Source organism: Mastigoproctus giganteus, chromosome 7, assembly GCF_048544385.1.
Source record: "Mastigoproctus giganteus isolate SK-2022 chromosome 7, ASM4854438v1, whole genome shotgun sequence".
NCBI lineage: Eukaryota > Metazoa > Arthropoda > Arachnida > Uropygi > Thelyphonidae > Mastigoproctus > Mastigoproctus giganteus.
This window is the reverse complement of record NC_143581.1, coordinates 73,406,573-73,694,930: the sequence shown is the minus strand read 5'-3', so window position 1 is coordinate 73,694,930 and position 288,358 is coordinate 73,406,573. Positions and strand designations below refer to the sequence as shown.

The 288,358-nt window shown below is 38.3% G+C and overlaps 3 protein-coding genes across 6 annotated transcripts; 2 read left to right on the top strand and 1 right to left on the bottom strand.

The window, feature by feature from the left end:
• The first annotated feature begins 65,385 nt into the window (after positions 1 to 65,385).
• On the top strand, positions 65,386 to 162,164 carry LOC150082996 (ubiquitin carboxyl-terminal hydrolase 43-like). Of its 2 annotated transcripts, XR_016547203.1 has the most exons (12): positions 65,386 to 66,411; positions 117,288 to 117,515; positions 124,523 to 124,612; positions 124,865 to 125,049; positions 129,188 to 129,293; positions 138,091 to 138,281; positions 140,186 to 140,312; positions 141,927 to 142,046; positions 147,793 to 148,036; positions 156,673 to 156,927; positions 157,065 to 157,160; positions 161,832 to 161,951. XR_016547203.1 is itself a non-coding variant. In XM_090377728.1 (11 exons), exons 1-11 carry the CDS (start codon positions 65,521 to 65,523, stop codon positions 161,999 to 162,001), a joined length of 2,607 nt encoding a protein of 868 aa, XP_090233854.1. In that variant the 5' UTR covers positions 65,386 to 65,520; the 3' UTR covers positions 162,002 to 162,164. The 2 variants fall into 2 exon arrangements, 1 of the variants encoding a protein (XP_090233854.1); XM_090377728.1 differs by lacking the exon at positions 157,065 to 157,160 and having other exon boundaries at positions 161,832 to 162,164.
• A 21,040-nt stretch (positions 162,165 to 183,204) lies between these two features.
• ECSIT (evolutionarily conserved signaling intermediate in Toll pathway, mitochondrial) lies at positions 183,205 to 233,626 on the top strand. 3 transcript variants are annotated; one of them, XM_090376967.1, is made up of 6 exons: positions 183,205 to 183,603; positions 192,253 to 192,359; positions 201,217 to 201,746; positions 216,434 to 216,657; positions 229,960 to 230,173; positions 233,333 to 233,626. In XM_090376967.1, exons 3-6 carry the CDS (start codon positions 201,218 to 201,220, stop codon positions 233,593 to 233,595), a joined length of 1,230 nt encoding a protein of 409 aa, XP_090233093.1. In that variant the 5' UTR covers positions 183,205 to 183,603; positions 192,253 to 192,359; position 201,217; the 3' UTR covers positions 233,596 to 233,626. The 3 variants fall into 3 exon arrangements, with proteins under 3 accessions (XP_090233093.1, XP_090233091.1, XP_090233092.1); XM_090376965.1 differs by having other exon boundaries at positions 233,300 to 233,626; XM_090376966.1 differs by lacking the exon at positions 192,253 to 192,359 and having other exon boundaries at positions 233,300 to 233,626.
• Positions 233,627 to 233,858: 232 nt separating this feature from the next.
• Positions 233,859 to 274,444, bottom strand: LOC150082994 (phospholipase A2 SSD387-like). Its single transcript, XM_090378346.1, has 4 exons — positions 274,393 to 274,444; positions 248,680 to 248,821; positions 238,088 to 238,203; positions 233,859 to 234,019 (listed from the first exon to the last, which is right to left on the bottom strand). The coding sequence occupies exons 1-4, from the start codon at positions 274,442 to 274,444 to the stop codon at positions 233,859 to 233,861; spliced, it is 471 nt and encodes a 156-aa protein (XP_090234472.1).
• Between the last annotated feature and the right edge of the window lie 13,914 nt (positions 274,445 to 288,358).

The following is a 288,358-nucleotide window of genomic DNA, read 5'->3' as shown; positions in this document are numbered from 1 at the left end:
TCAGTTTGGTGCATTTTTCTGATTTTAGATTCTCTGTGCGATCACTAGACGTAACCTTTTAATTGGTTTCACAGAAAGAAATGGTGGGGGAACACAGTTGTGTCCGTTAACACGTTCTTCGATCTTGAATACGTTCTCAGCAAACGACACGATTTCATTAAGCAAGCTTCGGTTATTTTTTCTCATTTGGAGAAACTGTTTTTGGAAATTCAACTCTCCTATTTGGACCATTGTCCTTAAGTATACGACAACGTTTTGTAATGTGAACCAATGGCGATTTAGAAAGAGGCGATCCACTACAGACCAAATTTTTCCATGCCACAGACATTGGAAAAAAATCGTGACAAAGAGACATATCTGCTGAAGTTTTACTAAAGAATTCTATCTTGAGTAGTTACTTCAGCCATGATGCACAAAAATCTTTACCTTTTTTTTCCTAAACAAAAAAGTACCTTTTTAAATATATTTTTAAGAATAATTTTACGTGTATACTAACTTTTGAATCACCAAAAATCTTACTTGAGAAGGGTGCATAAGCACAAATTGCGTTTCTTCTTTATAGTACACCGAATCGGGACTTTATTACGTACACCTACTTAATAGCGAGGAAGTTCACTAGGCCTCGCAACAGCCTGTTGCAAGGACTATGGTCCATGGTAACTCAGTAGCTTTCCATAGTTATTGCAAATTAGATGGTTGCGGATTTTTGCTCCGCTCGTTCCGCAACTGTTCTTACAACTGCGCAATCGGATTGAGGACTGCAGTAGGCTAATTAACTCCAATGCTCCTGGAACCAAGTATACGTTTTGGTTTTGTGTTATGGCACAGTAACCTGTTGAATGAATCCATTTGTATATGTATACACTGCAGCCATCAAGGGATGCGCGTGGTTGGAAACAGTTTACAGAAAATCTGTGACATCCTAATGTTCCTCCACTGATATCAAGGAGGCCAATGTGCACCACGAAAACACCTCCAGTACCATTATACTTCCACCACCAGCCTGCATTATTCATACCGGCAGAATGGATTTACGAACTTAAGCCGTTTATGTCACATTCTAGTCCTCTCATCGGCATGAAAAAAATAAGAGTTGGGATTCGTTAACCAGGCAACGTTTTTCCAATCCTCCTTTGTTCAATGTTGGTGTTCCCGAGCTCATTGTAATTTTACCTTCTTATTTTTTTGCTTACAGGAGTGTAACTCTGTTCGGTCATCGTTCGCGATTCGACGTCCGTGACAAGGTACGACCAGCTGTGTGTTCTGAAAGAACTAAATTGCCTCTTTTTTGACTTAACATAACAGTTTATCACTGTTGTGCTGTGTGACTGACTGTGATCTTTCTGTTACCGTGTAAAGTCTTGGCAGTCTCATATCGCCTCTCGTATTAACAAGCTGTTTCCAACAAATTTCGCTGGATCGCCTTTGGCTGGATGTTATTCGACCAGTCTCGATACAGTTGTACGCGAAAAAATCCTCAGCAGGGATGCACTTTCTGAACTAATCATGCTCGTGCGTCTAGCGCCGATTATCATACCGGGTTCTAGTTTATTTAAATCTTGTGTTTTGCCCATTCTCGCATTGGACTGCGCACACACCATCCATATGTAACTGCTCGCCATGCTTTATATGGCATGGTACGAACACGTGATACTGTTATTGAAGGAGCGTTTTCATTTAGTGAGAATGGTAGATGTACTACCCACTCACTGTACGTATATCACCATGTACAAATGTCAGGTTTAGCGTGAAGCGGTAAGAAAAATACTAGGATTTGAGCAGAGCGCGCATGCCACTCTCTGCTACAGTTCAAATGCATGCAACGGAATGTATGTCCCACCACCCTAGTATCATGCTGTTCAGAGCATGTGCCCACAACTCTGAAAATACTTCCTAACAATGCAATTTAGTCCTCTGAAGTATACTTTTATACCTTCTTATTTCCGCCTTTAGTTTTTGCAGATTGACTCATTTACATTGTTTATATTCACTTTTAAAACTGAAAATCTGAGAGACTACGCTTTTTTTCATCACACTCTTAAAATTTATTTTTTCAGTTTTCATTGTTGTTATATTATTTATTCCTGATGGGAGTGGGGGGGGGATTCCATCTCGTGACCAGTACTAGTACCAAGGGTACAGGTTGGCTGTTATGTCTGGTGTTAGCGTTGGTCGAGGAACTCTCTGACCATCCTACAGGCATTCAGGATTGCGACTTCTGGAGTTCCTTGTACGTGTTCAAAGGCCCTACATAGCAGCCTGTTGCTGCTAGGCTGTTATGTAGGGTCTTTGGCACCATACCGGCGGTTGACAAGATGATCGTTACTTGTTGCATATGCCACATCTCTTTGATTTCCTGTCTTAGGTCCGTGTACTTCTTGATCTTTTCCTCATGGGTTTTCTGGAGGTTGGCAGCGTTGAGCACCGCTATGTTAATCAGATAGGTAGCCTTTTCTTTCTTGTCGACAAGGGTTATGTCCTGTCTATTGTGCAGGATTGTCTTGCCTATTGTGCAGGATTGTTTTATTATAATACGGTCCCAGTAGAGCTTGTGAGTTGGAGACTCTAGTACGACCTGCGGCTTGTACGTGTAGAACGGTACATTTTCTTTGATCAACTAGTATTTTCTCGCTAGCTTCTGATGTGTTATCCTGGCTACCTGGTCGTATCCACGAGTATATTCCGTCTGGGTGATCGCCTTGCATTCTGTGGTGATGTGTTGCATCATTTCTGAGATCAGGTGGCATCGTCGACATGTGTCATCTGACACTCCGGCTGCTTGGCGATCTATTTTCTATAAATCCTAATGTTGATTCACTGGTCTTGAATAGCGACCATGAATCCTCCAGTCTCGGGGCAGAGCGTCCCGCTCGTGAGCCATGCATCTATATGGTCCTGATGGAGGTCATTGTAGTGTCTAGCATGAAGTGTCTTATTTGCCCATCTTTCTGGCTTCTTTTATTCCGTCTGGACTGGAGGGGATTCCTCGTTTAGGTTGAGTGGGGTATGCCTCTCGTCTATCTTTTTTATGTCCTGGTACAATTCTGCTGTGTTTTTTTCGAAGTATTCCTTCAGGTTAGCTGTAATTGTCTTCTGTTGCTCGAAATCTATCAGGTCCCTCCCTCCCTCTTTCCTAGCTATTGTTAGTCTCTGCACAGCTAACTTCGGGTGGTGTTGGCGGCTCTTGGTCATCATTGCCTTTGTCTTTCTCATGATATCCTCCAGCTTGATGTTAGCCCAATCTATGATCCCACTTTGATGCCAGCCATCTATATCAGGTGGGAAAGGGTGTAGAGATTTTTCCTTTTTTCCTTGAGGTTATATCCGTACTTGCTGTTGTTGAGCGTGTAGGACAGTGGGTATTATTAGCATAAAAACCTCTTTTTCATTATGGCCTTTTTACAGTCCCCTGACGAGTACCAGTACCAAGTGCATGGGGTGGTTTGTTATGTCCGGTTACTAGTATTTTTACTGTTGCTCGAGGAACTCTGTTACTATCAGGATTGTAGGTTCAGGTGTTTAGGATCGTGTTATTCTGGAATTCCACGTAAGTGTTCTTTGCATTTCTTTATTTTATTCATTCAAAATAAGATTATTTATCATATGATATTGCCATACATAGTATTACATTTTTATAAAGTTTCAGTGAAATGATTTGTACCTTGTACAGGTTATGATTTCCGGTATCTCATAAGTTGTTTTACTTGCTCCAAGCATCCTTTTTCCTAAGACGCGAACGGAGAAAACATAAAACTCTCATTATTCAGTTTTGGTAATTCGCAGCATTTATGAGCTGCTGAAATTGAGTCCTTCTCCTTCATAGCAGCAGGAATTAGGGTGAAGGAGCCCTGCATTTATCGGCACTGTTTAGGTCAATGGCCGCTTGAATAAACTAGTGGAAGGCGTGATGAGAGTGTGGTGATTAACTATACTCGGTATGCAAGCACTGCTGGAGTTTAACGAACGCTTTATGTTTTAGGCTAATTCTGTTAACCTCCATTTGAATTCCTCCATAATGAAATTGCGGCTTGCGTAGCTGCGCCTTACATCGCTCACGTGCGCTGAGTTTTAGAAATATGGCTCGGCCTAAACACATATTTCTGCATAGTTCAAACATTATCATAAAGAATCGATGTTGTTAACATATAATAGAGCCTTTAACCAAGAAAGAATGAAAATTTTCTTTGAAAAATAGATTTTCTTAAGAATAAATTATAAATACATTTTATTAATATACGAAGTCTTTTGGAGAATATTTGAGGTATGGATAAATGCAGATATGAGGTATTAGTCTTACTAAGGCGCATTTAGGGCTAGAGCCTCAAGCTGCGAACAAATTTAGACTATGTATATAAAGTGCTTAGCATCATAATACACAGCCATTTCTGTATAAACAGAAAATTTTTAAGGTGGCATCGTTTTAGGTTATATCTCATATTGTGAATACCTTCACAACGAGTTGCCATGATATTGCACTACTTCGAATAAGTAACGCTTCACCTAAGGAGAAGCCTAAGGTTTTTGCCATCATTGCATCACTTGGGTACCTACCCACTCACTGACGAAGGGCCAAATAGCCCTGAAACAGTGCTGTCTGGGTGGTGGTACCTATCTGAGAATAAGTAACACTAGTCTTCTCCTTAGGTGAAGCGTTACTTATTCGAAGTAGTGCAATATCATGGCAACTCGTTGTGAAGGTATTCACAATATGAGATATAACCTAAAACGATGCCACCTTAAAAATTTTCTGTTTATACAGAAATGGCTGTGTATTATGATGCTAAGCACTTTATATACATAGTATTAGTCTTACTTAAACATTATCACGTTTTGGCATCTCTCATATTGTGGGATTATCTTCACAACTGGGTGTCATGTTTGCAATACCAAGGTGCCTGCCTACCCATCGATGAAAGGCCAACTAGCCTTGAAACTGTGCCGTCTGGGTGGTGGTGTCCAATGAGAATAAGTAACAATAGTCTTCTCTATTAGTGAAGGATTACTTATTCGAGGTAGTGCAATACTTGGTAACTCGTTTTGAAGGATGAACACAACATGAGATACAGTTGAAATGATGTCTTTCACACTACTATCGTAGTTTTTTCCTGACATGCAAAATACAGTGGTGTGCAAAATTTAAGGACCAGTCAGGTTTTCACCTGTAGCTTCTCATAGGAGTGGTCTGGATGTGGGAAAAGCATACCAAAGGAACCTCGTGAGGTACAGAAAAGATGAAGGAAACAACACCCACACAACAACCGAAACAAAACGGTACAGAGGGACTTTATTCAAAAATGGCAACGTAGCACTGGCTACCATGATACAGATGCATCACTGCCAAAGATGGAACAAAGGGAAGAGGTGGTTCTCAGTAGGAGATATGGCCACCTCCTATGCAGGCTTTGCACTGCCTGTCCATACTTAGAACAATGTTATTGATAAGTTCTTGCGGTAACATCGTCCATTCTTCTGTCAGCGCCATCTTCAGCTGGTGAACATTTTCTGGTGGGTGTGGACGTGCCGCTAGGCATCTCCCCAGAGCGTCCCATATGTATTTGACGGGATTTAGATCAATGGAACGGGCAGGTCAATCCATACGAACAATATCCTCACTGTTCAAAAGCATATCAACAGCTACAGTGCGATGGGGTGTGGCCTTATCATCCATAAACACGAACTCGGGGCCAATGGCACCTCGGAACAGACGCACATGGGGAAGGATTACCTCAGTACAGTACCGCCTTCCAGTATCTGGAGTTTTGTACGTCCATCCGAGATAACGCCTCCCCAGACGAGAACACCTCGACCGCAATATCGATCCCTTTCAGTGATGTTTGAGGGGTGATACCGTGTGCCATCCTCTCGCCAGATTAGCTGACGTCCAGAATCGCTGCTGAGACTGAATCTACTCTCATCAATAAAGAGTACCTTAAGTAAAGATTTTGTGGTTGTAACCTTTAGAAATAGTGTTGGTCCTTAGGTTTTGCACGCCAGTGTATTTTTCATATTGATAGATCAGAAGAAAATTGGGCTAGCAGGTATCATCATTATTATGCATTTATACAGTGTTCTCTCCTTCAACAGCAGCGCGTTTAAAGGAGGGGACGTTATTATAAAGTCCACTCGGAGTTCAGCATCCTCATATTCATTGACGTTGCATCTTTTTCTAGCTTAAAACGAAAGATCATTATGACACTTACAGAATAGCATAGCAGTGAATTTGCTAAATATTTCGAAATATATTCATGTTAACTGGCGCGATTCGCTAATCTTATCGCTGCCTTTTGAATTTCCAAGTCGCTGTGCAATACTGCGTGTTATCGATTGCCATTACCTCTATTAATTATAAGTTGCCGTTAAACTTTATGCGATGTCCGGACCAATTTGTGTTAATTAGTACACTGTTGACTTTGTTAAATAAGGTAATTAAAGGAAGTAACTACGGAAATTAATTATTGCTGTATTAATATTGCATGCCTTACATTAAATCTTTCCTTTCGGAATTTCTTTAAAAGAAACCTATAAAGAGATACACGGGTCTTTAAAAATAAACTTGTGTATATTTTCGCAAATGCTCACAAACAACATTTGCAGAAGATACTAAAACCAAAATAGAATATATTGAGTTGATATTGTTTGAGTTGATTTTCCTGTTGATATCGGCTAAATACTTCGATTGAAGACGTTTAAAAATTCCGGCGGTCTCCCAACGCGATTCAAACTCTTCCCAAATGAGGAATAAGTTACTATACATATTTCAGATACCATTTCGCTTTGATAAAAGCCCGAAATTCGGATTTTACCAAAGCAAATTGGTAAACCCTAGGATTTACCGCAACAAGCCAGTAAATATACACTGAGTGATCACTGAATTATGACCACTTACCTAATACTTCGTAGGTCCTCCTTTTGCCCTCAGTACAGCAGCTATCCGACGTGGCATTGATTCAACAAGATGTCGAAAGCGTTCGGGAGGTATGGCCAACCAAGCTGTGTGTAATGCGGCTAACAATGCAGGTATGGAGGTGATTGGTGTATCCAGACGCCTGATATGCCTTTCCATAGTGTCCCACAACTGCTCTATGGGATTGATATTCGGAGAGTTCGGAGGCCAATCGATATACTGGAAGTCAGAACTGTGTTCCTCAAACCATTCCTGCACAACAAGTGCCCGATGGCCCGGCGCATTGTCGTCTTGGAAAACACCATCGTCATTCGGGCAAAATTGTAACATAGCGGGGTGTACACAGTCAGCAAGCAGTTGACGATAGCGGAGACCAGTGATACGTTGTTCCATATGCACCAGGGGTCCAAGTTCCTGGAAGTGAAACATGCCCCACACCATACAATCGCCTCCACCAGCTTGCACTTTTGATACCATGCATGATGGATCAAGAGCCTCATGTTGTTGACGCCAAATCCGTACACGATCATCCACGGTGAGGAGAAAATAACGTGACTCATCCGACCAGCACACCTTCTTCCAGTCTTCTAACGTCCAATTTGCATGCTCTTTGCACCTGGCGAGTCTTTTACGCGATGAATCTTTCTTGGTTAGGAGAGGATGCCGTAGGGATCGTCTGCTAGTATAGCCCATTCGTGCGACGCATGGTCATTTCAAATATTGTTTCATTTAGTCCATATTGTATTGGGTAGTCAACTTTTCAACAGTGCTGCGCCTGTTTGCCCGTACGAGTCATCAGACCCGGCGCTCACCTCTAACATCAACCTTTCGCTGACCTTTGCAGTTTTGCCGTCGGGTCATTGTTTGGCCATTTTGACACCAGTCCTGGTACACTTTAACTACGGCGGCTCTCGAACACGCTACCAGTTCAGCCGTTTGGGAAATCGAGGCACCAGCTCGTCGAGCACCCACAATCTGTCCTTTATCGAAGTCCGATAAATCCTTCCTTTACCCATCACGCTCGGAATTTTACTACCTCCTGAACCACTGACGCCTTATCTATGCTACTTAGGTCGACTAACTGTGCACTCTCGTACCTCACGTGGTCAACGGGTCGCATTCAGTTTTCATAGGGGTGGTCATAATTCAGTGATCGCTTAGTGTATATTGAATGTGTTAAATACATAGAATTAATACATTTTTTTAAGAGTAGTTTGCTCATTCAGGGTCTAGACTTGTTCTCCAGTGATAAATAACGTCCTCATCAAGCGATATCATTTTTCTTTCCAATTTATACTAAATAAATAAATAAATAAATTTCCGCTTATTCTCGTTACTGGCGAGCCCAGTCTTTCGGCAGAATTAATTTGCAACAGTGATCGTTCCTTTTATCAACCGTATTTAGGAATGAAATGTTAAATAGAATTGCTAAAATACAATGGCCGGTAGCAGTGTAACTCTAAGACTAGACTGATTGACTGTAGATCAGTCTAGTTTTGTCTGTGTGATCCTTGGTATTTAGAACTCAGGGCCGAAGGCCTCGTGAACTTTTGAGCACTGGATCGGATGCGTTTCGCCCACTGAACCCTCCTCTCCCTCCCAAAGGATTGGCTCCAGCGGAAGTGAAGCGAAACTCTATGGCCATCATAGAGTTAAATTCGAATCAATGAGTAAAAACCTCTCATTTTTATAACCCATTCCTGTGGTTGAAATAAAACCAAATACGTAAAATCCACAGACTTTTAGTACAGGAACAGATTAGGAGGCATGCTGACTGGTTGTTTTTTCGAAGTTTTTTTTTTTTTTTTTCCTGTTGGGTTTTTAGGAGCATCAGCAATTAAGGTCATGTTGCTCCGTGTATATCGTCTGCAAATCGCGTGTGCTTTGAGGTCAATTTTCTGTTTGCTTGCCGAAAAACCGATTTTCCGGGAGAAAAATCCGTGCTACCCTCTTCTGAGACCGACTAACTCAGCCACGTTGTGAAAAAGGCCGATAAAAATTCTTCCCGTCATCGACGGGACTGGAACTCAGGTCTTTTCCATCCAGTGGGGAGGAGGACGGCGATCCTACCAACTATGCTACTTACGAGGCGCAGATCGAGGTAAATCGAATTGAATGTAACTCAAGAATCACCTTCATTTTGAATTGGAGTTGGACATCAAACTAACAAGGATATACCAAAGTCTTGCCTAGTAATACCATTAAGACATTCCAGAACAAATTTGATAATATTCAATAATGTTACAACCAATCAGAATGAAGATAATCACCAGACGTTGAGGCTATGGACATTTCAACTGTTGTATCGATCTTCATTAAGGAAGAGAAAAGTGTTTCATTAATACAGTATTTAAAACTTCATTATTTTATCACAGTCAGCACTGCATCTCTTCAGTGTTATATAACTAATTCCAGTTAAAATTGATAGGGTACGATGTGATGTCAGAAGAAACCAGTTAAAGACATCCATACCATGGCGCGTGGGTAAACTGTGTGTTGTTTGAAGATAATAAAGCACTCGGACCTACGTTGGTATAATTGTTTTATTTCCGAAATGGAAATATGTACATAATGGAGTCTGACGTTTCGTGGTATTTTCTTCCCACTTTTACAGTGACAGCTGTCTTTGCATGTCATCGTCACAAAATACCACTTCGGTCGCAAGAACTTGTACAACAAATATTTTAATTGTTTTCTCCATTCGCGACACTTTAAATAATACTGAATTTTCCCAAATTCGAGTTTTGGACATTTGAAACCCTCGTTTTAATTAATATTATATGTGGTCATAAACCCCTGGACGAAATAGAAAAATAATCGAGTGAGTGCTTTTTACTTTCGCTGTAACATAATCAGCTGAAAGTTAATCTTGCACATTTGGAAACTCTCCCATTTACAGATGATTAAAAGTTTCTTTTTTTTTTGTTCGTTTTCCTTAGTGAAAGTAGCTGTCGTGTTTTTTAAAAAATAACTCCCCATTTAGTATTCGCAATCCAAGTTGGGCTGGTCTTCACATTGTACAAACTTCTTGCTTGTCTAGTAAAATTGTGGATACTGGCAAAGGAGTTTAATACAGGCAGTGATTTAACGTCATTAGTTAATTTGTTTTCACTTTTCTGTTCTCTTTAAATTCTATTAAAGGATATTTTTAAAGGGTATGCCACTGTCTAGCATCTGCAGGAAGCGACCTAGCACAGTACTTTGCTCAAATAACCAAGGGAATTTTACATGATTTAGGGACCGATGTGTTAGAATGTTTCTCGATGTTCCTTACTGATGAATCCTTTCGATCGAACCGAAGCCGATTAAGCAATCCTCACCCACCCCATTCAATGGTGTAGTTCTTATCATTATGATATCCCCGAGGCTGTCCTTCAACACTCAATTTGTGTGTAGGGGGTTGTTATTCACTGGTAGAGCGCTACCGGTCTAATGCATATAAGTCATGGTTTAAATACTAGCTGTTGTCGTTTTAGCTTGTTTTTGGGTTTAAGGCACATCAGCCACTTAGACCCTGATTGCGCCATTGTTATGTCTGCCTAAGAGAGCAAACATCATAAAGTATTTCCTCGTGGAAGATGATATATGTAAACATTTAATTTCTGTAAAAATATTATTTGTGTTCTGAATGTCGTTGTTGTCGTCGTTGTAATAGGGTTTTTGGAGCATCAGTAACTAAGGCCATATTGCTGCGTATATACTGTCTGTAAATTGCGTTTGTTCTGTGGTCGATTTTCTGTTTGCTGGACGAAAAACCCTAGTTTCCTGGGGAAAGACCATGACTGTCCTCGCCTTAGACCGACTAGCTCAGCTATTTGTGAAAAAGTGTCCATAAAAATTCCTCACGTCTTTGCAACCTGCTGTGGGTGGACAGCGATTCTACTAACTATGCTACTCACAAGGGCTGTTCTGAACGAATTGGACATTGAATACAATCCGAAAGAATGGCGTATATTTACTGATGCCTCAAAATATGTGCGCGGTAGCACAGTGGCTTTGTCGCTGTCCTTCCTACACCGGGTGGAAATGGCCCGTGTTCGAATACCGTCAAAGACGCGATACACTTTTATGGGCTTTTTTCACTCCGTTGCTGAGTTAGTCAGTCTCAGGAGTAGGTAGCAAGGTTTTTCTTCCAGCAAACAGGAAAATCGACCAGAGAAGACAGGGCAGATGAAAGTATATTCCGGGTAGCCCCCCCCCCCTTTTTTTTTATGCCTCAAAATGAAGTTTTAAAGCACAATAGAAATGAATCTCCATCAGTTCCTTTCCTTTTTGCTGTTGTTGAAAGAAACATTAAAGTATGTCCATCGTCCTGAGTCTAATAAAATAGCATGACTTGCTTTGAGTGCAAAGCCATCCTAAAGGGCGATGTCATTTCGGCTAGTACTGGGTCCTCCGTGATGGTGTAGTAGTTTCGACACTACATTCCTCGTTTATTTTACGAATTCCTTTCCGGGCCATATGTTCTTTTATCAAGTCCCCCCTCCCCATCCTGAGATCTAGTTGCCAAGCTTTGCAGTCTACACTTTCTAAATCGTCCTTCACACGGACATCAATTAGTGCTTCTCACCAGTGATTACCCTTATTTGAACCATTTTTGGCAGTTCTGTGTCTTTCTTCAAATGTGGCTTCCAGACCTAAACACAAAATTATAAATGCGGTCTCACGGTCGTTTTATACAAAGGGATAGTGACATTTCCCCTACTTGCAAAGGTCCTATATATCATAAACAGACACCACAGGCCCTTTTAGCCTCCTGTTTACACTGCATGGAAAATTTCATGTTTTATCGAATCGTTATCCTGTAAGTGTCATGGTCAACGACTCAACTCTTTCCCCTTCCAGCTTGTAAGTGCCTTCTAGTTTCTGTACCCCAGCTCTAAAACCTCACATTTAAACATTAAACTTCAGTGGCATTTTTCAGACAATTTGTTCAACCTGTATGTCATTTTTAAGTACAGTGGCTTGCTTCTGTTGTCAACAATCCTTCCTGCTCTTAAATCATCAGCATACTTTGAACAACTTCTCTTGCATCATCGGTATCATTAAGGAAGATAAGAAAGAGAAGTAGCCCCAACACTGTGTGTGTGGGTTACTATAGGAATCCACTTGCTACACTTGTCCGCCCAATATATATCTGTTAGTGATTACCTTCTGTCTCTTATCTCTCAATCAGCCCTTGATCCAATGAAATCTCTTGATATTTATCCCAATTTTCTCCACTTTGTATAATAACCTTGCTTGGGAAACCGTATCAAAAGCTTTACCGATGTCAAGGTAAATAATATCCAAGTTGTTTATTGCGTCCAACTGTTTTATGACCGCATAATAAATAACTAGAATGATCAGGAAAGACATACCCTTCACGAATGCATGTTGTATCCTTAATCAGAGAATTCGCATCTTATCCACCATTGAAGTCAAACTCTTTGGTCTATAGTTACCCAACACGTCTTTCCCACCTACTTTGTGGATTGGATAGACGCTATCTCTTCTCCAGTCCAGGGTGGGGGATCTTCTCTGGATCTAATGATGACCTCAATAAAATTCCAAACAGGAGGATGAGGGACGGATATGTAACCCTATTTAGTATAGCAGGGTTTATACCGTCCACTGCTAAAGCCTTACCTTCCTTCAACTTGAATAGTTTCCCCCCACATACTCTTCGATGAGATTGATATATCATTTACTCATCTGCTTTACTGCTGAGCTTTCTATGACTTTTCAATTTGATTTGATTTTTCCACTTCGATCTGATTCACTCTCTTTTCTTTTGTATTCACATACCAAAAAAATTCTTTATCTCCAGTTTAGTTCTCCTTTTTACCGATTTATCATTCTCAGCTATTTTTCCCCATCAATAATTACATATTAGTGTATTGTATTCTTTTATTATTGCGTTCTTTTAGTAGGATACATGTAGGAGAATACACACATTTATTCTCTTACAGTATTCTTCTAAAAGTTACTGTGAACAAAAGATTGCATTTATTCAAAGAAGTGAATGGCGCCACCGTAGGGACTGCGTCTTGCGAGCCTTTCTGAAAATTCTTGGTGGTACTGTTCTCAAATCCTCCATAGCATTCATGAACTCCACACAATGAATGTTCTAGTTCATGGCAAAGGCGCTTTGTACTGGACACCGTAATATTCTGGAATTTTTCGCTTCTGAACATTTCTCTTTAAACATAATCGCTGCTTTGAGATGTGGAACGTTGTCTTGTTGCTGGAATGTAGGACACGTAGAACTGGTGAAAAAAAAAATAATAATATATATATATATAGAATTCACCATGTTACAAGAAATACTGATGACACCTCCTCTTCAATTCACAGTTGGGTTAATACACTGAGATAGTAAGCGAACTACATATACCAACACTTCCTTCTGACTGGAAGTGTGTGTAGCGTGACTAGTCGCTCCACAGGAGAAATTACCATTGATCCACAGTCCAGGTTCGGTACATTTTACACCATGTCCACCGGCAATGAGTTTGTTGGGTTTTTGTTTTGGTATCAAAAGCTTGTAAGCTGTAACTCTTCTGTGAAAACCCGTGCCTACAGTTCTGATGTTAGAGAAATACTTTAGTGGTTGCCTGACGCAGCTTAAACTCTGATTTCTAGGACCTCTTGGTTAGCTTACCTTGTCGACTAACTAACAGGAGCCAACATGATCCAAGACAACTGGTTAGCTCCTGTTAGTTAGAAATTTAGGCTTTCTTTGTATTCTTGTGTGTTTTGTCACCCCTGGACTACCATCTTCAGTATGCTGATTTTGCAATTATCAATTTGGAAATGTTGAATTCCTGAACAATAGCGTGATCGATATGTTCCCCCCATGATATCCAATTATTATTATTACTGTCTAAAACCCTGTTATCTGTTTCCCTGCAATTTGAGAGGTGTTTAATGGCCTTTGCATAGTGTGTAACTATTGCTTTCGACCGTCTTCACAATGAAACTCTACTTATATATACCAAAATGGCAGATATTGTCAGTTAAGATGGATACAAAGTGCTCTGTCTCTTTATCAGTACACTGATGTAATCACAGTAACCAAAATAAATATTTGACCTTGTTCTTGATTCTTTCTCTTTGCCCTTGAGAAATGAGTATTTTCAAAGTCCCTTATCAACGCCATGACCTTATTTGTGCTGATTTCAGATAATGGAAATTAGAACGTTTTCGTTTAGAATGGCAGTACGTTGCCATGGACACATTTCGCTCCTGTATTCGTTTAGTGCTATCTTCCATTTTTCACATACAAAGGCTAATTCTTCTGCAGGTGTCCTGTATTCAACCAACAGCTTACTAAAAGAGAATTTTCACTTTATGTCTCAATGTTAATGTGAATTAACTTATGATTATATTAACAAATTTAATAATCGGGCTAATTTTAAATTCTCTTTTCACCTTAAAGTGTACCACGGGATCAATATAGCGCAATTTGAAAACAGAATAAAAGCTATCTTGAATCATATTTTGGGGAAAGCAATAGTTGGGTTGAAATAATGCCCAAGAGGGTTGAAGTCGGGTGTAATGGTTTATGTAAATCGAAAGATTTGCGAAGGAAAATTATAAGATTATGTGATTTGACATTAGTGTTTAATTATTTTTATTGTGTGCATTTAAAATTCTGCGAGCAATGAAGTTTGACCTAATTCCTTAAATTCCACTAATTCTGCGCAATATGTACACTGAGTGACCACCTACCTAATACTGATGGACCACTGTTCGCACGGAGAACAGCAACCCAATTCTCATGCTCTGTACACACACGCGCTCATGGTTAAATATTTTAGTCCTGCTCTTTCGGATCCAACAATATTCCTCATGCATTATGGAACCCGAAGCAAAAGGCCTTTGGCTAAAATCTTATTTGGTGGGTATCACGTGTCTCTGCGCAATGGGCGTGGTAGTAGAACGGAGTGATTATTGTTAATGCGTTTTGTTTTGTGTCGTCGAGGAAGGGGGTGCTTAGCTTAGGTAAGGTGTTTATCCCCCCATCCCGCTGTTTTAAAATCGGAAAGCGAGTTCCCGATTTTAAAACAGCAGAAAATGGGAGGATAAACACCTTAGGCAAGTCAACCTAGGAGGAAAGAGGGCGTAGCTAAAAAGTAAGTGGCACTTGTCAACCACTGCCTTCTTCCTGACTTTAAGTCGAAATATGGAGTGGTACCCAAGATCTGAATTTTTACCAGACCTTTTCCTAAGTAACCTATGTAAACCCAGGTAAATAATTACGTAGTAATATTTATTCGACCTTGACAATGCACGCACAACAAATACTCACAGGTAAATAATTACATAGGTCATTTCCTGATTAGATATCGATCAGTGCGTTTCGACAGGTGCGTCTTTTACATAGAAAAGATTTGACTTACTCCGTCATACCTCTACATATTACGGAGAAAAGCGTGGGTTGACGAGCAAAGCGAGCAGGGGGCAAAGCCCCCTAGTTATTATTATTATGTAGGTCTCATTGTGTTGTATTAATATTTAAAACTTTGTTCATTGTTCTTCTTTAAAACCGACAACCATGATTGCTGGATTGCTCTTGATTGTTAGGCTCGAAAACAGCTATTTCCAAAAATAAAGAGAAGTAATCCTACTCAAAATGAATCGCTTGTCATTCTTAATTTTTATGTTTTGTCATGCATCATCTGCATTACGCGTCGCCTAGAGTTTGTTATTTGGTCATAAACTGCATTTTTGTTAATGCGTAGTTGAAAACTTTCATTCCTGGTCTTGGTTTTAGATGTGCATTAATACACACACATCTCGCTTTTCCAAGGAATATCGCGTGCAAAATTTAATAGGTCACTGAGTTACTCGTAACTTTTCTTGAAGAAAAACTCTTCTTTAATTTTAAAAGTGATTAATTAACATATTACAGAATCTTTCTTTCTCTCTCTCTCTCTCTCTCTCTCTCTCTTTCTCTCTCTCTCTCTCTCTCTCTCTCTCTCTCTCTCTCTCTCTCGTATTCGTATTAATAACTGGGAATACTTTCTCTCTGTTTTACTGAAACTAAAATAATGGGAATAAGTCACGAAAGTCGGACCACCATCTAAGAGAACTTTAGGTTATTCTTAAGTGTGCATCTTCCTATACATTTGATCTCTGTTTCGTTTCTCAGCCTTCTTATGGCACGTTGTACTACCTTTATATTAAACGCTGTGGATTGTACACATCTCTCCTTAAGAGAAGGCTTTTTATATATATGCCACTGTGTACATTCATCTTCAACGTGTACAATGCGTACACGTTGAAGATGAATAAGGTTATTTTAACAGGTTGATATGCAAATGTATTTTTTACTATTTTGCACTATTTTATTATTGCTGTATAGAAAATAATAATAAGTTTTGTAATATTTACGATTATCTATATAACGATACTTCCACTTTTAATATAGTGTTCAATTTTAAAGAGATTTTTAACAGTTTATCACAAGGTGGACCACAGCGTTGTGGCATTTTGAGTTGCACACGTTGTTTCGATTTTTGCAGTCAAATTTGTTTGTTAAGCAGCATCTTGAAGTTGCCTCTTTCAACGTCTTGAAGGATGTGGGTTTATAGCCATAGGTTTGCTAGTTTTTTTTTAATCCGAAAGAGAAGGATTAAAATATTTAACTGAAATATTTACAAACTATACAAATAGTTAAACTATTTGCAAAATACTAAACTATTTACAAATACTGTATACACAATACGTTGCAATGGAACATCAAATGTTAGACAGCGAAGCGCGTGCATAATGTTGGTGAACGTTATGGAGGCAGTTGTCAATAATTAATTGCATTTGTAGTGACGTAATTTCCTCTCACTCTTCCCCCATTGGCTCGAATAAATATCACTAGGAGGAAAAATTTTTTAATGTATAGAGAGATATCAAAACAAAGAATGTACGTAATAATTCCAAGAAAATTATGTTGGATTGCAAAATTCCAGCTGTGGATTTTTAATAAAGAGAGCTTAATGAATTTAAGCAATTTTATTTGATCATTCTAACATTGCCTTTCATAAAAAAAAAAGAATGTGTAGCTGACCTGTAATTTCTGAACCTACAGTATAACAGACTTTAGGTTCAGACTATGGTTCTTGTATTCCACATCCGAATTTCGGAGTTATCACCTGTTGTTTCATGGTTACGTGTGTGTGGCAATGATCCACTCATACAACAGAGCATAATTTCTTACCTTGTTTTCCGGAGTACTCCTGAAAATCAGCAGCTGTTCAATAACTTCATCAATGTCCGGGTTATTGTTCAATTTTTCCTTATCAGACATGACAGCTGTAAAAAGCTTTGCAGTTTTACTTTCCTGGCTGGTTCACAGGAGTGGGTTCATCCAGGATTATCCAGTAACATGTATGACATCAAAATTATATCACTTTTAGCCCCCACACATTGCACTATTGAACGGGAAGGTTAATTAAATTTGCTTTAATATGATAATTCGTTTCTTTAGGGAAATCATGCCGAGAATGAGGAACTGTCCAAGGAGAATGGTCATCAGTTGGGAGCTGATCAAGACGCTTCCTGCTGTTGGATCCTCAGTTTCCGTACGAAACGCACACAGGTCAGCGAGAGAGAGACAAGCACTTCTCCAAACAACTTACGCTAGCTAGTAGTCACATGTCCGTTGCTAGGCAACTCACCATATGATCTATCGGAGTACCATCACTAGAGGATAAAAGCGGTTCGTCACTAGGACCATTGATACATTCAGAAGCATCTACCTTACGCCACCAAAATCCACAGAAGCTGACGTGTCAGATATTACCTGCACTTATGAGGGAGCGGGGAGGAGGGGAAGGCTTTTTATTCAGAAATAGTGGTAGCGTATTAGTATTTAATGAGGTTAAACCTATTAGGTAATCCACAGTCACTCAGTGCTAAAGAACTTATGTTATAAAATTAATGAATAGCTTCTACAGTTTATACGAAAGTGTAATCCAGTTTATACAAGCTACTACCTTAATATACTGGTAGATAATCCACGATATCTTCCTTTAAGCCAAGACACATTTCTTGATTAAGTTAATCAACAAATGTGTCCAAACATGATATCATTAACTCAATTCAATAAACAATTTACTTTGTCTGGACAGTTTGGGCAGCTTCAATGAAACGATTAAAATTTTAATAAATGTGATCTGGAAATATGTAGCTTGAATATCTCACCTTCGACTGGAAGACAAAGAAGTCGGGTGAATTTCGGTCTGTAAAATATTCTTCAGGCAAAGAATTGCACCATCTCGGTTAGTGTAGTTCTAATTGTTGTCTTTCCACACTGTGTGGAACAGTACAAGGTGTGATCAGAAAGTTCGAAGATTCAATTTGGATACTAATATTTGAGAAATGGTGAAGCTTACTGGCTGTTCGGATGGATCTCCATCGAAGTAGTCTCCTTGACTGTATATTCCGATTATAACGCTAGTGCACTTCTGGAGGAACTTCTTTTTGAATCACTAATAGTTTCTGTATCGCGTTCTGAATAATTTTCCATTTCCTGTCTTTGCATATCTTTGGCCTTTCAAGGGGGGCTTTAAGTGTGGAAAAAAATAAAAAATAAATAAAATTACAGTGAGTCTGGTGACTGTGGCAGATGGGGGACCAAAGTTATGAAGTGCTTTGCATGAAATTGATGAATAGAAAGCGCGGAGTGTGCAGGAGCGTTGTTATTATGCGAACGCCAATTACCGAAGCCCAATTTTATGGGCGTTTTCTCTGAATATCATTGCGCAATCGGCGTAGGACTGTTCCTTTCATTGTTGTGACCATGCAGATCAAATTCATAATGGAACAGTGTCCTGTCTGTGGATCAGAAATTACGATAATCATGACCTTTACATTTGGCTGGGATTTTTCTTTTTTTTTTTTGACCTAGTAGAAAACGGAGCTTTATAGCCATAGTGGTTATTGAAGTTGACTAGGGCCAGCTTGTGGATAGTCTTCGATGGAATAGTGACCATCGAAGACTATCCACAAGCTGGCCCTAGTCTTCGATGGAATAGTGACCTGCTTTATTTTTTGATTTTATTTTATTATTATTATTTTTTGCGAACTAGTGAAACGTCTTCGAACGACACATAGCCTCTCCTACAAAAGCTGTTTTTAACATTTTATGGTTTCTGTTGCACTCTTCCCTAATTTGAAGCAAAATATGCAAATTAGCTGCTCTGTAAAATCACTCAATTTAAAATGTGACAATACAACGCGCGTTAATTCAGACTTATTACAGATAAACGGGTAATTCATGCGCTACTATGTCAGGATAATTCACTGAACATGTTCCGACAAGTTGAAATTCGTTACGATGCCACAATTTCAAAATACACAATCACCGAACTTTTTTGATCACATCTTTTATGCAAAATACCAAACAAACAAAATATAGCATCCACGTAGAGAATAAAGCTTCAAAGTTAAGAACAATTATCTATCATTGTGTATTTAATTAAAAACTGCAGCCATTATCAACCCACTGCAGAATGGAAGCCTCCTCAACAATTCATGCTGAGGGAAATGGACCATAATCTGCCACGCTGGTCCAGTGTGGGTTGGTAGATCGACCGTATTTAGCAGTCAGGGGCTTGAACCCCGGTCTACTCAAAGAGCATGTGCTCTACACTCTCGATCCTGACCACTCGGCTACGGAGGCCTTTACCAGGTGCAATTAACTCTTGTCGGAAAACCAATTTGCAATACAACTTAATTCAAGTTCTCTTCATGACACTGATATTTCTTTTCATTAAAACAAAACTAGTGCGATGTGGATCCATTTACTCGTTTCTTAACTTTCTGTTATGTTTTTAATCTTTCTTCAAACAACGATGGTTTCATTATATTAGCATCCTGAACGTGGTAATTCGTATCTGTACCTGCAATAATACTAGTGACTAATGGTTAAGTACGACAGTTGCAATAATTGCATCAATGCCTGTAAAACAATTGGAACTTGGTATAACTACTAGGAAGTCGCATCAAGCTTCATGTATCTACCATGAAAACATGTCACACCATATGCTGTCGACTAATTTTGAATGCAAATGTTAACATGACTGCTCCATAAAATTTCAACGGTATGAGTCGTTTCCAGGACACATGATTTATGAAGTTACCTGTCAGAACAGAGTTTGGACTCTGATGATTCCAATTATTCTTCTCCAAATTTATTATCTTTATTGTTTCATCACTCAGCGACGTCCCCCTTCTTTAATTACTCGCCGCAGTCTTTTATGAATTCTTACCTTTTCTCTGATTCCAGAGTACGGTTTACCAGTGATTAATTATTCTTCATTGATTTATTACTACCGATCAGATTAAACCAAAGTTTTATTGCCTTTTACAGTATTATGTCTAAGAAAATAAGAGTAAGTAATGATAGTGATAATTAATGTAAATAAACCAAAATATAAGGTCCTTCATAGCCGATTGGCTAGAGATTTAGTATCCATAGCAGGGTATATATATATACTATATACACTGCCCTACCATTAATATCCGGACACCTGCTTTAGACAAAAAAAAAGAGCTTTTATTGTGGCATTTAATATTTTGTTCTGAAACCTTTTGCTTTTATGACGGCCTTCAATCTTCGCTCCATACTTTCAACCAGCTTTTTATAAATGTCAGGTGATCTGTCCATCCACTCGACCTTTAACGCAGCCACCAGTTCGGTCTTGTTCTTTGGGCTATCTCGACGTGCACGTACCCAACGATCCAATACATCCCAAAGATGCTCGATAGGGTTCAGATCAGTACTCTGGGCTGGCCAATCCAACTTTTCCATGCCCATATCCTCAAACTACTTTGTTACGATCCGAGCAGTGTGGCATGGCGCGTTGTCTTACTGATACAGATATGGGCCTTCCACGAAGTATTGCCATGCGTAATTGTCAAGGTTGTCTTGGTATTGCACAGCATTCATGGGTTTGTCGATAACGCCTATTGGGTTCATGCCAAACCATGAAAGGAGCCACATACCATGACACTGCCTCCACCAAACTTCATTGTTGGAAGTATACAATCAGGAAGGAACTGATCCCCTGGCATTCGCCACAGCCAAGAACTGCCATCAGACTGGTAGAGTGCCAATATCGACTCGTCTGTCCATATGGCTGTTTTCCGCTGCTCCACAGTCAAGAATTCGCGCTCCTTACACCATGTTAATCGTCGTCTGGCATTTGTTGAGGTGATTAATTCTGTTGAACTTTTGAGGTAATTCTGTTCAGAGCCTAGTGTGCATATTTATAGCAGGTTCTGGGACGTGTTGCATGCATAGAACCTGTTTCCCCATCCATGGAGGGGTGTCCTGATATTAATTGTAGGGTAGTGTATATAGGGTAGGGTATATATATGTATATTTATAGATATAGTTTCAATCTCTGCCACTGAAGTGGTTCACAGATTTTCAAGCGCCTCCGTAGCCAGGTGGGCAGGAAGCAGCATTGCGTAGCACACGCTTCTTGATTAGACCGGGGTTCGAGCCCGTAATCACCAAATACGGAGGATGCAGAAAGGTCAGGGAATGATCACCACTTATCCCCGGAGCAATATGGCCTTAGTTGCTAATTCTCCTAAAAAAAAGAAAAAAAAAGAGATTTTCATGTACAGTTGGCTGGAATCTTGTCCAGAAACGGTACAGCAGAAATGCGGTATCTTCAGTTTCAAGATATTCCTCCACCACTTGAGCTCTACGTGCAGTGGTGTTTCGTGCGTGAAAAGAAAATCTGGGCTAACTGTACCTCTAAATAGTCGCACATGGGGTTCGAGGATCTGTTCACGGTACCTATACGCAGTTAAGGTACCCCTATCAAAAACATGAAGAGAGTGGTGGCCATTGATCATTATTCCGTCCCACACTAGAACACCGCCTCCACCTTAAGAGTCCCTTTCTGTGATGTCGGAGCGGGGGTACCACATTCCTCGTTGTCTCCAGATGAAATAACATCTAGAATATGTTTGTAGGTTAAAACGGGCTCTGTTCTCTGAGGAGTCATCAGAGAACAGAATAATTGTACCTCATTTGTCAGGGCTCCAAAAGTCACATGATCGTGGCATCAGGTTTCACCGAGCTGTGCTGTGGTTTGGGATTAATGGGATACAAACTACTGGCTTTCTTGCGTAGAGTCCACTTGAATTGGGCTTTCTTAACACAGTCCGGTTTGAAATGTTTTCACCTGTGGCGGTAGCAATCGCAAGAGACAGTTGATGATATGACATCGTAGTGTTCCGTATTGCTGTTAGAGCCAGATAGCGGTCTTTTCTGGTTGACGTACCTCTCAGGCGACCTTAGCCAGCTCTTCTTGTAATGGTTCCTGTCTCCTGAAATTGCTTCCATAGTGCCGAGACGACACTGCGTGACACGTTAAGCCAACATGACACCCCCGCTTACCACCGCCCCACTTGAAGTCGTCCAATGGCCCACCATCTCAAAAGAATCATCTAAAGTTCTAAACGATGATGACTTGCCATCTAGAGTACTAGAAATGTGGCTATCCCACTGAGCAAGCCAAAAACGGGAATGAAGTGAGGTGGTCGCAATCGGTGTTTTTATAGGCATGAATAATTTGCATACTATGCATAATAATATTTGCATAATATGTAAGATGATAGATAGATTTCTATTGGATACTCTGAAGAGCATCATAGGAATATTCACGAAAAACATTTTACTCTATTAATTTTGTCGAGCAGTATAGATCGTAATCTGTCTAGATATAGGTGTTGGGTGATACTGATATTTCAGTATAGAACACTGCTTCGCCTGACCAGACCAGAATTTTTTGTACAGATCAGGGAAATCCTTCCATAACATGCGTTCAGAAAATTCCATGAGTGTCAATTAGAAGCAAACAATTAATTTGGAATTTAGCCATCTACTTGACTTGCGGTTGAACATTGAACAACCGCATCATTTTATTCTGTTCTCAATGCCAAAGCCATCCGCATTTCATCCCATCATCGACTGAACCCTTGGTCACTTCAATTACACCACTTCACCACACACCACTTCAATTACGTGAGTTGTTGTAAAGTGAATTTTTTGTGAAAGGTGTTATTTTAGCAATTTAGTGCCGATTTTGATTTCATCTTATTTGGTTTGATTTTTTTTGGCTCATTGGCAACTTAGGCCATTGCACCAAGTCCAATTTAGTATAGAAACAAGATTATTGTGAGCAATTCCGTTTATTGAGTACACTTATGTACAGTATTTCTGTATACAGCTGAATTAGGTGTGGGTGTGTGTTAATGGCCAACGCAACTGACTCTTAAAGGTATCACTGTAGTGTCTCTAATATTGTTCGTATTCTTCGATCAGTTTTTGTTTGCTGGACGAAACTCTCCTTTCCGAGAAGTAAAACATGAAACTCTCGCATGAGACCGACCAGATGTGATAATGGCGCATAAAAATTCCTGACATCATTGTCTCAGTTCTTTTCGCCCGGTATTGAGAACGGTAATATAACCACTGGACTGCCGCGAGGCCGTTTGAATTAGTGATTATCACTAATGTAAGGTAGGTGAACCAAACAAGACTCAGTGCTTAATAATATCATTGAATCTCTAAGGAGTACGCATGGTGGCAGATAGGTGTTAACAGTGTTTTGTTCATCTATATGTAGTTATTAGCGGTTTTCCTCGAACTTCCACTGTTTTGTACACGAGGGAGATGCTTGACTCCAGTGGTTGTGTGTTTGTCTATGTGGTAAAAGGAGTAATCTTCATGGTCTCTATATTTTATTATGTACCGCTGTTATATCATTATTACACCATAAACAGGTTTTCAGAAAATATCATATGACAATATATCTAGAAAGGGAATGGTAAGAGCAAACCAGGAGGCAATAAGGCCTGAATAACAAAGTCCTCTTTCGAAAAGAAAATTTTTAGTTTGGGACATTTTCTTAGATATGATTATTCACATTAGAATGAAGTTTGGCTAATTTCCTTTACGTTTACTTGAACCAGCCAAAACGCGGTTCCTCAGCATCGTTAAGAATCCCTCGGATTACCGTAAGTGGTAATCAGAGGGATTCTGGATGACAGTAAGGATTACTGCGAAGCAGTTAGAAATTGTCTGGAGTAAATAAATAATAAAGTAGAAAATTCACACATGTGGAAGTGCTACAGATCTTCAAGAAAGTTCTTCATTACACCTTTCAGATAATTTTGGTGTAGATTATTGAGTTTTCCTCCCTTTTGGAGAACAATCTGAAATGAGGCTATTAGGTAGATAGTGCACGTATCACTGAATTATTCAGAATTCCACTTCTTGAGTTGAGTGCGGAATATACTGCATGAAAAGTTGATAGTAAATGTCATCATTGGGACCATCACAGAAAGCAGTAATAGTGAAGATAAATGGTATTCTTGGTGGATCTGGCTTCTGCCTGAACCAGAAAACTCGACTACATTGGGTTGCCTTTGGCGGTGATAATCGATTGCACCCGGCGTAGCATAGACACCAGGAGATCGCGGAAGGTTATCTTCAAGTATCCTGAACTAGCTGGACAGAAGGACCTCCTGAGGTTCGGCAATGAAGCGAGGCACTGGCGAATGCTGCGTTCCACCGCAGCATTCGCCAGTGCCTCGCTGGCGAATGCTGCGGTGGAACAAAATTAATCCCATGTCCTAATGTTCCCATGGAACATTAGGACATGGGATTGATGTCAGGAGAATTTTGCTCCCAGGGTACAACATGAAATGTTTGGACATGATCCTCGAACCATTCTTGCACAATAAGGGCCTTGTGACACAGTGTTTTGTCTTGCTGAAAGAGTCCACTGCCATTTGGATACATCTTCACCAAGTAGGGCAAAACTCGGTCAGACACAAAACCGTGGTGGGATCTAACGGTGAGAGTGTGTTCAGTGGGAATGAGGATACCCAGTGATGTCCATGAAAACGTCACCCAAACCGTGATGCTGTCACTCACTGCCTATTTTCATCCAACTGTTCAGTCTGGTTGCAGCTGTTCATCTGCTCAATAAAATATGCACCAGTCCATCGGCATGATGGAGCTGGAACCACCTTTATTCATCTGACCAGGTTACACTTTTCCAGTCTGTCCAACAATAGTGCTCCAGGTCGCGAACTCCGTTAGCTTATTCATAGGAGGATGGTATGCTCGGAAACGTTTCGATGGGGTCCGCTGGATGGTGTGCTCTGAAACGTTTCTCTGTGCACTATGCTTGTAGTGTGCCATTAATTGAGAGATCGTGAGCCGTTTGTTGTCCCGAATAGTACGTCCCGATCGCTGTTCACCTCGACTGCTAACTAGGGGTTGTCTTCCTGTTCTGGCGCGTTGGGCGATTTTGTATGCCCCTCTTTGAACTATTTTCGCACACGTTCACTACGGCGATCTAGGAACAGCCAACCAACAATGCCTGCAGTTGCGCCCTCGTGGGTAGCACAGTTGGTATGATCACCGTCCTCCTGACACCGGGCTTTTCACAACGTAGGTGAGTTAGTCGGTCTCAGGCTAGGTTGGTATGGTTTTTCTCCCGGAAACTCGGGTTTTTCGTCCAGAAAACAGAAAATCGACTTCAAAACACACGCAATTTACAGACAATAGACACGGATAAACATGGCCTCAGTTGCCGATGCTCCTAAAACTCAACAACAAGCCTGCGGTTGCTGAAATTTTGGCCACCGCCTTTCTAGCTTCACAAATCATCCAGTTTTCAAAATCAGTTAGGACCTTCCCTTTCCCAATTGAACTGGCTTCGTACTGAGAATTTAGAGGAATTACCCATGTCATCGTTATATATGCTACGCCGGTTGGTACGTCAAGCCTAGGTGCTCTGGGATGCGCCCATTCGTGGAGATAGCGGTAGTTATAATTTTTGGCCGATGAGTGTATGATTATGAGTTAATGTCCCTGTCTTTCGTAACATAAAATATCTGATATTGCAGGGACCATCCAAGTCAAGTGGAGTTTGAAAATAGGTTTGATTTTATCGAAAATAGATTTCCGTTTCAAGGGTTCCGGTGAAAAATTTCTGATGCAATGGCACCAGACATTGAGGGCACTATCATAAATAGCAGAAAGGATAGTAGTTTTACATATCCTTGAGGTGTCGTGTACCGAAATAAAAATAGCATTGCTAGTCTGTTAGTATAAAATCACATTTGTGTTTTCAAAGTTTTCAAAGAATTGTTAATTCTCATTATTAGTTTTATGACACATCAGCATCTTAGGTTTTGTCAGTGTATCGTGTCTATAGAAATATACACCACCCTACCATTAATACCGTGACACCTGCCTTTAGACAAAAAAAAAAGCTTTTATTGTGTCATTTAATGTTTTGTGCGGAAACCTTTTGCTTTTATGATGGCCTTCAATCCTCGCGGCATACTCTCAACCAGCTTTTTATAAATGTCAGGTGATATGTTCTTCCACTCGACCTTTAACGCAGCCACCAGTTCGGCCTTGTTCTTTGGGCAATCTCGACGTGTATGTACCCGACGATCCAATACAACCCAAAGATGTTCAGATCAGTACTCTGAGCTGGCCTATCCAACTTTTCCATACCCATGTCCTCAAACCACTCTTTTACGACACGAGCAGTATGGCAGGGCGCGTATGGTAGATAGAGGTATGGGCCTTCCCCGAAGTATTGCCATAATGTTTGGAGTGCATAATTGTCCAGGATGTCCTGATATTGCACAGCATTCATGGTTTTGTCGATAAAGCCTAATGGGCCCAAGCCAAACCATGAAAGGAGCCCAATGCCATGACACTTGCTCCACCAAACTTCATTGTTGGGAGGATAAAATCAGAAAGGAACTATTTCCCTGGTATTCGCCACACCCAGGAACGGCCATCAGACTGGTAGAGTGCGAACCTCGACTCGTCGGTCCATAGGACTGTTTTCCACTGCTCTACAGTCCAGGATTCGCCCTCGTAACACCATGTTAATCGGAGTCTAGCATTTGTTGAGGTGATCAGTTCTGTTGAACTGTTGAGGTAATTCTGTTCGAAGCCCAGTGTGCATATTTATAGCAGGTTCTGCGACGTGTTTGAATGCATAGGACCTGTTTCCCCTTCCATGGAGAGGTGTCCGGATATTAATGGTAGGGCAGAGTATGCCCTGCCTCATTAGCATGGTTTAAAAATCCTGCTCCCCCCCACTAAATCCTACTCCCTCTAGATTGAATAATTACAACCTTGATTGAAGAGGCCTTTATGAATTCCTCCATCTAACGGAATTAGAAACCAGACTTCTCCAAACAAGCCATTAACTGTGAACAAACCGTTACATTGTCACAGACTTGTTTAGTGCATAATGCTTGCATTTTCTTGAAGAATTTTAGGCTATACTAGTAGTGACCAAATGCTGATGGCCTTGGTTATTGGAATTTTGGTTAATTTGAATTTTAAGTTGATATGAGGTTACAGATACAGTGCTATTAATTTCTCTTTTTTTCTTAACTTTGAGAAGCATAATTTTAATTAAATTTTACGTTATGTTACTTCGTTTGATGAAAGCTTTAAATAATATTTTAGTCGATCCCCCCCCACACACACTTCTATGGTTGTAATGACTTCCCAAGCAAAGAACTTGTTCACAAGGAGTTTATCCTTAACAAGTGTTCATTATTGTATTTTTCTTTATAAATGCACTATTCAAGTCCATTGTATTATTATTGTGACCTTTTTTTCCTTGCGGGATATTATTATTAATAGTAGTAGTTGTGCCAAAAGGTTTCTGATCCTTGATGAGGTGGACGGATTATGCTTTCCATACCTAACTGGAATGACAGTGGTTGACTTATCTTAGCCTGTACACATAGAAGCTAAGTCAATAGAACAAATATACAGAAAACTGGAATGGATTGATATATGAGTTGTTAACACTGCTGACTTTTAATGATTGGAATTACGAAGGTGGAACGAAATAAAATCGCAATTGCTGTCTGAAAAGGAATCGGTGAAATAAATAAGGCAAGTTTTGCATATAGTGGGTAAAAGGATTCAAAATCTGCCCTTCACAATCTCCTAAACTACTAAATTGTGAATGGTAGCATGAATACGGCCGCAAACATGGAACCAAATTGGCAATTGATGAAGTGCAGACTTATCTTCGTGTGAACTGCAAGTGAGTAAACATTCCTCTTCAACGGTACTGAAAAGCGGTTAAAATCGAAGCCTTCTTCAAGCCGTCTCGTTTCTGATAGTCCTTAAAAAAATCGAAGTTCGTTTAACCTTTCGACTACGTCTTTTGTGCCGAACACTAGGTCACCATGGTCTTGGAACGTTGCCAAAAATTCGGTGATGGATCTGCGGAGAAACGTATAAAGAGTATGCAGTTAGTTTACTAATATAGTTTAGAGACCAGTACTTGAGAAAATGTGGCTTATCATCGGTGGTGGAGGTGTAGGATGGTCGTATCTCAAAATATTGAATTGCAGTATATTGTCTTTGAATATATCCGATGACTTTGCATTAAGATTCGTATTTATTATTAATGTCCAAGGCATAATTCTAATTCTCTGAAATTACTTTTCCTCAAATATTTTTATTAATTGAAATTAAATGCTGCGCTGTATGCTGTTGATCAATACGATTTTGTAAATTGTATAACAAGTATACAATTTACAAACTCGAGGATCTTTCACTAAATTAAGTTTTCATAAACGTGAGAATACGTATATAATTTCGGTTAAAAGCCCCCTTTAAAAACAAAGAAAGGATCTCGTTTAATAATACTGTGCAGTATTGTAAATACAATTCTTTATTATTAAAAGAAGAAGAAATTTTGTCAAATTCCTTTAAAGAACTTTTGTTCGAATATTCTTTCACTTTTAAGCCTTCTGGCCAGATTGATGGAGACAGCAGGGCTTGCGTGTCACTTTGGGCGCATGAAATGATGGAATAGGAGTATTGGATTCCTCGTTTTTAGTTTTCGGACATTGACAGAAATTCCAAGAAGGTTCTGAATTTCATTTTGAACGGCACTAGGCTCCATCTCGGGATGAAACCTTCTAGAAAAGACTTTGGCAGGTCCCGAAGCTGATTTTAGAAGTGATCGTGTAGATGAGCCATTGATGAATCGATTGCCAGTAGCAGAATGTATTTGGCAACACGCAAACAAAACAGTTGTTTGATGTAAGCTGCCATTTGGAATAAGAAATCAGAGTTCAAAGCTGTAATAGTCAAATCTATATTGTCTGAGTGTTGTCGCTCAAGACTGCCTGCTGTGCGACGAGGGACACGTTAGTCCTGAAACAGGCTGCCATAGCAATCCCATCTTTTAAACAAATAGTCAATTAAAATTTTGGCGCAGCCACTAGTTTGAATATAGTGCAGTACCAAGGAAACTCTTTAAAAAGCAGGTTTGTGTTCTGCTGTGACAATTAAGATCATTGCATTATCAATAAAGTTTAAGTCCTGCTATCTGCAAAAACAAATTAAATGACAAAGGTAGTCCTGTTAACATGTTATAATTTCTCTGAGGTCATATTCTCTGCCCTACCTTTAATTTACGAACACCGTTCATTGATAGCTGGTCGCCTCCTTCACATCTATAAATAAGCTCGTAGGCAATCAAGGAGACCGTAGTACAATTGTGAATGCAAGCTGCCGTGATCGAAAGATTTAACAGACTTCCAGTGCGGAATGATAATAGAGTGCTATATAGGTAATTAGTCCGTGACTGAACGGCTTTGAAACTCGTCCTCTCGCAACGCTGGTCAACGTTGTCGCAGCACACAGACACAGGCCCTTGGTGAGACGATTGGGAGATATCTCAGCTATGACGCTGCGTAATATGGGTTATCATGGTCGTGCAGCCGTTCATTAGCTACTAATCACTCCAACTAATGGTAGCCGCCATTAGTTGGAGTGATTAGGATTGAGCTGTAGATCAATGGAAAGCTGTGTGCTTTGGAATGACGAGTCATCATGCATGGCCTACCAGTCTGACGGCCGTGCTTAGGTATGGCGCATGCTCAAAGAAAGCTACCCGTCGGACTGCATCGTCCCGACAATGAAGTTTGGCAGAGGCAGAGTGATGGTTTGGGATTGTTTTTCATAGTTATTTTGGAGAAGGCTGGGTGCTGAGGTCTGCCTTGACATCCTGAACAATGATGCGTTACTGCGTTGTGGAAGCACGTTGGGGACTATATCTGTATCATCAGGACAACGTTCCATGTTATTCAGCGTTGTGACGTGCTGATTTGAGAACTTGAGCGTCGAAAAGTTGGACTGGCCAGTCCAGACCTTTAGTGCTGTCTCTGATACAAGAGACAGCACTAAAATTTCGTAAATTTTTACGATAGTCAGCAGTAAATTTCGTAGCTTGGTTGGGGCAGGTGGAACTGCTCTTGCAAATTACAGTTATGAAGCTGTTCATCCTGCTCTTGCGTGACTTTGAAGCGTTATTTACATTTTACCACTAGTACTACCTTTTAATCAGTATAAACGTTTACAGATGTAAGTTCAGTTGTTAGTGCTTTATGGTTATTGAAATGTTCTTCTTCAAATTTGTTCAACCGCTAAGTATTCCTCTCTGAATGTGGAAACTCTCAATCCACGAGGATCCCGAATTTTATAAAATTTATTGCATTACACAATAGAAGGTAATATAAAGATAGTTCACAATAAAAGATGATATAAAGGTATTATTAAACATAGAAATGATGGGACAGTTGCTATTTCGAAAGAGGATTATACTTTCTTAATACCATTACATGCTTCAAACTATATAACAAACCACGGTTTTGAAAGGAAAAATTCAAATCGATTTGAATTGTAAATACTAATAAATGTGTATAAGTTTTCTAGTACAGGCTGCGAAGCTGTTCGATTTGCGTGCTCTTTTGCTTATTTCGTCACTTTTACTATAGTTTCATTCTAACAATATGTTTGAAAGTAGAAGTGTGTTGTGTTGTTTAGCAGTGCCTTTTCACCAAGCCAGAATTTGAACAAGAATTTGCCATCTATACTTTTTATAAACACAGAACGTTGTTGTTGTTATTTGGTTTTTAGGAGCATTAGCAACTAAGGCCATATTGCTCCGGGATATGCTGTGGTCATTCCCTGACCTTTCCGCATCCTCCGTATTTGGTAGTCACGGGCTCGAACCCCGGTCTAATCAAGAAGTGTGTGACACGCACTGCTGCTGCTCCTGCTGACCTGGCTACGGAGGCGCCAAACACAGAACGCTACAGGGAACTACTGCGCACGCCCTAACAGTTATGTACAGGGGGAAATTATCCTCAGCTTCTCTTAAGTCGGGTCACCATTTTATCTTGTTTTGATTGGCTACAGCGTTCATAGTGGCTCAGTACGTAAAAGTATTTATGAAATGTGAAAGGTTTTTTGAAAATTTTCAAATTTCCTTGAAAAGAAAATAATAAAATTAATAATAATCTGTACACTCTCACCCACCTGGTGCACATGGATGACATCAAGTTCTTCGCGGGAACCGAGAAGCAACTACTCCGGATCACCGAAGAATTCAGCAATGCTATTAGGATGGAATTCGGTCTAGACAAATGCAAGACCCACGGATTGCGCCAGGGAAAATTAGTCAACCGAAACTACCAGCTGCAGACTGGTAAAGAGATCGAAGCCATGGCAGAGAGAGAGGCCTACAAATACTTGGGGATGATGCAGGCTCAGCAGTTACAGCACAAGGAAATTAAGGCCTGCCTGACCGAAAAATACCATCAGAGACAATCACTCAGAAGCCTTCTGAAAGCAAAGCTAAATGGCGAGAAAACAGTTAAAGCCATAAACACCTACGCAGTCCTAGTGCTAACATACTCCTTCGGATCATAGATTGCACTAACACCGAGTTGGAGGATATCATGAGAAAGACAAGGACAATCATGACCAAGAGCCGCCGCCACCACCACCACCCGAAGTCATCCGTGGAGAGACTGACAATTGCTCGGAAAGAAGGACGAATGGGTCTGATAGACCTCATCGAGCAGCAGAAAACAGCGATTACTAAACTGAAGGATTACTTCCAGAAACACACAGCAGCACTCCACCAGGCCATGAGGAAGATAGACAAGCGGTATACCCCACTCAACCTAAGCGAGGAGTCCCCTCCCAACCAGGACGCACAAACGAAGCTAGAAAAATGAGCAGAGAAGACACGCCAGGGCAGACACTACAATGATCTCTATCAAGATCATATAGATAAAATTGCTTCCAACGCATGGCTCACGAGTGGGACGCTCTTCCCTGAGACTGAACGATTCGTGCTCGCCATTCAAGACCTGGTAATCAACACTAGAAAATATAGAAAATACATCGCCAAGGAGCCCAGAGTGTCCGATGACACATGTCGATAATGCCACCTGGCCTCAGAAACGATCCAACACAGCACCACAGGGTGTAAGGTGATCAACCAGACTGAGTACACTCATAGACACGACCAGGTAGCCAGGATAATACATCAACATCAGAAGCTAGCAAAGAAATACCAGTTGATCGAAGAAAATGTACTATACTACAAGTACTAAACCCAGGCAGTACTAGAGACCTCAACTCACAAGCTGTACTGGGACCGCGCCATAATAACAGATAAGAGAATCCCGCACAACAGACCGGGCATAACCCTTGTGGACAAGAAGGAAAAGGCTATCTATCTGATTGACATAGCGGTACCCAACACTGGCAACCTGCAGAAAACCCATGGGGGAAAAATCAGGAAGTATACGAACCTAAGACAGGAGATCAAAGAGATGTGGCATATGCAACAAGTAACAACCATCGCGATCATCGTGCCAACCATCGTGTTATGAAGGGTCTTTGGCACCAGGTATGGTGCCAAAGACTCTTCATAACAGACTAGCAGCAATAGGTCTCCCAGCGAACAGTTACAAGGAACTCCAGAAAGTTGCAATCCTGAACACCTGTAGGATAGTCAGAGAGTTCCTCGACCAACAGTAACACGAGACATAACAACAACCACCCTGTGTACTTGGTAGCAATGCCCGTCACGAGGTGGAACCCCAGTCAGGGAGAAATAATATAAGAGCAATGTACTCAAATAATAAATAAAAAAAATAATAATTTTAAATTTAACATTCTTTTATATTTACCATAAATATGCTGTATTTTTTTAGTTTTCCGAAAAAAATGAATAAATATTTATTGTAAGATAATTAATTAATTAATTATTTGGAAAAGATTGGAATTTTCTAATTAATAAATATTTAGATAAAAAAAATAACTTTTCTTTATACTCTGGGACGACCACATAGGAACAGCAAAGTTTGTGATTATACTTTTACTTGTTAAAAAGCCAATAATGAAATATTCGGATTTAATTCTTTTTCGCATTTTATTTCAAATATAATTTATTAAATAAAATTTGAACGTTTTTCTATTTGTACAAAATTATTGCATGACTATATTTAAGGGTCTAGCAAAATCTACCCTTCATAAAAAACAAACAACTTCTAAATGTCTGCCGACTTTAAGAGCATGTGAAAAACGATTCGTGTACTTTTTTTCGAAAGCTCCTTCTTGCAGATGTCTGAACGGATAATCACTAAAAAAAATCTACAACTGTCGCACTGAGAATATCCCGCGGTGATTGATGACCAAATATTGAGTTGGAGAATGGCCAATTATCAGTCTCCTGAGCCTACTAAAATTCTTGAAAGAAATGACTCCAAAGAGGTAAATTTATTTGAGTGGGTAATGCAATCCTTCCTCTGTAGCTGTTTATTTCCATTTCTAAAAAAAGGGAAATTTAAATAATATTTTAACGGTGTTCACCTCTTCATCAAAGTAATGCCCATCACAGCTATTAGAAAGGGCCTTGCATAATCAAAAATGTGCAGTGTCACTTTATTCTTTAAATTTTCCCATTTCGAATGCCTAAACACAACTAACAATCAACAACGTAAGAGATGTACCCCAAGTGGCTATTAATCTCAGATACAAAAGAAACTTAGCGATCCATCATCCATTCAAGTTATGTTTGGATGGATAACAAGGAACCTCTGCTGTATCATAGATCCCAATTTCGAAAAGTTCTCTGAAATGAAGAACTCCAAGAAGATAAGGCCCTTGGGCCCTGTAAGGCCCTTGGGGGTAGAAGGATGTAGAAATATTTCTTTATTTACAGCATACTTCAGTTCTTCAGAAGTACATGCTACTGTTATAGCATAGATAAAAATTTAGGAGTTATTTACATTATATTTATTTAATTGTGATTATTATTTAATTATAATTGTTTATATTACATTTTATTATTTACAAACTGTAAATTGCTTAAGTAAGTTCGGTCTTTTATGATCATTCTGGTGATTTGGCATCTGTACTTTTTTTGTCTTCGAACTAATTTGAATTAATCTGTAAAGTGTTTGAAATGCTGATGGTGTTGCCTGGGAACATCCCTCTTGATGAGTCCAAAAAAAAAAAAAAAAAAGATATAGACGAAGAGGAGGAAGGGGTAAAATTAGAAAAGGAAAGGGCCACAGAAACATAAAGGTGAATCAGATAGATTAAAAGTTTTAAGTTTAGCTCGATGTGAGCCCTGCTCAGTTAGTAAGAAAAGTGTCTTTAAATTTTGGGAAAACCATTTTAGCACATTTTTTGCCAGCAAAAGTAACCAATAGAATAAATTTTTATGTGACCAGACCATTGGAAGTGCTGAACCAACGATTCTGCCAAAGTTGGACAAGGACAAACTTTCTAGGAGAAAGCGAGATTATACATTAGCTAATCCGGATGTCTCCTAGAAAGTTCCCAATAGACTTGGTCCGGTGGACTGTCTAGCGGCCGGCCTGAGAACACCATTTTAGACTTGTACCCTCGAAATGTAAGGAAGATTGGATCTCGCTATTATGCCCATCATCCTCAAAAGAATCAATCAAAATACATGATGGAAGAGATGGGGATTGCTAGAGCTTTTCTCTGGACACTAAACGTGGGTTTCACCACTTCAAGCATCCAGTAAGCAAAGTGATGGTATTGCATCGGTTGATGAATCGTCCCACCTAGTTTTGCCTGGTAACGCAGAGGGGCGACATTCCTCTGCGTGGTGTGAACACACCTCGATCCCTGCTTACGTTGGTTCACTCCCGGGTGGTCACCCCCAGTGTACTAGGTGCCGTATTTTCGGATTTTCTGGGGTTATACCTAAGGTTACTAAAAGTCCTACGATCGTGAAGGTGCAAGCATGGATTTGGTTTTCGCAGAATAACCGCACTTCGCCGAAATTCGGCTCACTTACTCAAGTGTCGCCTGAATATCAATTCCATCAGCATTTTAGACCATTGGGTAGCAAGCCCAGCTTATCTTACCTAAGAGAATGTCTGCGACAGCCTTATAGAAACATTTATTTCAAAATTATTTACAAAATCGTCGTTCATAAAATATACTTTAATTAATGAAGGTTATGTCTGTGATCTGTGAAGGAGCTCTCGTTCTCTTTGCTTTGCATTAATTAAGCCCTATTCTTTTTGCAATGAAGTATGTTGGGATTATCGGAATGCTATTAGTATCGCTTACGAAACAAAACAGGTCTGTTAATAAAGATCAATACTGTGGGACTGCAGGGGTATTTCAATCTGTAGTTGAAACCCATTCAAAGTGCACTTTAAGTTCGTTCAATTTAGATCATGGAGAGCCATTTTGCTCCTACCGAAAGAACGAGCACTGTGCCTTCAGCACTGAGGTGTGGGGTTATGTTGAATACAGTACCTTGTAAAGTCCAGATAGTATGAGTGATATGTGGGTTTTATAGTGTAGTGTAGGATTATGTTTTTTTTATCTGGCCTCTTTACCTGGGGCCCCGTGCAGCACCACCGACCCATAATTATCGTACCAGATGCTGGGAGCCGGGCTAGGTAATAGAATCAAGTAGCAGTCGTAGTAATAGTAGTGGCATGTGAAGCAAGAGAGCAAACTTATACAGCATAAAAAAATAAAATAAAAAAAACTATTTGACACATCCATTCCCTCTGAACGTTTGTGTAGTTCCTCCTTCAATTTATTTGAGCTATCAACTTCCACAACGACAGATCGAATTTTATTCCAGCAATCAACTACCCGCTGGCTAAAGGCAAATTTCTGCACATCTATTCTACAGCTGTCTTTCCTCAATTTGAATTTATGCCCCCTGAGGTTCGTAATCTGAGCAAGAGGAAAACTCCTATCAGAATTGAGCATACTCAACCCATTAAAGGCCTTATAGACCTCAATCAGATCACCTAGCAGGTGCATAGTCTCCAGACGCTGCAATTTGCGGAACTTAAGCCTTTCTTGGTAAGACCACCCCTTCGTTCCCCTCACCAATCTTGTTGCCCTTCTCTGTACTCGTTCTAGCAACTCTACATCCTTCCTAAAGTCAGGCCTTGAGACCTGTACACAGTACTCAAGGCGTGGCCTGACCATTGCCTTATACAAAGGGATAATCAACTCCTTTTCCCTACTAGTAAAATTTCTGTATATCATTGACAATATCCCATGACCTGCTCTAGCAGCCTGTCTGCAATGCTCAGAAAATTTCATATTTGACTGTACAATTACTCCCAGGTCTTTTTCATTTTCTACCAACTTAAGCCTAGTGCCACACGGTTCGTACGTTTCTCTGGGGTTACTTCTACCCATATGCAGTACTTTGCATTTGTCAATGTTAAACTTCAGTTGCCAATTCTCAGCCCATGTGCCCAACGTTTCTAGATCTGTTGCAATAGCACACTACCATTACTGTCATTGACTTCAATATTAAGCCTGATATACCTTCTGAAAACTTCAATATTAAGCCTGATATACCTTCATCAATAATTGATAAATATACAAAAAAACAGTGGGCCCAACACCGAACCATTGGGGGGGGACTCTGCTAATGATATTAGTCCACTAACAGCAGCGTCCATTGATTGCCACTCTCTGTCTTCTCCCACTCAACCACCCATTTATCCGTTTTAGCAACCTGCCTTTAAAAATGAACTGCAGGATCATCTAGACAAGACCGCAGTAATAATTCAGACACAGCATGGGTTTGTTAAGGGGAAGTGTTGTCTGACAAATTTGATTGGATACCATGATGTGGTTACAAAGGAACTAGATTCAAAAAAATAATTTTGATGTCATATACTTGGATTTCAGGAAAACTTTTGACACTGTTGCGCATGGAAGACTACTGTACAATTTGGAGCAGCATGGTATTAACCAGTGACTCCATTATTTTTCCCGGAACAGAAGTTAAACTAATTGGTCTGTAATTACTCGTGTCACCCTTAGATCCCCCTTTGTGAATTGGGGACACATTTGCGCATATTCAGTCCGTGGGGACTTCCCCTGTGTCCAAGGATGCTTTCATAATTATGAGAATTATTATCATAAATTATCTGACTGGTCGAACCCTAACGTCGATTGAGTTTTCCAGGAAGGTCTCCTTAAAAAAATTCAGAAGTTTTTTTTGTAAAAGAGCCCGGAAGAGATACTGGAAACAATGGAGTATAGATGAAGGTAAATGAGATGGATGATAGAAAGACTTCCACCAGAAACAGAAATTAAAGAGATAGAGGTAACACTCCACAGGGGGTTGAACTTTTAAGAGAAATGGGAGTATTTGGGTGGTAGGGCCCATCACGGGAAAGGTTTTGGGTGGGAGTGGGTTGGGCGAGCCTTGGGCGTTGAGAGAGTAACAGTCATAGGGTCAGTGTGCTCTGTGTGTGTGGGGAGGGTTCGCTATCAGGCTTTTTGTGCATTGGTAATCCCACACTGGCCAAACCAACTGAAGCCAATGTCAGCCAGTATAATTAAAAATATGTATATTAGCAATTTAGACAGAACTGTGGATAACGTTATTTGTCTATAAGTTGAGCACAAGCCAGCCGAAGCCTTAGCGCTGAAGACTGGGTGCTCGGTCTTCAGTGTGAGGAGAAAGTCTATCGATGATCGAAGTCGAATGCAAGTAAACACATTTTTCTATCCAATATGAATCAATCGTTAGCTTTTTCTAGAAAACCGGAATAAATTCTTTATTATTTTCTAATTCCATATGTTTTTGCTCTTTCCCTTCATCGATATGACTGCTCAATTGAAATGAAATACTAAAATTCAAGGTAGCGTTACGATATATTTGAAAATCGAAGCGTATTTTTATCTGGATTATTTTATTCACTTATCTCCAGGTGGGCGAAGGAAAGCGCTGCCAGCATTTCAGTAAGATTGGTATCTTTTTGTGTATAAAACGCATACGGGAAGAATGAGACCAGAATGAAAACAAGGAAAAAGCTTCCTTCTAGGAAATGAAGAAATGTTTTCGTTGTCAGTGTCCATGACATTCAAAGACACCACTGTGTGGGATGTTTATAGTAAAATAGATGTACGATTTAGAAGGTGGGCAGTGTGTGTGCAGTCAGTTACCAGGTATTATCGAGGAAGATTCCAGTAGCCTGATATGGTACAGTAAATTTATTTCCTGAGTGAATTTCGAAATCTAAATGGAAAATAGAAAAGCCATCTGTGTTCTTGGTACTTTAAAGAAAAGCCCTGAGGTTATCGACCTAAAATTTATCTTTAAAAGCAAAAATTGCAAAAAGTTTTCGTGAAACTCATGCGCGCTAGTTTTACATTTTGTTTTCCTCCTTCGTCCAAAGCAAATAAAACATTTGAAATAGTAAGATAAAAATACTACTTTGATCTTTTTGTTAACTTAAGAAAACTGATAAAAGAATTAATTTACAGTTAATTAACTGAATGAAAATCTGCGCATCTTTTAAGATGGTTTTATATCAAACCTAAATAAGATGGCGCTCGCTGTTATAGAAATTTATATATTTTCTTCTTTTTTTAATGAAACGTAGGTAAAAAACGAGATGTTTTGTGCTGCCTACCTTTGGACTAGTGCCAATAAATTGCGAAATGAATAAAGTTCTCTTCTTTTGGGGAAGATTCTAAATGGATTTTACAAGTCAGAATAGTTTAGTATCAACTATGAAATAGTTGGTGACACTTATTCTGGAGTACAAGTTAGATTTCGGTAAAATCAACATTTGCTGATCTCAGAAACAAAGAAAGACTCCAAACATGAAGAGAAATCCAGTCCAGTCCAAATAGCCCTGTTTTATCATCCGGGTATTTTAAGTACTCTTGTTCAAACGGAGGGGACTCTCATTTCGAAAACTGTTTATTTTTTAAAAGAAATATTGCTGTTTTTTAATGAGGTCGGATGGAGAATAGCTTTATAGTGTACAGGAAGCTTATTGAAAACCTTATGGTTTAATCTATTCCAGCACCTCTCTGTGGCAATGTAATAATCTTCTCCATTTGAAAGGATCTGTATTAGATCTGCATATTATGAACAATTTCCTTCATCGCTATTATGTTTTGCATTATTGAAATCCTCCTGAACATCGCAATGGATTAACAAGCTTCCTTCTTACACTGCCTGGCCACTTTATTAGTATCATAAGTTTCTAGCGCGATAAACAGCCGTTTTCCCGAATCATTCTCCGACACCATATAACATGGAGTCAATATGGTGTTGAAAAGTGACACGAGGAATACTGCGCTATTAATGTTGCGCTATTAACTTTCATTAAACTATCCTCAATTACTGGGGTGAACTGGGCAGAAGATTGTGTTGACGAAACACGCCTTTCTAGTTAATCCTACAGTACTCATTGAGATATGAAGATTAGGCTGACCAGGACGATGCTTAAAGATTCTTCATGATCCTCAAATCACTCTTTGATACATTTGGCGCGGTGGGTGATTGCATTATCATCTTGAAATACCACTGTCCATAGGGATATACACGCAACATTGTCAGGTGTATCTGATACAGCGCTATTCAGATATTCTCTGGCGTTCACGCTTTCTTCAGGTTAAAGCAGGTAACCAAGGGTATGCCACGACCTAACAAAATAAATTTATTTTTAAATTTCAGAATAATTATGAATTGTTGATGGTCACCAATTTATGAAAATTATAATTTTTGGTAATGGGCTCCTATCTTTCCATGCAGCTTAATATTCCACGTTTAGCTCACTGTCATAGAATAAAAAGTAGTCTTCTTGACATCATGGAAAGCCAGTTACTCTTTTTGGAGAGATCGGCGAGTATGATAGAGCAACATTAGGTAAAGAGATTTTATATTGTTCCACGCCTGGCCGGAAACTTTCTAACAGACAAAATCAAATTATTCACATCGGTGAACATCCTATCATCTCTGTAATAGGATTCAGGGTGAATCCTATTACAGATATTATTATTCGCAGTGGAGTGTATTAAAGAAGTCAAGGTCGGATAGGATACTTCCAATCAGATACCCACACGAATGTCCCCATAGTGGCATAGTGGCATAGTAGTGGCATAGTATTTAGGTTCAGGCGCCACCGGTGGTTTCCCACATCTGCACCATATGTACTCTGTGATGAAATGCAGAACTACTGCACAGCCAGAAAAAAAAATGTGATGTCTGGTTAATGTAGTATTGTGCTTTGTTCTGTTGTTGTGTCTAGCTGCTTGGCCGCGGGACCCCTACTGGGACTCCACGTTGCCCGCCACAACCACTGGGAGGTGAGCCAGGCTGCCCATTATACTCTGCCTGCCTCTGCCAGGGTTGCCTAAGCTACCTGACAGAAGCCATAAAAAAATAATAATAAAATAAAATAAAAAAATAAAATAAAATAAAAAATAAAAAAATAAAAAAAATTATAATAAAAAAATAAAAATAAATAAAATAAAAAAATAAAAAATAATAATAAAAAAATGAAGAGTGAAAATAAAAAAAAAAGTTGAGGCTGTAAAAAAAATAAATAAAATAAAATAAATAAATAAATAAATAAATAAAATAAAAAGATAAGAGAGCATATGGGCGGGAGTAAGAGAAGAAGAAGAGGTCAAAAGTGGGGAACAGTAGTTGGAGTGGACCAAAGAGGGAAGGCAGTCCACTATAACGAAGAGGATGGAGAAGGGAGTTGAAAATTACAGGAGCAGGTGCTCCTGTGAATATCCTGCACCCAGGGTAAATTGCATTATCCTATCCCAGTAGGGGATCGCAGGGGTGGCACGTTATTCTGTTCTGCTCTGAGTTCCGCAAGTCTTGCTCTTCTACAATTGAAAACAGCCTGGGCGTAGCGTGTTAAGGCTAGGTATGTGGCCTCTTCTTGAAGTAAAGTTGACTCCTGATTGCGGGGGTTTCCTTGAATCTCTGTGAGGAATTGAAGTCTGGCGTTGTCGTAAGTGAGACACTCGTACATAAGGTGTTCCCAGGACTCCTCTTCACCACAGTGGCAATATGGGTTATTTTCTATTCCCATGGCTGTTAAATTTTGCTGGAACGGTCCATGGCCTGTAAGCAGGAAGGTGACTTGCAATCCAGGCGAGTACCAGGGAGGAGGCTTTGGGGAAGCCCGACTAATTGAGGGAATAAACCTTTTGGTGATTGCTCCTTTAGGCGTTGTGTCCCATGTTTCTTGCCAGAGGTTTTGTAGGTGGTCTGCAATTTTTCTTCTTTCCTTCTTAGGGTCATTTGCATGGTTCAATTGCAGGTTTAACAATTGAGTTGGGATTCCCTTCTTCTTAAGGCGCTGGAAGAGACCCCTCTTGACAACTTCCAGATAGAGAGGTAAGTATCCTGCAATGACTTGTAATTCAGGGGTGCTGACAGTACAGCACGCCCTGGTAACCGATAATAACATAAACCTTTGAATGGAATCAAGCTTGCGCTTGTTCCTTTCCAGGATTGCCTTTTCACACCAGATGGAGGCTCCATAGCACACAATCGGGACATATACTGCCTTATATATTAATGATAGAGCTTTATTCTTTAGGCCCCAATCCGCTCTGCTAATCCGCCTTATCATTGCAGTGTATTTTCGGATTTTAGCTGACAGGTATTTTAAGTGGGGATGGAAGGATAAGTTAGCGTCTAGATACAGGCCCAGATACTTGATTTCTGTGTAGAGACGGATTGGGGTGTTGTTAATTTTCATCACTGGTGGCCGTCGGATTTGGAGCTTTCCTTTTAGAAGGATTGACTTTGTTTTTTCACTGGAGATTGTTAATTTGTGCATGGCAGCCCAGTCTTGAAGTTTTCCCAGTGCAAAGTTGACTTGTACTTCCAATGTGGCTCTTGTACCAGAATGAATAACCAGTACGAGATCATCAGCAAAGGCCAAGGGCTTGACCTCGCCGAGATCCATCCCCAGGAACTCATCCAAGACAATGGACCAAAGAAATGGCCCAAGAACAGAGCCCTGAGGACAGCCTCGCAGTATATTCCTGGTGACTGTTTGGTATTTGTTGATTACCTGCACTGTTCTATTGCTGAGGTAGGACTTTATACAGTTATATAGAATGCTGGACGTCTTGGACTGCCGAAGTCTTTGAAGTATGCTGGGCCACCATAGTCGATCGAAGGCCCCCGCAAAGTCCACCATTATGGCTAGAGAGTATTTAGATTCTGTCTGGGTAGCTAGAGAGATTAATCTGTGGATAGCATCTTCTGTACTGCAGCCCGTTTTAAAACCAAATTGATGCGGAGATGGTAATTGTTGCTTTTTGTAGTAGTCGGCCCATAGTGGCATAGTAGTTAAGGTCAGGCACCACCTTTGGTTTCCACATCTGCGCCGTGTGTACTCTGTGATGGAATGCAGAACTACTGCAAAAGCCGCCAGGAAAAAGTGTAGTGTCTGGTTTATGCAGTATTGTGTTTTGTTCTGTTGTTGTGTCTCTGGCTGCTTGGCCGCAGGGCTCCTAGTGGAACCCTACGTTGCCCGCCGCCACCACTGGTAAGTGTGCCAGGCTTCCCATCACACTCTGGCTGGTCTCCGCCAGGGTTGCCTGAGCTTTCTGGACGGAGACCAAAAAAAAGGGGGGGAGTGGAGAAGATAGTACAAATGGTGGAGTTAAAGTAAGAAAAAGGAAGATGATGAGGAAAGAAGAGGTAGGAAGGAAGAAGTAGGAACCACCCCTGGTTTGGAAGCCCACCGAAAGCGAGGGAAAGGAAGACAGCTTGCAGAACAAGAGAAGTCAGCAAAGGTGAGCGCCAGATTAGCATCCCATGTCTGGCAAGCCAGATGTCAGCTGCACCTGACCAACCCGAGGGTATATAGATGCAAGGAAACCTTAACAGGTCAACAGATTCCGCTCCCTGAGGAGGTCGCCTGCACGGTTCTCATTTCCGGGTTATTAAGAAGGCGGGAGTAAGTCCGTTGCAAGGTGATGTGGAAGAGGCTTAGATCGTGGTGAACCCCCGAGGAGGGGCAGTGCTGGCCAGTGTTGTAGTTTTTTTTTTTTTCTTAGTACGTTTCAGTTTCTAGAGAGAAGAGACCTGTGTGTGTGAAGGCTGCCTGTGCATGTGGAGAGTTCTTTGTAGTGCTGCTCATCTATGAACAAAAAATGTTCAGCTCCACATCGGAGGCAGTGAAGGTTTGTCAACATGGTGCTTCTGAATGGATGGGAATATTGCTTCTGAATGGATTGACTGTCGGTGAGGCCCAGGTTGGCAAGCTTCCTGTTTAATGAGCCGTGTCCCGTGTGAAGATAAGTGGCATAGCGACCTGGTGACCCATAGAGACGAATGTCCCCAATTGCTCCCACCGTCCATAAGGAGCTGCACAGCTTGGGTTTTCGCAGTGGAGTTTCTGCTCTTAAGCTTCATATACCAAGATACGCCAGATGTCGTTTGCAGTATTGCCTAGCCCATCGTTGTTAAACCATCGAACAGTGGAAGCAGGTTCTCTTAGAACGAGGAGTTGTCTTACACAGTCTTCAGATCAGTCGGTCCAGTGTGGGTGTAGGGAATGGTTGGGAAACATCGCCTCTCACTGTATTGTATGCACAATGAAGTTCGGAAAATGGATCGGGCTGCTTCTCTCGGACTCGTGCCGTTAGGTTTAGGCAAAAATCCATGAATCCATGAAAAATGACGAGTCGTATACTGACATCTTTGATAATTCTGTGGTGCCTATACGTTATCAATCCAGGAAACAGTTACTTCTCAAAACGTTGCCGAACAGTTTAAATTTTCAATTGAGGATCAGTCTAGTTGCAACATTTTCAATAAAACAGCTTAGTCTTTCATTTGGTAGATTAGTTTTAGTTCATTCCCATGAATAAATAACAGTAACCTCAGATGCAAAATAAAGTGTAATTAAACGTTTCGAAGATTGCAACTGTGCCGTTGGCATTAGAATCATCCATTGTCTTCCAACAACAGATAAAGGTGATCATGAAAATTTTGTTAATACCAAAGAATTTTAAAAAGAGGTGTAAATGCTAATCCAGTACTCCATTACTTAGAGTAGAAACTGATGTAATGGCTAATATAGAAAAGTGCTCAGCAGGGACAACCATCGCAGTTGAAACAGTTAATTAAGGAGGGGGAAAGGATTTGTGGATTTCAAGAAAATTCTGGGGAAAGTTCAGTGTCGAAGCAGCGGATAGTTTCAGAAGTTTACAAATCCCTGTGCATTATGTTATAGATTGCCCGCAGCCGAGTGATCAATACAAGATTACAGAAGTACATGCTCTTTGATTGACAGCGTTTCAATCCGCGCGATTACTAAATACGATAATGTTTTTGTACCTCTCTATCTTGTGAACTCCTCTGACTTTATATGGCTCTGCTGAGTTGCGTGATAATCAAACACGAGGATACATTGGTATGCGTGTTGAGTTGACCGTTGTTCCAGCTGCGTGACTCCTAAATACGGTGATGCTTTATCTTCTCTCTACTTGTGAACTCTTTTGAATTTATATGGCCGGCACGGAGTACAAACAGAAAATTTGTTGATTTATATCAAAGTTATTGTAGGTCATTAAATAGGAGTGGATTTGAACAGTACTTTTCTGCAACTAAGTGCCTCACTCTGCAAAGGAATGAGCATGGCATTTGGGTTTGACCTTAGTCATAAGAGAGATCAGAAAATTAAGATTCGTACTTCGTGTGCAGGCAGGTCACGCCTTATGCCATTTTACACCTATCTGACTGAAACTGCAGCTGCTCCTCTAGTTACCTTAAAGAAAGAAAAAAATCATCATCATTATCCGGGTATAAGTCTCTAATGGAAATTTTTCTTTTCTGATGTAATATTTTTGGAAATTTTGTAGTCCGTAAAAGAGTAATTAATGTTCTTCAAGGCCTCAAAAATTAAACGACATTGAAAAAGAGCAAAAGTATATTTTTTAGTTTCTTTTTGATTATTTATTATTTATTTTCACAGCACAAAAACTTCATTAATATCAGAATATAATAGACATTCTCATTGTGAGTGGTATTTATATAAGAGAATGGTAGTCATAGTTTATCTGAATTGTAGTTTGTGATTACTTTTCATGATAAGTGTTAGTTCTGTCTTAAAGCAGCAAAGCAGCTAAGGCTATGAGGCATCAGTATACGTGTGTCTGTAACTGCATGTCTTCATCGGTGGATTTGCTGTTTGCTGGACAAATAACTCCTTCATCTAAACCTAAAAGCTTATAACGTAATGTTTAACCTACAGGACCGGTATTGACCTATAAGATTTTATAACCAAGATTACAACTAGATTTAAGAATTTTTTCGTTAGTACAACGTCCAGACTTTACCCCTCGTCTGGAAAATCTTGTCATTCTCATTCCAAAAGTTCAAATTTCGACCTAAATAATTCCTAAAGACCTATCCTGTGTGCATCTATCTTCCTAATCTGAAGAGGCTAATCCTCTTAGATTCACTGTGCCATTCCTAACTGCTCAAGTGCCATTTATCTCTTATGAACTACGAATTTCCTGCTTAATCCTTTTGAGGAAAACTGAGTCAGCAGTCATATGTTTAGATCTACACGCAGCACTGCTTCAGCCTCTCAAATCGTACTATTGCATCACAGGCGATTTTACTAGAACTTCTGATTGCGTAGATGTCATCTAGAAACATAAATTTGAATATGGCTTTACCGTTTGGCTTCTTATAAATAAAATCTTTTTTTTTTTTAATTGAAAAATCAGATTTAGGTCTACACCTTACCCTAGAAACGGTCTGCGTAGCCAGGGGGTTTCTTACTAACACGAGGAGAGTAACATTTAAGAAATTATCTCAGTTCAGCAGGCATAGTAATTGACAATATTCCATTAATGAATATTAAGAATACAAAAACAGTCAAGCAGTCGCATGACTAATACACAATGGGGAAATTATCTCAGTTGAGAAGACATAATAGTTGACATTATTACATAAATGAATATTAAGCATACATAATTAGTCAAACAGTCACATGATTAATTAGGTGAAACCTTTCTTGTGCCCAATGTCAATCTGGTAGTTGTTTGGCAGGAGGGTGTATACACGGTGCACAATCTCAGTCTGGTAGGCCATTTATTTGCAAAATCTGTCACATTCTATGTCCAGGGTGAGGAACATTTCTATAGTGTTGGATGGGAACATCCGGTCTAGAGATTTTATCCTGTCCCTCGGTGGTTGCATTGTAGTTTGACTGTGGCGATGGGGTCTACTGGAAGCTGGGTGGCGAAAGACTATCTTAGTAATACTAGGGATTTCTATCTTTTTGGTGATGAGTTTTGAGAGGGTGGATATGTTCATTTTGATTAATATCAGATGCCAGGGGACCCAATCCAGGTTTTCCCGAAGAAAAGATACTTCAAGAGGTGGTAAACGGCTTTCCCAGATAACGGTTTAGCCACCTCAGAATCCAGTATTCCACAGTCATAAACCTGCTGAGATTATCAGCAGGCACAGAAGCCCATACAGGGGAGGCATGTATAGTATCTTATGTAGGACAGCACCTGAACGAAAGATCAACTACGCCTTCGTAAACTGATGGTTACAGATCACTGTAGAAGGCCAGAAATGTGTGTAATATTATGTTCGTGCAGTGTGTGTGTTGTTTAGTTGTTTCTGACAGTTTTGTCCCCAGGCAGGCGATCACCTGGAAAGCCTGCCCAGTGTCCGTCTACATCACGGGGAGGTGTAGGCCACAACTACGCATGTACCATAGCCAACCTCAACAGTCACGCACTGAATGTCCAAAGAGGGTTTGGAGCCATTCAAAAGAACCCCGTGCCAGTACGCACGCGCACACACATTCCCAGGAGACAGGACAGCAGAACACGAAGAGATAAAGAAAAAAAAATAAAACAAAAAAATAAATAAAATAAAATCTTTGTCTTTGCCTACGTCTTTATGCAGTGCTGCCCAAAGTAGTCCACAAAGAGAAAAGGTGTACTGTCAAACAGCAGTAGTAATGTCATCTAAAAACAAGATCAGTAGGAACAAGTTCTAGATATAATTCTCTTAATCTTGAGTGGTATCAGAAGTCACTGATTGATGAAGGTATCACTGTGCAGAGGAAGGATTTAGTTGTGGAGAGTCTTGCTAAAGAATGAACCAGAAAAATGCAGCATCCGTTAAAATCTTCGTGTTTCCTTGACAACCAGAAAAATTTTGGACATTACGTCATCAAGACGACAGACGAGGCAACAAGTTGTATTTTCATTTATGAAGTGTTTTCAGTTTGATTGCTTGCATTAACATTGAAAGGCTTCCTGCGATTAAAAGCAGCCTTGCAGAAGGTTTGAAGAGCCTGGAAATTGTTGACAGATATGAATATCTTCTCACATCCGGGAGACAAGTTTGATACTGTTGCCTTAAGAGCCAATCTTAGGTCCTCGTAAATGGAGCATTCGAAAAGGACGTGAGAAGAGTGTTCCGGTAGCCCACATTGACAGAAGACAGTATTAGAAAGTCTGAATTGGTAGAGTTTTGTATTGAGCGAACCATGTCTAGTTAGTATGTAGGAGGTAATCAGTAAGGGTGAAAACCATTTTCTGGTGGATCATGAAAGTAGTGCAGTTACATCAGAACAAATATTTCGGTAATAGCTCCTTTTTTGGTAGAATTCCATCTATTCTGCCAGGTGTTCAATAACAAATTCCAGCATCCGGTTCGTTCAGTTTTGGGATCGGCCTGAGGATTAACAATGAATCCCTGAAATTGACAATGAATCCTTGAGTTTCCATTCCGTAGCAATGCCTCTGCGGATGTAAAAGCAAAGCCCTCTAAACACAACATGCAGGGTCAAGTGGTATAGACACTGCAAGAGTTTGTAGAGCTGCAGTTGATGCTGTTCGCCAAACGTGAAGTAGGCCAAGGAGAAAACAACGTTGAATAGTGGATAACTTGGTTTGTACAGTTTTGAGTGCAGTACGTCTAAACCATAGATTGGCAGCATAGATTGTAATTGGGATTATGGCAGCATTATAAAATAGACGTAGGATTTTAGTGTTCAATCCCAAGTCTTGTCTGGTAATTTGGAGCAGCATTGCGGTAAAACTCTTAACTTTGACGGACAGATGTTGAATATGTGCAGTAAAGGAAAAGCGGTCGTTGATGATGACTCCTAAACATTTGGTGATTCGGACAAGTGGAAGTGATTTCTTGTCAAGTTTTACAACTGGTGGTCTGCCATAGTCTAATTTGTGTTTAAAAATCATGATCTTCGATTTGGTTGGAGATAATTTCAATTTGTTCTTAGAGGACTAAGACGATAGTTCAAAGCGTACTTTATTGGCATAGAGTTGTACATCAGATCTTGAGTTTCCATTCACTAAAATGATAAGGTCATCTGCATACTCAAGTTGTTGCACATTTTGAAATTCAGTCGTCCGGGGGAAACACATCTCACCACATAGTGTTACGCGATTAGAACTCCGTATCCCTGTTAGTTCTTGTTTAACACGCCTCAGTGCCCCAAGGGTTTTCTTTCTTGTGTCTGCGAGATGAGGGGGCAAAGGTGAGTTTATCATCCCCATGTCATCCTACGTCTTTGATGACATGGGTTTATCATCCCATGTCACCCTTGGTCATGTTCAATGAGAGTGAACTTCTAAAGCCTGTTCAATCGAGGTCATAGTTAGCTGATCTTGGGGGAGGAGAAAGAGTAGGGTTCCCCGTCAGTTATTCCGTGTTTTTAATCTCACACACACTTTGTCTTTGTATATTATGTACGTATACATCATTCATTTATTGCATGTACTTTTATAATTAAATATGAATGCCGAGATGCTACTTAGCAGGAAAGACATCAAAACCAGTGAGACAGATTTGATCTGTGTCACTGATTCTGAGAGAGAGAGAGAGAGAGAGAGAGAGAGAGAGAGAGAGAGAGAGAGAGAGAGAGAGAGAGAGAGAGGGGCAGAGTTGGTTTTTATGCTCCACCCAAGTTATTTATTTTTTATAATTGATGTCATCATCTTTAGAAGTTCTATCGTTTTCAGTGAGGAGCATGATAATACTGAACCGGAAAGAGCTGATATATCTTGTCGAAAATATTCTCCTCTCCAACACATGATGCATGATACAAATGACAAAAAAAAAAAGAAAGAAAAGAAGTGTATATATATGAATCCTTTGCATTGTGTTATTCCACAGCTGGGCGTGTTTGGGATTGCAAGGTGACAGATTAGCAGTCACTACGAAGGGCACGCTTCCTCCATACACGAACTCGTTATGGGTCACACAGACATTAAACATTTAGCAGATGAAGGTCGTTACACATAGAAATGAATTCGTGTAACCTTTCACATTTCGCTGTTAAGTAAACCGGGGTAGTACGTTTATTACATTTAATGTCAATGACTGATACGCGACGTCGGAACGTCATTTGGCGTGAGAGCTATTAGCATGACCCGAAGCTGTTTAACTATTTTTTTTAACTCCTGGTGTCGTTGGATGGTGGCATCCCCTCCAAATGTAAATAAAGATTATTACATATAAGCTTAAGCGATAAAAGTCTGAATCAGAATTAACTGATGATACCTTGTAGCAAAAACAGAAGTAAAATTTAAATTTTCGTGTTTATCTTCTTAGCTAATTTGTGGGGTTTTACTCAAAAGTAATTTAAAAGTACGGTATACGTATTTAAAAATCTAAAATCTATAATTTACAGGACTTTTAAAATCTTTTAAAAGTCTTGTAGCCAGATCTTGTTTAAGAATGGCTTGTTTCCGCCAAGGTAGCCTGAGCTTCCTGGACACAGAAAAATAAATAAATAAATAAGAAATAAAGTCGGGGAGTACAGAATGCACTCAAGGGTATAGCTAGAAATATGGAGGACGTAGGCAATTTTCAGGAAATACGCGTGAAGGGAGGTTGTTTCAGAAAATGGAAGTTGAAGAAATAAATGAGAAAGAAGAAAAGTTGGCCCTGTAAGTTGAAGTTGGACAGTAAAAGGATGCTGACTGTTGCAGGACTCGTTTGGAAGAGAGAGGGGAGGAAAAGGCCAATTCAGAAGAATAGTGCCCATCGAAGTATCTATAGAAAAGGCATGCAGCAGAAAGAGAACGTGTATGAGAGAGAGGCTTTGTAAGAGATGGGTCATTAATTAATCTACCTTCCCTCTTTTGAATGGAGTGTAGAACTTTGAGAGAGGTTATGGAGACACCTCCCAAGACGTAGGAACCACATTCCATGGTAGGGCTGATCTGAGATTTGTACAGAGTGAGTAACTGTTTAGATGAAGAAAAGCAATGCCGAGAGCGAAAGAGAAAACCCAGCTTTTTTTAGATGGCAGAGGAAGCAATATTTGTGGTGTGCTCGTGCCAAGAGATATTAGAAGTCAGGGCAATGCCTAATAGTGATATGTTTTCCTATCGAAATTCCTGAGTGTCATCAAAGATAAGCATAGGGGCAGAAGAATCCTTTTTGCGAGATTCTATAAGATAGGACTGAGTTTTGGAAGGATTGAAATCAACTAAGTTATCTTTGCCCCACTGGAGACTTACCTGGCGATCAGCATTTAGGGAATTGGTAGTGGATATTCAAGAAGTTGACTTTTTTTCTTTTTTTTTTTTATTCGTGAAGTTAAAGCTGTTTGTGCAGGAAAAGGTTTCTCAAACGGGAAAGTGGAATGCTATGTGCTATCATCACTGAAACTATGGGTAGAATTTCCAGTCAATGAAAGAAGGTCATTAATATACAAAAGGAAAAGAGTGGGAGAAACAAGTGAACCTTTAGGGAACACCCACATTAGTGTAAGTTAGAAGACAAAGAGCCTTCTACCATCGCAACGAGCGGTCAGACATAAAACTGGATACTCAATTACAGAAAACAGTTGGAAAACCATAAGGCGGAAGCTTATGGTTTGCCAAACATGATCTTGAGAGCCTTTGAAATGAAAAGAGCATCTTCTCGTGTTTCACCAAACTACTTCAGTTGAATTTGTCCATAGATGGGAAACATAATCTATGTAGTATACAACCAGTGGATGAACACTAACAGAATCCATACTACCGATCATTGGTCACTCTAGGCTACCGCCTGGAATTTTCTAGTACTCTTAGAATATTTATAATAAGAATTTTAGAATCTTATATAAAAATATGGAGGCGAATATGATAGCTTAAAATGCTTCCTTGTACTTTAGGGATTATAGGATCTTATCCGTTGTCTACTGCATTGGCAATCCATCCGCAATAAGATAAAAGATTCCTTTAGGCTGTAAGAAAGTGTAGGTATGGATTTCATTCATATCGATTGTGAAACTAATATACACACACTACAGCACCTCTGCTGTAGTATGTACAGTGGTATAATATTTTTAAGAGTATAGTGTGCACACCACTGTACGCATTCGGAGAATTATACAGTCTATAGAATGTGTAATTCTCACGATAGCTGCTGCTGCACACAACATTTTCTTGTGGTGTTTAATTTTAAATTGGCAGTATTAAAAAAAATAGAACTTTGTATACAGCCATTAAAACTGCTCGCTGAACATCTCTTTCAAAACACGCTCAAGGAAGATATTTTTCTTTATTATGGAAACAAGTTAAAATCATACGGAACGAATTCAGAACTATTTCGGGATATTCCACCCATAATTTTCAACAGCTCCTGCTTCTGATGTGCTGCGTAAGGTCTGGCATTATCATGGAGAATTTGACTTTCTCGAGTGAGCACTAGGCTTCTTCCTTCTTGTCACTTCCCGTTCAGCCTCAACGATTTGTTGACGTCCCTCGCGACTCTGCCTACCCTATTTATTAGCACGTTCACAACATGATATTGATGTCTCGTCATAAACTTCAACGCTTTACCAGTGAATTTCTGCCACCGGAACATGCTTTGTCCACAAAAATCGAATAAATCCGAAGTCTATTTATAATATTTAAACATTATTTTTTTCACACTTTTTTGATAATATGGTCATTCACTCTGTGATCAATCCGCGAAGTTGCATGTATGTGCCTTTGTTTTGAGAATGCATTTGGATTTTTACTCTTTAGAGAAAAAGATTGGGCTTCTTGTATTGGTTTAACTCGAGCGCATGTCAGTTCTTCAGGTTCAAAAAAAAAGGTAAAATGATGTAATTAAAATTTCTCACAAAGAAGTTTTTCGAATGTTTTGTAGTCCAGAACAACGTTCCGTTGGGTTTCAACAAATTGCTTGATTTGTCCATAAGCTACAGCTCAAAATTCTGTAATGCTGTTTTAACTGAAAGTGGGATCGAATCTGGCTTCAAAAATTTGCATTTCATATCGGCTGGATATTTATAAGATAAATTATTCCTTAATTAGGTTCTCTAAAGGCTGCGAACAATGTTTGCTACGACTAAAAAAAAAAAAACTCATTTAATAGACAGTTCTGGCAAAAAAAAAAGTTTTGAAAGGTTTTTGAATTTGTTTCTAAAGCAGCCTCACTTCTCATATAGCGAATTCTCCATCCCTTGAAAAATAGGATCTTCAAGGGATGAGTTCATCAAACCGAAGGAACACTTATTTTGTGAATGATGGATATGGACTAAAAATGTTATAAAAAGGATCAGCTGAAGTGATGAAGGGTTGTACCGCAGAATAAACACGGGTAAACTGAGAAATCCCTCGCAAAGGACGGTTACCCGCTGATATGTTCATCTAACTAAACTAATTTATAACTTAACTTTGGGTGAGCTGAACCAATTTCTATTTGAGCATAATCATTCAAAAATCTAGAAAACTTAGAGGGTTTGAAATTGAATTCTTTTGCCGCATCTTGTAATAATTCCATTCATTTTATTTTTAACGAAATTTACAGACAATATACACGGAGCAATATGGCCTTAGTCACTGATGCTCCTAAAACCCAACAACAACAACATTTATCTTGAGTCTTTTATTGTCCCATTTTAGCTAGAAAAAATTTCTTCTAAACAGGCAGAAAATAGTTCGGGAGAGGTAGTGTGCCTCGTTGTCGATCACCTTTCTCTATGTGGATCAGAACTTTATCATTGTCGATCCGTATTGATGCAGCCGCCTTTTCATATATTGATTGGAAACTTATTTTGTGACTAAGTCGAATGCTTTTTCATAGTCGATGAAGGCTATGCATAATGGAAGGTTGTATTCTTTGTGCCGCTCTATAACTTGCTGCACTGTTTCGATGTGATCCATTGTACTGAAGCTACTTCTGAAACCTGCTTGTCCTTTGGGTTGTGCCGCACACACACACCCGACGAAGGGTGGTAAAGAGGACTACAATACCTGGACCCACAGCTCAGGAGGAGTTGTGGAACGTAAGGGTCCTCTTACCAGGATAGGCTTAAGTTCTACAAATTGCAGCGTTTGAAGATTAGGCACCCGCGAGGTGATCTCATTGAAGTGTATAAGACTTTGAATAGTTTGGGCATGCTCAATGCTGATGGGATTCTTCCTCTTGACCAGATTAATCGCCTGAGGAGACATAATTTATTTTATTGATTTATTATATGTTAGAATTTACACGATGCTTTTTAACCCTCGCATCTATACATGTGAACATGCATACACAATGTGAGCTTCGCATATTTTGTACTGTACCATGAATATATTCTTAAATTTGCAGATGATACACGGGTTGGCACTGCAACAATACCTAGGCGTTGTATAAGGCAATAGTTTGGCCCCCATCTTGAATACTACATTTACATCTGATATGTAAGCATCAGAACAATATCTGTAACTCTACTATACGATTCAGGAAGCATGATTTTAGGAAAGATTGAGCTCTGTTGGAATGATGCAGAAAAGATCAACAATATTGAAGTTTTTAAGGCTTTAAGTGAATTGAGTAAACTAAATGCTGTTGGCATCCATCCTCTTTCGGATAACACACATAAGTGGACATATTCTTAAATTAAAGGGTACACGACAGAATTTTTTATTTTACTTTATCATAGTTAAAAACTATGATAAAGTAAATACTCTGTTTTGTACTTAAAAATTTAATACTAAAACGGTAAGTATTAAAAATATGCTTTTTTCACATGCCAACACGCGTACTGTAATTTCAGACTGGTACGAATCCACTACCTACTCTGTCCTGTCCAGAATGTTTCTTGATTTTTATTAATACTTCCATTTTTTAATTATTCTTTATACGTAAATATTTATGAAAACTCCAATCGCAAGTGCTGTTAGAACCTGTAGTACTTAGTACCGTGCATGGGTTGAACGTTGAGAAGATGAAAGAAGATACTTGTTCACATTAGACTTGGATTTCTGCAGATTTTCTGTGATTTTCAGGAAATACAGTGGCGGACAAAAAACTGCATCACCTTAAAAAAGTAACATTGACTTGAGTGTCATCTGAACATCAGTTCCATCCGCGTTTTAGACTCCCCGGTAGCACGCCCAGTTTGAGATACCTCAGAGAACGTCTCTGACAGCCTCAAGGACCAGATTATACATATATAGTATATGTGTATAACTTTTATTATATATTAATAAATGAATATCCAGGGCCAGATTAAGGATGAAATAGGTCCCCGGCCATATTTAAATTTGAGGCCCCTTTAATGTATATATTGCACATACATATAAATACAGATACTAATAAATATAAAAGCCTATATTGTAAATAATAATTCCTTCATAAAAATGTAAAATAAGAGGTCGAAAAAATGTTTTGTTTTTTGACTTGAAAAATAAAGTAACAATAAAAACAATTTTGACGGAAACTTTTAACTTATTTATTGTACAATAAAATTTAAACACTTAACAAGTTAAGTTTAAATATGCTTTTACATTACACGTTTTCTTGGTTGATTATTATTAGAAATTTTTATCACTACTTTAGAAAATATTTACACTGAAAATGAGGCCCCTCTTCGGGTGAGGCTCCCGGGGTCCCTGTGAATACCACATATTGTACTGTATTTACTTTGTCTACTGTAGATAACATAGTATTGAAACCACCCCAAATTATCTTTGCCCGTGTGAAGGGGTAAGACTAAACTGTCAAAAGGGTATGGGAATATTGTAATTTGGGAACCACTTGAATGGAGTAAGAACAAATTTTTAGTTATCGTATTTATTACTACCATATTCATTCTAGAACAATATATACAAAGCGTGTATATATTTATTTATTTATGTTTACTGCAACTGTGCAGATGCAGCTTATTTTGAATCTAAAAATCTGTTTCCTTACACATTCCATCCTCTGAAAATTTACTTTATGAATAGTGAATTCGTCGCGAATTGCACTTTCTGTTGTTTTCTTTTTGTTTTTGTTTTTATTATCTTTCTCTCCCCTTTCTTTTGTGCCTAAGCAACTAAAGTAATTGGGCGTATTGTGTCTGTAAATTGCGTATATTCTAAAGTCGATTTTCCTGTTTTGCTGGATGAAAAACTCGAATTTCGAGAGGAAGATCTGCGTATCCTCCCGAGACCTAATTAAATCGACTACGGCTTCAGAAAAGAAGGGAAGGGGAAAATCCTCCCAGCTTGATGGTATCCTAACATAGCCCTAAAAAAAGAATTAGACAAATTATTAGAGAGGATGAACAGATGAGGAGGAATGTTTTTTTCTTTTTTTTGGCTGACGCTGTATATAAATTGCTATTATAGGGAACTTTTGCAGTAAAAGCGGTCAAGAAATTTTAAATAGTATTGTATTTTATTAAAAGATGGCAGCACTCTACACAGCCCTGCTGGGATTCCTTTAGCAGTTGTTATGCCCGTGGTTGCTTTACATCAACGAGATATTCGTCTGATTTTAATAAATGATTTATGGTTTATCGTATACTACTACAATACATTGGCTCTCTTAGAGGTCCACAGTTACCCGGATAGAGCTCGAGCTTTTGAATGTAAAGTATGCGCTTCGTCTCGAATTTCGCAGTTTGACCTTCAGAGTATTCTGTTTTCAATTTTGTTATTGCGAGTACTGACACATTCAAGAACTTAGGTGTCTTATTCGGATCTGATCTCGATCCCTCTTGCCATATCGATTACATAATATCTCGCACTTCCAAACTTCTCGCTTAATGAAGCGTTCTTCCTCGATTTTTAAGTGACACAGTTATAATTCTTCTCTACAAGCAGGTAGGGTAACTAAGAGTAGGAACAGGTGCACGTGCTAGGATTATAGTTAATAAATTTGATGAGATTCAAGTGGCTGCGATGAGTACAACGAACAATTACGCAGAGAAATAGTGGGCCAGTAAATCAGAATGTCTTCTAATGGGGGATTTTAACTTTCCATATATTTACTGGAACTTGTGGGTTGGTCACTCGGACACTAGCAAGTCTTTTGTGCATTTATTGGATGATTGTTTTCAACAGCACCATGTTAGAGAAGCAACAAGAGGGAGTAATACTCTTTATCTGATTATCAGTAGTGATTATTCGTGCATTAAGAATTTGCAGATAACGGAACCACTAGGTGGCAGTGATCACAGTGTACTGATGTGGGATTTACTTAAAGATGTAATTATCATTAGGGATAAAGGGAAGGGTTTTTGCTTTCGTAAAAGGTGAGTACAGTGGTCTCAGACAGTTTTTAAATTCTGTACAGTGGGTTCAACTGACGATGATACGAACGGTGAATTCTAAACGGGAAGCATTCAAGGAAGTAATCTTAGAATCTACTAGGCTTTTTGTTTCAACTAAGATAAACTCTTCTAGGTTTATGCCCAAATGGATGTCAGATGAATTAATGAGACTCGTGGCAGAGAAGAAAAATCATGGGATGCATATAAATTATCAGGCGACACAGAAACCTATGGCAAAAATAAGCTAGTCTGTAATCAAGTCATAAAGGAGGTTAGGCAGGCGAAGGCAGATTACGAGAAATTTTTGGCAAGGGATGCAAAGAGTTTTTTACTTATGTAAACTGTAGAATAAAAGGAATGAATCAGATTGGTCCACTTGGTATCAATGGTTTGACTGTAGATAATCATTCTCAGATAGCTGCCAAATTAAATGAATATTTCGCATGTACGTTCACACATGAGGAATTATTCAAGGAGAGGAAATACCTGAAGTGTATCAAATTATAACAGAGAGCTAAGTGATTTTGTAGTAACTGAGAGCAAAGTGGAGGAGAAATTGTTGAAGTTAAAAATCAGAAAGGCACCTGGGGTGGATGGGATCTATCCAGTTATATTAAAGGAGGCGGCAAATAAAGTAAGCAAACCCTTAGCCATAATTATGAGAGCATCGTTGGGCCCAGGGAGGTCCCCATGTACTGGAGGTGTGCCAATGTATCACCAATTCATAAATGGGGTTCAAAAGGTGACACAAATAACTATAGACCTGTTAGTTTAACTTGTGTTCTGGGGAAAATAATGGAGTCACTGGTTAAAGAAGCATTGCAGGATCATCTTGACAAGACTGCAATAATAATTCAGACATAGTATGGATTTGTTAAGGGAAAGTCTTGTCTGGCGAATTTGATAGGATATTATGATGTGGTCACAAAGGAACTGGATGCAAAAAATAATTTTGATATCATATACTTGGATTTTAGGAAAGCTTTCGATACAATAGCCATTGAAGACTACTGTGTAAATTGGAGAAGAATTGTATTAAGGGTAAGTTGCTACAATGGATAAAAGGATGGTTGAGTGGGAGACGACAGAGAGTGGTAATCAATGGACACTGCTGTTCGTGGACTAATGTTATTAGGGGAATTCCCAGGGTTCGCTGCTGGGCCCATTGTTGTTTTGTGTATTCATCAATGATATTGATAAAGGTATATCAGGCTTAATGTCCAAGTTTTCAGATGATACAAAGGTTGCAGCGTTGTCAATGACAGTAAAGATAGTATGCTACTACAACAGGATCCAGATAAGTTGGGAAAATGGGCTGAGTAGTGGCAACTGAAGTGGCAACCTTGACAAATGCAAAGTACTGCATATGGGCAGTAGTAACCCAAGAGAAACGTACCAACCAACTGTGTGGTACTACACTCAGGATAGTGGAGAATGAAAAAAACCTGGGGGTAATTGTGAAGTCAGATATGAAGTTCACTGAGCAGTGCAGACGGGCTGCCAGAGCAGGTAATAGTCTTTTCAATAATATATAGGAATTTTGCTAGCGGGGACAAGGAGATGATTATTCCGTTGTACATGGAAATGGTCAGGGCACACCTTAAGTACTGTGTACAGGCCTAAAGGACTCATTTTAGGAAGGATGTAGGTTTGATAGAACATAGAACAAGTACAAAGAATGGCAGCAAGATTGGTGAGGGGAACAAAGGGGCGCTCTTACCAATAAAGGCTTCAGTTCTGCAAATTGCAGCTTCTGGAGACTAGGCACCTGCGAGGTGATCTGATTCGGGCGTACAAGACCCTGAACGGGTTCAGCAAATCCAGTGCCGATGGGATTCTTCCTCTTGCTCAGATTACGAATCTGAGGGGGCATAGATTCAAATTAAAGAAAGACAGTTGTAAAATAGATGTGCGGAAATTTGCCTTTAGCCAACGGGTGGTTAATTGCTGGAACAGACTTCCATCTCTTGTTGTGGAAGTTGATAGTTTAAAGAAATTTAAGGCTGAACTAGGCAGGTGAATGGATAAGTGAAATGGGAGGGTTTTTTTTTTTTTTTTTTTTGGCTGAAGCTGCATAACTTGGTTTCTTGCATCATATGCCCCAACTAATACTATTCATTTTTGATTATTGCGATGTTATTTCGACTCCACAGCAGGAATACCTTTCTCACAGACTTCAGCGAATTCAAATGAAATTCATTGACTTCTTATGCTTTCAAAATCGCCTTTCCTTTCACCGTCGAAATGATACAGCTCTACATTTACTGCCGTTTCATAATTTGCTCTCTTCTATCCAGATAACAACCAACTCCATGGATCTCTTTTTTACAATGTCATAAACTGTTATTATTTCTCCATCTCTTCTCTAACAGGCACCTTTCACTTTACCCCGCTTGAAAATTAAAACTAATTTCTCTCTGCCTATTTCGTTATAAAACTAATTTCTCTCTGCCTATCCCTCGTACTCAACATTTACTTGGTAGTCCTCTGTTCCGCTTCCTTCATTCATAACATTGATTATACGCTTAACCCATCTATGTATAAAAATTGCTTTTTACTCTGTTTGTTAATCCTAATTTTGTATATATTTTTATACAAATGACTGCTTTTTATTGATTCTCTGAAATGCAGAGGTTTCTCACCACTGTCTAGGGTTTGCATTCTCTGTGGGTGGGTGAAGTTTGTAAATCAATAAATGAAATAAACAAATAAATGTGCCAAAGCAACTGTTCAACAGATTTTGAATAGATGATATCAGGCACCCATTATGATATAAAACTTATGGTTTTCTTAATAAACTCTTCTTATTTGAAAGGATCATATCATTCCAACTTTTATTCCATAATTTTAACCAAATTTTAATTGAAATTTAATTTCTGTACTGACAGATTCAAATTCTATACTGAATTCACCTGCAAAATCTTGCAGTACGACGCAGCCTGTGCAATTTCCCCCCTCGTCTAAACTTGTTTCTTTACCCAGCAAAACAGAAACTACGACCACAGAATACATGTACACGTAATTCATAGACACGATGCCTCTTAACCTTAATTTCTCTGGTTCCTACAGCAAACATAAAAATTAATGGCCGGTTGCTTTTTTTTATATATACGACAATTAATGGACATATTTATTTGGATGTATTAGTAAATGGCTTAAGCCTCAACTTAATGAAGATTTCACTGATTTTATCTTCAGGTAAGGTGAGGTAGTAACATCCTACCTAAGCGATGGATGAGATTCCTGATTCCCCCTTCCCCTTTATAGTTCTCTGGACCCGACACCATGCGACTTCTATTTGTCTGGTTTGTTACTTAGAGCATGTCATGTTTGTGCCACCATTTCCAGTAGACATTTAAAGATCAGGAGTGAAAATAAGAACATTATTCTTCCTGGATCCGACCAGATAGTAAATGTGACTTTCTTTAGAAAATTTAAACTAGTAAAATAAAGTCAGCTTATATGGAAAAAAGAATAACAGGAAAAGAAGGAAAATGCCAAAAGCCCAAGTGATACAGTATGTCTCTTTGAAGGTTTCAAAAAAAATGAAAAACTAAAATGAATGCTGATTTTAAGCTGCTTTCTCTTTTAAATGATTTTATACTTTTTAATGCATTTAGGGGGGTGGGGGAAGTTAAATTTCTCAAGTATATATGTAGTTATATCTTACGTGATTAAGAAAAACAGTGGTTCTTATTCTAGTATAACTTTCCTCCTCCAAAATCCGTACGTATAAATTTTACAACAAAGTTTTTGATGATCTTTGGTAAATTGAAAGAGTGGATTGCAAAACAGCCGAAGGAAGTCATTGTGTGATACCCATTGTGCACTTACATAGCGGATATGTCATGGTTGGCTTGTTAACAGTCTGGTATCTGCCCAAAATCGACTGTTATAAGATACTTGAACTTCCTGCAACCTTCACATGCCCTCGATCTAGCGGGCCTGGATTTAATATAGAATAATTGTGTTAACCAGTCTTTTTTTTTTTTTTTTTTTTTATTTTATTTAAAATTGTATTTTTGCTTGCATTTCTATTTACAGAGCTCTTCATAAATTTGAAAAGCTTTTTTCATTTTTGATTTTAGATGATATTCTAGGAATGAGCGCAGATTTGTTGGAGATTAAAATCAAATTGTGTTTTTCTTTATATTTTAAGAAAAGCTAGGATTTTTTTTTAAAGAAATTCTTTGAAATATCGTTTGGGAAAGTTATCTAAAATAAATGATTTTTAATGATTTTTCCAAGTGACTCGTAGAGAGCAAATTGACCAACGTTGGTCCTTTTCTTCTCACTGCCACTTCAGTGATGGCAGTGAGAAGAAAACTACTATTTTCAATACTGCAATCACAGCACTTTGAAATAGAGGTAAATATTTATTTTTTGCAGTCTTTTTAAATATCTATTTCCCAATAAATAGTTAATATCAGATCTGCAAAAGACTATCCTAACTTCAGCAGGATGTGAAGGATGTAGGATTGAAGCGGGTGTTTAGCAGAGATCTTTCTCTGCTAGTAGGTCTTTGCTCAACAGGTTGAATACAAAATGAACGAGTTGACCAATATGGAGGGAGGGGTCAACGTGCATGGGAAACGGTGTTAATATTTTACAAAAATTGGGGAGTGCAGGAATAAGCGAGAGAAGGTAACATAATATCAGATATATTCACTGAGTGCACTGTGCATTAACAAAACCCCTTGTGTAGGAATGGATTAGTTTGTGATGCTGGTGAAGGGTCAAAGTCAGTACGGCTGACATAAGACTGTAGTTCGCAAACTTGGCGACCAGTTTTTGAGTGTCTGCGAGGAAGAACGGTAGGAGTCGAGATCATTCCGACTTCGAACATGGAACAACTAGGGGAAAGACGGGCAGGTGGCAATATCTCAACAACAGCTAGCATGGTTAAGTGCTCCCGTTCTGTGGTATTAGGACTGTACCGTGACTGGTTCAACAGCAGTCGAACAACCAGCCAAAAGTCACAAGTGGGACAACCACGTATGTCCGATGTCCGTCGTGAGCGTCATGTGACTCGTCTCGTAACGCAGCACAGTGGTCTGGTCCAGCTAATCGCCTAGTACAACGTAGGAATAGCAAGACCAATATCCAACATGAACTATGCGCCGGGCATTAGCTCCTGTAGGCTATAGCAGTCTGTCGGCGTACCTGCATTTTGAGAGAGCAACTTGACTATAAATGCAAACAAATCTGCTCAATTAACTTACCCCATACAGAAACAACAAAACCACATAGAAATTAAAATTGCTGATGTTTCATTTCCAAATGTATATGCTCACAAAGACCTAGGAGTTGTTTTTGACAAAAATCTTTCCTTTAATTTTCATTATGTATATGTTGTTAAAAAAATTCAAAAAGCAAAATGGCTAATCAAGCAAGAGACAGTAGCGATTCAAGAAAGAAAAATAGTCATAAACCATGTTCAGAGATGCATCTTTCCCATTCTGTCTTATGCCTTCGAAATCTGATGTGGTGCTCCTCAAGTTACCGTCAAAAAATTCCTTGCCTTAAAGTATTGGGTTCTTAGATGGCTGAACAGTAAACTTCGTTTTCCCCATACAATATCCAGGAAACAGCTTTATGAAAACTTTTAAAAAAAGTCTCTGCAACAGATGATCAACGAGTCTGGAATCATGCTTCTTGCAAAGTTAATTACCACTGGAACTGATTCACCAAACTTAGCCAACATAATAGCTCACACCAACAGAGAAAATTCAAGAAACCAACAATAATTCAAATCCAAACTCTCCAGACTCAAACAAATGGACAGGATATTCCCCACTGCATCCCTTCACATCATAAATTATCACAACGTTGATTGCAAGAGGTTGCTCAACTCTGAAGCCTACAGCAGTTTCATTTCCAATCAAATGATGAGAAATAAAAACAGCTGCTTGCCTGCAACCCAGTAACTGCATCCTAGAGCCAAATGTAATGTTCTGCAATATATATTTTTGATCATTATAATTCATATTCATTGTTAATATATATATAGAATATTCTATGTATTTGTTGTTATATTTGTCTCCTTTGTACTGAATTGATGCCCCTAGCCTAGTGTTGTGATGGGCTTGCTGTATTTGCAATAAATGAATATTTATTTATTTATTTATTTATTTGAGGCCATGGCGCCTGGATGCGCTGTTGGTGTTGGGCAAGCTGGAGAAGGCAGTGTTATGGTTTGGTGGACTGTTTTCGTGGTGTGCCCTGACTCCTATGATCACCTTTAATCTACGGCTTGATGGGAACGCCTACCTTTCTATCGTCGAGGACCAAATACACCCCTTCATGATGACAGTGAACCCGGACAACTCCAACGTCAATAACATGACAACGCGCCATGCCTCAAGGCCCAGTAGGTTACTAACTGGTTTCAGGAACATGACAATGAATTCTCAGTCCTCCGATGGCCGCCCAACTCATGTGAACATGCTTAACCCAGTTGAGCATGTTTGGAACCTATTGGAAAAGAGCGTTCGATGCTACGACCAACCACCTGACAGTGAGAGGGCATTGCTGGACACATTGTACAACAAATGAGTAGCACTACCACAGTACACCCTGCAGCACTTTGTGGAGTCCATGCCAAGATGTGTACGGGCTGTATTAGGCGCCAAAGGTGTCCCACGAGGTATTAGGTAGGTGTTATTAATGCAAAACCAACGTACTATATACGTTGAAAACAGTGTACTGTATAGGTTTACATGCGTCGTAATACAAAACTGTGGTAATATTTTGTCACTCGATTACAAACACTTAGTTCATAGGCTTGAAGTAAATATCAAACTTTTATGTTTTCGCAGGCACATCACATCTTTGACCGAAGTATTACAATTGGCTTTGCTCCATGTGTTCATCGGTTTGTAGAGAATATTGTGGATTCCTTTTTTCTATGAGAAATATTAAATCTAGATCACTATTGATTTCTCCCAACTGCTGACTAATGTTCGTCGGGAATACCATGATCCGTCGTATAACCGGAATTCTGACACAAAAGATTACTCACAAATTGGGAAGAAAGGGTGACTAATGTATGTCGGCCTACGACATTCTATATTCTGTTTTGTTATTCAAACTTTTTTTATTCCTTAGTCCACTGCTCAGATATGCTAGACGTCCTGTCGACCCATTTGCTCAACTCATTCATTTCACTCCTCTTATATATAGTAACTCAACAAGTGTGTTACAGGCATTATTATCGATGAGGCAGTCCTCATCCAGTCGTGTCCCGGATCCAGCTTTTTTCTCTCGTTAAATCAGAATTTTTGCTTCTGCTGAATCCCAAGTCACATTAGGATCCGGGGAAATGAATTAGCCGATGCCGCTACTAAATCAGCCATTTCCCTGGATAATCATTGCCTGTCAGTCCTATATTCCCCGTAGTCTGGGACTGACATTACCTGTCAGTCCCAGACTACAGGAAAATAATACGCTCTAAATTATATTCCCAATGGCAAGATTCTTGGCACGGATAGGCCGCAAATAAACTACATCACTTTAAGCCTGTAATCAGGCAATGGCAGTCCAGTCTACGCAGGGTCCGAAAAGAGGAAGTTATTCTTGCTCGGCTTCGCATAGATCATAGTCATCTGACACATTCCTTTTTGCTGAGGGCGGCTGACCTGCCTATGTGTGAGATGTGTAACAGTATTTTAACTATTCGTCACGTTTTTATAGAATGTCTTGTTTTTAGAGAAGCGCAACGCTTATTTTTTAGGACTTTTAATACGCCATTCACACTCAGTCAGATTTTAGCTGACAGAGACAACAAGTCTGACGTTTTTAACTTTTTACACTCAATTAATTTATATACAAAGATTTAAGTTTATATTTTTTACCTAACTTTATGCATATTTATCTTCTTGACGTGGTAGCCTTTTTATAGGTTACCACAAATTTTTGTACTGGCTTTATTTTGACTTGGCGCATTATGGCCTTGACTGCCAATGCGCCATTAAAAACCATATCAATCAATCAACCCTTGACACTGTAATTGACAAAATCGGAAATCGATTTGAAAGCAGGAAACTAATCCATAAAGACAGGATCCCAGTGATTAATTTCCTCTATCAAATAGCATTATTCAAGAATTGCTTAAAAAAAAAAAAAATAACAAGACATTTGGTAAAAGATCTAACTCATCTCTTGCTCATAAAAAGACCAAACTCAATATTTTCCAGGAGCTGCTACAGCGTTCTGTGCTGTTAATTTATTATTATTATTTGCTGATAGTTTGAAGCTCAGTCAAGTTAAGTCCAGTCGTAGTTGCAATACCCGAAATAATTTTTTTTGTAGATTTTAAATTTAATTTTCTTTAAAATTTGATTTTAAATTTGTTTTCCATAACTGTATAACAAAATTATTTTATTTTATATATATATATGCTCGAGAACGTGTACTAATTGATAGCTATGTCCCTTTATAAAAATATCATAAAATTCTAATAACGGATGTAAGTTAAATACAAATTTCAACACAAATACTAAAGTCCAAATGCTAGTATTTAAAAGAATTCGAGTTCAGTAAGCGGGTAGGCTGAACTGAAGTTAGCTCGTGGAGTTAATTAAAATGAGGTTATTAGCTCAGGTTAGCTTACTTCCAATGCGATGACTGCCATTGCGTCATTAGCTATGACGTCGGTGCAGAAGACTAATCAGATTCGTCGTTCGTAATATCTGTTATGCAGCGCCCTCTAGTATAGAACTAATAACACCATGTAAACAAACGAAACGTGCGTTGGGCTGCGTGTACGTGCATGCATGTATGGATGCCATGCTGGTAGCAAGTACGATAGATTCTGGTGGCGTCGGTGCTTCAAAGTAGTCTGTGCACTTTAAGAATTACCCGCCATATGTAACCGAATGTAGCGGGTGGCGATGTCTAAGGTCAAATATCAGAGATGTCCGGAGGCAGTATCGAAGGGAAATTTTGTTGCGAAGAGCGACTTCGCAGTCGGATGCCAAGCAAACTCGACAGGATCGAGTGTAGACGTACGCAGGTACGCAACGAGGTGGAGCGGGAGGCGAAAACGAACGGAGCTGGTACTGGACACCGCCAAATACGAATACATCACATCACAGGGCAAGCCAACCTCCGCTAACAGCAAAGAATCCAGCATAAAAACCGGTCTGTTTAACAGGGTAGCCGGTCAATTCAGTTCGCCCCATGTAGCAACTGGGGTTCATCGTTCTGCGTTAATCAGTGTGCAAAAGGATACTCAAGAGTCTCCAGTGGACAGTGAGATCGATCGTGATATTGCTCATATGAGGGAAAGCAGAATTTTGGCGGGGGAGAGTTTATTGGACGATGAGTATCACTCGTGTAGGATACCCATCACTGCTCTCAGTAGCATGAAACCCAACACTTCCTTCACGCGTGTATCACGCGAAAGTGATAGAATACCTGGAACTTGTGGTATACACAACCATGGCAACACGTGCTACATGAATGCAGTTCTTCAGTGTCTCAACAACACGCAGTTTTTAGCCGAATATTTCTTATTTGGGAGGCATAGAGAGGACAAGCAGGAGCGAAACAGGCAATACAGGAGGGAGGGGAACGAGCTAAGTGATCAACTAGCAACCCTCGTGAAGTCCTTATGGTCCTGTAATTATTGTCCTGAAATTTCGCACGCATTTAAGCTTCTGGTAGGTAAATATGGTCCACAGTTCGAAGGCAGTGACCAGCATGATGCTCAGGAGTTCTTCCTTTGGTTAATAGACAAAATTCATGAGGAACTTAGAGCCCATAATAATAATATATCAAAGGTGAGTTTGTATATGTACAAGAATTAGTATATTCATTATGCTAAGCTTATTGTTTTAAATCAATTTATTTGAAATTATTTTATTATCTAGGCAACTAGTAAGAAAGATTCTGTAATATCATTATTTAATTAACCAAATAGTTGTTACTCGTCTTGAAGTACTGAGAAAAAAGAAATAGAAAATAGTTAAAATAAATAACAGGAAGAATTCACGTTGCAGGAAGAAGTTTCAGGGCGTCCACTTACTCCACCCTCAGTTGGATTGTAACCTGATTATAGCCAAGTACGCTCTCTTATACTTCTTTACCTTAAGTGACAGTATAGTAGCGACAAGCCAAGTACTGTTTTGGGTTTTGCTTTGAGAAAATGTCTTGAAGCCTCCCCGATGAAATATTTTATGCTATTAAAATATATATAACGATTTCTAATTATATTTTAATTATTAAAAATTAAAACGAACACGAAATAGTGTTAATACGTGAGTGTTCAGATATCTGTAAATACCAGAGACAGTGGATTTGTACGATGTACCTTCAAAAAGTTACCGTAATTTTAGTATAAAAGTTTATTGTGTGGACAGGTAGGCTTACTAACTTAACAATCATCAAAGTGTCTTCCTTCTGCACACGCACTTGATCCATCGGTCTTCCGAAGCTTTGAAACATTTTTTGAAATCTGTATAGCGCACATAAGGCCCCTTCGGCTTTTTCTTTGATGTCATCCACAGTAGCGAAACGATGATCCAGAAGCTCCATTTTCAATTTAGAGAACAGCCAGAAGTCAGATGGTTGTGATTTTTTTAGAACTGTTGAACTTCCGTGTACTTCCAGTCACATGATGGTGCAGGATCCAACCATTCTTCCAGTGTCAAAACCTCAACGTAGTATGCAGCAGTAATACTCCTGCCCTAGTCACAAATTTGTGGTGCTCTATGCCCTCATCGTCGATAAAAACGATCAACACGATTTTGACATTGGATTCTGTTGCACAAGACTTCTTGGGCCTTAGGGACAGTTTGGATGATTGCAAATCTGAATGGCACACAATCTTGGGTTGTAGGCAACACCCAACTCTTACTCCATTTGATCGTCCTATAACAAGCATACAAATCAATGTCCAGTAAAATTTACAAATTAATACGATGGTTTTCTGAAGTTAAATAGAGGAATACGAACAGAAGTTATCGTTAATAATTATACGTTTGTATTTCCTTAATTTCATATAGTAATAAGCTTATACAGCTGCAGTGTTTTTCACATCTGTTGTTAACCGTTCAGTTTTTCGCAACAGCTCGAGGCTTTTAAATAATGTTCATCATTATTTTTAATTAAGATCTTTACTAAAAACAGTTTAATTTAAGAGGAAACAAACGTTACATCACATCAGCATAGATGGAAGGCTAAGTGAGGAGGAACAGCGTTTAAATGGACGCATTCTGCACACCTCAGGCTCAATGACCTGTATAGGTAATGTCGTAGATGCCCTAAGATAAACATAGTATGACCTATCCACCCATCACAGACTGCACGACCTCGTATTGTAGACAGTTGTCCTATTCGTGACCAGCTTGTCTATGCCAAGAGGTTCAATCTTTTTAGATCGGAGAACTTCATTTCTAAATATACTCCTTCTGGCTCATAGTTTCATCCCTTCGTTTTTTTTTAAATCCTGTCTGATTCATATCCTGATTATGTGATATAATGTAGCGTATGATGATAGTAATAAAGATTTATTTTTTATTCTTTTATTTTTACGCGGCTTTTTATTTATATTGCCAATATATATTAGTAATATATTTTGTTTATTGTTTTATTATTTTATTTTGTGTTTAGTATAATAAAATTAAACTGCCCGTGTTTATTTACCTTTCTAAAGATTAGTCAGAACAAGGGTGATAAAAATCAGTACAAATATCTGCAGACAGTTGGAGAGAAGGTCGGCCATTTTAAATATTTTTTCCCCGGTGGCCATAATAGCTTGTTTCTGCGCTGCTAACGATTAATCATCACGTTAATAATCATATGTTTAGAAAAATAGTGAAGTCACAAGAGTTAATCGTGCTGTTCTCGATAGAGAGAGAAATAAATAAATGTGGGATAATGAAAGTGTAAATTATTTAAATAAAACCTTGCAGATCATGGGAAAACATTATTTTATCTGAGCTTTTCGAACATTAACCTAAATATAATGTATAACTAGTGTAACTCTGTGCCCACAACAGAATTTAGGCTAATAAGCACTGAATGATATTCCAGATTTCGTTATTCAAAACCTTGTAAATGCGAAATTCGTATAGGCCTAAACATAAATGTACGATAGAGAAACCTGCTTTTCCCTTCCTCTTTTTCCCTCCTTCGCAAAGGGTCATGCACGAGCTGAGAGTGGTCTAATTCCTGGCGGTGCCTTGACCTTCTTTAGATGAACTTATCTTAATAAAATACCGGATCTAGTAAAAAATAAATTTAGTCCATTTGAACCAGATTCTGTATGATTTAGTAGTTTCAACTAATACTTAAGGCTTAGGTTGAGGGAGATACGTTGTCACTGACTGACTAGCCCCTATCCCTCTCATTGCAAGTTACTCCCACTCTGTGTTTATATTCAACTACTCTTCGCATAAAAAAAACGTTTTCCGCTTGTGCTTCTTGCTTTAGTGCTAGAGTGAACACTGAATATAAACTCTGTTTCATAAAAGAAAGGGATGTTTTGTTTTATGAAATAGATAAAGTGGAGTTCCTTCTCTCATACAAGCAGCAATTTGTTATTGATCCAGACATTAGCTTAGTACTGTCGTGTTTCCGATATGAGTCAGCCTTGACAACTGTCACAAAACCGTTGGAAGGCGCTATTAATTGTTCAGTTACTCTCTCTTGTAACTGTACATAAATATATGAGTGATATTAGAACATTTAACATTTATGCGAGGAAGTGAAAGCTTATACTGCGGCAGCCAAAATAAATAAATAAATATATATATAAAGCTACCACGAAAAAATGATTTCAACTGTGGAAAGGAGAAAAAGGAATAGCCAAGTCTGGCAAATAAGGCTAGTGTGGAAAGCAACAAAGATAGCAAAAACAGGAATTTGTAAAAATCGATATCCAGTTTTATCCATAATGACACTGTACACATTCAGCTCTGTAACCATAGAAATAAGTTAGAATAATGAAACTTCTGGCATATATTACTAGACAAATAAGCAATACAATCAATAAAATATAACGTTCATAGAATACACAGAAGAAGGCCAAAGGAAACTTTTTGATACCCGCTCGTGTTCGGCAACCATCCTTCTTCGATTTAAATTTGCCCTCTTGCGTGTAAGCATTTGAGAAAGAGTAATGCCATCAGCATTTGGTTTACTGAACTCTTTTAAAGCCTCGTACGCTTCAATTAGATCATCACGCAGATGCTTAGTTTCCAGAGAAGAAACTATGTATATGTAATTTACAGAACCCTAGTTTTTAGAATAGGAATATCCTTTTGTGCTCACAACTAATCTTGTTCCTCTCTGCACGCTTTCTAAAGGATCAATGTCTTTCCTAAAATGGTTTTCAAACCTACATGCAGTATTCCAGATGTGGCTTAACCATTACGTTATGCAATGGGATTGTCACTGCTTTGTCCCTGCTGGAAAAGTCTCTGCATATCATTATTAGAATCACCATGGGCTGTGCAAACTGGCTGTTAGAACAGCAGCCCTTTTGCATAGCCCATACTCAGAAAATTTCATGTGCGAATGCATGCAATCATGCTCGGGTCTTTTTCCATATGAACTACCCTGCGTTTGGTGCCACCCAAATGGTGTATTATTCGGGGATTACTGCTATCAAAATTCATTGATCAATCAAATTCAGTTGCCACTTTTCCAGCTATCTGCTTAGTTTAACTAGATCTTCTTACATTATCTACTTTTGTTTTGTTGATTACCGTCATTAACCGCTCTGCCCAACTTTGTATCATCAGCTGACTTACACATCAAACTTGAAGCACCTATATCAATACCATTAATAAATATTAAAAACAGTAAGAGGGCCCAAACTCGACCTCTGTGGTATTCCACTCATCATTAGGCCATGAAGAGCAGTAGTCTTCAAACCACTCTGTCTTCACCACTTAATCATCCCTTTATTCTTAGTAGTTTCCCCTAAAGCCACATTGTTCCACTTTATACAGTCGTACGTGGTACAGTATAAAAGAATGTACTGAAATCTAAGTATAATAAAATCATTCTTTGCATCCAGTTCCTTTCTGACAATCTCACAGTAGCTAAATTAGATTGATTATCGTGAAACCTTTAACAAATCCATGCTGTGATTGCGTTATGGCTCTGTTTTCCTTTTAAGATGTGTTGCACTACTTCTTTAACTCCATTATGTTGGCTATATTATTTTTTCCAGCCTTTAGGGACTTTTCTTAAATCTAAGGGAGCTCTAGTTATTATGACTAAAGGTTTAACCGCCTCCTTTACAACTTCTTTTAATATAATTAGATCTCATCAGCCCCAGACAGTCTTATTTACTTTTAGCTGTAACAATTCCTCTTCCACCTGCCTTTCTGTTATTATAAAATCATTTTGATTCCAATCCAGACTGATAGACTTGCGAACCCTTTCTCTAAAAATTTCTGTATATGTGAACGTATACGCAAAATATTTATTTTTCTATGATCAATCAGTGCAGAAACATCAGTAATAATACATTTAATGTTTAGTAGCCTTCAATAAGCAACCTTATTTGGAACTGGATGATGATACAACAAGTCCTGCCCATTTGTCGCAGGCTCCATGGTCACCAAACGGTACTCTTATAGAATGTAATGTACCAGTGAATGTAATTATGTTTACAGTTACTTTTGTAACGTTATATTGGAAAGCTTATGTATTTCATAAAGGGTTGAAACACTGTGGACTTAGCCCTCGACAGTGGACTCCTGCTTGGAAAGAGAATACAATGATTCGGTCGCTGTAATTAGTATACTGACCAAAACCATAAATATAATTGTCTGTAGACAATATTTTTATTATTTATATTCGTGAAAATAGGGGACTTTTATGTAGTATTTGTTGTAGAGCTTGAAACGGACTAAAATAAACTTCTTCAGGACAACACAATCCATATATTTAGCAGTGATATTTATTTCAGATCATCATGAAAAAAAATTGTTAGTGTGTGTGTGTGTTAATGGTGTACGTATAGCAAATCTACTTTACAAAGCTCCACTTTTGCTTCCCTGAATGGTAAAGATTAATTTAGGTTGATGAATTGCTCCTGTATACTGTGAAGTAAATTCCACTACATGCTGACTCTGCTCTTTTGTCTTCCTTTAAGTTATCATCACAAGTGTGCCACGATGCTGCTATTAAAAAAAAGAAACCCACATTTCTTGTTTCGTGCTGACAGCTTTATTTTTACAAAGTTAAGGGTTTGGATTTTTGCACATTTAAAGTAATGCTGATTTCTATGAAATGGAGTTGTAGCTTTAAAGAGATTTAAGGTGCAATTGGAAAATCTAGGATTAGTCAGCTAACTTAAATTCCATTAATAGCGTGGCAAATTTTGTGCTTGAAAGCGATTGCACAATGACTCGACATCTCCAAATGACGATATTTCGAATCAGATTATTTATTGGATTTTTCTGTAGTCCAATTTCTCTTGACTTTTTGTTTAGTAGCCACGATAGCTACAGTTATTGTTTGATCGCTAGAATAATTATCATATACCCAACCAGTTCAGTGCAGAAACCTTTTTTTCGTTAGCTTTGAGTTTTTTCTCATTTTTTTTTATCCTCCTTCGACAGTTATCAGAAGAGAGCAATCTGGTCTTTCCTGAATGCCGAGCTTAGAAGCTAGGCTTTGTTTAGCCACCAACGTTGCGCGATATTTGTTTTGCTGACATAGATTACCTACTTTTGTTGCTAGTTTTTTCACTAGCTTTTCGCGGAAGTGTCAAATCCCCCACTTTTGTTCAATCTATACCAAACTGTCTTTTTTCTTTCGTTTACCGCGTGTGTGTGTTCCATTTGAAAGCGGAAATTGCACTTCACACGCACTTTATCTCGTAACAATTTACATCCACTTTTGTCTTTTTTTCTTTTAGGACTTCCATTTTGTTCTAATCTAGTAATTTTGTTTGAAAGTGTTGTTATAAGGCTACACTGCTAAACGTTGTTCATTGGCCGGAAGCAAGGAAGAGAACTAAGATTTTAAAAGATACAAATTTTGAACTCGTTGCTTCTGATGTTTGTGCGAATAACTTATACATGCAGATACTTAAAAGCAGTTTGAATCTGTAAGATATAATCAGTTTTTCCCTGGAAGAATTGTAACTAAAGCATCAAAAAAGAATTCTAGTGAATTTTTACTTAGAAAAATAGGCTAAGTAAACCCAGTGTTTTGTAAGGCATTTCTCAACCGGCTGCAGTCATTTTGTAATATCTTATCATAGTATACAAAAGTTATTAGACATGGCGACTTATTTGGTATTGTAATTTTAATTGATACTGCAAACATTGAATCCAAAGCCTGAATTCAAAGAAGAAAATGTAATGAAAAAGGTCCTGTTCATTTTGCTGCAGTTGAGAGCTGGAATCTGAATGTGGTCTTTTTCAGGCTTCCATTTTAACACGCCCCTGATTATAACCCTTAGTTAAGTTAATAAAATTGAGATAACCACCCTGTTAGTCACTAAAAAAATATATATATATTCATAAACTTTATGCTTGGGCTGCTAAAGTTGTGTACTTCTCAGTTCGTGTATAACTTAAAACCCGAATCCAGCCTTAAGGAAGTTATAAAGTTTTGATTTAAAAACGTTTTTACTGGCGTTATTAAAAAAAAAATGTAACGAAAAAACGTCACGCGAAAAGCGTTACGAAAATTTATTCCAGTTTAATTTATCTTCTACTGGACGAAATTTAATGAAATTTCGCGCGGAGCTTCATCTTAGCTCTATACTAGAGAAAAAACTTTCAAACCTCTGAACATTGCAGTAGTTTTGCCAGGATAGTGTAAGCGATGAAGGAAATTTTCTCACGTAATAAACGGGATAATGTGGACGTATAGCCTATCGTTGGAAAGCTAAGGAATTTAGAAATAGAAATATTAAGGTTTTAAGATACAAAAACTGTGAGACTGGAAAAGAGTTGTGCACATTTCTGAAAACTTCTTCAACTTGGACATGTCATCAGATCTTTCGATAAATACCACACCTAATGGAACAACTATAGATAGTGTATTTAGTCGTGAACTCTTCAATAAAAATTATATATCCTACTTTAGTCATCACAGACCAATACTTTCAGTAACCGATATGTAATTATTATTAATAAAATAAAAACATTGTCATATTATTATCCATGAATTTTATTAATATCTGAAAATTAAAACGTTTTTAACGCCTGCCGATGACTCTTAAATGTAAAACACGTTAAATATGCTAGCGACAGGACACATTATGTACTTTCTACAGAATTATTTTTTTCTTTTATTTCCTTACTGAAAATACTAAACGCACTAATGATTTTAATTGTAAATACTGCTACATTCATTTAAGCTTTCTGCTGTATTATCATTCCATTTTTCCACTCAAGTGCAGTATTTTAAAAGCCTGGTAACCATTAATTACAGACACTCTTCAGCATGTAGATAAAACCATATAATCATTATTTGACTCTGATTTAATAAAATAATTTGAACGATGAGTGGAATATTGGAAGAACAGGAGCTATACCTTGAAACTCTGCTAATTTAGTCAATATAAAGCAGGTGTACAAAAGTGAACTATGGAAGAAAGTGAGCCACGTAGAATATACGCTGGTTCTTGTTTGCCCTTTCTTATTTATTTGCCATCTGTAACAAATAATCAGTGCGTTCACAGTCCGTCGCATCAATTCTCCTCCTTCCAAAAAGAAACAGATCTGTTTCTTCTCCTTCTTTCTTCTAAGGGGGTGCAATTTTATCGTTTTCGAAAGGGCGTGACCGCAAGATGCCATTTCGCTTTCTGCACGCGTCTGTGGATATTTCACGCGTCATGGCTTATTCTTTTTGGCCCATCTAATGATGGGGGAAGCGTCGTGTACCTCGCGAAGGGGAGATATTTACTGCCAGTCCCGCTTTTATCTTTCTCAATAAGCGAACGGAAATGTTTGCGACGATATCTTTCAGATGGCACCGTTCATGTCCTTCACAATTTTTGGTAACTTACGAAGAACGGGACTTCAAAAGTTTTTTAAAACGACTGTGAGGCGGATGACTGCAGAAATGTCCGTCTGTTCTTTTCTTTCTTTCTCAAAATTGGAATGAGACGAGAAATGTCAAAGATGCGAAAATAAGAAATAAAATGAAGAGGTAGTGGAGGGAGTGAGAGAGAGAGAGAGATGCTATGTAAAACAGCAACGCTCGAAACTTTAAAGTAGGTTTATAGCTATCGAAAGCGATATTTATTATTATCTAGCGAAGTTCTGACCTTCACCTTGATGTTCTGCTTGGCTTCGATCCAAATATTCTTTCACCTAGAGCAGGTGAAAACGGTCGTATACAGATGTTTCGAAATCACGTGATTTCGCAACTACATCTACGTGTTATCTGTATGACTTCTACGTTGTGAAATAGCGCTTCTAAATTTTTGGGCCTAGTTTAGAATAACGAGATCAACTATAATAGTTATACTGGCCTTGATATAACCAGCGTGATATGAGATAATTGAAGGCGTTTTCGTTCTTCTGTCATCTCTTGTTAGAAACAGATTTGTGCGCTCTCTGACCAAACTTGAAAACTGAAATTCTATTATAAAACATAACAGATCTACGATTAAATCTTTTGTTCAGTAAAGGGTGATGTGTTATGCCCTCTCGGTTAGCGCAGTATCATTCTTTCCTCACTGTGTGGCGAGGAAAAAGGACTGGGTTTGAATTCCGTCAGTAGGAAGAAAGAAAATTATTATATATATATTTTTTTAATATTGCAGCCAAGTTAACGGTTTCGAGCGAGGGTTGTACGTTGTCTCCTTTGGAAAGTCTGGTTTTTCATTCAGCAAAACAGGCAAACCGATATAGAATACATGCAATTTATATGCAGAATATAATCGTTGACCTGTCATAGCTTTATTACATTGGCCCAAAACAACAGTAACTTTTGTTATCTCTCATACAGTACATAGGATGTTTCAATTAAAACGAACGGGGGGGGGGGGGTGTCTATCTCGCTTATTTTGAGCTTTAGCTTATTGTCTGACTTCTTGTAGTAATGTTAGAATTTGCGATTTAAAATTTGCCTAATAAGCTGCTTTTTTCTCAATGGGAAAGTTGTTCCCCACCCTCGGTTTAGTCTAAAAACATCATTGGTGTACTTCTGAAAGAATGAAATCGATTTTATTTGATTAAAAAAAAAAGATATATATATATATTCAGAATTATCTTCAGCAATTGACAAAACAAAGAACTCTCCTTTTAAGTGGTCTCAGGCGGAGGGTACTATGATTTTTCGTCCAGCAAACAGAAATTCGACCATAGATATATTATATATGGTGCAATATGGCCTAAAACCCTATAACAACCAACCCTTCCAAGGGAAAGGAAACTGTCCCCCATTTTGGAGAAAGTTATTGAACAATATTAGCAGGGAAGCACTTTATAGAAATATTTGCTATCAAATATCTTTATAAAGTGCTCCCCCAACACCCTTAGTCAGTTCAGGAAGAACTGACTAAGGGTGACCTTCTTGCATTTTCTAGCTAATCAACTTTAAATGGTTGTTCTGCAATGCCATTAACATAGCTTGTATTTAAATATTTCAGATAAGCACGCACTTGAAGCTTCCCGATTTTATCATTATTTCTGCTAATTAAGTGATCGAGGATTCTCTTCACACTACTTGCCAACTCAAGCTTTTATTCCCTTCCCGTCCTATAGAAAACGTAATGTCGCTTGATGATCTTACCTTACCACTACAAAGTTTTTAAAGTAGTAGTAGTAGTAGTAGTGGCACATGATGCAAGAAAGCAAGTGTAGGAGCTTATGCAGCATCAGCCAAAAAAAAAAAAAAAAAAAAAAAATCACACCATACCCTCCAAATGCCTGTCCAGTTCCTCCTTAAATTTATTTAACCTATCAACTTCCACAACAACAGATGGAAGTTTGTTCCAGCAATTAACCACCCGCTGGCTAAAGGCAAATTTCCGCACATCTATTCTACATCTGTCCTTTCTTAATTTGAACTTATGTCCCCGTAGGTTCGTATTCTGAACAAGTGGGAGGATCCCATCAGAATTCAGCGTGCTCAACCCATTCAAGGCCTTATAGACCTCAATCAGATCACCGCGCAGGTGCCTAGTCTCCAGCCACTGCAATTTGCAGAACTTAAGCCTCTCTTGGTAAGAGGATCCCTTCATTCCCCTCACCAATCGTGTTGCTCTTCTCTGTACACGCTCAAGCAAATCTACATCCTTCCTAAAATGAGGCCTCCAGACCTGTACGCAGTACTCAAGGCGTGGCCTGACCATTGCCTTATACAGAGGGACAATCACCTCCTTTTCCCTGCTAGCAAAATTCCTATATATCATTGACAAAACCCCATGACCTGCCCTAGCAGCCTGTCTGCATTGCTCATGGTCCTCGTTTCTTACTAACTCTCTCCATATCTCATATTTTCTTTTGGCTATCAGGTTGACAAATTTACGTCTTAGAAGAGATATTCTTTCTAAAGCTCGGCAGCTTCTTGTTGATCACTTACGCGCTTCCTGCGCTGGAATTGCTTTCTGGCTTTATGCACCTTCTTTTGGAGATTCGTTAACTCAAGACGCCACCACACTGGAACTCGTATACTCTGCGTTTGTCTCATCGAGGCGACCGATGCTTCATAAAGCATTGCTGAGCTAGGTTTACCACATCCTCCCCAGTCATGCTTAGCAGATCACCTTTCGATATATTACCTAGTCTCACTTTGACACCAGATCGAGTCCAATCAGCGTACTGCGCAGTAAATAGTCTATTGCCCTTCATAGGCGATCCCCAACTCGTGACTAGTTGTTTCTTATATGTTGGTTCTTATAAAAACAAGATTGGTCACTACAGGCTGAGTCATCGGAATTTGACAAACTTAAGTCAATATTTGACTCCGCTTCACTGTCCAAAATTTTGAATATTGACTAGGTTGATCACTAGCTTGTGAGCAGATATCAATTCATCTTAGCAGCCTTTATTGTCTTAAGTCTGCTGTACCATGAAGTGCTTTTGGCGTTTGCTTCCATACATATAAAAGCAGGTTTGTATCTTAGCCCTATTAGAGCGTTTTCCATATATTAGGTATTGTTCTATTTCCATGTTACGCTTACAATAAATTGACAAAACAGAACTCTCCTGAATCACATTGAATATTTTTGCACAAAGACTCCATAGCAGTGACCATCAGATCCAGGTTGAACACGATTATTGCAGCTCTTAAATTTATTTTCATTAACATTTACTGCCCTTGCAGTAAGAGAGTAGTCTATTAACTTCCCCTTAAGCATATATAAGGCTTCTGTAATATATAATATATCTATTTTCCTCCCTGATGCTGCAAACCACTCGGAACTCATCTGGTACAGATCTTGACCGTTGTGTATTAATTTGAAGTAAACTTAAACTAGTCTGTCACAACCTCAGATTCACCCGTTCTCTGTTTGGCCAGTTTGAGCACTAGTATTCAGGATATTTCTTATCTCTTACTGAGTGGTTTGCTGGAAGATTTCTCTCCAATAATTCCAACAAACAGCCCTCTTTTGTAAATTAGGACAAGTATGAAATGTGTGTCCTTGTATCGCACAGTGACTGTAGGTTGAATCGGTTTTCCTAGGTGTTTTTATCGTCTTCCAAAAACACTGGCAATTATAACATGCAGTTACAAGATAAAAGTCACTGAATCGGTATTGACATCAATCTAATAAATATCCTTTGCTATGTTTCCAAATTTCTTCTACCACTCGTCGATAACTCCTACATCCAATTAACTCTACATTTTGACTTATTTTCGTTGGAAAAACGTATTACCATCTCCGCTTCCACTTCTTCCTTATTTAGTCCCACATTAACTAAGTTCTCATAAAAATCCTGCATCCAGCCATCCTTAGATACCCGCCTATCTACATCATATAAAATTCTTGGGCCTGGCCACCTCAGTTTTGAGAAAGTTATTCCTAGCCTTTTCATCCACTCTTTTGATTTATCTACTCAAGTTCTTTCTTTGCTTGTGTTACCAAAACAGCACCATGGTCAATTATTTAAGAAGCCTTTTGGCTCTTACTCCTCTCAGCATTCCTGGCATTTCCTTCATTACAGCCCTTTCAATATAATCACTTGTTTTTAATATAGGGCCTCCTTTGCTTTAATGAACAAAACATATTCCTTATCTTTTTCACATTCTTTTGCTTCCCCATGTCTTTTGCCAGTTTTAATCATGTCTAATGCCAATCCATCTTTAAGAGCTTCACGAAAAGCTTTTTGATTAAAATCCCGAATTTAATTATTGTGATCTTCAGTTGTCTCTTGCATGCATATTACCTTTTCCCTCAACTTTCAAGCGACCTCCGCAGCTGAGTGGTCAGCCGCGAGGGTGTATAAATACTCGTGCCCGAATAACTACTAAAAACGGTGCTGTTTCTTGTATTCTCTCTATCTTATGAACTCTTCGACCGTGTGGTTATCCCGGAGTATAAACAGAATTTATTTATTTTCATTCGTGACTGCTAGATCTAACACTGCGCTCTCAAGGACACTCCACCTCGAAAGAATCTCACTTATTGCTCTGCGATTGGTGCCAGTTTCTTTGGAAAATAAGAAGCCCTCCATATGACGTCGGACCGTTATCACCAGTTCATTAAATTAATACAGGAACGCTTGCTACTTAGTCTTTCTCTGAATCGCTTGCCTAGTGATCATGACTAGCGTCGTCCTTACAGTTTATGACCATCTCAGTCTAGTTTAGGACACTCCACCTCCATCTCAGTTTAGGACACTCCACCTCGAAAGAATCTCACTTATTGCTCTGCGATTGGTGCCAGTTTCTTTGGAAAATAAGAAGCCCTCCATATGACGTCGGACCGTTATCACCAGTTCATTAAATTAATACAGGAACGCTTGCTACTTAGTCTTTCTCTGAATCGCTTGCCTAGTGATCATGACTAGCGTCGTCCTTACAGTTTATGACCATCTCAGGTACTTCAGGCTCAAAGTCACCTCAAAATCTAAGCTTTCCTTATCATCTGACTGGAGAGAATCGGCATTTTTTTGGTAATGTATTACATCCAAACATTACCGCATTGTGAATTGTCAGCTCACATCTAGTTTGATATTGTCTCATTCTCACTAAATTTGCCTTTTCCGTTGTAGTCGCGTGTTGGTAACTCTGATGTAGCTCTGGCCTTCTTCCTTCCACTCAGCCTTATTTTTGATTTACTAAACATGAAAGTTGGCGTATCAACTGGATTCTCCCTTTATTCTGTGGTGTCTTGGTCTTCTAACAGAATATTCTGAAGATGTATTCTTTGAAGAGTGTGGACTGTCTATCCCAGATTAAAACTCTTTCGGAGCATTCCCTGAAACTTTTCCGAGTCAACCCCCCCCCTCCCATTACTTACAGCTGTATCCTGTCCAGGAAACTCTTGTGCTTCAGTATCTTTGCCCACTAAATCAGCCTTTGTTTTGAACGTTTTTTAATTATCTTTTTATTTTATTATATATTTTTTCGAAATCAATAAATTTTACTGCATAAATCAGGGCAAGCTTATTTTTTCTCTGTATATATAATCACAGTACTCGTGGCCCTTAGCTATGAATTAGCTATGAAACAAATGTAAGAAAAAGTATAAATACTGCTTAAAATCATGCTCTTATAAATAAATCAAATAAACGTTCATATAATTATGAACCATATGAAACAAATGACGACCTCCTGAACGATCTCTAAACTGTGAATCTCTTTCTCCACATAACTATTAAAAACTAATTATGTGGACACGTGTGTTGTGTTATGTAGGGCGACCCCAAAACGTTAGTTCATCTCTGCCATGGTGCTCTATGATGATATACAAAACTCTGTAAAATGGCCAGAAATGAGTGTAGTGTGTGTTGTTTCTGGCCACTTTGCTACCAGGAAGCAGTGATCATTAGGAAGTCTGTTTCCCAATACCCGTCCATGCCACGAGGAGGCGTGGTACCATATATACACGTACTCAACAGTCTCCTCTTATTCAAGTCAGGTTGTAAAAGTAGTCTTCTTGAGTCGCAGAAAAAGGTATCTGACGTAGCTAGATTGCATTTAAGAAGATGAGTCTTCAAAGAACCATGGCCAGTTAAAATGTATGACGGCCTGGGTAAAACCAAAGCTGATTCCTTTTTGACCAATTATATAAACGTTGTGTTAATTGTGGAAAGAACAGCCATTGACCACAGTCTGCAAAGCGTGACACCGAAGGCACTGCCCCGGAAGTATGCTGTTCTGAATCCATAACACGAAAACCTGTTAAATGTAGTATTTACTGTGCTGGGTTGCAGTCTGTTTCCAGGTCTGAATGCTTTATTACTCTGTGTTTCAGGTTACTTCTCACACGTGGAACTGATCACTGCCGTCTTTAAGTTCTCAGCCAGAAAGTCTCACGCTGCTCTAGAAAACAAAACTAGATTTCAAGTAACCTAGGAAACCAAGTTACTAACGAGTACGTAAAAACACGAGAGTATTGTCTTGTATTCCTGGTAACAAACAGCCTGCTTCGTCATCGTCACGACACAATGGTTAGGGTCACAGTGACAAAACTTCTTGTCTCATAGTTCTATGTGATATCCCTTCGACTCTCCTGTCGGCGCAGTCATGCGTTGTTCCCCCCTTCTTCTTCCCCATAATGAGATATTTGTTTCACTTGTGTTTTTTTTTGTCGCGAGTTTTGCTTGAGCCCCCTCACTTCCCCCATCTATGGGAGAATGCCGAATTGTGCAACCATTCTGCGAGTAAAATGTCCGATAATGAATGTAACGATTATTTCCTTCCATTTAAATTTTTACTGTACCCTTTCAGACATCTGAGAACCAAATATGTGACGATGACCGGCTAAATAAACACTTAAGCTGAGTTGTTAAGCAGATTTGTATGTTTAAGAGCTACTATGGACAGAAGATCTGTTCAGTCCTTTTTTAAATTTAAAACTGTATATGCAATTCAAGAAGGGAACGGTATATAGTTTGTATCTTTTTATGGCGTTTTTTAAAAAAAAATGAAACTGTTATTCCTTTCGAATATCTCACTCGCAGGTTGCAGTTTGTGCTGCTATTGAGGGCATTCTTGGTAGCTGCTATTTAGAGCATAAAGAATAAAGCAACGCCTAATTTAAAAACTTTGCTTCATGTACCTAATGACATGCCGATGTGCACAGCAGTATGTCATTAAGCTGTGCTCAAAGACGCAAATTATATAAGTGCTTACATAATATATTACAATGCTTCTTAGCACAGCACATCGGTACGCCATATATAAACTTTCATGTACCTAATGGTAAATCGATACTGCATTATGTACTTATCTAAGACTTATTTTTGTATTCGTTTCTCTTACTTTTACATTTTTTATTAAATGTATTGATATTTTATCTTTTCACTTAAGACTGTTTAATTTAAAGGATTCAATATATTTTTGGTATGGTCATTTTCAAAACTCATCATCATCAGCCATTTTCAATCCACTGCAGGATGAAGGCCTCTCCAGTTCCTTCTGTTTTGTGCAATGGCCATCCATTTACTACCCACGAACTCTTGAATTTCATCTGTCCATCTTCGTCGTTGTCTTCCAGATTTTCTTCTAACTCAGCTCCTCTTCGCTACCATTCTGTTATTTTCTTAGTCCATCTGTCATCATGTCTTCGAGCTATGTGTCCTGCCCAAGACCATTTTAATTCTTTAGTTTTGATAAGAATGTCATTTACTTGAGTTTGTTGCCTAATCCATGTGTTTCTCTTCTTATCTAACAATCTGATTCCCAATATAATTCGTTCCATTCTTCGCTGTGTGGTTCTCAGCTTCTCTTCCATTCTTTGGTGAGTGCCCAAGTTTCACTTCCATAAGTCATGGTGGGTAGTATACATTGGTTCATTATTTTACGTTTCAGACAAACTGGGATATTGCTCTTCAGTATGCGACTATATTTCCTGAATGCTATCCATCCAAAATTTATTCTTCTCTTGACTTCCAGCCATTTATCATTATTACAGCTAATAACTTGTCCCAGATAAGTATGACTCCACCTTTTCAATTACTGTTCCTTCAATCATTATGTCCCTTTCTGGTATGTTCATTTTCTAAACTTATTGAAAGTTTTATATATATATATGTTTCTCTTTCTTTCAAACTGAAAAAAAAAGTTAAACATATAAGTTGTAGCGTAACTATGAGAAATTCCATCCAGGGCCATGTTCAACTTCACGAATGTTTCAGGTTCGAGTCTGCATGCTGCCACAAAAAATACCTCCCCCAACGCTGTTAACTGAGAACCATATGCTGCAGCTACATATGATTCTCAGTTACAGCTTTGACTTTTAATGCTCCTTGTCAGTCGCTTAGTATAAACAAAAACTTATTTAATTGGTGAAAATGTTAAAGGGTTTCAATTTTAAAGGGTTTAACTGAATTACAAGTGATACTGTTTTACTTTTTCGCAGGATACGCATCCCTGCTTATAATTAATAAGGTGTCTTGTTAATAAATTTGCAAATAAAGGAGTGAATTAATATTTTAAGGCATGCGTTGGTCTCTCAGATTGCGATCTTGACGTGTCAAGAGTTTCGTTATCGCACTGCACTTAAAACTGTATTTCTGCTTCGCGAAGTATGTAATTGCCAATTATGCGTAATAAATAAATCTTTAGTGTACAAAGGGATAAATATAAACAACTCGCAGCGAGACGTTAAGGAGTTTACATAATGTTATTACTTATCTAGTTATGAAAGACATACGCAGAAAAATAAAGGATGATGTCATTACAAAACTAAACGGGTAAAATTATTAAACTTAGTCTGCATGGCAATGAGGTTTCTGTGGATAGTTTCTTCATAGTCTGGAGGAGTAGGATTCCTCGCGTGTAGGTCTAAAAGGAAATTCAGATCATATCAGAATATGACAGTATGTGTTACAGTGATAATAGCACGAGGATCGAATCTGTGATTAAAATCACGACATATGACTAAGCTCGCAAAGAAACAGTCTCAGACAAGCGGGTTGTCAGAAGGGCTAAGATTGCTCTGACCAACGACCACAACAACTAATAAAAAATGTGACAGGGAATAGCTGTAGACTAAGTAGTGGTCACCAAGAGACAATGAGGGCGTCGTTTAGATTCCTGTGTCCTCATAGAGGTTGGGTCCCCTACTTAGCGGTGGTGGCAAATACATGGAGGTCGCAAACCAAGTGACTCAGATGTTGCGGCGCCAGAAATCAGAAAGCACAAGTCTTGTTTTGTGGGAAATGCGTTGCAAAGGATCGTAAGCACGGTGGAGGCCAGGTACAGAAGTTCTATATGTTGGGGTTACTAATGGCTCCTGAGAGCTTTTTTCCCCCCTTCAATACTAACCGTAGTTCTCCAATTACCTTCGGGAACCAGAACAGCGCTATCGATTGTGCTTTTCAGTGGTCATTATCCATGTCCATGTAGTCTAAGTTTAGTTGTTGTTCGTGAGAGAAGTCAGTACTCGGCAACAGATCCCATTAAGGATTTATGAGGCTGCCGATGCCCTTGTTTCTGCTCCTTACAGTATAGCTGCAATGACTAAGAATTTAAAAGAAACTACTTCTATCGCTACATACAATCAGCTTTTTCACGCACTTGCTCATTGAATATTGAGCTTTACCCACAGTTTTTGAGGTTGTTACACTGAGATATGAATATTAAACAAGTTAATAATGTAAAGCATTTTTGTAAAGGTTGTTGCACTGAGGTTTTTATTTGCTTTCTGTTGTGAAAAAACGAAAATAATATTATGGATAATTATAAAATAGTACAAAAAAAAGTAATAAGGAAATGTTGATTCAGAACTAAACTTACAACAGGAACATAATTTTGACATAGCGGAACAAATCTACTCGTACATTGTAGAACCAAAAACAAAACGAAAAGTAATGCAAACTATAGGAAGAAACTAACTTTGACCATTTAAGATAATCAGACCTTTCTTGACAATTTTGGAGAGTATAATGCCAATATACTTTCCTTCATGGGGAAGGAGAGGCAATTCGTTGGAATTTCCTTCACAATTTTATATTTTAACACGCATTGGTGTGCAGACTTCTCTCTACCATTACAGCAAATGCACTGTTTTTGAACATTTTCTGCAATGAACCCGACAAATGTGGAACAGTGGCATAAATTCAGTTATTTTAGATAGTTGGCTACCGGCCCACAAATTCTCATTCTTTCTCGAAGAGCTCAAACGTGAAATAAATACGTTTCAACTTATATTTCTATGATAAATTGAAAAAATAACATCATTGCGAATTTTTTCTTTTCAAATCATCGTATCCATACGAAAGCCAGTAGTCAGAAAAGGTCTTTATTGTTGATGAGTCCCTACCTTTTTTTTTTCATTATATTTCATTTGGTTTCCAGTTTGTCTCATTTTTCACTTCTTCTGCATTATGTGTTCCTTGTATGAATATGTTATTTTTCAGCAACCAGCAAAATGATAGTCTTTTACTTCTTTGCCACATCGTTCACGATATTATTTTTTGGTTCATTCAGTTCCGTTGTGTGTTCGTTGTACGTTATTCCAACTCTACTGACTTTCCTTGAAATTATGAATTTCATGGCTGAACATGGACAAGGTTGCTATGCTTTTTCGACATCCTGTCACGATTAAATAGAAGTCCTTGCATCTGGCTGCATTTAATATTCTGACTTCCCCTCTGTATCACTTCCTCGATGATTATCCATTCTGACAAAAACCTTCCGGCAGAATGTCCTTCAGCATTTGGAAAAGCTAGCTTTGCTGCAAAATATTCGGCGTAACCACCGAGTGGCTAAGAGCACGAGGAAGGCTAGTGACCCGTCCCCAGCCGAGCCGCTGACAGCATGAAGCCTGACCGATAGCGGATGTGGGAGACAATAGTGCCACTGTCATCTCCATCCGATGGGATGCCATTGCTGTTTCTAGTAGCAACGGCCTGTAGCAGACACGGAAGTGAAATGACCCGAAGCAGCCGTATCATCCGTAGCTGACATGACCTGCTGTAACAGTTCTATGTTCTGTGGCTAAGGTTCCGCAAATGGAGAAAGATAGTCTTCCCTTGTTAGGATATATCGAAAACATAACCGTTCGTTGTCAGAAGATATTAATGTGTGTATCCTTTCTGCACACGCGAGATTACTCGTGTGTTGACATTTTTGAGATAGTGTAAGGTGTTATCGAGGTCTAATTTATGTCAATGAAATCCAGATATTGCTGAAGATAACAGGATTTCATCTCCGCATAACCAAAACTACCCAAATAGTTGCGCGCTCAACTTTTGGGCAGTTTTGGTTATGCGGAGATTAAATCGGTGTACTGGATTTGGCAGAATACACCTTTCTTCTTATAATATTGTGCACATTCTGAAGCTTCCAGCACACGGATTCCAGTTACCATAATTCCTGTCCAAAACTAGTTTCCGGTAAATCTCGCTAGGGATAATTTATTCTGTGATACATTCCCTTGGCCTTTAATTGCTACCTCATCTTTTTCTTGTTTCCTTGGTCTATTGTTATCACGCATCTATCGTGACTGCTTCTGAGGTGGGATGTGGAGATATAAACAGGCCAACATCCCACGTTTTCGTCTGCTAGGAAACAGGAAAGAGTGGCTGTAAGTTCAAGACGAGCAAGACACTGCTCGGTGGTTGACCCATCCACCATTATATAAAGAGAGACGATGTAGAAAGGCAAGGGAGGGAACGCAAGAGAATAGAAAAAGAAGAAAATAGCATACTTGATGTAAATGTAGAACGTTCCCCACTGCAGGCATGTACAGTGTTCTAAAATAAGTTTCTTAATACGAGAATGACCCATTTTGTTATTAGTGTGAATTTTCCCATGGTAATTTGGTTGGTATCTTCACAAATCATTTCACACCTGCTTCTAGAGAAAAATTTTCTCTAGAAATCGCATTGTATTAAAATTTTAGAACGAGAAAGCAATGGTTATATAGCTTCTTCTCTCAAGAAAAATAATAATAAAAAAATTAAATTAAATAAAAATAGAAAAAAGTAATAAATATATAATAAATAAATTAATAAAACAATAAGTGAAATGAAATAAAAATTTCATTTCATTCGTTTAGTTTGTTTCATTTGTTTGATGAAAGAGATCTCTTTTTTATTTTTATGACTGGCTAATTAAGATACATAGGTATGCCAAGCAGCCACTGCTGCTTGCCATCTGGGTATCTTAACGATATACAGTGGCGGACAAAAAAACTGCACTATTTGGGAATTTTGCAAATAATGTGTTTTTCGCTGCATTGTGGGTTGCAGAAAATGTTCGAAATGCATTTGTTAGATGGGATATATACCTCTGTGAATGAAATCCAATAAAAAGACTCCACTTGATATACCTAATTGCCAAAAATATCTTCCCAAAGGGTAAAATGCGTAATTAATGGAAATATGAGAAATCATGCAAATGGCAATCATGACAACCAAACATACATTTTATTGCATTTATGTGTACAAACTGAAATTACAAGTTAATGTAATAGTATTATGTGCCGTAAATCAGCAAAATAAGTCTTAAATATTTTGTTGTTCCTCCTCGAGCTGCAATTACAGCCTTGCAACGATCTCGCATAGAGTTAATCAACTTCTGGATATACAGTTGCCAAATTTCGTGGTACCACACCCTTTCAATGCTCTCCGGCAGCTGAATCTTACTTGTTGGCTTCTTCTGAGCAATTTTATACAATTATATTATGTACCAGCAATTTTTAATAGGGTTCAAATCTGCACTGTTAATAGACTTAATTTACCCCATCCCTTTGCTTGCTATGCATTCCCAGACCATCTGACGGCGGGGAACTTTACAGTCGGTGTTATGCAGTCAGGATGGTATGCCTCCGATTTTCGTCTTCTGTCATATCGCTTCCCATCGGAGCCGTGCAGGTTGAATTTCGATTGGTCAGAAAAGATTGTGTCCCATTGCTCTTTTGTACAAGAAACATGCGTTTTAGCCCAAGAAAGTCGCTTCTTCCTCATTTGTTGAGTCAACAAAGGCTTCTCCTTGGGCAGATAGGCATGCAGACCACATTCCGAAAGCCGTCTTTGGATAGTTCGTGCACGTTTCAACACCAGAGGCCATCTCAAAGTCCAGTTTTAGATCAGCAGCACTAGCATGGCGATTATGAAGGCACAGCCATTTCAAATATCGATCTTGGCAAGGCGTAATCACTCTTTTACGGCCTGATCCAGGTCTTCTCTTCACATCACGCTTTAATTTCATCATCCGGGTTACTGTTGACAGGTGGCAGCCTATTTTATCAGCGATAGCACGCGTAGAAAGCCCTTCCTGGGACAGAGCAACAGTTACACTGTTTTTTTTTTCTTGGTGTCAAGTGAACATATAATAAATAAATAAATAAATAAATTTTCTGTTTATACTCCGGGACGACCAAACGGTCAGAGGAGTTCACAAATAGACAGAATACAAGAAACAGCACCGTATTCAGTAGTCACGGGCTTGAACCCCGGTCACTCAAGGCACGTGTACTTATGCACCCGCGCGCCTGACCACTAGGCTACGGCGGCCTTGCATGGAGTCATGCATACCCCTCCGCAAAACAGAATACTAATGAGCATGTATACTCTTCCAGCGCCGTATTTATAGAAACCGCTGATGCAACACCTTGCAATTACTGTCTGATGCAATAGAAGCGTTATCTGACGCAATACCTTTGCTTTGAGACAAACAAAATGACTCTAATCAAACAATATCTTATACGTTTCACTACAAATGTTACTTTTTTAAGGTGATGCTGTTTTTTTGTCCGCCACTGAACACTCAGTGATAATTCAGTGATCATTGAATTATGACCATTACCTAATACCATGTTGGGCCACCGTTCGCGCGGATAGCAGCGGCTATTTGCCTAGTCATTGACCCCACTAGATGTCTGAGGACGCCTGTGGGGGCTCTGCAGCAATACTGCCTACAAGGCTTTTCACAGTGTTGAAATAGACGACGATTGCATTTCCATATGCCTCACTTCATGTTACAAAACATCCCAAAAGTGTTCAATTGCATTGAGGTCAAGCGAATTTGTAGCCCAATCAAGATGAGTGATATCTTCACTGTGTTCCTCGAATCACTCATGCACAGTGCGGGCCCGGAGAGAAACTCCCGTTTCTGTCCGGGAAAAAATGCACATGGTCTCCTAAGAGCTGCTGATAGACCTCACCAGTGAAATTTTGGTCAGTACCAGGAGCCCTAGTTCTTGTCAGCAAAATATGCCCATATTAATGATCCTGTATATAAAAAATAAAAAAAAGGGCAGACAAACTCCATATACAGACGTCACCAACTGCCTGGATAGTGGGACTCATCCGACCAGCACCCTCGTTTCCAGTGTTTCAATGTCCAACTAGCGTGTTGTCGACACCACAGCATTATCCGTCAACGATGATCAGCGGTGAGGAAAGGGTGTCTCTTAGGTCGTCTACTGTGGAACGTTTCACTCATACGTCTGAGTGTGCGATGCATCCTCATTTATTATGTTGTTGTTGCATTCCCCATAGTGTATTGGATGTCAACTGTCACAAAGTGACCTGCCGTTGAGCTTCTACAACGCGCTGCACCCTTCGCTTACCACGAACATATACCCTGCGTCATTACTGTTCTGTCGGCGGGAGGTGGTGCGACCCTTTTGACACCATTCTTTGCACATCTTACCCACAGTGGGCCGTGTGCAACCGAAAATACGTGCTGTTTCCGATATGGAAGCACCCGGCGCACGAGCTTCCACAATCATACCCTTTTGAAACTCTGTCCCGAAACTACTACTGCTGCTTCTGCCCACCTGGCCACGGAGGCGTCCGGGGGGGGGAGGTGAAGAGTGAATTAGAAAGTGGTTTAGTGTAGTAGTTAAGATCACGTGGGATAGATTTAGCAACCTTGTGTGTGGGGGAGAAGCACAATTTATAGTTTAGCCTCTGAAAAGAATGTTGACCTCAGACGGTGTGTGCATGTGCTGGATGAAAAGTCCGACTTTCCATGAGAAAAAAAGCCAAGCAACCCTTGCCTGAGACCGACTAATTCAGCCACGTGTAGAAAAAGCTTCTAAAAATTGCTCGTGTGATTGATGGGATTCGAGGCATTTTCCAACCTTTGTGGGAGGACGGTGATCATAGCTACTGTGGTGTCCATGAGAGCTTATGTGAAATGATAGAAGGTGATTGGTTCGTCAGCTGGTGGCAAGGATTGCAGATATCAGTATTTGTATTTCTTGAACAGAACGATGAAACCGCACTACATAGTTTGCCGAGTACATTCCATTATAATGCTTCTCGAATTTCCAATTTTTTATTTCTCTTTATCGCAGTGTTATTTAATTACAGTTATAATAATTATTATTATTAAGCGTGTTTATTGCACATTTTCATGGTGTGTGGGCTGTAAAACCAGGAATAACTCATGGGGAAAATAATAGTACTCCTTCCTTCTAATATCGGTTAACTACAGCTTCCATTGAAGAGGACTTAAGGAATTCTTCCAGTTGTCAATGGGAACCGAACCCAGACCTCTCCAAAGGACTGACAAGTGGAGAAACCACTATACTGTCATGGAGGACGTCATTAGTGTTAGAAGAATGTATACGGTGATGTAGAATGGTACTAAGGTTCGAATGGTCACGAAGAGTGTGTGTGTGTGTAATTTTGTTTTTATTTGTCAGCTTTTTTTTGTAACTTATTCTGTTTTCACTTTTCAGATATTTCGGCCTTCTAACGGAAGGCCAAAATGTTTGAGGTTGTCGGAAAAGGGCAATTTATATGTGAATATAAAGTCACTTGAAGGACACACGCACACTTCACTGACACGCACGTCACACCACATGTTTATGGGATTTTTCACACACCGTGGCCGAGTTAGTTGATCTCGGGTGAGGGCTGTACCAGGCATTCTTCTCCAAAAAACTCTTGATGTATATATATATATATACAGGGTCATTATAAAGTCCTTGTGCAGTTTTAAATTTTCATAACTTCCGTTCTATACATGATGCAATCAATCTGTAAAAAAACGTTAGAAATGTAATTTAGTGAAATTTAGTGAAGGCCAAGGACTTGTTCTTAATAGTGAGAGTTATTTGGAAATGCTGCTGAATTACGTTATTCCTGAAATAGCACGTTTAGGACTTATAGGTGATACAGAATTTCAACAAGATGGTGCACCTTGTCACTTTGCTCTTAGTGTTAGGCAGTTTCTGAATGAAATTTTCATACTGGATGGATTGGAAGAGATGGATCGGGATCTCTTGGGCACCACGTTCACCATGTTTGAGCCCATTAGATTTTTTTATGTGGGGATATGTTAAGATTATTGTTTATTCAACAAAACCTCGCTCTTTAGACGATCTTCGGACTAGGATAACTAATGTGATTCAGGGTATTACTGAAACTCAACTGCAAAACGTACTTGTGGAACTTCAGAATTGTATCTCAGTTTGTATACATGTTGGTGTACATGTTGAAAACTGAGAATTAACAAGTCCAAGAATAAATGTATGTAAAACTGTAATAAATTCTTTCCCTTACCCTTTTTACAGATTGATTTCATCATGTATAGAATGGAAGTTATGAAAATTAAAACTGCACAAGGACTTTATAATGACCCTGTATATAAAAAATAAAAAAGAGGCAGACAAACGCCATATACAGACATTGGCACTATGCTGAGACCTCATGGCCTTGGCTTTCTCGGCGCTACATCTAAACAGCCAACCAAGTAGAAAATTAATTTATTTCCAACTAGATGCTTCTATTAACTGCGCGGGTACCTTAAATAACAAACAGGAAATCGCAACTGTACGTTTTAAATACAAATAAAAAAAGAATGAAATATTCGTAATTGATTAAGCAGAATGTTCCCTGTCTGAGCTTGTAAATAAAGTTGCCAACAACCTGTTACAATATGCAGATGGAATAAGAAAGTAGAAATAGTCTGTTTTCGGAACTTCTGCGAAATGCAAAAGTTCCGAAAACTGGTGAGGTCAAAATAGCCATCTTGTGAGAATCTCACGGACATCGTTTGGATGTTTCTTTCAGGCCTAGGACAACAGAGATCACAGAAGCAGGATAAAGTCTAGCTGAGGGGTTGGGTATCTGAATGTAACCCGAAGCTTTGTAAGAAGATTATGGAACCAGTTACAAAACAGGCAAACAACCGTCTCTCGAAGACCTGTCCGAGGCGATCCTCGTTGTTTGGTTCTGACTGTGTTATAGAGACTTTATGACACAGCAGCATACAACACAGGAGGGCTTGTAACTAGGCATATTGGTTATGAGTTTTATGAACAACACGAAAAGAGACAGGATTTGAAGTGGTAGTGGTTTAATGGTATGGGCTGGAATCACTGTCAGTGACCATCCAGATCGCTGTGTATTCCTGCATTTATTTTGGGCTGTAAGGTATCCAGATGAAATCCTTGATCCTTCAGGAGCAATTTGTCACGCCATTCTTTTAATGAACGATTGGACATGTCTTAACGGAGCTCTCCTAGTGAAACAAAGCCTTCAAAGGAAGAATATAACTCATATTGAATGATCAGTCAGATCTCCAATAGCTTAATCAAAAAAGTTATGCCTTTAATTCTCTAGGCCAGGGTCGCTTAATTTTTTTTCGTGGACTCTTTCTTGGTTTTTAGGTTTACCCTAGTTCCTTAGGTTTTTTGTTTTTTTTTTTTTTTAGAATTTTTGGATTCCCAAAATAAAATATCATTTTGTTTTACATTGTGGTCGGTAGTCGGCAAACAAAAATATTTCTAACCTACCTTTCCATAGAAACATGGCCTAATAAAGCATATGATCAACATCTAAAGTTTTATTATAATCTAATCAAAAGATTTTGATTCCTTTTTTTTCTCTCGTATGTTTGTTCCTTAATTTTTGAGCACTAATGTACTGGCATGGTATGATACGTCTTTTCATGATCCAGTAACATGTACTGTATCTTTCCATTCCAGGTCGATGGGGGAGGGGGGGCTGTCAAAAGTAAAATCTAATTGTGCTTAATCTTTCTAAATGCTCCATAACCAGTTTTGATCACCTATGATCAAGCAGTTTTGACTCTCAAACTGTCCAGCATGTTGGCTTTATCAGTAGCATTTTTCTGTCTCTCTCTCTCTCTCTTGAAAGGCTGCTAGTTTTTATACTAAAACTTCTAAACAGCTTGATACTCCCTCTGTCTTTCTAGAAGTGTTTACAATTTTAAGTTTGACCCGTTAGACTCCTTAAAATACCTACTTAAAATACTTAAAATACCTCGTTCACTAAAAGCAAACACAACTTGACTCACGCAATTCGAATACTCGACAACTTATTTATTATTATTGTTACTCTTATATTATTTCTCCCTGATTGGAGGTTCCACCTCATGACAGGTATTGCTACCAAGTACACAGGATGGTTTTTGTTATATCTGGTGTTACCGTTGGTCGACGAACTCTCTCACTATAGGTGTTCAGGATTGCGAATTTCTGGGGTTATTATTATAATTATATAAATTGTCTTCAGATTTCCATAAATTGAATGGTAAAAAAAAAACACAAATGAATAAATAGTCTCTATTGTTGTACAAGAGAACATCTGTACTCATCCCAAAATCAAAAGTTGATGGTGTTATCATTCTTATCCTCTCAGTGATTCCTACTTCGCTGGTACTGTCATGATTCCCGTCGAGCTGAACAAGGGACTGAACAAGTGAAGTTACCGGTTTCCTGCTTGTTTCCTTTTCTGATCCTGATGCGGTTTCCTTCGTGGATAGATTTACTGCCTTACCGCATTGGGTGGAAAATTCCAGGTTTCGATTTTAGATTTTTGGTTATGGAAATTGAAACGAGCGAAATACTGTATTTTTATCGACTTATTTCACAACGTAGCCAAATAGTCAATGGGTTTCATAGTTCCCCCACCTCTTTTCCTTCCCCTCCATAAATTTTTATTTTTACTCCCGAAAACCGAGTAAGCAATTTAACAACTAAATCCTGATGGTCGTGATTGCAAATCGTATCAACGGGAAACGATATATTGAATAAAGTGCCTCTTGACACTATAGATGGTGATAGACGAAGAAATAAGTAGAAGGATACAAGCGGGCGGGAATTTCTATAGGCAGACAAGAGATCTGATCTAGAACAGGAACATATCACCGAAGTGGTATGTTTCTGTTCCAGAAAGCTATCGGAGTTCTAAAGGCAAGGCGGCATTTGAATCTGGAAAGAAGAGTATGTCGGACTCTTTACTAGTAGAAGAAATAACTGAGCGTCGATATTCAGACTTTAATTTTATACTGTTTTTTTTTTTTTTTTTTTTTCAGGTAGCTTGAAGGGGATATCTCGTCATTGAGGAGAATAGGTTTCTGCTTTTCAATTTCTAGGCATATTGTTGAATGCACCTATAAATTGAAAATATAATGTCTTTCGGCGTGTCTTTCAGTTTTTTGGGATACCTTCTGCCACTGCCAGGAGAGGGGAATGAAACAACTTCTGCTCGTGTTCTATGGGTGATTTGATCAAAAGACCATAAATAAAAACTTACAGTGTGCTGTTATCTGGAAAACTTTATATGAAACTAAATATCCATTGAACAAAGCCTAGAAATCGAGAACCACAAAAAAGAAATATCACATCAGGGACACCAAATAACCAGGTTATGAATTGCTGAATATTAATCCCAAACACGGAAACTTATTGAGACGCCTTATTCGGCCATTTTGGAACTTATTTGTTCTTCATCATTGAAGAGATGAGCAAAACAGAGAATCCAAATGAACAGATATTATTATGCATCTTCTTTGTTGCGCTCTGAGTATTTATTTAAAAAAGATGTCAGAACATCTTTTCATTTGGTATTTCTGTTTTGGCTATTCACTGATGAGGGCCTGATAAGTTCCGAAACAGCTGTATGAGGAGTCGCAGTAAGTTTCCATGTTTGGGATCAATAGTCAGCAATTCATAACCTAGTTATTTGGTGTTCCCGATTTCATATTTGTTGGGGGGGCCCTCTCTTGTCCGGTGTATATTTAGTTGGACTGGTTTGGTGTGATATGAAAATGAGGGGTCGGTGATTGTGCCCGCTTTATTTAGATGGATGGATTGCCTCACCTTGCTCTGTTCAATTATTCTGAGTGAATATCCCACACATTCTGGTATTAGCTTCCTTTTGAACATTCAAATTAATGCAATAGTCAAACTGACTATATTTCACTTTTTAATGTTACTCTTGGGGTATCTGTATTGGCAATTTTAGGAAAATCTTATTATATTGCACATGCACAGTTAGATACCAAATAACCTTGATGAGAGAGAGTACCAAACTTGGATAATAGCCATTTTAAAGAATGGAATCGCTGGACTATTTCTGCAATTCGCTATTCATTGGGAGGTAAATTAACAGTAATTACTTCCGTTATCATCGAAAAGAGCGTACTAAAAAGACAGGTCAATGTTACCTACAAAAGATAATATCCATGTACTAGTTGTTGCATCAACCGGTCCCAGTTGGTCATTGTCTCTATATCGTAGGATTGACCTAGCCGAAACACAAAGGAATTGCTTCTCGTAAGCTGCAGGAATAGCAACGATTACAGTTTACAGTTATACTGAATACCACCAGCTGTGATAGGTATTCAGATATATCTCAAGATGACCTCTAAAGAGATGAACGAAGACTGTTCCCACACGACGCTTCTTCCGGCTAAGACAGATAATCTCGACCTCTTTTAGATTTTCAAATATTATCAGAGCAAAGGAATAATAGCGGAAAAAACTCGTCTCTTCCGGAACTTATTTAAACATTAATTAAAAATAAGATCTTGTTGCAAAAAAAGAAATATATTATTTTATGTCAGATAAAATCTGTTCGCTGTGTTTGATGTTTATTATTTTTTTGCGCATGTCTGTGATGATATTGCGCCATAGATTTTTCGTTTCTTTATCAGTTAATCCCCCTACCTGCAATCATGCCTTCCAAATCTGGCACACCAAAAGTGCATTGGCATTTTGCCTTAAAAATTACCTCTTGACAATTTTTATCTGATGTAGGTCACAGTGAGTGAAGTGACATTTAACGTACTCAGTAACCCCTCTCCTCCCCCCTTCAATTTCATTTCTTTCCTTGTTAGTCTTTATCAGCTGTTCATTCTCTCTTATTCAGTTCTGTGTTATTAGACAGATGTGGGAACGGAATGAATAGAGTCCCTCCTCACTTACCAAAACAATAACACAACAGGACTTCTTCATTGTGCGCATAAACCTCTCTGTTATGCCATATTTAAACAGCTACTTAAAATCACCCCTCCCCCTTTCATAAGAAAGAAGAATGATTGATTGATTCTGAGAATTATGCTGATTTTTATTGCAAAACAGCTAATAATAATTATGTTACAGTTTTGAGTAAAATCTGGTTTAAAAGACATTTAATTTTCAGTACTTTGATATCTGATAATAGAAATATGTGCCTCTGTTTGGTATTGTTTTCTTTTTTCACAAGGTGATATGTCCTGTGGGCTACAGCATACCACCTTGTGATAAATGATAAACATCTTCAATGTCGAGTTATCTGGCTGGTCTGTCCCCCAATAGGTCAAATTGTACACGCTTTATTGGTGATGCTGTAGTGATGTTCTTATTGTCGACTTCTTTGGTCCTATGTGGCCACCTCGAAGTATAAACAGAAAATCTATCATTTTTGTTTATAAAGTCCACGAAGTTAATTTTCTCGCTGGTGGCTAGCGCTATGGACGTGACGAATAATTATTGTAATTATACTCGATGGAATCCCGATCCCCTACCTGCGATGGATCACTGCTGTATTTTACTATTATTCACCCTATAGGAACAATGTTTAGCTAAGAACGACGTACAGTTTATATGTTGGTACTCCATAAGATCTAGATAGCTGTTAACTACTGGATTTTAGGGAATACCAATATATACATCGTATCTCATGCGTATGAATCAATTCACCTTTTCCTTTAAATATCTATCTTCAAACCGTAAATGGTGCCTCGTGGTACAATTGTTAATACATCTTTTCCTTTATAAATTCATCTCCAAAGTCTTCATGGAAGTATTCGTATTAGGGCAAAATGATGACAAATACATAGGTGCTGTAGTTTACAGTAAACGTTTAGTCATTCCAGGAATCACTCTATGATTCCAGGAATGACTTTATCAATTATTTGCTTTTGGCCCACTTCAAATCAGTTCCTTGCACAGCTTTATGTGAAGCTACTCTCTTCTGCATTCAATGAAAGCATTATCTGGGAGTCTTTTTCTGATATCGATTTTAGTGGTGCCTTCGACGTACTGGATTTCCTTGAAAAACCCAGAATGTATCCATTTCAGCGAGGTTTCTGGTACTTCCATGTGTGTACGGACCGCACACATGGAATTTTAGGGAAGAAAAGTAAAAAATATTACGGAATGAGTGATTCTGATGCATTGCTGAACATAGAGGGTTCTTCCCAGATCGGATTGGAACCTCTAGACTGTCTGCATATTACAATATGGTTAATTGCCTTTTGTGTTTCTGTTTGTGGCTCACTGGCTGTTTTGACATGATTCACCAGTTAATCGCTTTTATGCGTGATTTTGTTTGTTGAAGTTACACCCGCGATTAATTGAATATCTTATCGTAACCTGATTTAAATAAAGTACAGTACTGTCTGTTTTATAAGCGTAAATTGTGAATGAATTGGACAGACTTCCCTACCGTATGCTGAAACTGAAACGGATATTTGGATAGAATGAGAATCAAACTACAATAGAACCTCAAAAATTTGGCATTGTAAAATTCAGAATTATCAAAAATCTGGAACTTCTTGAATATTTCTCAGTTTGTTATGTTGTTTGTTTGTTATTTGGTTTTTAGGAGCATTAGCAACTAAGGCCATATTGCTCCGGGATATGCGGTGGTCATTCCCTGACCTTTCCGCATACTCCGTATTTGGTGGTGACGGGCTCGAAATATTTCTCAGAGGATAGTCCAACAATACAAGGGCAGAGGGGAAGTAGACTGGCCAGACTTTATAAAAAAAAGTGAGATATTCAATACTACACTGGTTTGCAAAACTTAAGGACCAACACTATTTCTAAAGGTTACAACCACAAAATCAAACGAAACAGCCTGTGGCGATTTGCATAACTGTGGCCCGTTCAGTAGAAAGCTGGTGCACATGCAAAAATTTGAATCGTGATGAGAGGACTCACATAAACAGATAAAAGCAGCAGTTCAGTAGTTAAGTTCAAATTACCGAATGGTGAGCACGATTGTTACAGGCGTTCGATTGGTTTCATACAGTGCTACAGACAACGAAATGGCCAGCAGACAACATCTGGATGACTTTACCCGGGGTCGAATAATTGGGAAGGTGGAAGTGCGAGGAGTGTGGCTTCAGAGTTCGGTATCGCCCATAGCATCGTCTCACGTGCGTAGTCGACCTTCAGAAGGACAGGTACAGCTGTTCGAAAGGCCAGTGATGGTCGTCCACGAAAACCAACGCCCAATGATGACCGCTATATACTCCTACAGGCCAAGTGGGACCGACACCAGACAGCGAGGTCCATTGCAAAGCTGCACAGGACGCAGGATATCGCGGTTTTCTGTGACCAGGCGACTCCACAAAGGTGGACTGTTTGCCCCACGGCCAGTACGCTGTGTTTCTTTAACATCTTCCCATCGGAGACACCGTTTACAGTGGTGCATCGAACATACGGACTGGACAGCAGCGCAATGGGATAAGGTACTCTTTACTGATGAGAGTAGATTCAGTCTCAGCAGCGATTCAGGAAGTCAACTAATCTGGCGAGAGGTTGGCACACGGTATCACCCTGAAAATATCACTGAAAGGGATCGATATGGCGGTCGAGATGTTCTCGTCTGGGGAGGTGTTATCTTGTATGGACGTACACAACTCCAGATAGTGGAAGGCGGTACTGTAACTGGTGCACGCTACTGTACTGAGGTAATCCTTTCCCATGTGCGTCTGTTCCGAGCGTCTGTTCCAAGGTGCCATTGGCCCCGAGTTCGTGTTTATGGATGATAACGCCACACACATCCCATCGCACTGCAGCTGTTGATATGCTTTTGGAAAGTGAGGACATTGTTCGTATGGATTGGCCTGCCCGTTCCATCGGTCTAAATCCCATCGAACAGATATCGGACGCTCTGGGGAGACGCCTAGCGGCACGTCCACACCCACTAGAAAATGTTCACCAGCTGAAGATGGCGCTGACAAAGGAATGGACGATGTTACCGCAAGAACTTATCAACAACATTGTTCTAAGTATGGACAGGCGGTGAAAAGCCTGCATCGACATTAGTGGTGGCCATATCTTCTACTGAGGACCATCTCGTCCCTTTGTTCCATCTTTGGCAGTGATGCATCTGTGTCATGGCAGCCAGTGCTGTGTTGCCATTTTTGAACAAAGTCCCTCAGTACCGTTTTGTTTCCATTGTTGTGTCGGTGTTGTTTCCTTCATCATTTCTGTACCTCACGAGGTTCCTTTGGTATGCTTTTCCCATAGCCAGGCCACTCCTATGAGTGGTCCTTACGTTTTGCACACCATTGTAGTTAAACATACATCCTCAGATTCCCAGAGAAGTAATAGTTCACAGTATAATATATATTTTGATGCCAGATTTATGAGGTTCTACTGTAAAATAAACATGAAAACTACTTACAGTATTTCTATTTTTGTTTTATTCACTAACAAATACATAGAAATAATGAGATGATTTTCTATCCCATGCTTAGTGTTGACTAAAAAATATCCACGCGTATCGTCAGGTAGATTATATACATTAATTTAAGAATCATTGGAGAAAGGTGCAGTGTTCAGTACTTAGGTTGCCAAACATTAATAGAAAAGTAAGAAGGATGAAAAAGAATGAAATAAAAGTGTATAATGGAAATTAATATTTGATGCCAAAATTAAAGGGATAAGTTACAGGAAATAATTAAATTGAAATCAAGTATACATTAACGGTTAGACATGCATTAATACAAAGAGGTACAAGTGTGTGCTCGCACACACACACACACACAAGAAACCCCAACCTGTTATTGTGGGCAACATACCACGGCATCCGTAGTATGTACAGATGAAAAATGTTTATTTTGCGTACACAATAATTTGTATAAAATATGGCATACAAAATTATGCAAAAGCATAATTTTTTACTCGACCTGAAGGTTATTCTCAACTTTTTGAAGTTACTAGTTTAATTGAATATTATTAACTATTGAATAAATGAAAATTATCCCCCTAAAAGATACAACTGCTGTCACTGTATATAAGATAGTCAACCTTTCATTACACGCGTTTAGATTCAAGCAAAACCACTGAGAAAAACGTATCATTACAAGTTTAACCACTAGATCCGTATGTCCGGGTATATAATTATTTGAACATAACAGTAGGAGCAATTTGCAACACGGAAACCTTTTCCCACAAATGCAACTTCCCTATAAACGGCTGATCAAAATTCTTAGGAAAGTTCAGAAGCGAAATCATCATACTTTACATTAATTCAAATCCGGTTAGGAAAATAAATAAAATAAAAAACCGAAAGACTCTTAAAAGAGATTCTCCTTTATATATTCTTTCGCTAAATATTTTCTTGACAGCTCTTATAATCATGACTTCTTGGCCTTACAAGCTAACAATTTATTCTTCCGATGGTTGCACAGAATGCTTTGAATGATAGTAAGTAGTGGGTTCCTTTCGAAAGTAATCATTTAAGTTATTTGAATTAATATAATTTGTTTAACTACTAGCAATGTGCCCTCCTCCATAAGAGAACCCTGATTTGAAAGTGGCGTGATCACAGTGTTTTATAAGATAAGTAGTTTCTGTTTTTACTGTAGCAAACTGGAAAAGCCAAGTGCTGTACGATGGCTTGATCCTGTACATCACAGTGGCCTTCGCCTTGCAATCGGCGCCTACTATACATCTCCAACCGGAGCCTCTATGCTGAAGCCAATGAACTTCCCTTACATTCAGCAGAGAAACTCTTCTAGTAAGTTATGCAGCAAAACTCAAAAGACAACTAAATTACCCAACTTGGAAACTCCTTTTCCCCCAAAATGTGGAAACCTTTACAGAGCCTACCGATCATCAGGGATAAGCCTTTAGTCCATCTTGCTGACTGGCAACTTGACTTAACTGATATACAACCTACTGTCCTTTGTACAGTACCTCCTTGGTTGTACCACCATACGATTTATCACTCTCAACATGGGGAAAAACATCCTACACTCGACAGAACATATTAAAATTGCATGCATCACTAACAGCCCAATATACACAGTTCACTCCAGGTAGATCTCATATACAAAGACAGCAAAACATTTTTCAAAACATTTTTCAACTATTTTAACCTCACATAATCTTCAACAACTATTCTAAATCAGCCTCCCCTTCCCTCCCCACAAAGCTACCATATCGCCTGTGACAGAATATTTCACAGAAGATCCAGGAATTATATTAAAATACATATTGCATTTCAATAATCATTCAACGTATTTAAAAAAAACAATGTTGAGTGCATATTGCGTTATGAGGTATGTCTATTGAAGTGAAAAATTACGTTTATATATTATTAGTTAATTAATTAGTAATTAATCGGTAAGAAGATAAGTAGTTTTCATTCCAGTTCGATTAATCACAGAAAAAGAATAAATTTAAGAAATAAAAAGCGTCTGAAATATAACGAATTACGTGCTCTGCGTGCATTTTATTACGTGTATTATCCGTGTTATTTATTCAATTTAATTAAAACATTTATTTTCAAAGAGGATATAATGTGAATCATTGACCACTAAATGAATAAAGAACGAAGTTATGACTTATTCCATAAAAAAATAATAATAAATAATAATAATTATAAAATAGATGAATTTACTCATTTGCAGAGATTTTAATGAATTTTTAAAACTGCACAAGTTATAAGAAATATTTTTAAGGACTTTGTACTGATTTATATTATAATAATATTTTAAATATATATATATTTAAAGAAATACCTATGCATAAAAAAGTTAATATGGATTTAAGCCTTCTCAGATCCAATCTTAATTTTTTATAACGTATAAGATAGTGGATTATTAGTTTAAATCCAACTTCTGGAAAAACCCCGTAGATTTTCATTATTTATAAAAGTTTCTTTAAGTTTATCCGCCTCGGGGAGTAGGAGAGGGGAATATCCGGGAAGTACTAATGGGAAGTGCTTGATACCGCTAGCGATACATAAATAGTGTGATCAGCCTCGCGTGTGTTACCTTAACAAACTTACTGCCCCAGCGATAGTCCCACAACCATTATACGAGTGGTTGCATCTAGCAGTTAGCGTGCAAGAAGGAATTCCACACCTGTCATCTTACTAGTGTACTGCTGATTTAATCGCTTATCACCTTTGTTGCATCCTTAAAAGTTATAATTAATACTTTTCTTGGATGAAAAACCAAGTTATCTCCACTGTTCCACTTATCACCGAAAGCCATTTTTAAATGTTTACACTTGAATTATTCTAAGAAATTACAGGCATAAGAGGAACATGAATTAAGTTGAATGTGGACTGGGCATATCGAGTAATATTTTTCATAGAGAAGGAGTGGGGTTCAGACATTTAACTAATAGAATCCTTCGCCTAGTTTAGGTCATCGTAATTGTTTTCTTTAGAGAGCTTTAGCATTAGCATTAGCATTAGCAGAGGCATATGATGCAAGAAAGCAAGCTTATTCAGCATCAGCCAAAAAAAAAAAAAAAAAAAAAAAAAAAAACACCCACTCCCATTTCACCCCTCCGTTCGTTCGAAATACCTGTCCAGTTGAGCTTTAAATTTGTTTAGGCTATCAACTTCAACAACAAGTGATGGAAGTCGGTTCCACCAACCAACCACCCGCTGGCCAAAGGCAAATTTCCGCACATCTATCCGACATCCGTCCTTCCTCAATTTGAATTTATGCCCTCTGAGGTGATTATTCTGAGAAAGATGAAGAATCCCATTGGCATTGAGCATGCTCAAACCATTCAAAGCCTTATACACCTCTATCAGATCACCTCGCCGGTGCCTAGTCTCCAGACTCTGTAATTTGCAAAACTTAAGCCTTTCTTCGTAAGAGCAACCCTTTGTTCCATTTACTAATCTTGTTGCCCTTCTCTGTACCCGTTCCAGCAGCTCTACATCCTTCTTGAAATGAGGCCTCCAGACCTGTATACAGTACTCAAGATGTGGCCTTACCATTGCCTTATACAAGGGAATAATCACCTCCTTATCCCTGCTAGAAAAATTCCTGTATATCATTGACAAGACACCATGCGCTACTCTTGCAGCTCGTCTGCACTGCTCAGAGAACTTCATATCTGCCTGCACAATTACCCCCAGGTCCTTTTCATTCTCCACCACTGTCAGTGTAGTACCGCAGAGTTGATACGTTGCTCTGGGGTTACTGTTTCCCATATGCAGCACTTTACATTTGTCGATGTTAAACCTCATTTGCCACCTCTCAGCCCATCTGTTCAACCTTTCCAGATCCTGTTGCAGCAGCATAGCGTCAGTATTGTCCTTAACGACCCTGCCAACCTTTGTATCATCTGCAAACTTGGACATTAAACTTGATATCCCATCATCAATATCATTCATAAACACCGAAAACAACAACGGACCCAACACTGAACCTTGAGGAACTCCACTAATAACATTAGTCCACGTTGAGCAGTGTCCATTGATTACCACTCTCTGTCTTCTGCCACTCAACCATCCCCTTATCCATAGCAGCAATTTGCCTCCAATGCCACACTGCTCCAATTTGTGCAGCAGTCTTCCATGTGCAACAGTATCAAAAGCCTTTCTAAGATCCAAATATATAATATCAAAGTTATTCCCTGCATCCAGTTCTTTTGTGACTACATCATAGTATCCAATCAAATTGGTCAGGCAAGACCTGCCCTTAACAAAACCATGCTGCGTCTGAGCTATAACTGAATTCTTGTCTAGATGATCCTGCAGTGCTTCTTTAACCAGTGCCTCCATTAATTTACCTGGAACAGAAGTTAAACTAACAGGTCTATAATTACTTGTGTCAGCCTTTGATCCTCCTTTGTGAATTGGGGTTACATTTGCACATCTCCAGTCTATGGGCACCTCCCCTGAGTCCAAAGAAGCTCTCATAATTATGGCTAGGGGTTTGCATACTTCCTTTGCTGCCTCCTTTAATATAACTGGATAGATCCCATCCACCCCAGGTGCCTTTTTTATGTTTATCCTCAACAATCTCTCCTCCACTTTCCTCTCAGTTATTACAAAATCATCCAGCTCACTGCCAATGTTTACTTTACCTACATCATTCTCCTTCCTGAATAACTCCTCATGCGTGAATGTAGATGCAAAATACTCGTTTAGATTGTTAGCCACCTGAGCAGGATCCTCAACTGTTGAACCATCAATATCCAGTGGACCAATCTGATTCATCCCTTTCCTTTTCGAGTTCAAGTATGTAAAAAACTCTTTTCTGTTTTTCTTTGCATCCTTTGCCAAGGATTTTTCATAGTCTGCCTTTGCCTGCCTAATCTCCTTTGTGACTTGGTTACAGACCAACTTATATCTATCATAGGCTTCCATGTCACCCATTAATTTGTATGTATCCCATGCATTTTTCTTCTCTGCCACATGTCTCATTAGCTCATCTGACAACCATTTAGGCCTAAACCTTGAACAATATTTCTTAGTTGGTATGTAAAGCCTGGTAGCCTCCAAGATTAGTTCCTTGAATGCTTCCCATTTTGAGTTTGCTGTTGGTAACATCATCAGTTGGTCCCACTGTATAGAATTTAAATACTGTCTCAGACCATCATAGTCGCCTTTACGAAAACAAAAACCCTTCCCTTTACCTCTGATGGTAGTTACCTCCTTGAGTAAATCCCACTTCAACACACTGTGATCACTGCCACCTAGTGGTTCATTTATCTGCAGGTTCTTAATGCATGAAGAATCACTACTGATAATCAGATCAAGAGTATTGCTCCCTCTTGTTGCCTCACGAACATGCTGATGTAGAAAACAATCATCCAATAAATCCACAAAAGCCTTGCTAGTGTGCGAGTGACCAACCCACAAATTCCAGTCAATATCTGGGAAATTAAAGTCCCCCATTATAAGACTCTCAGATTTACTGGCCCACTCTATTTCCCTGTACAATATCTTATTATACTCATCAGAGTCATTAGGCCTATAGCACACTCCTACTCTCAATTTTGATTTCCCTATGCTTATGTCGCACCAAACTGACTCGACACTGCCCTGTCCATCGATGTCGACTGGCTTCACTTCCTTGGACTTTATGTGTTTCTTAATTAATAGCATAACCCCTCCTCCCCTCCTGTCCTGTCTATCCTTTCTATACACATTGTATTCCCCAAATTCCAGTTCCGCATTACTTATATCTGTGTGACACCACGTCTCTGATATCCCAACAATATCTGCCTTTGATGTTTTGAGCAATACCTCAAATTCATCAAATTTATTTACCAAACTCCTAGCATTGGTGTACACGCAGGTATACATGCACCTGTTTCTATTCTTAGCTACCCTAACACAACCCATGTGTTTACTTGTACCGCAATGACTACCAGCAGTCTCTGAAATATCCTGCATCTTGTTTTTCAGACTTCTGCTCATTTCAATAGAAGCAGTGCAAGAATCACTTCCACCTCTGCCAGTGGCTACTGTTAATCTATTAGTCCTTGTATCCCCCCCAACTAGCAGTTTTCCGACCCACCTAACACTGCCTCGACAGCATCAGCAAAAATTCTTGCACCCTTTCTATTTAAGTGTATCCCATCCCTGTAGAAGCAATCTCTCCTGTTAACAAGTACAGTCCAGGCTGAAAAAAATTCTACCCCTTGAGCCTTGCACAATCCCTCCAGGGCCGAATTGATCGACAAGGCTCTCATCATATACTCCCTCCTATCGTGTCTGGGCAGAATTGCAGACACTTTCAAGTTCAACCCTAATTCACGGCTTTTTTTCAACAGTGACCTGTACTTGCTAAGTAATTCCGCCGGTCTCCTACTCTTAATATCATTAGTGCCAACGTGTACAACTATATCACCTTTTGTGCCCTTAAAAGATGATATCCGCTCTACAACGTCATCAACCTTTGCCCCTGGCAGACATACCCTGGTCCTATTCCACCTATCGTTTTTACAAAGTATGTTCCCCGTTTCCCTGACAATAGAGTCACCAACAACTACTAGTTCCTGTGGGACCAGCGCATTCTGCCTAGGGGGCTGCTTCTGTGTTGCCTGATGACCAAGTGCAAGCTCTGGCGTTGATGTGGGCAGCTGAGAGCTTGATGGGCCCCTCAATTTATTTCCTTCGAGGGCATCCACCCTGTCCTTCAAGCTCTCATAAAGGCCCATAACAACGCTGAGTTGTCGCCTGATTTCCTTGCACTCCTTACATCGTGCACACACAAAGACATCCCCCTTGGCAGTATCATGTCCCGTACCCGACTGCTCCGCAAACATCAAGCAAACAGTGCATTTTAATAGACTGTGATTCAGAGGGCAACTGCCCCCCTCAGTTCTCCCCTGAACCACAGCACTCCCATTAGCTTGAGCCTTTTGCTTTGCTGCTCTGGTCAGAGTCATGATTCCGATTTAATTCAATAAAATTCAAAACAAAAATTAAATCCTTAAGTTATATCCCAAAACAGTTATGTTATATATATATTTTTTTTCGGTATCTAGTATTTTCTACGAATTCCCTTTATACAACTTCCGTATCACGTGTACCACTATAGTTATGTATTAATTATTTGTTACGATTAAGTCGTTATATATATATATATATATATATAGAGTTAAAAGTACAATTTAATTGACAATAAAGTTTATCAAGATTAATAGATTTACTGATTAATTGACAATATTATATTATGCACTATACGACACTAAGCTTATGCTATCGTGTAAAAATGGCGGGAATCACGAACGGTATTTCTACGGACTCGTAAGTATTGATTAGCTTCCAAATCTCGCTATCTCAATTTAGAATAAACTAAGGATCCTGACTAGGTCTATAATCTACTTATAGATGATAATTTGATATAACAGTTGGTTAATAAATCGACTAAATTTGGTTAAAAAAAAAATTTGGTTTGTGACACGTGGATTTGATACCGTTACCGATACTAAGTAATATCTACGAAATCTCTGTCTAAGTTAAACTTTAAACTAAGTATCGTAACTAGGAATATAAAGCTACTCTAGAAAATAAGTTAATATGACAATTTAAACTAATAAAGCAGAAAATAAATCAGGAAAAACTTCTCTGTTTGAAGAGCTTTAAGGAGCAATGTCCGCACAGGCTAACCTCGCACCCAGACTCCTGCATTGGCTAGTTGGTCTATTTAGGATACTATATAGTATATTCTTAAGCACGATCACATTCCTCCTTTGTGCAAAGAAGATATGAGGTTACTATTTCTATTCGTGACGTGCTAATCGCAGCTAAATAAACTCAAAGTGTATGTAACTTAATCCACCCGCATTGAAATAGCACAGCTGCACGTTAGTGTAAGCCAGTTGTATAATCTAGAGAATGAAAGTACTGTAGTTTTATTAGAGTGAGGTTGAATGCCACATTTTCGTAGTGAACTGCAAAATTACATCTTAACCCTATTTGACATTCCAATTCTTAGGCCTGGCGACAGGATTAAACATGGAATCCAGAAACATTGCTAGTTATTAAATTCATAATTGCATTGTGTACGAGTTTTAGCTTCCTAAATGGTAAAATGAAATGTTCACACTACAATTCACTTGGTTTAATTATTTGTACACCACATTAGTTCTTTATGAACTTTAAAATCTTACCTTTTAATGTCCTCTCAATATTTATGGAGAAATTATAATCGGCGGTAGGATCGGTTAGATCTTTTACATAAATGGAAAGATAAAGGGACCAGGGCAGATACTTGAAAGACTTTGCGTCACTGGAAAGAGTCAAATGATGCTACTGTATTTGCAACTACTTAAGCCACACATTGTCAGGTGGATGGTCATAACATCGAATATCCTTTTCCAGTAGGTTCCAAACATGCTCAGTTAGGTTGCGATCCAGTGAGTTTGGCGGCTGTGATAGTACGGAGAATCATTGTCGTGTTCCTGAAACCAGTTAGCAACCTGCCAAACCTTTAGCGCGTTGTCCTGTTGATAGACGCCAGCATTGCCTGGATACCCTGTCCTCATGAAGGAGTGTACTTGGAGGCGATATAATGGTAGACATTCTCATCGAGCCGTTGATTATTAGTGATCAGAAGACCCAGGGCACACTTTGAAAACAGTCCCCAAACTATAACATCATCAAAGGCTGCCCACAAAGGGGCAGCATTTTTATAAAGGCCATCATTCCTCATCAGTCAGAATTCTGAAAGGCCATTAAGAGATTATTACAGAGACAATACATCATCAATGTCAAAACAAGTCGATAGATGATAAACGGATCGGTAATACGCTACCCTCAACAATTCCCAGAAGACGTGATCGTTTTATACATACGATTAAAAAAGACAGTTAATTAAATAGTTAGTGCAATTTTCTCACCTTTGTGTCGTTGAAGTAATGTGCGTGGCCGACTTGCATTCCAAAGGCTAAGAGTTTTCTCATATTAAGAAACGATTTTCTCAGTGATCTCCTAATGAACTTTAAGGCTATATTTTTTTTCATTACGTTTATAGTTCTTCTTCTTTATATATGTTCTTAAGCCTTTCTTTGCTACAAGGAGTCAGAAAGGAAAGCCATCTTCTTTTTTCTCTCTTTCAATTAACACAACTAATCCTAATTTCTAACCGCTGCTCATTTGGGTAGCACACATTTCTCCTGTCTCCACATGGCGGGGCCGAAATCATGGCAGAAAAGTTCTTCATCTGCAAAGGGGGACACATATTCCACATTTGTACAAATAAAACTTTCTTAATAATACAAGTTTCAGTACAAATTGTATTATTACGAAAGTATTAAATCTTGTATACACGAAAGGGGTCTACAACAGCTATAGTTTATTAATTTTAATTATTTTAAAAGACTATTGTAGCATGTTATAAATTATTATTTTACTGATGGAGTCTTATTGTTTCCAATTCTCATCTTCAAACCTGGAGAGACAGATAAGACACCAACAAACCAGAAAATGGATAACTCAGAAAGCAGTGTGGAAAAAGGCAGAGGATAGACACCACAAATAGCAACAGCCTATTTGGTATTACCGTCTACAGGAGATCAAATTGCGGGGGAAATGAATCCATTTCTAATCCAAATATGCCTTGTAAGAAATAATAAAACTTCTAAACTCTCTCAGAAACTATAACAAACAATGAAACCTAACGTATACTCCATAATATATTCCGAACAGCTCAAGAGGTGTCATCTCTGAATGTATCTTCTACATGTATCAGAGTAAGAAATAAATGAAGAAATTAGAGATCGAGTGACAAGTGGGAAAATGTTCTGTAAGGAGAGATGGTAAAATTTTACGAACTAGGAATTTAATTCTCACCTTCAGCACACCAAGACCGCCATAAACTTTCAGAGCAACTTATTTGAATTGTCAACTCAGGGTATACATGTTTTGTAAGAAGAGTAAATTTACAGAACTGCGGATTTTGCAGAAAAGATCTAACTGAAGGAGCAGTGCGTTGACGCTTCGTCATACTAATCCACATTCACACAAGTATTGAGGAACTCTGCAGTCGCTGAGTCCCTCAATGGGCCCTCCCTTTTCAGACTTCTAATTCCTTTCTGTACGGATATTTTCTAATTCCTTTAATAACTAACAAGCGGAGAAAAAAAACAAAATGGTTCTTGCTGTAAAAGTAGAGTAAAAGTAAAATCTTCTTGTCATTTGGTGGATTGCCATTGGGTTGTAATTTTGTAAAATCCTCCAGGACAGTGGCAACCTACCCGATGACAAGAGGATTTTAAAAATTCAGTATAGCAAGCCGCGCTCAGTTTATTTTTTATTTTTTTGTGGCGGCGTACAGATTTGAATTAGTAGCATATCCCACCTCCCAAGGAAAACAGCCAAAGGAACTTCCTTATGACATAAGAGTGCCTCATGAAAATTACACATGCTTCTAGCCCACGGCTTCCTTTATCTCGTGGTCTGGTAACCTAAATAACCTTTAAATCGAAGGTTAATTATGGGGTTAGTAGTTCATAACATTTAATAGCTGTTGAAAACTACTGTTAATGAAGCTTGCATAAGTCAGGGCTGACCCAGTGAACAAGGCGCAAATAACCTCACCCCAAAAAGCTTAATTTTTCGATGAAAGGCATAGATTTAGGTGTAACTTTTAACCTTCATTTAATGCCTACAAAATATTAAATGTAACATGAAATATTGCTCTGACTATCTTCATCCTTTTTGGAAGGATGCTTTTATATTCTTCTTATACAGTTTTTTTTTTTTTGTCCTTTTTTATCAGTTTATATGTAAGTCTTATTGCATGCAAAAACTTCCTCGTTCTTCCTCAATAAGTATTCGAAAATAACCTACGAGACGATGACCTCGAACCTGCCTTGTGTCGATTGACCACATTAAACGGTTGACGTTCCTATGTCAAGTACCGTCAAATAATGCCCAGTTCTTTTGACTCACAAAAGGACCTATTTATCAGCATACACTACAGTGATCTTTATAATTAGAATTGTCGTGTCTCTTTTTCTATTTAATCTCCCACCCTCCAATCTCCATACTGTTCTGTCTTTTGATGATGTAAAGTTCGCTTCTCCACTGGAAGGTTGGTTTCACTTCGCCTACCATCCGGATCGTGACTGACGCCCTGTTTTTGTGCGCTAACCGCCTCATTTTTGGCCATTCATGCCAGAGAAGCCAGGTGATTTGATTCCTCATAAAACGGCTGTGCACATATCGCTCATTTATGAGAGGACACTGGCTTAATTCATTTTACACAATTAGACTCGTACAGTGGCAGGCAATGCCTTTATGCGAATTTCAACATAAAAATTTAACTAGAGCGGAGCAGAAGGCACAACCTGTTGACAAAAGCAGTCGGGTTAAGCATTTAATAACTGCACATTGTACATAAAGTACGACTTCGTAAAAAAAATTTTAAAAAAAGTCATCTTTGATGGCTGTTTGTGAGCCATTCATCCATGATTCAAGAACTCGAGAATCCTTGAGTCATGATTCTCAATTTCAAACTTCGTTAGACGAATGTCTATTTTAACTTATATGAATTAGATAATGAATTCTAATTTTGTTCTATGGCTGTATTGCACAGATCTTATAAAGTTTCATATTGAGACCGCTAAGAAACAAGGTCTTTCTCTTTTAAGCGCCCACACACATACGCACAACATCGTCATCATAATTATCCCTAGCTGATGAGGTTTGCATTGGCAAAGAGGGAATTGCGTCATAAAATATTAACAGCATAGCCATTAAAATAATTGCTTGATACTTGTTAATAGCAATAATTTATCTCCTTCCTTTCCCTGATGGGGATTGCGTCAGTAAATAAACAGAAACCATTCTGTTCTAATAACACACTGAAAACAGAAAAATTGGACCAACAGCCACGCATTAGTTGGTGTTGTCACCAGAACATATTGAAATTTGGCTCGTTCGAACCAGTGTCGTGTTTTCTAGAAACGGTTTGATGATTAATATTCATAACTGTTTTTCCAACTTCTTCTTTTCATTGGAAGCTTTTAGTTGGATTATATTTTAGTATTTGTTAAGATAGCAGAGCGGACCACTTAAATTTAAATTACTTTAATTATACGCACTATTAATTATATTTTTTAATTATGTATAAGGCTTGGGAAGTATTGCTGGACTCAATAAAAAACCCCTTGGCTTTCTTTGTTTTGTAATTGTTAATTTATATACGAGGGACGTTTGAAAAGTTCGTGGACTGAGTATGAAGAGGTGAGGCGTCAGGTAGCATGTTACTTTATGACATAGTCCCCTTTGCAGTCAAAACACTTTGCTATCGATGCTGCAATGCGTTGATTCTAGCTGCAGAGAAAGTTTTCTCTTGAGCCTCCAGGAATGCATCCATTGCAGCAATGATAATGATTAAACACGAGAGAAAATATGATTATTTTAATTATACCAGAATTAAAAATAAATCCGAGTTGCTTAGTTCAAGTTTTACAGTGTGATTGAAAGTTTTACAGTGTCCTGTATCTGATTGAAAATTTCCTCATACCTCTAATAACTATGGGTATGAGGAAACAATCAGTCTAAAGCACAGCCTCTGCAGAAGATTAGCTATTACGTTACTTGCATACTCTTTAAAAAGATTAAGATTGAAGGTTCGAATCCCGTTCCTAAAATATTGAACTTAGTCATAACTTCAACAGGGAATGAGTTAACTATTCTTAGGAGTAGTTGTAGGGATCTTCCCTGAGTCTCGGAAAGATAACTGCAATTGTATGTGTAAAAAATTTAAACGCTTTGGCGGTAATCCAAAACAACTCAATCCAGCTCAACGCACATGCAGGTTCATTATTGAACCAGCATGAAAATTGCGAAAAAAAAAACGAAATAACGCTTTTTTTTAAATTTTCAGGTCCTGAAGTAAACAAAGTTGTGTGAATAGGAAAGACGTACAAAATCAGTCCAATATTTGGGAAAAAGGAATAGTAAATCTATTTCACCTAAATCTATGCCAAAGGCAATTCATGAGGATATTGTTACAATATTGGGAGAGGATGCCCTTTTCTATTCCATGGTTAAGAAGTGGGCAGCAAAATTTAAACGAGATAAGGAGTCTGGAAGATGACCCACGCTGTGAAAGCACTGCACGATCCACCAATCTAGAAGTAGTTGATAGTGTACATGATCTGGTGATAAGTGAGCGACAGTTCGGTACATCGCCAGCGTTTGAGCATCTCATCTGAAAGTGTCCCACATAATAACAGAGGTTCTCGCTATGAAAAATATGCCAGTACGATGTGTCCCAAAACTGTTTGACAGCAGATCACAAACGCACGGATTGTCAAATGATATTTGCATCGTTTTTAAGCAGATCCAGCAAATTTCCTTGCAAAGTTTGTAATAATGGATGAGACGTGGGGGCCCCATCACTTTCAATCAAAGGAGTAGTCTAAACAGTGGAAACAAAGCTCTTATCTCCCTCCAACGGAAGCCAAGTCGATTCCTTCTGCTGGCAAAGCGAAGGCATCGGATTTTTGGTGTCGCTAGTGGATTATTTATCGATTCTTCAATATGCAGTCCCTATATGGCCCCAGAACGGCAAAACATTTGCGCAATTAAAATTAAATATTTATTTATTTACAAAGATGGCTTACATTACAAAGAAGCCCGTAACCCTGTTAGCAATTCAATGAAGAGAATAGGAGAGCTTGCCACTATCTGATCCATGGTCCATTGGAGAAGTACGGCTGTAAAAATAAATAAATCAATAAAAAACAAATTTTGCGGATCGTGTAACTTTTTTTTGGCAAGCGCTTAAGTATAAAAATATTAGTATTATTATTTTTTTCTAAGTTAAAACAAAGATTGCACAGTAGCCTTTATTTCAAAAATGTAATGCATGGAACAGAGATTATTCTGCGTCCCCTTTCAGCGTGTACAAAGTGCATGCACCGCGTAAAATAATGACAAACAGTACCAACAGTCAGTTCAAAGTGCATTCTTCGTACTTTTATTCGTTATAATGCTAAAATAAAGGATGATATTTAGCACTGCACAATTTCAAACTGCTGTAATTATTTTCCTTAATCCAAGAATAGCGAATGTCACAGGAAAATTGGACTAACAACATTGGTCCAATACTACGTGAGTTTTTACAGCGTTGTTTGAAAGAGCGAAAATGTTGATAAAAAAGTGGTTATCAGGGCGAAGAAAATACCAAAGTAATTATAGGGAAAATATACCCGAATACCAAAAATAAAATTAAAAAAAAAGTGATTCTTCCTCTCTCTCTCTTTCTTTCTCTCTGTGTTGTAAGTCTAAAAGTTTTTCGTTATTTATCTATCTCGGATTTTCTTACGAGGAAACAGATCATTTTATACGTTTAGAAAGATTAATGGAGAATGCGATAAATGCAATTTTTGTAACTAAATGTTCACGTACTTCTGCAGTGCTCAACCCTAATAATCCTGAAATGATCATAAATCACTGAAGTCAAGGAAATAACCTAAGAAAGTAAGATACTGAAGTAATGGAACTGTAAAGGTATCTTTCTTGCCAGATTACACTTCACTCACTTCCTTTTGTTTTTTGTTTCTGGTCCTTGAAACTTTAGTTCGACCAAAAATATAACCTTTTTACATCAGTGATAGTCCAGCTTCACGGGAAGCTGGACCATCACTGATGTAAAAAGGTTCACTGGGCGATAGCATTTTGGAAACTGTAAGATCTAGGTCCTGAAGCAGCTCCCAGAACCCACTATGAATCTCTCTCAACCGAGGAACGAAAGTAGTAGGAAGCAGCCACGAGGAGTGTTGGGAAGGAGAGTAAGTTCTTTCCAGTTTTTAACGATACCAGCCACTAAACAAGAGCGTCGATTTTGGCGTAGGCATTTTGTACTTTCAATAGACAGCTATTAATTTTGGATGGATTGATTAGCAAAGGAAGTACAGTATTGTACACTAAACTTGGCGGGCAGATTTTAAATAAATAAATAAATATGAATAAATAGATGTCTGTACTTTAAAATTGAATGGTGAGGCTAGGTTAACTTCAGTTGTAAGAAGACAGTGGATATTTAATAGTAGTTGTTTAAGGGTTGGCCATTTACAGAATACACGTCAGTGTATTCTGTAAATGGATAAAATTTGTGGAAATCATAGTCAAGTAGAATAAACGAAAGTAAAAATTTGGTGTTGGCGAATTAGTGGGAAGAGTGATGAGTATGAGGGCAATAAAGGTATACGATGTCAATTATGTATTGAATTATTCACATTCCAGATTGAACTGCAACTAGAGTAGTTCGGAGACGAACCTGTATCTTAATGTTTTTTTTTGCATTTAACCGTATTGTTAATGTTTATGTATTATTAATATATATTCTTGTTATTATTAGTATGTAAATTATATATTGTGTATAATTTGTTTTATTAAAATTTTTGTTAACATAAAGAGTTCAGTTAGTTGAATCAATGATCTGCTTACTCACACCATCATCAGAAATCTCTGGAACTTTTACAACTTATTGGATATTTTGCAATATACTATTTGGTTTCAGTAGGTGGGAGTTACCAACACATAAGAAGATAATAATAATAATGAAGAAAAAATCGAGATATTACAGAACAGAGATGACTCGACAGGATTGGAGGCAATCCGTTCACTATCTCTAGCTGAACTCCATGCTGTTAAGTTTGCCCTTGAAAATATTTCACACTTGTCAATCGTTAAAAGCATAATACTGTATATACCGATTCAAAGAATGCTCTTTTTAGCTTTAAAAAAACACCTCCTCACTTTACAATCCTTTAATAAAACTTAAAAGACATGAACTGATGCGTCTCCGTGAGCGTCATCAAACAGTTATCTTCTCTGGGATCCCAGAGAGTTTACGCACAGTGGTATTCCAGGAAATGAATATGCAGATGACGATGATGCTGCAAAACATCCCTTCAGCATAGTCTCAACAAATGATCTAGACCCATATGGTGATTATAGATGCAACTACGCAGAGAATACGTGTGGAATAGTGGACACTTCTGGAGAAAATGCAAACACATAAAAGCTGTTTCAACTGAAACTTGGACTACACTTATGGACTTATAGCCTCCGTAAAAATAAAAAGTAGTCATCCCAGCCTGAATAGGTCATATTCAGGCTGGGATGACTCACTCGCTCATCTGTTTCTGCTTAGTGGTGCTGAGCAATGATGCACAGCTCAGCACCACTAATAATGAATGCAAACTTTTTCAACAATTCCAGACACACCTCATTCTGTTGACTCTCAGATCTGCAAGGACCTTTGTCATTCAGCCGCATCATAGGTAATGACGCAAAGTACTCCGAACTTTTTTCCTACCTGAAACAAATTCCAATATATGACCGCTTCTGACTACTCCCCCTGGCAGTTATCATATGTAACCTCAATTACTCTGGTAGGCTCAATATAGTCTAAGTAGTCCTTGAGCCAGAAATCCCACAACCTCAACAACTATATCTAAATGAATACTGCATGCAAAGAACATGACCTCATGGAAAATCAAAATCCTTGAAAAAAAGATTATTACCCGTGCCACATCACTGACTACTAGACGAATTATCCCCAAACTTAAGTAAATAATTGCAGAGGCAAGTATCTTCCCTCTAGAGAGCGGTACAAACAACACTATAGGTTGACGCTTTCGTTTACCTCAGTTACATGTTCCCAGGTAACACGAATGAATATTTCAACGCTTTGCAGATTGATTCCAACAAGCTAATCGATGACAAGAAAGCAAATCCTGGAAGATTTGCATCTCAGTCCCGATTCGTAGAGAGCTTTGGCCAACCCCACTAGTCCAACTCATCTGATCGGCTTTTAAACGGAATCTGTTGATCAGATGCCATTCAAAGACGAAGAATGTATGTCACTTACATAAAGTGTTTCCAGTTTGATGTAGCAATTTGAAAGGGCTCTAGAAAATATTTTTCAAAGATAGATCAGTCTAATTTGAACTTTCTAAAACTATTGTTAATTCTTAATATGTTAAATTCAACTAAATCATTTCCTTGTAAATACGTGTTAAAATTATGTTAAACATAATTTATAATATCTTGTAAATGTGTCTTCAGACTTCTGTAGGGATTTGGGGGAGGGGAATTACTGTTCTCATGAACTTGCCCCGTGGATGAGCATTACTCTTATAGATGCTTACAATGTAAGAGCAATGCTCATAAATCATACTTGTTTGCTTGGGTACTACCTAATTCAAGTAATCCCTTCTATGTACACCCCTCTAGCCAGACCACTGTGCACAGTGTCAAACTAATATTAATGAACAGAAAAATATTAATTATATGACACCAGGGAGGGGCCCTTAAGGTCACGGTCCCCTCTCCCAATCTCGTGAATGTTCTTGTTTATACTCTGGCACAACCACCAGGTCAGTAGAGTTTACAATAAATCATCGACACAAACATTAATCTTATTTAGCAGTCACTGGCTTGAACCCCGGTCCATTCAAAGAGTGCGTGCTATTTCACTCTCGCTCCTGACCACTCGGCTACGCCAGAATCACCACTAGAAACTGTTTTACCATTTTCATGCGTGTAAATTATCGGAATACCCTCTTCCACCACAGACATACACGAATCATAGCATGTGTGTGCGCCTGCGTCCTGACTGAAAATATGTTTGTAGATATTGAGATTTTCAAGTATTAAACGGATATCCAGTCTTGGGTGTAAAACATAAACGCACAGAAAAATTGTTTCAGAAAGTACGAACGAATGAATTAAATGAACGTTTCATTCATTCGTACAGTATGGATGCGCTCTTCGGCACTTCTTACTGAGAGCTCCGAAGAACGCCACTTGTTTTTTTATGTTTCAAAATATTAATGCTAACGTGGTTGTTTTATCGTTTTTTTCCCTTCTTCTTCCCCTTCTTCTTGCAGTCAGCTCACTTCCAGGCAGTCACAGAATCTCCGGCAACAGACTGTTCTCCCACTACCGTCATCAGCGACCTATTTCAGGGTCACATGAGGTCAACTCTCAGTTGTACCAGTTGTGGAAAATCTAGTGAGACTTTTGATACTTTTCTCTGTGTATCACTTCCCATTCCTTGCAGCCAAAGAATTCCTCTGTTCGTTAACCTAGTTCCCTACACCGGCAGGGCAAAAACGGTAAGTATGTAGATGTAAACGAAACGTAATATACACACTTCAATTTTCATGTTTAAACTTGTGTCATGTTCTTGACAGAATGATCGAAGTTTAAAGAAGAAAACTGGCGTGTTCTGGAGTTTCTTAGCAACTCATCACTAGTAAAATAAGCGAAAATCCCTCCTAATTTCTTGGCAACTAATTACCAGTACCAGCAAGGTGAAGAACATCGCTTAACTGCTCTAGAAATAAAAAAAATAAATAGTGTCAGACAGCCACTATATTAGAATAACTAAATAAAACAATATTCTTCTAACATAGAGGCTGTCTGGCACTGCTGCTCATTTTGCGCAAAATGCTACAAGAAATAATTGTAAATATGGTTGGCTCAATGCCATAATGTAAATTATTTCTCTTAGTTTGATTCCAGCAGTGTTTGCACAACCACGTTTGGGTGTGTTTAGAATTGTCGAGCTTAGGACAAATGATTGGATTAAAGAATAAAAACAAAACAAAGAAAAAGTTGGGAGGGATCAGAGGATTCCAGGAAATCAACTCATGATCTGCCAATCAGCCAAATGTTTTTCCCATAATTCAAAACTCTACAACTGAGCTGAAGGAGTCTATGTATAGTGTGCAACTGATGACATCACCAATCGAAGCAGCGAATCGTGCGTTTATTGTGGTAGTAACTGGAATGCTTTTACCCTGATGTCACCAGTATCACCAAGCTTGCACGTTATCGACGATAGCTTAAGTGGAATGAAGGTGCTCTTGGTTGCACGTGCGAAACCAACGGGCGAATAGGAGCGAAAGGAAAGTGCTAATTGAATTTGAATTTTACAGTTCACGTAGCACATGTACAGGACTTCTCACCAAGCTGGAACGCTTAAAAATGCAGACGTATATACAGTAGTTGAAAAGAATTTCCAAACATGACCATGCAGTTATCCGGGTTTAAGCAGGTCACATGTGACTCCGTAATGGTTCGGTACAGCAGAACGCCTAATCTCCGTTTCACCTTGACCTACTTACTCGCTGCTTACACTCGTTTCACCCACTGCTGTTCATCGTGACTTTGTGGTCACGGATTAAACGCCTCAACTACATCCTAAAACTTGGGAAAAATTTCTCCACTCTTTTTTGGAGTTTGATCTCTCTCTCTCTCTCTCGATCTCTCACTCCCACGCTCCCCTTCTTTTTCTCTAACTTAAATCCGTTAACAAACGGAGAACAGGTGCAGCATCTCAGGGTCAATATGATTGTCAAGCAAAAACAAAGGACGAACATAGAATATAAAACTGTGTGAAGACTGTCGATTTGACTGTTATGGTTTTCTATTTTGAGGAATCTAATAATGACGAAAATAAGTATTTTTTGAGAATAACCATTGAAGTTATATTGGTCATTATGTCAGCAATAACAATGGATATTATTAGCATGAAAAATAAGTAAATAAATAAATAAAATTCTTTTACAGAAGATTTAATATTATAGACTAGTATAATGTTTCCGATTTCTTTCATCAATAGAATTTGGACTGTTTCTCTTTCAGAAACCGTTTTTTTAAACGAAATATCTTTATTCTACTTATTCATATACAATTTTATAGTTTATAGATACATAAAATAGCAGACAGTGCTCCATACTGAAACAGGGGAGGCATACGAGATTATAATAAGATTTCTCAAATTTCTCAGATTATAATAATAATCTGAGAAATTTTCACGGAATATCTAAAAAGAATCATACTTGACGAGAGGATGGAACAAACAGATAATAGGACGGTGGGTGATGAGGTATGGTGAGGTATTGCCACGAATCCATAGGGACGTGATGAGTGTATTGAGTTCAGTGGAACTGGATGGGAATAATCGTATGTTGTTTGCGGTTAGAGACGGGTAGAATTTGCTGATGGGCTTATCAGATGATCCCAACTGGGGGTAACCCATTTAAGAGTAGCGAGATAATAAAGATTAGTTTTTTAGAGGATTGTGCGGAAGACAGAGATAACGATGAGGATAATGAAGTACGATCTGCTGAATTTGGTAAAATGGAAGAAGATAAGGATAATATAAGAAGGTTGGCTTATTTAAGTAGATTGGAAAGAGGGAATAAGGTTTTGGAACATGGTGCAGATGAAGGGGGGAAACTGTGTTAACACAGAGTAATGATTGAAATGAGGATACGGAATGTGAAAGCTTGGGTGTTTTTTTCATGGAAGATGGACATTGTGTGGAGACTGGGGAAATAGCAGATCGCGACTCAGTTGGGACTACTAAAGATTTGTACTGTATAACTGTGTCATCTCTTTCCTCTTTGGTGTATGAAGAGGGGGGGGACAATAAATGTACGTTCGCTTCTAAGATGGCAAGCGTGGAGCGTTCGCAGCGGAACCTGGAATATATGCAAGAGGCGATCAGGCAGTCCGTACTGGGTATTTAGCGGATTTTGCAGAATGGTAGAGGTAATGCTACTAGGGTCTGGAATACACTTCTTACTAGTGATACTCCTTTGAAACGAGAAAATTTTGTAGATGATAATTCATCACAGATTTGGCAGGATAGAAAGATTAAAAATACACCTTTAGGAGTATTTCAGAGAAGGGAGGATAAACATAAATTCTGCACTTTCTGCAATAAATACTGTTTGTATGCAAATACAAAATACAATTGTTGAATTGGAGTGCAAAAGGGAGTTGGCTAGGAGTGAGGATATCCGAAGAAAACTGAACAGAGGACTGTGACTAGGCATTTAGTTCTTTGTACTAAATGCCTAGTCACACTAGAAGGTGAAGAGGATAAAGGATTATCCAGGAGGATAATCCTTTAATCATTCATTCTCATTCTCCTGTCGTTTAGTAATATAATAATAAATCGAATTCATGTGTATTATTCTTTTCCATGGTTAGAAAACAGGCATATGAAGCTGAAATTTGATTTCAGCTTCATATTATTTTTGCCTACATTAAAGCGTGCAACATTTATAAAATATTATCAATCAAAACTTGAATTTCAACAGGCTAAGAGTAAGTAACTTTCTTCTGTCCAAATGGTAGTTAAAATCGAGCCTTCTGATCTATAGCCAAACTACTGACTGCAACTTGTGTTCATCCATACTTCCACCTCTGACAAATCGTTTTGAATCTTTTACATTTTACTTCTCCTCTAATTCTTGCATCGATGGCCTTGGTAATTACCTCCTATCGTATCAAATACATTCGATTCAATGCCTGTCGTTGTCTTCCGACAGAAGTAAAGTAGAAGAATCTTAAAATCTTGATGCCAAGAAGTCTCCAGATTCTGATGCATTTCTTCACTTGTTCGCAAAACCCTTGACACAGAGCATGTTCCTGTTTTGTGTCGCCTTCTTACACACTCTTATTCTGGTGGTGCTTAACTTTCTGCATGGAAATTTTCTCACATGTAACCAGTTCCTAAGATTGAGTAACGAATCGTCTCCTTCCAATTATCATTCCATCTTCAGATCTTTCTGTAATGAAGAAATTCACCAACCTCAAACTTGTACACTACCTCGACACTATCCAACGGATTAACGACCGCTAGGATAGGTTTCATCAGTGTCGTTCCGCTGGTAATATTTTAAATTATGTTACCCATTTGCGCTATCTCGACTTAATGTTATTCACTTGCGCTGTTCCGTCTTACGTTACTTACATGCATTACGTTGGGTTATGTTGCTCTTTGGACATTTTCAATGGAAAAGTTCGGTGAAACTCAAGTAGTTGCTCTGGACGTTTCTGATGCTTTTAGTAATCGTGTTTATCATAAAAGTCCACCAAGAAAGCTTCCATCTTATGGCTTTTTTCAATTTGGTTGTCAGTTTTCTCTCCAACCGGGTAGTGTGAGTACTGGTTCTTTGCCCATGGTTCTGTTCTTTCTCCCACTCTTTTCCTCCTGTATATTAATGACCTTCTTCCACTAACTTACTGGAAATGCTATTTGTAATCTTTTCGGAGATCGCACACACTACATTCCACTCTCCACTTTGAGACGCCTTGTTCTGTCCAAGCATATTTACCTTATCGAATATCCACCAAATCCTTAAATGCTAGGCAATCCTTTGACGGTCGAAGAAAACTTGCTTAATTTCAGGACTTCTTAAAACTTACTCCTGTGTTATTTCTCGCAAAAATAGTCTGCTGCTACTGTGCTCATTTTCAGTAACTAGATTTCTAGACAAGATCACATATCTCTATTGGGGTTACCTCTGACTTCTAACTTTCCTTAGCATAAGCATATTACAAATATTGCTTCCTTCGCTTCAAAAGAATTAGATTTTCTTCTAAACAGCTATCTGTACCGTAAAAATCTCAAATCAGCCCTACCATGGAATGTTATTCCACATAACACAGGACTGGAAGTGTCCTCAACAACTCTCTTAAGCTCGTAGACAATCAAGAAGACATTAAGGTTAATCAGTGATACCTACGAACTCCCTCCAATCTATCATGCAAACATTCAATTTTTGTTGCATTCTTTGCAAAACGTATGCCGCAACTAATCAACACCGAGGTAACTTTCCTTTTATTCATTTACTCCATCTACTTCTGCTCTTTGGAAAACCTTCAGTCACGTGTATTTCCCTACATTTACAATGTATAGGAATTCAAGTTTAGTGTCAACAAGTATATTCTCTCTTTTTATACCGCGATATATGCAGCATAGTCCATTACGGATAGGGTGGTCATAAAGTGGTCACTGAGTGTATATACAATGTACTCGTATATATAATAGAACAAAAATGAAATATCTAAACGCGCTAAACCTATTAAGTTGATACGAGTGCCATTCAGATAGGCTATATGAAGCTCTTTTACTTGTGTACCCAGTGTGCAGAGTTTTCGTCAGACGTGGACATGACGTCACTCACATATGATGCAAACATTGTTTCCCTGGTAACAAGCGATCTATATTAAGTGCTTTTTTTCATTGATAAGTGTTCTTCACATTCACAGTGCATTTACCAGCTTATTTATATTAAGTATAATCTTTACAGGAGGACATACACACACACTTTCTCCAACGTTTAAAAAGTATACTTTTGTTTTCCTGTTTTTTAAGTAGGCATTTTCTGAAGCTACTTTTTCATTTCCTTCTACACATCACGGGATAACCAGGAATTTATTCGATAAGTCAGGAACTTATCACGTTTAAAACATCAAATAAAAATATGGTTGTAAAGGATGGAACACCAAGTTTTTGTGAAAAGTGATCGCATGGTGAGATCGCCAAAAGGGCGACCATACGAAGAAAGAGTTCGATTATGTGGGAGCTACAGAGTTTGGCAACCAGGCACCTCAGAGATTCCCTGATTGAGGTTTATAGGGATCTGAGAGGGGTTAGTAAAATGAATGAAGGCGGAATTTACTAAACACTCTCTCTTGAATCACAGGGGAAGAGGTTTAGACTACTAGATTGTAGGAAGTTTTCTGTTGACAGCGAGTCATTGATTGCTGGAACACGTTGCTTTCGCAGATAGTTGAGACTGACAGTTTGAATAAGTTCGGAGGTCAACTGGATAGTTAAACCCGAATAGAAAAGGAAATTGCATGTCCTTATCTATTCGGGTTTCTTTTTTTTTTTTTAAGTGCAGCAAAAGCCTGTACCTTTCTTGCACTATATGGCTCTTGCTACTACATCTGGCTCATGTCGCCTTAACATCTCTTAAGCTTCGACTCCATTCAGAGGGAGTCAGGTTAATTAATGACCCATCTCTTACAATGACTCTCCACTCTGTCTCATAGATGTTCTGTTTCTGTTGCATGCCTTTTTCTATAGATACTTCCGTGGCCACTGTTCTTCTGAATTGGCTTCTACAATTCCCCTTCTCTCTTCCAAACCAGTCCGAACACGTGCCGCAATCAGTCAACATCTATTTACTATCTAACTTCGAATTCACAGAACCAACTTTTCTTCTTCCTTGTTTATACCTTCAACTTCAGCTTTCTGGAACAACCCTCTTCACACGTATTTCCTGAAAATTACAGTGTACACAAATTCAAGTCGAATGTCAGCAGGTATCTTTTTTAATTTTCACAACTTCAACCCACGTACTGTAGGCAGGGGCGGGCCTTCCCGAGGGATGCATTGCACCCGGGCGCCAACGTTCAAGGAGCGCCTGAAAACCTGAAACTTACATACAGATAAAAAGAAAATTTAAAGGGGGCGATTCCGATTGACACCCGGGCGCCACATTTCCCAAGAACTCTCCTATCTGTAGGTTCTAATAACCTTTGTGTTTGAGTTTCTATCAAAACAGAAAAAAAACAAAATTAAATTAAAAAAATCCCAAGTCCAGTCATCCCGAACGGCTTCTCCCCCCCCCCCCAATTCCATACATAATGTCTTTACCAGTTGTTAGTAGTTGGTGTGCATCTCTCTCTCTTTCGGACGCACTCCTTTTTACTTTTTTAAAGAAACAGTTGAGGAGTATTCATTAGCTATAGCAGGCACGGCAAGGCTAGTTTCAGTCGAATACAGTGTTTTTTTTTTTTTTTTTTTTTTGATTTGGTAGTTGTTGGCGCATCGGCTTCTGTGGCCATATTGCACCTCCCAAGGTTTTTGCAGTACTTTGATCCAAGCCCGAGGCGAGAATCGAACCCGCGACCTTTGGGTTGCCGGGTAGGTGCTTTACCCACTCGGCTAGCCCGGTCGGCTACAGTGTTTTCTAGGTTGAAAAACGTTGTTATTTCTTACGATTATGGTGGGTTGCTGTTTCAGTTTATTGAAGAATAAAGCGGTATTGTCCATAGAGATTAATGGTCCAGTGATATCTCTTTTCTCCCAAAAGCCAGTCCTTACAATGCTGCACCGAATTCAATGAGAGAATTGAAATGAGAAGCGTCCCCCCCCACCCACAATTCACTGAAATCTGTTTATGGTCAAGAAAAACGTTTTATAACATTCTTGTTTCTCACTGTAAGTCTGAGCCATGTTTTTCATGGTCTGAAAGTGAACAACACTTAATTCCTTTGAAGTATTCATCCTAGGATATTTTACTTTCAGTTCAGAAGCGGACTTTTAATTAACAATCAAGCCACAATCAAAGATCTCAGAAAAAAACTTGCTGAAGATAGTAACATTCCCGAACGACAGGTGAGAAAATTTCTCTTTAAAGATTATGATTACCAAAATATTTAGATTTTTGAATGAATTTTTTACATATCTTAAATTAAGTAATTTAAATTTTTGTTACAAATTTATTTTGCTGTTTCTCGGGTACTTTGTAAATTCATGATTTCAGCTTTATATTCGTTAAGCGAACATCGGATTTGTTCTTTGTGTTCATTGATGCATGGCTTTATTGAATCGTGTCCTTATTTTCTTCATCTTTTTCTCTTTCTGCAGCTCGTCTTGTCTGAGTTTGAAGATGGAGAGTTTCGACGCACATTTGCTGATTCCGAGTCGGTTTCGATATTACAGGATTTTCAACATGTATTCGCTATTGAAACGCCAAAACCAGAGAGGGACAACGACCGGGAAACTATTTTATTGGTCTGCATCAACAGGGCGTCTATAGAAGATGAACATATGTAAGTCTCTTGGATTTCCTCTTTCATCTGCTATTTCCTGCTGAAAACTTCGATTCAGGAATTATTCAGAATTCCCGAGTCGAATTCCTGAGGAGGATACTCTCCCTGTTGTGGGAGAGTATCCTCCGCAGGGTTAGAGCGTACCTTTGCTCGGATAATCTGTACTGCTCGATCAGAAATTATTTTCATCAGAGGCAGATGATAATGAGATCGACCTATGCCAAAGAGAGAATTGATTTGGAGTGGGGATGCCCTCGGGGGTATATGCCAGGATCAGCCGGTTGGAACATGGTAATGAACGAGGTCCTCGCCGAGTGGCATGGTTGGGATAGAAACCATCGCTTATGCCGATGACTTGATCTTCCCTAATGGAGGTAACTCCCGTAAAGAATTGGAAGAAAAGGCTGTTTGTCTGTTTGAAATATCTACTTGCATGCAGCTTAAGCTTGAAGTCTCCGCACTAAGGCGTCCATTCAGCAGCTCTGCTGCTGAATGGATGCCTTAGTGCGGCTAGGCCACCTACTTGCAATTTTGGAGGTTTATCTTTGAGTTGTGCCAAGCAGATCATGTATTGTGGGTTGTGCCTAGAGGAACGATTGGATTTTTATAGCCCATGCTCGTTATCTGAAGGATACGACCAAGACACTCTGTGCGAAGCTCCATAGAGTTGTTCGTACCTATAGGGGCATTAAGGGAAAGCCCTTCATCTCTTGTATGATAACATCTTTGTCCCAATTGTGTTTGTGTAGAGAGAGAGTGGTCCATAGTAGTGTCAGATCTATACTTTAGGCACAATGGTTCGCTCTTCTGTGTCTTAACCAGATCTTGTAGAATTATGTCCACACAATTGAGGAATTGTCTGGTCTTTATGGAAACATCTAGCGGATCCACTCGTGCTTTCATTTAGTCCTGAGGTGCGAAATTTCCAAAGCTATTATGGGCATCCGGTAGTGCCCAGTTGGGCTGGCGGCCCATGACTTGTTTTTTTCATCTGAGCGGAGGCGCTTCAGTGATGAGTTGAATACCATTTGGCAAAACCAGTGGATTAACTCTGAGAAGAAAAGCCAGACTTATGCTTTCCTGCCCCCGTTCTGGCTGTAGACCCCAGGCGCAGTCCGTGGCTACAGTTCGGGTTTGCTTGCATTGTCCTGTCTGGATATGGTTTGAGGTCCAGGCTAAGTCAGATGGAGTAAGCCGAATCTGATCTGTGCTAGTGTGAAGACCGTTCTGTACGAAGATAACTTAGGTATATGAACTGTTTAGAGAGAGGAATTTTGGACCATTCAGTAGATTCATAAGACAAGTTTTCCAAAGGAGGGCGATTAGATAGTGGCGGGGATGGTAACTTGTAGGGGTAGTAATGTGATGTGCCCATTTTCACTGCGAAGCCAAGCTCTCATGACTTAACTTCCTTTGTTTAAGTTTGCCCGTTGGATCTTTCTGTTAAATGTTTTTCTATATGCGGTTACTTGAACTTATTAACACGTTAGGCTTTTACGCAAATTAGTTGCAAGATGCATATGAACTTATGCCCAGGTGGCATGTAGAAGCGAATTTTCTTAAATGAAATTAATTCAATTTAGGGTAAGATGCTACAATGGATATAGGGTGGTTAAGTGGGAGAAGATAGAGAGTGATAATCTTTGTATATTTATCAATGATATTGATGAAGGTATAACAGGCTTAGTGTCGAAGTTCGGAGATGATACAAAGGTTAGCACGGTTCTTAATGACAGTTATGGCAGTGTGCTACTGAAACAGGATCTAGAAAATTTGTACAGATGGGCTGAGAAGTGGCAACTGAAATTTAACATTAACAAATGCAAAGTACTGCATATGGGTAATCCCAGAGGAACGTACCAACTGTGTGGTACTAGACTTAGGGTAGTAGAAAATGAAAAAGATCTGGGAGTGATTGTCCAGTCAGATATGAAGTTTTCTGTGCAGTGAAGACAGGCTGCCAGATCAGGTCATGGGGTTTTGTCAATGATATACAGGAATTTGCTAACAACAAAAAGGAGGTAATTATCCCTTTGTATAAGGCAATTATCAGGGCAGGCCACGCCTTCAGTACTGCATACAGGTCTGGAGGCGTCATTTTAGGAAAGATGTAGAGCTGCTTGAGCGTGTGCAAAGAAGGGAAACAAGACTGATGAGGCGAATGAAGGGATCCTCTTACCAAGAGAGGCTGAAATTCTGCAAATTGCAGCGGCTGGAGACTAGTCACCTGCCAGGTGATCTGATTGAGGTGTATAAGGCCTTGAATGGATTGAACACGCTGAATTCTGATGGGATTCTTCCGCTTGCTCAGATTACGAACCTGAGGGGGCATAAATCCAAATTGAGGAAAGATAGTTGTAGAATAGATGTGCGGAAATTTTTCTTTTAGCCAGCGGGTAGTTGATTGCTGGAACAAACTTCCATCTGTCGTTGTGGAAGTTGATAGCTTAAATAAATTCAAGGAGGAACTGGAGAAAGTTTTAGAGGGAATGGATGTGTGAAATTGTTTTTTTTTTTGGGGGGGGGGTGATACTTATGAAAATAATCCTTTGACAGTTTTATTCGCCACTAAATAACAAAAAGTTCCAAAAGCTGAAGATATGGCTCAAGATGTTTTAGTTATGTTTGCAACAGTAGGTATTTCAATTAAAAATTATTCGATTATGGTGAATGACAATTTCAATTCAGTTTTGCTTGTAAATTGAAATACAGAGAACTTTTAATATTATTTTTTGCATTAATAAAAATTTGTTTCTTAATTTTAGTTTTTGCTATAAACTTAAAAAACAAAGTTTTCCTAATATTTTAACTAATTTGACAATTTAGACCAGGAAAAGTGCAGACCACAGCGCAAAGAAGGTTTGAACAAACAAACATGTGTTGCTGTATATAATTGAAAGTTGTTTTGGACAAGGTGAAGCAACAGCGAACTGCTGTTTCAATGACGTCATAACTTCCGTTTGCTCGTCACATGCCATGTTATTGTCCAAAGTAGCGACAACAACTAGCTCAGATTGTTATGACAAGACCTTTTAGTGCTCCATGGATAAGATTTATTTGTAGAGATCACAGCACGGGTTCTTAAGTAATGTCTGGACGATTCTTCTGTATGGAAATGTATTATCAGCGCCATCTTACAGCTGTCAGACGCTTATAACCGAATGGTATAACTGTGCGCAAAAGGAAACCGTTACGAAATACACAAAAAAGCACATGAAAAGCGCCACTATAATGGGAGGCGCGATGCATAAAACCGGAAAGTGTGCGTGACTCTTCGTCACGCAAGATGCGCCTCAGTTATTCGCACGGTTTTGTAATCGATGTTTGTCACGTGTTTTTCAGATCACTTTTTGGAATTGCTTTATGGAGTAGCCATTTGAGATATTTGGTAAACAGAGTTTTCATTTCAGTTGAATTGACGCGGAGTGATTTTGGTAAAATGAGTGGAGTAGTGATGGCTGACCCAATTTTGCCTCGCGCCATATTTGTACGAGTCTTAATACTGTAGATGGCTTTATCAAACCCTCCCCTCACCGTTTCAATCGCATATAACCCTTCGGTAAAGAACAGGAAACCTGTCTAGTGATTGTAACCAATTGCAACTACACTGAAGAACAAACTGTAACAATTGTTCGTATTCGTGAGACTGCGAATTAAGTTTTAATACCACTCACGTACTTTTTGCTTTGTATTGATTTTCCTTACACCGCCCACTCCTTACAAGTAGCCTCCTGATTATGTGGCTACCTCAAAAAGTGACCCGTTAACCTAAATATGTGTCCATAGCAGTAGGAGGTGTATAAGGAGTAGTTCTTTTCATCTCCTTTTCACGAAGTCGTATAAAGAACTTCCATTCTTTCTTCTGTAACCTACGCTGACCCGAGGAATGGGTCAATGAATAAGCCAACCACTGCGTCTGTTATTTATCATTACATTTTTTCTCTTAAAATTTAACGTGAGAATTCTTGGTTCTAAAGCTCTTTTTATTCCGTGTAATCAATAAAATAATGGCGTGCGTTCAGTATTCGTATCCACTGACTATGATTATGTTAATCGCTTATTTTGAAATTATATCAAGCTAATTTAGTCTAATCGAGTTCATTAAATGGTATATTTATATGGCAATTTTGTTTTGCAGTATTGGTCCTCCTGTAGTTTTGGAAGTATCGAGAGAAGTCGGTTATGATGGTCTCAGACGGAAATTGTTGCAAAGGGTTGAAATTCTAAGGATAAAGAACAACCAGGTATACATGCACTTGTACATAATTTGCGTTTCATATAGATGGTTTGCAGTGTGATGGTTTTTAATGATTAGACGTTAATGTAAGAATTCCTTAAGACGGGTAATGCGAGAATTAACCCTCTCGCTTTACCTGTCTGGAGGAATTCTTAATAGGAATCCTTTTTTTTTACTGGAGTCTTTATAGGAATTCTTTATCCACTCTAGTCAGACCATCGCTGACGTCAGTGCATTAGGGGCAGAATTTTTCAGTGTCAGATTTTACATGTGCATTCATCTTTTATTTTGCCTTAGTTTCGGGAGGAAAATAAATAAATAAATAGAAAAAAGGGATGAGCGAAAAGTTTTTTCTGTACAATGGTTAGTTGATTTGGAAATGATCTTTCAGATATCTGTTTCAAATAGACAAATGCCGAGCGAGCCACTGAACAACTATTTTGTTTCCTCTAATTTCATTATGTGATGAAATATAAACAACTTGTAGACTTTCTGCTTAATATTTTTTAGGAAACCTCTATTTTTATAGTGACCTAAACAAAGAAAGGTTTTGTCCTCAGCAAAATCATCGCATGGTCTATCAACGCATGGTGATAGTGAGTTCGATCCCTTGAGAGGCATTCATCTTATGGTTCGCGTGCAGTAATCCAATTGTTTGCTTATTATAATACCTTTTACCAAACTCGGAAGACAATCCAGACTATGATAGCTAACCCCATAATGGGGTGAGATTACATAATCTGACTCAGTCATGCTGAGTGGGAAACAGGCCTCAACCTAGTAGGCTCCCTACCCGTGAACCACTCGCTAACCCTAAGAGAGTTGGATATCAACCCCTCCGGGAACCCACCACTAGGTGGACTTGCTGACCCCCCCTTCCAGGATGGGATCGACTTACTGCCCATCACTACAATCTGTAATCTGTTACTACTCTCATCACTTAGTTTTCTAAAGAATGCCTTCTCCCATTCCCAACTTATTATCCTCTTATCTACCCACCTCCACCCAAACATCCCAAACTTTTCCTACTATCACCAATTCCTTTCACTTACTACTTGGGGCCCCCCAGCTACCCTGGATCCCAAGTAACATCATCGATAGCAGAACCTGGCGTGCCTTCACGTAGCTAGAGTTGGGGATCAGGGGGCGCTAGACCTGGTGTCTTGTGTACTCTGGCTGCTATACGCCTGTGGGTCCTGCCAACTGCAGAACAAATTCTCTTGTTCTGTTGTTGGCTGGAAGTAACGGCTTGGGCTATGCCCGCGAATGGGGAAACCCCGGAGCCCGCAACAACGATACTAGACATCTGAATCTGTTGTAATACCTCATTCGGTCCACCATTTCAGTATTCCAATTATTTTCAGTCTAATTTAAATTTCCTCTTGATCGTTTTTTTTCACCTGTCTTAGAAGAGTTAGTGTCTGCTCTGCATTTTTTGACACTTTGCAATATAAAGATCTGCAGAGGAACATATTGCAGTATACCATTTAATAATCTTACAGGGAGGACTGCTGCCGGTATGATACAAGGTATTGATTTTGTATAATGGTTCATCAAGCTTATTGATACGTAATTTACCATTAAATTATTTATTTAAATTAGCAAATAATTAATTACTTTCTGATTAGTTTATTTATCAAGGAATTATTTAGATAGTTCATAGTCTATACATTTAGTTGGCTTTGCATTAGCAACACACGCTTTTGTAGGAGTTCACTGGTCTGGCATGCTGGTGAAAGCTCAAAGACGGGAACGACTGATATAATATTGTAGTTCGCACACGTGGCCATCAGTTTTTGAGTGTCTGAGAAGAAGAGTGGGTTGACTTCCAGATCTTTCCGACTTTGAATGTGGAATAATTGTAAGGACAAGACGTGCATGTGCCAGTATCTCAACAAGAGCCAACATGGTTAAGTGCTCTGTTCAGTTTGTGTGTCAAAGTCTACAGTCACTGGCTCAACACGCGGGACAGTCATGTGTGGTCGACGCCCGTGATGAGCGTCGTGTCTCATCTCGTAATACAGTAGCGACGCAGCACAGTGGTCCAGCTAACCGTCCAGTACAACCTAGGAATAGCAAGACCAATATCCGCACAGACTATGCGCCGGACATTAGCTCGTAGAGGCTGTGGAAATCGACCGCCGTCACAGGTACTTATGCTCACTGCGAGAAATAAGAAAGTGCGCCATCCCGTCAGCACCAGCACTAGGAATCTGTCGCCTGGTTTGATGAATCCCATACCCTCATTTTAAGAAAGAAAAGTGGGGCCATGGCACCTGGATGCATTGTTGATGTTCATCAGTATGGAGGCGGCGTTGTTATAGTTTGGGGACTGTTTTCGTTGCATTATGTGGGTCATCTGATCACCATTAATTACCGTGCTACAAGGCCCCCGACGTTGCTAACTGGTTTCAGGAACACGATACCGAATTCTCCGTCCTACCATGGCCGCCCAACTCAGGCGATCTCAAACCATTTGAGCATGTTTAGGCCCTACTGGAAAAGGACATTCGATGTCCTTCGACCGTTCATCGCCTGACAATGTGCGGGCGTTACTGGACATATTGTGCAACGCATGGTTAGCACTACCACAGGAGACCTGAAACACTTTGTGAAGTTCTGCCAAGATGTATAGAGGTTGTATTACGGGCGAAAGGTGGCCCACGAGGTTTCGTTAGGCATTTCTAATGCAAAGCCAACTCATTGTATAGTAGATTTTTTTTTCTTTCAAATTTTGGTAACTCTGAAATTGTTTTGCATTTAGTTACAGTGTACAGAGTGGCATTTGGTTCAGTGCAGCTCCATCATCTGCTTCCTGTTTCTCCAAAGGAAGGAGGGGGAAACCAGTTCATGTGAGGATAAATGTATATAAGGATGGTTGTCCATCCTGTAGTGTTAACGCAGTGTGGTATAGATAGTTTAAGAGAGGATATATTAATATTCGTGATGTAGAAACTCCAGACAACTCAACAGCTTCTATCATTGAGGGGAGAAGAAGGAATGGTCATGGAGGACCCATGTAACAGTCGCGAATTGGCTCTTGTGGTCCGTCTGATTATTGACTCACTGGAAAATGTAATACAGAACTACTCCACATATAAAATTTCTGCCTGATGGAGCTTTCAATTATCGTTGATTTTCCAGACTGATACAAAGGTAGAATTGTTCAGAGTAAATTTTGACCATGAAGCATTGAGCAGAATGACTTCTTTTCCTTGCTGTCACTGGGGGGGGGGAAGGGGAATCTCTCTAGAATCTCCGAATTCGTGTTTGGCCCTAAAATCAAGGAATGTTTCCAAACAGGGGAAACACCAATCTCAAAGTAGTTAAAATTGACAGCATTTGTTGGAAAGTTGAGGCTTTCCTCACCTTTCCGGCAGATGCTCGCAGTCGTCTGGGATCAGCGTGGTGGGATCCTTACCTCACTGGTCTTGAAGAGCATCTCCTCAGATGTAGCCGAGTGGCCAAACGAAAATACAGTGGTATGTGCGGTTCAAATCGTCCTGACTGCAGAATACAGTATAGTATTCTTGTCAAAATGAGTAGTTGTGAACTCCTCTGAACTGCCGAAGAATAAACAAAAAGATGATATATTGCCACAGCCTTCTTTTCCTTCCGTGTGTGTGTGTGTGTAAAAAGTAAAAAAGGCGAGGAATGCTGACCAATGGTGTGTTTTCTTGCTCCACTACAATTGAACATAATTCACATACTGCCACGTTCTCCATTACTGCATAGTACAGACATGACCACCAATATAACGATGAACCCACTGTAGTAGAAAACTTGGCATTACAGTACTATCCATTGGGTAGACACCTCAGGGAGAGAGAGAAAGAGATCTGAGTTCTAATCTCCTCGGAGGCTTCTTCAATTCTGAGATGTAATCAGCAGATATTAGCAGAGGGAACGGGGTTTTCGCATATTATTCCCTTAACACATGTAAATGAGTTATGGCCAGAGAATCGTTAAAAATAATAGCAGTAATATAATCATAATATACGAGATTTGGCAATAAAGTTCTCGGCCTGGTGCTGTTGCAGTCATGTTCGATGAGTTTGAAAATAAACGGAAGTGGTGTGTTGTAGTTCGGACTTCCTCCAATAGATGGTAGAACAGAGATTGTTCAGTACAGGCTGCAAATAACAATCAGTTTCGTTAGTGGCGTTAACGTTCCGTGTTACGCTTTTGAAATTGAGAAACGAGTATCAAATTTTGCTTTGATACTCGTTATGATATGTTAGAAACTATTTATGGTCATGAAACGTTAAGTCGTACCAGTGTGTTTGAGTGGAATAAGCGGTTCAAAGACGGACGTGTGGATATTCGCGATGACCCAAGAAGTGGGTGTCCGTCAACCTCTCAAAATGAGGACAGAGTTGGAAAAGTTCAGGAAATTGTGCCGATTGTCGTTTGATTCTCAGAATGATGGCTAATGAGTTAGAGATGAATAAGGAGACGATTCTTCAAATCAAATTCTGCATGAGGATTTAGGAGGAAGGAGGTCTGTGCAAAATTTGTGCTGCACATCTTACGGATGAGCAGAAACAACAAAGAGTGTCATCACGCGAAGACTTCATCCAGACTTGTCAAGACAATCCTGATTTCTTCGACTGTATTTTCACTGGAGATGAGTGTTGGGTGTTTATGACCCAGATACGAAGCATGCAGTAGATTTAAAATCATCACCAAGGCCCAGAAAGTTTCGTTTACAGAAATCCAGGATCAAGACGATGCTACACCTGTTTTTCGACAAACAGGATATAATTCACATGGAATTGGTACCTGAATGGGGGGAGGGTTATTGCGTTCTACGTACAGGTGCTTCAAAGACTATTGAAGACATTACATTTGCGAATAAGCCGCACTCAAATTTTTCGTTCACTCTTTTAGGAAAAAGTACCGGATGTCTAGAAAATATGGTAATTATTGTAATAATTATTTCTATTCAATAATTATTATAATAATTAATAATTTAGTATTAAACTTATTACGCAAAATAATTCTTTTATAATAATTATTGTAATTTTTCTATTTATGATTGTTTTATTGTTTATTTATTAATAGTTTGCATAATATAAGATATTATGCAATATGGACCGCAGTCTATTATATAATTAGAATTCTCGTGAAAAAAAGTTGGATGCCTCTACCTTTAATTGAAGTTCTTAACAGCATCGTAAAGCTAGATGTGGGACTATTGTCGTTCGGTTTTCAAGTAAATGTATGAGAATTTTATTTCAGAAAGACATAAGGATGCCTCACCCATTTCTGAACGTTTGGGTCCTGTTCCATTGATCATGCCATACTTTATCACTGGGTAATGACATCGCTTAAGTTAAAATCCTAACATGCAACGTCTAGACAGCTTAACCCAAATAAAAGACGAAGGGATGTAAAGACAAAATAAAACAAAACTTGGATGAGAAAAACACCAGTAATAGTATTTCCTGTTCATGTTGATGTCTCTCTTGGGTTACAAGAAACAAATGTGTGTACGTACGCTTCTGTAGAACTGTGTGACTCATGTGTAATCTCCGACCATCTGTGTTGATCTGTTCCTCTGTAACAACGAACACTTGTTTTACACGCTGCAGACAGATGGCCCACCTGTTTTAAGGTGTGGGTGTACTGAGCTTCCTTTGCCTCTTATATCTTGCATTACCTATAGGTATGATACACTTCATTAGAATATATATAATAGGAATGTTTTTGATATAACTCACTCAGAAACATTCTTTATTTACTTGCTTTTTTTCTCCCAGTATCTTTGGCAAAATATTTCTCTTCTGGCTTTCCTTTCATCTCTGGTAAGGGTACTAAAAATTAACATCTTTCCATAAGAAAAAGTGTAATGCGAGTTGCAAAATGAAGTCCAAATGTGTGTGAAAGTCAGTCAGCATCCATTTAACTCCAAATTTACGCCAAACTTTTGTTCTTCATCATTTATTCTTCCTATTTGTGGCTCCTGAAACACTCTTCCTCCCCATGTGTTTCTTAACATCAAAACCTACAGAATTTCAAGTCCTGTGTAAACAAGTGCCTTTTCTTATACTCTCTATTCTTTTAAGTTCCTGTTGTTTCACAGCCTTCAACCCATCTACAACAGTGTTTCGGGGATGACCAATTGAGGGTAGCATAGTTGGTAGAATTGCCGTCGTCCCTACACCGGGTTGGAAAGACCTGAATTCGAGCCCCGTCGATGACGTGAGGAATTTTTAAGAGTGTTTTTCACAACTTGGCTGAGTTAATTGGTCTCAGGCAAGGGTAGTATGGGATTTTCTCCCAGAAATTCGAGTTTTTCGTCCAGCAAACAGAAAATCGACTACAGAACACACGCAATTGACAGACAGTGTACACGGAGCGCTAAAACCTTACTACAACAGAAAAATGAAAAATGCTGTATATTGTAAAATGACTTGGGGCAATTCTTTTTGTCAAAATAAATCAGAAACTACACTGATTCACTAAATTTGCTATTTGTGGCAAGGCATGTTAAGGTTTTGCGTTTTTAGCTAGCGTTGTCGTGCATTAACTCGCATAAACGTGTTAGGAAGAATTTTCATGCACCGAATAGCTGTGGTTCGGAATTCTGAACCAATTCTGAAGTCGACTTCAATCCGCTATCATTTAAAATGTATTTATAAGACTAAGAAGGAACGCCTTCACTATCGTATTTACTTTGTTCGGGATACAGTTTTGCAATGTGTGCAAAAAAAAAATCCAAAGGAATCTCTCCGTAGTTCAAAGATGCCCTCATAATTAACCTCAACGCTTCAATACTCCCTGGCGGCCCCAAAATTATTGGGTATATGCCATCAACTCCGGAAGCCTTAATTGCTTCAAAGTTTCTCTAATAAACAGACATTTGTAATTTCGAAATCACTAATTTCATATGGCTCAGCCTCACTCTCACAGCCTCTTCTCAGCATGAAGGGTCTTTTGTCAGTAAAGGCTGATGCAAAGTACCTATTCAATTCATCCGCAATATCAGCTGGGTTATCTAAGACCTTCTCACACCCAGTGCACAAGGGCCCGATCTGATTCGCTTACTTCTTCGTTGTATTCACACACATCAAAACTTCCTTGTCCCCATTCTTTGTCCTCTTAGCTGATGCTTTCTCATACGCAGCCTTGGCCTCCCTAACCTTACTTTTGATACTATTACAGATCAACTTGTACCTGTTGTAGGCTTCAGTACTTTTTATCGCTCTGTAACTGTCACATTCTGTCTTTTTCCGCTCTATTTGACCGGCCAGCTCCGCATTCACATAAAATAATTAAAATAAGATAAATTGTGCCAGATGAATCAAGTACTCTTGTTTTTTGTTTTTTCTGAATATTTCTGAAACGAGAGGGAGGTCCACCATTATATCTATCCTTTACATTGTGAATTTTTGCTAATCCAGTCGGTAATCCTTCAGTAAATTTTCCATTAACCGCTGACCAGGATAGTTTATGATCGCTGATAATAACTATCAGGAAAAGTAGTGTGATTGAACAATTCCAGTCATAATTTTTTAAAGACAATGAAATCTGTGAAGATTTAAAGCTAGACTTTCGAGTTGACCTTAGTTTTAATGTATTCAGAATGATAAATCCATTCCAAGGTTGACCATGGGATTTCTAAGCCAGCTATTATGATAATGCTTGGATTACAGCTGTTTGCATCTAAATATACTTATTGAAGGGGAAAGATGGAAATTATAGGTATAAAGGGAGATGATGTCCTTCAGGGACACCAACTCCCTTTATACCTATAATTATTCCCCATGCAAGGATTCAGGACAAAAGCTTGCTTTTTCCTTCGTTCCCCTTCCATATATATTCAATTTCAACACCTTCCGAATTACACCTCACCCGGATGGCAGCCGTTCCTGAACAAAACCCCAGGTAAGAGAATTCTTCTGCCCTCTAATATAAATATATTCCTAAAATGTAATATTCCAAAAATAGCCTATACTATCCGTTTTGGAAAAAAATCCACAAAGTTTATTTTAAATCCATAATGAAGTTTATTTTAAATCCATAATGAGATCGCAGATCCACTACAAGGAAAAATTACAATAAATTATTAGCATTTGTCTGATTTTACGAAAATTAGAGGGTCTTAACTACTCAAGTTGTCTGTCCAACGGATCTTAAGAAAACGACATTGCTATGAGCTTAATATTAGCCGAAGTCTTAAGCGAATTGTCTTCGCTATATAATTTACTATGTAGTAAAAACAAATTATGCTATAAGCTTGTTAGCATGTAGAAATAATCCATTATCTAAGAATTTGAAGAATTGTGTTAATAATGAAAAACTAATTGCTTTATCGCACACAGTGATTACGTATTTCATCAATGCTCAAAGCAAGCTTATCCAAATGGCATTCAACGAATCTCTGTTGGCACTGATAAATGAATCTTTCGGAAAGAAAAATCTCTTCAATTTTATGTGAAATGATGAATCCATTCATTAATTCAGTTCACTCGATGCCCATATTCTTGCTAGACCCAAGGATTTTTTTAAAAGGAGTTTACATAGCTAAAGAACAGATTTTTAAAGTTGGTTCTAGCTTTATTAAAAGCGTTATTGTAGGCTCTCATATACGGTATCGAATTAGTCCTTAGATTGTTACGTGGTCCAAATAGGACCAAAGCAGGGCTGCCAGATTTGAATAAATTAAATAAATTTAAACTGTTCCATTTTATTTATGTTCTTATTGTATAAAGTATGTAATCGCGCGTGCAAATAGGTATTTCTCGTATATGAATAAAATATTAATGTGTATAAGAGTATTTTCCCCTTCTGAATTGCAGGGATCTGTAAAGGGACCAAGGCTGTACGTAGTAGAGGGTCCTCACGTCCATTGCTTTTTGCCAGATAGTGTAGATCATCCTTTGTACATGCCGTGCGTTGATCATGCTCTAGAACTATTTGAGTCGAACGAACACTACGGTCCACCGCACCTGAAACTTATAGCTGAGTGGGACATCAAGGTAAAAGACAGGTAGGTGTGTCTCCTTTCATTTCAAAATAAATTAAGATTGTGCTGAGGGAAGGAAATGGTTAACACCCATTTCCATGTTTAAAAGAAAATTAAGAAGAAACGAGAGAGAGAGAAAAAGAAAGACTTTCTGCAAAACTTTCCCATGCTCGTCCTGGTGACGTGAGCAGGGACATGGCATGGCATCCGTCATTGCAGGGATCTGTAAAGGGACCAAGGCTGTACGTAGTAGAGGTTCCTCACGTCCATTGTTTTTTGCCATATATATACATATATTGTGTGTGGGGCGTATTCATATAAGTATGCTAAACGTAGTTAAGGTATAAAGTCCTTCTGGATGAAAGCCAATGTCTTAGGGAACAGTTGTTTTACTAATTGCTCTCCATGACCTTATGGTGTTTTTCGCCAATTGTCACACGTTTGGAAAGGTCTGGGTTCGAAACCCTTTGGACACTGGAAGAATTCCTAAAGGCATTTTCAATCGGGGCTGTAGTTAGCTGATGTCAGGTAGAGGAAGTAGGGTTTCAACTGCACAACATGGAAATTGGAACACAAGCTTATAGAAACGTAATAGACGACGAAACCGTATGAGAGTACTATAAGTATTGGCACACCAAGAACAAAGTTTTACCAATTTTCATAATAGAACGCTTCGCGAGAACTACTACTCTCCATTTATAAATAAAATGGGCTTATTCGCGATTTACGAATTTTCTTTGAAATGTTTTTTTTTAGAATGGACACTTCAATACTGAAATTCATCTTCTGCATAGGTGTTGTTAGTTTTCAGTTGAGCCACATCTGTCTCGTACTGCATCACTTTAGCACGCTTCTCATCAAGTGAGAATATACCACAAAGTATCAGCTTTATTTTTGGATGTTTTATGAGAATGAAAATTAGCTACACACAATTAGAGATTCAAAATTATAAAATAGCTAATACTATTTGGCCTTACTGAAATTTTAAGAAGTTGGAAGGGCTGTCTTTCGTTTTAGACTTTTGTGGTCAGCAAGATTTGAACTGCCTCGTAATTCATCGGTGTTATCGCTGATAGCAGAACAAATTTTGCCTTCGTAAAGAATTGCCTGACATTGCACTACTTTAAAACAAATGGCATCGCCAAAAAGGTTAATCAGCCATTTATTTAAAAGATGAGACGCTGTTATGGCAGCTTTTTTTTTCAGGACTTATTGATCGTTTATCATATAGTAGTTGATATCTTTTAAATAAATGGTGCACCACGTTAAAAAAATGGCGATCATTTGTTTGAAAGTAGTGCTGTATCAGAGCAACTTGTTGTGAAGGCAAAGTTTATTATGTCAGTTACCGGAAGACCAAGAAACTCTTTCGAGCTCTGTATCACTAATTATTAATCACTCTCACTAATCTTCTTCACAAATGCATCGATGACGAACCACTGACACTGAAGTGAAGTTGAAGTTTCATACTTAATGTAGGATTGTCGGGGTGGAATATCAGTAGGGGTTCTAGTTATATTACTGTACTGTATTGACAAACAAAGATTGCTCTTGATGTGCATTTTATTAGAAACAAATTTTAAATGTTCTCCAAAGCTGCATAGGACTGTATGTAATTTATTGAAAGGATATATTTGAGTCCATAACCTTATTCGTGAATTTTGCTATCCGCGATTATCCCCCCGACCTGCGGATACTGAAACATAATGCGTACACCCCTACACCCCCTTCCCCAAGTGCGAATCCTTGGTGTGAAAAATACGATAAAAAATTTATAAAAATTATAGCTGTAAATTCCTAAGATTTCTAAGTGGACATCTCACGATATATAAACAGAGTTTATTTAAGGCTTTTATTTATTATTTATTTGTTGTTGTTTATTTATTTATTATTATTATTTTGATAATCACTTTCCTGTCTATTAACAGGGAAACTGTCCTTAAGGATGCCTACACAGCTGATGGCAAAAGTTATTTGCAACTTCAAAACAGAAAAGCTGAGATGGCAAAGAAATCCTTGTACGATTGTTTTGACTTGTATTTCAAAAAAGAAAAGGTATGTAATTTTTTTACTGATAGTTGAGACAAATGTATTCCTTCCTTTCGATCACCCGATTTATGAAAGGCTTAATTGAAATTTGTATATTAATACTAACCATAAGATAAATTTCAAGATACATTGCATACATTGCCACTATTTGGAATATGTAATCTCAGTTAATGTTACCACTCTTAAGGAAGTCCCGATTAGACGAATACATAGAAAAAAGAAATTATTTATTGTATTCAGCACTTTGGTTTATGTTATCACTTTTTTGCTTTATCGCGATTTACGCATGGGCATTGGAAGTGATTATGTAACATTCCAATTTGTTCTTGAACACCGACACGTAGTGTGGCTATTGATTTTTCTTTGTACAGTTTGTACAGGTCCTTGGTGTCGTTACTCCTGAAAGTATTGGATCTGTACACCTACGGGCTGGCTGTTTTATAGTAGAGCATAAAACCCTTTCTTGATTTTAATTCTTTTTTTTTTTTCAATGGTTTGTATGGATTTACAGAAACATCGTGATAGTTTAATTTTTATTGATGACTTTCTCGAAGAAATATGGACAGCCAAAGTAAAGTATTTTATGCTATTTGATTTTCATGTGTTCTTTTTGTGTACCTCCACCTTTTTATGTACAGATTTCGCTCTGCATCAATAAACAACGCTGAAAAGCTGCAATTTTGTTCCAGCAGGTGGTATAAGGCAGTTATTATCATTTGAGCTGAATCCCGAATTGATCACAATAAGCGGCGTCCACTCTATTTTGATTACGTTTGGTACGAACAAAGGACATTTTTATGATGGATGAAAAGTCAATGTACCTATTCAAGGGGACCAGACTGATACATTTTTAGAAAAGTTTAGTTTAACTGTCCTAAACATATAAACAGTCCCCTTCTCCCTTCAACATTTTCTTGTCCATCCACTCCATTTAGCTAATTTCTGTATAGAGCAGATGGAATGTAATTCGTGGTATTTCAAAATACGATATTGAAATAAAATGATGCTAAAAATCCTCCTAGCGCAAAAGCAATACAGGGGTTAAAACTGAATAAATAAATAAACAAATACTTCACAGTAAAATGAAAGCAGATAGAGCACGAAGTCACATACTTGTACACAAATCCCTCCCCCCTAGTGGTCTCAAATTTATAAACCATTCCTGACTGCATATACTATTCCGGCATCGTGTCATACAACGCTAACACCATTGGAAATATTGAAAGTATTTTTTTAAAATGCTTCCTATTTTAAGGCATTTTTATGTTCTTCATATTGGTACTTACAGATGACTCTAGTCATACAAAGTTGAGTGACTGTAACATTTGATCGACTGTATTTTGTTTCCTTGTGTACCCTACTATTCTCTAATCCTTTCGTTTGCACAATGACATCAAATGCGATTTATAAATTACAGAAATCTTAATGGTATAAAGTACGATAAAAGGAAATAATCGACAGTGTGTGGTGATTAGAAAGGAAGCATTTATCTGGTTTGCATACATAGCTGGACAATTAATAAGTATCTCATTGGTAGCAAAAATTATCTGGTTTTGCTTATAATATCTCTAAAGAGTATATCCCATATACTGAAAAATAATATACTTTTTGTTTCTGTAGCTAGATAAAGAAGACGGATGGGAGTGTCAGGCCTGTCATTGCAGTCAGCAGGGTATTAAGAAGCTCAGTCTGTGGTCGATGCCCAATGTCCTCGTCATTCATCTTAAAAGGTTCAAACAGGTAAACCCACACGTTTCTTCCCACATGTAGATTCATTTCAATTAGCCAGGCGATTTTGAGTTCGTTACACTTCCACCACTTTATTAGTGACTACATCCACCATGTAAGGCGAATAATTACGATATTTGTGTAATGGAGTCTATAACTTGCTGGAAAGTGTACCCAGTTTTTTCTGATTTATTCACTGTTGTGTACGGTTTGGATATCAAGAGACAAAAGGCATACGTCATTGAGTTCGGCTCGTGTATATTGAACTAAGATGTTCAATCTAAACTTATAGGATGGGAGAAGATGTGATATTATAACGCCAACAATAAAAATGCTTGGAAATATCACATTATTTACATGTTCAGAAACTAAGTTGAAACAAGCATTCTCAGTTTGTGTCTGCACAATATAAGAATGTGCTGCTCACAAATTTTAATCATTAGCTTAGCTGTCTTCATGATTTAAAGAATAAAATCCGAATAACAAGTGCATAAATAATGCGAATTAATCACAGTCATGTAAATGAGTATGCAAGCATACTTGTATATCTCATTATAACCATATCTCTTAACTGAAGTTAATGTAGCCTCCTTGAGATTATTTTTTGTACAAAAACATCGCTAAAAGGCCATTCAGAAAAAATTATAGTAAAATTTATTTAGTATTGATTTCCCAACGTGCTGTTCACAAAATATATTAGTTATTGATAACTAATAGGAGAATATTGCAAAAAACAACGAATTATTTTATGGGATTTTACCCACCTGTTTTCGGATACTGAGACCAAGTGCATGGGGTGGTTAGTTGTGTCCTGCTACTTATTATTGTTATAACTATTGGTCGAGGAACTCTCTTACTAACCTACGTGTTCAGGATCGCGGCTTTCTGAAGTTCCATGTAAGTGTTCTTATGGAGGCTCTTTGGAACTATTCTGGTGGTTGACACGGTGATCGTGATGGTTATTACTGGTTCCGTGTGCCACATTTCTTTGACTCCTTGTCTTAGATCTGAGTTCGTCCTGATTTTTCCCTCGTAGGTTTTCTCGAGGTTGTCAGTGTTATCGATCAGGTAGGTAGCCATTTCCTTCTTGTCGATGAGGGTTATGTCTGCGGGATCGTCTTGCCCGTTAATTTGCGCGGTCTTGGTGTTTGTGCTTGTAATGCGGTACACTTTTTTTCATCAACTGGTATTTTTGTGTTACCTTCTGATGTATTATTATGGTGAACTGGTCACATATATGCTTGTACTCCTTCTGGGTAATAACCCTGCATCCCGCGGCGATGTTCTGAATTGTTTCTGGGGCCAAGTGTGCCATCATCAACATTTGTCACTGCGGGATGTTGGGATTGATTACCTGGTCATGGATGAGTAGCATGAATCCTTCGGTTCTCGGGGAAGAGCCTCTCGCTCGTGAGCTATGCGTTCGAAGCCATCTTATCTATGTAGTCTTCATGGAGGTCATGTAGTGCCTGCCATGGAGTGCTTTTTCCTATTTTTGTGTCCTCTGTTTTGTGTGAGTAGGGGTCTACTTGTTTAGGTTGAGCGGTGTGTGCCGCTTGTCTTTCTTCCTTACGGCTTTGGTAGGTTGGCGCTGTATTTTCCTGGAAGTAATCCTGCAGATTCTTAATCGCCTTCTGTTGTTTAGTGAGGTCTGTCAAACCCCTCCCTCCTTCTTTCTGGCTATGCTCAGTCTCTCGATTGCCGACTTCGGGTGGTGCTGGTGGATTTTGGTCATCATTATCTTGGTCAATCTCATAATCTCCCCCAATTCGGTGATGTCCAATCTCTGATCCTGAATAATTTCCATAGTACTGGGACTCCGCAGGTGTTTATGGCTGTGACCATATTCTCGCCATTCAGCTTTGATTTCACCAGGTTCCTCAGTATTTGATGGTACTTCTCAGTCAGGTGGGGCTTGATCTCTTTGTGTTCTGACTGGAGAGTCTGCATCATCTCCAGATGTTTATAGGTTTCTCCCTTTGTCATGGCTTTTTCGTCACCTGTTTTCAGCTAGTAGTTTCGGCCGAATGGATTTCCCTGATGCAATCCATGGGTCTTTTATTTGTTTAGGTCAAATTGCGTCCTGATGTTAATGCTGAACTCTTCAGTAATCTGAAGTAGCTGTTGGAGTTGATTTTCGGTTGCAGCATAGAATTTTATGTCATTATGCATCAAGATGTTCAAATATTGAGGGTCAGAGAGAGAGTGTACAGGTTCTTCTTTTAGGGTGTATCCGTACTTGCTGTTAGCGAGCATCGTAAACAGTGGGTTGAGTGCTAGACAGAATTATAGTGGGCTCAGAGCATCTCCCTGGAAGATTCCTTTTCTGATTGGGATCGGTTTGATCATGGTATTTTCGACCCTTGTGGTGGCTCTCCATTTTGTCATGGTTGCTTCCAGAAATTGTCATTGTCGGGCTGACTTCATAGATCTTCCATATCTCTGTTAGCCAGCCATGAGGCCAGAATCGAAGGCCTTGCAGTGGAGTATGTAGGATGTGTACAGGTTGCGGTGCTTGTAGGGTTACACCATACCTGCCGCGTCAACGGTCAGTTGCCCCTTGCATCCTTTCATCCCTTCTACTGCTCGGCCAAGATGTCCTGATTACTTCAAGTGGTCTGATATCTTCTTAGTTATGCAGATGGTCAGGTACATTGTTATGCATTGTTGGGGACAGGTGATCAGGGACAGGTCTACTTCGCCGGGTTTGCAGTGTCTTTGTACTATGCCTTCAGGCAGGCGATACCTTGAGTCAGATTGTGTCATGGTGCCTTATTATCTGGGTGAACTGCACTTTGCCTATGTTGTGTGCAGCTGAACTTCTTATAGATGTTATCTATTCCTGGGGTTTGCCAGTTGTGGGACTACCTGATCGAATGTTGTACTTCCTCCTGAATCTCCCATTCTGTCATCTATTGAACGTCCTTGGTTTTCTTCCGTTCTAGACCTATCCATGGGGCACCGCCATTATGACTAACTTCGCTGCTCCACAGGTTGCCCCAGAACACCTCGACTGCCTTCTGTTTGTGGAATCCGTTACCTTCCTTTTCCCATTTTCCTGTAGTTTCAGCAAATATCCTGTTTTGTCTGTTTTCTTATGGGCACCTTCTCTCGAACGGTGCAGTCTTTTGCTGAGTTCCAGGGGTTTCTGCTTGAGGGTATCAAGGTAGTTTTCCTTTGGTTATAGGTCTTGTGCCGACCGGGCTATCGGGTGGGTAAAGTGCCTGTCTGGCAACCCAAAGTCGCGGGTTAGAATCCCGCCTCGGGATTCTAACAGAGTAGAAAATGCAAAAACTTTGGGGGGGGGGGGGGGTGCAATATGGCCACAGAAGCCGATGCGCCAACAACTGACAAAAAAATAAAAAAAATAGGTCTCGTATTTGCTGTGGTCGTTGTCTTTCTTGAGAATGGCTTTCACTTTTCTGATCAGCTTCTTACTGCTGTTACCCCATTGGTACTGGTTTTGTACTATGCATATCAGCTCGCATATCTTCACTCTTTATTTTGTGCCACACTCGATGCAGCAGGTTCACTATTTGTACTTCTTGTCTTTATCCAGCTATGAAGGCAGACCAGTTTAGCTTTGATTTTTGCATCCAGTGGTGGATGATAGTTGTTCGGAGCGACATCAGATGGCGTCACTCGCTGCCTCAGCCATCACTTCGACCTTTTGGGGAGGTAGGTTCGATGAAGCGACTTTAGCGATTTTTATTGGTTATTTATTTATATTTTTTTTCTTCGTGTCAGGATTCGAACTCCTCACCTTGGTGGTTCGGCATCATAACCCCCTGGGCTAATCGCTCCCCTATTATTATTAATATTATTTACTATTAAAACATGTTATTAATACGAATATTATTATTATAAACTTTTCTCCTTTTCGGTATTTTTTCCTCTCTGTGATGGGTATACCGAGTTCCTGGGGTGGTTTGTTCCGTCTGGTTATTATTATTACTGTCAGTTGACTTTTAGTTTCGCCCTATCTTTATACACCTGTCTAATAATTACAGTTTCGATTTAAAAAAAAAATAACGCTCACGATAATATCCTATTACTTAAAAATTTATCTGGCGCCATTAAAAATGCATCTTTCGTTAAAGACCATGGAAAGTTTTTTACGAGATTTGTACCTTTGGATAATTCTTTCATTCTAAAAGTGTTTTTTTTTTACCATAATTTCGTTTAACGTTATTCAGCTGAAACATTCTGTGTATTCAGAATTCGCATTTTCGAGAAAAGTGTCTAAAATACTGTATACTGGTTTACAATGAAAAAAAAAAAAAAAAAATATATATATATATATATATATATATATTAGAAGAAAATTATGAATGCAACTGTGTGTCCTATATTTTAAATACATGTACAGCTATTCAAACATTCACTTGAAAAAATAAAAAAATAAAATAAAATAAATGATACGTGAAAATAATTCATTATCACACTCTTTACTATGTTTTACAGAATTTTTAATAATATATTAATATATGTAAAATAACAATATTGTAAGTGGTATTATTTCTTATAAATAAATATGCTTTCAAAAGGACTCCTGAACTGGATATTTTTCCTTTCGTAGTCAACATTGCGTCCTTTTATTTATTTATTATTGATTTTAAAGCCGACATTTAAGTTGAAGCAGAAATTACTGCTTATATATATTAGCAAAGCGTAACATCATTTATTTATACAAATAATGATTATTTTATTGATATTCATTATAACAAAATTTCGGTACAATGAAATGATACGTGCCCCCCCCCCCCCCCAGAGAAGTTCATTCTAACAGGATGCTACTGTATCGGTGTTTATGTAAGCTCTTTAAATGTTTCATTAGCTGCTGAGATTTCGGAATAAACAAAAACTTGAATCCGCATTCGCTAGTTCATTATCGAACATAAATTAATGTACATCTGCGAGTATTTTTTTTTTTTTTTTTTTTTTATAGTCTTTTAAAGTCGGAGAAGCGTGATTAATTACTTTACTTGTAGAAACTTAAGTTTCTGAGTATTGCCATTCACATTTATTTGATCAGGGAGAGTTCGGAATCCATCCCTGAAAAATTCCTTTGGATTCTGATATTTAAGACTACTTAAGTAAAGTATTCTTATCAACCCATGTGACCTATACAGGTCTAAAGGGGTGGACAAATGGAATGGTTCTTTAAAGGTAAATTAAAGTATATTTTTGCACACTTTGTAATGGAAAGGATAACATTCTAGAGATCAGACTTCTTCCCCACATTCTTACTGGATGCTTGAATACCCACGATCGAGGCGGAAGAAGCAAAATAAATGAATAAATGGAAGTAAAAATAACTGCTAGTGCGTGTACGAAACTTTGTATAAACATTTTGACGAAACTGTTCCCTTTCTGTAATACTGGCTCATTCATTTTGTTATTGTAAAGGGAATATGCCACGTGTTTGGCGCATTGCCAAGTATAACGTTATTGTGAGCAAAGCGTAGAATGCAAATGAGATAACTGCCACTGTTACGCGCATAATAAGTTAATTTTTTTATTATTTTACTCCATACATAATATTCTCATGTAGTGTTCTAACATTTACATAGGTTTATCTTCTTACTTCACACTTTGGATTTCTTGCAAAAGTTAAACGAGAAATGAGACTATTTAAACTTAATTGTGCTCAAGTAGTTCTTTCTTATGCCACTCTTTAATGTAAATATTGCGCACAGCGAGTGTGTGTGTGTTGCCTCTCATTAAATGATGTGTGTTTTTCTTTCTACTCCCTTAGGACTCAAATCACAGAACAAAGCTTCGCGTCCTTGTGGAGTTCCCAGTTTACGGTTTAAACGTGTCTCCCTTCATCGCTCACAGAAAACGAAGCCGTCCTCAACAAACTAATGACACCAGTTCTGCGTCTACACCGTTGTCATGGCAACCACTCAAAAGCGATCTCGCCGTTGATAGCGATAACCTATATGACCTGTATGCCGTATGTAACCACAAGGGAGACATGCAAGGCGGCCATTATACAGGTACGTGCTGGACTACGTGAGTGATGTGTCACGTGATGCAAGTCTGTCGCATCATCTGTGTCCTCTCATTTGTTTATCCTCAATACGTTTGAGGATAAACAAATGTTTGAAGAGTTGTTATTTATTTTTTTATGTCATATTCCTTTGTATAATGTGTTACTCTCATTAATTCGAAACTTAAGTATTTGTAATTGTACGCAAAGTGCTAGAAAATACTCCTACAAAATATGTAAACTTTATTTATTTTTGTTGGCTTTGTTTATGTCAACGTAAATAATAAACAGATTGATTAAATCAAAGATAATAATTAATTGGCAATGTATAGTTATTCATTAATTGCGCTAATTATTACTTGTTTGCTACGAAAAATGGTAGTATGCAATGGCGAATTGTGAGAGTAACGCCCTCTGGTGCAGATAATAAACGCATCACGAATATCGGATTTAATTTATTTTGCCATTTTAAATACTTCTGTGCTAGTTCATAAACATGAGTAATCATATTAATTATTAGAACAGTAATTTTAATTTGAATGGTTCTGATAAAATAATAAATTACCATACATACCTTAATTAAAGATAAAACAAAAATAATGAACATTATGCTGTTCTCTATGATCTGTTTTCAACATGCATATATAAAAGTAAAAGTTATAATTTTTATTGGTGCATTCAAACCTGCTTTATTATACGATGGCTAAAGTTTGGGTTTTTAAAAAAAATATGTCATTAGAGTAGTAATAGTTTATTCATCCTATATTAGCATTGATATTCCGACTAGATAAGTGTAGTTTTAGGATTTTTTGTCCCGGCGCACGCGCACACCCACACCAAAAAGGCCATCAACACTACCATCAAACCCAATGGAGCTCTAACCCTTACCTGAGAGGACTCCATCAGTAATATCCTCAATGCCCTATTCCCTGGGGATGGCCAGGCCCTTACAGAAAGGCAGACTGACATCTATGCAAACAGCAGCTCCAATGAAAATGGTGCCATTCAGCAAGGTTATAGCTGTGAGGAAGTTACTGTAGCCTTGGAATTCACTATGAACAAGTGCCCGGGACAAAACATTGCCTCTGCCTGCCTGCCCTGTCCAGATTGTCTTTCCCGACACTTAGAAGCAAGCAAACCGAAGCCTGATATTAAAAAATCCTGATAAACTTCCTGCTGAGCCAAGGTCTTAGCGACCAATAGCTTTGTATCTGTGCTTGGTAACATTCTTGAGCATTTGTTATCGCTGAAGTTGAATGATTACCTACCAGGAAAACTTGCAAAATAATAGGCAATATGGATTTGAACCAGGTAAATCACAGAGGACAGATTGTATCAGCTAGCCTTAGAGACAGTAAATACCCATGAACAATATATGCTAGCTATTTCAATTGATTTACTGGTGCTTTTGATACTGTGTGGTGGCCTGGCATCTATTTGGAGGCTACACCACGCAGGTGTGCCATGCAACCTATGCAATATTATCAATAGCTATCTGAGTAATAAGAAAGTAATAGTCCGAACGAGATTCCGAAAGTTGAGCAGAACTATCAATAGAGGGTGCCCCAGGGCTCAATCCTGGGCACCTTATTCTGGACAGTTGTAATATATAGACCCTTAAAGACAGGTTTCACTCCCATAGATGCCATCTCCTTTTCAGATAACCTGGTTCTAATTGTGAGGGATGACACCTGTGCAGAGTTTTAAACCGTGCTAACTTGGCCCTGCAAAAATGTGTGTTGCAAACGTGGTGTCTGTGTGTATGTATGACTGTCTCCTTTTTTAGCCGACCGGGCTAGCCGGGTGGGTAAGGTACCTGCCTGGCAACCCAAAGGTCGCGGGTTCGAATCCCGCCTCGGTCTTGGATCAAAGTACTGCAAAAACCTTGGGAGGTGCATTATGGCCACAGAAGCCGATGAGCCAACAACTACCAAAAAAAAAAAAAAAAAAAAGGCTGTCTCTTTGCGAATCCGGCCTTGTGTGTCTCTGTGTTTATATCTGTGCGTGTGATGCGTGTATATAAATCTGATGTGTGTTTGTGTGAAAAAGTAAAATGTCAGAAGTGTGCATAAATGTGTAAGGAAGTAGAATGCAATAGAATCTTTAATTGCAGCATGATATACATACAATTAGTCCCTTAACGGCATGGTGGTGCTAGGGGTTTACAATATATATTTGCAAAAGAGATACACATGAGAAAAACATATGTTACATCAGATTATTGGAAGACAACAAAGCACAGTTCTACATTTTCAGTTCGACGAGGATTCCCTTCCTGTGTTTTTTATTGTTGATCACTTCTTGGAGGTTCCCATCGATGGCTTGCAGTGAGGGCAGCATTTGCTTTAGCAGGAATCTGCCGGTTAGTACTAGCCGGTTATGGTTTGCTAGCAGCTGTTCTGAAGACCGTAGATAAGGGGGAGGAATGCGCCAAGAGCAGTGATCCCTGAAGTTCAGCTCTGTAATTTTACTGGTGGCCATCTCGATGGTGAACAGCGGCCTTCTTTCTCCGATGTAGGATCGGAGCCTGCGCAGTTGAAGGGCATCTGCTAACTGCGTTGATCAGAGAGCTGGGAGAAGGTGAAGTTTGGTGTTAATCCATTTTAGAAGCCAGAATTCGGCAGAGAACATCCTTTAATGTTGGATTCGGCAGCCGAGGCCCATATTTCTGAAGCATACAGTATTGTCGGGTATAGGTTTGATACGATGTATCTTTTTACCAGTTGTGGGTCGGTGGTGTGGAGCAGCTGTTGTTTGGCGACCCAGCGTAGTGAATTCAGCCTTGACTGTAGGAGGTTTACGTGATCGTTGAAAGATAGTTTGGAGTCGAAAACGAACCCCAGATCTTTAAGTGCGTTTGAACACTTGGAACAGTGGAGCCGTTAAGCACAGGCTCCAACGTTGTTGGGCTGCCCTTTAGTGAATAATTTATTTGTGCCGATTTTAGGGGGTTGATTTGGAGGTTGAAAGTATTGAGGTAGTCAGCCATGTTCTGCAGTTTTCTATTGATTTGTTGAGTGGTTTCGGCTGCCAAGTGAGGCGATAACCTAGTAAGGAGTTTGACATCATCAGCAGCATATCTGATCCAATTGCACTTGTTGGTCACAAACGGCACCATGATTGCTGAGAGGAGGACGCCAGACAGGACCCTCCCCCTTGAGGCACACCGGCAGTTATGTGATGCGTGAAGGTCTTTGTTCCGATCTTTAGAACAAGGGTCCCTTTGGATAGGAGAGATAGGAACCAGAGAACATCACCGCGAAAATTGAAGTAGTTTTCTAAGAGATGTAGGAGATTGGGTATATAGATGGCATCAAATGCAGAATGGATGTCAAGATATATAACTGACAATTCCTGTCTTTCTTCAAAGGCTTCTAAGATGTTCAGCGTGGTTGTCGCAAAGTTAGTTAGAGTTGACCTTCCTAATGTCCCATAGTGTATTTGCTGAGGACTGTCACAGAGAATTTGATGGATGATAGACGGTAGCAGTGCTTTCTCTAGAATTTTTAGCAATACAGCGGCGCAAGCGATGGGCCTATATTGGCTTGGGAGCGTCGATTGTTGATGCTTAGAAGGGGCCGGACAGAGTACTTGTTCCACTGAGGTGGAAAGAAATGAACTTCGAGGCATCTGTTATATAGGTTGAGGAGTGAATCGATGATGAAGACGATTAAGCATTTTATGATGAGCTGGGGGGATGCCATCGTCACCACCGGTGGTTGTTGTGAGAGGGAGCGTATTAATGGCCTGCATCAGTTGTTGCTTGGAAATTCGGATCGTAGCGAGACTATCAGTGGGATAAGAGTGGTTAAAGAGTGGCAGGTTGGGTAGAGCTGGAGCTTGCTTAGAAAATCTGGTAACATAGTTGAGCCAGTCAACTGGGTCGATGTTGCTAGAAGAACTAGCCTTTGTTCTGTAGAATGGTTACCCCCCCCCCCCCCGCCATTTTTAGGGTTCTTTCGAGGTGCTTCTTAATTTTAGCTGATTTGTTTCTGTTGAATTCGGCCCTGGCTTTGGAAAATGAAATGCGGTCTTGGACATCGCCAGAAGCTTTCCATTCCGTGTAGTGATTGTTTGTAGTGGAAACTCTGGTTGAGCTGGGGAGTCCACCATGCTCTGGAGCGCGTAGTGATGGTGACTGTCTTGGTAGCAATATGAAGGGCGATGGTATTGATCCATTTGGTCATTCGATCGATTGCGAGGCTCAGTTCACATCCGTCTAAGATGTTCCATGGGACTATGGATTCAGCTTCAATGCAGAGCGCTGAATTCAGAAATTTTGGAGCGGTGACCTTTCGCAAAGATTTGGTTTTAGGTGCATTGAAATGTATGTTGATACTTTTGCGAATGTTTACGTGTATATAAATGTGTGCTGAGAATTTAATGTATGCATGTTTGTATGTATAACTTGTCTGTATGTGAGTTTGGTGTATGCGCGCCTCTTCAGTATGTTTGTTGTTGTTTGTTATATGGATTTTAGGAGCATTAGCAACTAAGGCCATATTGCTCCGGGATATGGGGTGGTCATTCCCTGACCTGTCCGCATCCTCCGTATTTGGTGGTGACGGGCTCGAACCCCGGTCTAATCAAGAAGCGTGTGCTACGCACTGCTGCTCCTTCCCACCTGGCTACGGAGGCGCCCCTTCAGTATGTCTGTGTATCTTAAATTGTATGTGTCCTGTGGAAAATTAACAGATTTTGAAGACCATCCAACCGGCCTTGTCTAACAATGCAGTGTGTGACCAGATCAGTCATAAGATTATGGAGCTATTAATATACAGTACATGTACTTAGAAAATTTTGGCCTGGCCCAAAATCCACAGAAGACTGTAATGATGATGTACTTTCTCAAAAAATCACCTACACTCATACATCCAGAACTAAATGGGCCACCTGTCCCAATTATCACAACTCATAAGCGATCTGGGAATAATAGTTGACCCCAAACTTACGTTCACAGCCCATGTTGACGGGCTTGTTAAGAGATTAAACTATCTACATTGAATAACCAAACAACACCTCTTGCACGTGAAACAAACTGCGACAACCGCAAGATATATAAGAACAACTGTGTATTCGGCCATATTATATGGTGCTGAATTGTGGGCGTCAGCCGCCCCTATCCATATTAGGAGAACATATGCGGCTGAATTCTGGCTGCTGAAGTGGGCCAACAGTAAACTCCATCTTCCACCATCAGTTAAGGACCACGCAGCTTGCTGCACAAAGTTTCAAAGTGTATTTGTAAGTTAATGGCGGCTTCCAGGGTGTCCCCTATATCCGCCGTTTGTTAGGCTTTTTCGCCAATTGCCGGCTGAAAAAAAAAAAAAAAAAAAAAAAAAAAAGTCGGTTCAAATTTGAATTTTGGGAAAAAAAAAAAAAAAAAAATTTTGTAAATTTTAAATTTTTGAATTTTGAAGGAGAAAAAAAAAAAAAAAAGAAAAAAAGAAAAATTTTGCAGCTTGCTGCACAGCTGAAAATACAGCGTTTACTAGAATTATTGCCTGGAAACGACTAATATCCACAATCAAGATGATGACTGGAGTGATAACATCGCCGTGCTTCTGGCAGCTTTATGAGTGGCACATTCCGCTATCTTAAGAGGCACCAAATCTCTGAGGATGAAAGCTAATAGGCTGAAGATGGCCGGTAGGTTCATACCAGCCAAGGCGTTGGAATCAATCCACAGCTTGTCTCAAATTGGAATTGACTTTGAGAGGCTAATAGAAGATCCGAAGTACAGGAAACAAACCGCGATGTGGTTTGCTCAGGCTATTATCAACTAACAGCTCTGTGCATTCTGGAATAACTGTGACTCGATGCTGTGCTTATGTGAACAGGTGTACCACGTATATAGTGAATTCAGTGCTGGTGTTGTTATATCCCTTTATATTGTATTATACGTAAATCTAATCAAATATATGTTTTATTCCTTTATATTGTATTATACACTGAGTGATCACTAAATTATGACCACCTACCTAATACTTCGTAGGTCCTCCTTTTTCCCTCAGTACAGCAGCTATCCGACGTGGCATTGATTCAACAAGATGTCGGAAGCGTTCGGGAGGTATGGCCAAGCAACCTTATCTATGCTACATAGGTCGACTAACTCCGCACTCTCGTACCTCACGTGTTCAACGGGTCGCATTCAGTTTTCATAAGGTGGTCATAATTCAGTGATCGTTCAGTGTATGTAAATCCCCTGGCATAAACTGTCCTGAAGGGAATTTGTCTCTCACCAATGTAATACTTATTTAGTATCTTGGTAGGACAAATAAAGATTTATTTATTTAGATTTTGATTGTCCTAGGGTAGCAAACTGTAACTAAATTTAACCTGGAAGAAAGGAGAGAGAGAGAGAGAGAGAGAGAGAGAGAGAGAGAGAGAGAGAGAGAGAGAGAGAGAGAGAGAGAGAGAGGTATGTGATGTCTATATTCAGAGTGCTGTGACAAGTGGCTGTGAGTGTTGTGATTGGATGAGTGAATACGAATGTCCTCATTGTTGTTTGAGTCTGCATTCTGAATATGAATATGCGTTCATTAAAAAATTTATAACTCCAGGTTAAGACGTGTAATTGTGGTATGAACGTTGGTCATGTGTGTAAACCTTGCGATGACCAAATGAGCTGTCAAAAAAAACAAAAAAAAAAACGTGTCACATTTTTGTTCATATTCAGGATGCTGTGATCCAGTCTGTGTGCAAGCTGATGAGTGCAATTAGACAAACGATTGAATAAAGTTGTAACCTGTCTAATTTTTTCTACCGTGAATATACATGAGTTAAAAAAAAAATTATTGTGTACGCGTTGGTGTGTGACTGATTTGGAGTATATGCGTTGTGTTGTGTTCTGTTGTTTGACAGCTCCCGACCTGAGTGCAGTGGGGTAATAAACCTTCCTGTCCTTTGTGACCTCATGCTGTTTCCTTTTCTTAGGTGTCATGGCGTGCGATGCTGGCTGACCAGTGGGGGATCTCCTGATCAAAAATACCTATTTGGGGCACCCTGCGACTTTAACTCCCCCATCACGAAACTCAGGGTACTGCCATCCCCCCACCTTCCATCCCTAACTTCGCCTGGTGGATCCTTTCACCTTAAATACTTTTCGCTGCTCTTTCCAGCCCCCCATGTGGAGAGTGTGTTTCCTCTACAGGGGTGCCCCTCTGTCTCTTTTGATTTCCTGGTGGACGTCTTTCTGTCATCCATCTTCCTTGCCTTCATCTGTTCTCCAGGCTTGTACTGTCATTCCCCGCCTTCCTTCCAACAACTCCCCCTCTTTTTCTTTTTTTCTTTTTTTTCCATTTATGTGATACGGTTACTGCCACAGCTTCAAGAAAAAGGTATTTCTTGCATATGATGGTCTCTTGCTGTATGAAGCTATGTGGATGAAAGATTTTTCTGGAAAGTGGTAGTGCCATTGTAGAACTACCAAATGGCCTTAATACTGGCATACAACAAATGCAAGATTATTTCAACATTATAATAATAATAACAAAAGTCATTGTAAAAACAACAGAATAATCAGAATTATCAGCAAAATCAGGGGAAAAAGAAATGGTCTCCCGATTAAAGAAAAAAAAAATGTAGTGCAGATTTTGCAGTAGGGATGCTAACTATTACTATTTCGCAGGAGGCCCTTTTCCTTTGTATCAGTGTACTACGTCGTTTAATAAATAAAAAATGGTATCAGACAGCAATTAGATATCATGAGTCACTAATTAAATTATTAACATCGATTAACTTAAGCATGTGACTGAAGTTGGCTATATAATCGCTTTAATAAATTGGATTTACGTGTATTGAATAAATTTCCTGTTTTATAAGATTTATAGCTTTACTGGATGGAAAATTATGGTGGTAACAATCGATCCAAACCAGTTGAGAGTTTCTGAAGTAAGCGGCGATACTTTTCGCTTTAATCTAATGACTCACACGAGTTTCCATATTAAGAAAATCGAAGTGAGAAAGGAAATAATACCGAGTCACACATCAGTTCTTTATGTTACCATGGTATTTGGAATTCGTTGTTATCTATATTTCATGGTAGTGTTAAATGACACAAGAAAAGGTCAATTCATTAATGCGGAAGAATAAAAGGTTACATTAATAAATTTATCCAATTTTGACTTGAACTTCGCTTGCGTGTGCCAAGTATAGAATCGTGGCTGCTAGCCATCCATATCTTTCATCAAGTTCAAATATTATTCAGTTTTCAGTATTTTTACTCCATTCTCACAAAGGCTTATCTACTTTTTCTGCTTCCTTTTCTATATTTATTACAATTTAACACTTCAATTCTTCTCTGAGTTCTCAGTCCATGAAAATTGACGTATAATATGACACTTAAAGGGGGAGGGACAAACACCACCTTAGATCAATGGTGTCTGACATAATTACCAAATGGAAACGTTCGCGTAGACTGCAGAAACTGACCGCAAGGGACTGGGGATTCTTTACAGGAGGGGCACATAGATCCTGTCATCCTCATCGGACTTATTTCGTGTGTCTATTTTACCACGGGTTAAATACCGCTAGTCTTGCAAACGTCCATGTCTGAAAAGCTATTTCCATAAGAGAATTGACATAATTTTAATTCGATTTCGTGTGATTTAATTGATGGATATGTTCACTTCTTTTTTATAGCTTTCTGCAAAAATCCCACAGACAATCAGTGGTATCTGTTTGATGACACGAAGGTTATACCTGTACGAGAATACGAAGTCGTTACCGAAGATGCCTATATTTTATTTTACCAACGCAGTACCACTTCCGATTCAACGCCGTCCTTATCGTCTTCGACTTCGTCAGGATACAGCACAGAATCTTCTTCGTCTTTACTAATCACCGACCATATGATAAACCTTCGTCGATCTCCACTGCAAAGTATGGAGTCTGCAGGTAAGCAGATATCTTGCTCTTTCCTTTTTTTCAATCGATTAGTTTTTGTTTTCGATCGATTAGTACCACGGAAAATGAGACAAATTTCTGTATTTTTACGAAGAAATATATTTTGTTGTACTTTTCTTTATATCTAGAAAATTGAAACAGCTAGCAGAGGCTTCCTTCTCAGGAAAGCATAGTATTACTGAAGGTCTGTCAAGATGAACAGCTGTTTTAAAATAAAAGAAAAGGTAATTTTCCACCAAATTATTGGTAATAAATTACCTTTTGGGATAAAGTTGTAGAGAGCGCATCTTAGACAAAAGAGCATTAAACCTACCTTTTTTTAAAAAAAAAAAAAGAATACAATACAAAATAAACTATTGGGTCAGCCCACGACCTCTACTGAAATGCATACAGTAGAGGTCGGCAACTTATGGCACTAGCGAAGGAGATGGCTTCGAAAACCATCACCAAATGGCACCGTGAGATGATTACACCTAATTATTCCAAGACATAACCAGAAAAGTTGTCACAAAGGCGCACAAATGTGTCTATGTTCCAATTTCATTTATAAATGAATTCCGCGAAATACATTAAGGGGGCAACTCAGTCAGTCTGGGAGGCCACCATACTTCTCAAACACGAGTCAATTCAGCACACCACTCCTGAAAGGTTGCCGACTCCTAGCAGATGACAAGGTGACATTAGGTTGTGAGGCACTGATCTCTAGGCGAGCTTGAGGTTCACCCCTCACGCTCGCCTAGAGATCAATGCACATCTGTTTACAAATAACGTACCTACTTTACGAACCGCCGAATACAGACTAATTATTTCATTTTAATGCACTCCTTTGGATTATTGTACTTCCCGATTGAAAATCAGAAAACACAATTTAAAGCATACGCTATTGATTAAAAAAAGATATTAATATTCCGAATTTACACCTAAACCTTGTCATATTTTCGCACAGTTGCAGACTTAAGTCACATCTGCCGTTTTCATCACTAGTTTTTACTTCTTCCAGGGTTTTTTTGGTCTTAGTGACGAAATTTGGCGTTGGTAACAGCGTTTTTCTCTTATTCTGCTTTGTCCCCGCCGTATCAGTTGCAGTAGTTGTTATTGTGATAATCAGCGCGTCTGAATAAGAGAGAGAACGCTGTGGCATTTGTTTTTCTCTCTCTTCTAAGTATGCCTCCATCTTCGCTTTCATCTTTTCATGCTCCACGTGTTCTTTGTTTAGGATTGTCTCCAGCTTGGTCCATAAGGTGACAATCTGTCCTCTGAGACTAGCTGAGACTACTACTCTGGTCCTTCAACAGGTCTTTCAACGCAGTTCTGAGGACTGGTGACTTTTCTAGTACAGTACCCTCAGGTAGAGTCGGGTCTAGAGGGATGTCCAGTGGTCTGGTGTCTTCATTTGGGGGTTGTGAAGCACAGCCTTCCTGGCCCTCCTTCAGCTCACAATTTACCTGAACTGTGTACTCTTCTTGCTTAGTGCCAGCTTCAGCTTGTCTTTGTTTACCAAGCTAGTTCATATGTACGTGGCTGTCACTGACAGTTTACGGATAAGGGGAAAAGCAAGCAGGAAACTGACTTAAGCATTTATTTTTCAACATAATCACCAAAAACATTTGTTTCAGATTGTGGAAACTCGCTACATAAAACGATGTCGGTTGCTGTCGCACCGAGTGACATCATTTTCAGCCTCCTTATTTATCTTGACCTTATTTGTTGATACATAATTAGTAGAAGATAATTTACAGTGGCTGGTGTAGTGGTGCCTGGCAAAACTTTGCAATTCTTTGCTTTGACTGGGGGCTAAGAGGCCGAAGCTGAGATTCTGTTGAATCTTCAGACCCCTTGAAGCTAGTCTTGTTTGCTTTGTTTATTTATTATTACTGCCATATTCCTCACAGACACACCAGAGTTCAACTTTTCTAGGAACTTTAATTTCTGTGCAACACTAAGATTATAAGGGCCACGATAAAGAAACAGGGCACGTTACGATAGCAAGCTTTTCCATTAAAGAGACTGAAACGCTTGCTGTCTGCTCTTGTAACTCACAAGTTCCCGGTTTTTCTCCATCTCTTGAATATATTCTGGTGCCAGTGTAATTTTTTCTTCTGTTAATTCCGAAGTCCATTAAATCGAGATTCTTAAAACGAGGATTTACTGCACGTTGAAAAATAAAAATCCTGAATCAGGGAGCTTCTTTGTTTGCTTCTTTCTTTACTTTAAATGTGTTATATAGGTATTGCTAAATTTATTATCTGCAGTCTTAAAAGCACTTTTTGTGCTTTTAAGACTGCAGATAATAAAAAACTTTGAACAGAAGTAAGATTTACAAAAAAACATTTGAAAACTTGGAATGTGATATCCCGGATGTTCTTAAGCTTTCTTATTTCTGTATGCCATCCAAATTCATGAAAAATCAGAATTCCTTGTACATAAATATGTAGATATTTATGTACAAGATATGTAGATATACGTCCTTCGATGTCTCTACCCCATTCCTCTTTATGCAGCAATTATTTGGTCATCGGCTCCTACAACACACACTCCAACACGTTCCTCAGCCTGAAATACTGGCTCCTGAAATAGCGGACTGGCGACTATTTCTAGGGCCCAACTCTACACCAATCTCGAAGTCACACCATGGAAACAACGAATTGTGCCAGTGCCCGACCCTTCGTGCACTGGCCAGACTAATTACAAGACGACTGACTTTACGCCCCTGATATCAGTGACTTAATAAAAACTCCCCGAATTGCTGGAAGAAATCAAGTGGACATAAGGCTCTCGCTGAGTATCAGTTTCAGCAACCTGAACGATCTGAGACGTATGTTCCCAGGAGAGTCATGGTTGATTTGATAAACAATCTAACCATCGACCTCGATAAATTCTGCCAGCAGCACACCTACAGACGCCAGAAGCTAAGGGACACATACATAAATCTTCCGTTATGACTCAGAGGGACACCACCAGAAAGAAAATATGGACTGCCTCAACTATGGAAATACCTGCTTGTACATATATTTCACGTTTTATCCAGCACTTTTGATCAAATATTATCTTGCTTAGTTTGGGAAATTCTGGTATTCCACAATTTTCAGGTATATAATTAAAGAATTCTGTAAATACTGTTCCCTTCAGGTTAAGCACACATGTGGCTCCATGTAACCCCAGACACATGTCCCTGCCTTAACCTGTGAATGTAATAATCACTCCCCACTAGCTTACTGCTGTCCAAGGGGTGGCTCTAGAGCAGGGAAATAAACAGATATTAATAATAATAACTTCCCACAATGACTGAGGAAAATAAAATCTACTTTACACACTTCATCTGAAGCCAAAACGCAGTATTAAGTGCACGTATTTTCTGTCACATTGATTGTGTCGTCACAACTCTATTCTCCTTCTCTCCAGGTCATTCACATGATTATAAACAATTAAAAGAATGTTTTTAATTTTTCAAAGCACACTGAGCTGCCAGTTTATTCGGTAGATCTCCATCATCCAAGTAATCTGTTGCCCCGTCAGAGACAATATCATGTGTCCATACCATGCTATATGAAACAGGTGGTCATCTATGGAGAAAGCGTATTTTCGCGCTAAACTCAGCAAGAGAATAGGCCAACAACGTGACCTTTGAACTATATGATAGTTGCTAAACGTGCCGATGCAAGAATCACGGGCATTGTCACCCTACTGGAATATCCACATATAATATTGTTTGTTTCCGACAATGGTCCAGCGATTCTCTGACAGCCCGTGTTGGAGACAGCGTGTTGATATCAAGGGCCGATGAAGGATGAAAAGAATCGTGCAATCCAACACACTGGCCTCCAGTCAAATGACAGGGCAGTAAACATACAAGTTTAAACAGGTATATCGGAATGCATAATGCATCGGATCCTGTTATGTATGGGTTGGGATATAGCACCAGACAACCTGATTGGACTCCACTCTTGTCAGCTAGAAATAAAGTAGCTATGGTTAAATGGGCTCGGGATGTTGGTCATTTGAGAAGTGAACAAAGATCACTTGGTCAAGCGAACTCCTTTTCAAGTTATTCGCCGATGTCGGCAGCATAAATCAGTGGATTCATCATACCAGGAGTGAACACGGCAGGCTGCCTGGTGGTGGAGAGTATTTTAATGATCCCAGGAATTTCTAATGAGCGAGCTAAAGCAGTGTTCCAGGGAATCTTCATAATAATCACGTAGCAGTAAAAAACCCACATTATTTTTGGATTATAGGTGGGGGAGAGGTGGCTGTAGCCCATACCTGGGACCGCCTGTGAACGTTAGATCCTGTGATAAGGGTGAATTAACGGCTGAAGGCCACAGTCTACTTGAAAAATTTTGCCAAGAAGGTTGCATCCTGTCATACCCAGGTTATCCATCTTGTAACACTTATTTCCAACAGTATAATGCTTTAGGGCATGTGGTATGAATTGTTTGGTAATATTCCATTAGCATTAGGGTGATTTTATCATACTTCGCTGGACTTCTCTGTCAGCCAATTTCAATGGACGCTTTCACCACCTTGTGGAATTCATACCCCGACGATTGTGTTCTAGGGGCTAAAATGTTACTCGCTATCAGATCAGTGTGCCTAATAAAGTGACTACTGTGCGTATGCGTGCGCGCCTGTGCTCTTTTCCCAATTTGTAATTTATTAAGAATTTGATCACTGTTAACCATATTTTGCATGGTCCATCAGTCTTTGAACTATTAGTAGGAACACTGCAGTTTGGTTATTAGCAAATTAAAATTTGTCACTTTTAGACAGGGGCCGTATAACGCTATAATTCATTGAATAAGTTTACAATAAAATGTTATAAATTTAATGTATAATCTCAGAATTATAATCCCATATCTATGTTTCTCATGCGGCTTACTTTCAATTTCTTGCAGAAGATCCTCAGAGCCCTCCTCGCACCCGTTGCAGTCAGACGAAGCCCATGCACCCTGTGGACAACTTCCATGTTGATGTGTTTTCCACGTGTAGTCCAGAAGACGATAGTCCTGTCGAAGAAAACCCCCATAGTCCTAGGAAATGTTATGTGACAGTGACATCAGTTTAAAAACACTATTCTCCTTCTCTCACCTGTTTAAATACTAGTGCACCTTGTGTAACATCTAGTGCAAGATCTCAAAATATGGAGCTGAGCTTCACGCGATATAGTCACTTTGAGAAGAGAGCTGAACATTATTTTTCGTTGAAATTGTATTATAAAATAAGCCATCCACACCGACAGAAATAAATATATATCTATATTAATACAGTGTCATTTACCCTTATAAAGAAGTAGAAATAAAGTTTATTCAGCGATCATAGTAATGTACTTTTGATCGACGTTGTTCAAAAATTCCCAATGTCAATTTTAAAATAACCATCATCCAGCTAACATTGGTTTGGAATAACTGGTTACCCGTGGCCTGCATGCTGTTTAGTGAGATGGACCTTTCAGTAATAATCAAGATATGATAAAAAAATTATCACCTAAAAGCTCAGAAATTCTCATTTTCGGCTGGCGAGCATCATGAAAACTTTTATAAAATATGTATATGTATAAATATATTAGTCGATTTGATATTTAAAAAAATATTCATGACATTGTTATTAATATTTCAGTGCCATTCTCATATGAATTTGTTTTGCCCATTCGTTGGATCCGTTGCATTAAATATAGGGCCTATAACGTTTCATATATCGTTGCACATGGAAGACTAGACTAGGCTAGACATGGAAGACTAGACTAGGCTAGACATGGAAGATTCCTATATTGTTGCACATGGAAGACCACTGTGGCATTAAGGTCAAGTTGCTACAATGAATAAAAGGGTGGTTGAGTGGGAGAAGACAGAGTGGTAATCAACGGGTACTGCTGTACGTGAACTAATGTTATTAGTGGTGTGCCCCATTGTTGTTGTGCCCCATTTGGTGTTGTGCCCATTGTTGTTTTGTATATTTATCAATGATATTGATGATGGTATATCAAGCTTAATGTCCAAGTTTGCAGACGATACGAAGGTTGGCAGGGTTGTTAAGGACACTAATGACAGTACACTGCGTTGGGTAGATAGGCTGAGAGGTGGCAACTGAAGTTTAACATTGACAAATGCAAAGTACTGAATATGGGTGGCAGTAACCCCAGAGAAATGTACCAACTATGTGGTGTTACACTCAGGAGAATGAAAGAGACCTGGAGGTAATTGTGCAGTCAGGTATTGTGCAGTGAGATGTCTTAATTGGCAATGAATACTTATAAAAGCTGGATTTCTACAGATTTATGTAGATTTTCCTCGGTATGAGCGTTTCAAAAGTTGAAAATTCCATTTCTTGTAAAACATAATTCATCTGTAACTAGAACATGTTTGAAAATTGTACATTGCAAAATGAGCCAATATGAATAAACTCAGAAGTTTCTGAGTTTATTCAGAAACTTCTGAGTTTATTCTGTCAATGTTAACAATTCTTGTACCGGTCTGCTGTGAAATAGTATAATTGCTGCTCATGTAATGGCTTCCATATGCTTGCAGATAATATTTATGCTACCTGACAAGCTTCTAGTAGGAGATAATTATACAGCAGGGGTGCTTGCTCCTCAATATTTGCAGGTCTTCGAAATCACCCAGCGTTTACTGCACTTCTTGACAAAATTTACAGAACGCTTAGAAAACGTGACTTAACTTGTGCAGCTTGCGATTGAAGCAAGAAATTTTGGTATTGTGGTGTACTATAGAATAACGATGGAATGAGAAAACAGCGAGAAACTTCGGACAGGTATAAGGGACATTTATAGGGGTTGTATAAGAATTACTAAAATGGTCACATTACAGAAGTCGATACAAGATGATCGAAAATATGGTCACATGATATTAGTACGGCGTATGAACCCCTCCAACGGATAAACAGGTCTGACAGCTGTGAACCATGCTCGATACAAGTGTGCCTATAAGATTCTGTGTGCAACAAATCTCATTCTTCCACCAGCGTAGACCTTAGCTCACCAAGTGACCAAGGAGTTGGCTATCGGCGTGTTCAATGCGATGCCCAAGGGCGTTCCACGCATTTTCGATCGGATTTCAGTCTTGTGATCGCGCTGGCCACAGCAGTCGTTGTATATCTTCAGTTTCAAGATATTCCTCCACCACTTGAGCTCTATGTGCAGTAACGTCGTGCATGAAAATAAAATCTGGGCCAACTGTACCCCTTTTTAGGGGTGCAAAGTCTGTTCTCGGTACCTCTGCGCAGTTGCGGTACAGCTATCAAAAATATGAAGAGGAGTGTGGCCGTTGATCATTATTATTCCGCTCCACACAAGAACACCGCCTCCACCGTCAGTGTCCCTTTCTGTGATGGACAATGGACCACATTCCTCGTTGTTTCCAGATGAAATGACGTCTAGAATCCCGTTGTAGGCTAAAACGACGCTCATCAGAAAACAGAATTGTATCCCATTTGTCAGGACTCCAAGTCACATGTTCACGGCACCAGTTTCGAAGAGCTCTGCGGTGGTTTGCAGTTAATGGGATACAAACCACTGGCTTCCTTGCATAGAATCCATTTGAATTGAGCCTTCTTAACACAGTCTGGTTGGAGATGTATTCGCCTATGGCCACAACAACAGGTGAAAACAGGACATCGTAGGGTTCGTCTTTCTGTTATAGCCAGATAGCTGTCTGTTCTGGTTGACGTAGCCCTCAGGCGACCTTGGCCAGCTCATTTTATAACGGCTCTTGTCTTCTCAAACTCACTTCATCTGTGGAAATTTGTTGTGTCTTATGTACGGCGGCATCTAAACGTTAGTTCAACTCTGCTGTGGTACACTGTGATGAATACAGAAATCTGCAAAACCGCCAGATATGAGTATTGTGTTGTATCTTCTTTCTCTTATCTCTCCGAGAGACGCATCATCGTGGAAGCACCTTATGGTAGAGTGAATCGTGATGTCCACAGGGGCTGTCCCCAGGGTTCTGTTCTGGGGCCGCTCCTGTGGAATATGGTTTTGAATGGGTTCTTGGCTTTGCACCTTGGTGATGTGCGCTCCCAGGCCTTTGCTGATGATTTGGTCCTCACCATTGCTGCAGATAGCCGGGCCCAGCTAGAGGAAAAGGCCAATCAGGCAATGCTGATATTGCAAAACTGGACCAGAACACACTGCCTGACGATATCAACAACAAAGACGTCCTCCGTCCTGCTAAAAGGCAAGCTTGATATACGTAGACCGCCACAAATAAAGGTGGAACCTACCACAATAAAATTAGTGACCCAGTTAAAATATTTAGGAGTTATACTGGATGGTAATCTTACTTTTAAACACCATCTAACTTATATCAGAGCCAAAATCAAAAGATACTCTGGATTGGTGGCTAGGATCGTCAGGCGGGACTGGGGGTTAAACCAACGCACCCTGTCATTGTTTTATAAAACAACCTTCCTACCGATCATCACTTACGCCTCAGCAATATGGTTTTCCAAAACAGGAACTGTAGTAAACCGACGCATCCTTGATGCAACGCAAAGAACAATCCTACTGACAGTTACACGTGCTTGTAGGACAACCAGTACCCACGCGCTGCAGGTCTTGGCCGGAGCTCTTCCCCTTGACTTAGAGATCATGCGTAGGGGAATGAACTACCACATACAGAAAGGAATACCTTGTACATACCATGGCTATACTGTGGACGTTAATGCACCACAAAAAAATGAAAAGACAAGGCTGCAAAAACACCTGATGCAAGTTTGGCAGGAGCGCTGGGCCAACTCAAATAAGGGAAATATCACCAGGAAATTCATTCCGAACATCGACAGGATGTACCCCAGTCCCCCAACTTGGTTTCAACCTGGCTTATACACCACCTATTTATTGACTAGTCACGGGGCCTTTACAGCCAAGCTGGCAGCGCTGGGGATTGAGGTGGATCCGAGATGTGCCTGTGGGGAGCTTGAGTGCTGGGAGCACATTATGTATGATTGCACCCATTATGAGGACCTCAGGTGCAGACTGATCACTGCAATACACTACCTCCCCAAGAACTTGGAATCACATCTATTGGACTCACTTGAGGAATACAGGGAGCTAAAGGAATATGCCCAAAAACTATTTGGTAGGCGTAAAACATTGATAGCCATCTACAGAAGGTAAAAAAAAAAAAAAAAAAACACAGAACATGCGTGGAGAGGACTCAAGGAGAACCTCGCCCAGGAACCTGCTTACTACTAATCATCTAAAACCAGCGATCGCAAGAATAACCCCATGGAGCTGCGGATCTTCCAATGATGAAGAGAACCACAGCCATAGCTAACAGACCAACAATGGACCTGACCAGTGTTCATAGCTGAGGAAAAATATGGCTACCAATGACAGAGAAGACCAACGAAGATAGAGAACTCCAAGTTGCTGCCTCAACGGAGCCATATTGGCTCTATGCTCTGCACTCTCTTGTGCAGTGCAATTCTTTTACTCCCACACCCGGCAGGGGTGGGAGGTGATGGCTTGCTGTCGCCTCTCTTCCCTGCCACACCATTTCTTCCCTCTGGTGGGGCATGGGCATGCCTCACTGAAAAATTGGGGGTCACCTACCCTATCGACCCTCTTCTTCCTATTTCACCCACCAGCCTTCATTCTCCCCTCCCAGCACTTCTTCTTGCACAGCGTATAGCCCTACACGTCCAAATTTAAATACACCAAAAAATTTCGCCCAACCTTTTAGGCACTTCAGAAACAGGCTTTCAGCGTCAACCCCATATTAGTGCTTTAATGTAAGTGATTTAAAATCAACCGCGGTCGTTCCAATTTTATTTTAGGTCCTAGCCACTAAAATCCCAGGAAAGTAAGTGGCAGGACCAGCCAGAGTACAATTGACTCAATGGTAACACCCGGCTAGCCTCCACGTGGCGAGGTATGGACAACGTCTGGTCCCATTAGGGGCCTGGCGGCCAATAAGCCGGATAAACAATGGGCACAACATATAACACTACTCATGACCCACACACTTCTAAATCTCTGGCTTTGACAGGTACTGTCACCGATACATAGAACATTCGCGGAGATGGGAGAAATCCCAGGAGCCGCTAGACCCTCAATATACCTCATACCTCATGTATCTTCTTTCTGCTGCCCAAAGCCAGAATCAGACTGGCGTGGGTTAGCTCCTTCTCTGCTAGAGGACACTGCCTTGACAACTTTCTAATCCTTTAAGGGTAGGAACACTGCTGGTACCATTCTGGTGCGGGACTGCTGGCATTCATCGAGTGCGGGATACTGCTGCAAATCCCTTATAGAGTAGAATCAGCCGGCACTGTTCTGGTGCGGGATTAGTGGCACTCTGGAGAACTTCTGAGTGCGGGATACAGAGTCCATTGGCCTCTGGTGATCATGCAGGGGTACCTGTCCCCTGCTACTTTAACTCCCACTGCCAGACCCTTATTTTCACCTCACAAAGAGCGGACTGCTCCTCAACTTCAGTCCGTCCTCCTTTTCCCTCTTTCTGTTCCTTCTAACTCGTTCTATGTTTCCTCCCCCCCCCCTTTTTTTTTCACTTGACCTTTGTCAGGAAGCTCAGGCAACCCTGGCAAAGGCCAGACAGAGTATAATGGGCAGCCTGGCTCACCTCCCAGTGGTGGTGGCGGGCAACGTGGGGTCCCACTAGGGGTTCTGCGGCCAAGCAGCCAGAGACACAACAACAAAACATAACACTACTCTGACAGAAACCAGACATTACACTTTTTCTGGCTTTTACAGAGATTCTGTACTTCACAAAGTACCATGGTGCAGATGTGGAAAACCACAGGTGGCACCTTTCACAAAACACTATGCCACTATGTATCTTGTTTTGTGGGTTCGAATTCCGTCGATGACGCGAGGAACTTTAATGGGCTTTTTTCACTCCGTGGCTGCGTTAGTCGTACTCAGGTGTAGATAGCAATGTTTCTTCCAGCAAAACAGACAAATCGACCATAGAACACACGCAATTAACAGACATAAGATGCGCAGCATGGCAGATGAATTTCATTCTTCGGGTGGCCTAAAAATAATAGTTTGGTTTTTTTTTTGTGTGTGTGTGTGTGTGTGTCTTGTTTTGTTGTTTCTGGCCACTTAGTTACTAGGGAGCAGCGAACACCAGAATGGCTGATCTCTAGTAACCGTCCACGCCACGAGGAGGCGGGCCACATCAATACGCGTACTGTCGAACGAAAGGGATAGGTAAGAATTCCGCATCCACTGGAAGGAAAATCAGTTTCAGTGGATGCCAGCAGGTTCTGTACCACTGGGAGCCCAAGCCATTATTTCCAGCAAGAAAAAAAAAAAAAAAAGTAAATAAAAGTAATAAAATAAAGTAATAAATACGTACAAATTAAAAAAAAAAAAAAAAGTCAGCAGAAACACTGAAAAGAAAAGTGATTACAGAACAAAAGATAGATTTATTAAGCAGTCATAAAGCCTAATCAAGATTGCAATCAGCAATCTAGTCGTTGGAGAAATTAGAAGGCAAAGCCTGGTAGCCATTGTTGTGTAATAAAATTGTAGGTAGAGTTGGCGAGGATGACACATGGCAAAACAGAAGACTCAATCTGGTTGATGTCGGAATCACATGAAGAAAGGAAAAACACATATAGTCAACGATGGTAGGTTCTGTACTAAGTGGGGTAAAACATGAACTTTAATCACTAAGTTCTGTTCGAGGCAGATAACAATATCATAATTAATTACGGTTAATTCTCCAGAATATGGGTACAAATTGGTACTTCGGCGAGAAAGAGAGGAAGAAGGCACCTCCCACTCACTGCTTTCCTCCTCGCATGTACGTTACTGGAGGATGTCACGTGACATCACAATATATCGGAGCTGAAATTAAGAAAAAGAAACGGCAATTTTTTTTAACAACAAACAAAAATTAGCACCACATACAACCACTTATTCTTCTCGCCCGTGCATTACTAGCAGATTTCACGAGTATTAACAAAGAATTGCCCATGCACGTCAACAGAAATGGAATTTTTGTTGTTATTGTTAAAGTGGTACCCATGTCCTGGAGAATAGCCGAAATTACAACTGAGTTATAAGGCGGATATCCTGATAATAAGGAAGCCAATTAGCTGGCGTCGTCTGTTAACGATTTATTTTGCAAATTCTTGGAAAATTTCCAAAGTTTTCTTATTTGCAATTAAATTGTGTTCATTTCCAGGAGTAAAATGATGAGATGTAGTTGAGATTGTTTGCCGAAGGTCTTGGTAGATTGGGCAGAATAAATCGCGTGTTGTCAGTCCTCGAGCAGCAAGAATCTGTAGAGGTGAGATTAAACTGTAGGAGCTTCGCATTCAATGATCCGTGTCCTGTTATTAAGTAAGATGTGCGGAGATTGGGGAAGAACCATTTCTGTACAATGTTGGAACAAGTAAAAGAAATGCCATGGTATGAACGAATTAGTAACAATACCTTTAGTAGACAAGGACCACCTGTATTGCCACCGGTTGGCGAGAAGATTTCAGCATTTCTCTTTTTTTGGTCAACGGTTGGATCGACAGTAATATTTAGGAAGGTAATAAGTGTCCCTTTCCTAATATAATAGCAGAGACCTTTATAAATAACATGAAGATGAGCGGGTAAAGTGCCTGCGATAGCTTGTAACACTGGTATGGAGACTATATGGCATGTTCGCAGCAATGAAAAGACCTTTGTATAGTTTCCAGTTGGGATTTTACTGTAAGAAGGCTGGCCCATTGAAACCAAATACAGAGGCATATGATAGAATTGGGATAAGTACCATACGATACAAGATAAGAAGAGTATTGTTTTCATAGTCTCCATTCTTTCCTATAAATTCTGAAGAGCATTGACGTAATTCTCAATCTTTTTAGAGATGCTGTAAGTGTGAAGAGAAGGCTAGACGATCATCTAGGAGAACACCAAGGTGTTCGTGCGTGGACACTAAAAGAAGTAAATTTCCTTGATATTTTATCACTGGAGGCCTAGCATAATATAGTTTTCCCTTAAAGATCATCATTTTTGTTTTTGTCACTGAAACTGTTAGTTTGTTTTGAGTGACCCAGTCAGATAGTCTAGAGAGAATATTATTTGCAGAAGTTTCTGGATCCCTTCTGGAAATTCCGTGGACAATAATGAATAGGTCATCAGCGTAAGCTATTTTATTTATATTTGTCAGATCATCATTGAGGAGAAGCTAGTCTTTTAGGATTAAGTACACTAAGGACCCAAGGGTAGACCCCTGGGGGCAGCCTCGAATGATATGTCTGGATACAGATTGGTGTTTAGTTTGTATCAAGAGAGAGAGATTACTAAAATGGTCCTTTATGAGAAAGTATAACAACTGAGGGTAATTTGCAACTCTAAGACAATGGATACTCGCCCACCATAGTGTATCGAAAGCACCTTTGAAGTCTATAAATAAAATTAGAGTGTATCTGTATGTAAATTCATCTATGAGCTTTTTCATTTGAAATAGTGCATCTTCACAGCCACGGCCTGATGCAAAGCTGTATAGAAAGGATGAAATTAAATTGGCCTCCGCAAGCAGGGAATTAATTCTGAGACTAATTGAACGTTCAAATATTTTTCATAAGTGTGAAATCAAGGCAATTGGTCTGTACAGTTTTGGGTCGTGCTGAGGTTTTCCTGGTGTTTGTAAAATTTTCAGCAAAGCTGACTTCCAGATAACAGGAAAGGTACTAAATTATAAGCATTTATTAAATAGGAAAAGCATGTGATTTGGTCGTAGCTCATAGAAACGTTTAAGAAAAGTACATTTCAGTAGATCTAGTCCAGGCCTTTTATTCTTCTTTCATTGAATTAACTTCAGATTTTAATTCTTCCAACGAGAAAGGCAATGTTGGAGTGTGGTGAAATATGATTCATTTAAATTTCTGATTTCAGCCTGCAGAGGGGAGTTAGGAATTGGATCCCACTGCGGGAAGAGTCTGTCTAGTATTTTATTGGCAGTATTCTTCCAGTTTAAAGAATCTTCAGTATTTGTTATAACTGTATTAAGCATATCTCCTGGATTTATCTTGTTTCTGCAGATTTTATAAATCAAACCCTATGGATCTTTGTAACCAGAAGTTTTTACGAAATTTTGCCAGGATTCCAACTTATTTTTTTTAAAATTGTTTTGACATATAGTTTCTTAGTATTTTTAAATTCTTGGTGTAGTCTGGAGAGTTCTGATGGTAAGATATTGTTGTTTCTTCGGACTTTTTGAAAGGTTTTTCTAGCTCGATACGTCTTAGTATTGTAAGTTCCTGTGACCATAAAGGTGTGGTTTTTGTGATGAAGAACTTCTTCATTGATCTGTAAATGGCTTTCTGAACTGTCTGTTGAATGAGAAGTGCTAATTCCTCAGGATTAAAGTGAGAAATGGCTTTAATATTATCTGAAGGAAAATCCTGGATTATTGATTTTTCAGAGTCCTTCCAACGAATGGTACGAAACGAATACCTCACAAGGTCCCTTGGCGGTTGCGTCGGAACTTTAGCTGTTTCTAATAGGAAAGAGATGACCCTATGGTCAGTTGCAGTCAGATCAGTATTTACCTCCCCACTGTGAAGTAGATTGTTAGTTACCAATGTAATGACTATATTTGATTGACCTAAGGATTTGGAAAGGTATAAAGCTGGCCTGGAAGGTTAATGACATTCGTTGATGAAAAAAAAAAAAAAAAAAATGAGGTCTTCTGAAAGACGTCTTCTTATATCTGTGGATTTGCTGTACCATAGAGAAGATTTAGAATTTGTATCCATTAAAACTAATAGAAGCTCTGGATTAATAGCATGAAGCGCCGACTCTGTAGATGGCGAGCAATATAGGGAAATGATGTAAAATGACAGCGTTGCTGTAGTAAGATTAATGCACGTTGCAAATTATGTACAAAGAATAGAAACTCTGACTCTATCAAGATTTTTATTGAAGATAATTATTGCAGACTTCGGATTCTCATGTCTTTTAGATTTTTATGAAAGATGTCACCCAGAATGTCTTCTTTACTTAAATCGTTGCCTATATCAAAGATTAGGATTGTAAGATTTAGTTCTTTTGGCGGCCCAGCTGTTAGCCCAGTCTCAGAGAGAGATTTTAAGGACGCAATGGAGTTTAAATTACTTTTTGAGCTCGTTTCAATAACTCGATTGTTTTCAATCATACAAAGCGCTTTTACTTTCACCTCCTTTAGGTCCTTTTTCAATTTAATAATAACTTTGTCTCTCACTTCCTTGCTAATTGAGATTTGAGTTGCATCAGAAGCTCTAACTATAAGCAAATTTTGTGCCTTTTTCTGGATGGTCGTTTTGGTAGGAACATCATGCTGTTTGACTTGAGTGGGCTGCTTCGACGACGGGGAAACCATATCCATACACGTGGTCCGGGTTAGCCAGCTTCTTTAGAACAGAAGCAAAAGAGCGAGCAGCAAGTGGGGCATCACATCTGGTGAGTATGGGCTTGGCACACCCAGAGTCCTAAGCTGGATATCATCATTCTTCTCTTTCTTGGTGATTCCTTTCTACTTCTCTTTCTCTCGTGGTAACGCGGGATTTTTTTTTTTTTTTTTTTTTTTTTGTTTTGGCTGGTGCAGCATAAGCCTCAGGCTTCCTTGCACCATATGGCTAATAATAATAATAATAATATTAGCACTAATAGAGGCATATGATGTAAGAAAGCAAGCTTATATAGCATCAGCCAAATATAAGCGTCAGTTTCTTTCAATTCTTCAATACGGGGTTGTTGCAAATCCGTTTTAACCCCATGCCTTTCATTTTCTATCAATAAAACGTTTACCAGTTTCTCTAATCAGCACTATGATCTCAAAATCATTTCTGTAGCTGACTTGGTAATATTATTATCTTCTTTGAAAATGTCATAACTACCAACAGCACGTGCTAATCTGGGAAAAATATTAGAGAGTTTAATGGCCCTACGAACAACATAAATGTTAATAGATAAAAACAAGATTTCTGATAAATGTTGGGTTTACTGCAGGTAGATCATATGAGGATGCTCTTGGTGATTTTGTTTCTCATATACAGAGTTCTAATGCCAAGTGTGAATTGGCAATACATGTGGATTTTGAAGGGACCTTTGACTCCCTCTGGTGGAAGGTAGTCCTTGACCGCCTGAGAAAATTGGGATGCCCTTATCAATTGTACTTATTATACATAAATTATTTCGGACAGATTCATAATAGTGAAGTCACAACATCATAGTCTAAAAAGACAGGTTATGCGGGGGTGCCCTCAGGGATCAGTGTTGCGCCCATTATTATGGAACATAATTCTAAATTAATGGCTTGAAAGACATTTTGATCATTGTAGAACTATAGCTTTTGCAGATGACCATCACGGTCATCGTTCGAGGTAGGTCAAGGATAGCCATAGAGCAAACTGCTAATTGCATCCTTAATGATCTCCTTCAATGGTCTATTAATAACAAATTAACAATAAATCCTAGTAAAACAAAAATGATAATTTTTAAAACTCAAGTAGATCACAGAAGACCACCATAAATTAAATTTAATCAAATACAGCTACCATTAGTAAAAGAATTTTGATGGATAATAAGCTAAGCTTTCATCCTCATTTGATATATCTTGCGGAGAAAATTAAAAAGTTCTCAGGAATGATAATTAGAATTTCAAGAGCAGACTGGGGTCTTTCTAGAAAAACACTACTTTTGTATTATAAAGCAGTATTCTTACCTATTGTCACATATGCAGCAGGAGCCTGGTTTGATATAGCTGGAACAGTAAGATTTGCAAACAATAAAAAGATTAATATTAGTTGTCAATCGCGCTTGTAGGACAGTATCAACTGCCGCATTGCAAGTATTAGCTGGAACTATGCCACTGGATTTATATGTTACTTATCAAGGATTATGTTACAGAATTAAAAGGAAGATACCAACTGTATATCTAAATATACAGCTTAATTTACAGGAAAATCCAAAAATAAAGAAGAAAACACGTTGGGATGAACTGATTAATCTAAGGCAGATTAGATGGGCCAGTTTCTCAACGGATTCGTAACAAGTTTATACTACAAGTTACATATTTTCTAAATAAGTCGACAAGAACATGGTTTTCTATGAGAATGGAAACGTCATATATTATAACAGGACATGGGTCCCTCAATGAAAAATTATTCTAACTGGAACTACATGATACAGATTTATGCGCATGTGGAGCTTAGAAAACTGGAAGCATGTACTTTATGACTGTTCGTATTACGCTGACTTACGATCGCAACTGCGGGGCTGTGTTTATAATTTCTATCCTGGGGGAAAAAAGAATATCCTTTCTCCACCCGAGTAACTTTTCAGAAATTGCAAGAATTTGCTACGGAAGTGTTTAAAAGAAGGAGACAGATGCTTTGCCTGAGATTCTGAGAGTAACAACAACTAGTACTGAAGTCGGAGTCGCCGCGTTTGTTTTCTTTTATGTGTATATGTTTTTTTTTTTAACATACTTTTTTTTTTTTATTAACACCCCTGGACTTTTTTTTTTTTTTTACTCGAGTGGACTCCCAGAGGAATCTGGCTCACCTTTTGGTTCTATCAGGTGGGTCAGAGTCTCGAATTGAGACAGTACCAGATTGGGACTGGCCCACCATCCCGTGGTATTCGAGTACCCAGAATCATCTCTCCAGGTGATTGATACTTCTGGAAAGCCAAGTGGCCAGAACATAACAACAAAACACACACAATACACGCAAACCTACATTACTCACATATCTGGCCCTTTTGCAGTGGTACTGTTCTTCACAGAGATATGAGACGGAGTTGAACTGAAGTTCTAAGAGCCGCCCTTTACAAAAACACATGTCCACATACGTGGGTTTGAACAGACAAGTCATGTGCCCAGCAAATGAACTGTAGCGGTAACATCAGACATTAGAAATGCATGCAGAAATTAATGTATTTCAATTGCTTACAATAAGAAAAAACAGCTTCAAAGTGGGACTCTTTAGACACGTGCCTATTGGGTACGTGGCAACGCTGGCATTTTTCACATGTATTGAGATAGAGTATGGTTCCATAATGGTATTTTGAACCTTCATTATGTTGCTCTATGGCAAATAGTAAATAACAAATTTTGCGAAAGTCGACCTCGTTGAATTTCTTATACTGTATTTTTTACTCATTACAACAAATGCGAATTCACCCAATGAATCAAGTTAAAATAAAATTACAAGCACAAGCGATCGATGAAAACAGTTGTGCCGAATCAACAAACTTCGCTGAATTTTTCATGGAATTTCAATTCTAAATGCACATGTTAGATAAGATCTCACCCCACCCATAGGCGCCCACGGGGAGAGGGAACCACATACATTTTGTTTATATTATGTAATTGTACTGTCATATGTTGACGCTTGTAAAAGTTACTAATGTATAGAATGTTTGAGTACCCCCCCCCAGACAAAATTTCTGGGTGCATCACTGCCCTAGCCTCGTTATAATTTTACAACTTTAATGAAGTCTTTTTTATTTTTTTCTATTTAGGGATATTCCTACCCTGCAGAAAATAAAAATCAGAGTTACATACATACTTAATTTGTTTACGAGTTTTAAATTTCGAGCTCTGGGTTAAATTGTTACTAGCATTATAACATGAAGTCTAGGAGACATTTTCTGTCTTAGCCTTTTTGAAAAAATAAGTAACACTTATGATGATGAGTTGATCGGGGCTCGGTAGCCATGTTAGCAAGAGTGCTAGGCTGTGTTGAGTGGAATGTCGGTTCGAATCCGACTATCGGTAGTTCGGAGTTATTACGGGTTTCTCCACTCAGCATCTGAGTTAGTCGGTCTCAGGCCGTGGTCGTGAGGTTTCCCCCGGGTACTCCGGTTTTCCCCTCACAAACCCAAAACCGACCGTAGAACATCCGCCACACGCACCCATACACATTTTCTCTTCAAAATCCAACATACGGGGTTTTTTCCCCGTGTGTGGGATATTGAAGAGAGGGTACGCGTCGCGCGCATTTATGCACTTTATAGATAGCTCAATCAAGAATGCTAAAGTATTTAGCACTGTTGAGGAAATTATATTTTGGACTCATAACTCACACATGAGCCGACAGATGGCGCGAAATGAAGCCGGCTGTATTTGGTAATTGTATCAAAGACTCGAGTTGTGTAGCAACACATTTTCTCAGTTAGCTAGTTTAGTTATTAATGGCTTCAGGAATTGGAAATCTAAAACTTTTGTTAGATTGCTAATTCAGCCGGTAAGTGACTTTTAAGAAATTTCTCATTCAAATGAAAGTTTCGCCACAGACATTAACCTCAAATTGAGGATATAAAGTCACAACGGATTTGTTAATCCATGCACATAAAACAGCATATTGAATCCAATATCCCACGCTAAGCTGCAGACAATTGTTAGGTATATTGGATTCAATTCTAATTTTGGAAATGATTAATAAAAAATCAAATTTCACAACGTGTAAGTTGAAATTGTAGTTGAATTCAGTGTGACTTTTATTAGGGTTATTAATGTTGTAAGTTGTACAAAATGTCTGCAGCGCAGTATTAAGTAATGTTTGCATGCTGTAGGTACTTTGTGCGACTTAGTGTGGGAAAGAAACTGAATGTTTATTAGTTTTGTGACTTGCTTTTCATACATGTAAAAAAAAAAAAAAAAAAAATGAGTACAATTCCTGAAGTCTCACTTGAAAGAACTCTTCCCACCCCTTCTCCAGTAACCGTTAAGTAGTTATGTTCCGTCTCTGTAACTTCTATTCATTATTACTAGCATTTAGAAATTAATACAAGTTATACATTACGGCCCCAGTGATAAGGGGAGGCTACAACTCTTCACTGTAACTGTTTTAGGAAAGTTAGTATACCAGTTGCCGCACTAACAGCAGGCTGTTGCGTTTCATATTATATTTTTCTTTTCCTGCAGCACGTAGATTCGATCGCAAACCTGCATACCAGCTACAACGCACATTAAACACCCCCATCAGGTCACCTCGCATGTGGCTAGAGACTAGGCCAAGTTAAAGTATTACATTCACGCATACATATCGAATTTTAGTTATTTAGTTTGTGATTTACAATTATTTTCATTTCAGACTACTCACAGTGTAATGTAAACACGTAACACTTGTTTAGTGTTATGCGTTTACATTACATAGTAGTTGACACACGGGGGAGCGGGTAAATGCTTCGTGAAGTTACCATCTCGTGCCTTGAGGGTTTCGAGCAAGTAAGAATGATAATTCGTATGGAACGAAAAAAAAGTGATTGATAATAGGATAATTATAAGGACTAGTTTTAATATGTATATCTACTTCATTTTATTTTTATTGAGAGGAACCCAGGGTTCTGAGCTGGATATCATCATTCTTCTCTTTCTTGGTGATTCCCTTTTACTTCGGACTCTCTCTCGCCTAGTACAGCATAAGCCTCGGGCTTCCTTGTACTATATGGCTAATAATAATATGTCCATTTTTTGAGAAATGCATTATGTATTAGGTCTGACGTAGCCGAGTGGTCATGAGCAAGAGTGCATAGCACGCATTCCTTAAGTGGACCGGGGTTCAAGCCCGTGACTACTAAATACGATAAACATATTTGTATTGACGATTTATTGTAAACTCTACTGACTTGGTTATCATGCCGGAGTATAAACAGAAAATTTATTAATTATCCGTTGAGCGATTGATCCGTAACTGGCAAGGACTGAACAGTGGAGCTGTGAGCATCTTCTTGAATTTATCTGATACCAGTAGAGGTTAAACAAGTAATTGCTCTGTCAGTTTTGAGCTTTGTTAGCTGAATACTTTGTGTAGGTTCCAGTTTATTAAAGTTCTTATTTTGTATTTCCAAAGGGAGGAATTCGTATCTGAGCGATTCTTCCCTATATACCCCCATGTCCGAAAAGCAGAAAATACATGCTGCAGTAGACTTTTCACTGCTCTTATTATTATTATTATTATTATTAGCTCTATGGTGTAAGGAAGCTTGAGGCTTATGCTGCACCAGCCAAAAAAAAAAAAAATAATAATAAATAAATAAAAAATTCCCGAGTTACCCTGAGAGAGAGAGAGAAGTAGAAAGGAATCACCAAGAAAGTTCTATGTGGTTGTTGCTATATCATTTCTTTGCTTTTTTTTTGGGTCTTTCCTCGCCTTCTGATAAAATAGCATTCTATTGGTTTTATTATTATTATTATTATTATTACTGGCCATATGGTGCAAGGAAGCCTGAGGCTTATGCTGCACCAGACAAAAAAAAAAAAAAAATTCTGAATTACCCTGAGAGAGAGCAAGAGTCAGAAATAGAAAGGAATCACCAAGAAAGAGAAGAATGATGATATCCAGCTGAGGACCCTGGGTGTGCCAAGCCCATACTCACCAGATGTGAGCCCCTACCTCCTGTTCTTTAGCTTTAAGCTTTTAGTTACGGCCATTTTGCATTTTACTTACTTTCACAGGTATGCATAACTTTCTGTAGCTGATGAATTAAATTATTTTCTTTGTTGTGGTTGTAAGGAGTACAACAACATTAAATTACCAATCTGTGTATTCTAGGCAGTGTTTACGTGTTTTGTGTGATAATAAGTTCCTAAAGAAACTAATATATTGTCAAACAGTATATTGTCTGATTTGTTTGTTTGTTTGCTAGACGAAAAACGCTAGTTTTGGGAGAAAACACCATTCAACCCTCACCTAAGACAGAAATTCAGCCACGTTGTAAAAAAAAGCTCAACAGTTCATGTCATTTTCCCTCATGTCATTTTGATACCGTAGAGAAAATATTTGAAGTGTGGGGGGATGGGATCGATAGAGACCAGAGTCTAGCGCAGCATTAGATCGTTCACTGTAGAATGCATGGTTCTAGAGAAGGTAGTTTTACAGGGGGATTGAATTGTAAGGGAAACCCTATATTATAATGTAACGAGAAATGGACCAGAATATGAGTGTTTGCTATTCGAGAAAATTAATGATGTGACTAACCAGCCATTAGTTTTTAAGAGTAATTAATATGGTATGTTCAGAGCCATGTTTCACCATGTGGCTGAATTGACGAAAACAAACGAACTGATGACTTGGTCAAGAAATATAAGATCATGGAAGAATTTAGCGATAAGGGATAAAACTTTCTTGCGTCTGCAATTCGGCTCGAACATGATAAGAGAGAAAATATGATGACAGTCTTGTGGGTTAACTCTAGACTTTCGAGATTCTGAAAGGCTTGTAGGGGAAATTTTTCTCAGCCTGACTATTCGAGTTAATAGACAAAATTTGTTTTTTACAGCAGAATTCATTTGAACAGAGGTGCAAGCGTTATTTTTGTAGGGTCACAGGAGTCGTTTTTTCCCACATATATAGGCAAAAATGACACTCTTTCTGTCAGAATTTATGTTCGATCTGAGCATTCCCTAGTGCAGAAAATGAAACATTAAAATAGATGCAAAAGCCGAGAGCAGTCACATACCATTGGGAGAAACTTGTTTAAGCAGCTATATGGAATGTATCAGAGTTGTAAATAGACAAAAAGTTAAATTTAATTTGTCTACATAGTGGTGCCTGTAGTAGTGTAAATAAATTAAACGAATTTGCTCTGTTTGTTAGGCCAGCCAATGTTGGTATTAGGCTAGCAGAAAAATGCTGCAATACAGATATAGGAGATGAAAAATTTCATTCATTATGTTGAGTACAACGTGTTCAGGAGAGGAAGAGGGGCGGATTTAGGAGAGTCATCCTTATTATTATGGTCACTGAAAACGATCTACTGTGTCCAGAGTTAGATCACTAAGGTGGCCATTGAGTCTGTGTGGCACAAGATGACTTGGGGTGAAGTAGTATGAAAACTACAGATTCTGGACTCCTTCCTAGATTCACAAATGAGGAGTCTGTCTTTTACAGCCAATCCAAACTAATCAATCGGGCTCTCCTTCCATTTGATTCGTCCCCTGCAGTGGCGGACTTAACGGTGGGTAGATTATTCCACTGTTGTAAAGGAGAGATGATTTAGTATGTTATTAACAAAAATTATTGTGAAGAATTGCCTAAAGAGTTAGAAATATCTTTAGGCAACTTGAATTGGCAGGAAAGTGATATTGCCTCATTTTGGGACGACTTCAACCTACCTCTCATAGATTCGGAATTATAGACTGGCAATAGAGCTTGGGAAACTAGGTTTTTGAGTAATCTGGATGATTGCTATTTTTTCTAACATGTCACAGAAAGTACGTGCGATTCTAATATCCTCGACTTGGTTTTAACTAAGGGTTCGAACTGTATCCATAATTTGACAGTACTGGAACCAAAAGCAGGTAATGGCCACAATGTAATAAAAATGGGGAGTGTCTAAAGGGATTTCTGCGGTCAAAAGAAAAGATGTAGAGTTCAAAATCAAAACTCTGCCTTCCTTGCATGCACCATTTTGCCATTAAAATACTGATATCAGTAATAAAACAACAAGACCATCCTTTTTTTTTTTTAAACTGTTTCTTAGCTACACTGAAATAGTCCGCTTTACTAAATTGTTGCATTGGGCCAATGCAACAATTTAGTAAAGCTATATGCTTAACAAAAGTTGCGATTTCAATCGGGCATTTTCTTCCATACATCAGCTGGCTGCTTGTTTAGATTCAATACATTTATTCACCATTCGTTACAAAGGATATCTGTTGATAACCTCAATGATGAATTGGATTGTTTGGTATGGGTGAGGAGAGACAGCCCAAAAAAACCAGAGATTAACTGGTCGCCTCTGAAAGTTAAATGGAAAATATCGGAGGATATTTATAAAAATAATAATAATAAAAAAAAAAAAACTGGTGGAGAGTGTTACATAGACTAAAGGCTGTCACTGTAGATATACAGACGCCTTGATATTAATAATAGAGTAGTGTATATATTCAAGCTACTAACCTATGTGGAAGCAACAGTTTTTCGTATTTTGGACAGGGCCTATCCACTTTTGGTTTTCGTATGCTCTAGGTACTCTTTCGTAGGTCCCTAGGTATTCTTCATTCTGAGGCGTCACTACGTTATATCAAACATGTTAATATGCTCTTGCATGAAATCAAGTTATTTTTGTTTTGTTTTTAAAGATTTTCAATAGCGTGTCTATAAATTTGGTTTTGTATTTATTTCCACAACACTTATTCCGGCTCTAACTTACTCGAAATACGAACTTTGAAGTTGTTAATGCTTTTTCTAACAGAAAAAGGCGAAGAATTTTATTTTAAAAATGTGCATTTAAAAATTACTTTGAAGAATATTGTTGTTTAGAAAAAACACAATTCAACAGTTTTATTCAGTTTATATATATTTGTATAAAACCTTATTTTTTTTAAACTTAATACCAACTGGATAAATTGCATACAACTGGTGCAATTTAATAAGAATTTAGAATATAAGTATTAGGGGTGAAAACTATACCCGTGTGAGGCCAAAGGGCTAAGTATTTAGGTAACCTAAGTTGGACTTCATTGTTGTACCATAGATTATAAACATAGAATAAACACCTAGATTATAATAAAATAGTAAAATTAAAATAATGTAGCTAATTATTGATATTTGGATACATTGAATGGAGCGTTAACTAGGGCTAGCGCCCTCAATATATCCCATCAATAATTAGCTGAGGCTATCTGTTTGCCATTTGCCGGTTTAACTAGGTTCAAATATACTGAGAATATACTATCAGTTTAGTTTAATTATTTTGATATACTGTACGTTTAGTTTAGTTACTTTAATATATTTCTGTTTTCACAGAAAACTAATTTTGATGTACTATTTGATCTGCTATTTCAGTAAATGCGGATTTATAATTTCGTAAAGAGCTTCTATATTTTTATCTTATTCATAAAACTTCTATCATATCAGGTAATTTTTCTATTCATTATTGGATTTATGCAACATTGGGTATTCTAACATTTCTTCTAATTTACATCAAATTTCATTTTATTTTAATACCAGGATCCTTACTAAAAGGTCGGGCAGTTACGCTCCCGGTAAATCCAAAGTATCTATATAATATGCTGTTTCTATGCTTTTGTTTCAACTTGCTAACTCTAAATTTTTATACCTCAAAATCTATTAGAGCAATTCGAGGGAGATTGAGGTTTATTGCTATCCTTGTTCCTCTTCCTATTTGTCTTAATTTTGGCATGAGCCTTTCCTTTTTACTACATAAATAAATAGCACTAATTAATAGTTGGTATTCACTTTTATTATTCTTGCTTCACTTCCATTATTTTTTATTATTAATTTTCGCTGCTATCTGTCGGGCTAGCGGTTATTCTGCCAGCTTTCTGCTAAATTTAACGTATATTAAAGTAATTAAACTAAACTGATAGTATATTCAGTATATTTGACCTAGATAAACTGGCAAATGGCCTCAGCTAACTATTCATGGGATATATTGAGTGGAGCTAGCCCTAGTTAACATTCCATTCAATGTATCCAAATATCAATAATTAGCTCGTCATTTTAATTTTATTATAATCTGTGTTTATTTATAGGATACAACAATGAAGTCCAACTTAGGTTACCTAAATACTTGGCCCTTTGACCTCATGGGTATAGTTTTCATTCCTAATAATTATATTCTAAATTCTTGTTAAACTGCACCAGTTGTATGCAATATTTCCAATTTATCCAGTTGGTATTCAGTTTAAAAAATAACGTAATATACAGACTGATGTAATGTTCAATCATTATTTTGATGGCATTAATCTGTTCTGATACTCTTTTTCTATTTCTATTCCTCAAATTCCATATTCTTCTACATAATTTCATATATATATATATATATTATTTTTTTTAAGCTAATGCTGTATAAGCTTGCTTTCTTGCATCATTTTCCACTACTAATAAAAAAATGCCACTGTGCCTAGGGCAAGTGAATCTCGAAAATACGGCCCAGATCCAGTTTAGTGGCGATTATCCATTTAAGATGTAGCCTTGGATAGCACAGTTGGTGTTATCACAGTCATTTTTATGAACCTTTCCACAACCTGGCTGAGTTGTCAGTCTCAAACGAGAGCAGCATTATTTTTTCTCCCGGGAACTCTTGGAAACAGTAAATCGACTGCCGAATACACTCAGTTTTTAAACGTTATATATGGTGTAATATGGATTTTGCTGCTGATGAACCTAAAACCCTACAACAACCTTTTAAAATTGGAAAGTTTGAATAAAGTATTAGAAATAAATTTTAAAATCAATAATAATTCAATGAACTACAACTTCCAATAGAGGCCACTTCCTGTGTGGGAAACGGAAATAGCTAAGCGTTGAGACAGAGTAGTATCTCAGAGTAGTAAGAGTACTACTCTGTGGAGAGTATGGTGTGTTTATTAATTTGTTGAAATAAATGGATTCATATTTTGTACGGCTACAAAAGTAGCTTACGAATACGAGGTTGCAGAGAGCGTTGTTTTGTATATAAAAGCTTAACTCTGACTTCTTGGGGGAAATATTTCCTTTACAAATGTTTCTTTTTCGGCAGTGTTGTCCTCGTAAATTATAGGTGATGTACTAGCTCGTACCTCTGACTATTCCAGTTTTATTTCATATATAAATAATTGAATATAGTAAAAATCCAGCATATACCACAGGTGATTCCGTTGAACTGAAGTATTTCCGAGGATATAATTACAGTACCTAATTACAGTAAAGATGTTCTGAAAATTATTCAACAGCACACGAACGGTAAGGATAGTACCATACAGATAGTAAATATCATTGCGTCAATATTTATTTAAAAGTGCTTGCATTGGCATTAGAACATACTGCTGCTAAAAATCTTATATCAATAATCTTTTAGAAGAAATATTAAATATGATTAATTCCGGCTGTGTAATGAAATATGAAAAGATCATTAATTTCGATGTGAAACGTTACCTAGGATGCTGTTATGTTCATTTTTTTTACTACAAGTTCCCCATGCAGATTAAATCTTTAATATAAGGTGGCGAAAGCAAGTGTGTGAATTTGTTTTCGAAAGCAAGTGTGTGCCTTTTTATACACAAGGTAAATATTGGTTGTTTATAAGTAAGCTGCAATAAAATATACATATATATATATATATATATATATATATATTCATGTACAGGAACATAAAAACATGACCAACAATAAAACTTAATTTTATATTAAAATATAAATGTTAATATAAACATTAAAATATATAAAAACTTAATTTTTTATGGTATGAAGCATTAACATTGCCTGATGCATTAACACCTGCTTCTGTAACTTCAATATGAATAAGAGAGAAAGAAAAAGAAATCAGCTAATTCTGTTTACACAACTTTGCACTGTAATAATTTCCCAAAGTGTGGAACAGAGGCAAATCATACTTCCTGTAAATGTGAACTAAAAACACTAGGTCCAGAATGTTGTGTAACTTTGCAAAGGGCAGTCAAGAAACTTCATCCACAATCCTACAAATCTAATAATTCTAACATGTTTCATTTCAGATGCAACAACTTTAGTATTTGTTGCATGGTTAGTCTATCTTATTTCAATTTGGTTGAATGTTTAGTGTTGACACACCACTATGAAGAGAAAGTCAGTTGTATGGACATAATAGTAAGCAAACCATAACTATATTACTACAAGAAGAATTAATGTCTCATAGCCTGAGTATCCAAACATTCCCAATAAGTAATAAGCCAGTTTCTGAATAACCAAGCATGGAATGACAGCACTTGACTGCATGCAGCACTGTGTTTAAAAAATTTGATAAATTAATATATATTTCATAATTTTGGAATACAATTACCTTATATGATAATTCCTATTTTGGAATGTTCTTCAGAGGCTAACAAGAAAAATAACTGGATTGGATACACTTACAAGATCATGATCAAGCTGTTGTATAGACCTGTATTAAAGCATGGTGTTCTTCTACTACATAAGGAAAAGAAACTGCATTTTTTTTTTTATTTTTAATTGTATGAAAAGTTGATCATACTTTATCTGTTGTGTGTGTCAGCTACTCAATCAGTCACCAAACTTAACCTTGCTTCCCAGTTGATGATCATAGAGTAGGGCAGTAAATCAAAATGTCTTATAATGGGGGATTTTAATTTTTGAGGTATTGGCTGGAACTTGTGGGTTGGTTATTTGCACACTAGCAAGACTTTTGTGGATTTATTGGGTGACTGTTTTCTACAGGAGCATGTTAGAGAATCAGCAAGAGAAAGCAATACTCTTGATCTGATTATCAGCAGCAATTCTTCATGCATTAAGAATCTGCAGGTAAAAGACCCTTTGGGTGGCAGTGATTGGTGTGTCAATGTGGGATTTACTTAAAGACATAATTATTGTCAAGGGTAGAGGGAAATGTTTTTACTTTCATAAGCGTGATTACAGTAGTCTCAGACAGTTTTTAAATTCTATATAGTGGGATCATCTGATGATGTTGCCAACAGCAAATTCTAAATGGGAAGCATTCAGGAAGCTGGAATTTTCGTACCACGAAGAAGTACCATTCCAGGCTTAGACCTAAATGGATGTCAGATGAACTGATGAGACTTCTGGCAGAGAAGAAAAATATATAGGATGCACATAAATTATCAGGTAATACAGCAGAAGCCTGTGGTAGATATAAACTAGTCTGTAATCAAGTCGCAAAGGAGCTTAGGCAAGCTAAGGCTGATTACGAGAAGTCTGGCAAAGAATGCCAAGAAAAGCAGCAAAGACTTCTTTACAGTAGAAAGAAGAAGTTAAATTATATTAACAGTAGAAGGAAAGGGGTTGAATCACATTGGTCCAATTGATGTCAGTGGTTTAACTATTGGTGATCCTGCTCAGGTTACTGACACACTGAATAGGTATTTTTCATCTACATTCATGTACGAGTTCTTTAGAGAGGGGAATGCCAGTACTTCATTTAAATATAACGGGTCGCTAAATTTTGTGACAATTGAGACGAAAGTGAAAGAGAAATTTTTGAAGTTAACATAAAGGCCCCTGGGGGCGGATGGGATCTATTCAATTATATTAAAAGAGGTAAGCAAAAACATAGCCACAATTATAAGAGCATCTTCGGATTCAGGAGGTTCCAGTGGACTGGAGAAGTGCAAATCTATTCCCAATTCACAAGGGGGGGATCAAAAAGTGATACAAGTAATTATAGATTTGTTTGTTTAACATCTGTTCCAGGGAAAATAATGGAGCCCCTGGATAAAGAAGTAATCCAGGACCATCTAGATAGGAATGCAATTATACTGCAATCACAGCATGGATTTGTTAAGGAGGATCTTCTCTGATCAATCTGAGTATTATGAAGCAATAACAAAGGAACTGGATGCAAAAAATAATTCTGATATCATATATTTGGATTTCAAGAAATCTTTTGATTTATTTGCACATAAGACTGCTGTACCAATTGGAGCAATGTGGCATTAATGGCAAGTTACTGCTCTGGATAGAGGGATGGTTGAGTGGGTGAAGAGTGTGGATAAAGGGTGTTGAGTGGTTATTAATGGGCACTTCTCTTCATGGACTGTTATTAGCAGGGTCCTCCAGGGTTCAAACTACTCATAGTTGTTTTCTGTATTTATTAATGATATTGATGAAGGTATATCAGGCTTAATGTCTAAGTTTGCAGGTGATACATAGGTTGCAGGGCAATTAATGAAAAGTAATCAGGGTAAGCTACTGCAACAAGGTCTAAAAGAATTAGGCAGATGGGCTGAGAAATGGCGGATGAAGTTTAATGACAAATGCAAGGTACTGCCATATTGGGTAGCGGTAATCCCAGCTTAATGTACTGTGTGGTACTACATTCAGGTTAGTGGAAAATGAAAAAGACCTTGGGCTAATTTTTCAGTCAGATATGAAGTTCTCAGAGCAATACAGACAGACTACCAGGCAATGGTAAGGATGCATCTTGTTTAGGTCTGGAGGCCTCATTTTAGGAAGTATGTAGATTTGTTGGAATGGGTACAAAGAAAAATAATGAGATTGGTGAAGGGAATGAATGGGTGATCTTACCAAGGCAGGCTTCGGTTCTGAAAATTGCAGCATCTGGTTGCCTAGGCACCTGTGATCTGATTGTTTAAAGCTTTGAATGGATTGAGCATGCTCAAAGTATTCTCTCTGTTGCTCAGACTACACACATGATTGGGCATAAATTCAAATTGAAGGATGGTTGCAGGATAGATGTGCAGAATTTTGCCTTCAGGCAGTTGATTGTTGGAACAACTTCCACCTGTTGTTGAGGAAATTTGCAGTTTGAATAAATTCAAGGAAGAATTCTAGAAATTCTTGCATAACTTTCATAGTTTTCCAAAGTTTTTTCTGAGGTGACACCCACAAAAAAACAGCCAAATTAGGAAAAACATTTTGCAGTGAAATCCAGAAGCATTCAGATCATTTTAATGATATTTTAACTTCAAGCTCCAGTTATTTTTTAGCTCTGCAAATTCCTCTTCCTCTGCCAGGGAAAGCCCACTAACATCTGATGAAACAAAAGGATCTTATCCAGTCATGTGCATTTGTATCCACATCTGGAAAGTACCCTTCAACTTTATCTCTCAGCACTGTCAGTTATTTACAAATCTTTTATATCTTTCTTCAAATAACAATCAGAATTTTTGGTAACATTTCATAATTGTCCTCTTCGACTTTCCTGGAGCAAATTTTTAATTTGTCTCTCAGCCTGTTGTTCACAAAATGCCCTCACTATTTCCTTGCATACTGAAATTTGTTTTGTTTAGGAGTTTAAACATATCAAACACAAAAGCTAATTTTGTGTGCACCATGGTTCATTTTTAAGTAGACTTAAAATTCAGTTTTATTTTCATGCTCAAGTAACTCCAACATTGCATCCTTGAGCTCATAAACATGACTTATTTGTCTCCCAATAACCACTTGGTGTGGAGGAGAAGATTGTGTTTTTTACCCATTTCTTCACATATGAGCAAATGTGCTTGATTTAAGAAGCCTGTTTTAAGAAAGCAGTCTTAAATCTGTATAATCTTGTCTAAAACTATCATTTAGGTCTTCATCAATAGTTTTTGCACCTGACACTTCTTAGGGTAGAAAGCAATTTGTGGTTAACCATTTTTGTTTTTTGTTTTTTTTTGCCAAGGAAATATAACCTATTAGCATTAGTAGAGGCATTTGATGCAAGAAAGCAAGCTTATGCAGCATCAGCCAAAAAAAAAAAAAAAAAAAAACCACTTCCACTTCACCCCTCTGTTCGTTCGAAATACCTGTCCAGCTGAGCCTTAAACTTATTTAGGCTATCAACTTAAACGACAATGGTTGGAAGTCTGTTCCACCAACCAACCACCCACTGGCTAAAGGCAAATTTCCGCACGTCGATGCTTTTTTTTTTTTTTTTTTAATGAGAACCCCAAACACGAGAGGTATTAGAACCTATAGTACTTAGTACCGCGCTTGGGTTGGAGGTTGAGAAGAAGAAAGAAGATATTTGTTGATATTGGACTTGAACTTCTGTAGATTGTAATTTTCAGGAAATACGTATGAAGGAAGGTTGTTCCACAAAACAGCAGTTGAATGAATAAATGAGGAAGATGAAAAGTTGGTTCTGTGGGTTTGAAGTTGGACAGTAAATGGATGTTGGCTGGTGGCGGCACGTGTTCGGACTGTTTTGAAAGAGAGAGCGGGAATTATAGAAGCCAATTCAGAAGAACAGTGCCCATGGAAGTATCTGTAGAAGAGGCATGCAGCAGAAACAGTGCGTCTATGAGAAAGCGAGTGGAGAGACTCTGTTAGAGATGAATCATTAATTAACCTAACTGCCCTCTTCTGAATGGAATCAAGAAGCCTGAGAGAGGTTTTGGGGGCACCACCCCAGATGTGGGAACAGTATTCATGGCAGGGCGGATTTGCGATTTATACCGAGTGAGCAGCTGTTTGGAAGAAAAGTAACGCCGAGAGCAAAAGAGAAAACCAAGTTTTTTAGATGCAGAGGAAGCAATATTTGTAATGTGCTTGTGCCAAGAGAGATTAGAAGTCAGGGTAATCCCCAAAAGAGATATATCATTTTGCCTAGAAATCGGAGTGTCACTAAAGATAAGCATAGGAGCAGAAGAATCCTTTTTGCAAGATATAAGACAAGACTGAGTTTTAGAAGGGTTGAAATCAACTAAGTTATCTTTGCCCCACTGGAGAATTACCTGAAGATCGGCATTTAAGGAATTGGCAGCAGATTTTCGAGAACTTGAAGCTGATTGAGCAGGACAAGGTTTCTCAAAATGGAAAGTTGAATGCAATGTGCTATCATCGGCAAAACTATGGATAGGATTTCCAGTCAATGGAAGAAGGTCATTGATATACAAGAGGAAAAGAGTGGGGGAAAGAACTGAACCTTGGGGGACACCTGCATTAGTGGAGAAGTTAGAAGACAGAGAGCCATCTACCATCACCCTCAGTGAGCGATCAGAGAGAAAACTGGATATCCAATTACTAAAAACAGTTGGCAAACCATAAGATGGAAGCTTGTTTAGAAGACCTTTATGCCAAACACGATCAAAAGCCTTTGAGATGTCAAGAGCAACTACTTGTGTTTCATCGAACCTTTCCATTGAATTAGTCCATAAATGGGTAACATAAGCCAGAATATCACCAGTGGATCGACACTGACGGAATCCATACTGGACCCATCCATTTCACCCATCCGGTCACTCCAGAATCCGGAATCCATTTCACCCATCCGGTCACTCCAAATGTTTGTATAGTTCAGCCTTAAATTTATTTAAGCTATCAACTTCCACAACTAGTATGGAAGTGTGTTCCAGCAATCAACGTTGGCTAAAGGCAAACTTCTGCACATCTATTCTATAACTGTCTTTCCTCAGTTTGAATCTATGCCCCCTCAGGTTCTTAATCTCAGCGTGGAAGTATCCCATCAGCATTGAGCCTGCTCAAACCATTCAAGGCCTCGTACACCTCAATCAGATCACCTCACAGGTGCCTGGTCTCCAGATGCTTCAACTGACAGAATTTAAGCCTCTCCTGGTAAGAGAACCCCTTTGTTGCTCTCACCAATCATGTTGCCCTTCTTTGTACTCGTTCTAGCAACTCTACATCCTTCCTAAAATGAGGCCTCCAGACCTGTATGCAGTACTCAAGGTGTGGCCTGACCATTGCCTTATACAAAGGTATAATCACCTTGTCTCTGCTGGCAAAATTGCTATATATCATTGGCAAAACTCCATGACCTGCTCTGGGAGCCTGTCTGCACTGCTCAGAGAACTTCATATCCAACTGCACAATTACCCCCAGGTATTTTTTAATTCTCCACCTGACTGAGTGTAGTACCACACAGTTGGTATGTTTCTCTTGGGTTACTGCTACCCATAATACGCAGTACTTTGCATTTGTACTGCATATGGGTAGCAGTAACCCAAGAGAAACAGCAACTGTGTGGTACAGTTGCTACACTCAGTCAGGTGGAGAATGAAAAAAGACCTGGGGGTAATTGTGCAGTCGGATATGAAGTTCTCCAATCAGATAACTTGCTTCTTGAGCTTTATTCAAGGTCTTAAAACTTCTTAGTAAATAAAGCACTGCATTGTTCTATGTTTTAGTGCATCTTTGAAATAATTCAGTTTTTCACATTAAATGGTTGTTTAGTAGAAAAATGTTGAAAAATTTTATTTGACACCATACCAGTTTTTCTCCACAAACTAAACACGAAGGCATAGGACCGCCCTCATCATCACACCACAAAGCCCATTTTCAAATACTTCTCACTATATAAACGTAATTTACCTTTTGTAAATTTGGTACCGGTATTGCTCAAACTTACTTGTCGAAGATTGGAAATCTGTTTTGGACATCTGAACTAATTGCTTTCAAGTCTTTTGCATCATCTTTCTCAACATTAGTGATATTTTTCTTTCTCACAATAAATTTATCCATAACTAGGGCAACACTAAAAAGTCACTTTCAAAAAAAAAAAAAAAAAAAAATTCTGCCAACATTAACACTTTTAAATCAAGCCTAGAAAATATAAAACTATTGCACAATAGCATACAACTAACACAATACTGAACAGCAAAACAGCTACACTGTTGCAGGCAATTACTGAATAGTAATGTTGGGCTGCAGGTGTCAGAACAAACAAACTAGATTTAACCATGAATAGAAGTCAGCTCTCACTGTAGATTTGTTTGTTCCATTCAGTGTTACCACAACTTACACTCTCTCCATCCTATTTTATTATTTACTAGTGTTTTAAAAATTTATTTAGATCAATAATTTCATAATTTCACCACACCCCAGGCGAGATGGGTAGGTTTTTTTTTTAGCCAATGCTATATAAGTTTGCTTACTTGCATCATAATGCCACTATTGCTATTACTACTAATTAATAATATACTTACATGAAATTTGCCATAGCTGTGTATCTAGTGATCACCAAGTGCCTATCATACCAACCACTTCCCCAGGTGATTTTACTTGCTAGTAAGCTGACCTGTCACGCTATCTGACATATAATTTTATTTGCACAGTATGATGCCTGTTTTCATTTGCTTTTATGATGTTAGATTTGATGGTGAAGCAAAGAATCTGTTCGATATAATATATTTTTAACATACTCCCATGTAAATGATAAGTAATATATGCAGTGCATTACTTTTCAGACACGTTTGATTTAAATTAACTTAAATTAACATTTTTCTTTTTTTTATAATTAATATAAGAGAAAAAAAGTAAATTATCACTGTTACTAGTTAATTACAAATCAATTAACTAATAATAAAAAGTACTTATTTTCCCATATCACTACATATACCTCACAATATAGTTTTCACTCATTTTGTGATACTTTACTTATTTCTTTCTGGATATTTAAAAAAAATTAAAATGCAAGACATATTTTATGGATTTTCTGTGATTTAGTAAAATGAACAGATAGCAGTGTGTACCTTAGACTGTAGGATTTAGTTAACATTTTTGTAATGCACTTCACTTATTCCTCCTGGATTTCAGTAACATTTGAAAGATAACATGTATGTATTTGATGTTTTTGTTATGATTAGTATAATATGCAAATAGTAATAATTCATGATTTATATTCGTTGTGGTCATAATTAAGGAAAAGTGTTTGACTGTAAATAACAAGGCTATTTTAAATATATATATTTCAATTAATGCTAGCACAATAGAAAGGGCATACATAAACTTTAAAAGTAAAAAAAAAAGTTTTTTTTTTTTTATCTGCTCAATATGGCCATGTGGGATTAGGTTTTCTTTGCCCAAATTATAGATGTGTTAATTATGTTTAGTATTTACCGTATCTCCATTGATACTCCAGCATAAACTATGTATATTGATATATTACTTCTTTTTTTTTTTTTTTTTTTTTTTAAGCACTACTGGACTCGAGCAATGAAAAGTTACCATTCTTTCTCCTATTCCCACTCAGCTATCTGACTGGAGTATACTAAACAAGTTCAGTGATTCCTGGCTCGTGGAGGGTTAAGTATTTCCCTTAATTTCAATGGAAATCTGTTTATAGCGCAAGCATCAGTATCAGTGAATAACTGGAACAATAAACATGATAAAAAAAAACAATTTTAATGCACATTAATGAAAAATTACAATTCAGATACATGTCTATATACAATTATGGCAAAATTCATAAGACTTCACACAAATGATGGGGTTAAAGTTAGCTGACTATTAACGGCAATATGGCAGTAACTATGCCCTCATTAATTAGGTATTCTCTCCTCGATTGACAATGTTCAATCTCACTTAGTTGATTTTTTTCATATCTTGCACAATACATAACATAACATGTATGCAAGTAACATTTATATAGTGATAAGTATACATCAAATTATTCAATCAAGTAATTTCTAAACATAGCACATAATCTGTTTCATATAGAATTTTCTTATAGAAGTCATATACCTTTAATTAGCCAGATAGCTCTAAGGTTATCTTAATTCTCATTAATTGTTCTGATCCCCACTATAAATTTAAGTTATTTTTCATGAGTTACACAATATCCCTAGAATCTATTGGGAGTTGTAAGCAATGGTTGCCTATAGGTTGGGCACCTATTAACCTTTTCTTAATGTTTAATTTCCTTTTTGTATATTTCCAATGCTTAATTCCCCCTCCTACTTTATATTAACATCACCTTAACTAATATACACAATCTATCATATACACTCTAGTTTCTGTTCCTCTTCTTAGGGTGCATGTACAAAGTATATGTGTATATATGGAATCAAATTCATAGTTGCAGAGTTTGCATTATATTCTTATTAAATTGGTCCACCCCACCTTACAATTTCCATCATCATAGTCTGTCTCATTGCTGTGCCACTCGTACAATATTAATATATCGTTCTGACCCTACTGTAACTATTTTAAAGTCATTCCACTTACTTGAGATACGTTTCCATTTATGCTAGGGCTTTGACTGGCAGTTCCTTCTGGAGTCCTTGAGTTATCCTCCTGTAGTAAAGGTTCTGTATTTCAGGACATTTGCGATCATTCGGCATACATTCTGGTGACACTGCATGCATTTTGATGAACTGGTCACTATCGGCACACACGATCAGGATTTCTCAATTCCTCGGACAGCTTCATTACCACCTAACGATTTCCTTTTTTTGGCAGATGATCACATTTATCCTTTCACTCTAACACTCTTTATCATTTCATTTCATTAGGGCCTTGGTTATACACAAAGGGGCTTCCCTTTTTTTTCTGTTTAATTCTCTGGCTTCCACACTCCTTGCTAAACTTTTTTAGAATGCACGCTTTCTCTCTCTTTTTCTTTCTTGAAGCTTTCCACCAATCAGAGGGCTTACTACAAAATTCTCCATACAGTTTTCGGAATTTCGCCCTCCTTTTCTCTAAGGATCTCTCCCTCTCATACATTCCTAATTAGTTACGCTCTATATTAGGAAGTGGTTGACAAACGTATTTGATGGATTACTTCCCCAGCGTACTGCGCTGCTACATTCCTGGTGTATGATTCAGCGTACCTTCGGGCGTGACCAAGATTACTTTTCCCACTAGGCACAATATGGCCCTAGTAGCCCTTGCGCCAGAAATAACAATACCAATACCTTTCCCGCTAGCTCAGTTTGTTGCTTTTGTGTGTATTACACTAACCTAAAAATTATTCGTATTATTTTAATTAAATCATTACCTTTATTTCTCTTTAAATTAATTTCATTAATTTTTCATTAACCGTATATAATTTATATACAATCACGCTGCAGATTGTATATAAATTTCCCTCCCTTTTCGTAGTCGAACATTTCCGTCTAATTCTCTAATAGCCCATACATGTAAGATTAATATCTTACATACATCCCTGCTCTCTCAAAAATATTATTTATATATATATATTTTTTTTTTTTATTTTTTATTTTTTTTTTTTAATTTTTTTTTTTATTATTATTTTTTTTCTTCATTATCATCCCTCACAGCGAAATTGCCTTGATGCAGCCTCTTATAGTTCACCCTTTTCCTTTCTCTGGTTGCAATGTTTCTGCTGTCTGTATCTCTGTGTTCATTCCTCAAGGTGATGTTCTCTAATTTTCTTACTTGCTTTGTTTGCTTTCTGCTTCTACTGTTTTGATGGGGGTGTCCTTAAACACACTGTCGTACTTAACATAATATGGCCTCATGTGGTTTTCATGCACTATCTTTTCAGTACCAGGTTGATTGATTAGTTTCACCTTATAGTTCACAGGGGATGTTCTTTAATATTCTACATGGTCCCAGTGATTGTTTATTCCATCTCTCTTTCCGTCTTCCAAAGTTTGGGAGAAGCACCCAATCTCCCACTTTGAATTGTTTGTTTCCTGCACATGTTTACTCTCCACCTATTCTTTCTGCTGGCTTCCCATGCCACTTGGGTGAGCGCTCTCAAACTTAATCATTATTTTCTCCTTAAATTCATTAATGTCTGGGTATTCCATCCAATCACTTTTCGTCATCAAGTCAGTGGGGAATTTGGGGTCCATCCCCATTAGCAGGAACGCTGGAGTGTCTCTTGGGCTCTTATGCATGCATGTCCTGATCGCAAACCACATATATGGTAGCTGCTCATCCCAGTCGTTCCCTCTCTTCTTAACTAAATGTGTCAAAATATTCTTCAGGGAAATTGTTTGCAGAGGCCGTTTGATTCAGGTCAATAGGCTGAAGTACTGAGCTTCTTGATCTGCAGCATATCGCATAGTTGCAACATTAGCTCGAACTGGAAGTTAGAACCTCTGTCTGTAAGTATAAATAGGCTATAACCATACCGACATATCACACCCTTTAGTAATTGAGGGCTATTTCTTGTGCAGTTTTCCCTTTCAAGGCAAAAGCTTCTGGGTACCTAGTGAACATATCCACTACGGACAATATATGTTTGTTCCCCCTTTCAGTCATGGGGAGGGGACCAATTAAGTCTAATGCTACAGATTCAAAGGGTTGTTGTGGTTCTAGATGGGGCTGTAGCAGAGCTCTACCTATAAATGTTGCCCTGATCTGACTCATGCCAGGTCTTACAATATTCTTTAATATCTTTAAGCATGCCCTTTCACTTGTAGCACTTATCAATCCTCTCCTTCGTCTTGTAGTATCCGAAGTGTCCTGCTAGTTTACTGGCATGGAAGGTACGAAGCACCCACAGGTGCATTCTGGGTGGTACTAACACTTTTTCCAAGCGTACTCCCCTTCCTTTTCCCATATTCTCCATATCAGGATACTATGCTTGTTTAACACAATTTCCTAATCCTTCACTACTATTTTCTAATTTCTCCATTATCCCACCTAAGAAGGCATCCTTCCTTTGCTCCCTCTGGATATCTTCTTCCTCCCAGTTAGTATTCTGGTCCCCCATGTCTTGACCTGCTGTCTTGGTGTTAAACGTATTCACATTGAGGCCCTTCCTGCGTTCATCCTCATTGGAGTAGTATCCGGCCCTGCTCAATTAGTGTACTACATTCTTGTTGCCAGGAATGTATTTCACCTCCAGGTCATACTCCTGTAGTTTTAAGCTCCACCTTATTAGGTGGCTATTTTTGTCTTTTATATTCCTCAATATTTGCAATGGCCGATGGTCCAACAGGACCGAGGTTTTTCGACATTTTAGCAGATACTTGAACTTTTCGACCGAGAACAATATTGCGAGGGCTTCCTTCTCTATAGTGGAGTAATTTATTTCATGTATATTCAAATGCCTACTACAGTATCCTATAGTTATTCTGCCTCCTTTTCCGTCTTGTTCTAACACCCCAGCGGTGGTGTCTCCAGAAGCATCGCATGTGAGAAAAAAAGGTTTGTAACCGTCAGGGTGTCCCAATATAGGTTGTTTAACCAATATGTCCTTCAGAGTGGCAAAAGCAATTTTGGCTTCCTTGGAACAATTAAATATTTCACCCTTCCTTGTTAGTTTCACCAGTGGTTTTATTATTTCAGCTCTATTTCCTATAAATTTTGGTAATAATTGATAATCCCTAATAGTGCCTCACCTCTCTTACGTTCCTAGGGGGACCTTAAATCGTGTATGGTTTCTACATTTTTCCTGTTTGAAGCGACCCTATGCTCAGAGATGGTATGCCCTAAATAGTCTATTTCCGAAATTAGGAACTGACATTTAGACTGCTTAAGCATCAGATTAGCATCTTCTAGTCTCTGAAAAATGTCTTCCAACAGTCCCAGATGTTCTAGGGTGTTGGAATAAACTAAAATATCATCGAGGAAACATAGCACTCTTCTCTCTCTCCAATAGGTCAGCCAGTATGGTGTTCATCAGATGCTGAAAGGATGTGGCTGAGTTCCTTGCCCCTTGTGGCATTCTGGTCATAGAATACTTCCCGAAGGGGGTGGAAAATGAGAAGTATTAACGATCCTCCTTTCTCAGTGGGATCCTAAAATATCCTGAATGCAAATCTAGCTTGGAGAGGAATCTTGCTCCTTTTAGACTGCATAGTAATTTGCTGATGTTTGGGAGGGGAAGTCTGTTTAGTGACCAGGTTCACTTTCCTCGAGTCTAATACTATTCTATATTTTCTGTCTTTTTTTTTTTCTTACCATGAGTAATGGGCTATTCCATTTCAACACGGAATGTTTGATTATCCCTGCTCTTTCCATTGCTGTGATTTCATCTCTTAGGGTTGGATTAATTAAGGTTGAATTAAGGTGCACTAGTTTGGTAGAGCACTTTTGTGCTGTACCAAATTAGTGCACCTTAATTCGACTATCCTTTCACCGAATACGTGCTGATACTTCCTTATTAGCTCTTTTAGTAATGAGTCCCTTTCGGTTTCTATCGTGTATAGCTTACCCTCCCCAGTTTATTTCTCTACAGCTTTGTGTCGTTCTCTCTTGTCTCGTTTCATTTCAGGATCCTACATGGTCTGTTCCCTTTAGGATTATTGTACCATTGTTGATATCAATAAGTGCTTCCCATTTTCTTAGTAAGTCCATGCCTACTATGGCATCATAGTTTTCGTTTGTCACTTTAGCTGATGCCAGGAAGGTGTGCGACCTTACATTATTACTACCTTCTATTCTTATTCTGTCTTTGACTTCATAGTCAGTAAGTATCTCTGCGGCTCCTACTCCCTTCAGTATATAATCGCTGCATCGATTGGCTCCGTTATTTTCCTTCTGTCTTCGGTATTTTTTAAAATATTTCCACGTCAAAATCGAACGTGTTGCCCCTCTATCAACCAGAAACTTTCCCTTCATGCCACCGATGGCCCCTTTATGATATAGAAGTATGTCTGATGTATTCCCTTCTCTTATGGTTTCCAGCAGAATTGTGCCCTTTTGTCCCTTATTGTGTTTGCTAATGGGTCTCTCACAGTGGGCTCATCCAAGAGACCATTTCAGTTTAAAAGTATCCAGTGTACTGGTTTGCCTTCATTTGCCTCGGTCTCCTTTGAGTACTCACTCTTTCTTAGGGAGGGTTCTGTTTCCACTTCCACTATGAGTGTAATGTTCTCTGTTGCCTTGCATTCCCCCCCTTTTTTGTGGGTGAAATAGCTCTCCCCCCCCTCCCAACGTTCTGGTATTTACATTCCTTGGTTACATGTCCTCCTCATCCACATGCGTAGCACTTTATTTCTTTCCATTCGGGAACATCGGTTTTGACATCATTCCTCCATCTTCTTGTACTGTCATGTTCTCATCTGGTGACTTCTCGCTGTTTTGAATTGTCACTCTGTCTTCCGTTATCATTTAGTGTGCTTTCTCTGCTCCTAAATTTCCCTAATACTTTCTCAAGCTTGTTCTCAATCTCTACTAATTGCTTTTCCAAATTCTCTCCCCTCTTGTCATCTTAATCTTGCTGTCTTCTGTGTCTTTTTCTGTCGTTATTGTGTTTATTTCTCTCCTAATGCTTCCCCAGTGATGGTTCTCCAACCTTTCTTATTCCTTGGTCAATTCCAAGGCTTCATTCAGTGTTCTTGGATTCCTCCTCAAATTTCCTTTTGATACCTGTCCTTGATTTCTACCAAGAACTTTCCCATTAGGATTCTGTCGAATACTTCTCTTTCTCCCTCGAATGCCTCAGTGGATAATTTAACTTGGATGAATTTTTTGTGGTAGTCTTCTATACTTTTGTAGTTTGTTTGTACGCAATTGCTTAACAAATCGATTCCTTCAAGGAAAGTATTTTTCAGGGAGAATAATTTCTCATTACATTGCTGAATTGCTCTAGGGTTTCCACTTTAGTGACTTCCAAGAATTTCATTTGGGTTGTGCCCTCGAGCTTAAATTCAGCCATTGTGACTACTTCTAGGTCCGACAACCCTTTCCTTTCCTTGATCATCTGTAGTTTACATAGAAAATAGTCTACAATTTCTGATGGCTCACCTTTAAAGGCTTTCAGATATTTACTCAGTTTCAGGGGTCCATTAAAGCTGATCCCTGTGCTAGAATTTGTTTCTAAGGATCCCTCCCTCTCATTGCTATTCTCTCCACCACTTTGTGATCTGAGTGTCATATTTTCTCTCCCCTATATTTTGTGTTATTTCAATCAAAAAAGGTTTGTCTTATTCAACCCTTTTTTATTATAGTTTCTAAGATCTCTTAGCATACTATCTAGTCATTAGTAATCTTTTATCAACAAAATACCAGGTAATTTACCTTAACTTACACTTAGGTTAGTCCATTAATGATTGACTAACTTTCTATTATAACACTGTTTTTGTCATCCAATATTAATTAATTCATTAATTTATTCACCTATTCCAATTGTATAGACATTCGTTTTGCAGTATTTTACTACTAGGGTTCTGGCTCGCCAGCTGGTTGTAAGTCCAGCAACTTATGGATTTATACAGGTTGTGGTTGACTTATTCACAGAGACGACACCTTGCTTGCCAGATATAATTTATGGGGGAAAATCCTGACTGGCTCACCAATCGTGGGATTAGGTTTTCTTTGCCTAAATTATAGATGCGTTAATTATGTTTAGTATTTACCGTATCTCCATCACCAAAGTGCACAAACAGAGATAGTAGACCTGAGCCTGGCTCCCCGTGCATAGTAGCAGGTGCCAGGCAGCGGCTGCTTCCTGGTAGTGAAGCGGCCTGACAGTAACACTTTTTTAGGGCAGTTTCGTAGAGGTTCTACCTTTGATACCGGGAGCCGCCCTTAATACAAGGACAGACGCACACAATGCACCAGGGGGTCACATGTAACATGACATGATATGTATGTATAACAAGACTGTAAATGTATATAGAATTGTATATAAATGAATGTACATAAAATTGTGTGTTTAAGTAAATGAAAAAAAAAAAAAAAAAATGGAAATGGATTGGTTCACTGTACGATGAACACTCCATAACAAAATAGCATTCACTACACGATATGTAGTAAGCACTAGTCATTATGATCACGTTTACGAATAGAATTTTAATTCTATTAACAGTGATTCTAATAAGCAAACATAGGAAGAATATTATCCACAGGCTATAAAAGAAGATATAAAAGCACAGATTTACACTTTGTCTTACCTATTAACAAAATTAAGTTATACATGAAAATAGGAAGAATATTTTCCACAGATTAACAAAAGAAAAAAAAGAAAGGAAGGCAAAAAATCCCCACCGGTTTTTCTCAGGTGGTCACCCTCCCAATTACTAACCATGTCTAACACTGCTTAACTTTAGTGATTGCACGAGAACCAGGGTATTCAGCCTAGTACAATAGTTTGCTGTAATATGTTTACTTGTGGCAATGGTCACATTTTCATTGCGTTTTTTGTCAATCCACGAATACAAGTTACTCCCATCTGAAAATGGTTCTATATAGAAAGTGATAGTGGGAAACATGTTTTCTGTGCTTGACAGATTATATAGATTGGGTCTGAATGGAAGTGGTAGCTTAGCATTAATTTTTTCACCTTTGAGATGGCAAGCAAATTATCTAGAATATCTGGTGAGTCCATTCTTTTGGCAATTAGCATAGAGTGTACAGATTTCTGATGAGATGGTATTGAGATTTGTGTGGAGGATGGTTTTAAAGATGATGAATGATATCCCCATGATCCTATTCATTCAATAGCTGGTTTAATGGTCTATCTAAGGAAGTTTCTTTGATAAGTTGCAGGGAAAGATGGGATCTGTCTTTCCTACAGTTAACCCAGTCTAACTTTGGTTTTTGGGTACAGTACATTGAGTTAATTTATACCATGAACTTAACAATCAGGTAAACTGTAGATTTCTATTTAGCCTTACAGAATCAGTGACCAGTCAGTATGTATAAAATCAGTTTATTTGATATAAAAGTATTTTGTGAGGGTTTAGGATTTTTCTCTGTGAGTTTTTGGAGTTTTTCAGCCTTCATGCTATGCAATTTGGCCTGAACGTGTATTTCTGTAGAGGTATACAGACTGGATCAATATGGCCTAAGATGTCTAGCTCTGTAAAACCAGTAACAGAAACCTCAACCTCACATCCCCGAATGGAAAATTCATGAAATCTTCAGGACTGTAAATAGTGAGGTCCTCCTGCTATATAATTCTATTTGTGTTTTGAATCAAGTTAAGAATTTTTTTTCTTTTTTATATACCCCTATATTTAAAAATTTAGTTTTCATGAATATATTCTGCAATTTACTGAAATAAATTTGGCACAATTTGGCCTTAAATAGCCCTTGTTACCACCAAACAACTTATTAACCTGACAATTTAAAATAAACTTTAATATTATGGGCATTATTACGTTGATGATTTTGAATATAGTTTGTGTGCATTATATGTTCAAAGATTGACAGGTAAATATTTCATTTAGTATCTATTAATTTGAAATGATTGCTTTTTAATTATTTCTCATTAATTTTAATTTTTTTTTTTTTCAGCATGATGTATGTTCTGCAAGGTAGTCTTTCTTCTGCATTGTCATTCTCTATATTTATAAAAAATATCAGAACACTTTGTTATATGAATAAATATCAAAGTCTCTTTTATACTAATTTGCAAAGGACATGTACTTTTGGCTTGAGTCCACACGAGGTTTACCATAAAAAACATTTCCATGCTTCAGCAAGTCACCATTTTCCTGAGAAAGATGAGTCCTCGCCAAATCCATCTACTATACAGCATTATTTTGGAACTTCTACATTAAAAAATAAAGATGCATTTTCAGCTGCAGTTGAAATATACCAGGAACAAGATAAGATACGTAGGACCCACGTTGAATTTATTTATGCAGCTCTTAGGTGTATGAAAGAATTTGGTGTGCACAAAGACTTGGAGGCTTATAAAAGGATTATGGACATATTTCCAAAAGGAAAACTTATACCAACAAATTTTTTTCAAGCAAGCTTTGTTCACTATCCAAGACAACAGTATTGCGCAGTAGAAATACTTGAACAAATGGAATATTATGGTAAGTGTTTATAAAAAGTTAATTCTAATGATTTTTGAAATCAGTGAACATGTCACTGTGTTGGAAAGATTTGTTTTAAATTTAAGCACACTCTATATATAAATTTAAAACAAACTTTTCCAATGTAGAGAAGTATTTACTTATTTCAGCTAAGTATTTGCATTTAACCCTTTCACAAGCGAGGTTCCAAACAGTATACAAGATACTCAGAGTGAGTTTTTCCTGAGGAATTTGAAGGTTTTATAAAAATTGTACATAAATGTTTTTGAATATTAATCTCTTTTTCATAGTTTGTGTTGTAATCAAACATTACAGTGAGATTATTGTCAAAAATATTTTATCAACAAGATGTGTTCCTTTAAAAGAAACACTTATTGTCATTTGGGTCCTAGCAAGAAGTATGAATTCTTCAAAACAGATTCCCTCTAATGTTGGACATGGGCACTTTAATAGATGTCTGTTTCATATTTTCTGCCTCTCTAAACTGATACTTTCAAGAATAATTGATACTGGATTTGCAGTGAAGGCAAGTGAAGGTCTAGGCCATTATGGTAATAGTGGCAGTAATTAGACATGATGGCCATGGATTATATGGAGCAAATGGCACAATATGTCATTAATATGTTTACCATTGCTAGTAAGGAATATTAATAAACTTATTTGGACTATCTGATGCAGTTCCACTTGTGGGCATCACTTAAGGTGGTGGTTCCCAACCAGTCAGCTGTGCAACCAGTCACCAATGTGCTGGGGTACAATGTACCTCAGCACATTGATATGCCACAACCCTTTTCAAATGCACCAGGAAATTAGGGGGAACTCCATTGAGTTCAATGGCAGTCATAGTGTGCTGTGAATGTCTTTTAACTTGAAGTTGACTTGAATGACAAATAATTGGGAGCTACTGACTTAAATCAATAAAATTGTCAGACTAAGAAATGCTGTTGGCAGAATTACCAAAAAAAAATATTCTACCAACAATGCTGCATTGGTATTTTGATAGCCTATGGTGATTTTCTGCAGCCACAAATACTGTACTTAAATAAAAATTCTAGGTGATGCTTGACTTTACTTTCATAATTGCTTTATCGACAGCAGTGTCTAGATTTTTGACTGAGGGACATGGCAGTTTTCCTGTGCTGATGCATGCTAATTTCACTTGGTATTGGGAAGTGGTAGTCATTTAAGTAGCTACATATGAATTTTATTTTATTTATGCAGTGAAGACCTGTATTTTTGATTTGTATTCCCCATGGAATATAGGTTAGAATTTTCTGATGCATTACATTGATTCTGTTAATTTTTGTAAGAATTGAAATTTCTTGCTGTTTGTGACAGAGTCATATGCAAAAATTTAAAAAGGGGTTTCACCATGGGTGTGCTGCCAATTTGTTAACAAGAGGTTTGTTTGCTCAGAAGAATTTCAGCCAAGAGTCATCCCTGGTGAAAAATAACGATAATCTCTAAAATCAACACAGAAGTCAGAATCAAGCCAATCTATGAAACAGTAATGCCGCCAAAATTTGACTTTTGCACAGAATTATCTACCACACATTTCTATATTATTGTGTGTAGCCAAGTTCTTGGGGGGGGGGGGATTCGAGAATGCACTTCAGAAAAAACTCCATTCAAACACAATAACAGTTGTTATTGTGTTTGAATGGAGTTTTTTTTCCGTACACTGCATGATTGTTCATTTAGGCAAAATATATTATTCACACAGTTCAACATATGTTTATAATAGAGGCCACCCCAGTTATTGATTGAGAAGCCATTAAACTACAAAACAACCTTGCAGTCTCAGATTTTTATGTTCATAGTGAATTCACCCATTCAGGTGATGAATTTTCCCTGCAATTTTGTACCTAATGCAATAATACATTCCAAATTTGAGTTTAATTTCTATGTTGAATTATCCCCAGCAATCCTATGTTTCTTCTTCTTTGTACTATTACTTATTAGCAAAGGCACATGATGCAAGAAAGCAAGCTTATACAGCATCAGTCAAAAAATAAATAAATAAAACACACACCCTTCTCATTTCACCCATCCACTTGCTCCAAATGTTTATCTAATTCTGCCTTGAATCTATTTAGCTATCAACTTCTACAGCGACAGATGGAAGTTTGTTCCAGCAATCAACCACCCGCTGGCTAAAGGCAAACTTCTGCACACCTATCCTACAACGGTTTTTCTTTAATTTGAATTTGTGCCCTCTCAGGTGATTATTCTGAGCAAGAGGAAGAATCCCATCAGCACTGAGCATGCTCAAACCATTCAGGGCTTTATACACCTCAATCAGATCATCTTGCGGGTGCCTAGTTTCCAGACACTGTAATTTGCTAAACTTAAGCCTTCATAAGAGCAACCCTTTGTTCCATTCACTAATCTTGTTGCCCTTCTCTGTACTCGTTCAAACAGCTCTACATCCTTCTTAAAATGAGGCCTCCAGACCTGTATACAGTACTCAAGGTGTGGCCTGACCATTGCCTTATAGAGGGGGATAATCACATCCTTATCCCTGCTAGAAAAATTCCTGTATATCATTGACAAGGCACCATGAGCTACTCTTTCAGACTATCTGCACTGCTCAGAAAATTTCATATCTGCTTGCGCAATTACCCCCAGGTCCTTTTCACTCTCTACCACTGTCAGTGTGGTACCACACAGTTGATACATTACTCTGGGGCTGGTGCTTCCCATATGCAGTACTTTACATTTGTCTATGTTACTATATTATTCAATTTTATTTGAGATGTAAGATTTTTGTACAGTTTAGGTATTGTGAGCAAACTGTAGTCTGTTTCAGATTAGGCTTGATCGTAAATACTGCAAACAGGGCTGGGAATATCATTTTAGGAAAGATGTAGATCTTTCGGAATGGGTGCAGAGAAAAGTAACAAGATTAGTAAAGGACACAAAAAGATACTCTTACCACAAAAGACTTTCAGTGCTACAAATTGCAGCACTTGGAAATTAGGCACCTATGAGGAGACCTGACAGAAATGTTTGAGGCTTTAAATAGATTGAGTAAAATATCTTTTGTCCGAGAAAGAGTAAGGATGCTGATGGCATCCTTACTCTTTCTCGGACAAAATAAGGGAGCACAAACTTAAATTTAGAAGGGTTGGTTGCAAGATAGAAGTGTGAAAATTTGCTTTCACCCAGAGAGTAATTGATTGTTGGAACAAATGGTTAGTCATTAGAATAAAGGGTGCAATCCTATGGATCTCTGCATTGAGAAGTAATTGGCAGGTCTAGCTCTGTCCACTGATTGCTCTCATAGGCTGCTAATCACTGCAGTTGAAATATGATGTACAGACCAGTGAACTGTGGTTTTTTTAATGGGCTAATAAATCAGCTAGTGAAAAAAGGTTAGGTTAGTTTACACCACTAATTTGGAATGGATTCAAGCAAAAAAGAGTGTCTGTAATATACTTTCATATTTGGCTTGTGAAAAAAGGTCAGGTTGCTTTGTGCCACTAATTTGGGACAGATTCAAGTGAAAAATGTGGCCATATTACAATACCGCACACTAAAAATTATGGACACTTTTTCGCATGAACCTGTCCCAAATTAGTAGTGTAAGCTAACCTAACCTTTTTTTTACTAGCTGAATATTAGTCTATTATATAAAAAAAAAAACATGGTGCACCAGCCTGTACATCATATTTTGATGGTTGTAGTCGTTAGAAAAATGGCATTTAGTCTAAAAGAAAAGTGATGTGATTAGCAACCTATGAGAGCAATCAGTGGGTGGAGCTAGACCTGCAAATCAGTTCTTGTTGCAAATATCCATGAGATTGCTCCCTGTATAGTAAAGATTAACCAAACAAACTTCCATTTGGTGCTGTGGAAGTGGGTAGTTTGAATATTTTTCTTTTTATTTTGGCTCATGCTGTATAAGCTTGCTTTGTCATATCATTTTCCACCGCTGCCTATACACAGGCATCTTGTGCATCCACACTCTACAATATGAAATCAGCGCATTCTGTTGCAATTTGGTTTGCTGAACGCTATGCACAAATTGAGGATTTAACCAAGCCTTTATAATAATGTTCTTTTGCATAAAGACAGATACAGAATCTAAATTATTAATAGACAGGTCCTAATCATGGGGGGGGGGAGGGCTTTTCACTCATGACACAATTGTTGTTGTTGCTGACAGTGCTATGAGCTTTGTGTTCACAACACATTAGCTAGCCAGTCTGGGTTTTCATCTAGTCTTGATAAACAAATTAATGCTAATTATTGTTTACTTGGCTTTTGAAACTTCTTAAAAAGCCAAAGTTCACTTCTAACAACATTGTTATTGTATCAGTATAAGAATAATTGAGTTCTGCTGCCATTTCCATTATGTCGATATTAGAATGATATAAATGCCACTGTGTAATTTCACTTAATTTTTACACCTAAACAAATTAATGCTAATTATTGTTTACTTGGCTTTTGAAACTTCTTAAAAAGCCAAAGTTCACTTCTAACAACATTGTTATTGTATCAGTATAAGAATAATTGAGTTCTGCTGCCATTTCCATTATGTCGATATTAGAATGATATAAATGCCACTTTGTGTAATTTCACTTAATTTTTACACCTACTTCATTTCACGAATTAATATTAGAAGTAGTTTGATTAAGTCCATTGACTATAAATTTATAGCATTACCCCCCCCCCCCCCCATTCATTCCAAATACCTGTCCAGCTCAGCTTTAAATATATTTAGGCTATCAACTTCCACAACAAAGGATGAACGTCTGTTCCACCAACCAACTACCTGCTGGCTAAAGACAAACTTCCGAACATCTATCCTATAACTGTCTTTCCTCAATTTGAATTTATGCCCTCTCAGGTGATTATTCCGAGCAAGAGGAAGAATACCATCAGCATTGAGCATGCTCAAACCATTCAAGACTATACACCTCAATCAGATCACCTTGCAAGTGCCTAGTCTTCAGATACTGTAATTTGCAAAACTTAAGCCTTTCTTTGTTAGAGCAACCTTGGTTCCATTCACTAATCTTGTTGCCCTTCTCTGTACTCATTCCAACAGCTCTACATCCTTCTTAAAATGAGGCCTCCAGACCAGTATACAGTACTCAAGTGGGGCCTGACCATTGCCTTATACAAGGGAATAATCACCTCTTTATCCCTGCTAGAAAAATTCTTGTATATCATTGACAAGACACCATGAGCTACTCTTGCAGACAGTCTGCACTGCTCAGAAAACTTCATATCTGCCTGCAAAATTACCCCCATGTAATTTTCATTCTCTACTGCTGTCAATGTAGTACCACACAGTTGATACATTACTCTAGGGTTACTGCTTCCCATATGTAGTACTCTTCATTTGCCACCTCTCAGCTCATCTGCTCAACTTTTCTAGATCCTGTTGCAGCAGCGTACTGTCATTAGTGTCCTTAACAACCCTGCCAACCTTCGTATCATCTGCAAACTTGGACATTAAGCTTGATATGCTATCATCAATATCATTTATAAATACAGAAAACAACAATGGACCCAACACTGAACCTTGAGGGACTCCACTAATAACATTAGTCCACGATGAGCAGTGTCCATTGATTACCACTCTCTGGCTTCTCCCACTTAACCATCCCTTTATCCATAGCAGCAGTTTGCCTCCAATGCCACACTGCTCCAATTTGTTCAGTATCAAAAGCCTTTCTAAGATCCAAATACATGATATCAAAGTTATTCCCTGCATCCAGTTGCTTTGTGACCACATCATAGTATCTAATCGGTCAGGCAAGACTTTCCCTTAAAAAAACCATGCTGTGTCCAAGCTATAACTGAAGTCTTGTCTACATGATCCTGCAGTGCTTCTTTAACCAGTGCCTGCATTAATTTTCCTGGAACAGAAGTTAAACTAACAAGTCTATAATTACTTGTGTCGCCCTTTGAGCCTCTTTTGTGAATTGGGGTCACATTTGCACATCTCCAGTCCATGGGTACCTCCCCTGAGTCCAAAGAAACTCCATAATTATGGCTAAGGGTGTGCTTACTTCTTTTGCTGCCTCCTTTAATATAATTGGATAGATCCCATCCACCCCAGGTACCTTTTTTATGTTTATCTTCAACATTTTCTCTTCCACTTTCCTCTCAGTTATTACAAGATTCTCTAGCTCACTGCCAGAGTTTAATTCACCTCTGTCATTCCCCTCCCTGAATAATTCCTCATGTGTGAATGTAGATGCAAAATACACATTTAGTTTGTTAGCCACCTGAGCAGGATCATCAACAGTTGAACCACCAATATTCAGTAGACCAATCTGATTCATCCCCTTCCTTCTAGAGTTTACATAGGTAAAGAACTCTTTGCTGTTTTTCTTTGCATCCTTTGTGACTTGGTTACAAACCAGCTTATATCTATCATAGGCTTCCATGTCACCCATTGATTTATATGTATCCCATGCATTTTTCTTCTCTGCCATTTGTCTCATTAGTTCATCTGACATCTATTTAGGCCTAAACCTTGAACAATATTTCTTAGTTGGTATGTAAAGTCTAGTAGCTTCCAAGATAAATTCTTTGAATGCTTCCCATTTTGAATTTGCTGTTGGTAACATCATCAGTTGGGCCCACCGTATAGAATTTAAATACTGTCTCTGACCACCGTAGTCACCTTTACAAAAGCAAAAACCCTTCCTTTGCCCCTAATGGTAGTTACCTCTTTGAGCAAATCCCACTTCAGCACACTGTGGTCACTGCCACTTAGTGGCTCCTTTATCTGCAGATTCTTAATGCATGAAGAATCACTATTGATAATCAGATCCAGAGTATTACTCCCTCTAGTTGCCTCCCGAAGATGCTGATGTAAACCCCTGTCCCCAGGGGCTCACATCTGGTGAGTATGGGATTGGCACACTCAGGGTCCTGAGCTGGATATCATCATTCTTCCCTTTCTCTCAGAGTAACTCGGGAATTTTTTTTTTTTGGCTGGTTCAGCATAAGTCTCAGGCTTCCTTGCACCATATAGCTAATAATAATGTAGAAAACAATCGTCCAATAAATCCACAAAAGCCTTGCTAATGTGTGAGTGACCAACCCACAAATTCCAGTCAATATCTGGGAAATTAAAATCCCCCATTATAAGACTCTCTGATTTACTGGCCCACTATTTCCCTATACAGTTTCTTATTATACTCATCAGAGTCATTAGGCCTATAATACACTCCTACTCAATTTTGATCTCCCAATGCTTATGTCACACCAAACTGACTTAGCACTTCGCTGTCCAGCAATGTCGACTGGCTCCACTTCCTTGGATTTTGTGTGTTTCTTAACTAATAGCATAACCCTTCCTATCCTGTCTATCCTTTCTGTACACATTGTACTCCCCAAATTCCAGTTCTGTATTCCTTATATCTGTGTGACACCACATCTGTGATGTCCCAACAATATCTGCCTTTGATGTTTTGAGCAATACCTCAAATTCATCAAATTTATTTACTAAACTCCTAGCATTGGTGTACACGCAAGTATACCTGCACCTGTTTCTATTCTTAGCTACCCTAACACAACCCATGTGTTTACTTGTACCGCAATGGCTCCCAGCAGTCTCTGAAATACCATGCATCTTGTTTTTCAGGCTTCTGCTCATTCTAATAGAAGCAGTGCAAGAATCTCTTTCACCTCTGCCAGTGGCTACTGTCAGTCTTTGTCTCCCCCTAAGCTAGCAGTTTTTCGACCCTCCTAACACTGCCTCGATTGCATCAGCAAATATTCTTGCACCCTTTCTATTTAAGTGTATCCCATCCCTGTAGAAGCAATCTCTCCTGTTAACAAGTACAGTCCAGGCTGAAAAAAATTCTACCCCTTGAGCCTTGCACAATCTTTCCAGGGCTGAATTGATCGACAAGGCTCTCATCATATACTCCCTCCTATCGTGTCTGGGCAGAATTGCAGACACTTTCAAATTCAACCCTAATTCTCGGCTTTTGTTCAACAGTGACCTGTACTTGTTAAGTAATTCTGCCGGTCTCCTACTCTTAATATTATTAGTGCCAACGTGTACAACTATATCACCTTTTGTGCCCTTAAAAGATGATATTCGCTCTACAACGTCATCAACCTTTGCCCCTGGCAGACATACCCTGGTCCTGTTCCACCTATCTTTTTTACAAAGCATGTTCCCCGTTTCCCTGACAATAGAGTCACCAACAACTACTAGTTCCTTCGGGACCAGCGCATTCTGCCTTGTGGTTGTCTCTGTGTCACGCGATGCCCAAGTGCAAGCTCTGGCGTTGATGTGGGCAGCTTGATGGGCCCCCCAATTTAGTTTCTTCGAGGGCATCCACCCTGTCCTTCAAGCTCTCATATAGGCCCACAGGAACGCCGAGTTGTTGCCTGATATCGATACACTCCTTGCATCGCGCACACACAAAGACATCCCCCTTGGCAGTATCATGTCCCGTACCCGATTGCTCTGCAAACATCAAGCAAACAGTGCATTTTATAAGGCTATGAGTCAGAGGACAACTGCCCCCCTCAGTTCTGCTCTGAGCCACAGCACTTCCATTAGCTTGAGCCTTTTGCTTTGCTGCTCTGGTCTGAGTTATGATTCTATTAATTTATTAATTAATTATAATTAATTATGTTAAATATAATTAATTATATTACGTTTGTAATCTAAGTCGTTATATGTATTTATTTAAATGTACAATTTAACTGCTAACGAAGTTCAACTAACGCTATCTAGTAGGGTATATAACTATCGTATCACAATGGCGGGAAAGTTACGAACGGTAGCAGAGTTGAAAACACGTGGAAACCCTTACCGATACTTTTATGCAATTACAAGGCCGAGTAAAGAATAAATACACCAAATTAATCAGAAAATCACAAAATAATGTTATACTACTAAATTTAAATCAAAAGTTTTAGAAAAACAATAATTTCAAATCAATAAATAAGAAAAATCCACTTAGCGGCTTTGAACACGACCGTTATTACAAAATCATCTAGCTCACTGCCAGAGTTTACTTCACCTCTGGCATTCCCCCCTTCCTGAATAATTCCTCATGTGTGAATGTAGATGCAAAATACTCATTTAGTTTGTTAGCCACCTGAGCAGGATCATCAACAGTTTAACCATCAATATCCAGTGGACCAATCTGATTCATCCCTTTCCTTCTAGAGTTTACATAAGTAAAGAACTCTTTTTTTTTGCATCCTTTGCCAAGTATTTCTCATAATCTGCCTAATCTCCTTTGGGGCTTGGTTACAGACCAGCTTATATCTATCATAGACTTCCATGTCACCCATTAATTTATATGTATCCCAGTAGCATAGCTACCCTTTTTCGGGCCCGGAGGCAAAGAACATGTTCGGGGTCCCTACTTAATTAATGAAAATTGCAAAAAGAGGAGACAGCCAAAGATCCGAAGGGTCCCGGAGGCAATTGCCTTGCCTGCCTACATGGTAGCTATGCCCCCGATGTATCCCATGCATTTTTATTCTCTGCCATATGTCTCATTAGTTCATCTGACACCATTTAGGTCTAAACCTTAAACAATATTTCTTAGTTTGTATGTAAAGCCTAGTAGCTTCCAAGATAAATTCTTTGAATGCTTCCCATTTTGAATTTGCTGTTGGTAACATCATCAGTTGGTCCCACTGTATAGAATTTAAATACTGTCTCTGACCATCGTAGTCGCCTTTACAAAAGCAAAAACCCTTCCCTTTACCCTGATGGTAGTTACCTCTTTGAGTAAATCCCATTCAGCACACTGTGATCACTGCCACCTAGTGGTTCCTTTATCTGCAGATTCTTGTATTCTGCCATACAACCATAGCTTTTAATTTAGTATATTTTAAGGTTTTATTGTTCTTAACCCAGTATATTTTAATGTATATTTTATATAATTTAGTTGTAAAGTTAAATATAATTTATTATAATACATAGTTATCAAGATTCAAGTTTTTGTTTTCGTTCTGTTTTATTTCTACATAAGGTTGGTGGAAAGCATTTAAAACTACAATATGAATATACACAACCTCAGAGGCCTGTTTGAAGAAGCTAAGGGTAATTCTGCTTACCTCCTTTACTGCCTCTAATATAGATTCTATCTGCCCCAGGTGCCTTTTTTATGTCCATCCTGAATAATTTCTCCTCCACTTTCCTTTCAGTTATCACAAAGCATTTAGCTCCTTGTTAAGAGATTGTTAAACTTCTAACATCCGATTCCCTAAGGAATTCCTCATGTATGAATATAGATACAAAATAACTATTCAATTTGTCTGCAACCTCCGCAGAGTTATCAACAGTTAACCCATAGGTATCGAGTTGTGCAATGTGATTCAACCCCTTCATTCTACTGTTAATATAAGCATAGAAGGCTTTGCTGTTTTTCTTTGCCAGAAATTTCTCGTAATAGGTGGGTCAGAAAACTGCTAGCTTGGGGGATTAATAGACTAATAGTAGCCACAGGCAGAGGTGAAAGTGATTATTGCTTGCTTCTATTGGAATGAGCAGCAGCCTGGAAAACAAGGTGCTGGAAGTCATCATGGTACAAGTAAGTACATGGGCTGTATTAGGGAAACTAAAAGTAATGATAGGTGCATGTACACCAATGCTAGGAGTACAGTAAATAAATTTGAGATGCTAGTCATGACGTCAAAGGCAGATGTTGGGATATCAGAGAAGTGGTGTCACACAGATATAAGAAATGCAGAATTGGAATTTGGGGAGTACAATGTGTACAGAAAGAATAGAAAGGGAGGAGGGGTCACACTGTTAGTTAAGAAACACACAAAATCTAAGGAAGTGCATCCAGCAGACATGGGAGTACAGTTTGGTGTGGCATTAGTACTGGGAAAGCAAAATTGAGAGTAGGAGTGTGTTATAGGCCTGATGAGTACAATGAACAACTGTACAGAGAAATAGTGGGCCAGTAAATCAGATTGTCTTATAATGGGGGATTTTAACTTCCCAGATATCGATTGGAACTTGTGGTTTGGTCATTCACACACTAGCAAGGGTTTTGTGGATTTATTGGAGGATTGTTTTCTACAGCAGCATGTTTGAAAGGCAACTAGAGGGAGTAATACTTTTGATCTGATTATCAGCAGTGATTCTTCATGCATTCAGAATCTGCAGATAAAGGAACCACTAGGTGGCAGTGATCACACTTGTGGGATTTACTCAAAGATGTAACTACCATCAGGGGTAAGGGGGGGTTGCTTTCTTAAAGGTGACTACAGTGGTCTCAGACAGTTTTTAAATTCTATACAGTGGGACCAACTGATGATGTTACCAACAACAAATTCTAAATGGGAAGCATTCAAGGAATTAATCTTGGAAGCTACTAGGCTATTCGTATGAACTAAGAAATACTGTTGAAGGTTTAGGCCTAAGTGAATGTCAAATGAACGAATGAGATTCATGACAGAGAGAAAAAAAAAAGGCATGAGATGCATATGAATTATCATGAGACACAGATGCCTATTGTAGGTATAAAATAGTCTGTAATCAAGTCACAAAGGAGGTTAGGCAAGAAGAGGCAAATTACGAGAAATCTTTGGCAAAGGATGCAAAGAAAAACAGTAAAAACTTTACTTATGTAAGCACTAGAAGGAAAGGGATGAATCAGATTAGTCCACTTGATATCAATGTTTCAATTGTTGATGATTCTGCTCAGGTAGCTGACAAACTGAATGAGTATTTTTCATCTACATTCACAAATGAGGAATTCTGTAAGAAAGTGGAGTCCAGAAGCTTATCAAACTCTAACAGGGAGTTAAATGATTTTGTAATAACTGAGAGCAAAGTGGAGGAGAAATTGTTGAAGTTAAAGCCTTGAATGGTTTGAGCAAGCTCAGTGCTTATAGGATTCTTCCTCAGATTCTGCACCTGAGGGGGTCATAAATTCAGATTGAGAAAAGACTGTAGAATAGATGTGTGGAAATTTGCCTTAAGCTGGCCCTTAGCCATGATTATAAAGGCATCCTTGGACTCAGAGGGAGGCATGCAAATATCCCCAATTTGCAAAGGGGGGGGATCGACCAGTGATGCGATTAATTACAGACCTGTCAGTTTAACTTCTGTTCCAGGGAAAATAATGGAGTCACGGTTAAAGAGGTACTGCAGGATGATCTAGACAAGACATAGCATGGGTCTATTAAGAGGAAGTATTGTCTTACCAATTTGATTGGAATACTATGTTGTGGTCACAAAGAAAATGGATGCAAAAAATAATTTTGATATCATATACTTGGATTTTAGGAAAGCTTTTGATACTGTTGCACATAGAAGACTACTGTACAAGTTGGAGCAGTATGGCATTAAGGGCAAGTTGCTGCTATGGATAAAGGGATGGTTGAGTGGGAGAAGACAGAGTGATAATCAATTGACACTGCTGTTCCTTGGACTAATGTTATTAGTGGAGTCCTCCAGGGGTCTGTGTTGGCCTATTGTTGTTTTCTGTATTTATCAATGATATTGATGAAGGTATATCAGGCTTAATGTCCACATTTGTAGATGAAGGTGGGTTGTTAATGACAGTAAGCAAGGGCCGCTACTGCAACAGGATCTAGAATAGTTGAACAGATGGGCTGAGAGGTGGAAACTGAAGTTTTAACATTGACAAATGCAAAGTACTGCACATGGGTAGCAGTAACTTCAAGGTAAAATATGAACTGTGTGATACTATACTGATGCTAGTGGAGAATGAAAAAGATCTGGGAATAATTGTGCAGTCAGATATGAAGTTTTCTAAGTAGTGAAGGCAGGCTGCAAGAGTAGCTCATTAGATCTTGTCAATGATATATAAGAATTTTGCTAGCAGGGAAAGGAGGTGATTATCCCCTTGTATAAAGCAATGGTCAAGCCACACCTTGAGTACTGCATGCAGGTCTGGAGGCCTCATTTTAGGAAAGTTATAGAGCTGCTAGAAAGAGTACAGAGAAGGGCAATGAGATTAATGAATGAAACAAAGGGTTACTGTTACTAAGAAAGGCTTAAGTTCTGAAAATTGCAGTGTCTGGTGACTAGGCACCTGCGATGTGATCTGATTGAGGTGTATACTATTTGAGCAAGCTCAATGCTGATGGGGTTCTTCCTCGTGCTCAGATTCCACACCTGAGAAGGGGCATAAATTCAAATTGAGGAAAGACAGTTATAGAATAGATGTGCGGAAATTTGCCTTTAGCCAGCGGGTGGTTGATTGCTGGAACAAACTTTCATCTGCCTTTGTGGAAGTTGACAGCTTAGGTAAATATTTGTCAAGAATGGATGGGTGAAACGGGAAGGGGTTTTTTTTGGCTTATGCAATGCAAGAAAGCAAGCTTTCTCATTCTATTTCTCTGCTAATGCACTTTAGTTTGCCTTACCTCCATTGTGACTTGATCACAAACTATTTGTCTATTTTAGGCTTCCGTATCACCTGATAATTTATATGTATCCGATGCACTTTTCTTCTCTGTCACATGTCTGTATAGTTCATCTGACATCCATTTAGGGTCTAAGCCTTGAACAGTATTTCTTTGTTGGTATTAAAAGGATAATAGCTTCCTTGATTACTTCCCATTTAGAATTTGCTGTTGGTAACATCATCAGTTGGTCCCACTGCATACAATTTAAAAACTGAGACCTCTGGAGTCACCTTTACGAAAGCAAAAGCCTTTACCCCTGACAGTTATGTCTTTAATTAAATTCCACAATTGTACACAGTGGGTCTTTTACCTGTAGTTTCTTAATGCGTAATGAATCACTGCTGATAATCAGACCAGGAGTATTGCCTCACTAACATGCTGCTCTACAAAACAGTCATCCAAAAATTCCACAAAAGTCTTGCTAATATGTGAGTGCCCAACCCACAAATTCCCCATTGAGACATTCTGAATTGCTGGCCCACTCCATTTCCCTGTATAGCTGTTTGGTATACTCTTAAGTCATTAGGCCTATAACACACTGCTATTCTCAATTTTGATTCCCCTGTAGTTATATCACACCAAACTGACTCATATCAAAGTCTAGTTGATGCACTGCCTTACATTTAATATTCTTCTTCTTAACTAAGGGCATAACCCCTCCACCTCTCCTGTATACATACCCTATATTCAAATTCAGTGACACCACGTCTTTCCGTCTGCATTTGATGACTTAATGAGTACAGTGCTCCTGGCACTAGTATATATGCACATGTTGTTACTCTTAGTTACCCTTAAACAGCCCAGGTATTCTTTCGTTCCACAGTGACCAACAGCAGTGCCTGAAATCTCCAACACTTTGCTTTCCAATAGAAGCAGTGCAAGAATCACCTTCACCTCTGTCTGCAGCTGTAGTTCATCTATTAGTCTATATATCTCCCCCCCCCCCAAGCTAGCAGTTCTCACTTATTACTGCCTGGATAGCATCATCAAATATTCTTGCACCCCTTTCTATTTAAGTGTATCCTATTCCTGTAAAAAGTCTCTCTCTTGTTAATATGCTTGAATAATGTAAAAATATCTGTTCTTCAAAGGGTTAAAAATAATGAGTTTATTCCTTTTGTAAATGGCTTCCTCTTTTTTTTTATGCAAATTATTATTCTCGACAGAGAATTGAAAAACATTGCTTATCTCTTCTTGTAGCTGCTACATCTTTTTGAGAAAAATGAAATATTGTATATTTAAGAATTTGTTTAAAGTTCAGCAGGAATTTAGTTTTTATTTTTTGTAAATTTCAGGAGTTATACCAGATGTGGAAATGAAAGAAATAATATTGAATGTATTTGGAGGTGATTCCCATCCATACCGCAAATTTTGTCGAATGATGTATTGGCTTCCAAAATTAAAAAACCTTAATCCCTATCCACTTCCAGATCTTATACCAAATGATGTTCTACAGCTTGCAAAGTTGGCCATGCAAAGGATGTCAGTGGATGCACAAACAAAACTTTCTGTTTTTCATGTGAGTAGCTAAGATAAATGATGATCACATTTGTAGGTTCATTAAGTAGTATTATAATTGCAAAATGATGCAAGGAAGTGGACTTTTTCTGTATCTGCCAAGAGAGAGAGGAAAAACATTCTCAATCACTCATACCTTCTCCATTGTCAAAAAAGTAGCTATCCGATTTCTCGTTGAACTTAACCAAACTTTCTGCCCCTAGTGCTGTGGCAGACAATTTATTTGAACAATCTACACCACACTGTCAAAGGGTAAACGGCCTTCTGTTTATGACCTCTAGTTCTTGTTTCTCCTACCATTGTGAAAACCCTCTGAAATGCCTTAGTTACATTTGGATATTAATCTTTGAACTCTTTCTAAAAGCATGTGGGCACTAGACCTGAACATAATATTTTAAATGCAATCTCACCATTGTCTTATATAAAGAAATAATTACAATGACCTTCTTTTTCTTGCTTATGAAGGTATATATCATAGACAGGATACAATGTGTCTTCCTAACCACTTGTTTACACTGTATGGAAACTTAGGCCTGACTGAATCATAAACAAGTCTTTTTTTTTTTTCTTGTCCTGAACCACTTTTAACTCCTGGATTCTGTTACCCAGATGTGAACCTTAGATCTAGAAGCATTAAACTTCAGTTGCCATATTTCAAACTGTTTGTGCAACCAATCTAAGTCATTTTGAAGTGAAGTGGCTTGATTCTGGTCATTTAACTACTTTTCCTATCTTTAAATCATCAGCAAAATTTCACAACTTCCTCTGCATTCTGTCATTGAGAAATAGAAGTGGTCACAGTACTGATCTTGAGGTATTCCACTCTCTGTCTCTTAATATATAGCCAGTGTTTGAACAAGTGAAGTGTCTTGCCATTAACCGACAATGTTCCCTGCAATTTTTTTTTCCAGTGTCAAAAACTTGTGCACACTAAATTGTGTGTGTAAAAATAAAATTTAATTTTTATTTTGTTAATATAGTCATTTGCATGTATTTAACAGAAAATATGAGTGTTGCCAACAAACATTAATCAGAAGTCTCAAAATAGAGCAATAATAACTCACACACCAGTCGCATGTGGTAAATTTTGCATTTTTCAATGGAAAACCTTGTTAATTTTATTATCATATATTTTTTTTAAATTTAATTTTTTTGTGTGTGCACAGCTTAGAGGGAACATTGCTAGTAACCCTAATTTTTTTCAGTAAAGAATCCACTAGTGAAGTCACACCCATTGGTTTATAGTTGTCCATCACATATTTGTGGTTTGAGGGGGGCATTATCGCAGCAGTTTGACAACATCAATGTTACCTTTACGGCCTGGTTCAACTGTTGCCAAGTCCCTATTCAACTCATCTGCTACGTTGAGCAGGTGGAGTGTAGTTCCCTCTCCAGTTAATAGAGTTCAAGAAATACTTCCTTTTCTGTGACAACCAAGTCAAGGTTACTAGATCATCTTGTACTTTTTCAAACAGGTTAAAGTAAATAATCTTCCAGATGGCTCAAAAATGGGTTAGCATTAGCATTAGTAGAGGCATTTGATGCAAGAAAGCAAGCTTATGCAGCATCAGCCAAAAAAAAAAAAAAAAAAAATAATCACTTCCACTTCACCCCTCTGTTCGTTCGAAATACCTGTCCAGCTGAGCCTTAAACTTATTCAAGCTATCAACCTCCACGACAAGGGATGGAAGTCTGTTCCACCAACCAACCACCCGCTGGCTAAAGGCAAATTTCCTCATGTCTATCCTTCCTCGATTTGAATTTATGCCCTCTCAGGTGATTATTCTGAGCAAGAGGAAGAATCCCATCAGCATGCCCAAACCATTCAAGGCTTTATACACCTCTATCAGATCACCTCGCTGGTGCCTAGTCTCCAGACACTGTAGACTATAAAACTTAAGCTTTTCTTCGTAAGAGCATCCCTTTGTTCCATTCGCCAATCTTGTTGCCCTTCTCTGTACTCGTTCCAGCATCTCTACATCCTTCTTGAAATGAGGCCTCCAGACCTGTATACAGTACTCTAGGTGTGGCCTGACCATTGCCTTATACAAGGGAATAATCACCTCCTTATCCCTGCTAGAAAAATTCCTATATATCATCGACAATACACCATGAGCAACTCTTGCAGCCCATCTGCACTGCTCAGAAAACTTCATATCTGCCTGCACAACCACCCCCAGGTCCCTTTCATTCTCTACCACTGTCAGTGTAGTACCACAGAGTTGATACGTTGCTCTGGGGTTGCTGTTTCCCATATGTAGTACTTTACATTTGTCAATGTTAAACTTCGTTAAACTTCATTTGCCACCTCTCAACCCATCTGCTCAACCTTTCCAGATCCTGTTGCAGTAGCATAGTGTCCTTGACAACCCTGCCAACCTTCGTATTGTCTGCAAACTTGGACATTAAGCTTGATATACCATCATCAATATCATTTATAAATACAGAAAACAATAATGGATCCAACACTGAGCCCTGAGGGACTCCACTAATAACATTAGTCCACGATGAGCAGTGTCCATTGATTACCACTCTCTGTCTTCTCCCCCTCAACCACCCCTTTATCCATAGCAGCAATTTGCCTCCAATGCCACACTGCTCCAATTTGTGCAGCAGTCTTCCATGTGCAACAGTATCAAAAGCCTTTCTAAGATCCAAGTATATAATATCAAAGTTATTCCCTGCATCCAGTTCTTTTGTGACTGCATCATAGTATCCAATCAAATTGGTCAGGCAAGACTTCCCCTTAACAAAACCATGCTGTGTCTGAGCTATAACTGAAGTCTTGTCTAGATGATCCTGCAGTGCTTCTTTAACCAGTGCCACCATTAATTTTCCAGGAACAGAAGTTAAACTAACAGGTCTATAATTACTTGTGTCGCCCTTTGATCCTCCTTTGTGAATTTGGGTCACATTTGCACATCTCCAGTCCATGGGTACTTCCCCTGAATCCAAGGAAGCTCTCATAATTATGGCTAAGCGTTTGCTTACTTCCTTTGCTATAACTGGATAGATTCCATCCACCCCAGGTGTCTTTCCTGTATTTATCTTCAACAATTTCTGCTCCACTTTACTCTCAGTTATTACAAGATTCTCTAGCTTACTGCCAGAGTTGAATACACCTCTGGCATTCCCCTCGCTGAATAACTCCTCATGTGTGAATGTTGATGCAAAATATTCATTTAGTTTGTTAGCTAACTGAGCAGGATCATTAACAGTTGACCCATCGATATCAAGTGGACCAATCTGATTCATCCCCTTCCTTCTAGAGTTTACATAAGTAAAGAACTCCTTGCTGTTTTTCTTTGCATCCCTTGCCAAAGATTTCTCGTAATCTGCCTAACCTCCTTTGTAACTTGGTTACAGATCAACTTGTATCTATCATAGGCTTCCGTGTCACGTGTTAATTTGTATGTATCCCGTGCATTTTTCTTCTCAGTCATATGTCTCATTAGTTCACCTGACATCCACTTTGCCCTAAACCTTGAACAATATTTCTTAGTTGGTATGTAAAGCCTAGTAGCTTCCAAGATGAATGCTTTCCATTTTGAATTTGCTGTTGGTAACATCATCAGTTGATCCCACTGTATAGAATTTAAATACTGTCTCAGTCCATCGTAGTCGCCTTTACGTAAGCAATACCCCTTTCCTTTACCCCTAATGGTAGTTACCTCTTTGAGTAAATCCCACTTCAGAACACTGTGATCACTGCAACCTAGTGGTTCATTTATCTGCAGATTCTTTATGCATGGAGAATCACTACTGATAATCAAATCAAGAGTATTACTCCCTCTAGTTGCCTCCCGAACATGCTGATGTAGAAAACAATCATCCAATAAATCCACAAAAGCCTTGCTAGTGTGTGAGTGACTAGCCCCCAAATTCCAGTCAATATCTGGGAAATTAAAATCCCCCATTATAAGACTCTCTGATTTACTGGCCCACTCTATTTCCCTGTACAATTTCTTATTATACTCATCAGAGTCATTAGGCCTATAGCACACTCCTACTCTCAATTTTGATCTCCCAACGCTTATGTCACACCAAACTGACTCGACACTGCACTGTCCAGCGATGTCGACTGGCTTCACTTCCTTGGATTTTATGTATTTCTTAACTAATAGCATAACTCCTCCTTCCTTCCTATCCCTTCTGTAGACATTGTTCTGCATTCCTTATATCTGTGTGACACCACGTCTCTGAAATCCCCTCAATATCTGCCTTTGATGTTTTGAGCAATACCTCAAATTCATCAACTAAACTCCTAGCATTTGTGTACACGCAAGTATACATGCACCTGTTCTTTTTCTTAGCTACCCTGACACAACCCATGTGTTTACTTGTACCCCAATGATTCCCAGCAGTCTCTGAAATATCCTGCATCTTATTTTCCAGGCTGTGGCTCATTCCAATAGAAGCAGTGCAAGAATCACTTTCACCTCTGCCAGTGGCTACTGTTAATCTATTAGTCCTTGTATCCCCCCAATCTAGCAGTTTTCCGACCCACCTAACACTGCCTCGATAGCATCAACAAACATTCTTGCACCCTTTCTATTTAAGTGTATCCCATCCCTGTAGAAGCAGTCTCTCCTGTTAACAAGTACAGACCAGGCTGAAAAAAATTCTACCCCTTGAGACTTGCACAATCTTGACAGGGCTCTCATCATATACTCCCTCCTATCGTGTCTGGGCAGAATTGCAAACACTTTCAGTCCACAATTTCCAAGAGGCAGGTCAAAGTCACACATAACGAGCAGCCACGTTTGCTGCTCATTCAGGTTACTTAAAGATATTTGTGTTATATTCCCTAGAATCATTTTCCCTTTACTGAAAGTTACCTTGCACACAGGCTCAACATCCATATGAACTTGATTAAATTCTGCATATAGCCTGATCTCTTTTCAGAGAGCTGTAGATAAGAAACATGACTTTCCCTCTCTATCTCTCTCTCTCTCCTGAAAATGCTGTACTTTCCATAATGAAATTCTTTGTTGTCTTTCTCTGGATGGCAGCAGATCTCAATTATTCCTATTACAGCCACTCCCCAACTTACATAAGGGTTGTGTTCTGCAGAACTTGCAAAAAAAGAAATGTTCGATGAAACATAAATAGAATTATTTATTCAATTTTTTTTTTTTAGATCAGGCGTAGGAAAAATTTCAAAACTGAGAAAGGCATAACGTCAGCATCGTTTCCTGAATTAACTCTCCAGCTCATAAGCACACTGCTGTGAAAGTTAAGGCATTTTTTCCAACACATCACAAAATTTCTCTACAGCTGCAGGATCGGCACTGGCAACTTCACTGCATACATTGTTTTGGAAACCAGCGCGATACTTGAACCTATTAAACTACCCTTTGCTTGGGGTTCACCGTACTTATCCTTAATATCTTCAGATTAACCCCCAGGGGCTCACATTTGGTGAGGCCGAGCTGGCAGGTAAAGTGCCTGCCTAGCAACCCAAAGGTCGCGGGTTCGAATCAAAGTACTGCAAAAACCTTGGGAGGTGCATTGTGGCAACAGAAGCAGATGTGCCAACAACTACCAAAAAAAAAAAACATCTGGTGAGTATGGGCTTGGCACATCCAGGGCTGAATATCATCATTCTTCTCTTTCTTGTTGATTCCCTTCTCTCTCAGGGTAATTAAGAAATTTTATTTTTTGGCTGGTGCAGCATAAGCCTCAGGCTTCCTTGCACTATATAGCTAATAATAAATACTTCTTGCTTTTGCTTGAATGGCCATTGGATTCAGGGTCACTTGGACACTGATGATCCTTTATATGCACGCTGTTCAAGCAGCAAGACCTAATTCTGTGCAATAGATGACAAACTTTGTCCTGCTGCTTCGTACTTTTAAATCAATTTTGTTTTGTTTCTTAGCATTTGCATTTTTCATTGGTCCCTTTCCTTTCACCATTGTAATAAGTAAATAGGAATGAAGAGAAGATTCCTGTGAAGGGGAACTCATTTCACTATAATGTAAAAAAACCCCAGAATTGCAGTTATCAGTATTATCGCAAATGCAATGAAAGAGTTTACTACTGGAAAGTGCAAATTGTTTTATGGTAGTGACTTTTAGAAAAATATCACAAAGGCATTCAAAATTGATTCTTATAACAGAACATATGATAACAATGAAAGTGTAGCACAATTTCCATTATAAAAATGACCTTTTAGAGAGATAAATAGCTTAGTTATACACTGGTGTTCAAAGAAAGTGCATCACCCCAAATAACATAAGTATATGGCAATATTTCTTATATATTGCATTATCAGCTGTATAAGCACGTTCTGCCAGAGTTGCAGTCATTCTTTGCTTGTGTCAGGATGTTCTTCTCATCGTATTGCTTATAGAGTGTCTTGTAATTGGTCGACAGTGAATAGATTTTTTTTCCAAACTCAAGAATACTGGTTCTGCTGATAGGAAAAAAGGAACCGGATGAAAACGAGTCTCTACGCCAAAACCAGATCACATTTTGAAGCGCTTATGCCTTAAAAACCGTAAAGCTTCTTCGGAGCTGAAAAGAGAATGGGAAGAACATACAGGAGTGGTAGCAAGTGTAGTAACAGTCAGACCTCTTCAAAAATGAAAAAGGTCCAAGTCAAATGGACCTCCAAGCAGTGGAAGTCAGTTATTTTCTCTGATGAGAGACAAACGATTCACCGTAAATGTGAAGAATACCATCCAGACTGTATGGTGTCTACAGTAAAATTCCCTACCAGCCAAATGATATGGGGGTGCATTTCATATTGCGGAGTAGGTCACCTGCAGTTAATAAAAGGTTCTGTAAATTCCAATGGATACCTGGCTATATTGGAAGACAAATTGCTGCCAACTATCTGCTCCTTGTCATCGGGCAAAAAGTGTAAGTAGACACTTCTGTATAGCTGTGACAGTAATGTGAAAAAATGGTTGTAATAATGGTCCATTACAACTCTTAGCTGGACCTGAATCCTATAGAAAACTGTTGGCATTGTGTGGAATCTGCAGTTGCCAGAAAGAAACTAAAGAGCCTTCATGAAGCCACAAACGTGTGGTGCAAACTAATATTTAGTTTGCACCTAATGAACTGTTCATTTAAAATGGCAAACTGAGGGCTTCTGATAACATTTCAGCCATAATTGTTGTATAAAGAACGCAAATGCTTAATTTGGAATATTTTGAGAGCACCTGTCAAATATAGCTTTGCCTTAACTATTAATAAATATCTTTTGTTTATATTTCTAGTCATTAATGTAACATATCATTGTGAGAAAAAGGGTTAGAAATGTGATGCACTTTCTTTGAACACCAGTGGATAGCAAAAATATGTTATTAGTTTCACAATACCTCCATTTATTCTTACAGATGCAAAAACTTACACAAAGTCAAATTTCCTTAAGTCAGGGAGTGGCTGTATATCAGTAATGATTGACTTAATGAAAAGCTCAATTTAATTTTCAGTAGTCCTTATACCAGTTTAAACTTTTTTTTTCCTAGTGATATGTGACCTTATTTCAGTGTTTCTTTTTTTATGCATGATAATTAAGGGCTATGTTGCTGACTTTTTTGAGTCACTCAAGTCTAGAGTTTTATCCACAAAGCTTTCATGATATATTCCCTACCATGTCTGAGCAGAATTGCAGGCACAAGAACATTTTTCCAGCATGACCTTATAAATCTTGATCAAGTCATTGGCGTGTACTTCAACTACCATACATTAGTACACCCTTAAAAACTGAGGTTTTTTCATAACCAGACACTCTGGTTGTGTTCCATCTGTCTTTTTATAGAATATATGTTTCCCTTACCATTGAATCACCCAGTAAAACAGAGCATTCTTCAAGTGTTTACTGGCCTAGAATTTGACACTTGGGTCTCTGTCAAGTATAAACTCTTTATTCAGGATTTATTTACACTGTAACTAGTGAGATGTCATGGACAGAATGACAAAAGCTAGCTAAAGGAACACTAATATTAGTGAAAGAAGCAGATAGAATTTTTCAAATTGAGTCATTCTCTTAATGTGCATTCATTAGTGTTGTTAATATGAATTACAGCTCTGAAATTTGTGGGCACCAAATTGTCATTTTAAACACTGCTTGAATTTGTTGTAGTTAGGTTCCTATAAAGTCTTGTGTAGTGCAAAACCGTGTTATAGGGGACTAAGAACCAGTATAAAAGCTAACAAAAACTTAATTTTCTTCATTGCTGCTAAGCACAATATCCGAACTTTCTACTGCTCTCGGTAATCTGTCTGCTTCATAGATCTTTGTAAATTATTTTTTTTTTATGCTTTCCAATATACTGGTAATGCATTTTAATTTACACCTTTCATTGCACAAGGATTAGAGGATCTATAAACTAGTATAGGTTTTATCATGTAATCAGATGTGTTACTGCCATAAGTAACATTGCACATTCTTTTGATGCCTTAAAACCTGGTGCAGTTGGGGATTTTTGACCACCAAAGATCTGTCCCATTGGCATTGAAAACTTGATGTGTATCCCATGCTCTTCAATAATTTTTTGAAATTCCTTGACAGCTTCAGTATCAGCTGATGCACTTTCCTCTCAAATTCTTATGTTATGTAATGAGAAGCAGTTTTTAAATTGCTCAAACGGTTATAAATTTTTAGTGCCTTTTATTTATTCACATTTCTGTCTAATGGGATCTGTTTTTTATTGCTATTGTCAATCCAAATACTGAGTGCTTTTTCTGTTTTCTCAATTATTGCTGCTCTAGCATGAGCTGTCATACTTGGGTAAATAAAAGATCCTCATTGTTGCTTCATTTAACTTAACTTCTTGTAATGTATGATACCTTCCCCTTTTTTAGTATGATCCAAAATTTGTATCTTTGGAGCTGGAATGTAATACATACCTGGAAAATTTTATAAACTATCAAATAAAAGCCAAAATAACCTTACCAGTCATGAACTGCATGCTTCTAATTTGCAGTTTTTTTATGGTCTCCCACAAGTTCAATATCACAGAACCTAACATGGGGATTTCCCAACAAAAAAAAAAAAATGGAAATGTTGAAAAATTATATCCGCCATAATAGCAGGGTTGCCTGTATTTGGTTTCATCTTTACATATCTGCGGTACACAGGGTAATAATCCACCAAGCATAAAAGCTTGAAGTTTATTTTTGTTGGCTATCAGTAGTTAAAATTTTGCAGATTTCAGTGTACTTCCTCACATTATAATTGTAATTCAGAAAAAAACTGTAGAGTTATTAAGAATAACCTTAGGAAGTAACAAGAAATTTGTGCAGAATCATGTTTTATGCCTTATTTTGTTGCCCTTCACTGAAGTTGAAATAAAATGGGAATGTAGTTGTGAATTGAGTTAATTTACACGAAGCCAGCTAACTTGGTTATCAATAACCAAAAAGCTCATGCATTCTGTGAAGCTAACATTAAAGTTTCAGCAATGAAGATGACGGTGCTTTATTCCCCCTTTGCCAAAGGAAAATTAAATAAAGATAACACAAGCCAGTAATATGAAGATTTATTATTTTGTTTCTTATAAGAAAGTTGAAGGAAAAAAAATTATTAGCTGACTGAAAATCTTTGTTTAAACTTCTGAATGTTGCATTCATTAGAAACCCATACATATTTATTATAAGATATGGTATGCAGGGAACTGTATACAGTCTGCTTGAATAATTAAATGAAGCTTTACCTATGATATCGTTCTTTGTTATATGCCAAATAAAAACGGGAAGAATAACTTTTAAGTTCTATGAAATCAGAATATCAATCCACACTGTGTGTCAAAGGAGACTTAATGCATAGTAGGGTACTCTGACCCAAACAAATATGGTAGAGAAGTTTGTCACTTGGTGTGCAAGTTCTCTCACACCACCCCTGGGTGATATTGCTTTTATCTTTGCACTCTTGTAACAGTTTAGTGGTTTTTGTCACTCTTTTGGAGGAGTTTTTATTACCCCATGGATTGACTCCTGTGGACATGCAGTATAGCCTAAAATGCTGATGTAAAAACAAACAGCATCTGTTTGAAGTGTTTTTTACCATTCAAATATCCCTGTTATGCATTAGCAATTATTTTTATAGTCTCTGATAAAATTTCTTCAATAAAAATTCCTAGGCATTCTGGTTTACAAAATAAAGTTTTTTCTTAATTGATGCTGTCTGGAATAGTACTAGCAGGCTAGGTCTTCATGATCCAGATGTTAAGTGATTATGCCACTTTGGTGAGGGAGTGACTGAAAATTTTCTGCCTATGATAGAAAGAATGAATCAACATAACTAACGTCATTATCTGTCCCAAAGTAGCACTAATTCAAATGGGTAGTAATCTGAAGAGACCATATCTGGGATGTGGTGCAATGACAACATTTGTCTTTGTGATTACCTGAGCCGGGAGAGTATCCCCCATTATCTGCTTTTGAAATTTCAGTAGGAAGGAAGGAAGAATAATATTCAACCATAAAGAGATTTACCCTTTTGAAGGTAATGAATACCAACCCTTCAAAATATCTTGTGGTAAGGAGAACCTACCTGTTAGTCAATTATTAACCACAGTCCCATACCATGGACTGTGGTTAATAATTGACTAACAAATGTTTGAGTCCTGGGCAAATTTCAGAATTGTCTCTGTTAGATTCATCCTCTTCTTGTGGGAAAGTCCATGTATTGCAACTCAATTCAACAAGCTTTCAAAATAAGATTATGAATGCGTGACAGTCAGGTGTTGTCCAGACTTCGGTTCATCATTTGTTACTGGGCTGTGTGATGGAAAAATTTGCTTCCCAGACAGAGGGGAGGGCAGCAGCCCTCGATTTATGATGACATCCGATATATCTTCCCTACAATTGTTTATTTTAAGGACTGATAACTTTCCAATATGGGTGGAAATTTTCAGACACTAGCCACATGGAAGGAACATCATTTGTACGATTGTTTCAGATTTATGATCTGAAACTTAAAGCTCCATCAACCATTGGAAGTGCATGCACCTTGAAGACTTTAAAGCTAGTGTGAACATCAAGTGTTGGGAAGTATCCAGTACTGATAAAAAAGCAGCTGAGACCTTTAAAATTGAATTCCAAGATCAGGAGGATGATCTTCCCCACCAGGTTTTTTAACATTGATGAAACCCGCCTCTTCTAGAAGTGAATGTCCAGGAGGACGTATATCACTAAGGATAAGGCTATGAAAGATAGGCTCACTCTCCTGTTGAGTGCCAATGCATCACTCTAATACTCAGAGTATTTAAATGACAAAGTCATTTTAGGAGTGTTTTGGCATAGTAACAAGAAGGCCTGGGTTGCATCTTCAATGAAGAGTTATCTTGAGAAAAATAAGCTTCCTGTGAAGGCACTGCAGGCCATGATCCCACCCTTATTCAAGTTAAATTTTTGCCACCCAATGGCCCAGCAAGTGATTGCAACCTCTGGTGAAAATGCTGTCACCCTCAAAGATTTTTGGAGGTGTAAGTTCTTGAAATGTTTCCACCAGAATTTGGCCTTTAATTATCGATAATGTTGGCAGATTTGACGATGGTGCTGTGACAAATGATATTATCACTCTTGTAAATCAGTGGGTCTGGAGGACCTTATTGATGCTCCTGGACAAAATTACATATATTGCTTGTTGGGAGTGCTAAAAGAAGGAAAAAACACTGAATTTGTGATGTGCAAAATGGAGAATGAAGTAATTTCTTACTTCAGAAAGCTACAAAAAAAAAAATCTGTAAAAAACAGTCCACTTTCTTTGCCAGTAGCAACAAAAGACATCTGATGCTTGATATACTTGGATTGGTGCCATTTTGTTTCAAATGGTGAATTAAAAATTTACAGATTTTGCCCTATTGTATTGCAGTTTTAAACCCAACTCTCCTCTACTGTATATTTTCAAGATTATGAGAGAATCAATGTATTAAGAAGTGTTTATACTCCAAGCATAATGGATAACTTTCATTTAGGTTGAATTGAAAGACTGCTTACATTACTGTGGTATGGACATTTTTTTTAGAATGACAAATCAAAATAATCTAGGAATCCTCCTCCCCCACAAGTACTGCAAGCTTAATTGGATTAGACTATAAAACATGCAATGTTTATGAGTGGTGGCCATCTTGTTTTAAAATAAAAATCTCTTAGCACCTCAACCGTAAATTTGAATTGGATCAGGTATAAATGCAACAGTTAACTCTAAGGAGGAATTTAAACTACTTTCCAAAACTGAATGGTTGAGCTCTCATGTGGGACATTATGATGTTTCCGTAACACTTTCCTATCTCAGTTACAAGCCTAGAATAAGACATATTTCAAATAAAAAGTACTTTGGTAACTTGTTTATCTGTGAGATTGATATTATCATTATGAGGATGTTTAAAAAAAAAAAAAATCAATGAGACATTGTTCCATAAGCCTTTAATTTTGGAGGTAGTATCAGACACCTACATCACACATTTGCATGATTGTGAATGGACTTAGATGTTATACTGTATGAGCTCTGAAGGTTTTATCCAGAGAACTGCTGGAAATAAGTCTTGGAATAGAAGATTATAGGAATTAACTGTAAATTTAATTTCTTGTTCCTACTGCCTTAAAATGAAATAGCATTGAACAGTTGTCATTTTATGGACATTAAACCAATTACCTCTCATGCATGGGATATTTTATATGCCTAAAATAGTAAAACTTTAACTATTAGAATTACATCAGTTTGACATCCATTATTAAAGTTTAGCTGTAAAATGAAAACTTTATAGCACTATGTTCATCAAAAGACATCCACTGCTATAAACTTTTGATAAGATTTCAAATGATTGATTATCGTGTTTCTAATGGTTACGAAATGCCTGTCCTGAGACTGAAAAGATATTTTAATGTTTCATTTTTATTTGCAGTCCACTTCAATCTAGGAAACAATAGACAATTTGTGAGAGACCCACAACTTTTAATGATGGTAGCAATACCTCTGGAACAAAAACCCTGATATTTGTTGTGCATGAAAAGTGGACACAAGAGGATTTAATTTTGACTTATGTTAAAAAATCCTACCTGCTATAAATTTGCACATTCTTGTGCCCCTACTTCCATCTGAAATCATTTCTTAGTACTGCTCTATGAATCAGTCAGGTTAATTTAATTTTCCTTGATAAACTCAGCCAGCATTTTTATTTCAAAGCTGTGTTAAAATTTTATAAACGTCCATGCTTCATTATAAGATTCAACCCAAACAATAGCCAGCCATATGCTAGGGCTGTTTATCGTCAAGCTTTAAGATTTTTTTTTTTTTTCCCTAATTTATAAATGAGATTAAATATGTAATTATTTTATTTAGGCAGAAGACTTAAAAGATTCCATAGACAAAACTTGGATAGTGAGTGTGCAGAGTCCACAGCAACAACAATTAATTGAAGAACATTCTATTTCTCAGTCAATATTTGTGGAAGGACCCTATATAGTATGGGTTAAAGAATACTCAATATCTTATTTTGTGCTAAGAGCTGATGCAAAGCCCGAACCGGAACCTTTAGATGATGATGACTCTGATGGTAAGTCTACTAAAAAGTAGTAATATGAATTTCTGTTAATTTTGCCATTTTTTCCCTCTAAAACCACTCTGTTCACCTGGATATAGCTTGCACTACCTTTAACGATATTTTAATCCAAATCTTGCCTTCCCCCTTCTCTCAAAAGAGAACCCTTTCAATATAAATGAAGGAATGTTTGCTTAACATTATCAGTTAATTATATTGCAAATTTCTTCTATTTTAACAGGGAAACCAAATGATCCCTCTTGTGACCAAGATTTTATGCATCTACATAGTTTTCCAGAAGGTGTATTAACAACTTCATTATTATAATAGCCACACTGCAAATCTGTGAAAAAATTTAGTTGCAGAGGGGGTATGCTGTTCAAGAAATGATATTGTGTTTGGATACTTTAAGAAAGCTTAAATTTATCCATTGGCATGACAAGTTTCAATTCAAATATTGATGCTGATGACTTTCACAACAGATGCAAAGATAATATTTTGTCTGGTTCATAGAAGAGAAGGACACCGCTACTCATAGTACTGTGAATGGATAATAATGATAAAATGTTCCATTCATTGACTCAGATTAAGTCTACTTCTAAATCTTGAGAAACAAATACAAAATCTGTGTAACATGCTAGGAAAAACAGTTTTATTTATAACTCAACAGTAATTTGAGGTCCTTTGATGATTTGTGACTGAATTTATTAAACAGTTGTCACTAATACTAGTTGATATATTGTGAAGACTGCAAGTTTTCTCTCATTAATTTGTTTAGCAGACGAGGTAAGATGCATAATTCGATTTTGTCAAGTCTCTGTGTTAAAACTTATCTGCTGTTGCTTTATCAAGATGGAATAATAGTTGGCTTGAAACCAACATTGTGTACTATCAAAGCTAGGTATTATTAGAATTTTTTCATTTGGCCAGTGTTGTCAAAATGCTTGGAATGTGTTGCTTCTCTACCTATTGTGGGTGTTGTTTACATAGCACCGTTTTACAACTACTGTCTGATCACATTGCTTGACGTTGAAAGAACCTTCTGTGCTAACCAGCACCAATTGTGGTGTTACTGAATCTGAGTGGCCACTTTATTACATGTACCTACTGCTAGCAAATAGGTTCCCCTTCAACCCACAGGTGCTGAATTCACTGTTATGTTCCTGGAACCAGTTCTATACAATTATAATCTTTTGACATTTTACATTGTAGTCATCAAGAGATGTGCCTGGTCAAAAGCAATTTCCAGATAACCTTTTGTATTCAAGTGTTGCACCACTAAGTAAGATATATGGGGATGATGTCTCAATATCTGCATCCCTAAAACATTTATTCTGTATAGAATCATCCATATCCAGTGACCCACTTGTGGTTTATCTTCTTTTCTTAGCAAAAGAGTTCCCATTCATTTGTTTTATGACATCCATGTAGGTCTGAACTGTATCTTTTGCATTTGGTAATGGCATAAGTTAGTCCCACCAAATTAAAAACTGTCTAAGACCATCTTTGCAAAAAGAAAATCTCTTTACTTCAGTTTTTGCCTCTCTGACCTGCTGGTATTGAAAACAGTCATCAGTAAATACAGATATGTTCTGTTACTGGGTAGGTTTATTGTTTTCAAATAAAGAACATTTCTCCCCCCATTTGTTTGTCCAGTATGGTTACCAGTGCTCTCCAAACCGATCAGAAAAATTATAACAAAGAATAAAGGGACATAATTTGGCTGCAGTACCAAGCAAATGGCAATGAATATTTCTGGAAATACGGTTCATATTGTCCTCTGTGCATTTCCAGCTTAAATCTCTATCTCGTAATACAACAAACTACAAGCAAGGGCTTAAAAAAAAAAATCTATTGTTTGAAGCTCATACCAGAAGGAATCCTCACAGAGATGATAGTTGAAAACACCTCAGTTTTTGCCATTCTAAACTTATCTAGAAAAGTCACAATGCTGCAGGTGAAATATCTTAAGTTAATAGATTTGTAACAGCTAAGTATGTGATTAAAACTAAACCTCAGTCTGGAAAGTTTGTTGAGAACTCTGCTCATTCCAAACAGATTGGAGTTTATTTACTTAAGTCAATTCCCTAACAAATGTTGAGGGCTGATGACCCTCCTATGTGTGAGTCCTGTGGCACAATTTTATCTATTAGACACATTTTAGTAATATCTGTTTTACTGCCTGACTGAGCCATATACACTCAGTCTGCTTTTTGAAAGCAATAAATATTTTTAAGTTATTGTTATTAGACATGGTGGCCTAATTAATTAGGTCAGTGAGATGTTAAATTTTTATATATTACCTGGTCTTGGCACATTATAGCCTTAGTAGCTAATGCACCAATAAAATCCAATCCCTAACAAATGTATTGGGGGTTTTCAGAAACCCTCAGTGGGCATAGTTAAGTGTCATGTAACTATTAATTAATTCAAACTACAAGGGACATTCAATAAATTATCTACCTAAGATACTTCCCATAGTTATATTTCAATGATTCATCGTGTTTCTATAAATCTCTAACCCCTGTGAGGAGAATTGAGCTTTATGGAAGGGAACCTTTCCAGATCTTGTCCCCAGTGACTACTTTGAACTGAAGGCTGGTATTTTCTCATTGCTAACAAAATGGAACAAGTGTATAGAAAAAATCAGATTTTTGCCTCTATAGATAATTTATTGAACACCCCTTGTATGTAATTTATTACAAGATTAAAAACTGTTAGTCAGCTAGCATTGTGAGATCCTTTTCAAGAATATACCAGAGGTAAAGTGCACATTGATATCAGTAGAAGCCCTCTAATGTGACATGATCAGAACTTTTAATTTGCCTGAAATAAACTATATTATGTATGTTGGAATTCTGTTCCATGCTAGTTCTGCATCTTTTAATGTTTCTTCACAGAAGGTACAAAAAAATAAAAAAAACTCTGGTTAATGTCCAAGCCACTATCATATGGGGGTGCATTAGATAATGCAGAGGCCATTTAATACCTAAATTTCATTAGGGGGTTTCTACTGTACTTTTCATTGTAGTCTAATCCAATGGGGAGGGGATTATAAAATTTATCTAGGGTGGCCTTAAGCCAGGCCACCCTAGATATCTATGTACATATAAAAAATAAATTTTATTCCTGTTCTTATAGATGTTTCTGATATTCCTCTTCCTATGTTTGAAGGGACTGCAGTTTTACAAAGGCCTACGCTTCATGAACAGAGTGAGGGTATTATTTTGGGCATGTGTGCTACAGGAACCTCCACAAAGGACTCTCTACTCTCCTGGATTCGCTTTCTTCAGAATACAAATCCCAAATTAAGCCAGATTCCTGTTTTATTTACACTGCGTTCTCCCAGTAAAGAACTTATAACCATGAATGCACAGGCAGAAAGTAGCATGTCTCATGAAGAGTCTTTAAGCAACAAAGATCCTACTAAAAAATAAAACTTTGTACAGTTGTTTCTATTATTAATAATTTGTTCTCCTTCCTTATCTACCATTACTTTTGCCCTTGCAGAGTTTCTGATTCAGCTCTGTAGAACCAAAAGATTTTGTAAGGGTTTATTTAAATTTCATTCTCTGGCCTAGGCCATCTCAGTAATGAGCAACACTGATTGGTAGAACTGAAAACTACATTTATTATTAGAGTAATACCTATAATTTTAGGTGAGACTAACTTTACAATTCTGATTTACTGCTCAGAAAAGTCACATCAAAGAGTTAGAATATTTTTTTGGAATGGGCAATTTCCTTATAAACCCTACAAATTTATTTCGGAAACTGTATGTTTGTGCTGCCTTCCCGAGACAATAAGCCACCTCTCTATCACATTTACATACTAACTTTGCACACACAGCATTTGTTGGATCTGAAAAAAAAAAAAAGTAGAAATATATTATTTCAGTTAGTGACAAGGTCTAAGACTTCATTTATTACAAAATGAATAGTGGAGGGAGTGGTGATGATATCAGTAATGAGGTTCTATTTATACAGGACCACCAGCAGTAAGTCTTGGAACTTTTTGATTAGATCTTTGCGCTAAAAAAAAATCAAATACTCTTAAGGCTATATTATGCCAGGTGAATGAATTGGAAGCAGACTATACATTGCAATCTGGTTTTGTAGGTTTATTCAGTGGCTAAATACTCTGAAATTAAGGCATCTGCATATTTTTCCTACTTGCAATGGTGCAGGCTATATATATCCTGCACACCAGGTGCAGTAGTAATCTGTTGAGGAGCCAAAATCTGGCCATCTTTGTGAAGACTTTCATTCAAAATAAGTCTGTGGACAAAGAATAACTTTAAGACCATCTACTCTGGAAAAGTAATGTGTCAATTTCCTGGAAGGAAAACGTCTAAAAGAGGTTGGTATGGAGGTTCTCTTGGAAATTAAAGAAAAAGTTGTATATAAACAGACATACTCACAATCATATTGTGAAAATAAATGTGCCAAATAAGATCCATACATACTCTTCAATGGGTATAAAAGCAGTTTTCTTTACTCTTATCTGGAGGTAGCAATGATGAATCAAAATATATGCTAATGAATAATTATTGTCATAGCTTTTAGGAAGAAATGACAGGCTGTCATTTCTTCCTAAAAGCTATTCAAACACAGCCTTTATAATGTGATGTTTTATCATCATGTCAGTGAATTTTCTTACTCTACACTGCAACAAAAGAGATATTTGAATAGAATCAGAAGGTAAAACATACAAACTCGTGTGCAGAGTTCCAATTATCTGGCCTAATGAAATACTAGTTACAAATAACAGCTAAAAGCATTTACAACACACTTCTTTGAAATAAAGAAAATCCTTTTAACACTAAGTTTCCATATTCTATAAAATCCAAACCTTTGTCTGTAATCACTACATTCAAAGACAATATACTCAACACCACAAGTGCAATTAGAATTTGTTTCTATACCTAAAAGGAGCCAATCTTGTTCAATGTCCAGGCCTTGCATTTCTCTAACAAATCTTTTGCACTGCAGAGCATTGTGGGGGTGAGGATGGTTCTGCAAAAAGGACTAAGATGAGGTGTTTCATGACTTTAAAATCCCATAGCCATATATAAAAAGTGGCATTTTGTCAGCAATACTTATAGATACAACTGAAGCATAAACATTAAACCATGTCATTCCTATCCACACTAAGACCTTTGAGAAACACAGATTTACAACTGCTAGTGGAAATAACTATTTTATTCCATTTTCCTTAGTAGATCTGCCCCGTTGAAGCTAAATATTTTTAGTTCTTACAATTCATAATCAACTGGAAGAAAATGACAAACATTACTCTTCCTTGTACAAACTATAAACCTAGAACTACTACAATGTCATTCAGAAGGCCAAGAACAGATGTGGAAATCTAAAAGAAAACATACTTTTTAACGATTATGAACAATTTTAAAATAACATTTTCCTTCCCCCCCAGGAACTAATAAATGCAAAGGCATAAAATACATGAATGAACACATTTCAGAGTGGTAATCCACAATACTATTCATTATATTAACAAAATATTGCAGGAATGGAAAAACTTAAAGGTGGAATTCATTTCCTCCTGGATGACTTGTTTTGTCTTGCAAATGAAATTTTTTAATGGATCTGACCTCAAGCGTCATTGTAGTTCATTAACTAATAATGTATGCTTAACTTATATACCTACCTATGAAGGAAATGAGAAAGAGCAGACTTTGGTTCATTGTGAAAGAAAACTGTTGTGGAAAGTGACATCCAACCAAGCTTTTCTTGAGCTGTCAAAACAGGAAATAGTCACTGGGGGCCAGATCCAGAATGTAAGGTGGATGGGTAAGCAGCTGAAAAGTTTTCCAGTGTGTTTTTCCTTTATGACATCCCTTAGGTTGTAGAGTAGGGATGCATATGACTCCCCAGTGACTGTACAAAATTCCCTCAGCATCCCAAAAAAAAAAATGGTGGTCATAATCTTGACAACTGAAGGTTGTGTCTGAAATTTTTTGGGTGGGGAGAACCCTTGTGCTTCCATTGCATTGATTCTTGCTTGGTCTCAGAATCCCAGTAACAATTCTGGATATGAAAGTTTAAGGATCCCACCTTGCACTTCCTAAAATGTTGATAACTCAAGATTTTGGACACTTTTAAATGTCATTCAGAACATTTCTGTTTTCACCAGGTACTCTGAAGGTGCACTGTTTGCCATACACAGCCACAATTCTTTCATGAGTGGCCTTTGGCGAGAAACTTGACTTGACAAGGCTCCAATTTCAGCAAATCCATAATTCGATACAGTGGGATCAAAATTAGTATGATTCAAGTCGAGATATGTAGGAACATGATAAATAATTGAATCCTTAACTCAAATATTTCTAGAGGAGAGAAATTGACTGACCACCTTAAAAACATGCTGAACTGGTTTTTGTCACACTTAATGGCTAAAAATAAAGAAATATGGATTTAATATATAGGAAGAACTACTTTTTGTTAGCAAAGTATTTACAACTTCCAAGAAATCTCAGTAATGTAGTTTTTAAATTTGAAAGTAGTCTTTCTACAATACAGTAGGCCCTCAATTTAACAGACAATTTAGAATCTGTTTTATAAGCCTATGGTAGTTGGCAAGGCAAAAAACTTTGTGCTTTAAAGGATTTAATGAACCGGTGATATTAGGTTTTTTTGGCTGATGATAAGCTTGCTTTCTTGCATCACGTGCCTTTACTAATACTATCAGACAGATGTGCTGAAGATTACTGCTAGATAATGTACCTGCTCACCCTTAATGCCAAGAAGTTAGTTAGCAGAGATGGGAGAATTAAGTGTTTTTCTGCCTCCTAACACTACTTCACTGATACAGCTGCTGGATCAGGGTGTAATTGTTGCATGTAAGAGGCACCACACAACACTGCAAAATTTACATGTAGAAGATTACTTACTACCTTGGCCAATGCTTGGAAGAAGTTGTAGAACCTGAAATGGACTTTGAGGCATCAAATTTTTTCTAGGGTAGAAATTGCAGAAAATGTTCTTCCTAGAGAATAACACTGATAAAGAATCAGTTCCACCTCATCCTAAATTATATAGAATCATTACCAGACCCTGATGTGCTTCCTTATTATGAACATTTTAGAGAATTTCAATCTACAGTAATAAGGAAGCAGCGCCAAGGTGTAAGGCAACTGAAGCTTGATTTCTTCCAAGACCACTTCACCAGCAAGGAATTAACCCCTCTCCTTCCATATGACAGTTGTTTCTGACTCTTGTAAATTGTAATTCAAAGTATATTTTTCCCTCTGAAATGGAAAAAATATATATAAAAAAAAGTGGTGAAAACACTCCATTAGTTACATTGTATAGTTTTTAATTAAAATAAAGTTTGGTTCCTGTCGTAAATTTATTTTTAACAGATGTTTTAGTGGTTTGCATAAATTACTCAATGTACATTATAAGTTTGTTTTTAAAATACGTTCAATTTAATGGACACCCCCTTCCCCCAATTAGTCCATTAAATTGATGGCCTACTGTAATTCTACAATCAGAATATTTTAATTAAGATAAAGCAGTTCATATGCTGAAAAAAATGAATCCTTCTCCCTCAAAAAAAGTTCTGATTTAATTTCGAGCAATCAAATCCATATGTACAAAGTTTTAAATTCTATTAACAGAAAACTCGCCCCCACAGAGTTAATTAAAAATATATACATTTCTTTGAGTATTTAACAAGAAATGCCAGTTTCAGAATTGCTTTGAACAATTACCTAATATTAATTTCTCATTTGACATTTTATTATTTGAAATAAATAACAGTCAGTATGGTGGCTATACTTGGTAAACCTATGGCTCAGCTAACATTATACAATTTTAATATGTAGGTACACTGTGTTCAAATTATTCTGTTAACAGAATTAAAGTGACTAATCAAATGAAAATATCCAAATTCCGATTTATTACTTACCACAAAAAATACTGGTTCCATCAGTGTGCCAATTATACTGAGTTAAAATGAGATGATAATCTGAGCAACTATGAGCTTGAACTTTACTGTAACAATTGTCGTGAATTTGACAGCACCTGAAAAGTATTAATCATAGATTTGTTGCTATCAGGCAATACAAAGTTTTTGAAGATATAATTCTCTTCTTCAGTTAAAAGATTTAGAGCCCAAGTGGCTTCATATCATAGTTATTACTGCAATAATAAGCTTCAAGCAGAATAGGGATAATTTACAGAATAATGTCAACTAAAATGTAACCAGTATCATAATTAGTTGGAGGCCAAGTAGAAAGCTAGCATTACCCAGTACCACAAAGAATCACCATTCATTTTCTTCAAAAAAAAAAAAAGGAAGTGAAATTAGCAGACCATGCAGCAAAAATTGAGATGGGTAAAAGTCCAGAGCAATCTGGCAGAGAAGTATTTACTTTTGTGTAATGGGTCACACAAATGTTTGTTGATGGTTTATTAAGAAATCCCATAGAGCACATTTAGTAGTAAAAAAAAAAAAATCCTCATACAGAGTACCCAAAATTCCCTTGAAGATTAGAATGCAATACTCAATTTCTCTCCTGGAATCTTATTTTGACTTTTCACAGTAATATTAAAGTAGTACAGATACTTTGATTCCACTGTTATTAAAATTATAAAGTAATAGGAATGGCATTACATTTCAGGGGCGAAATAATGCCACTATTATATTTCTTTGCTGCCTGAAGAAACATTGTTCCCTCCACTGACAGCTTGGACTTTTGCTCACTTTAGAAATGATAGCATTATCCATGAGTCAAATAACATTACAGTAAACCCCCGCAAATAGCGGGGGTTATGTTCCTGAGAAATGCCGCGAATACCTAGTTATGGCTCCCATTCCAAAGTATGAAAAACTAGTCTAAAATTTTGTCTATGTATATATTATATGTACCTTCATAATATGACTATGTACGTAGTGAAACATAATCATATTATTTCGATGCCATGCAAACATATGGCATTGAAATGAAAATAAGAAACAATTTAATATTAAATGTAATATTTATTAGAAATTTCAAACAAATCTTTCAAACCAGCGCCTTTGCTAAAGTGTTGATAAAGGAGTTTTGCCTTTTCACGAATGATGAGTGAACTTAACGGAATTTTATTTTGAGTTCGGTCTTCTATCCACAGATTTAAAGCTTTTTCTAATTTAACATCACGAGTTACAGAGCAAATTTTTGAAGCAATTAGCACGTTTTCACGGACACTACAGCGGATTTTTTCTTCCGATTTTTTGATTGATCGTACCGTTGACTTATTGATTTTATAATGTTTTGCCACTGACGAGACACTTTCACCATTAAAAATGTTGTCTAATAACTGAATTTTATTCGCTAATGTCATCACTACCTTCTTTGATCTTTTCACATTTCCCTTGTTATTCGTAGCCATATTTTTGTACGGGTTAGAAAGAACTTGTCCACAATAAAGTCACTTTCTTCCGTTAACACGCTCAAAAAAAGTCTATTTTACACTGCAAAATGCTAGATTTATCACTTTTGTAAGCATATAAATTAAAAGCAAATGACAAGCGCATAACACATACTGAACAAGGATTAGCGAGAAACATCCACGCTCGCGATTTTGTCACCCCTCTCCCCCACCCATGTTTTTCTATGGTGGAAAATGTTCACATTTTTTTTTTTAGGTTTCATTTTATATTAAATCAGCAACCACGAAACTGCGATAGCGGGGGGTTTACTGTACTCATTAAAAACTCAAGGTACCATCAAAGTTGTTTCAGGTTTTACTGGATGGCCCCAGTGGTGTGCAGAAGAGAAACTTCTCACTGAATATGTAAATCCTTAGTCTACTGCAGAAATTAAGAAGTATTACAGGCTGCATTACATTTTAATACAGATGTTAAAATAATTTTAAAAATTCTTCTTTTGCTACTTGGGGAAGCTTTCTTCTCTCCACTGACAGGGGAACAGGCTTGGGCTCACTTTAATTATCCACAAGTTGACTTAAAAAGCTTCCCTAGATAGTAAGCCATGAAAAAAATAATGAAGTTTTTTTTAATTAAACAAAAAACTTATATATATCAAATTTCAGTAACCAGTTTAAATTAATGAAAGAAAAATTTAACAGACCAGAAAACAAGAATTATTTCACACTCTGCTGTTGTGAATTTTGAGCCAAGGTTTAAGGTATATAGAGACAGAAAATAATGAACAAACTAGTGACAACTGATCATTTTAAACAGGAATCTTTACATCTGGATTAAATGTAGAGACCATGACAATTTTGACAGAGCTGAGTGGTCAGGGGTTCAAACCCGTGACTGCTAAATACGATTAACAATAAATCAAAAAAAACTCTACTGACCTGATAGTCGTGCCAGAGTATAAACAAGAACAAATTTTTACTATTCATAAATCCAATCAAATTGTATTTCTGAATATTTTCCACAACATAATGGGCATTAAATATTCAGAAATGAGTTGTGGAAATATCACTGCTCCAAAAAATTATAGATAAGTATTTCCTGCCTTATACACAATTCTGGCACAGAATTGCCCCAAAACATGCATGTCAGCTCAGATGTCAATATAAATCTTGTGTGATGGAACATCTATACCTTCTGTGTGTACTTCTTGATGTTCAAGAAATATAGGCCATAAATTTCTCTTTTTTAATTGAGGTAACCTCAATTTAAAAAAAATGTCGACACCCTTGGCTGTATTGACCTCCTCCCCCCAATTCTATAAAGGCATTACTTATAGGTGCTTTCTTGTAGAAACATAAATACAGATCCAGAAGTCAGCAGTTTTTTTATTACCTGAACTTTCACGAAAACTGGGAAGCAGAGGTGTATCCTGATCATTTTGTGCCAGCTAGGTTGCATTTCTGTTAGCACTGCAAAGAGAAAGCACCTTATTTCCAAGCTTTTAGATTATGAAAGACAAATGCTGATAATCTCTAAATGTATCTATTGTGCATTAATAGTATAGTGTAGTACAGAATCTCACTCTGGGAGTAAGGTGTGGCATACTGATAATGAATCTGTATACTTGTGGAAGGTATCAGTAGAAACATCTTATGTAATACAAATATACACAGCTTACAGTAGAGGTCTGCACGGACCTACATTTTTTATTCAAATTCATCCCCCCAACTGAAAAACTTTTTATATAAATAAAATCACTAGCATTATTTTGAAGTTTCAAAATTAATATAATAAATTTTCAATTTACCATATTTAATATAATTCCAAAACAAATATCGATATCCACCTCTACTTAAATTAAAACACTGGCAATATCACTGTATGAATGATGTGTAAGCATTCCCCTTACCTGTATTTCTAAATTAGTATCAGTATTGGATATAGCAAAGAAATGGTTAGAAAGTAGGTCAACCCAAAATCTCAGATGTAGTAAAACTAGGGATTAACAGTATCACACACAACTAAAAAGGAACCCATTGCAGGGGCACATAATGACTCATATCATACCCTTGATGTAATGTAAATTGCAACTTAAGGGCTACTTTACTGAGAAAAAAAAATACAGACCAGATCATTTCTGGAGGCACTGGCAAAGTGCACCTTATTGGTCAATTAAAAGTGTCAACCAACAACTAATACACTTTTTTTGTGTATTAGTTGTTTAAAAAAAATCCCTTTATGTAGGAAGTAATTCATTACGATTATTTGTACCTGAACATCCTTCATGTTGCCGGAACCACATCGACGTCTAGCTCACAGCATAAAAAACTGAATAGCTTCGTATGCTACAGGATTGATAATTTGCATCTGGTCATGCAAGTAAAAATGATAAGATAGCAGTTATGGGAGCTTGTGCACTGGGCGCTTCCATATCAGAAATGACATGTCTTGTTGGTTACTCACTGCCCACTGTGGTTAAGGTATACAAAGAATGGTGTCAAATGGACCAAAACTGTACAGGATTACATAAGATGGATGTTCGTGGTGAGTGAAGGGTGGAGCACATTGTACTGGCTCAGTGGCAGATCACTGCGACAGATGACATTATTATCAGGCAAGGAAGCCTGAGGTTATTGCTGCACCAGCCAAAAAAAAAAGGGAATCGCCAAGAAAGATGATATCCTTGGGTGTGCCAAGCCCATACTTGTAGAATATCCCAAATGATGATGCACTGCATACTCAGATATATGGTGTTCCCCAAGAGACAGCGTCTCCTCACTTCCAATCAATGGCAAATACTACGGGCCACTGAAGGTCTAGAAACAAATATGTGCTGGTCAAATGAGTCCAAATACCTGGTGAAACAATCTGATGGATGCCTCTGTGTGTGTGGTGCAAGCAACACTAGTCAATGGACCTATCGGGCAAGGTGGCAGTATTTGGTTAATATGAGGCAACTTTTACTGGCAGCTCTTAGGAGACCACATGCACCCTGCCGTGTTCCATTTTTGCCCAGACAGAAACAGGAACTTCCAAGATGACTGTGCACAAGTGGTAGGAACACAGACGAAGTTATCATCCATCTTGATTGGACTCCAAATTCACCTGACCTCAACCCAACCCAACTAAGCACCTGTGTGATGTTTTGGAATGGGAAGTGAGGTGTATGGATACTAGAAAGCCTTGCAGGGAGAATGGGTGCGGATTCCTACGGATGTCAATGCGTTAGGTGAATAATGTTAGTCCAACATGATATTAGGTAGGTGGTCACAATTTAGTGATCACAGAGTGTAAAATATACAGGGTACAGAGGGGTAAAATCAAAACACAGTGGGTAAATACTACTTCCACTTATTTTTAGGTTTAAGCCATTTAACATCTGATTTAAAATAGGCCAAAGTACAGTGGATTCCGGTTATTTGGGACACATCGGGACTAGTACATTTTGGCCAGATTTAAGTGACTGCCCCAATTATGCAAAGTTTCATGTAAACAGTTAAAAATACAGTGGAACCCCACTTTATGATGGTCTCACTGTAGTAAGCATCGGTCATTGTGATCATGTTTGTGAATTAAACAGAGATTCTAATATGCAAAAATATGAATATTTTTCAGAGGTTAGCAAAATAAAAATAAATTTACGCATACATACTAACTAGTTAGTGTGTGTGGTGTGGAGGGAGCAATCCAAAATAACATGGCACGGCAAACAGTTGTGAAACATAAAAAATCGGAATATTTGATTTTTATATGATTGAAGATTTTGTGAAAGGGGAAACACATTTCACCACAATAACATACAGAATTCAAGCTTCAATACGATCCATTTATAATAGATTGCACTAACAGAAAAAGCCCAATAAACTGGAAACTGCTTAATTGTTTTGACCTCCAGAAATTCAACCTGACCACAATCTTAGGGTAATCTTGAGTGCTGCGGTCTCCTGTATATCATTAGATGTTTTTTTCATTATATATGGCATGCAATTTTTGTGGCCGGTTGCCCTTCCTGACACCAACCCTTTATCCGAGCTGGGGATATGCGGTGGTCACGGGCTCGAACCCCAGTCTAATCAAGAAGCGTGTGCTACGCACTACTGTCCTGCCCACTGAGGCGATTTCTAAATTAAAAATTTGCCTAAACAATTGCTTTTTCTTAATGAGAATGTTTTTCCTCCTCTTTTGTTTAAAACAGGAAAAATTGCATCTCTATACTCATAACAAACGTAAAGTGATTTTATATGAAAGTAAATTTAAAACAAATACAGTGGTTGAGACGTGGGAAGGAACAGCAGTGCGTAACACACGCTTCTTGATTAGACAGGGGTTCGAGCCCATCACCACCAAATATGGAGGATGCGGAAAGGTCAGAGAATGACCACCGCATATCCCGGAGCAATATGGCCTTAGTTGCTAATGCTCCTAAAAACCAAATAACAACAACGAGACATGACAACTGCACTCATGGCCAGGTGTTCACAATTAAATATGTATATGGAAGAGTGAACATAACTTTTATTTGAAAAAAAAAAAAAAATTGGTTTATGTTTGTGCAGTAGTAATGTATTCAGACAAAACTGAAGAGGCAAAATTTTAAACAGTAATACTTAGTCAAATTTTAATGGCAGAAAAGGTCTCTAGATGACAAATAGCCTAAAGTAATTGAGCTAAACCCCTGGTACATTTCAAACTAAAACACCACATGCGTATGTGAGAGAGAGAGCATGTATACTGCCCTTCAATAATATCTGGACACCTGCATATAACCTTTATTTACAGTAAAAGTAATGTGTGCCAAAATATTTAGGCCTTTATCGCAACTTTTGATATTTTCTGCCATTTGGTCTTTAAAGGAGTGATTAGTTTAGTTTTTTTTTTTTTGGTAGTTTCTCTTCACATGCACCCAACAACCAAATTCATCCCAGAGGTCCTCTACAGGAATGAGGCTAGGACATCAAAAAGTAGGGCTGAATTAGTCCTCAATTCAGTCTGTCACAACACAAGCAGTATGACATAATGTTGTCCTGCTGATACAGGTATGGCCTTCTCCAAGTTGCAACAGCAGAGGTAACACATTGTCGAGGATGCTTAGACAGACCTCAGCATTTGTAGCTTTGTCCAAAACAACTAACAGTTCCAGATTATCATGATGATGATACAGTCCAGTAGTAGTAGACACATGTGAGCATCAGACAAAAAAAAAATTTTTCACACATCCCTTCCCTCCTTGAATTTATTTAAGCTATCAACTTCCATGACAAAGATGGAAGTTTGTTCCAGCAATCAACTACCCGTTGGCCAAAGGCAAATTTCTGGACATTATTCTACAACTGTCTTTCCTCAATTTGAATTTATGCCCCCTCAGGTGGAACTGAGGAAAGACAGTTGTAGAATAGATGTGTGGAAATTTGCCTTTGGCCAGCAGATAGTTGAAACTTCCTCAATTTGAGGACTATGTACCATGACTTGTCACTCCAAAGCACAACAAGCTGGTTCCTTGAGTATGGCTGAATGACCATGATAAACCATATCAAGCAGCATCCTGTGCACTATATTAGTGCTGCGGATTCCACAATGATGTTGATCTGTGTTTTGAGTGGAGGATTCTTTGTAGGGTTTCCTGTCGCAGATTCACTCATCCAATTGCCAACCTAGGGATTTTCAGTGCTCTTGAAATGTCATGCAGAGGCCAATTACTTATGTGGCACCCTCTTATCATTTTGTTCTGAAGTCTGCCATTCACAATCATACTGCTTTTTCTTTGAAGGCCTATTAACATATTTATAGCTGCTGATATGTGGTGCTTAAGTAGGGTATAACCAATTATAAAATGAGAAGGTAGGTGGTGCAAGATTTTTTTTTTAGCCCCATGTCACTGAAGATTATTTTGAAACGCATATCGTGTCAGACAGGGCTTAAACAATTAAAGAGATAAATGAAGCATCAGTAATGAGTGTCTTGGTAGGATGCCCATATTCCAGTGGGAAGTGGTTTCTCCATCAAGACAATGCCAAGCCCAATATGGCTAATATTGTGTAGGTAGTGATCACTGCCAGAGGTGCTGCCATGTCTGAATAAAGCTCTGAAAGGCAAGCATTTTGCATTCAACACAATGGAAGCACTTTCAAAAAAATGGTTTGCAAGAAGCACTTAATGTGTAGGTACAACCGTGGCGAAAGTATTTCAAAGAGAAATCCGCAGAAGATTCAGATGATGACAAGATAAAAATCACACACCAGTCCACGAATTAAATGATCACCCCTTGTACACATTTCTTTCACACGTAGCCATCAAAATCTAATTAGATCCAGAGATGATAAATAGCCATATTAATACAAAATAAACCATTCCACGTGACTGTTTTTTAAAGAGGTATTTTCTTACAAAAGTGGCGTCAAACATGAAGAGAGAAAAGGTAAATTGACAGTATTATTTGCCATGATTTTAGGATCACGGCTCCGTGAATAACCCTTTGTGAGTTATCTCAAAGGGTTATTCAACAGTGGCTGCAGCTAACATTGTGTTGTATCAATAACAACATTCAAATTTCTCCACCATTGTTACAGTATTAACATATATGATACTTGGAGGCTTTCTACATGTTTTGTAGAAGTGTAATTAGTATCAGAAGAGCTCTGATACTATAAATTTATAAAGTGTCTTAATTAGGTGATTTTTATCAAGTAGTATATAATATACTCTGAAACAGTAGTTTGTATTGCTGGCGTGTGTTATTTTTAAATTAAATTTATACAAAAATCATACCTCAGACTAGAGCAAAGCAAATTAGCACGAATGCTTTGGTTTAGGGGAAACTTCCAAAGGCAGTTTTCCAACAAATCATGACTGTATAATGTGTATTACTTGTGCTCTTAGGCGCCTCCGTAGCCAGGTGCAGTAGTGCATAGCACACGCTTCTTGATTAGACCGGAGTTCAAGCCAGTGCCCACCAAATACGGAAAGGTCAAGGAATAACCACCACATATCCCCGGAGCAATATGGCCTTAGTTGCTAATGCTCCTAAAAATCAAATAACAAACAAACTTGTGCTCTTTTTGCAAAGCTACCTGCATCAAGACATGATACAGCAATAGGGGAAACCTTTGTGTGTGCGTGTGTGTGCGTGTTCGTTGCAAAGAGCGTGAGGAGGGAGGTTAAGTGCAAACTCTGTTTTGATGGGATTATACGAGAGCTTAACCCCTGGCTTGTAGTGGTGAAGGGTATTGTGTATGCCTTCTGTATGCAATAAAGAGTTCTTTTGCTTGAAGAACAGCAGTTGTGTCTTTGAAGGATTTCAAAGCACTCCCCATCAAGTGCTCAAGCCTGTGTTCCAGCATCATACACCACAAATGCAGCCTTTGCCCCAGAGAAAGTAGCTACAGTTGGTGACTAGACTGTCAGGAAAATGGGATATATATCAAGAAAAAATTCTATTCTTTTAAAGGCATAAAAGGTGATATTATTGTACATGGTGGTACTAATTATATTAATATTGGAAGAACTGAGGATTTAATTAATGAGTACAAAGCAATGCTGAAAAAAAAAGTTGCGAGTTAGGATCGAAACTCAAAATGTTTGTAATCCTACCCACAAGAGAGACTGTTTTTACAGGGATGGAATACACTTAAATCGAAGGGCTGCAACGATATTTGCTGATGCTATCAAGATAATGTTAGATGGGTTGAAAATTTCTACGTAGATTAACAGTAGATGTAGGCAGAGGTGAAAGTCATTCTTGCACTGCTTCTATCTGAAGCAAGCAGCAGCCTGAATGCAAGGTATCGAAGATTTCAAGACCTGCTGGGAGTACTCATGGAACAAGGAAGCCTGAGGCTTATGCTGCACCAGCCAAAAAATTCACTACATTATTACGAACTTGAATTATATATCTCTTTAGATGTAGACATGATAGACTTTTTATGGTGATTTTCAGAATCACATTTCATTGCGGAGGTATGACAAAAAATATTTTTTGTTGGCTGGTGTTATTAGAGGAGATGGGCAAATGAGTAGGGGGTGGTTTTTTTTGCTGTGCTGTACAAGCTTGCTTCCTTGCATCAATTGCCACTAATATATACCCATCTGAGCCAATTGTTGTCATAATCAGACTACAATAAAATTAATTTTGTTGGAATATGCTACCATTATATGGCATTAAGGGCAAGTTTCTATGATGGATAAAAGGATGGTTGAGAAGGAGTAGACAGTGGTAATCAATGGACACTGCTCTTCGTGAACTAATGTTATTAGTGGAGTCCCCAGGGTTTTTGGGCCCCATTGTTGTTTTCTGTATTTATCAATGAAAATATATCAGGCTTCATGTCTAAGTTTGCAGGGTAGTTAATGACAGTACACTTGTGCAGAAGGATCTGGAAAAGTTGAGCAGATGGGCTGAGAAGTGGTAACTGAAGTTTAACATTGACAAATGTAAAGTACTGCATATGGGTACTAACCCTAGAGTAACATACCAACTGGGTGGTACTGCACTCAGGTAGTGGAGAATGAAAAGGACCTGGGGGTAATTGTGTAGTCAGATATGAAGTTTTCTGAGCAGTGCACACTGGCTGCAAGAGTAGCTCATGGTGTCTCATCAATGATATACAGGAATTTGGAGGTGATTGCCCCCTTGTATAAGGCTACACCTTGAGCAGCATCTGGAGACTAGGCACCTGCAAGATCTAATTGAGATGTATAAGGCTTTGAATGGTTTGAGCAATCTCAATGCTGATGGAATTCTTCCTTGTGCTTAGATTACTCACCTGAGGGAACATAAATTAAAACTGATGAAAGACAATTGTAGAATAAATATGTGGAAATTTGCCTTTAGGCAGCAGGTGGTTGATAATTGGAATAAACTTTCATCTGTTGTAGTGGAGGTCAACAACTTAAATAAGTTCAAAACAGAACTAGACAAACATTTGGAGTGAATCGATGGATGAAATGGGAGGGGTTGTTTTTTTATTTTTTTTTTTGGCTGATGCTATATAAGCTTGTATCATATGCCTCTACTAATGCATTGATTAGCTTTATGCCTGAAAATTAAATTATGTGAAATGTAATGTAGCTGCTAAACTGTATCTGTAATCTTAGTTCATAAACAAATTAAATCGCACATTTTAGATAATTACTTATCAATATAATCCAGAGGATTGCCTCTGCCACCCAATCCACAGTAATGACCATAAGGTGCAAACTTTGTTGGAAATAATCCTGTCATATGCCATACCATTGATGCAAGGGATAAAGCAGTTCGCCTGTGCCGGTGTATACCTAGAAAAATATATACAAAATTAGATTTGCCAATCAAATGTAATTAATCAGCATGTTTTATGAAAAATATTGGTTGTGTAATTAAATCAGATGCCAATTCCTTACTTGTAAAAATATTTACGAGTATAATGTACATTTCAAGTGGTATTCAGCAATTCTAAAGTATAAAAAAAAAATATTTAAGCATCAAAGTAAGCAATTTAATTTGTAATGCTATTATTATGTTTTTAAATTTGGTTCTTATTTAAAAATACATTTTCCTTGTCTTTTGTTTACAAATTCATTAATTAGTTCTTTAAGTTCCATTTTGGTGATTTTTATGTATTAATCGCCAGTATGATGAGAAAGCATATGATGCGATGAGAGTTCACTTTGTGAACTCTCATCGCATCACAAACATCAATGTATAGCAGAAAACAAAACAAAATTCCAACAGTTTAGCAGCACCATCATTTTTGCTGTTCTCATGCATGGTCCAAACCAGTCAGTGATGTTTCATTCATTGGGCATTCAGTGATGCCCAACTTTCCCAGACCCTGTTGCAGCAGCGTACTGTCGTTACTATCATTAACAACCCTTGTATCATCTGCAAACTTGGGCATTAAGCCTGTTATACCTTCATCAATATCACTGATAAATATAGAAAACAACAATAGTCCCAATACCAAACCCTGGGGGAAATCTACTAATAACATTAGTCCACGACGAGCAGTGTCCATTGATTACTACTGTCCGCCTTCTCCCCACTGAACTTTTATCCACAGCAGCAACTTTCCCTTAATGTTATACTGCTCCAATTTCTACAGCAGCCTTTTATGTGTAACACTATCAAAAGCCTTCTGGAAATCCAAGTATATGATATCAAAATTATCCTTTGCATCCACATCATAGCATCCAATAAAATTTGTAAGACCATGTTGTGTTTTAAACTATAACTGCAGTCTTGTCTAGATGATCCTGCATTGCTTCTTTAACCAGTGACTCCATTACTGTCCCCAGAACACAAACTAAAGTAACAGGTTTGTAATTACTCGTGTCACATTTGCATTTCTCCAGTCCATAGGGACTTCCACTGAATCCAAGGATGGTCTCAAAATTATCACTAAGGATTTGCTGCCTCAGTTAATATAACTGTATAGATCCCATCTACCCCAGGTGTCTTTCTTACATTTAACTTCAACAATTTCTCCTCTACTTTTCTCTCAATTATTACAAAGTCATTTAGCTCCCGGCTTCTACTCCTCTACAGAATTCCTCATGTGTGAACGTACATGCAAAATACTCAATCAGTTTGTCAGATACCTGAGCAGAATCATCAACAGTTTAACCACTGATATCAAGTGGACCAATCTGATTCATCCCCTTCCTTCTAGAGTTTACATAAGTAGAGAAGTGTCTGTTTTTCTTTGCATCCTTTTCCAAATATTTCTCGTAATCTGCCTTTGCCTGCCTAACTTACTTTGTAACTTGATTATAGAGCTTATATCTGGCAAAGGTTTCTGTGTCACTTTCTCGATAATTTACATGCATCCCATGCATTTTTCTTCTCTTCCACGAGTCTTGTTAGTTCATCTGACATCTATTTAGGACTAACCCTTGAACAGTATTTCTTACTTGGTAAGAAACACCTAGTAGTTTCCAAAATTAATCCCTTGAATGCTTCCCATTTAGAATTTGCTGTTGGTAACATCAGTCGATTCCACTGTAAAGAATTTAAACAGTCTGAGACCATAGTCACTTTTACGAAAGCAAAACCCTTCCCTTTACCCCCCAATGGTAGTTACATCTTCTAAGTAAATCCCACATCAGTATGCTGTGATCAATGCCACCTAGTGGTTCTTTTATCTGCAGATTCTTAATGCATGAATAATCACTGCTGATAATCAGATGAACAGTATTACTCCCTCTGATTGACCCTCGAACATGCTACTGTAGAAAACAGCAGTAAATCTACAAAAGTCTCACTAGTGTACGAGTGACCAACACACAAGTTCCATTCAATATCTGGAAAGTTAAAATCCCCCATTATAAGACATTCTGATTTATTTACTGGCCCACTATTTCTCTGTACAGTTGTTCATTGTACTAACAGTCATTAGGCCTATAGCACTCCTAATCTCATTTTTGCTTTCCCAGTGCTTATGTCACACCAAACTGACTCAACGTTGTGCTGGCCACCCATGTTAACTGGATGCATTGCCTTAGATTTTGTGTTTCCAAACTAACAGCATAACCCCTGCTCCTTTCCGTATACATTGTACTCCCCCAAATTCAAATTCTGCATTACTTGTATCAGTGTAACACCAGGTCTCTTATATCCCAACAATATCTGTCTTTGATGTCTTGACCAGCACTTCAAATTCATCAAATTTATTTACTATACTCCTAGCATTGGTGTACAATGCAAGTATACATGGACCTGTTCTTACTCTTATTTACCCTAACACAGCCCATGTACTTATTTTTTCCATGATGACTGCCAGCAGTTCTAGAAATCCCCAACACCTTGCTTTCCATGCAGCTGCTCCTTCCAATAGAAGTAGTCTGCCTGTGGCCATTTTTAATCTATTAGTCTGTGTGTCCCCCCACCCAAGATAGCAGTTTGCAACCCACCTAACACTACCTTGATAGCATCATCAAATATTATTGCACCCTTTCTATTTACATGCGTCCCAACCCTGTAGAAGCTGTCTCTCCTGTTAACAAGCACAGACCATGCTGTGAAAAATTCTACCCCATGAGACTTGCACAATGTCTCCATGGCCAAATTGATTGAACAAATTGAACCCTAACTTGCAATTTTTTTTTTCAACATTATCCCATAAGTAAGTCTTACAGGTTAATGTTCTCTCCTACTCAATGTCATTAGTGCCAACGTGTATAGCAGTATCGCCTTTTGTGTGATTAAAAGTTGATACCTGCTGTACGTCATCAACTTTTGCCCCTGACAGACAAACTCTGGTCCTATTCTACCTATCCTTTTTGAGCAATATATTTCCCTGACAATAGAGTCACTGACAACAACCAGCTCCTTTGGGACCAGCACATTCTGCTATCGGTGACTTGATGCTCCCACAATTTAAATCCTTTGAAGGCTTTCACCCTGCCCCTCAAGCTCTCATTAAGGTGCAACAACACTGAGTTGGCACCCAACATCCCCACTCCTTACATCGAGCACACACAGAGACATTCCACTTGCCAATATCATGTCCCGTTCGTTCCTGATAGTCAACAAACATCAGACAAGAAGTACATTTCAAAAGGCCGATTCAGAGGACATCCATCCCCTCAGTTCTCCCCCAAGTCACAGCACTCCTGCTACCTTGAGCCTTTTTTTTTTTTTTTTTTTTTTTGCTGCTCTGAGGCACAATTTCGATTAAATTTCAATATAATTAAAAATACTAAACTTATATCCTACTGCATTAATAATACTATGCACCGGTTATGCTATGAAGTTGACATTATTACATTACAGAGTAGTAGAGGAATGTGATGCAAAAAAAAAAAAAAAACCAAGCTTATTTGCATCAGCCCAAAAAAATAAATAAATAAATAAAATAAAAAAATTTCACACATCCATTCCCTCTAAAAGTTTGTACAGTTCCTGCTTGAATTTATTTAAGCTATCAACTTCCACAATGACAGATGAAAGTTTGTTCCAGCAACCAATTACCCGCTGGCTAAAATTAAATTTCTGAACATATATTCTACAACTGTCTCTCCTCAATTTGAACTTATGCCCCCTCAGGTTTGCAATTTGAGAAAGAAGAAGAATCCCACCAGAATTGAGCCTGCTCAACCCATTCATGACCTTATACACCTCAATCAAGTCAACTTGCAGGAGCCTAGTCTCCAGACACTGCAATATACAGAACAAGCTTTTCTTGGTAAGAGGACCCCCTTCGTTCCTCCCACCAATCTTGATGCCCTTCTCTGTACTTGCTCAAGCAATTCTACATCCTTCCTAAAATGAAGTCTCCAGCACTTTCCACAGTAGTCAAGGTATGGCCTGGCCATTGTCTTATACAAGGGGATAATCACCTCCTTATCCCTGCCCGCAAAATTCCTGTATATCATTGACAAGACACCATGACCTGCTCTGGCAGCCTGTCTGCACTGCTCAGAAAGCTTCATATCTGACTTCACAATTACCCCCATACCGCCAGGTCTCTTTCATTATCCACTACCCTGAATATAACACCACCCAGTAGAAAAGAAACCCCACTGGGGTTTCATTTCTACCCATATGCAGCACTTTGCATTTGTCAATGCTAAACTTCAGTTGCCACTTCTCAGCCCATCTGCCCAACTTTTCTAGATCCTGTTGCAATAGCACACTGCCATTACTATCATTAACAACCATGCCAACCTTTGTATCATCTGTGTACTTGGACTTTAGCCTGTTATATCTTCATCAATATCATTGATAACTATACAAAACAACAGGGAGCCCAATACTGAACCCTGGGGAACTCCACTAATAACATTAGTAAACAAAGAGCAACATACATTGATTACCACTGTCTTCTCCCACTCAACCACCCTTTTATCCATTGTAGCAACTTTCCATTAATACCATACTGCTCCAGTCTGTATAGTACTCTTCCATGTGCAACAGTATCAAAAGATTTACTCAAATCCAAGTATATGATATCAATTATTTTTTGCATCCAGTTCCTTTGTAACCACATCATAGTATCCAATCATATTTGTCATACAAAACTTTCCCTTAACAAAACCATGCTGTGTCTGAATTATTACTGCAGTCTTGTGTAGATGATCCTGTAATGCTTCTTTAACCAGTGACTCCATTATTTTCTCCAGAATAAAAGTTAAATTAACAGGTCCGTAATTACTCATATCTCCTTTCATTCCCCCTCTGTGAATTGCGGATACATATGGACAGTCCGTGGGGACCTCCCATGAGTCCAAGAGTGCCCTCATAATTATGGCTAGGGTCTACTTCCTTTGCTACCTCCAGGGTGCAACCAGCATTAATATAACTGTATAGATCCCATCCACCCCAGGTGACTCTCTCTCACGTTTAACTTCAACAATTTCTCCTCCACTTTTCTCTCAGGTATTACAAAATCATTAAGCTCCCTGTTAGAGTTTAATAAGTTTCTGTCCTCCACTTCCCTACAGAATTCCTCATGTGTGAATGTAGATGCAAAATACTTAGTTGTCAGCTATCTAAGCAGAATCATCAACAGTCGAACCATCAATATCAAGTGGATATATATACACTGGTGTTCAAAGAAAGTGCATCACCCCTAAAAATTGTAATTCTCATCTGAATAACTTAAGTATATAGCAATATTTCTTATAGATTGCATCAGATAAGACTGACACGTGTAGGTGATGATGTAATATTGAAACAGCTGTTACTTTCAGCTATATAAGCATGTTCTGCAAGAGTTGGAGTCATTCCTTGATGGCGAGTTACATGCAGTTGACACCATGAAGAAAGAGTGCTATTGTTGCTTTAAGAGAGGAAGGATGTTCCTCCCGTCATACTGCTTATAGAATGTCTTGTTATCAGTCGACAGTGAGTATATTTCTTTCCAAATTCAAGAATAATGGTTCTGCTGATAGGAAAAAAGGAACCAGATGCAAACGAGTCTCTAGGCCAAAACAGGACCACGGTTTGAAGTGCTTCTGCCTTAAAATCCATAAAGCTTCTTCGTCTAAGCTGAAAAGAGAATAGGAAGAACATACAGGAGTGGTACCAAGTGTAGTAATAGTCAGAAGATGCCTCTTCAAAAATGGACTTGTAGCCTGTCATCTTAAGAAGAAGCCCCTCCTCACGCAAAAAATGAAAAAGACCCGATTAATTTGGTGTAAGGAGCATGTCAACTAGATCCCCGAGCAGTGGGAGTCAGTTATTTTCTCAGATAGACAAACAATTCACTGCAGACGCGAAGAATATCATCCATTCTTCATGTCTACGGTGTCTACAGTGAAATTCCCTACCTGCCAAATGGTGGGTAGGGAATTGGCAGGCAAATGATATGGGATGCATTTTGTATCATGGAGTAGGTCACCAGCAGTTTATAAAATGTTCCGTAAATGCCAATGAATACCTGGCTACATTGGAAGGCAAATTGCTGCTAACCATTAGAGACCATTTCAACCTGCCAAGTAACTGCATCTTTCAAGAAGCCTCTGCTCCTTGTCATCGGGCAAAAAGTGTAAGTAGGCACTTCTGTAGTTACTTAAGCTTCATTTCTGCATTAATGTTTGACAATAAAGTTTTTACATTTGTTACAGGTTCAGAAATGGTTGAAAGAACGGTCCATTACAACTCTTAGCTGGCCAGGAAACAGCCTGAAACTGAAACCCATAGACCCATCGCAAACTTCAGGAAGCCATAATTCGTGTTTGTAACCACAAACCATCACTTGATTATCTTCAGAAATTGATCTTGTCAATGCCTCGACAGTGTGCTGTTGTGATCAGGGTTATACTTATAACTACCTGTGATCAGGTAGTTATAATTGATAATAAATTTAACTATCTACCGTCAACCTATGTGATTTGCACTTTCGTGCAACCTTTTTTGAGATTCTATATGCCCAATCACCGATACTAAAAGCTCTATGAATATTAACATAGCATGTTACGGACTATGTGATAAAGGTAGGTTATTAATACACGTAAATAGTGCTATAAATTATAGTCCTCTTTTGATACTGATTACACTGCTACAAGCAATGCAGAAACTTCCAGTATCTGTTATTAACCCCAGGGGCTCACATCTGGTGAGTATGGGCTTGGCACACCCAGGATCCTAAGCTGGATCTCTCTCTCTCTCTGTGTGTGTGTAAGTAATTCAGAATTTTTTTTGGCTAGCGAAGCATAAACCTCAGGCTTCCTTGCACTATATAGGGCGCCTCCGTAACCAGGTACAGCAGTGCGTAGCACACGCTTCTTGATTAGACTGGGGTTCGAGCCCGGGACCACCAAATACGGAAGATGCGGAAAGGTCAGGGAATGACCACCACATTTTCCGGGAGCAATATGGCCTTAGTTGCTAATGCTCCTAAAAATCAAATAAACAACCGCACCATGAGCTATATAGCTAATAATAATAATATCAATAGTAAACCAATGGCAGCAGAATTCGAACATCCCTATCGACATGATACAATGCCAGCAAAAGTTGATTGTTTAATTAGGAAATCACAAAAAAAAAAGAAAAAATACTCCACTACTAAATTTAAATCAAAAGTTAGAGACAAACAATTTAAAATCAATAAACAGAATTCCACTTAACAGCTCGAGAAAATGTGTAGCACCCTTCAAATGTACAAGAGTATGACCTAAATATAGGATGCAATCAAATAAATATATTCATTCTGTAATTATTAACCCTGGAAAGTTATTGCACAGTGGATGTATCAAGCATCACAATTATCTTTGCTTGTGATTGCTTGAATATCTCACACCATGTGTGAGATATTCCAGCAACAGCACAACATTGTCAATGACTGGTCTGTGCAAGACGAGTTTGGACTTTTACTTTTTTTCCAAAAAAGTAATGTCAAATATGCACCATTAATGGAACCTCGGTTTGTATTTCCTCCATTTCATATAAGCTTGGCTTATGGAAAACTTAACCCATTCAGTTAGGTGCTCTGAAGTCTTAAATCCTTATTTCTGACATTAAAAAGGAAGAAACTATAAAAAAAAAAAAAAAACTGGCGGGCAACTGATGCAATTATAAAAATTGATTGTCGGATGTATCTTAAAACATACCGTTTTATTCACATCTTGATTTTTTTTCCTCCAATAACTTGGATTGTCTTAATGACAAATAAGATGAAAGATTCTATCATGATATACACCGATTAGCCAATATATTATGACCACCTACCTAATATGATGTTGGTCCTCCACATACAGCCAAAACAGCCTGTACCCGGCAAGGCATGGATGCTACAAGATTTCTAAATGTGTCTTGTGGTATCTGGTACCAACACATAACCAGCAGATCCTTCAACTCCCGTAACGTCCGTGGTTGAGACACTACGGATTGGAGTTGCTGTTCCAACACAAACCACGGATGCTCAATGTCCGGGAAATTTGGAGACCAGGGCAATACCTGGAAGCCTTCCTCGTGTTCTGTGAACCAGTCTCTAACAATCCAGGCGGTGTGACATGGCGCATTATCCTGCTCAAAGATGGCACCACTAGAGGGGAAGACCGTTGCAATGAAAGGGTGTACCTGGTCAGCAATGATGTTTAGGTAGGTGGTAGATGACAAAGTGCCCAGCACATGCATGATGTTCTGCTGGGACCCAGGGTATCCCAGCAGAACATCGCCCAAAGCATGAAACAGTCGCCACCATCACTTCCCCAAGTAAACGATGCACACGTACTCCGCCATCAACATGGTGCAACATGAAATGTGATTCAACAAACCAGACAACATTCTTCCAATCACTCAAGGTCCAGTTTCAATGCTCGTGTGCCCATTGTAGTTGCTGGTGAACCGTGATTAGCATGGACACTCTGAGCAGCCAGCCTGCAGCTACACAGCCCCATTTCCAGCAGAGTTCAATATACTGTGTGTTGTGATGCATTACTCCCATCACCAGCATTCCAATTACCGGCGAGTTGCACCACAATCACCCTTCTGTTGACACGTGCCATCTGGGAGAGCCTTTGCTCACCTTGAGCATCGATGAGCCGTGGTCATCCAACACCTCGCCGGCTGTTCGTGGGTTCCCCCTCCTCGGATCACTTTCAGTAGGTACAAACCATGGCTGACTGTGAGCACTCCAGCAGTCGTGCTATTTCGGATATGCTCTGACCCAGTCATCTGGCCATTACAATTTGGCCTTTGTCAAACTTGCTTAAGTCTGCAGCCTTTCCCATCTGAAGAACACGAGTAACACTGATTAACGGAACTCAATATCAGGTGTTTTTTATACAGTGTCCAGACCCGCGCCATAGTTCACATGTCGTTGCATAACAACTCGCTGGTCATAATGTTTTGGCTCATCGGTGTATGCAAGTATAATGAAATAATGCTGTCAGAGCAGGAAGGATCCAGCCATGATACGTAAATATTGTTTGTACTTCCAAAGAGAAGATGAAACCATATATAATACCTAAATATAAGAATTAACAACAATTATATTTTATTATTAGTATTAAACATATGGTGTGCAAGGGAGTTAAATGCTCTGTGGAACCAGCAAGACACTAAGCCATTGACCTACCAACCATGAAGACAACTTCATACCAGACTAAAGAAAAAAAAAATCTTAGTCTATGTCTATAGTCCCCCATTGCTGATTTTAATACCAAAAAAATTTCACCTTTAATCATTTCTCTCAGATTGATTAAAGCATCTCAAGTGACAATCTCTAAGGTACTTACTTAGCATTTAGCATTAGCAAGGGTACATGATGCAAGAAAGCAAGCTTATATAGCATCGGCAAAAAAAAAAAAAAAAAAAAAAAACCACCCTTATTTCACACATCCCCTTGCTCCAAATGTTTATCAAGTTCTGCTTTGAATCTATTTAAGCTACCAACTTCTACAACAACAACAACAGAGGATGTTTGTTCCAGCAATCAACCACCCGCTGGCTAAAGGCAAACTTCCACACATCTATCCTACAACCGTCTTACCTCAATTTGAATTTATGCCCTCTCAGGTGATTATTCTGAGCAAGAGGAAGAATCCCATCATCATTGAGCATGCTGAAACCATTCAAGGCTTTATACACCTCAGTCAGATCACCTCGCAGGTGCCTAGTCTCCAGACACTGTAATTTGCAAAACTTAAGCCTTTCTTCATAAGAGCAGCCCTTTGTTCTGTTCACTAATCTTGTTGCCCTTTTCTGTACTCGTTCCAACAGCTCTACATCCTTCTTAAAATGAGGCCTCTAGACCTGTATACAGTACTCAAGGTGTGGCCTGACCATTGCCTTATACAAGGGGATAATCACCTTATCCCTGCTAGAAAAATTCCTGTATATCATTGACAAGACACCATGAGCTACCCTTGCAGACCGTCTGCACTGCTCAGAAAACTTCATATCTGCCTGCACAATTACCCCCAGGTCTTTTTTCATTCTCTACCACTGTCAGTGTGGTACCACACAGTTCATATGTTACTCTGGGGTTACTGCTTCCCATATGCAGTACTTTTCACTTGCCACCTCTCAGCCCATCTGCTCAACTTTTCTAGATCCTGTTGCAGCAGTATACTGTCATTAGTGTCATTAACAACCCTGTCAACCTTCGTATCGTCTGCACTCTTGGACGTTTTGTCTGCCAGGGGCAAAGATTGATGACGTTGCAGAGCGGATATCTTTTAAGGGCACAAAAGGTGATATAGTTGTACACGTTGGCACTAATGATATTAAGAGTAGGAGACCTGGGACGTGCACACACAATGTATCTAGCTAAAGTTAGTTTTGCAAAGAGGGAACAAGTGAACTTAATATAATTGATTCAAAAGAGACAACTGCACCCAAACCAAACCATTCCCACTACTTTAAGCTCTTTGCTGCTTTAATAAAATTTCAGTCAAAATTTAATTTAGAGATACTAAAATAATAAAAATGATATTAAGAGTAGGAGATTGGTGGAATTAACAAGTACAGATCACTGTTGAAAAAAAGCCATGAATTAGGGTTGAATTTGAAAGTGTCTGCAATTCTGCCCAGACACGATAGGAGGGAGTATATGATGAGAGCCCTGTCGATCAATTCGGCCCTGGAAAGATTGTGCAAGGCTCAAGGGGTAGAATTTTTTCCAGCCTGGTCTGTACTTGCTAACAGGAGAGACTGCTTCTACAGGGATGGGATACACTTAAATAGAAATGGTGCAAGAATGTTTGCTGATGCTATCGAGGCAGTGTTAGGTGGGTCGGAAAACTGCTAGATTGGGGGATACAAGGACTAATAGATTAACAGTAGCCACTGGCAGAGGTGAAAATGATTCTTGCACTGCTTCTATTGGAATGAGCCGCAGCCTGGAAAATAAGATGCAGGATATTTCAGAGACTGCTGGGAATCATTGGGGTACAAGTAAACACATGGGTTGTGTTAGGGTAGCTAAAAAAAAGAACAGGTGCATGTATACTTGCGTGTACACCAATGCCAGGAGTTTAGGAAATAAATTTGATGAATTTGAGGTATTGCTCAAAACATCAAAGGCAGAAATTGTGGGGATTTCAGAGACGTGGTGTCACACAGATATAAGGAATGCAGAACTGGAATTTCGGGAGTACAATGTCTACAGAAAGGATAGACAGGATAGGATAGGATAGGAAGGGAGGAGGGATTATGCTATTAGTTAAGAAATACATAAAATTCAAGGAAGTGAAGCCAGTCGACATTGCTGGACAGTGCAGTGTCGAGTCAGTTTGGTGTGACATAAGCATTCGGAGATCAAAATTGAGAGTAGGAGTGTGCTATAGGCCTAATGACTCTGATGAGTATAATAAGAAATTGTACAGGGAAATAGAGTGGGCCAGTAAATCAGAGAGTTTTATAATGGAGGATTTTAATTTCTCAGATATTGACTGGAATTTGGGGGCTGGTTACTCACACACTAGCAAGGCTTTTGTGGATTTATTGGATCATTGTTTTCTATATCAGCATGTTCGGGAGGCAAATAGAGGGAGTAATACTCTTGATTTGATTATCAGTAGTGATTCTTCTTGCATTAAGAATCTGCAGGTAAACGAACCACTATGTGGCAGTGATCACAGTGTGCTGAAGTGGGATTTACTCAAAGAGGTAACTACCATTAGGGGTAAAGGGAAGGGTTATTGCTTTCGTAAAGGCGACTACGATGGACTGAGACAGTATTTAAATTCTATACAGTGGGACCAACTGATGATATTACCAACAGCAAATTCAAAATGGGAAGCATTCAAAGAACTTATCTTGGAAGCTACTAGGCTTTACATACCAACTAAGAAATATTGTTCAAGGTTTAGGCCTAAATGGATGTCAGATGAACTAATGAGACATATGGCAGAGAAGAAAAATGCATGGGATACATACAAATTAACACGTGACACAGAAGCCTATGATAGATACAAGTTGATCCGTAACCAAGTTACAAAGGAGGTTAGGTAGGCGAAGGCAGATTACGAGAAATCTTTGGCAAGGGATGCAGAGAAAAACAGCAAAGAGTTCTTTACTTATGTAAACTCTAGAAGGAAGGGGATGAATCAGATTGGTCCACTTGATATCGATGGGTCAACTTGATGATCCTGCTCAGGTAGCTAACAAACTAAATGAATATTTTGCATCGACATTCACACATGAGAAGTTATTCAGCAAGGGGAATGCCAGAGGTGTATTCAACTCTGGCAGTAAGCTAGAGAATATTGTAATAACTGAGAGTAAAGTGGAGGAGAAATTGTTGAAGATAAATACAAGAAAGGCACCTGGGGTGGATGGGATCTATCCAGTTATATTAAAGGAGGCAGAAAAGTAAGTAAGCAAACCCTTAGCCATAATTATGAGAGCTTCCTTGGACTCAGGGGAAGTACCCATGGACTGGAGATGCGCAAATTCACAAAGTCCCCAGTTCACAAAGGAGGATCAATTATAGACCTGTTAGTTTAACTTCTGTTCCCGGAAAACTAATGGAGGCACTGGTTAAAGAAGCACTGCAGGATCATCTAGACAAGACTACAGTTATAGCTCAGACACAGCATGGTTTTGTTAAGGGGAAGTCTTGCCTGACAAATTTGATTGGATACTATGATGCAGTCACAAAAGAACTTGATGCAGGGAATAACTTTGATATTATATACTTGGATCTTAGAAAGACTTTTGATACTGTTGCACATGGAAGACTGCTGCACAATTTGGAGCAGTGTGGCATTGGAGGCAAATTGCTGCTATGGATAAAGGGGTGATTGAGGGGGAGAAGACAGAGATGGTAATCAATGGACACTGCTCATCGTGGGACTCCACTAATGTTATTAGTGGAGTCCCTCAGGGCTCAGTATTGGGTCCATTATTGTTTTCTGTATTTATAAATGATATTGATGATGGTATATCAAGCTTAATGTCTAAGTTTGCAGACGATACGAAGGTTGGCAGGGTTGTCAAGGACACTACTGACACTATGCTGCTGCAACAGGATCTGGAAAGGTTGAGCAGATGGGCTGAGAGGTGGCAAATGAAGTTTAACATTGACAAATGTAAAGTACTATATATGGGAAACAGCAACCCCAGAGCAATGTATCAACTCTGTGGTACTACACTGATAGTGGTAGAGAATGAAAGGGACCTGGGGGTGGTTGTGCAGGCAGATATGAAATTTTCTGAGGAGTGCAGACGGGCTGCAAGAGTAGCTCATGGTGTATTGTCGATGATATATAGGAATTTTTCTAGCAGGGATAAGGAGGTGATTATTCCCTTGTATAAGGCAATGGTCAGGCCACACAGAGTACTGTATACAGGTCTGGAGGCCTCATTTCAAGAAGGATGTAGGGAAGCTGGAACGAGTACAGAGAAGGGCAACAAGATTGGTGAATGGAACAAGGGGGTGCTCTTATGAAGAAAGGCTTAAGTTTTGCAAATTACAGTTGTAAGTTTTGCAAATTACAAGAGGGACCTCTGGGTGAAAATCACAGCGTGTCGAGATGTTGCAATTTGCTCTCTACTTCTCAGAGTAAATTTAGAACACTACATTATTTTGTCCTAATTTAAACTGCTAGATAGATCATTTGAAACCCAGGGTTTTCTGCTGGATAGACCTCATAATGTGCTGGCTTGCTGGAGGCTGAGTGATCCACGAGTATATTGATTAGGCAAGAGCACGTTACGACAGAAAACTCTGTGGAACAGAACCTTGCATTTTAAACTATTAAGATGTAATTATCACTTATCTGAACTTACCAAAGTCGTCCTGAAGGAGTGCTGCTTGGCCCTGAGCATAACGCCCAAAGTTTGGAGATGATATGAACGGGGTCAACGATAGGGATGCATAAGTGGGCCAGTTGCAACAGATGCCGCCTGAAATAGGTGCTACTAGATGCACTACTGCATATATATGTATATATATATATATTATTATTATTAGCAAGGAAACCTGAGACTTATGCTGCCTCGGCCAAAAAAATTTCTCGAGTTATCCTGAGAGAGAGAAAGAGAGAGGAATCACCAAGAAGGAGAATGATATTCAGCTCAGGACAATGGGTTTGCCAAGCCCATAACCAGATGTGAGCCCCTGGGGTACATTATGTGTGATATGAATTACGCGCCGTTACAAGGTTTGCCTTGGGCACCACAAACGTTAGCGCCAGCCCTGACGATGCATTTCTCAAAAAATAGACATATTCCTCTCAATATAAATAAGATTAACTGGTCTTTATAATTAATCTACAAGGTAGAATCCAGGCATATCCGAAATATTAACTTCACTCACTGACTCCTCGTGGGTCAACTACACTGTAATAACACTAACTGCACATAACACTGAACAAGCATTATGCGTTTACATTACATTAGCGAGTAGTATGAAGTGAAAATAATTGAAAATCACAACTAAAATTGGATATGTATGCTTAAATGTAATTACCGAACTTTCAGAATAACGGCACCTTCGAGGATTCAAGGTGACGTTGTTTCCATTTTTCCGTTATTTACAGTTTTATTTTAATGCAGAAATAATGAGGCTAAATAGTAAATTGAGAGAAAAACTACACATAAATACAAACATGCTGACGATCCAATGTTATACTCTGCCATTAATATACTCCTGCTTACGCCCAGTTTTTTTTTTTATTATTATTATATCAAGTTGTCTGCGCGGGTAAAACAGTTGTATCATCACCGCCCTTTCCACACAGGGTGGAAAAGGGTGGTTCAAATCCCGTCGATGACGCGAGGAACTTTTATAGGCTTTTTTCACTCCGTAGCTGAGTTAGTCGATCTTATGCGTAGATAGCAAGTTTCCCCCAGAAACTGGGGAGAAGGGTACTTCGTATTATATTAAGTTTGTCACTAGGCTTTAATGTTGTTCTACTTTCCTTCTCTATGAGGTTTTTTAGCTTTAGGAGCCATAGTGAAGGGTTTTTAATTAAAAATAAATGTAAAACAGCGGTATAAATCATGATATCAGCACAGAATTCACTTTCGAAATGGCTAACGTTAATAATATAATCGTGTGACTTGCCGTTTTCTTTTTTCGGCAGTGCGAGACATCTGCGCTGTATGTAAACATCCGATCTCAATGTGCCGTTATTTCAACAATATTGTACTTTAACTTGGCTTAGTCTCCAGGCACATCCGATGTGACCTGATTGGGGAGTTGACTCTGTGGTGATGGGATTCTTGCCCAGACTATGCATAAATTCAATGAGGGACATAAATTCAAATTGAGCATGAATGGTTGCAGAATAGATGTATGGAAGTCTGCCTACAGCCGACGGGTGGTTGATTGCTGGATCACGTTTCTGTCCGCCACGCACTCCTCTACCGTTCGTGCAGTTCTAGGGAGTCACTGCAAAGCTATATAGCCAGACTAGGCATAACTAATACTTTCTGTTCTTAGTGTACTTAAGACGTTTTTGGCTATTTTATTTTAACTTGTTCGCCTAATGGTATTGTCTGGTGTCAACTTTCACTCTGATTTCGTCTAGTGGTATTATAGGACAAATTTTCGTATACCCTCAGAATAGAGAAGGAGAAGTCCACTTTCCTTCTCCATCCCACAGTTTGGATTTTAGAGTTGTGATTAACATCGAGCAATTATGCAAATAATATACTCAGCGCCGCGGTAAACTTTTAATCATATTTCAACACTAACTCTATTGCTCTCTGGTTGAAAGAGGTTTTGGCAGAGAAAAAAAACATTTATAACACAAAATATAACATGATTTATTACAAGAAAGAACATACACAGGTCACTCTTTCCATTAATATAAGCATAATATGACACTTCATGTTTGCCAAAATATTCAAGTAATCTACAGACAAACTTAAGTGTTTTATGCTTAAAATATAAGCTCTATGAACTAGAAAGAAACCATTTCATCGTCATGCTTACAGACGCTTTCATACTTGTATCATTTCGACTTACCAGCTTAAGATGTCGCGTTGGCCCAATCAGCAAATTCCTGATTCCTCAGTCAATTTGGACGACTCTGGGCGTTATCTCATCAGAAGTCGGCTCCTTCCTTGGGGGGAACTCAGCTGATCTCCTTGTCAAGATCTTGTAGTCTTTACCACACCTTTTCTTCAACAACCACACACACCCCTCTGACTCCCGAGGATCCGCTTTTATGTCCCAAGTTCTCCCAAACTGCTTATTCAACACCTCGCTCTCATTGAGAAGATCCAAGTCTTAAGACACTCCGTCGGCACGTGATGTAATCTTAGTCTAAGGGGTAACTAGTTATCCCCTCATCACGCCGTGTATCGAATATCCCTGCAACACATAACCGCTCTTCCATATCTCCTTTTTAGGTAAATGTAAATTCATGTGAGAATTACGGTTCTTACCCCTCTCTTAGCCCTAAATTCACATTTCGGTGTTTATTGAATCTAACCCTTTGAACCTGTAAGTGCCCAGCCGAAATAGCTGTTGCTGGCTAACAACTGTAGGCTTTTAAAACACATTATTGCACAGTTATAGCGAATAATTTCGCCATCTTCTTTACAAAAATACACACCCTTTTCTTAATGACATTTAATCCGTTTTTACTCCTTAGGGGAAACTCTAGGTTATTAATAAATTGAAATTTTTAAGGGTATCTAGGGTGGCAAGGGTATGGTAATTTCAGTCATTACTCAACTCTAATTATAAAAAAAAGGGGGAGATTAACGCTATAACATTTCCATACGTTGTTGTGAAAGTGGATAATTTGAATAAATTCAAGCAAGAACTAAAACTAATGGAAGGGATGTTAGGAGAAATGAATTTTTTTTGGCCGAAGCTTTATAAACTTGCATCGTTTTCCACTATTAATACTAACTTAAAGAGTTCACCACTGCATACATGTACAGAAACAATCGACACAATAACAAACAGCAGTTCTGAGATGGAAAATATGTATAACAGCAGTTACATTTTGTGCTGTTGCATCCCCCCTTCCACCGATTCATCCGTAAAATAGAGGGTTTACCATACATTCAGGCAGTGGGGGAGGCAGAATTTGTGCTTAGCCCTGGACCAATAAAAAATGGTTACCTTAAACCCACAACGTTGAAACCTACCATACGTTCGACCCGTTCCAACCATAACTCAAGAGCTATAGATTCCCTTGTGTTCATTTAGCACATATTCGGCAGTAGTATACAGCTCAATGCAACACGAAGGTGCCCGTGTGAGAAAAGGACTGCACAGAATTGTTCCAACAATTGAACATGCAAATTAAATTGGCATACAAGTTTCAAAAAATTTCCAAACGTTGCCCATTTACCTCTACTTTGATTTTGCAAATTCACTCGATTTACATTGCGGCGATGGAAAATCATCGCAAGTTACCAGTCATGATTCCAAGGAGATAAATTTCGAAAATGAACTGATTTACATGATTGCAAATATTACCTTAAACGTTCATAGGGGAACCCTGGAGGCCGCAACAAAGTACAAATAAATAAATAAATTACCTTAATGTCCGTTGTAGCTGGTATGCAGGTTTGCGTGCTGCAGGAAAAGAAAAAAATATATAAAATGAAATGCAATACCTGAATACTAACTTTCCTAAAACAGTTACAGTGAAGAGTTGTAGCCTCCCCTGATCATTGGGGCTGTGAAGTATAACTTGTATTAATTTCTAAATGCTAGTAATAATGAATAGAAGTTAAAGAGACGAAATATAACTACTTATTGGTTACTGGAGAAGGGGTGGAAGCTTGTGATGATTTTACATTGCTGAAATTTAAAAGCATCAAGTTAAAGAGGCGAACTATACGATTGTCTCTAACTGAAGAAGTGGTGGGAAGAGTTCCTTCAGGTGAGACTTCAGGAATTGTACGAAAAGAAAGTCACAAAACTTTAACCTCCTAAAAATAAATATTACCCGTGCAGACATTTTGTTACAGCTAATAATATTGTTTTTTTTTCCCCACAAAGTACCTACAGCATACGAATATTACTTAAAACCGCACTGCAGACATTTTGAGCTAACAATATTAAGTTTCTTTCCCACACTAATAAAAGTCACACTTTCAGTAGTATCATTCGATTCGCACATTGTGTAATTTCCTCGCTTTGATCTTTTATTAATCATTTCCAAAATTAGAATTGAATCCAATATAATTGTTCGGCTACCTGAATAATAAGCTACCTAATAAGCGTATCTTCTTTTATTTTGTAATTATATGCGTTGATTAACAAATCCGTTGTGTAAATTTTATCCCCAATTTTGAGGTCTGTGGTGAAACTTTCATTTGAAAGAGAAATTTCGTGCGATTTTTCTTAAAAGTAATAAACACAAAAAGACACTTACCGGCTGAATTAGCAATCTAACAAAAGTTTTAGAAGATTTACTGAAGCCACTGCACAAATAACAAAACTCGCTAACTAAGAAAATGTGCTACTACACAACTTGAGAGTTTGATACAATTAACAAATACAGCCGGTTATTCGCGCCATCTGTTGGCTCATATATGAGATGTATGTTCAAATTATAATTTCCTCAACAGTGTTAAATACAGTACTTGAATAAGCTACCTAAAAAGGTGCATAACCGCGCGCGACGCGTACCCTCTCTTCAATATCCCACACACGGGGAAAAAACCCCGTATGTTGGATTTTGAAGAGAAAATGTGTATGGGTGCGTGTGGCGGATGTTCTACGGTCGGTTTTGGGTTTGTGAGGGGAAAACCGGAGTACCCGGGGGAAACCTCACGACCACGGCCTGAGACCGACTAACTCAGATGCTGAGTGGAGAAACCCGTAATAACTCCAAACTACCGACAGCTGGATTCGAACCGACATTCCACTCAGCACAGCCTAGCACTCTTGCTAACATGGCTACCGAGCCCCGATCAACTCATCATCATAAGTGTTACTTATTTTTTCAAAAAGGCTAAGACAGAAAATGTCTCTTAGACTTCATGTTATAATGCTAGTAACAATTTAACCCAGAGCTCGAAATTAAAACTCGTTAACAAAAATCAGAGCTACATACTTAAGTATGTAGCCCTGAATATTTCTGCAGCCAGAATATTATGTAGCCAGAATATTTCTTAATCTCATTTTTGTGAATTTATAATTTTTTCCATTTGTTAGTTTTAGTGTTGTGTATGTGTACCTGCCTTTTTGATAATAATAATAAGACTTCATTTTTAAGGCGTAAAATTATAACGAGGCAGGGGCAATGATGCACCTAGAAATTTTGTCTGCGGGGGGGGGGGTTTCGAACATTCTATGTATTAGTAACTTTTTTTTTTTTTTTACAATACAATACAATTATACTGTATAATATTAACAAAATGTTTGTGGTCCCCTCATCCCTCTCCTCGTGGGTGTGCCTATGGGCTGGGGTAAGACCTTATCTAACTTAGTAATGTGCATTTAGAATTGAAATTCCTTGAAAATTTCAATGAAGTTTTCTTGATTAGTGAGAACTGTTTTCATCAATCGTTTGAGTTAGTAATGTTCTTATAGCTCAATTCACTGGGTGAATTCGCATTTGCTATAATGAGTAATATATAAGAAATTCGGTGAGGTCGACTTTGCAAAATTTGTTATTTACTATTTGCCATAGAGCAACATAATGAAGGTTCAAAATACCATTATGGAAACATATTCTGTCTCAATAAATATGAAAAATGGCAACGTTGCCACGTGCCTAAGGAATCCCACCTTGCATGCGGTATGCAATCCATATCATTGAAAGATAAATAAATAAATAAAAGCAGCTGTTTTTCTTATTGTAAGCAATTGTAATGTCTTATTTAACCGCTACAGTTCATTTTCTCGATATATTACTCGTCTGTTCAAGCCCACGTAGTTATTATTATTATTCGCTGTATGGTGCAAGGAAGTCTGAGGCTTATGCTGCACCAGCCAAAAAAAAAAAAAAAAAAAAAAAAATTCAGGAGTTACCCTAAGAGAGAGAAGAAGAAGGGAATTACCAAAAAAGAGAAGGATGATGATATCCAGCTCAGGACCCTGGGTGTGCCAAGCCCATACTCACCAGATGTGAGCCCCTGGGGTTGTATTGGAGAACACTGGCTAACTAGGCATCGCCTAACTAAACATGGACATGATGACGTGTGTTTTAGTAAGGGGTGCTCCTAGAACATCAGTTCAATTTCGCCTCGTATTTCTGAAGAACAATGATGATAAACTCAGCTTTCTGCCTCATGTGTCAAAACTCAGGGAGAAAATCCGTTTTTTCACAGCCTCAGTTATCAGAGTCTCCAGGAAAGAGTGGGGATTATCAAAGAAAACTTTGAACCTTTACTATAAAACCATAATTTTGCCTATAATATCATAGACAGCAAGTGTTTGGTACCAAAAAAGTATCACAGGTAAAGTGAAACAGAAACTTATTTCCACACAAAGATCAGTTCTTCTGACGATCAATATTCCAAGGACTGTTTCAAACAACGCACTCCAAATACTTGGCGGTATGATTCCTGTAGATTTATATATTACTTTCCGGGGTTTGATTTACTACCTAAAAAAAGGAGAGTCTAAGACATTGCTTGGAATTACGACTGATCCAGCCAGCAACTTTAAAAGGGAGAAGAAAAGTGTTTGGAAGGAATTTACTGTTGTCTGGCAAAAAAGATGAGATGAGAGCGAATTTGGGCTTGTAATAAGAAAGTATAATGCGCAAGTGGAATTCTCAACAACCCCTGGAGTTATTTCATGGTTTAGGCCTTCTATGACAACTTCTTATCTGCTAACAGAGAATGGGTCCCTCCGGGCTAAGTTATGTGAGCGTCGTCTCAAGCCCAATCCGTACTTCACATGTGGGGAATATGTAACGTGGATTCGTGTACTTCTGAACTGTCCATTGTACTCTCAACCTAGAGCGGATTTAATGTCTATAGTTCAAAACTTATTGGAGAACAATGTAAATATCTTAGTTGAAGACCGTAATAACTTTACTGCTCTGCAAACTTTCTCAAGAACAGTTTTCATATCGAGGATTCAGCTAAAAACTTCAGCTTCTCCTGGGAATTGACTTCACAAAAGACTAAAAGTTTATGTGTAAACAGAAGATTTATGTGAATTGTTATTGTGTTGATTTATGTCAACTATTATTATATAATATCGATGTACATACACTATAGTTAACCCATAAATTTGAACTACGTATGTAGTGTAAAAGGCATCGTTTTAATAGTATCTCATCTTCTCTACTAGAGAAGCGTTATTTATTTGAAGTAGTGCTATACCAGCTATTTCGTTGAGAAGGCACCCACAATATGAGATACTATTAAAACGATGCCTTTTACACTACATATGTAGTTCAAATTTATGGGTTAACTTTGGTGTATCTACACAGATATATATATGTATAGTTAATCACCAAAACCCATATGCCTTGTGCATTTCGTTTTCAAATACATTATTGTCAACTATTATTGTATTGTATTGACTTATGTGGATTGTTATTGTGTTGATTTATGTTAATTACGACTATATATGTCAATTGTTATTGACAAGATTTATGTCAATTGTTATTGTAAAGATTAGTTTCTGTGAAACACAAGGTTTATGAGAAACATTTAGTAGCTAGCGGACAGACTAGACAGTGTTGTTAATTGTCCATTGTATGTAATTTAATTATATATTGTTTTTCTGGTTCTCAGATATTTAGAGACTGAGCATATTTAAAAGGAGTATTGCATATATCTGTTTAATATAATAATTACTGTTTCTCGGTGGTAGTGAGGATAATTTGTGCACGTTCTCCACTCGTAATTCACTTGTCGACACCACTGGTATTGCACTACATCCGGTGGGTGCGGGACTTGTGCATTCGGCACAAACAGATAACGCAAACACGGTTAGCAGCTGCCTTGTATTGGTGGTGGTATAATACCCCACATATGATTTTTGGCTAGCTTTGTAGAGGTTCTACGCCAAAACAGATGAACTAGGTAGAGATGGGTTTTTGCCTAAGAGCAACCCTTGATTCTGGGATACAAGTACGCAATGCACCAGGAGGTCAAATATAATATAGTATCTCATATATGTGTACCGAGAATGTTAATTTATATAAAATTGTATATATATATATATCTTCTTGTAAGTATTGTATATATATGGTGTCTCAAAAATACACGGCACAACTTCAGGAATGAGTTCCTCATATGTAGACAATAAAAATATTTTATATCAACATAGTTCCGGAAATGCTTGGTTCTCGAGTTATTAACCGGAATGTCTTATCTCCCGCAGGTGATTTCCTTCATCACAAGGTACTGACAGAATCTGGTGGTTTTCCATTCCGACCATGTACTCAAATCAGGAGCAAGCGGATATGCACTTTATGTACAGTTTGGCGGACGGCAATGCTCTGGAGGCTCGTCGTTTGTACCACGAAAGGTTCCCAGAACGAAGATATCCAGACACGAAAACGTTTTAAGGTATACATCGCCGCGTTTGTGAACATGGCATCTTTACACCTCGTGCTGCCGACAGAGGACGACCAAGATCTACGACTCCTGAAGTAGAGGAGGAGATTTTGGATGTTGTACATGCTACTCCTGGAATCAGCACACGCATGTTTGTTTTCCTGTCTGTAATAATCTTATATGTAATAATTGTGTGTACAAATAAATGGAAAAAAATGGAAATGGGAAGAACAATACCACTGTAAAAGGACCAGATATGTGAGTAGTGAAGGTCTGTGTGTATGTTCTGGCCGCTTGGCTACCCAAAAGCATCAGTCACCTGGAGAGATGATTCTGGGTACTTGTCCACACCATGGAAAGGTGGGCCAGTCCCAATGGACCTCGTACTGCCTCGAACTGAGATTCTGACCCACCTGATGTTGCCAAAAGGTGGGCTATGTTCCTCAGGAATCGCACTCCAGAGAAGAAGAAGAAAAAAAATCCCGTGGTGTAAAAAAATATAAAACAAAATAAAAATAAATAATTCCCGTGGTATAAATAAAAAAAAAAAAATGTGACAGTTACACTGTTCAGAACGCGAAAAGAAAAGAGACTACACTGTGCAGAACGCGGAAGAGATTTATTTATTTATTGATATTTATTACTTAAATATCAATAAATAAATAAATCTCTTCCGCGTTCTACACACGTAGTCTCTTGTAGAAGGCGGAAGAGAAGAAAAAAAATTATGGCAGCTACAATGTGAGTGAGAGGGAAAAAAAAAATAAATAAAATAATAATAATAATTTGACCGCCGACAGCTATGTGCAAAACTACGTAAATAAAGAGAAAAAAAAAAAACTAACAGCCGCCAGCAATAGTTCAAAACTTTATTTTTATTCAGTTAGCATTAAGTTAAAGCAATGCAAATTCAGATGGACTTACATGTTTTCAAATATGATTATACCCTTAAGTGGTTTTCAACCTTTTTTTTAATAATGGCACCCATAAGTAATTTATTTTATTTTGTGGCACCCCTCCCAATTTTCTGCCTGTTAGATCCGATTCTCTCTCTCTCTATCTATCTATATATATATTATTATTTATATACATTAAAAAAGTTTTCCTCCTAGTGATATTTATTCGAGCCAATGGGAGAAGAGAGCGTGGCAATTACGTCACTACAATTCAATTAATTATTGACAACTGCCTCCATAACGTTCACCAACCTCGTGCACGTGTTTCGCTGTCTAACATTTGATGTTCCATTGTAACGTTTATTGTATACTGTATTTGTAAATATTTTGCCTGGAGGCACCATGGGTCTCCCCCAACTCCAAGTTTTTACTCTGTGTAGAATACAATACTTTGCATAAGGCCAGGGTGTGGGCTGTGTTGTTCCCATGGCCACTAAGCCTGGGGGGGGCTGTAAGAGATCCACTAACAACCCCAGTTTCCGTCATCGCCACGGGGAGGCGGGCCAGGACACATTAGGAGAGAAGAAAGCCCTGGTGGGGTGAACCATGGTGTAGCCTAGGCATCCAAGGAGAGCCCATAAAAAAAAAAGAAAGGAAAAAAAATTATTGGAAACGAGATAATGGGGAAGTAGGAAGAGAGTGGGACAAAATGGGGAGGGAGCAGTGTTGAGACACTCACCTGATTTAAAAGGGGAGACAGTAAGGGGACCCCTGGTACAGGATGACCATCCTGGTCCAGAGTTGAAATTGGGTGGTAGGGTGAGCCACCAGGCAATAGGGGTTAGGGGCCACCCTGGGTGGGGGAAGGAAACTCAACCACCCCAGGTGGTAGGAATAAAAGAACATAGTGAAAGAGATTCCTATGGTGGAGCATACTTTTTGCAGATCTGTCCCACACTGGCCTGGGGGTTACCCTAGGCCAGTGTGGGACAGATGCGATAACCATGAGGCCCCTGTGGGCCTGAATAGCCATCAGTCTGTCCGGTGAAGAGGCTACGACAGAACATGCAATGAATAATAACTTTCATTCACTCAACATTCACACAGTTTTACTTTTTATAGTTTTTTTCTTACACTTTCTATTTTCTTTTATATCGATCAGTGCGTTTCGACAGGTGTGGGTTGTGTAAGTCAAATCTTTTACGTAGAAAAGATTTTACTAACTCCGTCATACCTCTACATATTAAGTAGAAAAGCGTGCGCGGGGGTTGGTGAGCAGGGGTGGAGCCCCCTAGTATACATTAAAAAAGTTTTCCCTCCTAGTCTAATATTTAAAAAAAATATGTTATATGATAGTTATTACAATTTATTTCAAGATTATAAATGATGCTAGAACTAGGGGACATAAATTCAAGTTACGGGGGGAAATGTTTAGATTGGACTGCAGGAAGTTCTATTTTAGCCAGCGAGTTATAAATTACTGGAATAAGTTGCCTTCATGGGTGGTAGAGGCCGACAGTTTGGGGAAATTCAAAGGTCATCTGGATAGTACTTTCGGGTAAGGGAAGCGCATAGGATGATAGGTTTAATTTCCTTTTAATTTATTTTTTATTTTATTTTATTATTTTTTTTATTTATTAATTATTATTATTTAGTTATTTATTTATTTATTTATTTTTTGTTTTTATCATTGTTTTGTTCGGATTTTTTTTTTTTTTTTTGGCTGGTGCAGCATAAGCCATAGGCTTTCTTGCACCTTGCGGCCGTTACTTACTAATACTAATAATACTAATACAATAATAGAACTATAAACAAAATTACAATTTATAATACAAATTATTTATACTTATATAATAATTTTATTACTCTCATTATATAGACATACTCTCATTTCTTCCTAAAATCGTTTGTAGTCTTGTTAAATTTTATAGTGGTAAGCACAGAAAATCCTAAACAATAAGGATGCACCTTTTTATAATGAAATAAATATATAAATTCATTGATATCCCCGTCAATCTGTCATTATCGCTTTTATTTTTCTAATCCACAACTAACAGTGAGATTTTTTTTTATATAAAATAATTTTTAATTGGGAGGTATAAGGAGAGCGCTTTATAAAAAGAATGTATTGTACTTACCCTGTGTACGAAGAAATATTCCGAAGAGCATTAAGACCCAGTAAATCTTCATTTCTTAATGAAGTTGCTTTCTGTGATTCACTACTGTTACTTTCGTGCTTGATCTTAACGCATGAGCGTGCTCTGTAGCTTGCATCTATTTATTTTCATGTCCCTCTTTCTATGAAGAATTATCTTCCCCCACCATCTGACATGTTCTGCTTATTAATGTACCCATAGAATTAAAAACCATAACTTTAGTTCCACCAATTGTTGCAGTACGCACATTCTCATCATTTCCTTTATGGAAGAAGTTAACCCACTTCCTTTAAATACTTTCACCAATGCGCGTTAGACAGCTAGCCAACTTTCTTTACCTAATACTTTACCTAGTTTACAAGTACATAGTATTTTTCCCAGCCCCAACAAACTACAATTTTATTTCAAGAAACAAAATTAAAGAGAGGAATTAGAGATTTAAAATTTAGTTCAAAGAAGAAAAAAAAAAAAAGACTTATGACAATATTAGAAAGCAACTCATCCACTGAAGTTGACTGAATTTATTCTATTAAAATCTAAGGTAAAATCCATTAGTACAGCTGGATGTCACAGAAAGAACAGTGTAATCATGTGTAGAGCCGAGAAACCAACCTTTTATCTCCTGAGGTAAAATAAGAATTTGGAGTCCTTTTTCGTATTTGGGATCACCATGGAGAAAAAAATAACAATAATAAAATTTTAAAAAATACACCCGCAGGTGTCTATAAACTTCTTTTACAAAACTAAAGCGTTATTGTGTAAAGAAGGTAGATGATACAAACATGAACAACTTGCAGATAATAGAGGATATCCTCAAATTTTTATTCGCCCACCGGAAATGCGCGCACTGCAGTAATGGCAGCATAATCACAAAACTGTAATCATAGCAGAATTTCATAACTCGGAGAAGGCACAGCGTGTACTTTGGTTCAATGAGGTTCCACTGCTGTATGCGTAAATTTCAATTTCAGTTTAAAAAGTGACCGAACAAAAGTCAGTGAGGAGACTTTTGTTTGAGGAGTCAAAAAGTCAACAAAACCAGGAGATGGCATTTTGTCCGTCAATTTTTCAGCCTATTAAAGACAGTGAAATTTTATTGAAACGAAGCGACGAGTGCACTTTTCACATCAGTTGGAAAGTAAACAAGCAAATATAACAATATGGAGCACAAAAGCTGCAAGAAATTTGGGAATACCAGCGCGACAGGCCGAAGAAAACTATCTTTTGTTCGATGAGTTGTGACAAAGTGTACAGACTTTTCTCCTTTGGAGAAAGGTCTATACAAACCTCCTTTACAAAAATAAAACATTACTGTGTGAATAGGATACATGCTACAAACCTGAAACCACGTCCAAGTGTGAGAGAGAGTGAGAGAGAGAGAGAGAGAGAGAGAGAGAGAGAGAGAGAGAGAGAGAGAATAAATATCTTCAAGTTTTAATTAGAAGTGTTCGATATGGGCATCTCTAGTTACTCTGCAAATGTCCCACCTACGAAGGGCGTTTGAAAAGTTCGTGGCCTGAGTATGAAAGATTTGTTTAAGGAGTCATAACACGTTACTTTCCTTTCTTGGAGTCAATACACTTGCCACCGATGATGCAATAATTTGATTTCAGCTTCGAAACGAAAGTTCTCTTGAGCCTTCAGGAATGTATCCAATGCAGCAATGACGTCACCATCGGTGAAAAAAATGATAGGTGCCGGCCAGGTTTTTTTTTTTTTTTTTTTTTTTTTCAAATTAGGAAATGGTGTGAAATCTGGTGAATGTGGAGAATCGTCCAAGGTTTCAAAAACGCGCTCGTGTAGTGTAGCCATGACAACGACAGACTTGTGAGTAGCGCATCGTCCTGGTGGAACAAGACCAAAGGCGGACTGGCCATAAGACTTACCGGGGAAACCCCGGTGGGCCGGAGACCGATGGAGGCTGGTGTGATTTTGGCCATAAACACTAGAATGAGACTGCTACAAGTTTTTCCCGGTAAGAATTTTTGACCCAGTCCGCCTCTGAACGACTCCTTTGCTGAGTTTTCCTTGGCGTTTGTCTTTGATGTTTTCGCAAACACCTCACGAGGTCTGCGTAATATGCTCCTGACACTTCTAGCACTCCATCAGCATCCCAAAAATACCGATGCCACCACCTTGCCAGCAGAAAGAATCCACTTGGCTTTCTTTATGGGGAGAGAAGAGCTGTGTTTCTACTGTTTGGACTACTCCTTTGTCTCTGGCTGAAAGTCAGGGACCCATGTCTCATCCATGGTCATAAAAATTGCAAGGATATTTGCGGGGTCTGCTTGAAAACAATGCAATTGTTCACTTGAGATTTAACAAGTCATGTGCGTTTTTTATCTACTGTCAAAAACTTTGCTACGCATTTTTCATTGAGAGAACCTCTGTTATTATATGGTACACACGTTAACGCGAGATATCCAAGACGCTGGAAATGTACCGAATTCTCATTTGTTGATCACTGATCACCAGATCATGCACACTGTCAACAACTTCTGGAGTGATGGATGTTGCAGATTTTCCACAGCGCGATTCATCCTCCAGTGTCCACCTCTCGTTGAAATTCTGCTGCCCACTCACTTCTTAACATGGGTTAGGAAGGGACATCTTTGAATACCTCATGAATTGTCTTTGGCGTTAATCCCTCCCCCCCCCAAATATTGGATGACTGCACGGTGAATGATATTGTCCATATTTCCTCATTCATAGAACTTTGTTGACTTAAGGAACTGTAATTAAAAAAGACTACTGAAACTGCATGAAACTTGGTGGGTTACTATTTGAAGTGTTATAGATTAAGTACAGACATTTTTAACACTGTGCGACTACCCTCTCGGCGCCTCCGTAGCCAGGTGGGCAGGAGCAGCATTGCGTAGCACACGCTTCTTGATTAGACCGGGGTTCAAGCCCGTGACCACCAAATACGGAGGATTCGGAAAGGTCAGGGAATGACCACCGCATATCCCCGGAGCAATATGGCCTTAGTTGCTAATGCTCCTAAAACCAAATAACAACAACAACTACCCTCTCATACTCGGGCCACAAACCCTTCCCCACATAGTATACCACTCATAACAGCTGTATTTCGATAGCCCGTCATTCCCGAAATGCCCTGCAAATATTCAGTGAATATGATCTGGTTCAAAACATTCGACTACACATATAATTACTCCATCTTACCAACTTATAAAACGGTATTTTAAAGTATGCCTAAACGCATGAGCATATGTACAATTATTGCAAGAGAGAGGAGGAGGGGGAGGAGGGAAAATATAAAATGACACCAATCCGCAGCATCATTTTATGAGAAACAATGAAAACGCCGAGTGAAATTTGAAAGCCCGGCCTTATACGCAAAGTTCTTTGATTTTTTGCAGTTTGTGACTTCCATAAGCTTAAAGCTAATAAGCTCTAAACTACTTGAGTGCTGCATGTTTTAAAACTATGATGCATGGTAGAAATGGAAAACTCTCAGAGTGGGCATAATTTTGTTGTCAGATAAAATCTTTAATGCGCCATCGTCAATAAGTTTGGAAGTGACAAATAAAATCTGCAGTTACAGAAGCATCCAAAGATATGAAGATGCATCTTTTCTATCACAAGTTATTTTATCAAATAGGTATGGAATTTAGAGGTTGGGAAATATTGCTCTAAAAACATTTCTTGTTAAATGAAAAAGAAGTTAATTGTCATATTCAGGGGACGAAATGGAAAATGTTTTGAAACGGAATGCTCGTTAATATAATATTATTTTTAATAATGAAATATATACGTGACCTATGGGTCAAACGAGCAAAAATGACACTCTGGTCCTGAATCGTATTTAAATGTGAACAAAATTCTACTTTTTTTCTGCTATCGGCAGTACTGCCGATGACAGAAAAATAATAAAATGTGTGTATATACAAATTTAAGTTAAATTTAATTTTATTTCAGGGTTTATTAATTATTAAACGCTTATAAAAGCTTTACAAGCTTTTACAATATGTGATAAAGCTTTAGTATGTACATACTAAAGCTTTATCACATATTTTCTTTGGAGTTTAGAGAGAGAGAGAGAGAGTTTTGGCTAAAAACCGAACTGTTATGAAAATTAAAATATCGCAATTTTAAATATGTCATGTAACCTCTGTAATGGTTGATTCCAGAGGTCCCATGACAATATCAGTTAACAGTAGGATAAAAAGATAAGCACAAAATAGGTTGAAGAAACGAGAAAAGGAACTGGACTCCTTCACAGGTCTGACAGCAGGTTTCCACATAGGCAACCTATTATCAGACCTCTTTCTCCACAGATTACCTCCATTCGTCAGATAGAAGAAAGGGTGTAAACCCAAAATCAACTGTTAGAAACATCTTATGATAATGGTAACACGATCATTCATCCCAAGTCAGGTACTCAACGATTAGTCCCCCACAGCATATTGATAAAGACAGGACGCAAGGGTACCTTTAATAAACTGACTCCAGAAACAATTAAGAGGACTAGGATAAGTGCAGAACCAAAAATAACGAACCCAAAATCAAGAACCACGATTATCCATTGAACTATGATACGTTTATCAATTGAACTATGAAGTGATCAGAAGATCACTTCATAGTTCAATTGATAAACGTGGTTTTACAGTTACGGGTAAGTCGCAGCTGTTTCTCAGCAATGGACATCACAGCAATGGCCTATCCTACTGCTGAAAACGGAAGCACTGGAAATTATAAGCAGAATATGATGTGCTGTTAGGAAATCAGATGGACGCACCTGAGTATAGCTTATGCTCAAAAAACTGTTTCATTCAGACTGACTGCAATAAGAGGTCATTCTTATTATTAGTATCTTTTACTTGATTTGAACTTGATCCACTAGTTGGTTGTTATAGATTAAAAGAAGAATGCAGCTGTCTGCCTTACCCAGATTGTGGCAGTTCTTTGGAGAGTAGCTGTATTTGTATCAGCATGTTCAACCCTCTGGGTCGCGGTCAGTACAACAGTGGTTTGAGGTGAATAATGTGAATTTGTCATTTCCAACCCTGAACCCAAATCCAATGAAACACCTCTAGCTTGTTTTGGAAAAACTGAGGTAGAAAAAGATTTTCTAGTTCTAGCAGAGAGCTATTTTGCAACTTTATTCGAAGAGAAGTATTGGAACAAGATTTCAGCCTTCACACTCGAAAAATATGTAAAAAGTGTTCGTCAGTGTTACTGATGTTATTAACGCCAATGGAAGTCGTACTCCATATTAAAAGATTTCTTTTTTCCATTTAGTACGCCAATAAATATTGGAGGATAGTGTATATTGCTTGCATTCTAATGAACCAACCTCCTCCGGCAGGGTATCAAGTATTCTGTTATCTCCACGTTTGTTTAAATACAAATTTTATCAATAATTATGTTATTCAGCGTCATCTTATTTTTGTGCAGTATTTTCAGTTTTAGTTTCACTCTCTTGTCAAACAAGTTTTGAGTCATTAAAACATTTACACTACAATGAAGATTCAGCTACATTATCCCAACTGCTTATTATACTTGTATAACTCTTTAGCTGAAGACCTCATTTTATAATTAATTGAAGATTCTAGGAGACAACCTGTAATTGTTGTTAACTATTTAGAGTTCTTCCGGAAAATAATGCTAAATAAATAACCAACGCATACTGCAAAGTAACAAGGACATACCAATAAATATCTTTCAAGGTATAGAATTATGATGCAAAATTACACTTAATGGCTTTAAGTACCGGTATGGTTCCGATACTTAAGTCTTTAAAAAATTCGTTACATCAGGATGGCAATCCTCTTCCACAATAGGAGCTACCTCAAAAATTAACAAGGTCTCGAAATCGAGGCACCATTTTTTTTTACAAGTTTATCCTAAGTAAAACACACCTGTTCCACCCACTGCTTTGGGCTGATTGGCTGCTAATCACCATGATTTTTAGTTAGAGTGAATGCCGTTCTGCATATATGTATTCCTGTAGAACGATAGGATAGATGTTACAGACTTTCATTTTCACTAATGAGGAGAAAAAAAAGGGTTATGTACGTTAGTTTACTACCAAATTTGGGTCGTATTCAAGCCAAAAAAAGTTCATGCTAAACATTACGAACACTGTTTATCACTAGAATCCGTCCCGAATTTGGTGGCATAATCAACCTGACATTTTTTCACTAGTGGAAATGTAAATCTGCCAAGAAAACATCTACTACAAGTAGGAGTTTTCTTGACATTAACTCTAACTCAAAATCATGGTGATCAGCAACCAACCAGCGCGAAGTGGACAGAGATACATCTGGCCACCACTTGCTGTCGCAAAGATCCATGGGTAAGAGTCTCTTATGGAAGTTTAACAGAACTTTTTTTTTATTATAAAAATTCAGGATAAATGGAGATCTAACAGCTTTCTTTACAGCTTTATTGAGGAATTGAACTCCTCACAATGCAGGAGTCCCACAAGGTGGCGTTCTGTGTGGCCTCCTTTTCTCAGCCATTCTAATTCCGTTCATGTGTCCCCGAAATGATGCTCTAATATACGCAGATGATATAAAGTTCCTTACCTTAATCTCACCGTCTGCAAACCAAAAGGCAATTACGTCTTCAATCACTGAGAACTAGACTGCTCTTTCAACTTACCTGAAGATGTTTGGGTTAAACCTTAACCCTTCAAAGTCTGCAATAATGATTTACTCATTGAAACAGCAACCAACAGTTATTCAACCATCAGTTTCTGGCACTCTCATCCCAGTGGTTACCTGCTATAAGGACCTCGGTGTAAATTTTGATCCGAAGCTGAGATTTGATGCGCACACAGAATACCTCCAGAAGCGAATTAACACCCTACGCTGGAGAGTGAAGCAACAGTTACTTCATTCCAACGATGCCGCAACCACTACCAGATACCTTCAAACCACTGTTTATCCGGTTATTTTATAAGCTGCTGAAATTTGAGCATCTGCGTTGCCCTCATTTCAAAAACCGGTGTTCGCGTGTGAATTCTGGACCCTCTGCCGCAGTAGCCGAGTCAGGAGCGAGAATGCAAGTATACTTGAGTGACCGGGGTTCAAGAGTGTGACTGCTAAATACGGTACTGTTTCTTGTATTCTCTCTATCTTGTGAACTACTCTGACCGTGTGGTCGTCCCGGAGTATAAACAGAAAATTTAATTTAATTTAATTTGAACCAATTCATACTCCGTGAAAAGGAAGGTCCTTGGGAAGGATTATGAGGGGGATCTTAGTATTAGTTTTATTGAACATTGAAAATGCACAATTAGACTAAAGGAATAAATTTGACTAAAGTCAAAAATTTTAAACAAACAGCCTAAAATTCATTCATTCATTCACTTATTAAATGCACTGTTGTCGGAAAGGGGGGAAGGTATCCGCGAGGTACTCTCCTTTGATATCTTCATTATATTCGGTACACATGATTTGAATACATCATTTTATGGTTTTCGCTATAATTAATACTACAATTCGGTGATATATATATATATATTTTTTTTATATATATATATATATATTCTTTATTTTGTTATTGTTGTTATTTATTTATTTTTTCTTATTTTAATTTATTTATTATTTTTATTTTATTTATTTATTTATTTATTTTGCTGACTCCCGGGTTTGGGCGGCCTGGGAGCGGGATCGCTGGAACCCACCGGTATAGCACTACTTCCGGTGCGGGACTTTAGTGCATGAAGCACTGTCAGAATGGTGGATTCAGGCCCGGTTCTATGTGCCTGGGGACGGCCATCGGAGGGGAATGTTCGGGTACCGGCTGCTCCCCGGTAGCGCAGAGGCTTCTTCCATACAGGCCCGTTTTGCAGAAGTTCTGCGTAAATTCGGCTTTTCAGGTGGAGATAGACGGAAGTCTAGGTGCCACCGTAGACATAATTATTATTATTATTACTCCATAACTGCGGAGCAAGCCTTCAAGAAGCATCGCAACCTATACACAGCCTACATCGATTACCGCAAGGCCTTCGACTCCGTACCTCATAGCTGGCTAATGGAGGCCCTGAAGATCTACAAGGTCAATCCGATAGTGACAAACTTCCTAGGATAACAATGGCGAAATGGAGTACCACCATTAAGGTCGAGGACATCACAACCAGGCCAATCCCCATTAGAAGAGGAATCTTTCAGGGGAATGCTCTGAGCCCACTATGGTTCTGTCTAGCACTCAACCCGTTATCCACCATGCTCAACGGCAGCAAGTATGAATATAACCTGAAAGAACGTGTACACCCTCACCCACCTGATGTACGTGGATGACATCAAGCTCTACGCGGCAACCGAGAAGCAACTTCGGTGATACTCCGGATCACCGAAGAATTCAGCAAGGACATCAGGATGGAATTTGATCTAGGAAAATGCAAGATACTGCACCAGGGAAAATTAGTTGGCCGAAACTACCAACTGCTGACTGGTAAACAGATCGAAGCTATGACAGAAGGAGAGACCTACAAATACCTAGGGATGATGCAGGCTGAGCAGTTAGAGCACAAGGAAATCAAGAAGTGCCTGACCGAAAAATATCATCTGAGACTCAGAAGCCTGCTGAAAGCAAAACTGAACGGAGGGAACACAGTTAAAGACATAAACACCTATGCAGCTTCAGTACTAACATACACATTCGGGGTCACAGATTGGACTAACACCGAGATAGAAGATATCATGCGAAAGACAAGGACAATGATGACCAAGAGTTGCCAACACCACCCGAAGTCAGCAGTGGAGAGAATAACAATACCTCGGAAAGAGGGAGGAAGGGGCCTGATAGACCTGATAGAACAACAGAAAACAGCGATAGTTAACCTGAAGGATTACTTCGAGAACAACAGAGCACCACTCCACCAGGCCATAAGGAAGATAGATAAGTGGTATACCCCACTCAACCTAAGCGAGGAAACCCCTCCCGCCCAGACAGTAAAAGAAATGAAATTAGAAAGATGGGCAAAGAAGACACTCCATGGCAGACACTAAAATGACCTCCATCAAGATCACATCGACACCACTGCTTCCAATGCATGGCTCACAAGCGGGACGCTATTCCCCGAGACTGAAGGTTTCATGCTAGCCATCCAAGACCAGTAATAAACATCAGAAACTATAGAAAATACATGGAAAAGGAGCCCGTATTGTCAGATGACACATTTCGACGATGCCACCTGGCCTCAGAAACGATCCAACACATCCCCGCGGGGTGCAAGGTGATCACCCAGACTGAGTACTCTCATAGACACGACCAGGTAGCCACGATAATACATCAGAAGCTAGCGAGGAAATACCATTTGACCAAAGAAAGTGTACCATACTACAAGTACGAACCCCAGGCAGTACTAGAGACCCGAACCCGAACCCACAAGCTTTACTGGGATCGCGCCATAATAACGGATAAGACCATCCCGCACGACAGATCGGACATAACCCCTGTGGACAAGATGGAAAAGGCTACCTACCTGATTGACATAGCTGTGCCGAACACTATCAATGTCCAGAAAACCCATGAGGAAGTACACGAACCTGAGACACGAGATCAAGGAGATGTGGCATATGCAAGAAGTATCAACCATCCCAATCATCGTGTCAACCACCGGTATGGTACCAAAGACTCTACATAGCAGCCTAGCAGCGATAGGTCTCCCAGAGAACACCTACAAGGAACTCCAGAAAGTTGCAATCCTGAACACCTGTAGGATAGTCAGAGGTTTCCTCGATCGACAGTAACACCAGACATTACAACCGCCCTGTGTGATTGGTAGCAGTACCCGTCACGGAGTGGAACCACCCCAAATCAGGGCGAAAGAAATAATATAAGAGCAACAACAACAATAATAATAATAATAATACAATTCGGTAAGTCAATATTTAAATGAGTAACTAAATAAATATCATATTGAAATACTTTAGAAATCAGTAAGGCAAATTTTTGGCTTCCTGAATGCTTATCTTGTCAATAATATACAGCCTACAGTTTGATAATCAACAGCCTAAGCTGTTGAGTATCAAATTGCATACTTATATATTATTATATGTAAGTATGCCATTTGATATAATATCACAAACCAACTAAAACACATTCGATATGCGAATCTTCGACTTCCTCTTCTTCCAGTCATATAGCTCCCTGGACAGCTGTTGTGGCCACCAACAAATTCCTTCAACTGCATCGATCGTGTGCTATACGAGCAGCATCGCATAGTGTCATGCCCAGAAGTTCACTGATCCCATCCTTCCACCCAGTTGCAGGTCTTCCTCTGCACCATTGCTGCATAAGGATATAATCAATCTGATTCCTTGTTTTATGATCATGAGATTTCCATGTGTAGAGCCTTCTCGGATGCTGCTGAAAACAGGTGTTACATATGACAAGACTGTTCAGATGACAAAATTCAGTTAAACTTTCACCCCGCTCATTTCTAGTGCCAAGACCAAACCTACCACATTCCGAACTAGAAGAAACTGTCTTGCCTACTTTTGCATTAAAATCACCCATGAGTATCAAAACATCCTTTTTTGGGACCAGATAAAGAGACTGTAGATTTTCATAATAAACGTCCATATCTTCGTCTGTGGATGTTGATGTCGGTGCATATGCAACTAAAACTGTGAGATTTACCGTCTCCCAACAAAAGTTAAATTCAAGGCTATTTTCAGTTAATCTCTCTCTCTTCTTGAACAGAAATGTTTCTCACTTTCTCCCCCCCCCCACACACACAACGATTTCAGTGGAAATTGCTATTATTGTGATACAAAAAGAAAATATTCTCCAGAAAAATGGATTAAACTCACAAGAAATAAAATTAACGTATTTTCGATGGGTTAAACGTACATGCTATTTTTAAATGACAATCTTCTAGCATCAGCTGACTGCTCGTACAGTCCGTTGTCTTTTTGACAGCTCTTCCCACAATACGCGTACATCCGCGCACAGAAACTGATGTAATATGCGATTGTTCTTAACTTTTGGAATTCTTCAAGAGAAACTCAACTTTCCTTTACTTCGATAAAATATTTAAAAATAAGGAAAAAAATCTTTCAAAGGGTATCTTCGCCAGCAACTAATCAAGAGTTGGCATTTCACGCAAGAAGGCAAATCAAATGTATTACAAGGGTGGAGAAGAAATTCTGACCTATTTACAACGTACATTTGACAATGTATGTTTGACGAGGTGTCCTAATTTCACGTGTGAATTATTCCACAATTTGTATTATTGACGTAACTTCAGTAAACATATAAAATGCGTGAAACTAAGGACTGTAAATTAAAGTTGCTCACACGGCATAGGAAACAAACAAATATCATTTTATGAGGAACACACCCTCAAAATCATTATTTATTTACATTGAGCGAAAAGCAGCGTCAATATTGTAATGAAACTAGACTGCAGTGCTTTCTTTACTGTGATAGCAAACCGTTTTTTTCTTGGAAGTTGTATATAAATAAATTATTTTTCTTTCAAAATAAAATAATGCGCTAACAGTATTTAAGAGAGGCACCAGAATGAATCGAATTACTTTTAGGCTACCTTCTTTTGAGAATAAATTACTTTCTCTCTCTTTCTTTTTTTTTTTTGTCAGTATACCTATTAAAATTTGTATAAGAGTCGCGCCGACCGGGCTAGCCGAGTGGGTAAAGTACCTGCCCGGCAACCCAAAGGTCGCGGGTTCGATTCTCGCCTCGGGCTTGGATCAAAGTACTGCAAAAACCTTGGGAGGTGCAATATGGCCACAGAAGCCCCTGCGCCAACAACTACCAAATCAAAAAAAAATAATAAATAAATAAGAGTCGCAAATTAATTGCTATAGATGAATCTAGAATGTTATTGAATAACACCAATTTTCACATTCAATGAATTAATATTCTTTTCAGTTGAACCAATTGACGTTGTTAAAATTCCAAATGGGTAGTGTTCAGACAGGTAATCAAAGAGTATAATTTATTCATTTTATACCAGCTAAGAGATATTGTTCAACGTTTAGACCAAAATGGATGTCAGATCTGATGAGTTTAGAAAGTAAGTTTGCTATTATGAGCAGTCTTTAGCTAAGAGCGCAAGAAAAAGTAGCAGGTAATTCTTATATTACGCTGGAAGAAATTAATGATGAATTTGGTTCTCTAAATTGATTCATGTAACATAAGAATTTCCTTCTACTTTTTCTTGCATTCTTAGCCAAAAACTGCTCATAATAGCAAACTTACTTTCTGTTCTCTAGATATGGATGGCATAATTCTTGATGATCCAGTACAGACAGATTGCTGACAAACTGAATAAATATTTTGCATCTACATTCACGCATGAAGTTTTCAAAAATGGCAACAGCAGATATTTACATAATGTTCATCAGGAGATAAATGATTTTGTACAAACTGAAAGAAAAATTAGGTAGTATTGGAGCTCATGGAATCTACCTAATTATAATAAAAGTAGTAGCTACCATGCTACCTTCGTCTGAGATCAACTATTTGATCTAGGGAGCTAAAAAAAAGTACACAAAAGTACCTCGAGTCATTGACAGGATTGGAACCTTGCCTTTTTCAGGTGTAAAAAGGCTCGGGTTCGAGAACAGTGATTATAATCACTGTGCTATCTGCTAGGACAAACATGAATGAGAATTTTTTTCCTTTCCTTTCTTTTCTTTCTTTTATATATATATATATATATATTTAGCAAGTGCAGGAAAATTCCGCTTCCTTGCATCATTTAGTCATTATAATAATAATAATAAGATTCTTAGGGACAGTTCATTGGTAAAGTGAGTAATTACACGCCTGTAAGTTTCACTTCTGTGCCAGGAAATTAAGGTCTCAATATTTGAAGTAATATAAGATCATCTTGCATTACTTCAAACATTGCAAGTCGGTTGGAACAGAGCTATGGGGCAATCACAGCACGGAACTGTTAAATGGGGATCATACCTGAACAATCTGATTAGCTCCTATGGAGTCATCAAAAAGGATCAGGATACAAAAAAATAATTATGACATCTTAGACACATTTCATTGAATCTTTGGTACTGCTTCACTTGAACGATTGCTGTATAAATTGGAGCAATATGGCATTAAGGGGCAAGTTGTTATTATGGATAAAGGGATGGTGAAGTCGCCGAAGACAACAGTTATAAATGGCGACTGATCTTCATGGACTAATGCTATGAGTGAGATACCACTGTTCGGCGTTCGATTGTTTCCTTTTTTTAATGTGTATTAATGATACTGATGAAGATATATGCAGAACAGATTTTTGTATTAAGATCTACTCTCTCTGACATCATCCATGATGGAGATAGACTAACAAAACCAGTTATAATGGACATCCAAGACTTGGTCAGCGATGGAGCAGCTATTTACCAATGTAATTCTAAAAAACGAGCGTTTGAAAGCTAGGCTGGAGGAAAAAGAATTTCAATTGAAAAAGTTACAGGAAAATTATAGTAGACCTTCTGGTTTTGCTACGTCCTCTATGTCGTATGCACTAGCGACACAGCTCTATACTCCAACACAAAGTATTGCTACCAAACAGGGTATAACAACTAAGCCTTCACAGCAGTAGCAGCAGCATGTGATTTTCATTAAGGCTCAGGAGGGCAGCACCTTTTCTACCAGTGAGGAGGTCAGACTTGAAATAAAAACCAAACTGGCATCTGACATTAAGGACGTCAAAATAAAGTATATGAGAAAAATAAGAGCAAACGGAGTTCTTAATGAGACGACTACGTCTTAGGATCTGGAGAAGATTAGAAACTGTTCTAGACTGCGAGAGTGCGGTCTTAAGTCGGAGACGCCTAGGAAATTAGGTCCTACTGTCGTAATATATGACATACACAAAGATGTAAAGATAGATGATATTGTGGACGATATCTTTCACAAGAACTTGAAAGATCACAGTTTCACACCTCAGGAGGTGAAAGAACAAATAAAGCCGCGTTTTTCTACGAAGCCTAAACCA

Bases quoted from the DNA above. Each gene is read 5' to 3' on its own strand.
- LOC150082996 (XM_090377728.1), top strand. From the start codon at position 65,521: ATGTCTAAGGTCAAATATCAGAGATGTCCGGAGGCAGTATCGAAGGGA. The intron at 66,412-117,287 runs GTGAGTTTGTAT...TTCTTCTTGCAG, and splicing joins ATAATAATAATATATCAAAG to TCAGCTCACTTCCAGGCAGT. The intron at 140,313-141,926 runs GTATGTAATTTT...TTGTTTCTGTAG, and splicing joins TGTATTTCAAAAAAGAAAAG to CTAGATAAAGAAGACGGATG.
- ECSIT (XM_090376966.1), top strand. From the start codon at position 201,218: ATGATGTATGTTCTGCAAGGTAGTCTTTCTTCTGCATTGTCATTCTCT. The intron at 201,747-216,433 runs GTAAGTGTTTAT...TGTAAATTTCAG, and splicing joins TGAACAAATGGAATATTATG to GAGTTATACCAGATGTGGAA. The intron at 216,658-229,959 runs GTGAGTAGCTAA...TATTTTATTTAG, and splicing joins CAAAACTTTCTGTTTTTCAT to GCAGAAGACTTAAAAGATTC.
- LOC150082994 (XM_090378346.1), bottom strand. From the start codon at position 274,444: ATGAAGATTTACTGGGTCTTAATGCTCTTCGGAATATTTCTTCGTACA. The intron at 248,822-274,392 runs GTAAGTACAATA...ATATTTTTCTAG, and splicing joins AATATTTCTTCGTACACAGG to GTATACACCGGCACAGGCGA. The intron at 234,020-238,087 runs GTAAGTAATAAA...TTTTTTTTTCAG, and splicing joins TGGAACCAGTATTTTTTGTG to ATCCAACAAATGCTGTGTGT.